We start from the raw sequence: 288,358 nt of genomic DNA, 5'->3' as shown, positions 1-288,358 counted from the left end.
CAAAGCTCTTTTACCTTACCAGCCCTGAACAGGGCCCTTTGCGGGGCATGCCCCAAGAAGTTCAGCTCTTTTGCCTGTAAAAAAAACATACAATACCCCCCCCAACATTACAACCCACCACCCACATACCCCTAATCTAACCCAAACCCCCCTTAAATAAACCTAACACTAAGCCCCTGAAGATCTCCCTACCTTGAGTCGTCTTCACCCAGCCGAGCCAAATTCTTCATCCAAGCGGAGCAAGAAGAGGTCCTCCATCCGGTAGAAGTCTTCATCCAAGCGGGGCAGAAGAGGTCTTCCATCCGATTGAAGTCTTCATCCAAGCGGAATCTTCTATCGTCATCCATCCGGAGCGGAGCGGCAGCATCCTGAAGACCTCCGACGCGGAACATCCATCCTGGCCGACGACTGAACGACGAATGACGGTTCCTTTAAGGGACGTCATCCAAGATGGCGTCCCTCGAATTCCGATTGGCTGATAGGATTCTATCAGCCAATCGGAATTAAGGTAGGAATATTCTGATTGGCTGATGGAGTCAGTCAATCAGAATCAAGTTCAATCCGATTGGCTGATCCAATCAGCCAATCAGATTGAGCTCACATTCTATTGGCTGATCGGAACAGCCAATAGAATGCAACGCTGCCCCCTGCAGACTCGCAGCCAATAGGCCGCCAGCAGGGGGTGTCAATCAACCCGATCGTACTTGATCGGGTTGATTTCCGGCGATAACTGTCCGCCTGCTCAGAGCAGGCGGACAGGTTATGGAGAAGCGGTCTTTGTGACCGCTGCTTCATAACTGCTGTTTCCAAAAAAATTGGGGTTTCATATCCCTTTAATATCCTCTTGGTACAAATCTTAGTGTGTTTCACTACTCTACTTTTTAAATTTCAGAGTATATTTATCGCAGATTTGATTAGTTAAATATTGTAGGTGACAGAACTTAAAGAGACATTATACACTAGATTTATCTTTGCATAAATGTTTTGTAGATGATCCATTTATAAAGCCTATACAGCTTTTTTTTAAATGTTTAGTTTTGCTTATTTTTAAAGGGACACTCAATCAAAATTAAGCTTTCATTATTCAGATAGAGCATGTCATTTTAAACAACTTTCCAATTTACTTCCATTAACTAAATGTTCAGAGTCTTTTTATATTTAAACTTTTTGAGTCTCCAGTTGCTACTGAGCATGTGCAAGAATAAGTGTGTATTCATTAGTGAATGGCTGATGGCTGTCACATGGTATGTGTATGCATTTGTGATTGGCTGATGGCTGTCACATGGTACAGGGGTAGTGGAAAAAGACTTAGGCCTAGATTTAGAGTTGGGCGGTAGCCGTCAAAACCAGCGTTAGAGGCTCCTAACGCTGGTTTTTACCGCCCGCTGGTATTTAGAGTCAGTCAGGAAAGGGTCTAACGCTCACTTTGCAGCCGCAACTTTTCCATACCGCAGATCCCCCTATGCCATTTGCGTATCCTATCTTTTCAATGGGATCTTTCTAACGCTGGTATTTAGAGTCTTGGCTGAAGTGAGCGTTAGAAATCTAACGACAAAACTACAGCCGCAGAAAAAAGTCAGTAGTTAAGAGCTTTCTGGACTAACGCTGGTTTATAAAGCTCTTAACTACTGTGCTCTAAAGTACACTAACACCCATAAACTACCCCTAATCTAACCCAAACCCTCCTTAAATAAACCTAACACTAAGCCCCTGAAGATCTCCCTACCTTGAGTCGTCTTCACCCAGCCGAGCCAAATTCTTCATCCAAGCAGAGCAAGAAGAGGTCCTCCATCCAGTAGAAGTCTTCATCCAAGCGGGGCAGAAGAGGTCTTCCATCCGATTGAAGTCTTCATCCAAGCGGAATCTTCTATCGTCATCCATCCGGAGCGGAGCGGTAGCATCCTGAAGACCTCCGACGCGGAACATCCATCCTGGCCGATGACTGAACGACGAATGACGGTTCCTTTAAATGACGTCATCCAAGATGGTGTCCCTCGAATTCCGATTGGCTGATAGGATTCTATCAGCCAATCGGAATTAAGGTAGGAATATTCTGATTGGCGAGTGAATTCAGTCAATCAGAATCAAGTTCAATCCGATTGGCTGATCCAATCAGCCAATCAGATTGAGCTCACATTCTATTGGCTGATCGGAACAGCCAATAGAATGCAACGCTGCCCCCTGCAGACTCGCGGCCAATAGGCCGCCAGCAGGGGGGTGTCAATCAACCCGATCGTACTACGCCATTTGCGTATCCTATCTTTTCAATGGGATCTTTCTAACGCCGGTATTTAGAGTCTTGGCTGAAGTGAGCATTAGAAATCTAACGACAAAACTACAGCCGCAGAAAAAAGTCAGTAGTTAAGAGCTTTCTGGACTAACGCTGGTTTATAAAGCTCTTAACTACTGTGCTCTAAAGTAAACTAACACCCATAAACTACCTATGTACCCCTAAACTGAAGCCCCCCCACATCGCCGCCACTCTATTAAAATTTTTTAACCCCTAATCTGCCGCTCCGTACACCGCCGCAACCTACTTTATACCTATGTACCCCTAATCTGCTGCCCCTAACACCGCCGACACCTACATAATATTTATTAACCCCTAATCTGCCGCCCCTGCTATAGCTGACCCATGCATATTTTTTTAACCCCTAATCTGCCGCTCCGTACACCGCCGCAACATACATTATAGTTATGTACCCCTAATCTGCTGCCCCTAACACCGCCGACCCCTATATTATATTTATTAACCCCTAATCTGCCCCCCACAACGTCGCCGCCAGCTACCTACAATAATTAACCCCTAATCTGCCGACCGGATCTCGCCACTACTCTAATAAATGGATTAACCCCTAAAGCTAAGTCTAACCCTAACACTAACACCCCCCTAAATTAAATATAATTTAAATATAACGAAATAAATTAACTCTTATTAAATAAATTATTCCTATTTAAAGCTAAATACTTACCTGTAAAATAAATCCTAATATAGCTACAATATAAATTATAATTATATTGTAGCTATTTTAGGATTAATATTTATTTTACTGGCAACTTTGTATTTATTTTAACCAGGTACAATAGCTATTATATAGTTAATAACTATTTAATAGCTAAAATAGTTAAAATAATTACAAAATTACCTGTAAAATAAATCCTAACCTAAGTTACAATTAAACCTAACACTGCACTATCAATAAATTAATTAAATAAAATACCTACAATTATCTACAATTAAACCTAACACTACACTATCAATAAATTAATTAAATACAATACCTACAAATAACTACAATTAAATAAACTAACTAAAGTACAAAAAATAAAAAAGAACTAAGTTACAAAAAATAAAAAAATATTTACAAACATTAGAAAAATATTACAACAATTTTAAACTAATTACACCTACTCTAAGCCCCCAAATAAAATAACAAAGACCCCCAAAATAAAAAAATGCCCTACCCTATTCTAAATGAAAAAAGTTCAAAGCTCTTTTACCTTACCAGCCCTGAAAAGGGCCATTTGCGGGGCATGCCCCAAATAATTCAGCTCTTTTACCTGTAAAAAAAACATACAATACCCCCCCCAACATTACAACCCACCACCCACATACCCCTAATCTAACCCAAACCCCCCTTAAATAAACCTAACACTAAGCCCCTGAAGATCTTCCTACCTTATCTTCACCATGCCAGGTTCACTGATTCGTCCACCGAAGTCTTGATCCAAGCCCAAGCGGGGGCTGAAGAGTGACTTCCATCCTCTGGCTGAAGTCTTGATCCAAGCGGGCAGAAGAGGACATCCGGACCGGCAAACATCTTCATCCAAGCCGCATCTTCTATGTTCTTCAATCCGATGACGACCGGCTGATCTTCAAGACCTCCAGCGCGGATCCATCCATCTTCACCGACGACTTCCCGATGAATGACGGTTCCTTTAAGGGACGTCATCCAAGATGGCGTCCCTCGAATTCCGATTGGCTGATAAGATTCTATCAGCCAATCGGAATTAAGGTAGGAAAATTCTGATTGGCTGATGGAATCAGCCAATCAGAATCAAGTTCAATCCGATTGGCTGATCCGATCAGCCAATCAGATTGAGCTCGCATTCTATTGGCTGATCGGAACAGCCAATAGAATGCGATCTCAAGCAACGCTGGTATTTAGAGTTGCAGTAAATATGATCTACGCTCCCTTTTTGGAGCCTAATGCAGCCCTTCTGTGAACTCTAAATACCAACGGTATTTAAAAGGTGCGGGAGAAAAAAAGCATGCGTAGCTAACGCACCCCTTTGGCCGCAGAACTCTAAATCTAGCCGTTAACTTTTAAAATTGTCAGAAAAAAAATCTACTACTCATTTGAAGTTCAGACTAAGTGCTATTGCATTGTCTCGTTATCTTGCATTTGTTGATTATTTAAATCTACTGTGTGCTGATTTTAGGGATGGGCAAATGTTTCTCAACATTTGAAAAATGAAACAAATTTTAAAACATTCGTTCGTTCAAATTGAATTTCGAATGTTTACATAACATTCTAACATTCGATTTTCAAATGTTCGGTTTTGAATTTTACGATTACATTAGAAAATATTTGTTTACTAGATTCCCTACCACATGAACTATTGCACTTCTGAATAGTATTTGTTAAATATAATGTTAAATTCGAAATTTCGAATGTGGACATTCGATCTAATTATAAACATTCTAATTCGAAAGTGACATTCGAAAACTTTAAAATAGCATTCGATTATAGAATTTTTAAGAATATTCATTCGTGTCAACATTCGGGATTTGTAATTCAAATTTCGGTAATAACATTCGTTCTAACATTCAAATTTGAAAATTTACACATTCGCCCATCCCTAGCTGATTTTCAGACTCCTAGCCAAGCTCCAAAGTTTTAGGAGAATACTGATGTATACCTACTCCGGCATTCTCCCGTTTGTGTTTCTTTTCATATGCAGAGGAAGGGGGAGGGGGGGGAGTGTCTGATTGCTATAGAACCACTTGCAGTCGGTGTTCCAGTAACCTTTTCAACAATGCTAAACTGGTAGCCTTTAAGTAAGTTTTTAAATGGTTTTATACTGGATTTTTAGATCAGTATCTGTGCATATTATTCTTTATAGTAGTGTATACTGTCCCTTTAACTGTATAAACTTATTAACAACACCCAAGTGGATTATTTCTGTCCAGCATAGATACCAATTAGTACTAAATATTCGTTTACTGAAACTAATTAATGTACTGTGTCACTCAGATAACAGGGTGTGTGTTTTTTTATTTTATTTAAATTGTAAAAATGCATATAGGATTCATCATGAAACAGTTATAGCAAGCATGCTAAATTTTGACTAATAATAGTAATTTCTAAGGAAGGCATATTATTCTAACTCAAGTGACACTAATTGAATTGTAATTAGTATTTTAAACTGTCAAGTAGAATGTTATCCGCAGTACATTTGTTAAAATAAAAGCTTCTGTAGCTTCTAACATTTGATGATAATGGGACATGAGAACATTACTGGACTATTCAATTGTCGCAGATATTAAAAAGTTTTATCATTTTGAATGCTAAGCAGTGATGAAGCAGAATGATTTAGATCTGTATTGCATGTTAAATCCTATAATGCACAAAATAGATTTTTCTGTCACCATTCGTAGACAATTTTCCTGTAAATTTGCTTAATACTCACATGACAAATACAACATGCCCTGCAACATAAATTACATGGAAGACACACAAATAGATCTCATCTAGAGTATCTGTTTTCAATATGGAATGTTCCTAATACCCACTTGCCCAAAATCAGCCCACAGATGATGAGGAAGAAAAACAATGGTTAAAAGGAACGTTTTAAAAGGACAGTAAAGTCAAAATCACAGATTAGATAGAGCACAACATTTTAAACAAATTTCCAATTTACTTCTATTATAATTTTTGCTTAGTTCTTTTGGCATCCTTTGTTAAATATTAACCCTAGGTGCATCTTGCAGTAGAGTTTGCAACTATGTATAACATTGCTATAAATGTGTTTCAAATACTTCTACCAGAGGGCTAAAGATACGTGCACGTTACTGAACTCACCTTGTATTACTTTTTAACAAAGGATACAAAGAATAACTAAGTAAAATTAATTATAGAAGTAAATTGGAAAGTTGGTTCAAATTGCATGCTGCATCTGAACAATGAGAATTTTCATTTTGACATTTCTGTCCCTTTAACTGGGCTCAACTTGGCAAAATTGCCTAGATTCAATTAAGTAATTTATAAAAATAAAAAACTGTCACTCATCACAGCTGCAAGTTGCAAGATTAGCTCCATTTTAATCAATAGAGGCACATCTATCTTCCAACCATTCAAATTTTCATTCATCAGAACAAATTCCTCTATCAAGGACACCAGCATCACAAAACAATTCTTCAAAACCTTACTAAGTTTCATAATAAAACAAACACAAATAAAAATAAAACAATACTCTCTAACATATGCACAAAATAAAACCTTTAAAAAGTTCAAGGAAAAAAAAACCTTGTCAGCTTTATGATCTTTAACAGACTTTATGAATTCCACATGCTTGTATGAGGTTTGGATGAAAAACACAGACCACACCTCAAGAACTAAACAGGTCCACTGCTACCACCTTGCTCACTTCTGCAAGGTTTCTGAGACAGTTTTAGTTCTATTCAGAGAGACCACTCTATGCCATGTATGCTATTGGGTATACAGGTGAGCATCTGTTGCACGCAGACCTCACTTAGGTGTCGCATGGTTACTCTCACATCTTTAGGTGACCTTGCGTCATTCTGAGATTGCAGTCACGTCTTGTTGCCCTTGCGAGAGTGAAAATATGTGTTGCTTTAGACTCTCTGATGTCGAATCAGTTGTGTCAATTATTGGAAGGATATAGAAGTGTACATGGGCACATCTTAATGGTATCGTAACTGAAGCTATAAAATTTACCAGTCCCACTTCTCAGTGCTTGATGATTCTGATACCTCTGTGTCAAGCTATCTTAGTCCCCAGTTGTACTCTGTGAATCTCCTTGTTTTCCTCCTTAACCCACTTCTATCTGTTGTTGTGTTTCATGTTGTCTTCTGGCTTCCAGACTCCTGGCTTTGGCTTTGATCCTTAGCAAACTTATCTTTGTGGACTGACTCTCTGGATTGAACTTGGCTTCCTCTTGACCTGAAATTGGTTTACCCTTTTTCGGACTTTCTTCGGGGGCTTGACCTTGGCTTATCTTGACATTATGATTTCTATCGCCCTTGTCTCTATTGCCTTCTTTAACGACCATGTTCTATTTCAGACTTTTCCTGGAGGAGGCATTTGTAAGGGTGATCTATTACCTTCCAACTGGTTTCCACCCTTTTTTCAAGTCTACCCTAGTAAAAGAAAAATGCAAATATTTTACAATCATAAAAATGTACAAATATTATTTCATAAGTGTTATGGTTGTAATTATAGCCTTTCCACATTCCTAGCAGTTTTAATTTGCTTTGAGAGATATCATGTATTGGCTCACTTAAAGTGATGGCAAACTTTCCCGCTTTGTATAAACAGATACTGAATGTTAGCAATATTTTAGATGTTGTTTAATTCATCAGTTGTAATGAAGATGCACTATAACTTTTATTTTATTTTTATTTTAAATACAGACAGGAAACAAAATAACATTACACATATCTTATTTGGAGACACAGCTCCATCACATCTTAAACATCAATACCATGAAATTTTTTACACTTCTAACATATAAATTTATGATTGCTATCCCATATCAGTTCCGTTTTTACCAATTCATTTATGCCTATGAGGGTATCTTTTTTAACTGTAACAAAAAATAATACCATACAAAACAACATAAATTAAATCCCCCCCCGCCTCTCTCACCCCCAAATAAAACCTCATCCTATCATTATTGACCCCCAGCACCCCACTGTTGTGGGAGAATTTATTTTAATATTAGTAGTGTGAATTCTGGGGCATTTCACAAAGGATAGATAAATTGAATCTGCGCTGTGAGGGGCCATTCCCTAATTATATTTATCCATTTAGAGAAAAAGATTTTTTTTTTAAACTTTATTTATAACCAGCAAAGGATACAGTAAAACCAAATACAGATCTTGCGCCACGCAGGGCATAGTGTCAAGTATTATACAAAAAAAACAAAAAAACAGGCACAATTAAAAAATTATAAATATTCAGAAAGATTTTGCCAATATACAGCATCTGTATTGAACTGCATACCTTACCGGGGTTTTTCATATCTTTTATTTCTAACCACCACAAAAAACCTAAACAATCTAATAGGAAATTAACTAACAGAATTACAAATACCGACAATGAAAATAATAATAATAAAAAGCAAATATCTTCTTTAAAGAGAGTAATTAGCATTCTGTATAAATCGGTTCTGAAGATAGCTAACTTCTTTAATTTTATAGCGAAGAAAAAAAAAAAAAAGGGGGAAAATATTCTCTCCATCCCTTCCACCCTCCTCTTATAGATTAACCCCTGTCTTTATTACTTAGAGTCCTTCCTTTACATTTTAAATCAGACTAAACCTACCTTACTGGTGTCAGACATCAATCTCCCTAGGACCTATCAACCATGTTAAAGAAATAAGTTGGATAACACAAGCTGAGCAAAGGAGACAGAATTTATGAAGGGGAATAAAATAAGTCTTTGAATTGGGAGTGTATAAGATTTAACCAGTGGGAGCCAGTCCAGAAGGAAGATTCTTATCCTGGGTTCTGCTAAGAAAATCGTATAATAAGATTCAAATAATATCTGATATTGTATTTCTTTAAGAAATAATGAAAAACTTGGTGCCACATGATCTTTCCAGCTTTTCAATATTAAATATCTTGTAATAAGAATAATAGTATTTAAGACTTTAATCATTCTTTTAGACCTAAGGTCAGAACATGTGAGAAAAAATATATCCTCTGCTGTGCAAGGATTATAATCTTGATAAAGTTTACTATACCAGTACCAAATCTTTTGCCACAATTGCTGTATTTTCGGTCAGGACCAAAATAGATGTAAAATATCTGCTTTGGGAAAAGAGCAACGAGAACAGGAAAAACTTTGTGGGGGATGAAATCTAGACATTCTATCCGGTGAAAAATAATAAATATTAATACGTTTCATATGTGATTCTCTCTATGATATTGATACCAATAACTTATCTGCCATCACAAAACTTTGGTTAATCCTATTCTCCTCCAAATTTGGGAAATACCTCATCTAGAAATGATATCATTTGTTTACATATAATTCCCCCTGCTTGGCCAACATGATATCATATATCAGGGATATTGAAGTAGACCCTAAAGAGAATCTGCGTATTATATTCAAGATATCAGACCAATCAGACAAAGCTTCAGCATCCCATTTCTGGGAAAAAACTAAATATCGTAACTGAAAATAGGCATATAAATTTGATCTCGGGAGACTAAACTTTTGAAATAGAGCTTCTGACGTCATTAATAAATTGGAGCAAAAAAATTGACAAACATAGCATAATCCAAGCTCCGCCCATCTTCTAAAGACTTCTTGAGATATGCCAGGGATAAATTCTGGGTTACCCACTATGGGAAGAAACTCAGAAAATGCTGGAGACACTTTAAGTAGATTACAGATTTTCTGCCATGCAATAATAATGTTTTTTATAGAAATCAGTTTGACAATGTTCAGAGGCAATTTCTTTACCAGACAATGTAAGATAGCCTTTAATGAAAATGGTATTACTAAAAATGCCTCTAGATCTAGAGATATAAATTGTTTTAATTCTGTAATCCATTCTAAGGCAATCTTGGCTAAAGCAGCCCAATTATATAATCTTAGATCTGGGAGAGCCAGCCCCGCTGCCTGTCGGCCCTGTAGATCCAAAATATATTTATTCGATAGTAATAAAGGAAGATTTTGAAACAAATATAATATTCGAGGAAAAACAATAGTTTTTATCAAATTGACCCTTGCTGACAAAGAGATTAATAATGACGACCAAGAATCTAAATCGGACTTAATTTTCTGCAATATTGAACCGTAATTCAGCTTATACCATTTTTCTGGGTTTCTATGTAAAACTATACCCAAGTATCGAAAAGAATTCACCATTTTAAATGGATGCTGAAATATCTTAAATCTCCGTTCCAAGAGTACTAATAATTCACTTTTATTGTAGATAATCTTATATCCTGAAAAAGAAGAAAAAAAATGAAAAGGCCGCAGAATTTGAGGGATAGCTTTATATACATTATCCAGAAAAATAAGCAGATCATCTGCATACAGTAGTATTTTTAACAAATAAGAACCCATTAGTATTCCCGATAGATTATCCCTCAACCAAATAGCAAATGGTTCCAATGCCAAGTTAAAAAGTAAAGGAGAGAGGGGGCATCCCTGCCGGGTCCCTCTCTTTAAATCGATCTTAGGGGATAGAGAACCATTAACACATAAATATGATATAGGGGATTTATAGAGATTTCGAATGAATTGAAGAAATTGATTTCTAAATCCAAATTTCTCTACTGCTGTAAATAGGTAATTCCAATTAATTGCATCAAATGCTTTTTCTGCATCAACAGTGAGTATAGCTCCTTCCCTATACTTTATATACTCATCTTTACTATGATCCAGGTTCCAGACATAATCCAACATAAATCCTGTCTGATCAGGGTGAATGATTTTATCCAGGAGTACCACTAATCTGGAAGATATAATAGATGCCAATATCTTATAATCTGCGTTGAGAACTGAAATGGGTCTGTATGCCCCCGGATCTAAAGGATCTTTACCTTTTTTTAAAATTAATGAAATACATGCTGCTGTAAAGTAACTTGACATTTCATTTCCTGAGTAAAAATAAAAATTAAACTGACTAATGGGATTTTTATTTCTTCAGACAATATTTTATAGAATTCTACTGGAATACCGTCTGGTCTTGGAGCCTTATTACTACTCGCTAATTGAATAGCTTCTAAAATATCTTCCACTGCAATTGGTTGATTTAAAGCTTGAAGTTCCTCATCTGAAATACTAGGTATTTTAATTTTAGTCCAAAAACTTGAGAAATTATCCAAATTTACCTCTGTTTCTGCATATAATTGTTGAAAAACCTTAAAAACACTTTATTAATATCATCAGAGTCAGTATACGTTACATTTTTATCTTTAATAGCTAGAATAAGATTTTTATTTTTCCTGATTTTTACTAGTTTGGCCAAAAATTTAGCCGAGTTGCCATAGATTCCTCTAAACTGGTGATTGATCTTCTTCATGAGATCTTTGCCTTAAAAAAATGTCCCTTTCTCTTCTAGCCTTACAGTACTTATCCCAATTACTAGGGGATCTATACATATAATAACTTCTAAAAACTAGCTGCAATTCAAAAGCCAAAGCTTTTTTCCTCCAAGTATAGAGGAATAGTTTAATTTCCCCCCTCATTACCGCTTTCATGGCTTCCCAGAAAGTCTCAATTTTATTGAATTAGGCAATATTAAATGTAGTATAATCCTTCCACTTCTGTTTTAAGCAATTAATGAATATCGGGTTATTTACTAGAAAACGAGGGAAGAAGAAGGGCGGAGCTTGACTCTTCGGGGAGGCTGTTGCCAACGAAGTAACTGAAATTGTCGCATGATCTGATATCACAATATCATTAATACTAGCCTCCGTTCTACAAGCAGCTAATGGTTTAGAAATAAATAAAATATCTATTCTGGAAAAAGTTTTGTGAACTTTTGATTCACAAGTAAAGCTTCGTAAATCGGGGTTTTTTAATCTCCAGATATCTACTAAACTTAGTTCATGGCAAAAAAAATTAAAATATTTTGCAGTTTTGTTATATACCCTGACATTTTTTAATGATAATCTATCCAGCTCAGGACAGATGGACATGTTAAAATCTCCCCCTAGTATTAAATTCCCTTCAGTAAAGGGGAATATTTTATGTTTAATATTATCCCAAAAGACTGGCGAGAAGGCATTCGGGCCGTAGACACATTAATAAGGATATAATTGCAACCATTCAGCTGTACATGCAGAATAATATATCTTCCTTCTGGATCAGCTTGGGTATTAATTATTTTATAGTCTAGATTTTTATGAAAGAGAATTGCTACTCCAGATTTCCTCTTAACTGCCAGTGGTGCTACTAGTTACCCTACCCATTTACATCTTAATTTAGGCAATTCTATCGCCTTAAGATGTGTTTCCTGAAGCATTACAACTAAGTATTTGATAATAAGTTTACGCTTTCTAGGGGAAGTATACCCCCCCACATTCCATGAAAGAATATTAATCTTGGCTGTAATCACCAACATCTAGTTCTAAAACCACTAACAGCTAGATGATAAAAAAAGATCAGGACTAAAAGGCAGGGGGCGGGGGGAGAGAGAGAGGGAGAAAAAAAAAACAAACACATTAATATTTCCTATAAATTGTACATTAAAAAACAACCTGAGCTGATTCATTATTATACAGAATATGATTAGCCTAAACCAGTTTTTAATCAAAAAGTAAAAAAAACAAAACACTGGCAGAGTAAAACCTTACTATACCAATTATTTTACTGGATAGTGTAACTATACCCATGTAAACTTTATAATGTATTTTAGAATAAAGAATACCCTTAATACTAGATAATGTCAATAAATTCCTGAGCGTCTTGGCTATTATTGATTATCCGCCTAGTATCTTTATCTTCCACAATTATCTTAACAGGGTAAGTTATCCATGCTTTGAGACCATTTTGTAGGATGTGCAGAACGGTGTCATTAATTTCCTCTTGGCAGAGGTTTCAAGAGAGAAGTCTTGAAATAATAGGAGTTTATTATTGTCAAATATAAATGACTCGTTTTTCCTATATAATTTCAAGAGTTCCACTTTGTCCTGATACCTCAATAGCTTGAAAATACACATTCTACTTCAATGATGACTACCTGGGGGAGGTTTTCTGGTACCTACCCTATGTGCCCTTTCTACTATCAATGGAAGCTGGTGTGGGGGAACACCTAATGCTTGGGGGAGTGAAAAAGAAGTGAATTTCAGAAGATCCTCAAACTGGGAAGTTTTTGGAAGACCAACAATTCTAATATTATTGCACCTGGAGCGATCTTCAAGATCCTCCAGGCGCAATTGTAAATTAAATATCTTAGAGTCCTGTTTTAGTACTATACTTTCTTGGGTATTAACTAAGTCCTCTAAATCAGAGATTCTACCCTCAGCCTCATTCATTTTTACCGAAAATTGCTTAACTTCGTTTGCCAAAGATACAATCTCAGATGATATATTATTAAGCTCTTTTTTAATAGTATCAAACTGGGGAGTAAACATGGCTGATAGTTGAGACACTAAGGATTGTGTATCCAAAGTGGATAAGGACGTATCTGTAGAAATTTCAGAGGAAACCTCTATGTTCTTATTCCTCCTGTTTTTAATTTTTGACGGCATTATAGGAGAATTTTGTTTCACCTGTGAAATGTACCTTTCCATGAGCTTAGAAAAGTTAAAATAAGTACTGACCGTGCAATTAAATTTTAAACTGTGAATTAAACTGTGAGTTCACATACAAGTGATTTAGCTAGAACTAAAACACTTTCTAGCTATGAGTTTTATAAACCGTGAAAAAAATCCTTTTTTTTTGTGTGTGTGTTTTTTGTTCCCTCTTTTTTAATTTTTTTACCTTCTTTTTTTTCCTCTTTTTTTGTGTGCTAAATAAATGTGTGTTCAGAGCCTTATTCCTGAACCTTAATATATTTTAAACTCTAGACAGGAGGAAATAGCAACCCCAACCATGTTAAAGGGACACTCAATCAAAATTAAACTTTCATTATTCAGATAGAGCATGCCATTTTAAACAACTTTCCAATTTACTTCCATTAACAAAATGTGCACAGTCGTTTTATATTTAAACTTTTTGAGTCACCAGCTCCTACTGAGCATGTGCAAGAATAAGTGTGTATGCATTTGTGAATGGCTGATGGCTGTCACATGGTATGTGTATGCATTTGTAATTGTCTGATGGCTGTCACATGGTACAGTGGGAATGGAAAAATACATAACTTTTAAAATTGTCAGAAAAAAAATCTACTACTCATTTGAAGTTCAGACTAAGTGCTAGTGCATTGTCTTGTTATCTTGCATTTGTTGATTATGCAAATCTACTGTGTTGACTGGTCCTTTAAGTTATTCAGAACTTATTATACTGCAATAAACAAGATAAGGAATAAATTATTTCCAGATTTTGGGCAGAAAATCAGGTAAAATAACCATAACCATAACCATTAGCTATATTATCACACATAGACCTAGATTTGGAGTTTGGCGTTAGCCGTGAAAACCAGCGTTAGAGGCTCCTAACGCTGGTTTTAGGCTACCGCCGGTATTTGGAGTCACTCAAAATAGGGTCTAACGCTCACTTTTCATCCGCGACTTTTCCATACCGCAGATCCCCTTACGTAAATTGCGTATCCTATCTTTTCAATGGGATCTTTCTAACTCCGGTATTTAGAGTCGTTTCTGAAGTGAGCATTAGACATCTAACGACAAAACTCCAGCCGCAGGAAAAAAGTCAGTAGTTAAGAGCTTTCTGGGCTAACGCCGGTTTATAAAGCTCTTAACTACTGTACTCTAAAGTACACTAACACCCATAAACTACCTATGTACCCCTAAACCGAGGTCCCCCCACATCGCTGACACTCGAATAATTTTTTTTAACCCCTAATCTGCCGGCCGCCACCTACGTTATCCTTATGTACCCCTAATCTCCTGCCCCTAACACCGCCGACCCCTGTATTATATTTATTAACCCCTAACCTGCCCCCCACAACGTCGCATCCACCTACCTACACTTATTAACCCCTAATCTGCCGACCGCAAAGCGCCGCCACCTACGTTATCCTTATGTACCCCTAATCTGCTGTCCCTAACACCGCCGACCCCTATATTATATTTATTAACCCCTAATCTGCCCCCCTCAACGTCGCCTCCACCTGCCTACACTTATTAACCCCTAATCTGCCGACCGGACCTGAGCGCTACTATAATAAAGTTATTAACCCCTAATCCGCCTCACTAACCCTATAATAAATAGTATTAACCCCTAATCTGCCCTCCCTAAAATCGCCGACACCTAACTTCAATTATTAACCCCTAATCTGCCGACCGGAGCTTACCGCTATTCTAATAAATGTATTAACCCCTAAAGCTAAGTCTAACCCTAACACTAACACCCCCCTAAGTTAAATATAATTTAAATCTAACGAAATTAATTAACTCTTATTAAATAAATTATTCCTATTTAAAGCTAAATACTTACCTGTAAAATAAATCCTAATATAGCTACAATATAAATTATAATTATAGTATAGCTATTTTAGGATTTATATTTATTTTACAGGTAACTTTGTATTTATTTTAACCAGGTACAATAGCTATTAAATAGTTAAGAACTATTTAATAGCTAAAATAGTTAAAATAATTACAAATTTACCTGTAAAAGAAATCCTAACCTAAGTTACAATTAAACCTAACACTACACTATCAATAAATTAATTAAATAAACTACCTACAATTATCTACAATTAACCTAACACTACACTATCAATAAATTAATTAAATACAATTGCTACAAATAAATACAATTAAATAAACTAGCTAAAGTACAAAAAATAAAAAAGAACTAAGTTACAAAAAATAAAAAAATATTTACAAACATAAGAAAAATATTACAACAATTTTAAACTAATTACACCTACTCTAAGCCCCCTAATAAAATAACAAAGCCCCCCAAAATAAAAAAAATGCCCTACCCTATTCTAAATTACTAAAGTTCAAAGCTCTTTTACCTTACCAGCCATGAACAGGGTCCTTTGCGGGGCATGCCCCAAGAAATACAGCTCTTTTGCCTGTAAAAAAAAACATACAATACCCAAGACCCCCAACATTACAACCCACCACCCACATACCCCTTATCTAACCCAAACCCCCCTTAAATAAACCTAACACTAAGCCCCTGAAGATCATCCTACCTTGTCTTCACCTCACCGGGTATCACACCGATCCGTCCAGAAGAGCTCCTCCGATGTCCTGATCCAAGCCCAAGCGGGGGGCTGAAGAGGTCCATGATCCGGCTGAAGTCTTCATCCAAGCGGGGCAGAAGAGGTCTTCCATCCGATTGAAGTCTTCATCCAAGCGGCATCCATCCGGAGCGAAGCGGCAGCATCCTGAAGACCTCCACCGCGGAACATCCATCCTGGCCGACGACTGAACGACGAATGACGGTTCCTTTAAATGACGTCATCCAAGATGGCGTCCCTCGAATTCCGATTGGCTGATAGGATTCTATCAGCAAATCGGAATTAAGGTAGGAATATTCTGATTGGCTGATGGAATCAGCCAATCAGAATCAAGTTCAATCCGATTGGCTGATCCGATCAGCCAATCAGATTGAGCTCGCATTCTATTGGCTGTTCCGATCAGCCAATAGAATGCAAGCTCAATTGTATTTAATTAATTTATTGATAGTGTAGTGTTAGGTTAATTGTAGGTAATTGTAGGTAGTTTATTTAATTCATTTATTGATAGTCTAGTGTTAGGTTTAATTGTAACTTAGGTTAGGATTTCTTTTACAGGTAAATTTGTAATTATTTTAACTATTTTAGCTATTAAATAGTTCTTAACTATTTAATAGCTATTGTACCTGGTTAAAATAAATACAAAGTTACCTGTAAAATAAATATAAATCCTAAAATAGCTATAATATAATTATAATTTATATTGTAGCTATATTAGGATTTATTTTACAGGTAAGTATTTAGCTTTAAATAGGAATAATTTATTTAATAAGAGTTAATTAATTTCGTTAGATTTAAATTATATTTAATTTAGGGGGGTGTTAGTGTTAGGGTTAGACTTAGCTTTAGGGGTTAATACATTTATTAGAATAGCGGTGAGCTCCAGTCGGCAGATTAGGGGTTAATGTTTGAAGTTAGGTGTCGGCGATGTTAGGGAGGGCAGATTAGGGGTTAATACTATTTATGATAGGGTTAGTGAGGCGGATTAGGGGTTAATAACTTTATTATAGTAGCGCTCAGGTCCGGTCGGCAGATTAGGGGTTAATAAGTGTAGGCAGGTGGAGGCGACGTTGTGGGGGGCAGATTAGGGGTTAATAAATATAATATAGGGGTCGGCGATGTTAGGGCAGCAGATTAGGGGTACATAAGGATAATGTAAGTAGCGGCGGTTTACGGAGTGGCAGATTAGGGGTTAATAATAATATGCAGGGGTCAGCGATAGCGGGGGGCGGCAGATTAGGGGTTAATAAGTGTAAGGTTAGGGGTGTTTAGACTCGGGGTACATGTTAGAGTGTTAAGTGCAGACGTAGGAAGGGTTACCGCATAGCAAACAATGGGGCTGCGTTAGGAGCTGAACGCGGCTTTTTTGCAGGTGTTTGTTTTTTTTTCAGCTCAAACAGCCCCATTGTTTCCTATGGGGGAATCGTGCACGAGCACGTTTTTGAGGCTGGCCGCGTCCGTAAGCAACTCTGGTATGGAGAGTTGAAGCTGCGTTAAAAATGCTCTACGCTCCTTTTTTGGAGCCTAACGCAGCCTTTATGTGGTCTCTCAATACCAGAGTTATTTTTATGGTGCGGCCAGAAAAAAGCCGGCGTTAGTTTTTCGGGTCGTTACCGACAAAACACCAAATCTAGCCGATATTGTTTGAAACATATACCTGGGAAGAGGAGAAAAAAGAAAAAAAAAGAAAAAAAAAACAACCTCTAAACCACTAAAGTAGGGAATCACAGGAAAAAGGCTAGGTTTAATACTGCATATGAGAATATTATATATATGTAGCAAATATCAATTGAGTAGCAGAAACACAATCCGTCCAAAAAATAAAGCAAAGTTCTGAAATCTTGTAAATCAAATTCTTAATGGGGACAGGAGGACCCTAAAAAAAAAAAAAAAAAAAAAAGACAGAGACTTCCCAGAATATTAGGGACAGCCTAATTGCAGCATCCAGGTAAGTTTAACAAAAAAAAGAAAGAAAAAAAAACCCAAAGTGTCCAATGATGATATTAAGTTCTTGGATATTAGACACAAGATTCTTAGAGGAAGCCAGAGAAAAAACAAACAAAAAGAAAAACAGCTGCACCAGGTATTATGAACAGCAATCCACAACCTAAAGACTTTTTTTTGTTTTTTTAAGAAAAAAGAAATGTACCTGTTCGTGATCTCTAGGTAGATAATGGTTAACTCACTTCTTTAAATTTGACTTAACATCGGGTAAACTTGCTCTTTATAATTAAGAGCTGTCTCATATTACTGTAATTTCCCAGCATGCGAATCAAACAACAGCTCCTTTGTGCACCACTGCTTCGGGGTAACTGAGGACAGACCGGAGCCTCACAAACTAGCGGGTAACTGTAACTGTCGTCTAGAGCTCTTCATCGCGAGGAGGGGGTGCCACCCACGAATCCCTCCACCGGGCAGCAGCCCCGACCTACCAGCGGCTGTAACAAGCAAGAGACCGGACAGCTCCCACCAATCCTCTCCAGCTCTTGAGCTCCAAGGCTAAACCGCTGGGCGGATCTGACCCAGGTTCTTCTCCTATAACCCTTTGGCGTGGGATGTGTTTCCTTACCACCGGGCAACAACCGTCAACAGGAGGACTTCCGTAGCTACGGCTTCAGACGCAAGCCTCTATCCCCGACAATCCCAGGACCAGGCTGGGTAAACGGGAGGTAGCCGTGGGGAACGGTTTCTTGGTTGGGTGACTCATAGCCACCGTGGAGCTGTGCAGCGTGCAGTGTGTCTGTCAGCCCCGCCCTCAACGGAACAGAGAAAAAGATTTTTAGTTGTTTCTCTGTGAAAGAATTAATGTCAAGTAATTCAATGGACATTTGAGTTTTCATAGAGTTTACCAGTTCATTTAGTCTGGCGGCTTCCACAGCCTTCCATTTTCTAAATATTATATTACGTGCTGCCATAATAGTCGTATTTATCAACTGTTTATCGCCTTTATTCCCGCATTTGTCAAAGAGGAGGAAAGCATTTATTGGTGACAGAGAGATTTTGACGCGTATTAATTTATTAAGCCAATATTTCACTTTACCCCAGAACTGTTTAATTTTCAGGCAGTCCCACAAACAGTGCATAATATCCGCCCTTTCTGCCTTGCATTTATAACATTTACGTTGTTGCGCTATATTTGTCCATCTATTTATTCTGTCAGGGGTTAAATAGAAATTGTTCAATAGTTTAAACTGTGATTCCTTCCAGCTACAAACACCTGTAGATACTTCCAAATTACTAAGACAGTTTTGTATATCCTGTCGCTGAATCTGGGGGAAAAACATATTCAAATATCCTTTAATCTTGTCTATATGGTTGGCCCCTAATTTGGCCATTAGTAGGTTATACTATACTGCAATTAATCTTATCCCACCTCTATATAGTTAAAGACCGGATTCTATTTCCTGCCAGTCCCAATCCCTACCATATAAATGGCAATGCTGGTAATCGTAACTCCTGCTCTGCAGATATGCATAAAAATTCCTCATTGGTAACTGAAATTTCACTGCAATCTCTCCAAATGATTGCATACCATTTACGCCCTCTTGTTTAAGCTGTATAAAATAAATTAGATCCTTCCTTTTCCATTCTTTAAAAGTCTGATCATAGATACCTGGTGTAAAGTCTGCCATGTCAACTATCGGGCAGTATTGTGAAACTTGGAATTGACTATTCATTGCCGTACAATATGTTTGCCATGCCGCAATAATATTAGCAAAGGTCACCATATCACTGATATTACTTGGCACTTTCTTTCGTTCAAGGTGTAGGACCACCTTAAGATCAAATGGGGCAATTATTTCTGATTCTAAATTGTAATATGTTACGTAATTTCCTTCCGTCAGCCAGTCTACTGCAAATCTTACCATTGTTATCCAATTATAATATTTAAGACACGGGAGCGCAAGGCCCCCTTCTTTTTTATGCTGTATCAACTTATTTACTGCTAGACGGGGTTTCTTATTATTCCACAAAAATTGTGCTATAATATTATTATATTTGCGTAAGTCCGCCCTTGTTATAAACAAAGCTAAGTTTTTTAATAAAAACAAGAATTTTGGGAAAACAATTGTTTTAATTAACATGATCTTTGCTGATAATGAGAGATTATAAATTTTCCATCTCGCTAGCTCCTCCGGCAATTTACCCAATACTTCCTTAAAATTAAGATGATACCATTCACTGGGATTTTTAATCAGGTTAAGACCAAGATATTTTATATACTGGACTTCTTGGAATCCATGATTTCTATAGCTATTATCATTTTTAGAAATCCAAAGTATTTCTCACTTTTTCATATTAATTTTATACCCCGAGAATTTACTATAGTTATTTATCATTTCTAAACATTTCGGAATACTTTTAGACATATTATATAGAAACAGAATTATATCATCCGCGTATAACAAAACTACTACTTTCTGCTTACCAAGTTTGATACCTTCCAATTCTTTCCTCAGGTAAATTGCCAGGGGTTCCAGCGAAATGTTAAACAACAATGGCGATAGTGGGCATTCTTGCCGTGTCCCCTAATGCAAGGTAATATGTTGCGAGAGTTCGGAATTTACCAACAGTTGTGATCTAGGCTTATTTTATATAAGTTTAATCATATTAAGTAAGTTACCTTGAATGCCAACTTAGTTAAAGCCATGAATAAGTGGTCCCAGTTAATAGCGTTGAACGCTTTCTCTGCGTCTATCGCTAACAGTGCCATATCTCCCCTTTTTTGTTTCTTAGTTCTCTGGTTTTTATTGTATTAATACTCCAGAGTTAATAGTACATGTCGAATATTTCTCACAACATTCCTGCCTGGCATAAATCCTGCCTGGTCTGTATGTATAATCTCCTTCAACGCTTTTTTTAACCTTTCTGCTATGATTGTCATCAGGAGTGATATAGGTTCGTAAGAGCCTAATTCTTCCCGATGTTTACCTTTCTTATGTATTAAAGTAACTGTAGAGTCAGCATAATATTCTTAACATAATATTCATTAAAAAATTTAACTAATATTCCCGACACCTCTTGTTTAACAATTTTATAAAATTCTGTGGGAAGACCATCTGGGCCAGCAGCTTTATTGATTTTTATCTTTTTAATTACCGTCAAGACTTCTGCCTCCGTAATTTGTTGATTTATAGTTTGTAATGCTACCACAGATATTTTTGGTACTTTAATCTTTTGTCAGAATCTCTCCTTCTCTCCTTCCTCTATCGGTTCTGATGAGTGTAACTTTTGGTAGAATCTAAAGAATGCTTGTCTGATTTCTGAGGCCTGAGTATAATTTTTATCTCCTTCCCTTATATTGGCGATTGTATTCTTATATTTTTTTTTAAATGAACCAATTTTGAGAGATACATAGCTGAAATCCCTTTGTGTCCCTCAAAAAATGCCCTATTCCTTAAGCCTTCCATAGCCCATTTTTGTTTCAGAAAGACTTCTCTTTCTACCTTTGCCTGAGTATACTTATTCCATGTATTTACCTGATGGTTATTTAAATAGTGATTATAAGCATTTTTTAGTTGGCTCGCTAATTGTAATTCCCTAGCCCGATTCTTCTTTTTTAACTTGCACATATATGCCACAATCTCCCCCCCTAAGTACAGCTTTGCCTGCCACCCATAAAATCTTGGGGTTCTCACTGTATGTGGAATTTGTTTTCAAGTAATCTTTCCACTTATTGGTCAGCCAATTACATAATTGAATAATATTACTCATAAACTTTGGAAACCAGAAATTATTTTAAGTCATTTTTTCTTTTTAACATAATATTCAGACCAATAATCACATGGTCTGAGAGAAGGATCTCATTAATTCGAGAGTCCATATCCCAGTTTAACAGTGCCTTTTCTACTAAAAACAAGTCTATTCTGGAGATATTTTTATAGGCTCTAGACTCACAAGAAAATTTCTGTTCGTCAGGATGCTGTAGCCTCCAACTATCTTTCACCTTTAATATTTTAGTAAAATTCCTAAAAAACTTTGATTCTTGTGCATTAACTTGTCTATTTGTTTGTCCAAATCTATCCATACCAGGGTCCATTGTTATATTAAAATCCCCCATAATTATCAAATTTTGTCCCCGCAGGGGTAGTAGTTTTTTTTTCCAACTTGCACCAAAATTCCTTATCAAGTTTATTAGGTCCGTATACATAACAAAATGACCATCTAGTCTTCAATATCTGAGCCTGTATAATAATATAACGTCCTACCTGGTCCGATTCATATTTTATTATCTCATAGTCCAGGCATTTATTAAATAAGATGGCTACCCCCTGACTTCATTTATCACATGGTGTTGCTATCATTTCTTTTATCCAGTTTACCTTTAGTTTATCAATTTCACCTGCTTTTAAGTGTAGTTCTTGCAGAAACATAATATCTGGTCTTTGTTTTTTTAAAGATGCACTATAACTTACTTTTTAATGTAGCACTGAAATTTAAATACACCATGCTTCAGCCTCCTACTTCAAAACTAATTTTTTGGGAGTTTGAACTTTCTTCAATTGGCGCTCTAGCCATAAGGCACTCACACAATTTTTTTTGTACCTAGCTCACACTATTAATAGAGTTCAATCTGGTAATACAAGTCCAAGGTTATAAAGAATTACCAGAGAATGTTTAGCATGGCCGACATCTCTTTGGCGCACTCTATATTTTAAATAAATAGGGCGGTCATTCCAAACATTGTCAAATTAATAGTTGTGAGTTATGTGTTGCACTCAAGCATAACAGCTGTAAAAAAGTTAGCATGACTGGAGAATTGAAGTTAAGTGTAAGGACTAGAATAAAAGTAAATGGGGGGCGTATCCGGGCTAAGACCGAAGATGGCCGCAAAACTGAGAGCTCTGGCAGATTGAATTACATACCGCTGTGTAATCAAAATAATTTAATGCCATCCAGCACAGAATTTTACTTCATCTGAAAGGGGAGAGTTTGCTGGCAAGGGCAATATCTATATTGTGCAATATAGTGTCTCCCAGGCCAGATTATGTAAGATTTTTTGGCAGCCTCCACAGAGGAAATTTCTCTGTGGGCAACCGGGTTTCTGGAGATATCTTCCAACTCTCCTTCTCTCTATATAATACACTGAAAATGGAGGTAGAATATATGATCATACAAAACATCATGATCGATTCTGAGCTGCAGATGTCTAGCAGATTTGACCGCCTTCTGTGCTTCATGGAACGCACACACTTGCAGGTGACAGTCCCTAAACCTGAAGGGATAATTGATGCTGAGCCCATTATCCAAAGATGTGGCATACAATCTGTCCTGATCCGGATTCCTGAGGAGTGAAAACCTGCCTATCCATTATCGGCTGTTTGTGAATGTCCCTGGCTACTTACCTTGACACCTGATCAGAGGGATGCACAATCCTGGTACAACATAGAGGAGGCAAATATCGCACATAACAATGGAAGAGTGAATAAGGGCAAACCCTTAACTTTTATTAAAAAGGAAACCTTGCTCAGTCTGCAAACCTCTTGCCTCAAGTCAGGAAGTCACGGACTCCTTGGAGATCTATTCACCAGGAATCAGTTCTATTTGCTGGATTGGTGGAGACGAGCTGAGCAGAGAAGCTAAAGCAGGAGTCATCTGAACTAGCCATGAGCATAACGTAAGAGATCTCGCTCTCACGCATATGATAACCTACACTGCTCCCATCATGTCCTGACTAATCACTTTGAGCCATGTTATTATTTAACCATTAATGCCTCTTATAGCTGAACTACTATACCTTGATGAGGGCCTACGGGCTTGAATATTAGGGACTATGGACTCCAATTATTCTATGTCTCTCCTTTGTAGTTTTTCACGTGCAGTTTCATTCAATGTTAACTCTTCTTGTTAGTAGATTTATCTTGTTTGTTTATGGTCTTATAACATCAAGTGGGAAACACAGATTTTATTTTTTAGCTGTCATCACACACATTTGTCTTATCAAATAGATAGTTGAAGCAGTAGATTGCTATTTTAGACCCAGTTATATACTGAAAGGCAAAGATCTTTTTACACCTCATACTATCTTCCGTCACCCACGACAGAGGCCCAGATAATAAATGGATAGTAGCTATTGCTGTAAAATGTAATGCCTTTGATTATTCTATATATGATTTCCTTCTTTATTGTCTGCTACTATATACATTTAGCCATCTGACGGAATAAACACAGATGAACACAGTTGCTCCCCTTACTATTTCTACACTTAAGATCAACATGTATAGAACTGTTCCCCCGCCAGAGGCCTGGACGATGGAACATATACACCACATATAAATGAAGGGAGAACAAGACAAAAGAACAATACAGAAAGGGGGTATAAATAAACACCTAATAAAAACATAGCCAATGGCCGGCGTTTTGTAATAGGGCGCATCAGAAGGAGGGCGCTCAGCTGAGCAGTCGGACTGCTGCTGCCCTATCTATGGCAAAAAAAAATTAAAGTATTTTTTTTCTTTTTTTTAATTTGATCCATTCACACCGCCACGAGTCGCGACATAAATAATGACATATAATGATTATGATAAACAAAAACAATATTGTTGTTTGAGATTGAGTAGTTAAACCGGGGGGTCAGAATGTCTGTGAGTTGCCTAAGTTGCGCAGCACCTGCCACTGAGTAGTGGCTGACTCATCTGACTGACTGGCTGCCGGTCCAACCTGGTGATGACATGTCACAATCACAACACGTCACTCTCTGACTGAGTGAGAGGGAACATTACGTGACACAGACAGCCCAGCCACGTGAGGAGGTGTGACTGAGCCCGCTGCCCGCCCGTGCTGCACAGGTCATCACCAGTCCAGAAGAACCCTTGACCGACCAGCCCAGGCAACTGAGTGAGAAGAAGAGTGAAGACGAGTCGAGACTAGAGACGAGCAGCAGCACAGGACAGCAGGTTAGGTTACAAATTCAATACGGACGTTTTACGGTCGGTTACGGTAGGATAAGAATTGGATTGGAATTAGCCTAGCTAGGAAAATGTCATGTGATGTCATGCTGGAATGAATCTGGATGGATTATGGATAGAAGGTTGTGCAGTGATATTGCTCTAGAGTCTATGATGGTGGGATTGGGAATGAATCTGTGTGTGATGTTGGGGGGACCGTGGGGGGGTCACTGCTGTATTATTTGTACCAGCCACATAAATAAATAATACATCATGTGCACAGAGTTTTTTTTTTTTATCAATAGATAGTGTTAAGCAGTGATGAAGTCTGAAGCCACAAAGACTAACCCTGATGCTAATCCTAACCCTTACACTATGCCCTAATGCTAAGCCTTAGGTTGCCTTACCCTAGCTAGTTTTAAATATCAATACCAGCATGATATAGTGTTTTTATATATGTATATATATATATATATATATATATATATATATATATATATATATATATATATATATATATATAGCAATACCACAATGGCGAAAAATAAGCAATCATAGACCGAGCTGAATCATCACTGTATATTTATTATCACATCAAGGAAAACAAAAGGTTCCACCACTCCACACACATCAGCTACATCCAACGCGTTTCCTGCTGCTAAACAGCACTTCGTCAGGGATACTCACAGCTGTCTGATTACACCTTTTATTTTAATGAGGATCCATCTTCCATTTATGATAGTGAGATAGTGGATACGGGTACTGTTGTGAGTAATATAATAAGCACAGATATAGATTCACTTACATTTAATGAGTTGTGTGATACCAATAGTTTAAGGATCTTAAGTAGTGAAAGCTTGAGATATAATCCTAATAATTTATGTATTCCAAGCTCTACACAAAAGATAGGACACACAAGTAGTTTATATCCTATACATGCAAGAGGGGATTTAATTGAGGTATTTCACGCAGTGGTGGAAGAAGAATTGACACAACTTTATAACACAAAAGTAAAAGAGATACACACGAAAAAGAATAAAAGGGATAATTTGTCTCACCAGGAAAGAAAAGCACTAAAAGAAATTAGGGACAATACTAATATAGTAGTTTCTAAATCTGACAAGGGTGGCACTATTGTGGTGCAAGATAGGGAAGCATATGTATTGGAAGCTGAAAGGCAATTATCAGATGTAAATACATATCATAAATTGACATATAACCCTACAGAGCGTTTTAATAATGAGTTAAAAATGTTGTTAGATGAAGGTGTTCACCATGGATATTTGACACAAGCACAGGCAGAATGTTTAATAAATGAGAGTCCTACAGTAACTGTATTTAAACATCTCCCTAAAGTTCATAAATGTGCATCAAGACCGCCAGGGAGGCCTATAATCTCCACTATAGGAACCATAGGAGAAAATCTAGGGAGATGGAAAGATGAATTTCTACAGCCCATAGTAAAAAGTTTACCAGGTTACCTAAGGGATACGAAACTTCTACTACGTAAGGTGGACGATCTAGGATGGGATAGTGAATCTATGTTCTTGACTATAGATGTAGAATCGTTATATTCTTGTATACCGCATAGAGAGGGACTTAATGCACTTAATGAAATGTTACATATGTATACTAGCTTTGAGACTTGCTTCATTGATTATATTGTAGACATTGTACAATTTCTTCTAACCCACAACTATTTTCTATTTGAGGGCTGCTTTTATGTACAATGTCAGGGTACGGCGATGGGGGCGAAATTCGCCCCCTCATACGCTAACTTATATCTTGGATATTTTGAACTGAAGAAAATATTTTCTATTAGTAATCCTTTTCAAAAAAGTATTCTATTCTATACTAGATTTATAGATGATTTGCTAATAGTTTGGAAAAGTGGTGATTCAACTATAGAACAGTTTATGGGATATTTAAATGACAACAATAACAGTTTGAGGTTTACCTTTTTTTGTTCAGAGAGCAGTGTTGACTATCTAGACTTGACAATAAAAGGAGACATAAGTAAAGGATGTATTACAACAGAAATATTCAGAAAGAAAACATCAGGCAATACCATACTTAGAGCAGATTCTGGCCATCCCTATAGTGTGAAAAAGGGAATTCCAAAAGGCCAGTTTATGTGTTTAAAACGTAATTGTAGTAGTGAAGAAAACTATTCTGTCCAAGCAAACAATTTAATGAATAGACTGATGGATAGGGGTTATAAGGAAAGAGATCTAGAAATAACTATGGAAGAAGTTAAGGCTATGGATAGGAAATCTTTATTACAAGATAAAAGTAAACAAGACAACATTTCAGTAAATATGGATAGATTAACTTTTTCTACCAAATATAGTAGGCAATATTAAGAAATTTGTAAAATTATTCAGAAATTTAGCCCACTATTAAAAAATGATCCTAAACTAAAGACAGTCATAGATAAAGGGATTAGATGTGTATCAAGGAAAGCAGAAACTATAGAGAATAGTCAAACGAAATTTTTCCATTAAAGAGAAAAAGGATGATAGGATATGGTTAAAAAAGAAAAATGGGAATTATAGATGTGGTGGCACACCATGTAAATCATGTAAATACCTTATTAGGAGTGATAGTTTTAACTCCACAGTAACAGGTAATGTATACATGGTGAACCATCACCTTAACTGTAATTCCAGATACATGGGGCTCCATGTACGAAGCAGCGAAAGCTGCTCCGGAGCCTTTGCGGGGCAGGTTCGCATATGCGAGCCTGCTTCCCGCAATGTAAGAAGCAGCGGTCATTAGACCGCTGCTTCCTACACCCTACGCCACCTCTTAGGTGGCGAAGCAAAATCACCGAGAGCTCGCTCGCTCTCGGTGATTGACAGCCCCTTCAGTCGCGTGATTGGTCGCGCGACTGAAGGGGCGGGCATTACACACTCCGCTGAGTGTGTAATGATACATACGGGCAAGCGGATCAATAGATCCGCTGCCCGTGTGTAGCGGAGGCGGGCGGACAGCTTCGCGAGTTAAGAAGCTGTCTGCCCGCCTCTTAGTACATGGAGCCCATAGTGTATCTTATCACTTGTAAACTTTGTTTTTTTCAGTACACTGGTAGAACGACACGTATGCTCAAGGATAGAGTGAGAGAGCATTTGTTGTCTCTTGAGAGTGAAGTGCCGAAGACACCAGTGGCGAAACACTTTGCTCAACACAGGAGAAATGATAATTTTGATAAAAGTGAATTAAAATATATCAATACTTTATTTTCATTTCAAGGTATTGATCATGTGCCCAAACTAAATACAGGTGGCAATAGATCTCAGACGCTGAATAGGAGAGAAGTGTACTGGATCTATACCTTAAAAACAGGGAGTCCTTTGGGCATAAATGAAAATTCAGATGTAAAACTATACATAGGTAACTGAGATGTAATCAGTAGGTAGTAGCATTCTAGTTTTTCCCTAGGAGGATGATATTACTATCTTAGAAAACGAAATTGATATGATATATAAATATAACCATCTGAAAATAAAAGTGGTAGGTTATTTTAAGTGCAACTACAACTAGAGGTTATTCACTGTGCCTTAATAAATTATTTTTTGGCTGAGTATTAAGTACATATTTATATCTATATTGGAAATATGCCCTTGTATTGTGACCGCTGAATTATCTTAGTATTATACAAAATGTTAATGCAGCAAAATTATTTTATTCGTATAGTACTAGCTGGATTTCCCACTACAATGTGTTATTTGTCTATCTATATATTTTTAGATACAATGTACTCGTAACATATAAATTTATGCTTGTTATTTTTTATATATTGGAATGTGATATTGATGCACCTTTTTGAATGGCTTATAGGTCAGTAATATGCCGCTAAATTTATAAGCGGCAGTATACCTTTAAATTTTGGGAAAGAGTGGTGAGCCAAATAAAAGGTGTAATCAGACAGCTGTGAGTATCCCTGACGAAGTGCTGTTTAGCAGCAGGAAACGCGTTGGATGTAGCTGATGTGTGTGGAGTGGTGGAACCTTTTGTTTTCCTTGATGTGATAATAAATATTCAGTGATGATTCAGCTCGGTCTATGATTGCTTATTTTTCGCCATTGTGGTATTGCTGGATTCCTTTTGGTGTGTGAGATACACCGCAGAGATTTCTAAGCTACAGGTTCTGTACTGGATAACGGCTATCTGGTGAGGAGGAGGAGTGCCTGAATACTTTCCAACATCCCGCATAGTGGGGCCGGATAACCGTGAGTAACCTGGGTTGATGTTTTTACAAACACACAAAGTTAGTTCGATACCACCAATATATCTTCATGTTATCTACTTGTGATACAATATACTATACTGGAATACTGGAGAATTTGGAGGTTATCTGAACATATATATACCTACAAAGGAGAAACATAATACTTTATAGTGCACATGTAAAACTCACCCAGCTGAATATATATACAGTTAACACTCTATATGTACCTGGAAACAAGAGTGTTATAAGTAAGAACTTTGTAACAATTTAATTCCTGCAAATAACCAGGTTGTGGCAACAATACATGTGAGATTATAAACCCATTTGTAAAACAACAGACTGTTTGAGTTGCACACAGCTAAAAGGTTAAGTGATTACATTCCTTATGGCTTATATACACAGTTTTGCAACAGTGTGTCTTTGCTATATATATATATATATATATATATATACTGTGTTGTATGTATGTGTGTATATATAAATATATATATCGTGTGTGTATATATATATATATATAGTGTATATATATATATATATATATATATATATATATAGTGTGTATGTGTATATATATATATATTGTGTATATATATATGTGTGTACGTGTATATATATATATATATACAGGGAGTGCAGAATTATTAGGCAAATGAGTATTTTGACCACATCATCCTCTTTATGCATGTTGTCTTACTCCAAGCTGTATAGGCTCGAAAGCCTACTACCAATTAAGCATATTAGGTGATGTGCATCTCTGTAATGAGAAGGGGTGTGGTCTAATGACATCAACACCCTATATCAGGTGTGCATAATTATTAGGCAACTTCCTTTCCTTTGGCAAAATGGGTCAAAAGAAGGACTTGACAGGCTCAGAAAAGTCAAAAATAGTGAGATATCTGGCAGAGGGATACAGCACTCTTAAAATTGCAAAGCTTCTGAAGCGTGATCATCGAACAATCAAGCGTTTCATTCAAAATAGTCAACAGGGTCGCAAGAAGCGTGTGGAAAAACCAAGGCGCAAAATAACTGCCCATGAACTGAGAAAAGTCAAGCGTGCAGCTGCCAAGATGCCACTTGCCACCAGTTTGGCCATATTTCAGAGCTGCAACATCACTGGAGTGCCCAAAAGCACAAGGTGTGCAATACTCAGAGACATGGCCAAGGTAAGAAAGGCTGAAAGACGACCACCACTGAACAAGACACACAAGCTGAAACGTCAAGACTGGGCCAAGAAATATCTCAAGACTGATTTTTCTAAGGTTTTATGGACTGATGAAATGAGAGTGATTCTTGATGGGCCAGATGGATGGGCCCGTGGCTGGATTGGTAAAGGGCAGAGAGCTCCAGTCCGACTCAGACGCCAGCAAGATGGAGGTGGAGTACTGGATTGGGCTGGTATCATCAAAGATGAGCTTGTGGGGCCTTTTCGGGTTGAGGATGGAGTCAAGCTCAACTCCCAGTCCTACTGCCAGTTTCTGGAAGACACCTTCTTCAAGCAGTGGTACAGGAAGAAGTCTGCATCCTTCAAGAAAAACATGATTTTCATGCAGGACAATGCTCCATCACACGCGTCCAAGTACTCCACAGTGTGGCTGGCAAGAAAGGGTATAAAAGAAGAAAATCTAATGACATGGCCTCCTTGTTCACCTGATCTGAACCCCATTGAGAACCTGTGGTCCATCATCAAATGTGAGATTTACAAGGAGGGAAAACAGTACACCTCTCTGAACAGTGTCTGGGAGGCTGTGGTTGCTGCTGCACGCAATGTTGATGGTGAACAGATCAAAACACTGACAGAATCCATGGATGGCAGGCTTTTGAGTGTCCTTGCAAAGAAAGGTGGCTATATTGGTCACTGATTTGTTTTTGCTTTGTTTTTGAATGTCAGAAATGTATATTTGTGAATGTTGAGATGTTATATTGGTTTCACTGGTAAAAATAAATAATTGAAATGGGTATATATTTGTTTTTTGTTAAGTTGCCTAATAATTGTGCACAGTAATTGTCACCTGCACACACAGATATCCCCCTAAAATAGCTAAAACTAAAAACAAACTAAAAACTACTTCCAAAAATATTCAGCTTTGATATTAATGAGTTTTTTGGGTTCATTGAGAACATGGTTGTTGTTCAATAATAAAATTAATCCTCAAAAATACAACTTGCCTAATAATTCTGCACTCCCTGTATATTAAACTATTAATTTGACATGGAGGGTACAGCTGTTACCCTCACAGAAAATAATTGCTTCTAGCTTGCAACATGCGTTTCACCCTCATTGGTATGTCGAAGAACAGGGCTTCATCTGGCTTTTTTTTTACCTAAACAACTCTTAAAACAAAGAGAAGATTGGATATTTGAATGGACATATACTAAGGTGTCGTTTTCATTTCACCTGTATGGGCGGAGTAACTATACGGCTTAAAAGTCAGGTAACTGACGAATGAGAAACAAGCCGAATGAAGCCCTGTTCTTTGACATATCAATGAGGGTGAAACGCGCATCGAAAGCTAGAAGCAATTATTTTCTGTGAGGGTAACAGCTGTACCCTCCATGTTGTTTGCTAACCAGAGAAAGTAAAGCACGAGAGTGGTCGAGTAGCAGGTGCACTCACGGATGAGCGGGATGGAACGGAGTTGACCGACTACAGCAGTATTGTAAGTAGGAACGAAAACAAAGTTTACGATCTACAATCAAGGTAAGCGCAGCAATAAAATCTGCGGTCTCTACTTGCTTGAAATAAATAAGCAGGGAGGAATACTACAAGCCTACCTGGAGAGGCGTAGTCTACATACAAGATAAATGAATTTTGCATATACCTACGATATAATTTAAAGCTGTGACTGTTGGAATAATAAATACCCGTAAGCTTAATATCCGTGTGTGTTTCAAATAAACCTTGCCATAATCTCCCACTGAAGATTGTAACAAAGTTAATGTGAAATAAATCAGCAGCTACACCATATGGGACTTTAATATCCGAATTTCTTACGGAACTTTAAAACCCTCTATTTTCTCCCAACTTGCTGGGATTTTTTTTTTTGGTATACTGATAGTTCAAGTGGGCCCACATTGAATACTTTGTATTACATAATTGTGCTTTCTCCTGTAGCAATAAAGTATTTGCTTAGTATATATATGCATTTATTTTATTTGAAATATTGAGTTAATATATACAATTGTTAAGTTGTTTAGGAGTTTAGGGAACTATATTTTGGGTTCTCTTCTATCACTGGGAAAACGATTAGGATAATTTTGATCTAATGCTCTGGTGCCGGATAAGGGAACCAAATGTGGGCCAATTACCTAACATTTTCTCTTTTGTATAACACAATTCATACATCATTTTCCCCCCGAGCACTATCTTTCCTGAAAAACTATATAATCAGGGAATTTAAATTGGGCTGGTCATAGATATGAATGGTGCAAGTAGTTGGTTATCTTAAAAAAAAAATATATATATATATATATATACACATGCACACAAATATATATATATACTTTTCTTTCTTTTTTTTTATATATCATTTTTTTAATACATCTTTGTAACATTTTGTAAAAAACAGCAATGGTATGTAATTTTATTTTTTGTGGGGGGCCCAAAATTTATCCTCGTCTGTGTGGCCAAAAATCCTAGCACCGGCCCTGACATAGCCCACACTATAAAAAACATAATCGTACATAGTATTCAGCATACTGTTCTTTAATATAAACCCAGCTGGATAGTACTCCACTTCCTCCATAAAATATGGGTCAAGGTGAGCCTTATTTACTACCCTAAGTGAGCATACTATGTGACAAGACAGCTAGTTCACATTACTTCCCTTCAGTTAGACATATGAGTCTCTAAGATGAGTCAATTGAAAACCTCAACTGAAATTTCACGAAGACCGTTTTAATTTACTTATTTATATAATTGTAGATTACAAGTCATTTGTCTAGTTTTAAGTGGCACAAAATCTAGCTACTTCAAGTCACCTGGTAACAATTTCTTATCATAAGCATTATTATCTCATTTTCAAATATTTATTTGCTATACCACATAAACCCTTTGCTTTTTAATTATTTCTATATATTTAGCATATGGGGTTTTCAAATTATTTGCTAGTCAACACTATGGCCTCTAGTTATCAAAGTCTGGCAGACCTGATCCGACAGTGCGGATCAGGTCCGCCAGACTTCGCTGAGTACGGCGAGCAATACGCTCGCTGTATTCAACATTGAACCAAGAGTTGCTGGTGCAACACCGCCCCCTGCAGACTCGTGGCCAATCGGCCGCCAGCAGGGGGTGTCAATCAACCCGATCGTACTAGATCGGGTTGATTTGCGGCGATGTCTGTCTGCCTGCTCAGAGCAGGCGGACAGGTTATGGAGCAGCGGTCTTTGTGACCGCTGCTTCATAACTGCTCGCCAGAAACACGGGGCATCAAGCTCCATTCGGAGCTTGATACATATGCCCCTATGTCATCTCATGGTCCAAAAGTGACCATTCACATCCTCACAAGTCCGCTAAAGTTCTTATATGTTTTAATGGGTCCAAGAGAGACCCCTTGAGATTCAATAGGAACCAGCAAAATTTTAAAAAAAAGAGGTTATAATTTATTAATTGCAGCACATGTACTGATATAAGTATTGCTTTTTAAGATGCAACATATTTTTCTGCAATCTGTTCATTTTTGTTGTAATGCCTAAAAACATCAATAAAAATATATATATATATATATATTAGACATGTGCAGCCGTGAAAAATTTGGTTCGGATCGATTCGGACCGATTCGAATTTCGGTTCGGATCGATTCGAATTCGGAAGAAATCGAATGAATTTGTTTCAAATTCATTTGGATTCTTTCGGATTCATGTGAAATGCGGTTCGGTTCGATTCGGTTCGAATCGATTCGGATTTTTCGGAATTTCGGCACTGTTAAGTGGGATGTGCTGTGTATTACACTAGTATACTGTATAATACTAGTGTAATACATGGCAATCCGAATCCAGCCGAATAAATTCGAATTGATTTGGATTTATTCGGTAGATTCGGCACTGCTGCTATTCGGAAATTCGATCCGAATTCCGAATTCGACAAAATTCGTCCGAATTTCGATTCGGACCGAACCGAATCGCACATGTCTAATAGATATATATATATATAAAAAAGTAAATACAAACATGTCAAGCATATTCAAATTTAACTTGATCTGTGTTAAGGCTTAACAGCACTAATTTTTTTGTGTTCCATGTTTAATTTGGGCTATGATTAGAGAGGGAATTAATGCAAAAAAAATATATGCTGTAATAAATTAAATCAAGTTTATGTAATTTTGCAGCAGAATATCTTGTTTAATCTAACAATATGCATTATACAGTAGATGCTAAACTAAATCAATTTCCCTGGTGCAGTGTTAGTAATACAATGTTATCACCAGAGTTAAATATTCTAAAAATAATATCATCTGAAGGATTTCTGGATTTGTAATTCCATTGGGGTTATTTACTTGCCCATTAGAAAGTCTCATTCAGGTCAGACTTTACAATCTGTTAAAATCAAACTTAATGAGCATACATTCTCTATTAAGAACTACTAAAGTGTTAGGCTAAATATCCCCCTGGGCATGCATTTTAATGAGTACAACCACAATCAATATAATCTTAGATGACAGGTGTAAGGTGATATATATGTGGGCACATGTATGACAACCATAAATGTAAACTATTAAAGGAAATTTATAGCGCTGTTTTAATAAACGCATTTCCAAAGAGTTTTAGAAAAGTTTTAAGGATTGTTAAATTTGCTGCTGTTATATGATAAAAGTGATTTTTCTTCCTTTCACATCGATTTAATTCCTGGAAGACATTTTTTTCAACAGGTAGTAATTATATCTCTGATTGTACACCTAAATCTAAAGTCCTCCTTACAAGATTAAATGTAAGCCCTGTAAAATAGCATGATTCTGATAGAAGTGTCCACAGATTTAAAGGGACCTTGTTGAGTGGTTATTCCATGAGCTATAAATGAACACAAGAACATATATTTGCTAAGTTCCCCATTAGGTAATCTTGGCAATTATTGGTTAGATAAATAACCAGTGAGAATTAAAATTACCTCCCACCACGTTAAAAACTAACTGTGACCTTTTCTACTGCAATAAACCCTAAATACACGGTACCATAAGTACCTACAATCTTCTACACTACCTGATACAATATTTTACCATAGCCGCCCCTTGCATCTCTTGTTCAAATAATATCCCTGTCTCTCTAGCATCAAACATGAACACAACCTTCCCCAACACCCAATAATCTAGCAACATGACTTTTCCTTAAAATAACCCCATACCATCTTAGATACATTTTGACCACTGGAACACCCAAAGCACAACGCCCATCAAAAATAAATAAATAAAATATCCCCAATTTTCCATTAACTTGTTTTCCTACCTTTATACTAATTCAAGCATTTGTAGTATCTTCCTTATACCAGGTTTGGGTGCCAATAGAAGCTAAAGACTGATTATGCCATATCAAGTATTACACAAAGAAAAAATTGGAGAACTTTAGTTATTGATTTTTTTAAATAGAGTTTTTTTAATTATTAGGATTGATGATCATTAGGTGCTGAGGAGACAATGGGCATCAGGTGGGGTTGTGTTGGAACCAAGGGTCAAGTAGAGTTGTGCTTGGGGTGCCTTGCACGGGTCAGGTTTTGTGGGACCTATATAAGTTACATGGTTATTAGAGGTACACTGCAAGGTGCTTTCTAGGGCTATAATAATGGGTGGTAGAGAGAGTTGCATTTGGAGGAGGCCTTGTATAAAACAGGTTAAAACGCTCCTCTTACATGTTTAGGCATTCAGCTTTAGTCATAGATGCTCATACACACATTTAGTTCATTACATATTTAAAACCAAAGCCTGTAAATCATTAGTTGAAGAAGTTAGATGATAACAACTGTGCAACACACATAATCAATTGCAGTGCAAATGCAATTTTGAAACTTAGTTACATTGGCCTCTAGTTATCGTGTCTACTTACCTGCCTTCGCCGGCCCAATACGCCCACCTAAGCTCGCCTACCATCGCCACCGCGGACCTGAATAAGCTCGCCAAAGTTATCAAAAAATCTGTCAAAAAGCCGCGCACCAAGTATGAGGCGATGAGCAGCGGACTGTGATAGTTATCACTCATCCAATCTCGCTGCTCTTCGGCTTTTTCCCAGCTTTATTGATAAGCTGTCACTAAGCACCCACACTATACTATACTGTTCTACCCCTTATACCGGCGCCCCCGGAGCCCCCTGCAACTAAATAAAGTTATTAACTCCTAAACTGCCGCTCCTAGACCCCGCCGCAACTATAATAAATGTATTAACCCCTAAACCGCCGCTCCCCGAGCCCACCGCCACGCTAATAAACTGATTAACCCTTAAACCGCCACTCCCGGACCCCGCCACCACCTACATAATACCTATTAACCCCTATCCTGCCCCCCTATACCACCGCCACCTATAATAAATTTATTAACCCCTATCCTGCCGATCCCGTACCCCGCCGCAACTAAATAAATTGTTAACCCCTAAACCGCCGCTCCCGGACCCCGCCGCAACCTATATTAAATTTATTAAGCCCTAATCTGCCCCCCCTACACCGTCGCCACCTATAATAAATTTATTAACCCCTATCCTGCCCCCCCTATACCGCCGCAACCTATAATAAACTAATTAACCCCTAAACCTAAGTCTAACCCTAACCCTAAACTCCCCTAACTTAAAAATTATTTTAATAAATCTAAATAAAATTACTATTATTAACTAAATTAATCATATTTAAAACTAAATACTTACCTATAAAATAAACCCTAATATAGCTACAATATAACTAATACTTATATTGTAGCTATTTTAGGATTTATTTTTATTTTACAGGCACATTTCAATTTATTTTAACTAGGCACAATAGCTATTAAATAGTTATTAACTATTTAATAGCTACCTAGTTAAAATAAAGACAAATTTACCTGTAAAATAAAATTAACCTAAGATACAATTACACCTAACACTACACTATAATTAAATAAATTATTCCTATTTAAAACTAAATACTTACCTGTAAAATAAACCCTAAGATAGCTACAATGTAATTAATAATTACATTGTAGCTATTTTAGGATTTATATTTATTTTACAGGTAACTTTGTATTTATTTTAAATATGTAGAATAGTTATTAAATAGTTATTAACTATTTAATAACTACCTTGCTAAAAGAAATACAAAATTACCTGTAAAATAAATCCTAACCTAAATTACAATTAAACCTAAAACTACACTATCATTAAATAAATTAAATTAATTATCTACAAATACCTACACTTAAATACAATTAAATAAACTAACTAAAGTACAAAAAATAAAAAAAACTAAGTTACAAAAAATAAAAAAATATTACAAGATTTTTAAGCTAATTACACCTAATCTAAGCCCCCTAATAATATAACAAAGGACCCCAAAATAAAAAAAATGCCCTACCCTATTCTAAATTACGAAAGTTAACAGCTCTATTAACAGTCCTTAAAAGGGCCTTTGCGGGGCATGCCCCAAAGAAATCAGCTCTTTTGCCTGTAAAAAAAAACACAATACCACCCCCCAACATTACAACCCACCACCCACATACCCCTACACTAACCCAAACCCCCCTTAAATAAACCTAACACTACCCCCTTGAAGATCATCCTGCCTTTAGCCGTCTTCAGCCAGCCGACCACCGATGGAACAGAAGAGGACATCCGCAACAGTCGAAGTCTTCATCCAAGGGGCGCTGAAGAGGTCTTCCATCCGATAGAAGTCTTCATCCAGGCGGCGTCTTCAATCTTCATCCATCCAGAGCGGAGCGGAGCCATCTTCAAAGTAGCCGTCGCGGAGCCATCTTCATCCACCGACGCCTACTCGCCGAATGAATATTCCTTTAAGTGATGTCATCCAAGATGGCGTCCCTCGAATTCCAATTGGCTGATAGGATTCTATCAGCCAATCGGAATTATGGTAGGAACAATCTGATTGGCTGATCCAATCAGCCAATCAGATTGAGCTTGCATTCTATTGGCTGATCAGAATAGCCAATAGAATGCAAGCTCAATCTAATAATTTTCATTGCTGAGATATTATTAGTCTTCCATTTTATGCAGATATGATGATTTGAGTCTTTTAGCAGCTTGTGATTCACACTCGTTTATATTGTCTTTTTTGTTTCCAGTTTGGAAAATTGGCGTTTGATACATTAGAAAGGAAGATGACATTGGAAATCCAAAAATCAAGCCACAAATTTTCATTTATTTATGAACTTTTAAAAATGTGAAACTTTATAATCTCCCCAGAATATAGCTTCATTCACAAAGGGAGTGTTATATGCATACATTTGTAAAGTAGGAAAACCATCTTAAATGCAATTTCACCCGTAAACCTATAACAACCCTCCTTCTTCCCGGCTTCATTGAGGACTTCTTGCAGCTTGGATGAAAACTTTGAGGATGGATGTCCGGTCTTCAAAACTGTAAGTGGATCTTTGGGGGTTAGTGTTAGACTTTTTTAAGGGTTTATTGGGTGGGTTTTATTTTTAGATTAGGGGTTTGGGCACTTGAAAAAGAGCTAAATGCTTTTTTAAAGGCAATGCCCATCCAAATGCCCTTTTCAGGGCAATGGGGAGCTTAGGTTTTTTTAGTTAGGTTTTTATTTGGGGGGTTGGTTGTGTGGGTGGTGGGTGGGTTTTACTGTTGGGGGGTTGTTTGTATTTTTTTTACAGGTAAAAGAGCTGATTTCTTTGGGGCAATGCCCCGCAAAAGGCCCTTTTAAGGGCTATTGGTAGTTTAGTTTAGGGCTATTAGATTAGGTGTAATTAGTTTAAATATCTGATAATTTCTTTTTTTATTTTGTGTAATTTACTGGGGGGTTTTTGTAATTTGGGTAATTGTATTTAATTTAGGTAATTTATTTAATTATAGTGTAAGATTAGTTTTTAGTGTAAGACAGGTTAGGTTTTATTTTACAGGTAAATTTGTATTTATTTTATATAGGTAGTTAGTAAATAGTTAATAACTATTTTGTAACTATTCTACCTAGTTAAAATAAATACAAACTTGCCTGTAAAATAAAAATAAACCCTAAGCTAGCTACAATGTAGCTATTAGTTATATTTTAGCTAGCTTAGGGTTTATTTTATCGGTAAGTATTTAGTTTTAAATAGGAATTATTTAGGTAATGATAGTAGGTTTTATTTATATTTATTTGAATAAGTTTTAAGTTAGGGGTTATTAGGGTTAGACTTAGGTTTAGGGGTTAATAAATTTAGTATAGTGGCGGCGACGTTGGGGGCGGAAGATTATGGGTTAATAAGTGATTGTAGGTGACGGCGATGTTAGAGGCGGCAGCTTAGGGGTTAATAATATTTAACTAGTGTTTGCAATGTGGGAGTACGGCGGTTTAGGGGTTAATATGTTTATTATAGTGGCGGCAACGTTGGGGGCGGCAGATTAGGGGTTGATAAGTGTAGGTAGGTTGCGGCGACATTGGGGGCTGGAGATTAGGGGTTAATAAATATAATGTAGGTGTCAGCGATGTTGGGGGCAGCAGATTAGGGGTTAATAAGTATAATGTAGGTGTCGCCGATGTCAGGGCAGCAGATTAGGGGTTAATAAATATAATGTAGGTGTCGGTGATGTTGGGGGCGGCAGATTAGGGGTTAATAAGTATAATGTAGGTGTCGGCGATGTCAGGGGTGGCAGATTAGGAGTTAATAAGTGTAAGATTAGGGGTGTTTAGACTCAGGGTTCATGTTAGGGTGTTAGGTGTAAACAAAAATTTAGTTTCCCCCATAGGAATCAATGGGGCTGCGTTACGGAGCTTTACGCAGCTTTATTGCAGGTGTTAGGCTTTTTTTCAGCCGGCTCTCCCCATTGATGTCTATGGGGAAATCGTGCACGAGCACGTAAAACCAGCTCACCGCAGTTTTCAGCAGCGCTGGTATTGGAGTGCGGTATGGAGCTCAATTTTGCTTTACGCTCACTTCTTGCCTGATAAGGCCGAGTTTTTTTAAACCTGTAATACCAGCGCTGTAGGTAAGTGAGTGGTGACAATAACTTTCAAGTTAGTACCGCACCCCTCATAACGCAAAACTCGTAATCTAGCCGAGAGTTTGTTATTTTCTGTAATCTTAGCTCTTTTTATTTTTTGTAATGTTAGGATTTTTTTTTTGTTAGGTTTTTTTTATTTAGTGTAAAGTTTTTGTTTAGGTAATTTAAGTTTTTTATTTTTTGTAATTGTAATTTAATTGGGGTTGACTTAGCGGGTGTTAGGTTGGAGGGCTTAGTTATTAAATTTATACTTTGCTTTGTGGGGGGGGGGTTGGCAGTTTAGTGGTCAATAGGTTAATTTGCATGTTTGCGTTGTGGGGGGTTCGCGGTTTAGGGGTTAATAGTTTTATTAGATACTTTGCATTGTGGGAGTTGACGGTTTATGGGTTAATAGGTTAATTAGGTACTTTGCATTGTGGTGGTTGGCGGATTAGAGGTTAATGGTGTAATTAGATACTTTGCGATGTGGTGGTTGGCAGATTAGGGGTTAATACATTTATTAGTTATTGCGATGTGGAGGGATGGCGGTTTAGAGGTAGATATTGCGCATGTGTTAGGTTTTTGTTAAGGCTTCCAGGGAGTTACAGTAGTTTCATACTCAGCGCAAGGCTTGCTGCGCCTGCCTATATGTGGCAAGGTGGAATTGGAGTAAAATTTCTCTATTCTGCGCGCGTAAGTCCTTGCACTGTATATGTGATACCGACTCGCGATGCCGGTTCTATTTTAGTTTATGGGAGTAAAAACTGCGGCCGACGGGTATAATACATGCACATAACTTGTATGTGGCACCGTATATGTGATCGCTAGATTCTGCAAAACATCGGCGACACAGAGTTTTGCACTCGGCGCTGCATATGTAATCTTGCCCCATAAGTCCAGTTAACAGAAAGGAACTAGGCTTGCAAGCCTACGTATTGAGTAAATGTATACCTCCTACAGAAACTAAAGATACAAATAAGAGTGACCTTAATATACAGACACATATACACACTATTTACAAAAACCTACTCGAAGTTCAGGAATAATTGGGATCACAAATGCATGCTGGGAGAACACAGGTACACAGATAACAAGCACATTAACATACCTGGTAAAATGTACACAAGGAATAAGCATAGGGAACATGTATACAATTATTTAGCATCACAAATCTGCATACGTACATCACACCCAGGGAGCACATTAACATAATCTGTGAATATAGGTACAGAGCAATCACATAGGAAGATATGAGAGAATATGTGCAACCAAAAAAATACAGGATCATGCTTTAGAATAAAAACCTAAATGAAACGAGAAAGGAAATAGAAAAATGAAAGACGTATAATAAAACTGCAAAGGAAACTATGAAGCCGAGAAATGTAGATTAAAGGAAAAACATAAAAATGATTGATGTTTCTGATAAAATGACAGTTGTCTTACAACGCCGGATATTTAATTTTAGTAAAATGTCACACTCATGGTTTGTTTTCTAGGGGCTTAAATGAATCAGGCCTGGCAGTTTTATTCTTTTCTAAGCAATGAGCTGACACAACAGTGACCAGAAAGTAATTAATGACTTTAATATCTGAAATCAAACATCTGGGCTGCTGTGCACAAGAAAAGAGCTGCTACTGGCTAAGTCTGAATGGAACTTGGTATATTTCTGTCAGGCTAGGCACGCATAAGGGCACAGTACCCTCAAGTGACACCCTTAGGCAGTATGATTTCAGCATTTATTTTAGCACTCTAGAGAGGTCAGCCAGGACTAAGGTTGCTGTCCCCAAACACTGCAGAGCAATATTTCTGAAAAACCTGCAGGCTGAACTTAAACATTAAAAAATAATGTATCTCAATAGTACAGTCCTGTGTAATGCAATCATAATGACAGATGGATTAGTGAGAGGTGAACTCCACTCTTGTGCTTAACCCAGCACCTTAGCAAAATATTCATTAGTTCTGGGATACAAAAATGACAACATATGTTGATAGTAATCAGACAGAGAAAGATCATCTGTAAAAATGAACATACACAATGTGCGAGCAAACACAGGAAGAGTGGAAATTAAGGTTTCCATTTATCAAAGTATGTATGCAGCTTTGGAGGCCCTTAACTGCAGGCTCGCATCAGACTGCTGCATTCTGAACCTTTACGCTCTTAACAGATGGATTAAAAGCACAACAGACATGTTCTCCTTGGGTATATACAAGTAGAAAACAACATGTAGAATGAGTATATATATAAATATATATATATATATATATATATATATATATATATATATATATATACTAGTTTGTCTCTATAACAAACTACTTTACTCAATTACTCCTTCCCTCTCGCCACCTGCACTGCTCATTAGCCCATCTCTCTTAAACTCACCTTAGTTTTGTACTCATGTACTTTACACATTCCTAAAGACTCTCTCTCCCCCTTGCACCTCATCCCAAAAACAGTCTCATTACTGCAAATCTTATTTTATGTCACTCTCCCTCTTGCTCATACTAGCTGCTAGTGACATCTCCCCTAATCCTGGTCCCCAATAACTTCCTTGCCGTGCACATCTATGTGTACCTTTTCATAGACTCAGAAAACAAAACTCTTGTAACTTTACTCACATTCCTCTTGTATCTAAAGCCACTACGCCTTCACTTGTGCACTCTGGAACTCTTGGTCTGTTTGCAACAAGCTCACTTCTATCCATGATCTTTTTATCTCCCACTCCTTCAACCTTCTGGCTCTCACAGAAACTTGGCTGTCTCCTTTAGACACAGCATCCACTTCTGCACTGTCAAATGGGGGTCTTCACTTCAGCCACACTCTCACTCCTAGGTTTGGTAATAGACAAGGAGGTGGTGTAGGTATTTTACTTTCCTCTCATTGCACCTTTCAATAAATACAACCCATCTCTTCCCTCACGTTTCCTCATTCCAAACCCACATGATTCACTTATTCTCTCCCCTCTCTATACATGTTGCAGTCATATACCGCCCCCTGGCTCCTCAACTCAATTTCTAGATCACTGTGCTGCATGACTACCTTATTTCCTTTCCTCAGACACCCTGCCCTCATTTTTGGCGACTTCAACATCCCTCTTGACAATCCCACTGCCTCCTCTGCAAAACAACTTTTGCAACTCACTTCCTCTTTTGGTCTGTCACAATGGACTGACTCTTCCACTCACAAAGATGGTCACTCCCTTGATCTGATCTTTAGCTATCGATGCACTATTTCAGACTTCACAAACTCCCCTTTTCCTTTTTCTGACCATCTCCTCACTTGCAACATCTCATCCCTCCCTACAAGTCTCTTTCCTTCTAAACCTCACACCAAACTTCAAAGAAGCATTATGCCATTAGATCAGCAACAGCTCACTAGTTCTCTCAAACCTCCCCTCTCATCCATTTCCTCCTTTTCCTGCCCTGGCCAATCTATCTGCCACTATAATTCCACCCATACATCAGTCCTTGACAACCTGGCCCCTGCTACCATAGCTCAGAAATCACACACTCACCCACAGCCCTGGCACATTCCTCTGACATGTTACCTATGCAGATGTTCCCGTACTGCTGAGGTGCACTGGAGAAAATCACAGAGTTCAGCTGACTTTCTTCACTACAAGTTAATCTTGAACTCCTACTACTCTGCGCTTAATCTTTATAAGCAACATTACTTCTCTACTTTTATTTCTACTCTTTCTTCAAACCCAAAACGTCTGTTCTCCACTTTCAATACTCTTCTCCGCCCACCCCCACCTCTTAATACAACTTCTCTCTCAGCTCAAGATTTTGCCAGCCATTTCAACAATAAAATCGATTCCATCTATAAGCTCTTATATACTTCCAGTCTCTCACCCCTTCAAAAGCTTGCAATCAACCAAAACCCATATACCCATATATTTAGCTCTTTCACCCCTGTTACTGAGCAAGAAGTTTCTGCACTTATACTGTGCTCTCACCTCACTACCTGTCCACTCTATCCCCTCACAGCTACTCCCCTCCTTCTATTCTACACTTACCCCTATACTCACACACATTTTCAACCTCTCCCTCAGCACCGGTATATTTCCCTTATCTCTAAAACATACACTGGTTACACCCAATCTCAAAATACCTTCTCTCGATCCAACATCCCCATCCAACAACCACCTTATTTCCTTAATTCCTCTTGCCTCAAACCTTCTTGAAAAGCTGGTATATGTACATCTATCCCCGTTCCTTACATTAAACTCCCTCCTTGACCCACTGCAATCTGGATTTTCCCCCCATCACTCCACAGAGACAGCAATTGTTAGGGTTACCAATGACCTACTTACAGCAAAATCAAAAGGCCACTTATCGCTGCTGATCCTCCTTGATCTGTCTGCAGACTTTGATACTGTCGACCACCATCTTTTGCTGCAAACCCTCCAATCATTTGGCATTTGTGACACAGCCCTCTTGTGGTTCTCTTCTTACCTGTCTAACCATACCTTTAGTGTAGCTTCTCTGGGACTTCCTCTGCCCAGTCACTACTTTCTGTTGGAGTACCGCAAGGCTCTGTCCTCGGTCCCCTTCTCTTCTCAATCTACATATCATCATTAGGTTCCTTAATAAAGTCCCACGGGTTTCAATATAATTTGTATGCCGACTACACCCAAATCTACCTCTCTGCACCAGACCTATTTCCTTCCATGCTAGCCTGTGTCACTAATTGCGTTTCTCACATCTCTTCCTGGATGTCTTCTCACTACCTTAAGCTAAATCTCTCCAAAACTGAGCTCTTTACTTTCCCTCCTTCTTCTAAAATCTCCACCCTCCCATCTCTCTATAACTGTCGACAACTGCATAATTACCCCTACCCTGCATGTCCGATGTCTTGGGGTCACATTTGACTCCGATCTTTCTTTCACTCCTCACATTCAGTCCTTGGCTAAATCCTGCAGCTTCCACCTTAAAAACATCTCTAAAATTAGACATTTCCTTACACAAGAAACAACTAAGGTTTTAATCATCTCTGGTCTCCCTAGCTGCCGCCTAGCTCCTGTACAATCCATAATGAATGCCTCTGCCAGGCTCATCTTCCTTACACGTCGCTCTTCATCTGCTGCACCTTTCTGCCAATACCTTCACTGGCTTCCTTTTGCATCCAGCATTAAACACAAAATTCTGACTCTGACATACAAAGCCCTCAACTGCACTGCTCCCCCCTATATCTCATACCTTGTCTCCAAATACTCTCCCTCTCATCCCCTTCTCTCTGCTCACAACCTCCTACTCTCCTTTTCTCTTGTTACCGCCTCACATTCCTGTTTACAGGACTTCTTCAGACTGGCTCCCATCTTGTGAAACTCTCCACAAGACTCTCCCCTAGTTTTGAAAGCTTCAAGCACTCCCTAAAGTCTCTACTGTTCAGGGATGGATACAACCTACACTAACCTTTCCTAATACCAGTTCCTCTCCTCCATTGCTATCTGCCATGCATCCCCTTAGCATGTAAGCCTAATAGCCCAACTGTTTGCAGATCACCATTATAAGAGCTGACTGCAACAGTGCGACTTTCGGCAGGGCCCTCTACCAATTTATCCCTATGTTACCTTGTATACTGCCTATGTTTATAGTGCTGCAGTATCTGTTGGCGCTCTACAGATAACTGATAATAATATTAATATATATTTATATAAGATAAATTCACACTGAAAATTATATTTGATGTAAAATTTGAGGGCTGCCTTTTTAGTTTGAGATAGAAGGTAAGTCTTCCCCTTTGGTATGGAATCAGTTGGTAGTACGTTGATAGGATAGTCAAAGTACAATTATGATGAAGAGTTTCAGATTTATTCTTTTATGAATAATTCACATAAAGAGTGAGTATATATATGTAGACAAGCACAGGTAGATTGAGTATATACATCTAGACAAGCACAGCTAGAGTTAGTTTATAGATGTAGACAAGCAAAGATAGAGTGGGTATATACATTTAGACAAGCAAAGGTAGCGTGAGTATATACATGTAGACAAGAAAGGTAGAGTGGGTATACACATGTAGACATGCACGGGTAGAGTGGGTATATACAAGTAGACAAGCACAGGTAGAGTAATTATATACATGTTGGCAAGTACAGGTAGAGTGGGTTTATACATGTGTGTACTGAACCAATCAGAGGCCAGAAACTGCTTCACTACTGGTAAATGTGTGTGCACTAAACCAATCAGAGGCCAGAAACAGCTACACCACTAGTAAATGCATGTGCACTAAACCAATCAGAGGCCAGAAACAGCTACACTACTAGTAAATGCATGTGTACTGAACCAATCAAGAGGCCATTAACAGCTGCACTACTGGTAAATGCATGTGTACTGAAACAATCAGAGGCCAGAAACAGACATGAGAGGTAAATAGCGAAGAAATGTGTCTGACGCGTTTGTGCCCCCTGCAGGCGTTTAATAATAGACACATGTATATACATGTAGACAAGCAGAAGTAGAGTGGGTATATACATGTAGACAAGCACAGGTAGAGTGAGTATATACATGTAGACAAACAAAGGTAGAGTGGGTATTTACATGTAGACAAGCACAGGTAGAGTGAATATATACATGTAGACAAGCACATGTTATCTACTATAGCACAGAAATTTGATTAATATACCTAAAACTAGAAACGGTCTAGAATTATAGGCAGAGATAATTTAGATTTTGCATCAAAGGTAAAGGATTCATATTGTAGAATATCAGTAATGTCAGAACTTAATTATTGACCGCTGATTGGTGAAACCTTCAGAGCAGTATGTTTCTTTTGAAGACGAATATTATGAAATGTAATAAACAAAAGTCCATAAACATTGCGACCCAAAGCAGATTGTACTTGGTATATAACATTTTGTGAGACTTTAAAAATGTTCATATGGCTTAACACAACATTTCCTACCTTTTTGCCAACATTAATAACAGATAGGACTGGTTTTATATTGGGTTAAGTAGTGACCATGGTACCCAGGTGGCATTTGACAAGGTCAGCACTTGTGGAGAGTAGGGTTGTCTTACATATAAGTGATCCCAAGTCCTGTGTCTTTGTATCTATTGTGTCTTTATTGTGATGTAATGCAGTGCTATGGTTGGGTTTAGATTATAGTGGAGAAAAAGTTGGGGGCATCATTTCTTTCTCAGTTTCAGACAGTACAATGTAAGCACATGTCCTAAATTTTGCCTACAGAGGCATTCAGAAGTGGTCAATCTTAAAGTCCATTATTCTATTGGTTCTCCCTCACTGTAAGCAATATTTTTTCATTGCAATTTCATGTATACAGAAGTTTGGAATTGAATCCCTTGGTACAGATCCAATCATGCAGCTTAACCTTAAGGTCATAGATAATAAATAAGGTCACCCTTCACCAATAAGGGAGAGACCCAAACCATAGCTTTACTCTTCGGTAGCAAAATTAGAAGTCACATGAACAGAAGGAAAAGCAAAAGTGTTTGGATTATTCCAGAAAAAGATGTTATACTGTTTAAAGAACCTCATACAGTCTTCAGGATTCTTGTCCAACTTTCTGGTATTTTAGATGCAGCAGACAAACCTGTAGTCACACTAGAAGTCATAGAAGCTTCTCTAGATAAAATGTATGTGCTCCAAGGAGCTGACCTTGATGCATAAAAGCATTGACCTCTGCAGCTGGGTCCATTGTAAACCCGTTTGCAATGTTACAGTGTCTATGTCTGTCCTGGTTATAACCCAGAGGAGTAAATCAGCAAACTACCTTCACTCACTGGTTAAAGCCCACAGTTATTCTGCAACAGTTATGAAGGACAAGGTAAGAGAATGGTTAAGAGTAAGCAAAGGTTGGAACACTCCCATTCAGGCATAGGACAAAATCAGCACACAAAAGAAGAATCAGCACACAGGCAAAGGTCAGCGGAACCTTACAGAATAGTACAAAAATGGCAGGTTAAGAGAGTAATGTCCATGGCAATAGTCCGCTATAAAGATCACAAGTGAAAACAGCAGAGAAATAAACACAGACCTCAGTTCACAAATTAGCAAAGAAAGAGACTGAATTAAATTAGGCAAGAGAAACATGGTGAAAATGGTGTTGTTGAGCTTTGTGCAGAAGAGTGACATCACAGACGTGCCAGAGCAATATGAAAAAAAAAGCAAAGGAATGTCTGACACCAAAATAATAATGCAAACAACATAAACAAACCATATAAGGGATAACAATTTATTTTTAATGTGCTTGGGGCAATTATTACACTAATAAGTGAACCCTGAAAAGTGATTTACAGTATAAACATTAGTGCAGATGAAGGAATCGTTCTTTACAATTTCTCATTTCCTATCATAGGGACCGATCTAACAATGTCCGCCGCACATCGTGCGTCTCATTTTGGATTTTTAAGTTATCAACTCAGGTGCCCAATGGTTTCAATTCTGAATTTGATTTAATCAATTATTGGGAATGAGATTATTATCTATCTGCATTTATGGATTTTATTCAAGTATTATATACATTTATTATTAATTCAGATTATTATTATTTTTCTAAATATGTGGTTTGGGCTGGTTTAGATAGTAACTTACATCAATTATTAACATATAATTATGATTTCTTGTAACACAGTTTAGGTAGCTTTTTAGTACCATATTATATAGTTTGAGTTTATGTACTTATTTTTATTTCATCAGTCGTTTTCTTTGTATTTGTTTAAGTCTAAAATTCACAGCGAGAGGAAAGTTTAAGATATGTATAGGTATAGCAGGTGTTTAATTACTATCTAACCAATGAGATTGTTTTGTAACCTTTTTAAACTGCTAACTGACAGATGTTCTTTAGGTCTATGATTACGGCAGTCTGCCGAAACACGTAAGACCGGTCACTACCTGTACCTGTGTCTAAATATTAATTATTTTGGAATAAAGACTGTTCTTTTATTGGTTCTACTTATCACAGAGTTCCTGAGTTCATTTGTTTACTTTCATTGAATACTGTGGTCTACGAGGAGTTCCACGCATTTACTCAGGATCAACCATTTTTGGATCTCAAGGCACCTAGGAGTTAATATTGGGGTTTATCATCCTTCTACTTTGTTTGCCCAATACGCTTTGGAGTACAGAGGCTATTCTTTATGCTCGAGGTCGCTGATTGGATATCACGAGCGAGTGGCTGACACACCTCTCACACACCCTTCTTTGCACCGCAGTCCTTCCGAGATTGAAGTGCCCCAGGAGGGGAGCGCGGTCATACATGCTGGCGTCCAGGGAATCGTCTCTGGAGGTATTTGCCACTGATGGTTCCTTGTGGCAATCAGGTTTGCCGGAATCAGAGAGTGAAAGGCTAACTTCCCGAAGTTCATTGCATCTTGAATTGGAGGTGAGCTTCTACTTATCAAGCTTTGTTCTTGGGCTAACATTCCTTGCTTGAGTTTGATTGAGCGAGGTTTTGGACATTATGACTGGTGTGGTATCCATCATACCCCTTATATATTAACTGGTGCCTTCCATTATACATATTTTTCATCACCCTTATATTTTCTCAGCAAGAACTTTGTGCTTTCTTGTAATACCCTAGCTGAAACCTCTAAAACGGGAGGAAAAAATTAGAACAATGGCTGACATGTTTTGGCTCTTGGTCGTACTCATAGCCCCTGTGTAAAACAATGCACTCACATACCTTTAAAAACATTTGCTTCCTTCTGATAGGGGTAGAAGTACACACCTTCAAACAAAGAACCCCTATAAGAACATTGTGTATGACAAAAGTACCCTCCCCTAACTCCTATTGGTCCTACATAGTTGGATAGCACTTGCATGCACACACCTCCTCCCCCTGTTCTAACTTCGCTGTCACGAGTTTAATAATAACTCCAATAATACCTTCTAGTTGACAAGAGGGATGCGTGCGTATGCAGTGCTGCAGGTCTTATTATAATTCCCCCCCATCCTATCAGGGGGTTTGCAATTAGTACCATGTTGGGCTAACACTATTTTATAAATATAACCAATGGGAATTAGACCTATTTAAATTTAGCTGATGCACTAATGTACTGGAATCTATGAGCATTGCTACCATGTACCCTATTAGTGTCATTGGACCCAGGGTTGGCTCCAGAATGAATGAAATGGGGGGGGGGGGGCATTTTTTTTCACGAGGGGGCACACATTTAAAAAGCATGTATGAGAGTCAAAATAAGAGCAGACCTACTGTGGCAGTCCAGGGGTTACATTTATCAGATCTCTGGCTGTGCAGGAGTTAGATTTGTTTATATTTCTGGAAGTGCAAGCGGTTACATGTGTCCATATCTCAAGGAGTGTAGGGGTTACATTTATAAGATGTCTGGCAGTGCCACAGCAGTTACATTTACCAGATTTATGGCAGTGCAGGGGTTACATTTGTCATATCTCAGGAATGTCTCCCACATATGACACAGCCAGTGGATACTGTTTGCATGTGTAGCTCTACCAATGATCCTACTAATGATCAAATAAGCTTTTATGTGACAATAAGTTTGAGTGCCAAGCAGTACATTACTTGTACAGATATTATTAATGATATTTACCAGCACACACACAGAATATACAGTATGTATATACACACAAATTATATATATATATATATATATATATATATATATATTATATATAGTATATAGACTGTACACACACATACATATACACACACACACATATATATATATATATATATATATACACACACACACATATATACACACATACACTGTGTGTGCATATATATATAACACACTGTGTATATAAATATATACATATATATATATAGATATATACATATATATATATATATATATACACACACACACTGTGTGTAATTATATATATATATATATATATATATATAATATATATATATATATATATAAATAAAATATATATATATATAATAGAACAAGTGTTAAAGGTGAAATATGCAAAAACAACAATACTTAGCTGGGAGCCTAGACGGCCGTCGTCCATGACAGCGTTAGAAGCGGACTGCACATCCGGGGATCCAACACACAATGGTGTAGAAAACCTGCTCCCGGCTGTCCGCTATGTATTAACAAGTAAAAGAGGAAAGACTCCACACAGTCAAGTAGTTAAAATGTTAGTATAGTAACGGTCCCATATCAGTATGTTGGAGGCTAAGTTATGACACTATCACACAGCAGTTTGGGTAAAATTCAATAGAACAATTTTATTCAAAACATATTTAAAAGTCCAAACCGAAACCGAGCACAAAGCTCTCTCCACTCACTAGACAGTAGAAAGACAGGGATAAGCGGTGACGTCATCTGACGCGTGTTTCACGCCGGTTGGCGCTTTCTCAAAGATAGTTCTGGGGATGGTTCTCAATGCGCATTTTAAATAGCCCACACTGAGTTTAACCACTCCTACAAACTAATTGACGTGTTGTTGTTCCTACCACACACTGTTGCTACATATGCTGCTGATAATATGTCATTCCATATAGTGTATTTCAGCTTCCGCAATATCGTGGCTTATCAGACTAGATAAATCTCTTCATACAAAAGAGGAAGATGAAACATTGTTGCAACATTTGTGGTAAAACTTGAAAAAAGAAAAAGAGACACATACAAAAAGATACATTCTATACAAAGCATGCTATGTGGCTGTTTTACAGGGACATGATTTTAAACCACTAGTACTGAGTATGTCGATGCACATTACCAGTACAGTATTAGTATAAGCGTAATAAAATTACAGACATAAATAACAATTTGTCAGTACCATTCCTTATTTATCATTAGCACCTACTATGGACCAACAGATTCATACTAATTTGTTGAAAGTATCTACAATGTCTACCTATTGTTGTCGCCACATATCCTTCAAACAAGAAGTAACTTAACTAGTACAAAAATTTGTCAATTGCATTGCTAAATAGACATTCAACAGCCACAATAAGTTATTCAAAAAGTTAATAATAATAATAACAATAAAAAAGAAAAGAAAAAACACAGGAAAATATATATATGTATCGAAGAAACAGATTGAGAGATGTGAGGAGTCACTTTTGTCACTACACACCATATATAGACAAATTGCATCTTGATGTGTGTCATCACTTGATGTTAGATATAGTCAGAGAGTATCCATACTAGTAAAACATTGTTTTAAATAATACAGTTTGTATTATTATGGTTTTGTTTGTCAATATAAACTACACAGATATAAGGTATTTCCATATATTGGACATTTATTCTAGACATGCCTGATTATTGCCAATACTGATTATAAGTATATATTAACAGTATAGAGTATAAAATGAAATGTCGTTACATTACATATTCTATAGACCTTGATAGAGATCTAGGTCCCATCTCAGATTAATGCCCTTGGGTTCCTTAGCATCTAATTTGAAGATCCACTGGACCTCAACGTCTAATAGCTATTTATATCTATTGCCTCCCCTTTTATTCAGTGGGATATAATCAATTGCTTGAAAAGTTAATGCTTTTGTATTTTCAATATGTGCACTAAAATGTTTGGCAACTGGTGGTTTTGGGGGGGTCTTTTCAATAGATGTTAGATGCTCTCGGTATTCTTGTCTTTAAATTCTACTTGTGGAACCTGTATATTGCTTTCCACAAATCTCACATGTAATGAAATAAATAACATATCTTGAGCAACGATCCAATCTGTATTTAATATTATGTGTGAATTGATGGCTGTTGATTACTATAGTATCTCGCTGTTTTACAAGGTGTACACAAACATTACAGTGTCGGCCACAACGAAAGAAACCCTTCTTAGCCAACCATGCTCTTTGGTCTTACCATTCTGATTGGTAGACATAGTTGATAAGTTACTACCAATAGTGGGCGCTTTTCTCTGAATAAACTTTATACCTTTCTCAACAATTGTTTTGCAATCCTGATCAAGGGTTAAAATTTCAAGGTTCCTGTTTATTATATTTTGATTTTGCCTAATTGGTTTCTGTACTGGGTAATGAATTTTATATCATTCTGTGGTTATTAGTTTTGCTTTATCTTCTTTTTTTACGATTTTTTAGAAGCTTATTTCTATCCATTTCCTCTAAACTTGTTGTCTAAGGAGGTACAGAGATTTTTTTTATATCCTCTGTGCTCTAGCCTATTGATGAGGGTCTAAGGAGTGTTTGTCATACTTTGCATATCAGTGCATATTCTCCTTATTCTAATCAGTTGGGCCCTTTGGATACCGATTTTTAAATGTGTTGAATGACAAGAATCTGCTCTTAGGATTGTATTTCCTGAGATTTTCTTTCTGTATAGTTCAGTAAATATTCTGCCTTCTTCTCCTCTTAGCTGTATATCAAGATAGTCTATCGATGATCTGCTGAGTTGGTGGGTAAACTTTAAATTTGACGTATTATTGTTTAGATGACTGACAAAGTTAGCTGCTTGTTCATCTGTTCTGACCATATTATCAACAGATCATCTATGTATCTTATATACATTTCAATGAACTGACTATAGATGTTTACATTCTCCATAGATGTATCTTGACTCAAACCATCCTAAAAACAGATTGACGTATGAGGAGGCGAATTTCGCCCCCCATTCGCCGTCCGCAAATCTGTAGATAGTAGTATGCGTCAAACAAGAAGAAGTTGTGTGTCAATAAAAATCTTAGAACTTCAAAAATAAATTCGATTAGATCCTCTGGGAACTCACTTTTTAGCTGTAGATGATATTTCACTGCTGCAATCCCCAGATCATGGGGGATGCACGAATAGGCTAAGTTATGACTCTATGCACACAGCACTTTGGTAAATTCAATAGAACAATTTTATTCAAAACATATTTAAAATCCAAACAGAAACCGAGCACAAAGCTCTCTCACTCACAGGCAGTAGAAAAGACAGGGATAGCGGTGACGTCATCTGACGCGTTTCACGCCGGTTGGCGCCTTCTCAAAGATAGTTCTGGGATGGTTCTCATGCGCATTTAATAGCCCACACTGAGTTTAACCACTCCTACAAACTAATTTACGTGCTGTTTCTACCACACAATGTTGCTACAATGCTGCTGATAATATGTCATTCCATATAGTGTATTTCAGCTCCGCAATATCGCGACTTATCAGACTAGATAAATCTCTTCATACAAGAGAGGAAGATGAAACATTGTTGCAACATTTGTGGTAAAAACATGAAAAAAGAAAAAGAGACACATACAAAAAGATACATATTTTTCCCGAAACAGAAAAATAAAATTGTTTTAACCACCACTCAGCTTGGTGCTCCTTACCATTATTGTTCATTACAGCTTGCGCAAACTCGATCGCATATTCTCATTTGTGCTAACCACATGACATGAAAATATGAATATTTCACATTACAATGTTCTTCAAATACTGAAATATGTTCTATTTATTCAAAAATACATATTTCTACATACTGTATATATGATGGTATTTTGATACAATATATATCTATACATAATATATATTCATGATTATATATAGGTATATATACAGATATATATATATAGGTATATATACAGATATATATATAGGAATATCTATTTATAAATACATAGCATATATTCTGCTATGTGCAGAACATTGGAATGTGAAATATTTACAGTAAATACATAGTTAAAAACGTTATTAAATCTGAATATTGCATACATATGATTCTACCTGTTTTCATCTACTTAACTGCAATGGACTCCAATGCACTTATATATATGTCTACATATTTATACATATGCATTTTTATGTTTATATGTGTATATATGTCTGTAAATACATAAACAGACATATAAATACATAGATACAAATGTACACACATATAAACATATATCTATACATACATATCTATCTTTTGCTTGCTTTTTTTCGAACACCTGATACCTCACTTCTTTGAGCCTTTATAACTTTTTATGCAATATTTTTTTTAAATAATTGTATTAAATAGTGTCAGTGTAATTATAGTTTGTAATGCATTTTTTGATGTGTTTTTGAGAATGCTATGTTAACAGTTAACCAGAGCTCTGAAGTCTCTGTAATCATTCTAGCGTAAATTGTGATTGCGCTCAATTGATCGCATTTACTTTCAACTTGTAATCCCAGCGGTAAGCATGAAGAGAGCAAACCCCCACTTTAAACTCCTTTATCACTTGGGCACAAATGTTGGAGCCCCACTCGTAATCTAGCAATCTCGTAAATGATCATTATTTTCTTTCATATGAAAATGTTACAAGTCTAGTGAGTTTTACTAAAAAATAGTTTATTGTTAAAGTCAGCATCAAGCAGCAGTGGGACCTAGCTGAACACATCTGGTGATCCATAGATAAGTGGTATATTTGTGAAGCCCCCAAATACCAGCTACTTCCAAGTAGTTCATCTCTTCTCATGAGACTACATAGGTATGCTTTTCAAAAAAAGGATACCATGAGAACTAAGTCAATTTGATAACAGAAAAAAACTGGAGTCGTTTTTCTTGCATTCTCTCAAGATTCTAATTCATGTAAATTCCATAACTTTTGCTTTTTTTAAAAAAAGATACATGTTAAATAAAAATGTTTTTAGACACTTGCATTGCAGCCAAGAAGTTAAAACGGACATGAAACTCAAATTTTTTCTTTCATGATTTTCTTCTGCTTCCAACCATTTGTTAGTTAACAGCTTGGTCTCATGTCTGCTCCCTTCTGTAATGCTGCAACTGTTAAAAGGTGCCTGACCCTTGCAAAGTTACTGGCTTTTCATCTTTGTGCTTCATGCAGTGTTGCTGCAAACTTGGTCGGCTTAAGATGCTCTGACAAAATTGTCTCCTGTTACCTCATTGGTACTGCAGATTCTTCAGACAGAAAACCCTTATTTGTGATCTGCACTTTCCAACCTTCCTTGCAATACAGGTTACTGATCTCTAGTCCAACTTTTGCATCAAAGACATTTGGTTTCCTCCTGGGTTCAAACTGCACGCCTCAGAGGGACTCAGTACAAAGTGTCTGTATAACCACCATACTCAATCAATAAATTCCACTAGGGATTTTCAGAAGTTTTATTAGAATAGTTAGATGCTTTCAAAGAAACAATTAAGTTAGAAATTCAATTTAACAGAAAGGTTGCATGAAAAAAATACAAGAGAAATTTGCCTCTCTAACTGCAATCAAGAGGTACTCTGTACCAGATTTTCTTCTATTGGTTCAATTATAGCCTACTTTAACTCATTCAGCCACTGAAGAAGCTGTGTAGATTTGTGTGCTTTAACACCAGTAGAACGCCTGGGACATCCTCATTTGAACCCCTACCTCTGCTGTGGTAACTTTGGTAATATGCTCAGAATCTGACCTCTACGAAGCAAGACATCCTAAGGTGAGGAAAGACTAACTTCTATTGAGTATGTCTAATAATTCCTTTACTCCACACATACTGTATGTATTTCTGATACTCAACAGTGGTCAGAAGATCCAGTGATTGTGCTAGGCATCATCTACTTATCCCTTGGCAGCCTATGGCCAATCCTATCAAGTTACGTGTAGTAGATTAAATCCATGCCTGTAATTTCAAATACTGTTGTAGTTAAATTGAAGATTGGAGAATTGCACTATGAGACTTTGTTCTTAGATGTTTTACCTTCTTTTTTACCATTTGTACCGTATTTATTTGGGCTCACACTAAATAATTTTGTGATTAATTGGGAACCAGGTAATGTAACTTTTTTTATCAACTTTTTCTAACTAGAACTGTCTCTCCTACACAGACCTCTTGCCATTTATTTGTATTTCAGAATCTAATTCCGAAAATGTGTGACAAATATGTGTGAATCTTTACTTACCCTATAGATATTTTATCGGACCCTGTATTACTTATGGCAAAATATATTCACTTCCAGCTCCTAAATTAAAATATTTGAAAAGATTAAATTGAGAAACATTTGGCCAAAGGATTTATTAAACCCTCTATGCCTCCACATATGCAGGATTTTTTTTTTTTAATCAAAGATGGGGATCTATGTCCTTCTGTCAATAGATCTGTGAATAGGGGTAACAATTATAAAAAAGCATTAAGTTCATTTGTGTTTTTACTAAAATGTATCTATGAGTGGCCTTTAGTCTTCTCTGTATTATGGAAAGTGATGTGTGGAGAATAACCTTCATAACTAGGTATGGGTATTTTGATGTCATTCAGACTTTGTAAAACCCCAGTTCTATTCCAGCACTTCTTTAATGATATATTCATATATATGGGCCTTACTCGTAAGCAAGATACTTTCTGTATAAAGTATTTATGAAGTTAAAACAATTGCTTACAGTACTTCTGCTCATGTTTTGGCTTATCAAGGCTGTTCTAGGTCTATTTATGTAGAGGTTGATGCCTTTGTATCAGTAACTGTAGTTGTGTTCCAACTCAGAAGACAAGGATCAGATTCTTTTTTTCTTGGCAATTCTTTAAAGACTCCCTTCTCCCTATGAACACAACTATGACAATGGTGACAGGAAAATGTTGGTGATCAAAGATGCCCTGGAAAAATGGAGCCATTAGCTTGGAGCACATATTTATCCAGTCACTATCTTCAATGATCTCATAACCTTGAATATTCAATATCTGCTAAATACCTTAGGCCTAGGACCATTTTTTATCACTTATCATACCCTAAGGTGAGGCTTACGGAAAGGTTTTGTTCCTGTCAGAAAAGTTATGGTATTGCCATACCTCATCAGCTGATCATACCTGATCAGCTAAGGATTACGGCTGAAAATCCGAAATGCGTCAGCTGTTTTCTTTCCTCCTACCATCAACTTGGGCAACCAGGCTGCTGCCAGTGTCTCTTGCAGTAATAATTGGAGGTTTTACTATCTATAAACTGTAACCTTTATGCATACAGCGTTATTTTTGGAATAAATGCTGTACCTCACATCAGCTGGTGCTCCTGTCTCCTTATTGTGCAGCAAGAATTGCCATACCTCACACAAGCCACATGGGTCTGTCGTGGCATTTTACAAATGTTCTGTACCAGCTCATTCAATGCTTGGATATTGCAAACTGTCAAATGCATTCAGATAGAGGCGACCTTCAAGGCATTATAAATTAGCATATGAGCCTTACCTAGGTTTAGCCTTTCACTAAGAATACCAGGAGAACAAAGCAAATTTGATGACAAAAGTAAATAAAGTTGTTTAAAATTACATGCCCTATCTGAATCTTGAAAGTTCAATTTGAACTTTGCTATCCCTTTAAAAGTACCTGACCAGGTAAAGTCATTGTAAGCTTGAGAGCCTCCCTAACTGCAACTCACTCTTTAGAAGTGAATATACAATTGATTGTGCTTAAGGGCAGGGTGCTCCTCTCCTTTTGTATATGTTTGTCAATGCAAAGTGTAGTAATGTACAGTGTATAGTCTTAACCCCCTTAATGACAACAGTACTTTTCCATTTTCTGTCCGTTTGTGACAAAGGCTTATTTTTACATTTTTGCGGTGTTTGTGTTTAGCTGTAATTTTCCCTCTTACCTATTTACTGTACCCACACATATTATATACCGTTTTTCTCGCCATTAAATGGACTTTCTAAAGATACCATTATTTTCATCATATCTTATAATTTACTATAAAAAAATATATAAAATATGAGGAAAAAATGGGAAAAAAAACACTTTTTTTTAAATTTAGCCCCAAAATCTGTTACACATCTGCAACCACCAAAAAACACCCATGCTAAATAGTTTCTAAATTTTGTCCTGAGTTTAGAAATACCCAATGTTTACATGTTCTTTACTTTTTTTGCAAGTTATAGGGCCATAAATACAAGTAACACTTTGCTATTTCCAAACTACTTTTTTCAAAATTACTGTGCTAGTTACATTGGGACACTGATATCTTTCCAGGAATCTCTGAATATCCTTGACATGTATATATTTTTTTTAGAAGACATCCCAAAGTATTGATCTAGGCCTCATTTTGGTATATTTCATGCCACCATTTTCACCGCCAAATGCGATCAAATACAAAAAATCGTTCACTTTTTCACAATATTTTTTCACAAACTTCGGTTTCTCACTTAAATTGTTTACAAACACTAGCTTGTGCAATTATGGCAAAAATGGTTGTAAATGCTTCTCTGGCATCCCCTTTGTTCAGAAATAGCAGGACATATATGGCTTTGGCGTTGCTTTTTGGTAATTAGAAGGCCGCTAAATGCAACTGCACACATACTTGTATTATGCCCAGCGATGAGAGGGGTTAATTAGGGAGCATGTAGGGAGCTTTTTGGGGTAATTTTAGCTTTAGTGTAGTGTAGTAAACAACCCAAAGTATTGATCAAGGCACATTTTGGTATATTTCATGCCACCATTTCACCGCCAAATACGTTCAAATAATTTTTTTTTTTTACATTTTTCTAAATTTTTGGTTCTTCTTACTGAAATTATTTACAAACAGCTTGTGCAATTATGGCACAAAAGGTTGTAAAATGCTTCTCTGCTCTGGGATCCCCTTTTGTTCAGAAATAGCAGACATATATGGCTGTTGGCGTTGGCTTTTGGTAATTAGAAGGCCACTAAATTCTGCTGCGCATCACACTATGTATTATGGCTAGCAGTAAAGGGGGTTTAGATTAGGGTAGCTTGTAGGGAGCCTTGGCAGGGTTAATTTTAGTGTAGAGGATCAGCCTCCCACCTGAAACATCAGACCCCCTGATCCCTCCCAAACAGCTATATTCCCTCCCCCCACCCCCACAATTGTTCCCGCCATCTTAAGTACTGGCAGGAAAGTCTGCCAGTACTAAGATAAAAAGGTATATTTGTTTTTTTTATATAGCATATTTACATATGCTGCTGTATAGAATCCCCCCTTAGCCCCCAAACTCACAGATCCCCCATCAAACAGTTCTCTAACCCTCCCCCCAATAACTTAATGGGCACCATCTTGGGTACTGGTAGCTGTCTGCCAGTACCCAGTTTCTTAAAAAAAAATATGCTTTTATTGTTTTTTGGACTTTTTTCCCCCTTTTTCTGTAGTGTAGCTTCCCCCCCCCCCCAGAACCCTTCAATCATTTATTGAATTAAAATCCCCCCTTTTCTCCCAATTTTGAAATACATGTTTTCTGTAGTGTAGCAGTTCCCACCCGCTCCCCGCCCCGTGCACGCGCCCCGCCGCCCACGTGCGTGCGTCCGTCGCGCGCCCCCCGGACACTGCCGCATCCGATCCGGCCTCCGATCCCGCCCCCCTCAAATCACAGGCCCTTGGCAGGCCGCTTCACCCATCCTCCCTGCCTTGCTCCCACCCACCAACGACGCTCCGGTGCAGAGGAGGGCCACAGAGTGGCCTCTCTCTGCATCGGAGGCGTGTAAAGGGGTATTGCAGGATGCCTCCATATGGAGGCATCACTGCAATACCCTCAGAGCTGCTGGAAGCGATTGTGATCGCTTCCAGCACTCTGTTTAGACAACTGACGTACCAGGTACATCTATTGACATTAACTGCTTGTTAATGCATGACGTACCTGGTACGTCAGTTGTCATTAAGGGGTTAAAGGAACACTGAACCCAGATTTTTTTCTTTCATGATTCAGATAGAGCAAGAAATTTTAAGCAACTTTCTAATTAATTTCCTACTATCAATTTTTCTTCGTGCTCTTGCTATCTTTATTTTAAAAGCGGGAATGTAAATCTTAGCAACCAGACCATTTTAGGTTCATCACCATGGATATCGCTTGCTTATTGAAGGCTTATATGTACCCACCAATAAGCAAGCATAACCCAGGTTCTCAACCAAAAATGGGCCTGCTCCTATGCATCACATTCCTGCTTTTTAAATAAAGATACAAGAGAACAAAGAAAAAATCATAATAGGAGTAAATTAGAAAGTTGCTTAAAATTGCATGGCTCTATCTGAATCATGAAAGAAAACATTTGGGTTAGTGTCTGTGACGAACCAAGGTTATCCAACCCTGCGCCAGTCACTATTTGGCACAGAAAGGGTTATCAGCCCCCCTCTCTGCCACCAATAGGTCACAATCTAGCCATTACCTGCAAGCTTGGTGATTCAGTTTAGTGGGTGCAAGAGTTAATTCGCACTCCCTTAATCTGTACTAGACGTAAGAGAAATGCCCTAAACTCCCTTTTTAATGCCACCCACACTAAACCAACAATCCTATAGCTCAAATACTGCCACAAACTTAAAATTTATTAAAGGGAAATCCTAAGAAAAAACCCAGACTTTACACATTAACTCTAGAAATACAATTTAGCAGAAAATAACCTAAATTATACAGTTCTAATATTCCAGTCTCTTTCAGTAATGTGGTTCAATTATTAGACAAAGGCCCAAACTTAATAAAGGAATTATTTATTATGCCAAAAATATTAATGCACAATGCATTATTAATAAAAAGTTGTTACAAATAAAATTACACATGCAAACAGTATTTTAAAATAAAAAGGAGAAAAACAGAATTGAATACTTTCCTAGTCTTCAAGATATGCGCCAGGGGCTGGCATGAAAATGATGGCTCCTTACTTCTGTACAGCAGCTCCCCTTGTAAGAATGACAATCTTATTGTTAAAAAATAAGATTCTTTAAACCCTACTTTTCAGAGATCAGGTTGCTTAACCACACCCTCCTGGGCGGGCTAAGAAACCCCCCTGTCTTTACAACCTTCAATAGACTAATTTCTTGCCTGAATTTATACAATCCATTATCCTTCCTGCTAGGTAAGAAATTTCTATATTTACATATGTAGAACCTTTTAGTTTTATTGGGAGAATCGGTTTGATATCAAATATGCCATAGGTTGTCATATTTACCTTCCTTTAGGTTATAACAGTTTTAACCCACATATGTACAATAATATACCAATGTCCTGTCAGTGACCTGGTCAGTTTTTGTAATGAAGGGCCTGTTTTGCATCAGGCATTCTATTGACAGCTTAAGCCATAAACTTTATCCTGTGTATCTCTGTGACTTTATGACTCAATGCATACACACTAACCTTTGGTGGCTATTTAGGGGGTTCTGGCACTTCAAAGAAAATACAAACATAATTCCTTCTTGAAAACAAATAACTGTTTTGAGTGCAAGCTACACAAAGTTAACTCCTTAGCAGCTGAATCCTGAATATTTGTGACACCTCCCCCAATAAGAGACGCAAAAGGGGGTGGCTACGAGCCACTCCCGATGCATATCAAAAGGAGCTTCCTCTTGCGGTGAGAACACCGTTGCCAGACAGATTGCACCTAGCAGTTTTTGGCAGCAGGATGCCCTCCTTTTTAAAAGTGACACACTAGTTGCTCTACCCAACTGATTGAATATATTGCAGGGCCCCTCCCATGCAGCCTCTAGTTTGTTCTGTCTCATGGGCGTGAGTACAAGAACATTATGGACCACCTCACCACACTCCCTCTCTGGCAGTAAAATGCCTGCAACTGTTTTTGTGCGTATATGGCATCTCTGGGTTTTGCAGGTACCTCCCCCAATAAGGTTTGCATCTTATCCATGAATAGCACATCACCCCCCTGTTACAGAGGTGCCTGTTAAACCTAGTGTTTTGCTACCTATGGTGTGCTCTTTAAAACATATTGTGTGCTGTCAGTTGCTGCTTAACTACCATAGGCTCTTGCCCTCCCACTGGAGTAGAACTCTCTGTACTCCTCCCCCCTGTGCCTGCAGTCTGTGTCAGTCTCTGTCCCCTAGCCTGTGCAGTCTGGTTATAGGTCACAGCTGAGGTTACTGTGGTCTCTGTCACCCACAAATCTTTCACACTCACTCTGGGGGTCCCTCAAAGAGTATCCTGTACCCTCCTCCCCCAAATCTGTGGCTTTGCTGCTTCTGTCATAGAGTGGCTAGTTTTGCCCCCCTGCTCTCTCTTACAGTCAGTCTGCCACTTTGCATAATCACACAGAATCTGGGACACTTTGACACTGGTGCAGACAAGCACACATCTTCCTTCTGCCATTTATCCCAACTATTGTGTCTTTTCACAGGGTACGGAATTGTCCCTGGCAGAGACTGGCACACATCATCCAGCGGACCTGTCACCCAGTCATTCTCTCCCCTGTCAATCTCACCTCCTTCTATAAAATCCACTGATTCAATCACAGACAGGGCACGCACCCCCTCATTTGCCTTCTCTCACAGACAAGTTCTTCCCGTACAGCTAAACTTGGTTGAGGCACAGACAGACCCACACAGTCTATCTGCCTTTCTCCCCCATCAGTCTCACCCTGTACAGCTAACGGTAATTCTGCCGATACTGCTGGTTTAAGTACAGGAAGACACACACCGTCTGTCTGTCGTTCTCCCCAGTCAGTCTCTCGTCTTACAGATTCACCTCTCAGCACAGACACCCCCAGTTCAGGCACAGCCATGCGCACACATGCACTCTGTCCTCCCTCCTGGTCATAATGTCTCTGAGCATTTTTACACACGGCCCTTTCCACATAAGGGTCTGCAACTAATGTCACTAGGTCACATGTAGCATTGTCAGGCACATAAAGAGATAACAATCTACCCAAATCAGTACCCAGTAAGACATCATTAGGAATATTTTCAGATACCCCCACATTTCTTAAACCTCTCCCCACTCCCCAATCAAGATATACACGTGCCATAGGCACTGCAAGTTCATTCCCCCAATCCCTTTAACTGCTAGAGTCTTTCCAGGGATAATGTTCTCAGAGTTCACTAGCTTTGGATGCACCATAGTCACTTCTGCACCTGTGTCCCTTAGCCCTAGGGTTACCTTATCTCCAACAGTCACAGGTTGCACATTCTCATGGTTGTTTTCCTCTGGACAGGTAACAAACAAAACAGATGCTGGTACTTCTGAGGGATTAATCCCTCCAGCTGATTGCCCCAAGTTAATCCTCTCTGGGCAAGTGGAGCTGATGTGGCCCACTTTGTTGCAAACAAAACATCTGCGGGTATCCCCCTGCCCAGATGCAGCACTCGCCCCTCCTTTCCCAGAGGGAGCAGACACACTGGATAAAGGCACAGCAGGTTTTGTGAAGGGGGGACGTGCAGCAGCTCCTTTACAGGTGGATCCCCCCTTAGAAAAAGGATTTCCTCCCATTCTCTGGAGACCTGTTAGCTGTGTAAAAATCAGGCCAGCTCGCCAGCTTCCAATGCTGTTATGGGCTTCCGATCTAAAACCCATTCTTGAACTCCGGCTGGGCACAGCTGCATAAATTGCTCCTTCACAAATCAAATCTTCCAGCTCCTCCATAGTGGCAACTTTTAATCCTCTGACCCACTGTTTAAAGGCTGTCCTCAAGTTCCCACACAACTGTAATATAGCTCTCTGACAACCTTTCTGCAGAGAGCGGAATTTTTTCCTGTACACCTCAGGAGTAAGATTGTATCTCCTCTGTAGTGCAGCTTTTAATGGAATCATAGTCTGATCAAACTCTGGGGGGGTAGTTCAGCAAACCACCTCCAGTACAGGACCTTTCAGGCCAGGGGTAAGGTACTTGGCCCTTTGCTCCCTTGGCAACTGGAACTGTCCTGCACACTTTCTCAAAGCTACGCAGGAATACATCCACATCTCCATCTTTCTCCAGGGTGGGAAAATTCTCTGCACGCACTCTGGGAGCAGGGGGGTCTCTAGGTTCACTAACAACAGGTGAGACCATCCCTCTCTCCCACCGTGCAAGCTGTAGCTGATACTCTCTCTCCGTCTGTCATTCAGCAGCCTGTCTTTCAGCACCAGAGCCTCTCTCTCAGCCACAGCAGCCTGTCTTTCATAAAACTTTGTAATCAGTTCCATGCGCAAACTTGCATCCACTGAGCCCATATGTTTAAGAACAGTTTGCAAATAACAGTCCAATGGATCCTCAGATCCTGATGCATCACCGCCCACGAGCTGCAGACATCTCTCCTGGGACTTCAACTGGGTGTGATTTGGCTGTTATCATATTCAAACAAGAGCTTGTATTAGTAAATCTTTGTTCTTTGAACGTATTGGAATATCCCGCTCCTGGCATAGGAGTATAAGTGCCTCTCTAGATCGCTGCTCGTATGCCTCCATAGCAAAAATAAAATAGAAAAGAAAAACAGAGAATAGGGAAGGAGACTGTTTGCAATGTGTGGACTATATAATGCACTGAGTTTTAGCCTTTGGAAATTGTAAGAAACAATTTATTTTAGTACCCGGGATTTTCACACTAGGCAAATCCACAAGCACTAAAATCTAATAATAAAAAAAAATTATCTACACCGCTGCCCACCAATTTGTGACGAACCAAGGTTATCCAACCCTGCGCCAGTCACTTATTTGGCACAGAAAGGGTTATCAGCCCCCCCTCTCTGCCACCAATAGGTCACAATCTAGCCACACCAGGCAAGCTTGTGATTCAGTTTAGTGGGTGCAAGAGTTAATTCGCACTCCCTTAATCTGTACTAGACGTAAGAGAAATGCCCTAAACTCCCTTTTTAATGCCACCCACACTAAACCAACAATCCTATAGCTCAAATACTGCCACCACTTAAAATTTATTAAAGGGGAAATCCTAAGAAAAAACCCAGACTTTACACATTAACTCTAGAAATACAATTTAGCAGAAAATAACCTAAATTATACAGTTCTAATATTCCAGTCTCTTTCAGTAACGTGGTTCAATTATTAGACAAAGGCCAAACTTAAAGGGACAGTTTACTCAAATTTTTTATCCCTTTAATTTGTTCCCAATGATCCACTTTACCTTGCTGGAGTGTATTAAATTGTTTACAATTAGCTCCTTTACCCTTATATTGGCATTTGAAATAGTTGATTTAGCATGTGGTATCCCCACCTATTCTGAAAGTTTGTGGCCGCAGGTCCAAGCTATAGATAAGCTGTGTAAACACAGCCAGCAGAAGAAATTACACTCCCCGTAGAATATAGCAGAGATAAGGTAATAAAATGTTGATTTTCCATTGTTCTCTCCATGTACTGGTGATTGTTTTATGGACAGATATAAGATAAAGAAACATGTATATGTACACATGGTGATAAAGTAATGATATCTGATTATACCTACAAGCTCAACCCATTTTATTAGATTGTGGCTTCAAAACACAAAATCAGAGCTTTAATATACACAAATAAACCTTAAAAAGCTAATATTCGTACATTCTTTATTCTGAAGTTGGAAAAAAAGCAATTGTAAACACATTAAGGGAAAAACTATTTTACAGTATACTGTCCCTTTAATAAAGGAATTATTTATCATGCCAAAAATATATGCACAATGCATTATTAATAAAAAGTTGATACAAATAAAATTACACATGCAAACAGTATTTTAAAATGAAAAGGAGAAAAACAGAATTGGAATTCTTTCCTAGTCTTCAAGATATGCGCCAGGGGCTGGCATGAAAATGATGGCTCCTTACTTCTGTACAGCAGCTCCCCTTGTAAGAATGACAATCTTTATTGTTAAAAAATAAGATTCTTAAACCCTACTTTTCAGAGATCAGGTTGCTTAACCACACCCTCCTGGGCGGGCTAAGAAACCCCCCCTGTCTTTACAACCTTCAATAGACTAATTTCTTGCCTGAATTTATACAATCCATTATCATTCCTGCTAGGTAAGAAATTTCTATATTTACATATTTAGAACCTTTTAGTTTTATTGGGAGAATCGGTTTTGATATCAAATATGCCATAGGTTGTCATATTTACCTTCCTTTAGGTTATAACAGTTTTAAACCCACATATGTACATAATATACCAATGTCCTGTCAGTGACCTGGTCAGTTTTTTGTAATGAAGGGCCTGTTTTGCATCAGGCATTCTATTGACAGCTTAAGCCATAAACTTTATCCTGTGTATCTCTGTGACTTTATGACTCAATGCATACACACTAACATTTTGGGTGGCTATTTAGGGGGTTCTGGCACTTCAAAGAAAATACAAACCAATTCTTCTTGAAAACAAATAACTGTTTTGAGTGCAAGCTACACAAAGTTAACTCCTTAGCAGCTGAATCCTGAGATATTTGTGACAGACCTCTTGCCATTTATTTGTATTTCAGAATCTAATTCCGAAAATGTTGTGACAAATATGTGTGAATCTTTACTTACCCTATAGATATTTTATCTGACCCTGTATTACTTATGGTAAAATATATTCACTTCCAGCTCCTTCAATTAAAATATTTGAAAGATTAAATTGAGAAACATTTGGCCAAAGGATTTATTAAACCCTCTATGCCTCCCACATATGCAGGATTTTTTTTTTAATCAAAGATGGGGATCTATGTCCTTCTGTCAATAGATCTGTGAATAGGGTAACAATTAAAAAAGCATTAAGTTTCATTTGTGTTTTTACTAAAATTTATCTATGAGTGGCCATTAGTCTTCTCTGTATTATGGAAAGTGATGTGTGGAGAATAACCTTCATAACTAGGTATGGGTATTTTGATGTCATTCAGACTTTGTAAAACCCCAGTTCTATTCCAGCACTTCTTTAATGATATATTCATATATATGGGCCTTACTCGTAAGCAAGATACTTTCTGTATAAAGTATTTATGAAGTTAAAAACAATTGCTTACAGTACTTCTGCTCATGTTTTGGCTTATCAAGGCTGTTCTAGGTCTATTTATGTAGAGGTTGATGCCTTTGTATCAGTAACTGTAGTTGTGTTCCAACTCAGAAGACAAGGATCAGATTCTTTTTTCTTGGCAATTCTTTAAAGACTCCCTTCTCCCTATGAACACAACTATGACAATGGTGACAGGAAAATGTTGTTGATCAAAGATGCCCTGGAAAAATGGAGCCATTAGTTTGGAGCACATATTTATCCAGTCACTATCTTCAATGATCTCATAACCTTGAATATTCAATATCTGCTAAATACCTTAGGCCTAGACCATTTTTATCACTTATCATACCCTAAGGTGAGGCTTACGGAAAGGTTTTGTTCCTGTCAGAAAAGTTATGGTATTGCCATACCTCATCAGCTGATCATACCTGATCAGCTAAGATTACGGCTGAAAATACGAAATGCGTCAGCTGTTTTCTTTCCTCCTACCATCAACTTGGGCAACCAGCTGCTGCCAGTGTCTCTTGCAGTAATAATTGGAGGTTTTACTATCTATGAACTGTAACCTTTATGCATACAGCGTTATTTTTGGAATAAATGCTGTACCTCACATCAGCTGGTGCTCCTGTCTCCTTATTGTGCAGCAAGAATTGCCATACCTCACACAAGCCACATGGGTGCTTTGTGGCATTTTACAAATGTTCTGTACCAGCTCATTCAATGCTTGGATATTGCAAACTGTCAAATGCATTCAGATAAGAGGCGACCTTCAAGACATTATAAATTAGCATATGAGCCTACCTAGGTTTAGCTTTCAACTAAGAATACCAGGAGAACAAAGCAAATTTGATGACAAAAGTAAATAAAGTTGTTTAAAATTACATGCCCTATCTGAATCTTGAAAGTTCAATTTGAACTTTGCTATCCCTTTAAAAGTACCTGACCAGGTAAAGTCATTGTAAGCTTGAGAGCCTCCCTAACTGCAACTCACTCTTTAGAAGTGAATATACAATTGATTGTGCTTAAGGGCAGGGTGCTCCTCTCCTTTTGTATATGTTTGTCAATGCAAAGTGTAGTAATGTACAGTGTATAGTCTTAACCCCTAATGACAACAGTACTTTTCCATTTTCTGTCCGTTTGTGACAAGGCTATTTTTACATTTTTGCGGTGTTTGTGTTTAGCTGTAATTTTCCTCTTACTCATTTACTGTACCCACACATATTATATACCGTTTTTCTCGCCATTAAATGGACTTTCTAAAGATACCATTATTTTCATCATATCTTATAATTTACTATAAAAAATATATAAAATATGAGGAAAAAATGGAAAAAAAACACTTTTTTTTAAATTTAGCCCCAAAATCTGTTACACATCTGCAACCACCAAAAAACACCCATGCTAAATAGTTTCTAAATTTTGTCCTGAGTTTAGAAATACCCAATGTTTACATGTTCTTTACTTTTTTTGCAAGTTATAGGGCCATAAATACAAGTAACACTTTGCTATTTCCAAACTACTTTTTTTCAAAATTACTGCTAGTTACATTGGGACACTGATATCTTTCAGGAATCTCTGAATATCCCTTGACATGTATATATTTTTTTTTAGAAGACATCCCAAAGTATTGATCTAGGCTCATTTTGGTATATTTCATGCCACCATTTCACCGCCAAATGCGATCAAATACAAAAAATCGTTCACTTTTTCACAAATTTTTTCACAAACTTTCGGTTTCTCACTGAAATTGTTTACAAACAGCTTATGCAATTATGGCAAAAATGGTTGTAAATTGCTTCTCCTGGCATCCCCTTTGTTCAGAAATAGCAGACATATATGGCTTTTGGCGTTGCTTTTTGGTAATTAGAAGGCCGCTAAATGCCACTGCACACATACTTGTATTATGCCCAGCAGTGAAGGGGTTAATTAGGGAGCATGTAGGGAGCTTTTTGGGGTAATTTTAGCTTTAGTGTAGTGTAGTAAACAACCCAAAGTATTGATCAAGGCACATTTTGGTATATTTCATGCCACCATTTCACCGCCAAATACGTTCAAATAATTTTTTTTTTTTTTACATTTTTCTAAATTTTTGGTTTCTTACTGAAATTATTTACAAACAGCTTGTGCAATTATGGCACAAAAGGTTGTAAATGCTTCTCTGGGATCCCCTTTGTTCAGAAATAGCAGACATATATGGCTTTGGCGTTGCTTTTTGGTAATTAGAAGGCCACTAAATTCTGCTGCGCATCACACTTGTATTATGGCTAGCAGTAAAGGGGTTAATTAGGTAGCTTGTAGGGAGCTTGCAGGGTTAATTTTAGTGTAGAGATCAGCCTCCCACCTGAAACATCAGACCCCCTGATCCCTCCCAAACAGCTATATTCCCTCCCCCCCCCCACAATTGTTCCCGCCATCTTAAGTACTGGCAGAAAGTCTGCCTAGTACTAAGATAAAAAGGTATATTTGTTTTTTTTTATATAGCATATTTACATATGCTGCTGTATAGAATCCCCCCTTAGCCCCCAAACTCACAGATCCCCCATCAAACAGTTCTCTAACCCTCCCCCTCTAACTTAATGGGCACCATCTTGGGTACTGGTAGCTGTCTGCCAGTACCCAGTTTCTTAAAAAAAATATGCTTTTATTGTTTTTTGGACTTTTTTCCCATTTTCTGTAGTGTAGCTTCCCCCCCCCCCCCAGAACCCTTCAATCATTTATTGAATTAAAATCCCCCCTTTTCTCCCAATTTTGAAATACATGTTTTCTGTAGTGTAGCAGTTCCCACCCGCTCCCGCCCCGTGCACGCGCCCGCCCGCCGCCCACGTGCGTGCGTCCGTGCGCGCCCCCGGACACTGCCGCATCCGATCCAGCCTCCGATCCCGCCCCCCTCCAAATCACAGGCCCTTGGCAGGCCGCCCACCCACCTCCCTGCCTTGCTCCCACCCACCAACGACGCTCCGGTGCAGAGAGGGCCACAGAGTGGCTCTCTCTGCATCGGAGGCTTGTAAAGGGGTATTGCAGGATGCCTCCATATGGAGGCATCACTGCAATACCCTCAGAGCTGCTGGAAGCGATTGTGATCGCTTCCAGCACTCTGTTAGACAACTGACGTACCAGGTACATCTATTGACATTAACTGCTTGTTAATGCATGACGTACCTGGTACGTCAGTTGTCATTAAGGGGTTAAAGGAACACTGAACCCAGATTTTTTTCTTTCATGATTCAGATAGAGCAAGAAATTTTAAGCAACTTTCTAATTAATTCCTACTATCAATTTTTCTTCGTGCTCTTGCTATCTTTATTTTAAAAGCGGGAATGTAAATCTTAGCAACCAGACCATTTTAGGTTCATCACCATGGATATCGCTTGCTTATTGAAGGCTTATATGTACCCACCAATAAGCAAGCATAACCCAGGTTCTCAACCAAAAATGGGCCTGCTCCTATGCATCACATTCCTGCTTTTTAAATAAAGATACAAGAGAACAAAGAAAAAATCATAATAGGAGTAAATTAGAAAGTTGCTTAAAATTGCATGCTCTATCTGAATCATGAAAGAAAACATTTGGGTTTAGTGTCTGTGACGAACCAAGGTTATCCAACCCTGCGCCAGTCACTTATTTGGCACAGAAAGGGTTATCAGCCCCCCTCTCTGCCACCAATAGGTCACAATCTAGCCATACCAGGCAAGCTTGTGATTCAGTTTAGTGGGTGCAAGAGTTAATTCGCACTCCCTTAATCTGTACTAGACGTAAGAGAAATGCCCTAAACTCCCTTTTTAATGCCACCCACACTAAACCAACAATCCTATAGCTCAAATACTGCCACAACTTAAAATTTATTAAAGGGGAAATCCTAAGAAAAAACCCAGACTTTACACATTAACTCTAGAAATACAATTTAGCAGAAAATAACCTAAATTATACAGTTCTAATATTCCAGTCTCTTTCAGTAATGTGGTTCAATTATTAGACAAAGGCCAAACTTAATAAAGGAATTATTTATTATGCCAAAAATATTATGCACAATGCATTATTAATAAAAAGTTGTTACAAATAAAATTACACATGCAAACAGTATTTTAAAATAAAAGGAGAAAAACAGAATTGAATACTTTCCTAGTCTTCAAGATATGCGCCAGGGGCTGGCATGAAAATGATGGCTCCTTACTTCTGTACAGCAGCTCCCCTTGTAAGAATGACAATCTTATTGTTAAAAAATAAGATTCTTAAACCCTACTTTTCAGAGATCAGGTTGCTTAACCACACCCTCCTGGGCGGGCTAAGAAACCCCCCTGTCTTTACAACCTTCAATAGACTAATTTCTTGCCTGAATTTATACAATCCATTATCCTTCCTGCTAGGTAAGAAATTTCTATATTTACATATGTAGAACCTTTTAGTTTTATTGGGAGAATCGGTTTGATATCAAATATGCCATAGGTTGTCATATTTACCTTCCTTTAGGTTATAACAGTTTTAACCCACATATGTACATAATATACCAATGTCCTGTCAGTGACCTGGTCAGTTTTTGTAATGAAGGGCCTGTTTTGCATCAGGCATTCTATTGACAGCTTAAGCCATAAACTTTATCCTGTGTATCTCTGTGACTTTATGACTCAATGCATACACACTAACCTTTGGTGGCTATTTAGGGGGTTCTGGCACTTCAAAGAAAATACAAACATAATTCTTCTTGAAAACAAATAACTGTTTTGAGTGCAAGCTACACAAAGTTAACTCCTTAGCAGCTGAATCCTGAGATATTTGTGACACCTCCCCCAATAAGAGACGCAAAAGGGGGTGGCTACGAGCCACTCCCGATGCATATCAAAAGGAGCTTCCTCTTGCGGTGAGAACACCGTTGCCAGACAGATTGCACCTAGCAGTTTTGGCAGCAGGATGCCCTCCTTTTAAAAGTGACACACTAGTTGCTCTACCCAACTGATTGAATATATTGCAGGGCCCCTCCCATGCAGCCTCTAGTTTGTTCTGTCTCATGGGCGTGAGTACAAGAACATTATGGACCACCTCACACACTCCCTCTCTGGCAGTAAATGCCTGCAACTGTTTTTGTGCGTATATGGCATCTCTGGGTTTTGCAGGTACCTCCCCCAATAAGGTTTGCATCTTATCCATGAATAGCACATCACCCCCTGTTACAGAGGTGCCTGTGAAACCTAGTGTTTTGCTACCTATGGTGTGCTCTTTAAACATATTGTGTGCTGTCAGTTGCTGCTTAACTACCATAGGCTCTTGCCCTCCCACTGGGGTAGAACTCTCTGTACTCCTCCCCCCTGTGCCTGCAGTCTGTGTCAGTCTCTGTCCCCTAGCCTGTGCAGTCTGGTTATAGGTCACAGCTGAGGTTACTGTGGTCTCTGTCACCCACAATCTTTCACACTCACTCTGGGGGTCCCTCAAAGAGTATCCTGTACCCTCCTCCCCCAAATCTGTGGCTTTGCTGCTTCTGTCATAGAGTGGGCTAGTTTGCCCCCCTGCTCTCTCTTACAGTCAGTCTGCCACTTTGCATAATCACACAGAATCTGGGACACTTTTGACACTGGTGCAGACAAGCACACATCTTCCTTCTGCCATTTATCCCAACTATTGTGTCTTTTCACAGGGTACGGAATTGTCCCTGGCAGAGACTGGCACACATCATCCAGCGGACCTGTCACCCAGTCATTCTCTCCCCCGTCAATCTCACCTCCTTCTATAAAATCCACTGATTCAATCACAGACAGGCACGCACCCCTCATTTGCCTTCTCTCACAGACAAGTTCTTCCCGTACAGCTAAACTTGGTTGAGGCACAGACAGACCCACACAGTCTATCTGCCTTTCTCCCCCATCAGTCTCACCCTGTACAGCTAACGGTAATTCTGCCGATACTGCTGGTTTAAGTACAGGAAGACACACCGTCTGTCTGTCGTTCTCCCCAGTCAGTCTCTCGTCTTACAGATTCACCTCTCAGCACAGACACCCCCAGTTCAGGCACAGCCATGCGCACACATGCACTCTGTCCTCCCTCCTGGTCATAATGTCTCTGAGCATTTTTACACACGGCCCTTTCCACATAAGGGTCTGCAACTAATATCACTAGGTCACATGTAGCATTGTCAGGCACATAAAGAGATAACAATCTACCCAAATCAGTACCCAGTAAGACATCATTAGGAATATTTTCAGATACCCCCACATTTCTTAAACCTCTCCCCACTCCCCAATCAAGATATACACGTGCCATAGGCACTGCAAGTTTCATTCCCCCAATCCCTTTAACTGCTAGAGTCTTTCCTGGGATAATGTTCTCAGAGTTCACTAGCTTTGGATGCACCATAGTCACTTCTGCACCTGTGTCCCTTAGCCCTAGGGTTACCTTATCTCCAACAGTCACAGGTTGCACATTCTCATGGTTGTTTTCCTCTGGACAGGTAACAAACAAAACAGATGCTGGTACTTCTGAGGGATTACTCCCTCCAGCTGATTGCCCCAAGTTAATCCTCTCTGGGCAAGTGGAGCTGATGTGGCCCACTTTGTTGCAAACAAAACATCTGCGGGTATCCCCCTGCCCAGATGCAGCACTCGCCCCTCCTTTCCCAGAGGGAGCAGACACACTGGATAAAGGCACAGCAGGTTTTGTGAAGGGGGGACGTGCAGCAGCTCCTTTACAGGTGGATCCCCCCTTAGAAAAGGATTTCCTCCCATTCTCTGGAGACCTGTTAGCTGTGTAAAAATCAGCCAGCTCGCCAGCTTCCAATGCTGTTATGGGCTTCCGATCTAAAACCCATTCTTGAACTCCGGCTGGGCACAGCTGCATAAATTGCTCCTTCACAATCAAATCTTCCAGCTCCTCCATAGTGGCAACTTTTAATCCTCTGACCCACTGTTTAAAGGCTGTCCTCAAGTTCCCAACAACTGTAATATAGCTCTCTGACAAACCTTTCTGCAGAGAGCGGAATTTTTTCCTGTACACCTCAGGAGTAAGATTGTATCTCCTCTGTAGTGCAGCTTTAATGGAATCATAGTCCTGATCAAACTCTGGGGGTAGTTCAGCAAACACCTCCAGTACAGGACCTTTCAGGCCAGGGGTAAGGTACTTGGCCCTTTGCTCCCTTGGCAACTGGAACTGTCTGCACACTTTCTCAAAGCTACGCAGGAATACATCCACATCTCCATCTTTCTCCAGGGTGGGAAAATTCTCTGCACGCACTCTGGGAGCAGGGGGGTCTCTAGGTTCACTAACAACAGGTGAGACCATCCCTCTCTCCCACCGTGCAAGCTGTAGCTGATACTCTCTCTCCGTCTGTCATTCAGCAGCCTGTCTTTCAGCACCAGAGCCTCTCTCTCAGCCACAGCAGCCTGTCTTTCATAAAACTTTGTAATCAGTTCCATGCGCAAACTTGCATCCACTGAGCCCATATGTTTAAGAACAGTTTGCAAATAACAGTCCAATGGATCCTCAGATCCTGATGCATCACCGCCCACAGCTGCAGACATCTCTCCTGGGACTTCAACTGGTGTGATTTGGCTGTTATCATATTCAACAAGAGCTTGTATTAGTAAATCTTTGTTCTTTGAACGTATTGGAATATCCCGCTCCTGGCATAGGAGTATAAGTGCCTCTCTAGATCGCTGCTCGTATGCCTCCATAGCAAAAATAAAATAGAAAAGAAAAACAGAGAATAGGGAAGGAGACTGTTTGCAATGTGTGACTATATAATGCACTGAGTTTTAGCCTTTGGAAATTGTAAGAAACAATTTATTTTAGTACCGGGATTTTCACACTAGCAAATCCACAAGCACTAAAATCTAATAATAAAAAAAATTATCTACACCGCTGCCCACCAATTTGTGACGAACCAAGGTTATCCAACCCTGCGCCAGTCACTTATTTGGCACAGAAAGGGTTATCAGCCCCCCTCTCTGCCACCAATAGGTCACAATCTAGCCACACCAGGCAAGCTTGTGATTCAGTTTAGTGGGTGCAAGAGTTAATTCGCACTCCCTTAATCTGTACTAGACGTAAGAGAAATGCCCTAAACTCCCTTTTTAATGCCACCCACACTAAACCAACAATCCTATAGCTCAAATACTGCCACCACTTAAAATTTATTAAAGGGGAAATCCTAAGAAAAAACCCAGACTTTACACATTAACTCTAGAAAATACAATTTAGCAGAAAATAACCTAAATTATACAGTTCTAATATTCCAGTCTCTTTCAGTAACGTGGTTCAATTATTAGACAAAGGCCAAACTTAAAGGGACAGTTTACTCAAATTTTTTATCCCCTTTAATTTGTTCCCAATGATCCACTTTACCTGCTGGAGTGTATTAAATTGTTTACAATTAGCTCCTTTACCCTTATATTGGCATTTGAAATAGTTGATTTAGCATGTGGTATCCCCACCTATTCTGAAAGTTTGTGGCCGCAGGTCCAAGCTATAGATAAGCTGTGTAAACACAGCCAGCAGAAGAAATTACACTCCCCGTAGAATATAGCAGAGATAAGGTAATAAAATGTTGATTTTCCATTGTTCTCTCCATGTACTGGTGATTGTTTTATGGACAGATATAAGATAAAGAAACATGTATATGTACACATGGTGATAAAGTAATGATATCTGATTATACCTACAAGCTCAACCCATTTTATTAGATTGTGGCTTCAAAACACAAAATCAGAGCTTTAATATACACAAATAAACCTTAAAAAGCTAATATTCGTACATTCTTTATTCTGAAGTTGGAAAAAAAGCAATTGTAAACACATTAAGGGAAAAACTATTTTACAGTATACTGTCCCTTTAATAAAGGAATTATTTATCATGCCAAAAATATTATGCACAATGCATTATTAATAAAAAGTTGATACAAATAAAATTACACATGCAAACAGTATTTTAAAATGAAAAGGAGAAAAACAGAATTGAATTCTTTCCTAGTCTTCAAGATATGCGCCAGGGGCTGGCATGAAAATGATGGCTCCTTACTTCTGTACAGCAGCTCCCCTTGTAAGAATGACAATCTTATTGTTAAAAAATAAGATTCTTAAACCCTACTTTTCAGAGATCAGGTTGCTTAACCACACCCTCCTGGGCGGGCTAAGAAACCCCCCTGTCTTTACAACCTTCAATAGACTAATTTCTTGCCTGAATTTATACAATCCATTATCATTCCTGCTAGGTAAGAAATTTCTATATTTACATATTTAGAACCTTTTAGTTTTATTGGGAGAATCGGTTTGATATCAAATATGCCATAGGTTGTCATATTTACCTTCCTTTAGGTTATAACAGTTTTAACCCACATATGTACATAATATACCAATGTCCTGTCAGTGACCTGGTCAGTTTTTTGTAATGAAGGGCCTGTTTTGCATCAGGCATTCTATTGACAGCTTAAGCCATAAACTTTATCCTGTGTATCTCTGTGACTTTATGACTCAATGCATACACACTAACATTTGGTGGCTATTTAGGGGGTTCTGGCACTTCAAAGAAAATACAAACACAATTCTTCTTGAAAACAAATAACTGTTTTGAGTGCAAGCTACACAAAGTTAACTCCTTAGCAGCTGAATCCTGAGATATTTGTGACAGACCTCTTGCCATTTATTTGTATTTCAGAATCTAATTCCGAAAATGTGTGACAAATATGCGTGAATCTTTACTTACCCTATAGATATTTTATCTGACCCTGTATTACTTATGGTAAAATATATTCACTTCCAGCTCCTTCAATTAAAATATTTGAAAGATTAAATTGAGAAACATTTGGCCAAAGGATTTATTAAACCCTCTATGCCTCCCACATATGCAGGATTTTTTTTTTAATCAAAGATGGGGATCTATGTCCTTCTGTCAATAGATCTGTGAATAGGGTAACAATTAAAAAAGCATTAAGTTCATTTGTGTTTTTACTAAAATTTATCTATGAGTGGCCATTAGTCTTCTCTGTATTATGGAAAGTGATGTGTGGAGAATAACCTTCATAACTAGGTATGGGTATTTTGATGTCATTCAGACTTTGTAAAACCCCAGTTCTATTCCAGCACTTCTTTAATGATATATTCATATATATGGGCCTTACTCGTAAGCAAGATACTTTCTGTATAAAGTATTTATGAAGTTAAAACAATTGCTTACAGTACTTCTGCTCATGTTTTGGCTTATCAAGGCTGTTCTAGGTCTATTTATGTAGAGGTTGATGCCTTTGTATCAGTAACTGTAGTTGTGTTCCAACTCAGAAGACAAGGATCAGATTCTTTTTTCTTGGCAATTCTTTAAAGACTCCCTTCTCCCTATGAACACAACTATGACAATGGTGACAGGAAAATGTTGTTGATCAAAGATGCCCTGGAAAAATGGAGCCATTAGTTTGGAGCACATATTTATCCAGTCACTATCTTCAATGATCTCATAACCTTGAATATTCAATATCTGCTAAATACCTTAGGCCTAGACCATTTTTATCACTTATCATACCCTAAGGTGAGGCTTACGGAAAGGTTTTGTTCCTGTCAGAAAAGTTATGGTATTGCCATACCTCATCAGCTGATCATACCTGATCAGCTAAGATTACGGCTGAAAATCCGAAATGCGTCAGCTGTTTTCTTTCCTCCTACCATCAACTTGGGCAACCAGCTGCTGCCAGTGTCTCTTGCAGTAATAATTGGAGGTTTTACTATCTATGAACTGTTATCTTTATGCATACAGCGTTATTTTTGGAATAAATGCTGTACCTCACATCAGCTGGTGCTCCTGTCTCCTTATTGTGCAGCAAGAATTGCCATACCTCACACAAGCCACATGGGTGCTTTGTGGCATTTTACAAATGTTCTGTACCAGCTCATTCAATGCTTGGATATTGCAAACTGTCAAATGCATTCAGATAAGAGGCGACCTTCAAGACATTATAAATTAGCATATGAGCCTACCTAGGTTTAGCTTTCAACTAAGAATACCAGGAGAACAAAGCAAATTTGATGACAAAAGTAAATAAAGTTGTTTAAAATTACATGCCCTATCTGAATCTTGAAAGTTCAATTTGAACTTTGCTATCCCTTTAAAAGTACCTGACCAGGTAAAGTCATTGTAAGCTTGAGAGCCTCCCTAACTGCAACTCACTCTTTAGAAGTGAATATACAATTGATTGTGCTTAAGGGCAGGGTGCTCCTCTCCTTTTGTATATGTTTGTCAATGCAAAGTGTAGTAATGTACAGTGTATAGTCTTAACCCCTTAATGACAACAGTACTTTTCCATTTTCTGTCCGTTTGTGACAAAGGCTATTTTTACATTTTTGCGGTGTTTGTGTTTAGCTGTAATTTTCCTCTTACTCATTTACTGTACCCACACATATTATATACCGTTTTTCTCGCCATTAAATGGACTTTCTAAAGATACCATTATTTTCATTATATCTTATAATTTACTATAAAAAATATATAAAATATGAGGAAAAAATGGAAAAAAACCACTTTTTTTTAACTTTTAGCCCCAAAATCTGTTACACATCTGCAACCACCAAAAAACACCCATGCTAAATAGTTTCTAAATTTTGTCCTGAGTTTAGAAATACCCAATGTTTACATGTTCTTTACTTTTTTTGCAAGTTATAGGGCCATAAATACAAGTAACACTTTGCTATTTCCAAACTACTTTTTTTCAAAATTACTGCTAGTTACATTGGGACACTGATATCTTTCAGGAATCACTGAATATCCCTTGAAATGTATATATTGTTTTTAGAAGACATCCCAAAGTATTGATCTAGGCCCATTTTGGTATATTTCATGCCACCATTTCACCGCCAAATGCGATCAAATACAAAAAATCGTTCACTTTTTCACAAATTTTTTCACAAACTTTCGGTTTCTCACTGAAATTGTTTACAAACAGCTTGTGCAATTATGGCAAAAATGGTTGTAAATGCTTCTCTGGCATCCCCTTTGTTCAGAAATAGCAGACATATATGGCTTTGGCGTTGCTTTTTGGTAATTAGAAGGCCGCTAAATGCCACTGCACACATACTTGTATTATGCCCAGCAGTGAAGGGGTTAATTAGGGAGCATGTAGGGAGCTTTTTGGGGTAATTTTAGCTTTAGTGTAGTGTAGTAAACAACCCAAAGTATTGATCAAGGCACATTTTGGTATATTTCATGCCACCATTTCACTGCCAAATACGTTCAAATAAATTTTTTTTTTTACATTTTTCTAAATTTTTGGTTTCTTACTGAAATTATTTACAAACAGCTTGTGCAATTATGGCACAAATGGTTGTAAATGCTTCTCTGGGATCCCCTTTGTTCAGAAATAGCAGACATATATGGCTTTGGCGTTGCTTTTTGGTAATTAGAAGGCCACTAAATTCTGCTGCGCATCACACTTGTATTATGGCTAGCAGTAAAGGGGTTAATTAGGTAGCTTGTAGGGAGCTTGCAGGGTTAATTTTAGCTTTAGTGTAGAGATCAGCCTCCCACCTGAAACATCAGACCCCCTGATCCCTCCCAAACAGCTATATTCCCTCCCCCACCCCACAATTGTTCCCGCCATCTTAAGTACTGGCAGAAAGTCTGCCAGTACTAAGATAAAAAGGTATATTTGTTTTTTTTTTATAGCATATTTACATATGCTGCTGTATAGAATCCCCCCTTAGCCCCCAAACTCACAGATCCCCCATCAAACAGTTCTCTAACCCTCCCCCTCTAACTTAATGGGCACCATCTTGGGTACTGGCAGCTGTCTGCCAGTACCCAGTTTCTTAAAAAAAATATGCTTTTATTGTTTTTTGGACTATTTTCCCATTTTCTGTAGTGTAGCTTCCCCCCCCCCAGAACCCTTCAATCATTTATTGAATTAAAATCCCCCCTTTTCTCCCAATTTTGAAATACATGTTTTCTGTAGTGTAGCAGTTCCCACCCGCTCCCGCCCCGTGCACGCGCCCGCCCGCCGCCCACGTGCGTGCGTCCGTGCGCACCCCCCGGACACTGCCGCATCCGATCCGGCCTCCGATCCTGCCCCCCTCCAAATCACAGGCCCTTGGCAGGCCACCCACCTCCCTGCCTTGCTCCCACCCACCAACGACGCTCCGGTGCAGAGAGGGCCACAGAGTGGCTCTCTCTGCATCGGAGGCTTGTAAAGGGGTATTGCAGGATGCCTCCATATGGAGGCATCACTGCAATACCCTCAGAGCTGCTGGAAGCGATTGTGATCGCTTCCAGCACTCTGTTAGACAACTGACGTACCAGGTACGTCTATTGTCATTAACTGCTTGTTAATGCATGACGTACCTGGTACGTCAGTTGTCATTAAGGGGTTAAAGGAACACTGAACCCATATTTTTTTCTTTCATGATTCAGATAGAGCAAGAAATTTTAAGCAACTTTCTAATTAATTCCTACTATCAATTTTTCTTCGTGCTCTTGCTATCTTTATTTTAAAAGCGGGAATGTAAATCTTAGCAACCAGACCATTTTAGGTTCATCACCATGGATATCGCTTGCTTATTGAAGGCTTATATGTACCCACCAATAAGCAAGCATAACCCAGGTTCTCAACCAAAAATGGGCCTGCTCCTATGCATCACATTCCTGCTTTTTAAATAAAGATACCAAGAGAACAAAGAAAAAATCATAATAGGAGTAAATTAGAAAGTTGCTTAAAATTGCATGCTCTATCTGAATAATGAAAGAAAACATTTGGGTTTAGTGTCTGTGACGAACCAAGGTTATCCAACCCTGCGCCAGTCACTTATTTGGCACAGAAAGGGTTATCAGCCCCCCTCTCTGCCACCAATAGGTCACAATCTAGCCATACCAGGCAAGCTTGTGATTCAGTTTAGTGGGTGCAAGAGTTAATTCGCACTCCCTTAATCTGTACTAGACGTAAGAGAAATGCCCTAAACTCCCTTTTTAATGCCACCCACACTAAACCAACAATCCTATAGCTCAAATACTGCCACAACTTAAAATTTATTAAAGGGGAAATCCTAAGAAAAAACCCAGACTTTACATATTAACTCTAGAAATACAATTTAGCAGAAAATAACCTAAATTATACAGTTCTAATATTCCAGTCTCTTTCAGTAACGTGGTTCAATTATTAGACAAAGGCCAAACTTAATAAAGGAATTATTTATTATGCCAAAAATATTATGCACAATGCATTATTAATAAAAAAGTTGTTACAAATAAAATTACACATGCAAACAGTATTTTAAAATAAAAAGGAGAAAAACAGAATTGAATACTTTCCTAGTCTTCAAGATATGCGCCAGGGGCTGGCATGAAATTGATGGCTCCTTACTTCTGTACAGCAGCTCCCCTTGTAAGAATGACAATCTTATTGTTAAAAAATAAGATTCTTAAACCCTACTTTTCAGAGATCAGGTTGCTTAACCGCACCCTCCTGGGCGGGCTAAGAAACCCCCCTGTCTTTACAACCTTCAATAGACTAATTTCTTGCCTGAATTTATACAATCCATTATCATTCCTGCTAGGTAAGAAATTTCTATATTTACATATTTAGAACCTTTTAGTTTTATTGGGAGAATCGGTTTGATATCAAATATGCCATAGGTTGTCATATTTACCTTCCTTTAGGTTATAACAGTTTTAACCCACATATGTACATAATATACCAATGTCCTGTCAGTGACCTGGTCAGTTTTTGTAATGAAGGGCCTGTTTTGCATCAGGCATTCTATTGACAGCTTAAGCCATAAACTTTATCCTGTGTATCTCTGTGACTTTATGACTCAATGCATACACACTAACATTTGGTGGCTATTTAGGGGGTTCTGGCACTTCAAAGAAAATACAAACATAATTCTTCTTGAAAACAAATAACTGTTTTGAGTGCAAGCTACACAAAGTTAACTCCTTAGCAGCTGAATCCTGAGATATTTGTGACACCTCCCCCAATAAGAGACGCAAAAGGGGGTGGCTACGAGCCACTCCCGATGCATATCAAAAGGAGCTTCCCCTTGCGGTGAGAACACCGTTGCCAGACAGATTGCACCTAGCAGTTTTGGCAGCAGGATGCCTTCCTTTTAAAAGTGACACACTAGTTGCTCTACCCAACTGATTGAATATATTGCAGGGCCCCTCCCATGCAGCCTCTAGTTTGTTCTGTCTCATGGGCGTGAGTACAAGAACATTATGGACCATCTCACACACTCCCTCTCTGGCAGTAAATGCCTGCAACTGTTTTTGTGCGAATATGGCATCTCTGGGTTTTGCAGGTACCTCCCCCAATAAGGTTTGCATCTTATCCATGAATAGCACATCATCCCCTGTTACAGAGGTGCCTGTGAAACCTAGTGTTTTGCTACCTATGGTGTGCTCTCTAAACATATTGTGTGCTGTCAGTTGCTGCTTAACTACCATAGGCTCTTGCCCTCCCACTGGAGTAGAACTCTCTGTACTCCTCCCCCCTGTGCCTGCAGTCTGTGTCAGTCTCTGTCCCCTAGCCTGTGCAGTCTGGTTATAGGTCACAGCTGAGGTTACTGTGGTCTCTGTCACCCACAATCTTTCACACTCACTCTGGGGGTCCCTCAAAGAGTATCCTGTACCCTCCTCCCCCAAATCTGTGGCTTTGCTGCTTCTGTCATAGAGTGGGCTAGTTTGCCCCCCTGCTCTCTCTTACAGTCAGTCTGCCACTTTGCATAATCACACAGAATCTGGGACACTTTTGACACTGGTGCAGACAAGCACACATCTTCCTTCTGCCATTTATCCCAACTATTGTGTCTTTTCACAGGGTACGGAATTGTCCCTGGCAGAGACTGGCACACATCATCCAGCGGCCCTGTCACCCAGTCATTCTCTCCCCCGTCAATCTCACCTCCTTCTATAAAATCCACTGATTCAATCACAGACAGACACGCACCCCTCATTTGCCTTCTCTCACAGACAAGTTCTTCCCGTACAGCTAAACTTAGTTGAGGCACAGACAGACCCACACAGTCTATCTGCTTTTCTCCCCCATCAGTCTCACCCTGTACAGCTAACGGTAATTCTGCCGATACTGCTGGTTTAAGTACAGGAAGACACACACCGTCTGTCTGTCGTTCTCCCCAGTCAGTCTCTCGTCTTACAGATTCACCTCTCAGCACAGACACCCCCAGTTCAGGCACAGCCATGCGCACACATGCACTCTGTCCTCCCTCCTGGTCATAATGTCTCTGAGCATTTTTACACACGGCCCTTTCCACATAAGGGTCTGCAACTAATGTCACTAGGTCACATGTAGCATTGTCAGGCACATAAAGAGATAACAATCTACCCAAATCAGTACCCAGTAAGACATCATTAGGAATATTTTCAGATACCCCCACATTTCTTAAACCTCTCCCCACTCCCCAATCAAGATATACACGTGCCATAGGCACTGCAAGTTTCATTCCCCCAATCCCTTTAACTGCTAGAGTCTTTCCTGGGATAATGTTCTCAGAGTTCACTAGCTTTGGATGCACCATAGTCACTTCTGCACCTGTGTCCCTTAGCCCTAGGGTTACCTTATCTCCAACAGTCACAGGTTGCACATTCTCATGGTTGTTTTCCTCTGGACAGGTAACAAACAAAACAGATGCTGGTACTTCTGAGGGATTACTCCCTCCAGCTGATTGCCCCAAGTTAATCCTCTCTGGGCAAGTGGAGCTGATGTGGCCCACTTTGTTGCAAACAAAACATCTGCGGGTATCCCCCTGCCCAGATACAGCACTCACCCCTCCTTTCCCAGAGGGAGCAGACACACTGGATAAAGGCACAGCAGGTTTTGTGAAGGGGGGACGTGCAGCAGCTCCTTTACAGGTGGATCCCCCCTTAGAAAAGGATTTCCTCCCATTCTCTGGAGACCTGTTAGCTGTGTAAAAATCAGCCAGCTCGCCAGCTTCCAATGCTGTTATGGGCTTCCGATCTAAAACCCATTCTTGAACTCCGGCTGGGCACAGCTGCATAAATTGCTCCTTCACAATCAAATCTTCCAGCTCCTCCATAGTGGCAACTTTTAATCCTCTGACCCACTGTTTAAAGGCTGTCCTCAAGTTCCCAAAAACTGTAATATAGCTCTCTGACAAACCTTTCTGCAGAGAGCGGAATTTTTTCCTGTACACCTCAGGAGAAAGATTGTATCTCCTCTGTAGTGCAGCTTTAATGGAATCATAGTCCTGATCAAACTCTGGGGGTAGTTCAGCAAACACCTCCAGTACAGGACCTTTCAGGCCAGGGGTAAGGTACTTGGCCCATTGCTCCCTTGGCAACTGGAACTGTCTGCACACTTTCTCAAAGCTACACAGGAATACATCCACATCTCCATCTTTCTCCAGGGTGAGAAAATTCTCTGCACGCACTCTGGGAGCAGGGGGGTCTCTAGGTTCTCTAACAACAGGTGAGACCATCCCTCTCTCCCACCGTGCAAGCTGTAGCTGATACTCTCTCTCCGCCTGTCATTCAGCAGCCTGTCTTTCAGCACCAGAGCCTCTCTCTCAGCCACAGCAGCCTGTCTTTCATAAAACTTTGTAATCAGTTCCATGCGCAAACTTGCATCCACTGAGCCCATATGTTTAAGAACAGTTTGCAAATAACAGTCCAATGGATCCTCAGATCCTGATGCATCACCGCCCACAGCTGCAGACATCTCTCCTGGGACTTCAACTGGTGTTATTTGGCTGTTATCATATTCAACAAGAGCTTGTATTAGTAAATCTTTGTTCTTTGAACGTATTGGAATATCCCGCTCCTGGCATAGGAGTATAAGTGCCTCTCTAGATCGCTGCTCGTATGCCTCCATAGCAAAAATAAAATAGAAAAGAAAAACAGAGAATAGGGAAGGAGACTGTTTGCAATGTGTGACTATATAATGCACTGAGTTTTAGCCTTTGGAAATTGTAAGAAACAATTTATTTTAGTACCGGGATTTTCACACTAGCAAATCCACAAGCACTAAAATCTAATAATAAAAAAAATTATCTACACCGCTGCCCACCAATTTGTGACGAACCAAGGTTATCCAACCCTGCGCCAGTCACTTATTTGGCACAGAAAGGGTTATCAGCCCCCCTCTCTGCCACCAATAGGTCACAATCTAGCCACACCAGGCAAGCTTGTGATTCAGTTTAGTGGGTGCAAGAGTTAATTTGCACTCCCTTAATCTTTACTAGACGTAAGAGAAATGCCCTAAACTCCCTTTTTAATGCCACCCACACTAAACCAACAATCCTATAGCTCAAATACTGCCACCACTTAAAATGTATTAAAGGGGAAATCCTAAGAAAAAACCCAGACTTTACACATTAACTCTAGAAATACAATTTAGCAGAAAATAACCTAAATTATACAGTTCTAATATTCCAGTCTCTTTCAGTAACGTGGTTCAATTATTAGACAAAGGCCAAACTTAAAGGGACAGTTTACTCAAATTTTTTATCCCCTTTAATTTGTTCCCAATGATCCACTTTACCTGCTGGAGTGTATTAAATTGTTTACAATTAGCTCCTTTACCCTTATATTGGCATTTGAAATAGTTGATTTAGCATGTGGTATCCCCACCTATTCTGAAAGTTTGTGGCCGCAGGTCCAAGCTATAGATAAGCTGTGTAAACACAGCCAGCAGAAGAAATTACACTCCCCGTAGAATATAGCAGAGATAAGGTAATAAAATGTTGATTTTCCATTGTTCTCTCCATGTACTGGTGATTGTTTTATGGACAGATATAAGATAAAGAAACATGTATATGTACACATGGTGATAAAGTAATGATATCTGATTATACCTACAAGCTCAACCCATTTTATTAGGTTGTGGCTTCAAAACACAAAATCAGAGCTTTAATATACACAAATAAACCTTAAAAAGCTAATATTCGTACATTCTTTATTCTGAAGTTGGAAAAAAAGCAATTGTAAACACATTAAGGGAAAAACTATTTTACAGTATACTGTCCCTTTAATAAAGGAATTATTTATCATGCCAAAAATATTATGCACAATGCATTATTAATAAAAAGTTGATACAAATAAAATTACACATGCAAACAGTATTTTAAAATAAAAAGGAGAAAAACAGAATTGAATACTTTCCTAGTCTTCAAGATATGCGCCAGGGGCTGGCATGAAAATGATGGCTCCTTACTTCTGTACAGCAGCTCCCCTTGTAAGAATGACAATCTTATTGTTAAAAAATAAGATTCTCAAACCCTACTTTTCAGAGATCAGGTTGCTTAACCACACCCTCCTGGGCGGGCTAAGAAACCCCCCTGTCTTTACAACCTTCAATAGACTAATTTCTTGCCTGAATTTATACAATCCATTATCATTCCTGCTAGGTAAGAAATTTCTATATTTACATATTTAGAACCTTTTAGTTTTATTGGGAGAATCGGTTTGATATCAAATATGCCATAGGTTGTCATATTTACCTTCCTTTAGGTTATAACAGTTTTAACCCACATATGTACATAATATACCAATGTCCTGTCAGTGACCTGGTCAGTTTTTGTAATGAAGGGCCTGTTTTGCATCAGGCATTCTATTGACAGCTTAAGCCATAAACTTTATCCTGTGTATCTCTGTGACTTTATGACTCAATGCATACACACTAACATTTGGTGGCTATTTAGGGGGTTCTGGCACTTCAAAGAAAATACAAACACAATTCTTCTTGAAAACAAATAACTGTTTTGAGTGCAAGCTACACAAAGTTAACTCCTTAGCAGCTGAATCCTGAGATATTTGTGACAGTGTCCCTTTAAACAATGTCTAATTGTCAGACTGTCAGTGCTCAGACCATACGCCGCACACTGCATCAAATAGGTCTGAATGACTGTCGTCCCAAACATTAATGGCTGTGTGTTGAGTTATTTTGAGGGGACAGCAAATTTACACTGTTATACAGGCTGTACACTCACTTTTTTACATTGTAGCAAAGTGACATTTCTAAGTGTTGTTACATGAAAATATGTAATAACATATTTACAAAAATGTGAGGGGTGTACTCTTGTACTTTTGTGGGATACTGTATATATACATCTTATTTATATATACAGATATACATACAGAGAGAGAAAGACAGATAGATAGATAGATAGATAGATAGATAGATGTTAGATAGATAGATAGATATTATACAATATTCAAAGTAGAATTTTTGAATAAATATATTTGTAATAGTATTTCTAATACTATCTTTTAATGTAATATTCAAATTATGTAATATTCGAAACAGAAACATTTGAGTCAAAATATTTGTATCTTTTATTATGTACAGTATTAATTTACTAAATTCCATACCACATGAACTATTGAACTCCTGAATATTATTTGTTAAATCCAATGTTACATTTGAAATTTTGAATGTAGATATTTAATCTAATTATGAACATTCATAAACCGAAAATATGATTACTACATTTTAATGGATTTTTGTTCTCATCAACATTCAATTGTCTTAAATGAATGTCTACAGGACTATTTATGCTACCAAGCGAATTGCACTTTTACCATATTTCTTTCTTCTCTGTTTTAGCACATTTTCGACAGTGCACCTTCTGATTAGTGTTTGAGCAAGCGAGCTCTACTGAAGTCTGTTAGGTGAGGGAGTTAGAGAGACTGCCCTATTCAACCTGTATATTTTAGTGCACCCTAGGCTTTCAATTGAGCACTAACATTTTACTTTGCACTTGTAATATGAAAGTAAAAATGGAAGCACTATGGATTGTGCTCTAGCTGTGTTAGAACGCCATTTTTAGACTTGTGTGCGGTGAAAAAAGTATTTCGGTTTGTTTCGGATCGATTCAGATGTTTTCGAATTTCGTTTTCAGGTCAATTCGAATTCGGATACATTCGAATGTATTCGTTTCGGATTCATTCGGATTCAAATAAATTCGGATGTATTTGGATGTATTCGGTTCGGATTCGATCCGTAAATTCGGAAGTTCGGTATGTGTTAGGTGGGATGTGCTGTGTATTAGACTAGTATTATGTACTGTAATATTAGGTGTAACCCATAGCAGAGTGATATAGCCTAACATACAGTACAATACTAGTGTAATTGTGATTAGTCCATGGCCATCCGAATGTTATGAATAAATCCGAACTAATTCAAATTTATTCGTTAGATTCAGTGCTACGGTAATTCGGAAATTCGAATCGATCCGAATCGCCGAATTTGACAAATTCGTCCAAATTTAAATTCGGAACGAAACGCACGTCTAGCCATTTTAACTCTCCACTTGTAATCTAGGCCAATGATTCCCAACATTTACTAATCTAGGTCATTAAGTGCTCAAAGTCAGTAAAAACCAAGGGCGCAATCACAGAGATCGCGTAAGTTTCAGCACAACTGCTAAAACTCACATAGTCCGTAAGTTCACCTTGCACATTGGGGGAATCGCATAACACACGCTGAAATATGATATACTGGCGTATGTAGGCCAAACTCGTTATGTTCAGAAATGTGCGCAAGTACACATTTCTGGTGTTGTCAGTAATTTACACCAGTATATAGCACGCATAATTTAAAAACGAGGAATCTCTAGTGATTTGATACGTGATTTAGCCAGGAATTATATTATGTATTATATCTGTATCATTAATTTCCCCTCTTCCAGTTTACTAATTTTGAAATCCAACACATGCATGTAATAAAGATCGAAATGGTAATCAGCATAGCCCCTAGCATGTATCAATGTAAATAGAAACCCCAAATGTACATATATCTGACTGTACTAATCCCTCTCATCCTTTAACTCCTCCACAGAACCACCTCCTGCACCATGTGTGCCAATGCTATCACCACCACCCTCTTTGCAACCGTCACTGTCTTCCGCCATGCCACCACCACCACCATTGTTCTGTCAGCCATATGTGCCACAGGGACAGTTGGCTCTCAGGCAGGAGCATGGATGGCTAGCAATGTAGGACCCTGGAGTGATGCTACCAACATTGTCCTATGACCCGTGGCAACATCCATGGCCCGATGATTATGGGGAGCCAACAAGGGCACAAAGGGTCCATGTATATACCCTTGCAACCACAATCACATGTGCCAGGCAGTGACATCAATGAACCAGTGACACTGTCAGAGGATGTGACTACTAAAGAGGCCGGGTGCTCAGCCACTTGTCTACAGTGGGACTTTGAAGCATCAGGCCAACCTCCACCATCTGAATCAGCAGACAGAACTCCTCCATCTTCAGCATCAGGCCTACCTCCACCATCTGCAGCATCAGGCTGACCTCCACCATCTGCAGCATCAGGCCGACCTCCACCATCTGCAGCATCAGGCAGACCTCCATCATCTGCATCAGCAGACAGACCTACACCATCTGCATCAGCAGAACTTCTACCTCCACCAGCAGCAGCTGCAGAACTTCCACCTCCACCATTTGCATTAGCAGAACTTCCACCTCCACCAGCAGCAGCTGCAGATGTTCCACCTACACCAGTACCTCCACCAGCATCACCTGGTACCCCTGGATGGGTGAGATATAAAACTTTTTTGCGCTGCCTTTTAGGGTAAGCCTTGGCTCCTAAGATATTTTCCCCAAAAAAATATCTTATTTAGGTGTACAGAGGAATGGAAGGTTTAAGAGTGTAAGGCGCAAATGAATGCTGAAACCACTATAGTGAATTAATGAATAGGAATATAAATGGTGAAAAAATAATAAATAAAATGATGTTTAAAAAAAACAGTTTTGTAAATACTACACTGGACTTTGTTAGACAAAAAATATTTTATGAGCCCAATGGAGTTAAAATATATACATTTGAATATATTTGAGTATAAATAATAATCCTCTAAAATATAACAGAGTCAATTGATATAAAGATGCTAATATATATAAAAAAACCTATATACACTAATAGTATTTATTTAATATAATAGTTTGTACATGTGTGTTTCTCTGGTCTTAAAACGAAGTAACTGATGATATGGTTGAAAGACTTTTTATGAGATTAGACTAGTCTAGCTATCTTACCTAGTACATTGAAACACCTAGTATAATATTCTAAAGTTGTCTAATCTAAATTGATATTGATGGTTAGCATATGTCAAATAACTGTGCTACCATGTATATTCAATGAATGCTAGTAAAATCTTAGCACAAAAATTGGAATACAAGTATAGGATGCAAGTGTCTGTAAACACGAAGTAGAAGAAATATCTAATAATATTCAACTGATAGTTACATTTACAAATTTAACATGTATAAATCTAGATATATTGTAATCTCCTGTAATCTATTTTTGTCGGCCGACAGAGTTTTAAAACATGTGATGTATAAAAAATGGTATCAAGTGTTGGTCATATGGGAGAGTGTGGTCCGTACTCCTATAGCGTTGCCAGGGCTCTACGGTCTAAAGAGATACATACAGTAAGGAGCGGTATGGTTTTTACTTACTGTGCTCTTAGCCGATTCTGGAGCCTGGTTGGAGTTTTGTTCCACTCAGCTGGTTATTCTTTCTTGTTGTGGATTCTCCAATAGGTCATATGTTTGTCCCCTTTTCTGGATATGATGATTATTTGCGGTCTGTTAGTAAACAAACAATTCAGGAGGCAAAACACTGGGAACTCAAGTACAGTTTGAAAAAGGCCAGTGTCTAACGGCCGAAACGCGTAGCTAACTACTGTGACAATCTACAAACTTCACTAAGGCTAAGGATCCTTCCTTTTCATAAGCCAAAGTTCATTTCTACTTATCTCACTACAGATGTCAGAAAAAGACTAAAAGATAAAGAAGATAAGGAGTACACTCAAGCTCCTAGTGTTTTGCCTCCTGAATTGTTTGTAAATGTAACTATCAGTTGAATATTATTAGATATTTCTTCTACTTCGTGTTTACAGGCACTTGCATCCTATACTTGTATTCCAATTTTTGTACTAAGATTTTACTAGCATTCATTGAATATTCATGGTAACACAGTTATTTGACATATGCTAACCATCAATATCAATTTAGATTAGACAACTTTAGAATATTATACTAGGTGTTTCAATGTACTAGGTAAAATAGCTAGACTAGTCTAATGGGCTAATAAAATATTTTTTGTCTAACAAAGTCCAGTGTAATATTTACAAAACTGTTTTTTTTAAACATCATTTTATTTATTATTTTTTCACCATTTATATTCCTATTCATTAATTCACTATAGTGGTTTCAGCATTCATTTGCGCCTTACACTCCTAAAACTTACATTCCTCTGTTCACCTGGTACCCCACCTCCTGGCCCTCCACCTCCTGCCAGCCTTGTTGCTCACCCATCTGTGTACATATTGGAGTCCCCCCTGAATTCCAAATACATGAGGATCCAGAAGAAGCTCACAGAAGCACTGAGGGGTTCCACAGACGGAGTCTACAGCTGTGAGACATGGCATCATCATTCTGTGCAGCTGTGGGCCATATGTCACAGATGGTGAGATGGCAGTTTGATATGCACCTGCAGGTGGACAATATATTCAGATAACTTAATCTGCTTTTGGGTGTGTTGGTGGAACATGTTAAACACCAGCAAGACACATCCTCCAATTGATCATCTGCCCCAGCACACCATGCACAACACATGCATCTGCAGGGGCCAGGAGGACCAGGTCATCCACCCCAGGTATCTTAGCTCTCTCATCAAAAAAGCCTCGTAAACAATAAAAAATATTTAATTTTACCATAACCATTGTCCTTTGTTATTTACCATGTGTATGTCATACACATCCATGTGATGGGTGTTAGAGTACTCTAATATTGTATACACATGATGATATGACCTGTGGTGAAATGGCACTACACCACATGTAATATTATCATTGGTATTCAATATTAGTGTACTCTAACTCACATCACATAGATGTGTATCAAGGGCATGGATTTTAATATTCACTTAGAAGATGTTAATCCATGTATCACACACAGAAATAGTTTACACAGGAGTACAAATAATACATGTTTGTTTACAACATTAGGGAATGTGGGATGTGGCATCTGTTTTGTAGCCAGTCATGACCACAGGATATTTTCTGTGTCACCTAAACATTAATAACACAATGAGATATATGCAGGAATTAGAGGGGTTTACGTAAAGGGGGTGGGATGGTGTAGATTCACTTACAAGGAATGAGGATCCTCAGTAGGGAATCCTGCAAAACATGAAACAGACACATACAATGGTAGGTGAGTTACAGTCATACATCATAATACAGGTGACCTATATGAGTGGGCTTAGGAACATGACACTTACATGTGAAGTATTCTTGGATAATGTAGTCGCATACTTGGTCACCCCTCAGTGTCTCCCTGTCCACACCCCCAGGTACCAGCACCACCTCATGCTGCTGTGGCTGCATCTCCCCCAATAGATGTGTGTCCACAGCAATGTTATGTAGAACACAACATGCTTTGACGATGAAACACACTTTTGTGGGGTTATATAGTAAAGCTCCGCCTGTTTTATCCAGACATTTGAATCTGGTTTTTAGTAGGCCAAAGCTCCTTTCAATTCCATTACATGTCCAAATGTGGGCCTTCTGGTACCTGAGCTGGGCATCTGTTACGGGTCGGGCCAATGGGGTTAGCAGTCAGGGTCTGCAGCCATACCTAGCATCACCTGTTAAGTAACATAGATATTAGGATTAATACAGGTTCCTCATGTGCTTAACAATAGTGTGCATGGTAAATGATGAATACAGTGAGTTCCACTAGGACTTGATAGCAGACATGTATAAATTATTGGGTTATTCACTAAAGTGAGAATTATCATAATTTAAAATTGATTTGGAGAATCTATGTAAGAAAAGCCAAATTAGAAAAGTTCTCCAAGCCAATGCTGTTTACAGTTCAGCTATTTTGGCCTTACATTTGAAATTAATGTTAATTTCCCTGCAATTCTCACTTAAGTGAATTACCCTGATAAACTTCATGTAGTGTATACTCACCTAGCAGCCAACCTCCCGAGAGTGTCCCATCCTCAAATTGCTGGAACAAGGAGGTCTGACTCAGGATGTAGGAGTCATGTCCACTCTCCAGAAAGTCTGCATACTAATTGGTGAACTTCAAATTAGCATCTTAGGCCATCTGGCAATTCAAGGAATGGTAATGCTTCCTGTTTATCTAGAGAAATGCCTCCTCATGTGGAGCCACAATATGCACAAGGATGCAGTTGATTGCCACCATAAAATTGGGTATGCCCCCAAGCCGATAGAAGTCTTGTTTGAGTGTGTTCCACTCCTTCAGGGTAGAGTGGAAATTAATGTAGCACTGTGTCTGGTTTCAAGAGCACTCATCACCTCTCCCAGGACCCTGGAGAAGTTGGACTGTGCTATACCAAACACATAGACCTCTGTTGAGTGGAATGTGCCAGATGTCAGGAAGTGTACAACACACAACAGCTTCTGCATACCAGTAAGAGTTTGGTTAATATAAACTTGTGGGTCAATATCATCCTTCAAGACCTCATACAGGGCAAGGAAGTTTGCAGATGTCAAGTTATACCTGTCCCTGACCACCTCCTTGGTCATTTCAAACAGGATGACCCTAACCCTGTGAATCCTGGATGCCCTTGCTCTCCCCCTCTGCTGCTGACGACATCTGAGTGGTCCTGCAGGCCTCTGGATGTGCAGGACCAGCATGCCATGACCAGCAGCAACTGGAGCAGCAGGCACAGCACCTGGTGCTGGTGGTCCATCTGGCACCCCTTGCGCCTCATGACAGTGACTCTCCAAACGATCCCTCTTACGTCTCAGAAACTGCAAGAGAAACATGGTGGGTAATCAGGGTGTGTGCATAGTATGTCAGGTGTTTTAAGGCTGAAAATAAGAGGTTGTGCTGTTTGTAATTGGTTTAACGCACTTTCAGTTAGGTGTTTGTTAAGCTTTCTATGGACTTATACTGTTTTTTTACTGTGCGCAGGGGTTGCTGGGCCTGCCTATGTGTGGCGAGCAGAAACTGGAGTAAAATATATACATTCTGTGTGCATAAGTTCATGCGTTGTCTTTCTGATACCAACTGCCAACGCCAGTTCTATGTTAGTCTATGGGAATTAAAACTATGTACGCCGTGTAAAATCTATACGCTTAACTTGTGTGCTGCGACAGGTTTGTGATTGCCTGATGTGCGAAAAAAATTGGAGATAATTGTTTTTACGCACGTCGCTAAGTATGTGATCAAGATGCCTCCTACTAATCTTGTGGCACACCTGTTTCTAATAGGCTTTGATTTGATCATTTGGTTATTGTTTGACTACATTATAATAGATATTACTGTTATATTATGGTCTAATTCAAACTTTTATAGAAGACAAATTGCAAGAGCGCGTGTTACAAAACAGATCAAGTGAAGTACACGACAATTCAGATGAACAGAGTTGGCTTTTCCAAATTAATTTAACCAATAAACATAAAAAACATCATGGTGTGACGGTTAATATGGTTTCTTGTACTCTGCAATATTTTTTCAAGTAAAATAAAAATGTCACCACTTGATAAATCTAGAGACCAAGTATTTCAGAGATTTTGTATAACTTCTGCGCATAAATAGAGGAACTGAAAGGTTCAGTTTGGCAGAAGCTGTGAGCAACTGTAACCTTCCTGTAGATCAATCAGTGACCAGGTCATGAGATGTTTCAGGTTTTCTTTGTCTTCTGTGACATTTATTAAATTACTTTTGCGATGAATTGTCCCACCCCCTCATGTATCACTTTTCATGCAGAATTTAAAGTTCTAAAACTGCCACTCAAAATGAGTTATGTCAAGAGAAAAATAGAAAGTCAGGAGAAATAGCTGTATGTGCAACTTGCAGAGCTCTTCAGGAATAATGCAAGTGTGAGAGTGAAGCTATATCACCTAAATGTTATAAAACAGAGGCCAATGAGAAACAGCAAGCAGCAAGAGAGGGCAAACAGGGGAAGTGAGAGTGTATGAACAGCAGCAAGAGAGGTCAGACAGGGGAAGTGAGAGTGTATGAACAGCAGCAAGAGAGGTCAGACAGGGGAAGTGAGAGTGTATGAACAGCAGCAAGAGAGGGCAAACAGGGGAAGTGAGAGTGTATGAACAGCAGCAAGAGAGGTCAGACAGGGGAAGTGAGAGTGTATGAACAGCAGCAAGAGAGGTCAGACAGGGGAAGTGAGAGTGTATGAACAGCAGCAAGAGAGGGCAAACAGGGGAAGTGAGAGTGTATGAACAGCAGCAAGAGAGGGCAAACAGGGGAAGTGAGAGTGTATGAACAGCAGCAAGAGAGGTCAGACAGGGGAAGTGAGAGTGTATGAACAGCAGCAAGAGAGGGCAAACAGGGGAAGTGAGAGTGTATGAACAGCAGCAAGAGAGGGCAAACAGGGGAAGTGAGAGTGTATGAACAGCAGCAAGAGAGGTCAGACAGGGGAAGTGAGAGTGTATGAACAGCAGCAAGAGAGGTCAGACAGGGGAAGTGAGAGTGTATGAACAGCAGCAAGAGAGGTCAGACAGGGGAAGTGAGAGTGTATGAACAGCAGCAAGAGAGGTCAGACAGGGGAAGTGAGAGTGTATGAACAGCAGCAAGAGAGGTCAGACAGGGGAAGTGAGAGTGTATGAACAGCAGCAAGAGAGATCAGACAGGGGAAGTGAGAGTGTATGAACAGCAGCAAGAGAGGTCAGACAGGGGAAGTGAGAGTGTATGAACAGCAGCAAGAGAGGTCAGACAGGGGAAGTGAGAGTGTATGAACAGCAGCAAGAGAGGTCAGACAGGGGAAGTGAGAGTGTATGAACAGCAGCAAGAGAGGTCAGACAGGGGAAGTGAGAGTGTATGAACAGCAGCAAGAGAGGGCAAACAGGGGAAGTGAGAGTGTATGAACAGCAGCAAGAGAGGGCAAACAGGGGAAGTGAGAGTGTATGAACAGCAGCAAGAGAGGGCAAACAGGGGAAGTGAGAGTGTATGAACAGCAGCAAGAGAGGTCAGACAGGGGAAGTGAGAGTGTATGAACAGCAGCAAGAGAGGGCAAACAGGGGAAGTGAGAGTGTATGAACAGCAGCAAGAGAGGTCAGACAGGGGAAGTGAGAGTGTAAGAACAGCAGCAAGAGAGGTCAGACAGGGGAAGTGAGAGTGTATGAACAGCAGCAAGAGAGGTCAGACAGGGGAAGTGAGAGTGTATGAACAGCAGCAAGAGAGGGCAAACAGGGGAAGTGAGAGTGTATGAACAGCAGCAAGAGAGGGCAAACAGGGGAAGTGAGAGTGTATGAACAGCAGCAAGAGAGGGCAAACAGGGGAAGTGAGAGTGTATGAACAGCAGCAAGAGAGGGCAAACAGGGGAAGTGAGAGTGTATGAACAGCAGCAAGAGAGGTCAGACAGGGGAAGTGAGAGTGTATGAACAGCAGCAAGAGAGGTCAGACAGGGGAAGTGAGAGTGTATGAACAGCAGCAAGAGAGGTCAGACAGGGGAAGTGAGAGTGTATGAACAGCAGCAAGAGAGGGCAAACAGGGGAAGTGAGAGTGTATGAACAGCAGCAAGAGAGGTCAGACAGGGGAAGTGAGAGTGTATGAACAGCAGCAAGAGAGGGCAAACAGGGGAAGTGAGAGTGTATGAACAGCAGCAAGAGAGGGCAAACAGGGGAAGTGAGAGTGTATGAACAGCAGCAAGAGAGGTCAGACAGGGGAAGTGAGAGTGTATGAACAGCAGCAAGAGAGGTCAAACAGGGGAAGTGAGAGTGTATGAACAGCAGCAAGAGAGGTCAGACAGGGGAAGTGAGAGTGTATGAACAGCAGCAAGAGAGGTCAGACAGGGGAAGTGAGAGTGTATGAACAGCAGCAAGAGAGGTCAGACAGGGGAAGTGAGAGTGTATGAACAGCAGCAAGAGAGGTCAGACAGGGGAAGTGAGAGTGTATGAACAGCAGCAAGAGAGGTCAGACAGGGGAAGTGAGAGTGTATGAACAGCAGCAAGAGAGGTCAGACAGGGGAAGTGAGAGTGTATGAACAGCAGCAAGAGAGGGCAAACAGGGGAAGTGAGAGTGTATGAACAGCAGCAAGAGAGGGCAAACAGGGGAAGTGAGAGTGTATGAACAGCAGCAAGAGAGGGCAAACAGGGGAAGTGAGAGTGTATGAACAGCAGCAAGAGAGGTCAGACAGGGGAAGTGAGAGTGTATGAACAGCAGCAAGAGAGGGCAAACAGGGGAAGTGAGAGTGTATGAACAGCAGCAAGAGAGGTCAGACAGGGGAAGTGAGAGTGTAAGAACAGCAGCAAGAGAGGTCAGACAGGGGAAGTGAGAGTGTATGAACAGCAGCAAGAGAGGTCAGACAGGGGAAGTGAGAGTGTATGAACAGCAGCAAGAGAGGGCAAACAGGGGAAGTGAGAGTGTATGAACAGCAGCAAGAGAGGGCAAACAGGGGAAGTGAGAGTGTATGAACAGCAGCAAGAGAGGGCAAACAGGGGAAGTGAGAGTGTATGAACAGCAGCAAGAGAGGACAAACAGGGGAAGTGAGAGTGTATGAACAGCAGCAAGAGAGGGCAAACAGGGGAAGTGAGAGTGTATGAACAGCAGCAAGAGAGGGCAAACAGGGGAAGTGAGAGTGTATGAACAGCAGCAAGAGAGGTCAGACAGGGGAAGTGAGAGTGTATGAACAGCAGAAAGAGAGGTCAGACAGGGGAAGTGAGAGTGTATGAACAGCAGCAAGAGAGGTCAGACAGGGGAAGTGAGAGTGTATGAACAGCAGCAAGAGAGGGCAAACAGGGGAAGTGAGAGTGTATGAACAGCAGCAAGAGAGGTCAGACAGGGGAAGTGAGAGTGTATGAACAGCAGAAAGAGAGGTCAGACAGGGGAAGTGAGAGTGTATGAACAGCAGCAAGAGAGGTCAGACAGGGGAAGTGAGAGTGTATGAACAGCAGCAAGAGAGGGCAAACAGGGGAAGTGAGAGTGTATGAACAGCAGCAAGAGAGGTCAGACAGGGGAAGTGAGAGTGTATGAACAGCAGCAAGAGAGGTCAGACAGGGGAAGTGAGAGTGTATGAACAGCAGCAAGAGAGGTCAGACAGGGGAAGTGAGAGTGTATGAACAGCAGCAAGAGAGGTCAGACAGGGGAAGTGAGAGTGTATGAACAGCAGCAAGAGAGGTCAAACAGGGGAAGTGAGAGTGTATGAACAGCAGCAAGAGAGGTCAAAGGGGGATCCATGAGACTGTTCAAACAGTAAATTATGGCAAAGGGAGAAGTGAGACAAGTGAAACAGCAGTAAGAGAGGACAAGGCGGGAGTGAGACTGCTCAAACAGCAGAGAGGGCAAAGGAGAGAGAGACTACTCAAACAGCACTAAGAGAGCACAAAGCATGCAAGTGAGGCTGTTAAAGGGTACATGAAACACCATTTTTCTCTCATAATTCAGAAAAGGTCACACATATTTTAAACAACTTTGTAATCGACGTTTATTATCAATTTTTCTTTGTTCCCTTTGCATCTTTTATTGAAAAGTAGGGCCGTAAGCTCAGGAGCGTGCACGTGTCTGAAACACTATCTGGTAGTAGTTTTGCAAGAATGTTATCCATTTGCAAGAGCGCTAGACGGCAGCACTATTTCCTGCCATATAGGGCTCCAGATGCCTACCTAGGTATCTCTTCAACAAAGAAAATCATGGGAACAAAGCACATTTGATAATAGAAGCAAATAACTTTTTTTAAATAAATGGTAAGCTTTGTCTGAATCACAAAAGAAAATGTTGGGGTTTTATGTTACCTTTAACTGGTTCAATGCACAATGGTGAGGATTTCTCTTCATGAGCATCGCGGCCTGCACAGAACAAGGCATTCTCGTCATTCTGGTGGATCACAGATTAAAAGCTGTTTTGGTAGTCTAGTGATCAGCACTCCCAAACCATTAATAGGAGAACCGGTGAACCGGTGATGTCACCACAAATAATGGTAAGGGAGCGGGATGTGGAGGTAATGCAAGCCCCATCTCATTGCCTACTCTTTCAAATGGTAGGGGGTCTTAAAATGTGCTGAGCCCCCCAGAAATAAAAAAAAAAGTAAATACACAAGATTTTACAGTACAACATCAGTAAGAAAGGGAAAGGGGGAATGCGACTGCTCAAACATCAGTAAGAGAGATAAAGGGGAGTGAGACTGCTCAAATATCAGTAAGAAAGGGGAAGTGAGACTGCTCAAACAGCAGTAAGAGAGGGCAAGGGGGAGTGAGACTGCTCAAACATCAGAAAGAGAGAGTAAGGGGGAGTGAGACTGCTAAAACATCAGAAAGAGAGAGTAAGGGGGAGTGAGACTGCTCAAACATCAGAAAGAGAGAGTAAGGGGGAGTGACACTGCTAAAACATCAGAAAGAGAGAGTAAGGGGGAGTGAGACTGCTCAAACATCAGAAAGAGAGAGTAAGGGGGAGTGAGACTGCTATAATATCAGAAAGAGAGAGTAAGGGGGATTGAGACTGCTCAAACAGCAGTAAGTGAGGGAAAGGGGGAGTGAGACTGCTCAAACAGTATTAAGAGAGAGTATGGGGGAGTGAGACTGCTCAAACAGTGGTAAGAGAGAGTATGGGGGAGTGAGACTGTTCAAACAGCGATAAGAGAGGGCAAGGGTGGGTGAGACTGCTCAAGCAGCAGTAAGAGAGAGTAAGGAGGAATTAGACTGCTCAAACAGTGGTAAGAGAGTGCAAGGGGGAGGTAGACTGCTTAAACAGCAGTAAGAGAAAGTAAGGGGGAGTGAGAATGCTCAAACAGCAGTAAGAGAGAGTAAGGGGGAGTGAGACTGCTTAAAGAGCAGTAAGAGAGAGCAAGGGGGAGCGAGACTGCTCAAACAGCAGTAAGAGAGAGTAAGGGGGAGTGAGACTGTTCAAACAGCAGTAAGAGAGAGTAATGAGGAGTAAGACTGCTCAAACAGCAATAAGAGAGAGTAAGGGGGAGTGAGTGCTCAAAAAGCAGTAAGAGAGAGTAAGGAGAAGTGAGACTGCTCAAACAACGGTAAGAGAGTGCAAGGGGGAGTGAGACTGCTCAAACAGCAGTAAGAGAGAGTAAGGGGGAGTGAACTGTTCAAACAGCAATAAGAGAGGGAAAGGGGGAATGAGACTGCTCAAACAGCAGTATGTTCCGTGGGAGTAACCTGTATTTTAATGGGAGACATCGAGGTGAGACTCCATCTTGGATGCACATTCTCAGCCATATCAGTCACCAGTTTTTCAGTGGCGAGATTTTCATTTGAAAGAAATTTACTGAATGTATAGTGAAACTAAACTTACGTACAGATTATTTGAACAGCTACTACACAGAAGACATTTTTGTAGCAAACGCACGGTCTACACCAAGATCACTGTCGATGTTGGCGGACATTTGATGAAACTTTGATCACAATTATTTCCGCATTTCGTCATTTATCAGAACAGATGGTCAGCCCACTTTTTTATTAAATATCGCCGGAGCTACAGAGATTATATGACTGGTGAGACCAAAAAGGTAATTTCGCTTTGACAATACCTTTATCACGAGGCCTTTAGAGCCAAATCAGTTATCGAAATGACTGTTTTTTTTAAAATTAATGCTTCAATGTAAATTTTAATGAATGAAAGGGCCCCTGTTTTTAATAGTATTTTTAAAAACTGGGCACATATTCATTCAAATTTACATTCACTTTAAGTAATGTTAAGTGCAAGCTGTTTTATTTTAAAGATAATTATAAAGGGGCAGCATTTATAAAATCACTTACTTGTTAACCTAACCACAATGATTACAGCCTGCATTTAACATTGCACAAGTATATTTTTGTACAGTGCCACTTCCTGTTCATGGGTGACCAATCACTCTCAATTACCTTGAACTTGCTTGTTCTGAGGTGGGGGAGAGGTTAAGAAGTTGCAATCAGAAGATCACTATTTCTTAACTTGTGGATAGCAGGCACGCATGAGTGAGCATGCCTAGCGAGGGCTCCAAAACAGCATTTGCTGCTTGATAAATGGAGCCCAATGTACTGTAATTCCTACTTATGTTGCCATCTCCAATAGCTTAAGAGTTAAAAAAAATGTGTGACCTACTCAGAGGTATAGTTGGTCCTAGATCAACTATGCCTGTGCCTAGGACAGCAGGATTTTAAGGGAACCATAGACAATCTGGTTTCATGCTGCTTTGATACTCTTACTATCACCAAAGTTGGTTCAAAATGGAACAATGACTTTTGTATTCTGTTTGCCAGAGAAGATTAAGTGGATAATTAGCTGATCCGTACAATTCGGAGAAACAGATACAAGTCAAATATGAGCTAAACGGGGAGGCAGCAGATTTCTCTGGGCCTAGGGCAGCACCAAACCACAAAACACACCTGGATCTACTGTGAGACATTGTGATCAAGCTACAGTTTTCTTTTTTTTCTCTTTTTTTTTTCTTACTGAGATTTGAGTTCAGGCATGCAAACAATACACAATAAGTAAACAAAAAGAGGAAAATAAATAATTATAAAACAGTTCAAAGGCTTTAAGTACTCCTCATTAATTGACATAAAAATAAAATTACACTAGTCTCCGAGCATTCAGTGTTGCATTTTAGAATTCAAATGGTAAGTGCAGTGCTCATCATCAGTGAAGGATGCCAGTCTGCTTATAAATAGTGATGTCGCGAACCTAAAAATTTTGGTTCGCGAACGGTGGACGCGAACTTCCGAAACTGTTCGCGAAAGGGCGAACCGGGCGAACCGCCATTGACTTCAATAGGCAGGCGAATTTTAAAACACACAGGGACTCTTTCTGGCCACAATAGTGATGGAAAAGTTGTTTCAAGGGTACTAACACCTGGACTGTGGCATGCCGGAGGGGGATCCATGGCAAAACTCCCATGGAAAATTACATAGTTGATGCAGAGTCTGGTTTTAATCCATAAAGGGCATTAATCACCTAACATTCCTAAATTGTTTGGAATAACATGCTTTAAAACATCAGGTATGATGTTGTATCGATCGGGTAGTGTAAGGGTTACGCCCGCTTCACAGTGACAGACCAAACTCCCCGTTTAACGCACCGCAAACAACCGCAAACAGTCCATTTGCACAACCGCAAACTCCCCATTGCCACGAGATAGATTTGATAGATAGATAGATAGATTAGATAGATAGATCAATAGATGCAATAGATACATTTGATAGATACGATAGATAGATAGATTTGATAGATCAATAGATAGATTTGATAGATAGATAATTTCCCAGACAGAGAATTACAAGACGTGTGGTCTGTGACCCATGGTAAGGTTCCCAGAGGCAGTTGTGGCGCCCGAGGCTCTGATTAGAACAGAGCACTCTGCAACGTATCTGCCCTCAGCCGAAATCGGAACATTCTTTTGCTTTCTGCCTGTCGGCCAAATGTCCGTCTGCCAAATGTCCGTCTGCCAAATGTCCTTCTGCATTTTGTCAGAGCACCGCGTGCAATCTAATGTGCCACCAGATATGAGTGGTGTGTTAAGTAGTACTATTCTTATCAGTTTAATCCCTGTTACGTCCCCTATCAGGGGACATGTATATGGCATGGATTTTAGGAACCGGGAGATGGAAAAAATGCTTGGTCGGTCCTCCTACTTGAAATTTGGGGCACTGCGCGTGCAATCTACTGTGCCACCAGATATGAGTGGTGTGTTAAGTAGTACTATTTTTATCAGTTTAAACCCTGTTACGTCCCCTATCAGGTGACATGTAAATGGCATGGATTTTCGGAACCGGGATATGGAAAAAGATGCTTGGTCCGTCCTGCCACAAGATAGATAGATTTGATAGATAGATAGATAGATACATAGATTAGATAGATAGATTAAAAGATGCAATGGATACATTTGATAGATACGATAGATAGAAAGATAGATAGGTAGATTTGATAGATCAATAGATAGATTTGATAGATAGATAATTTTCCAGACAGAGAATTACAAGACGTGCGGTCTGTGACCCATGGTAAGGTTCCCAGAGGCAGTTGCGGCGCCCAAGGCTCTGATTAGAACAGAGTACTCTGGAACGTATCTGCCCTCGGACGAAATCGGAACATTCTTTAGCTTTCTATCTGTCGGCCAAATGTCCATCTGCCAAATGTCCGTCTGCCAAATGTCCTTCTGCATTTTGTCAGAGCGCTACGTGCAATCTACTGTGCCAACAGATATGAGTGGTCTGTCAAGTAGTACTATTCTTATCAGTTTAATACCTGTTACGTCCCCTATCAGGGTACGTGTATATGGCATGGATTTTAGGAACCGGGAGATGGAAAAAGATGCTTGGTCGGTTCGGCCATGAGATAGATAGATTTGATAGATAGATACATAGATTAGATAGATAGATCAATAGATGCAATAGATACATTTGATAGATACGATAGATAGATAGATTTGATAGATCAATAGATACATTTGATAGATAGATAATTTCCCAGACAGAGAATAACAAAAAGTGCGGTCTGAGACCCATGGTAAGGTTCCCAGAGGCAGTTGCGGTGCCCGAGGCTCTGATTAGAACAGAGCACTCTGGAACGTATCTGCCCTCGGCTGAAATCTGAAAATTCTTTAGCTTTCTATCTGTCAGCCAAATGTCCGTCTGTCAAGTAGTACTATTCTTATCAGTTTAATACCTGTTACGTCCCCTATCAGGGGACGTGTATATGGCATGGATTTTAGGAACCGGGAGATGGAAAAAGATGCTTGGTCGGTTCAGCCACAAGATAGATAGATTTGATAAATAGATAGATAGATACATAGATTCGATAGATAGATCAATAGATGCAATAGATACATTTGATAGATACGATATATAGATAGATAGATTTGATAGATCAATAGATAGATTTGATAGATAGATAATTTCCCAGACAGAGAATTACAAGACGTGCGGTCTGTGACCCATGGTAAGGTTACTTCCTTTTGCACAATCGAGTACACTTTGGGGATTGCCTTTTTTGTTAAGAAATTTTGGCCGGGTACCTTCCACTGCGGTGTCCCCTATCAGGGGACGTGTATATGGCATGGATTTTAGGAACCAGGAGATGGAAAGAGACGCTTGGTCGGTCCTCCTACTTCAAATTTGGGGCACTGCGCGTGCAATCTACTGTGCCACCAGATATGAGTGGTGTGTTAAGTAGTACTATTCCTATCACTTTAATCCCTGTTACGTGCCTTTTTTTTGTTTTGTTTTTTGAAGCCACAGTGCAGCACCAGAGGCCAGAAAAATTTGGCATGTACACATGCCTGAAAAATTAGGTATTGTAGCAGCGGCCAGAAAAATTGATGTTTGTTTCCCTGGCAGAAAGTGCCCTAAAACATTGCGGCTTGAACACTAGTTGGTGGCGGATAAGTCACGCAAGTCATCCAGCATTCGAAGATAACATACAGCAGCTTGTGGACCATTTATAGCCCAAGGCAGATCATCTCATTAGGCCTTTTTTACTTGAATGTATCACCCAATGTCAGTCCCTTCGGGATCCATCCCTCATTCATCTTAATAAAGGTGAGTTAATCTAGACTTTTTTGACCTAGGCGACTTCTCTTCTCAGTGACAATACCTCCTGCTGCACTGAAGGTCCTTTCTGACAGGGCACTTGAAGCGGGGCAGGCCAGAAGTTCTATAGCAAATTGGGATAGCTCAGGCCACAGGTCAAGCCTGCACACCCAGTAGTCAAGGGGTTCATCGCTCCTCAGAGTGTCAAGATCTGCAGTTAAGGCGAGATAGTCTGCTACCTGTCGGTCGAGTCGTTCTCTGAAGGTGGACCGCGAAGGGCTTTGGCGATGCATAGGAGTTAAAAAGCTCCGCATTTCCTCCATCAACAACACTTCTGTTAAGTGTCCTGTCCTTGCTGGTGTGGTCATGGGAGTCAGAGGATTACTTTCACCTCTTCCCCTGTTAGATTCCTGTTGTGCTGTGACATCACCCTTATACGCTGTGTAAAGCATATATTTAATTTATTTTGGAACTACTGCATCCTTTCCGACTTGCGGGAATTTGGTAACATTTCAGGCACTTTATGCTTATATCGGGGGTTTAGTAGCGTGGACACCGAGTACAGGTCCTTCTCCTTCAGCTTTTTTATACGAGAGTCACTCAACAGGCACGACAGCATGAAAGACCCCATTTGCACAAGTTTGGATGCCAAGCTATTCATGTCCTGTTCCTCATCCTCAGTGATTTCACTGAAGGTATCTTCTTCCCCCCAGCCACATACAACACCACGGGTACCAGATAGGTGACAATGAGCACCCTGGGATGCCTGTTGTGGTTGGTCTTCCTCCTCCTCCTCAAGCCACATTCCTCCTCTGACTCCTCTTTCTCACAATCCTCTTCCAGCGTTGCCGCAGGTCCATCAAGCGATGCTGATAAGGCTGTTTCTGGTGGTGATGGTGACCACAACTCTTCCTCTTACTCTTCACGCTCATCTATGGCCTGATCCAGCACTCTTCGCAGGGCACGCACCAGGAAAAAAACAAATGGTATGATGTCGCTGATGGTGCCTTCGGTGCGACTGACTAGGTTTGTCACCTCCTCAAAAGGACGCATGAGCCTACAGGCATTGCGCATGAGCGTCCAGTAACATGGCAAAATAATCCCCAGCTCTGCAGAGGCTGTCCTAGCACCCCGGTCATACAAATACTCGTTAACGGCTTTTTCTTGTTGGAGCAGGTGGTCGAACATTAGGAGTGTTGAATTCCAATGTGTCGGGCTGTCGCAAATCAAGCGCCTCACTGGCATGTTGTTTCGCCACTGGATATCTGCAAAATTTGCCATGGCCGCGTAGGAATGCCTGAAATGGCCACACACCTTTCTGGCCTGCTTCAGGACATCCTGTAAGCCAGGGTACTTATGCACAAAGCGTTGAACGATCAGATTACACACATGTGCCATGCATGGCACATGTGTCAACTTGCCCAATTTCAATGCCGCCAACAAATTACTTCCATTGTCAGAAACCACTTTGCCGATCTCCAGTTGGTGTGGAGTCAGCCACTGATCCACCTGTGTGTTCAGGGCGGACAGGAGTGCTGTTCCGGTGTGACTCTCTGCTTTCAGGCAAGTCAACCCCAAGACGGCGTGACACTGCCGTATCCGGGATGTAGATTAGTACCTGGGGAGCTGGGGGAGTGTCGTTGATGTGGAGCAAAACGCAGCAGAAGAAGAGGACTCAGCCGAAGAAGAGGTTATGGAAGAGGATGGAGTAGGAGGAGTAGAGGAGGTGGCAGCAGGCCTGCCTGCAAGTCGTGGCGGTGTCACCAACTCCTCTGCAGAGCCACGCATTCCATGCTTGGCAGCTGTCAGCAGGTTTACCCAATGCGCAGTGTAGGTGATATACCTGCCCTGACCATGCTTTGCAGACCAGCTATCAGTGGTCAGATGGACCCTTGCCCCAGCACTGTGTGCCAGACATGCCATTACTTCCTTTTGCACAATCGAGTACAGGTTGGGGATTGCCTTTTGTGCAAAGAAATTTCGGCCAGGTACCTTCCACTGCAGTGTCCCAATAGCTACAAATTTTTTGAATGCCTCAGACTCCACCAGCTTGTATGGTAAAAGCTGGCGGGCTAAGAGTTCAGACAAGCCAGCTGTCAGATGCCGGGCAAGGGGGTGACTTTGGGACATTGGCTTCTTACGCTTAAACATGTCCTTGACAGACACCTGACTGTGGGCAGATGAGCAGGAACTGCTACGGAAGAGAGACGGAGTGGCGGATGGTTGAGAGGGGCAAGGAGGACAGCAGTGGTTGACGTGGCTGAAGATGCTGGACCAGGAGGAGGATGGCGGCTTTGAGTTTGTGTGCTGCTTCTAATCATGTGTTCATCCCATCGGTGTTTGTGATGTGAGATCATGTGCCTTTGCAAATCAGTTTAACTAGGTGGGTGTTGGACTTCCCACGACTCAGTTTCTTTTGGCACAGGTTGCAAATCGCATTGCTGTTGTCAGAGGCAGACGCACACAAAAAATGCCACACTGCTGAGCTCTGCGATGACGGCATTCTGGTGGTGGCAACAGCATGCGTTGATTGGCGTGCTGTCTGGCTGACCCAGGTGCCGATGCTGTCTGACTGTGCCACCAGCTCCTTGCGACAACCTCCCCCTGCTTCCAACTCGTCTCCTCCTCCTCCTCTCTGTCTCCCCATCTGAATTTTCCCCCTCTTCTTCTTCTCTTCTAGCGGGCACCCACGTGACATCCACGGATGCATCATCATCAACCGCTTCACTTGTATCTGAAAAATCAACAAAGGAAGCAGCAGCGGGTACAACATCATCATCATCATCACACCGTACGTCCATGTCTGTAATGCTGCCTGACTGAAACATATCACTGTTATCTACATCCTCTGTCAATGATGGTTGCGCATCACTCATTTCTTCAAACTGATGTGTCAATAACTCCTCTGACAGATCAAGTGAAGCTGTGGTGCTAGTGTTGGTGGTGGCGGCAGGTGGGCGAGTGGTAACTTGAGAGGTGCCCGAAGCTAAGCTGGAGGTGGATGGTGCGTCAAGGTTCCCAGCGGAAGCTGTAGAAGATTGGGTGTCCTGTGTTAGCCAGTCAACTAGGTCCTCCTCAGAACTTTTCGCGTTCATGGTACATGGCCTCTGAACACTGGGCATTATTGTAGGGTCAAAGGGAATCACAGCACCACGACCATGAAAGCACCTCCGGGGTGGCTTGCCTCTGCCTGTCATTTTTTTAAAATGTACACTTACACTACTATTAAACAAGATATGAGTGGTAGCACTGGGCAAGTGGGCACAGTATACGCTGTGAGCCTGACACTAAAAAGCAGACTGATGTTTCACAGTCAAAAAAGTTTTTTTTTTTTTTAAATGTACACTTACACTACTATTAAACAAGATATGAGTGGTGGCACTGGGCAAGTGGGCACAGTATATGCTGTGAGCCTGGCACACACGCTGGCAAGCAGGCAACTGCAATTAGATTACACAAGCAGACTGATGTTTCACAGTCAAAAAAGTTTTTTTTTTTAAATTTACACTACTGTTACAACAGATATGAGTGTTGGCACTAGTTGGCAAGTGGGCCTGGCACACACACTGGCAGGCAGGCAACTGCAATTAGATTACACTAGCAGACTGATGTTTCACAGTCAAAAAAGTTTTTTTTTACAAAATTTACACTACTGTTACAACAGATATTAGTGGTTGCACTAGTTGGCAAGTGGGCCTGGCACACACGCTGGCAGGCAGGCAACTACAATTAGATTACACTAGCAGACTGATGTTTCACAGTCAAAAAAGTTTTTTTTTGAAAATTTACACTACTGTTACAACAGATATGAGTGGTGGCACTAGTTGGCAAGTGGGCCTGGCACACACGCTGGCAGGCAGGCAGGCAACTGCAATTAGATTACACTAGCAGACTAATCTTTCACAGTCAAAAAAGTTTTTTTTTTTTAATTTACACTACTGTTACAACAGATATGAGTGGTGGCACTAGTTGGCAAGTGGGCCTGGCACACACGCTGGCAGGCAGGCAACTGCAATTAGATTACACTAGCAGACTGATGTTTCACAGTCAAAAAAGTTTTTTTTTACAAATTGTATACTACTGTTACAACAGATATTAGTGGTTCCACTAGTTGGCAAGTGGGCCTGGCACACACGCTGGCAGGCAGGCAACTGCGATTAGATTACACTAGCACACTGATGTCTCACAGTCAAAAAAGTTTTTTTTTAAATTTACACTACTGTTACAACAGATATGATTGGTGGCACTAGTTGGCAAGTGGGCCTGGCACACACGCTGGCAGGCAGGCAGGCAGGCAACTGCAATTATATTACACTAGCAGACTGATGTTTTACAGTCAAAAAAGTTTTTTTAAAAAAAATGTACACTACTGTTACAACAGATATGAGTGGTGGCACTAGTTGGCAAGTGGACCTGGCAAAAACGCTTGCAGGCAGGCAACTACAATTAGATTACACTAGCAGACTGATGTTTCACAGTCAAAAAAGTTTTTTTTTTAAATTTTACACTACTGTTACAACAGATATGAGTGGTGGCACTAGTTGGCAAGTGGGCCTGGCACACACACTGGCAGGCAGGCAACTGCAATTAGATTACACTAGCAGACTGATGTTTCACAGTCAAAAAAAGTTTTTTTTTACAAAATATACACTACTGTTACAACAGATATTAGTGGTTGCATTATTTGGCAAGTGGGCCTGGCACACACGCTGGCAGGCAAGCAACTGCAATTAGATAACACTAGCAGACTGATGTTTCACAGTCAAAAAAGTTTTTTTTTTTAAATTTACACTACTGTTACATCAGATATGAGTGGTGGCACTAGTTGGCACTTGGCAAGTGGGCCTGGCACACATGCTGGCAGGCAGGCAACTGCAATTAGATTACACTAGCAGACTGATCTTTCACAGTCAAATTTTTTTTTTTTTTTTAAATTTACACTACTGTTACAACAGATATGAGTGGTGGCACTAGTTGGCAAGTGGGCCTGGCACACACGCTGACAGGCAGGCAGGCAACTGCAATTAGATTACACTAGCAGACTGATGTTTCACAGTCAAAACATTTTTTTTTTTACAAAATTTACACTACTGTTACAACAGATATTAGTGGTTGCACTATTTGGCAAGTGGGCCTGGCACACACGCTGGCAGGCAGGCAACTGCAATTAGATTTCACTAGCAGACTGATGTTTCACAGTCAAAAAAGTTTTTTTTTCTTAAATTTACACTACTGTTACAACAGATATGAGTGGTGGCACTGTAGACAGGCAACTGCAATTAGATTACTCTAGCAGACTGATGTTTCACAGTCAAAATTACACAGGCAAAAAAAAAAAAAAGAATGATGTTCTAGCCCTAAAAAGGGCTTTTTGGGGTGCTGTCTTTACAGCAAAGATCAAATGAGTCCTTCAGGACTGTAGTGGACACTGAATACACTAGCCTAGCTATCAATTTCCCTATAAAATCATCAGCAGCTACACTATCCCTCCTCTCACTAAGAATGCATGATCAGAATAAATCTAAAATGGCTGCTGTTCTTTAGCTGGGAGGGTCTGGGAGGGAGTGTCTGCTGCTGATTGGCTGAAATGTGTCTGCAGACTGTGAGATACAGGGTCAAAGTTTACTCAATGATGACGAATAGGGGGCGGATCGAACATCGCATATGTTTGCCCGCTGCTGCGAACGGGAACTATTCACCGGCGAACAATTTGCGACATCACTACTTATAAACCCTCTTAAAAAGATTCAGAAGGCCACTCTTGGACCTCATATACCTAAGGGGTGGTAATAATGAAAGAAGCTATCTTGATGTAAAGAGACCACTTATGGGTCTCAACTTGGAAACCTTATTTTTTTTAAAGAACATTACTAGATTTTGAAGATACAAGCAACTGCCAGGTGGAAGAATTGAAGACTGCAGTAGAGAAATAACATGGGCACGTAATTTATAATAAAATCTAGAATTTAGTGAATATAATGCCAGAGACTGATAAGTTAGTCATGTTACTCAATGGGATTTAAACCTAATTCAAATGCTTAAATATGAGAAACTTACTTGGAGATCAACAAGGTTGAGATTAAAAAACATAAATCTAAGTACTAAATGTTAGTTAGAGCACCCCTAAGAATTGAATAGTATTTATGGAGATAAGCACCAGCCATAGGGTGTGCAGTTGAATGTATATCATAATGAGTTGCATACAATCTAAATCCTATAGCCAATGCACCAAATGACTCACTGATATCAAGTGACCCGCTATTGAAAGCATAGTACAATTGCATAGATTGCATAAGATATGGTTATGGAACAACAGATGGCCATATATACGTATCTATAGGTAGCTTAAAGGGACACTGAACCCAATTTTTTTCTTTCATGATTCAGATAGAGCATGACATTTTATGCAACTTTCTAATTTACTCCTATTATCAAATTGTCTTCATTCTCTTGGTATCTTTATTTGAAATGCAAGAATGTAAGTTTAGATGCCGGCCCATTTTTGGTGAACAACCTGGGTTGTCCTTGCTGATTGGTGGATAAATTCATCCACCAATAAAAAGGTGCTGTCCAGAGTTCTGAATAAATAAAAAACTTAGATGCCTTTTTTTCAAATAAAGATAACAAGAGAAGGAAGACAAATTGACAATAGGAGTAAATTAGAAAGTTGCTTAAAATCGCACGCTCTATCTGAATCATGAAAGAAAAAATTTGGGTTCAGTGTCCCTTAAAGTAGAGCTATAAAGTAAAGGTCTACTCGCAACCCCAATATCTTAAGTCTGCTATATAAATCTGGGGAAAGATGAACTAGATAAGTTCTATTGTCCCGGCCGCCTACATCTGAGCCACCATTTTATATAGGAATAGCAGAATTATTTACAAATGTAAGAGGTATGTAATAGGCATTTGTATTCATTTTAGGACAACTGCACATTTATCATGAAAATGTTGTTTTCCTTTTCATAAATGAAAACAAAAATCTGAATTAATGCACCAACTAAAATGAAAGAAAATTAAAAATACTGAGGAAATTTGTCAGTATTCATCCGTTTCCCTTAGTTATTTATTTTTTAACGATTTGGGGCACGATCCGATATGCAGCGTCGCCGGCTTTTGCGCTGGTTTGGTATCCTATATACGGCGTAACCTAGAAGTTACGCTCGTATATTTCTGCCTTCGCCCGTAGTTTTTTGGGCCATAGGCAGGTATACCAAACCAGCGCAGTTTGGTATCCAATATACAGCGTAAGGACTAACGTGGCGAAAATGGAGAAATCTTACTCCATTTTCACCTCGCCACAAAATGCAGCCGTTGTAAGCCTTATGCTATCTATTGGAGCCCCGTAACTCCCTAAACTACCTGCAAAATAAACCTAACACCTAACGCATGCGCAATGTCTATCTACCTGTCAACCGCAATCTGCTAAATAAAACCTAACACCTAACGCATGCGCAATGTCTATCTACCTGTACACCGCAATCCTCCGCCGCAATCCCTAATAAAGTATTTAACCCCTAAACCGCCACTTCCGGACCCCGCCGCCACCTACATTAAAAGTATAACCCCCTAATGTGATCCCCCTACACCGTCGCAAGCTACATTACATACCCCCTAATGTGAGCCCCTTACACCGCCGCCATCTACCTTACCTACCCACTAAAGTGAACCCCTACCCCGCCGCCATCTACCTTACCTACCCCCTAAAGTGAGCACCTACCCCGCCGCCATCTACCTTACCTACCCCCTAAAGTGAGCCCCTTACACCGCCGCCATCTATTTTAAAAATATTAACCCCTAATTTAATCCCCCTACACCGCCGCCAGCTATATTAACTATATTAACCCTAATTATATTAGGGTTAATATAGTTAATATAGTTATTATATTATATATATTAACTATATTAACCCTAATTATATTAGGGTTAATATAGTTAATATCGTTATTATATTATATATATATTAAGTATAATAACCCTATCTAACTCTAACATACCTAACTAAATTCTTATTAAAATAAATCTAATTAATATTAATATTATTAATTAAAATATTCCTATTTAAATCTAAATACTTACCTATAAAATAAACCCTGATAGCTACAAATCAGATTTTTCTACTTTAATTCCGATTGGCTGATAGAATCCTATCAGCCAATCGGAATTCGATGGACGCCATCTTGGATGACGTCATTTAAAGGTACCTCATTCCTAGTTCAGTCTTCGTGCAGTATGGATGCTCCGCAGCGGAGGAGCGAAGAAAGAAGATTGAAGATGCCGCTTTGCTTGAAGACATCGCCGGATGGAAGAAACTTCACTGCCGCTTGATTGAAGACATCACCCGGATGGAAGAAGACTTCACTGCCACTTGATTGGACATCGCCCGGATCGGATGAAGAGTTCTGCCCGGCTGGGTGAAGACAAGGTAGGGAGATCTACAGGGGGGTAGTGTTAGGTTTTTTTAAGGGGGGTTTGAGTGGGTTTAGAATAGGGGTATGTGGGTGGTGAGTTGTAATGTTGGGGGGTGGTATTGTGTTTTTTTTTTACAGGCAAAAGAGCTGTTTTCTTTGGGGCATGCCCCGCAAAAGGCCCTTTTAAGGGCTGGTAAGGTAAAAGAACTGTGAACTTTTTAAATTTAGAATAGGGTAGGGAAATTTTTTATTTTGGGGGGCTTTATTATTTTATTAGGGGGCTTAGAATAGGTGTAATTAGCTTAAAAATCTTGTAATCTTTTTTTTATTTTTTGTAATTTAGTGGGGGGGTTTTTGTAATTTAGTTTAGTTTGTTTTATTGAATTTTAGTTTAGATATTTGTAGTTTATTTAATTTATTGATAGTGTAGGTGTATTTGTAACTTAGGTTAGGATTTATTTTACAGGTAAATTGGTAATTATTTTAACTAGGTAGCTATTAAATAGTTATTAACTATTTAATAGCTATTGTTCCTAGTTAAAATAAATGCCAAGTTACCTGTAAAATAAATATAAACCCTAAAATAGCTACAATGTAATTATTAATTACATTGTAGCTATCTTAGGGTTTATTTTATAGGTAAGTATTTAGATTTAAATAGGAATATTTTAATTAATAATATTAATATTAATTAATTCTATTTTAATAAGAATTTAGTTAGGGATGTTAGAGTTAGATAGGGTTATTATACTTAATATATATATATAATATAATAACGATATTAACTATATTAACCCTAATATAATTAGGGTTAATATAGTTAATATATATAATATAATAACTATATTAACTATATTAACCCTAATATAATTAGGGTTAATATAGTTAATATTGCTGGCGGCGGTGTAGAGGGATTAAATTAGGGGTTAATATTTTTAAAATAGATGGCGGCGGTGTAAGGGGCTCACTTTAGGGGGTAGGTAAGATAAATGGTGGCGGGGTAGGGGCTCACTTTAGGGGGTAGGTAAGATAGATGGCGGCGGGGTAGGGGCTCACTTTAGGGGGTAGGTAAGGTAGATGGCGGCGTGGTTGGGGCTCACTTTAGGGGGCAGGTAAGGTAGATGGCGGCAGGGTAGGGGCTCACATTAGGGGGTTATAGATTTAATATAGCTGGCGGCGGGGTCCGGGAGTGGCGGTTTAGGGGTTAATACATTTTTTATTGTTAGGATAGTGAGGGGGGATAGCGGATAGAGGGTTAGACGTGTCGGGCTATGTTTGGGAGGCGTGTTAGACAGTACGGGTGATTTTATAACTTTAGTCAGGTTTTGTAGGCGCCGGCAGTTTCTAAAGTGCCGTAAGTCACTGGCGACTCCAGAAATTTGTGCTTACGCAGATTTCTGGACATTGCTGGTTTGTCAGACTTACGGCACTTTAGCCTCTGACGGCGCCGTATATAGGATAGCTCGAGTTGCGAGCTGAAACTGTGGGCGGCGGGGGTTCCCTCGCTTGCACCGCAAACTACGATCTTTATCGGATCACGCCCGAATACTTACCTAACCCGACCCTCTTCTTGCCAAAGCCCGGCTCCTAAGAATGCCCCTGCTTTTCAACAAAAGATACCAGGAGACAAAGAAACATTTATATTAGAAGTAAATTAGATAGTTGTTTAAAATCACATGCTTTATCTGAATCATGAAATTGTGGTTTTCCCAGCACATCTGAGAGTCTGGAATGTGTTCTGTGTAGGGATGGACAAATGTTTCGCATCATTCAAAAAATGAAACGAATTTTAACACATTCGTTCGTTCAAATCAAATTTCGAATGTTTACATAACATTCTAACATCCGATTTTCGAATTTTTGGTTTTGAATATTACGATTACATTCGAAAATATTTGTTTCAAAAAATTCGAATTTATATTTGTTATAGTATTTCTAATGCTTTCTTTAAATGTAATATTCGAATTATGCAATATTCTATATAGAAACATTTGAAATGATATATTTGTATCTATTATGTATCAATTTACTAGATTCCCTCCCTACCACATGAACTATTGAACTTCTGAATAGTATTTGTTAAATAGAATGTTAAATTCGAAATTTCGAATGTGGACGTTCGATATAATTATAAACATTCGAATTAGATTTAATATTTATGAAAAGGGATTGCGCCAAAAACAGGGCATGAACTGGTATGCGAGTAAGATCACATGTATAGCCTCACAATTGGTGCATAGATTGTATGGAAATGTTTAGTGCATTATGGGAACATACTATTCATATACTAAATCACTTGAAAGTGATGCAGCATAACTGTAAATAGCTGACTAGGAAATATCACCTGAACATCTCTATGTAAAAAAGGATGATATTTTACCTCAAAAATTTCTTCAGCTCACCAGAGTAAGTGCTGTGTAAACTGTTATACTTCAGCTGCTGTCCAGCTGCAAGTTGAAAAAAAAAATTAAAACAATATAGCCAATCAGTATTAGTAGTGCTGAGGTAATGCTTTGCCCTTGCTGTGCATGGAACTTACTTAAAATGAATAGGAAAATAACATGACTGTGCCTGCACATGACAGATGCACACTCCCTAGTTTGTCCTGGGACAAGCATCCTGACAGGCTACTTAATGGACTCTAGTTATCAAGCCGTCAACCTCAAATACGCTGGAATTCTGCAGCGTATTTGTGGCGAGGCTGATTCGCCTATGTTATCAAGCCCTACACACCGGCAAAAGTAGAATATAGTGACGTAAGCTTCGATCCGCCGGACTCAGTCCGACACAGATCGATTCTTACGTCACTACAGATGTAGCTTGCATTCTATTGGCTGATCGGAACAGCCAATAGAATGCAAGCTCAATCTGATTGGCTGATTGGATCAGCCAATCGGATTGAACTTCAATCTGATTGGCTGATTGAATCAGCCAATCAGATTTTTCCTACCTTAATTCCGATTGGCTGATAGAATCCTATCAGTCAATCGGAATTCGAGGGATGCCATCTTGGATGACGTCACTTAAAGGAATATTCATTCGGCGAGTAGGCGTCGGTGGAAGAAGATGGCTCCGCGTCGGCTGCTTTGAAGATGGCTCCGCTCCGCTCCGGATGGATGAAGATTGAAGACGCCGCCTGGATGAAGACTTCTATTGGATGGAAGACCTCTTCAGCGGCCCTTGGATGAAGACTTCTATCGGATGGAAAACATCTTCAGCGCCCCTTGGATGATGACTTCGACCCGGCTGGGTGAACACGACTCAAGGTAGGGAGATCTTCAGGGGGGTAGTGTTAGGTTTATTTAAGGGGGGTTTGGGTTAGAGTAGGGGTATGTGGGTGGTGGATTGTAATGTTGAGGGGTGGTATTTTTTTTTTTTTACAGGCAAGAGAGCTGATTACTTTGGGGCATGCCCCGCAAAAAGCCCTTTTAAGGGCTGGTAATAGAGCTGTTAACTTTTGTAATTTAGATTAGGTTAGGGAAATTTTTTTATTTTGGGGGGCTTTGTTATTTTATTAGGGGGCTTAGAATAGGTGTAATTAGCTTAAAAATCTTGTAATCTTTTTTATTTTCTGTAATTTAGTGTTGTTTTTTTTTGTACTTTACTTAGTTTATTTAATTGTATTTAATTGTAGGTACTTGTAGTTAATTAGGAATAATTTATTTAATGATAGTGTAGTGTTAGGTGTCATTGAAACTTAGGTTAGTTTTTATTTTACAGGTAATTTTGTATTTATTTTAGCTAGGTAGTTATTAAATAGTTAATAACTATTTAATAACTATTGTACCTAGTTAAAATAAATACAAAGTTGCCTGTAAAATAAATATAAATCCAAAGATAGCTACAATGTAATTATTGATTACATTGTAGCTAGCTTAGGGTTTATTTTACAGGTAAGTATTTAGTTTTAAATAGGAATAATTTATTTAATGATAGTGTAGTGTTAGGTGTCATTGAAACTTAGGTTAGTTTTTATTTTACAGGTAAATTTGACTTTATTTTATCTAGGTAGCTATTAAATAGTTAATAACAATTTAATAGCTATTGTGCCTAGTTAAAATAAATTTAAATTTGCCTGTAAAATAAAAATAAATCCTAAAATATCTAAAATAACTTTATTATAGGTGGCGGCGGTATAGGGGGGCAGGATAGGGGTTAATAGGTATTATGTAGGTGGCGGTGGGGTCCGGGGATGGCGGTTTAGGGGTTAACATATTTATTATAGTTGGGGCGGGGTCCGGGAGCAGCGGTTTAGGAGTTAACATATTTATTATAGTTGCGGCGGGGTCCGGGAGTGGCGGTTTAGGGGTTAATAAGTTTATTAGAGTTGCGGTGAGCTCCGGGAGTGTCGGTTTAGGGGTTAACATGTTTAATATAGGTGGCGGCGGTGTAGGGGGGCAGATTAGAGGTGTTTAGATTCGGGGTACATGTTATGGTGTTAGGTGCAGACGTTTCCCATAGGAATCAATGGGATGTCGGGAAGCAGTGAACATGAACTTTCGCTATGGTCAGACTCCCATTGATTCCTATGGGATCCGCCACCTCCAGGGCAGCGGATTGAAAACCAGGTACGCTGGGCCGGAAAAGTGCCGAGCGTACCTGCTAGTCATTTGATAACTAGCAAAAGTAGTCAGATTGTGCCAAACTTGTGTTCGGAACATCTGTATTGACGTAAGAATCGATCTGTGTCGGACTGAGTCTGGCGGATCGAAGCTTACTATACTATATTCTACTTTTGCCAATGTGTAGGGCTTGATAACTTAAGCGAATCAGCCTCGCCACAAATACGCTGCGGAATTCCAGCGTATTTGAGGTTGACGGCTGGATAACTAGAGACCAGTCAGGAAAATGTATTATAGGTGGCGGCAGTATAGGGGGGACAGGATAGGGGTTAATAGGTATTATGTAGGTGGCGGCGGGGTTCGGGAGCGCCGGTTTAGGGGTTAATACATTTATTATAGTGGCGGTGGTATCCGGGAGCGGCGGTTTAGGGGTTAACATATTTATTATAGTTGTGGCGGGGTCTAGGATCGGCGGTTTAGGGGTTAATAACTTTATTTAGTTGCGGGGGGCTCCGGGGGCGCCGGTATAGGGGGTAGAACAGTATAGTATAGTGTGAGTGCTTAGTGACAGCTTATCAATAAAGCTGTAGAAAAGCCAAAGAGCAGCAAGATAGGATGAGTGATAACTATCACAGTCCGCTGCTCATCGCCCCGTACTTGGTGCGTGGCTTTTTGACAGCTTTTTTGATAACTTTTGTGAACGAATTCAGGTCCGCGGTGGCGATGTGAGGCGAGCGTATTGGGGCCGGCGAAGGCAGGTAAGTAGACGACTTGATAACTGGAGGCCAAAGTCTCTTTACAGTGGGGTGTGAATACTTAGGAAACTTACGCCTAGATTTAGAGCTCTGCGGCCAAAGGGGTGCGTTAGCTACGCATGCTTTTTTCTGGCCGCACCTTTTAAATACCGCTGGTATTTAGAGTTCACAGAATGGCTGGGTTTTCAGTGCGTTAGCCTCCAAAAAGGGAGCGTAGAGCATAGTTTAACGCCACTGCAACTCTCGATACCAGCGGTGCTTACGGACGCGACCAGCTTAAAAAACGTGCTCGTGCATGATTCCCCAATAGAAAACAATGGGGCTGTTTGAGCTGAAAAAAAACCTAACACCTGCAAAAAAGCCGCGTTCAGCTCCTAACGCAGCCCCATTCTTTTCTATGGGGAAACACTTCCTACGTCTGCACCTAACACCCTAACATGTACCCCGAGTCTACACACCCCTAGCCTTACACTTATTAACCTCTAATCTGCCGCCCCCGCTATCGCTGACACCTGCATATTTTTTTTAACCCCTAATCTGCCGCTCCGTAAACCGCCGCTACTTACATTATCCCTATGTACCCCTAATCTGCTGCCCCTAACACCGCCGACCCCTATATTATTTTAATTAACCCATAATCTGCCCCCTACAACGTCGCCTCCACCTGCCTACACTTATTAACCCCTAATCTGCCGACCGGACCGCGCCGCTATTATAATAAAGTTATTAACCCCTAATCCGCCTCACTCCCGCCTCAATAACCCTATAATAAATAGTATTAACCCCTAATCTGCCCTCCCTAACATCACCGACACCTAACTTCAAACATTAACCCCTAATCTGCCGACTGGAGCTCACCGCTATTCTAATAAATGTATTAACCCCTAAAGCTAATTCTAACCCTAACCCTAACACCCCCCTAAGTTAAATATAATTTTTATCTAACAAAATAAATTACCTATTATTAAATAACTTATTCCTATTTAAAGCTAAATACTTACCTGTAAAATAAACCCTAATATAGCTACAATATAAATTATAATTATATTGTAGCTATGTTAGGATTAATATTTATTTTACAGGCAACTTTGTAATTATATTAACCAGGTACAATAGCTATTAAATAGTTAATAACTATTTAATAGTTACCTAGTTAAAATAATTACAAAATTACCTGTAAAATAAATCCTAACCTAAGTTACAATTAAACCTAACACTACACTATCAATAAATTATTTAAATACAATACCTACAAATAACTACAATTAAATAAACTAACTAAAGTACAAACAATAAAAAAGAACTGTTACAAAAAATAAAAAAATATTTACAAACATTAGAAAAATATTACAACAATTTTAAACTAATTACACCTACTCTAAGCCCCCTAATAAAATAACAAAGCCCCCCAAAATAAAAAAATGCCCTACCCTATTCTAAATTTAAAAAGTTCAAAGCTCTTTTACCTTACCAGCCCTGAACAGGGCCCTTTGCGGGGCATGCCCCAAAGAATTCAGCTCTTTTGCCTGTAAAAAAAACACATACAATACCCCCCCCCCAACATTACAACCCACCACCCACATACCCCTAATCTAACCCAAACCCCCCTTAAATAAACCTAACACTAAGCCCCTGAAGATCTTCCTACCTTATCTTCACCATACCAGGTTCACCGATCCGTCCTCGGAAGTCTTGATCCAAGCCTCGGAAGTGTTGATCCAAGCCCAAGCGGGGGGCTGAAGAGTGACGTCCATCCTCGGGCTGAAGTCTGGATCCAAGCGGCGGCTGAAGAACTCCATCATCGGGCTGAAGTTGGAAGTCCATCATCGGGATGAAGTCTTCTATCAAGCCGCATCTTCAATCTTCTTTTTTCTGGAGCAGAGCGGAGCGGAGCCATCTTCTTTCCAACCGACACGGATCCAACCTCTTCAACCGACGCCTACTCGCCGAATGACGGTTCTTTTAAATGACGTCATCCAAGATCCAATCAGCCAATCGGATTGAACTTGAATCTGATTGGCTGATTCCATCAGCCAATCAGAATTTTCCTACCTTAATTCCGATTGGCTGATAGAATCCTATCAGCCAATCGGTATTCGAGGGACGCCATCTTGGATGACGTCATTTAAAGGAACCGTCATTCGGCGAGTAGGCGTCGGTTGAAGAGGTTGGATCCGCGTCGGTTGGAAAGAAGATGGCTCCGCTCCGCTCCAGAAGAAAGAAGATTGAAGATGCTGCTTGATAGAAGACTTCATCCCGATGATGGACTTCCGACTTCAGCCCGATGATGGAGTTCTTCAGCCGCCGCTTGGATCCAGACTTCAGCCCGAGGATGGACGTCAATCTTCAGCCCCCCGCTTGGGCTTGGATCAACACTTCCGAAGCTTGGATCAAGACTTCCGAGGACGGATCGGTGAACCTGGTATGGTGAAGATAAGGTAGGAAGATCTTCAGGGGCTTAGTGTTAGGTTTATTTAAGGGGGGTTTGGGTTAGATTAGGGGTATGTGGGTGGTGGGTTGTAATGTTGGGGGGGGGTATTGTATGTGTTTTTTTTACAGGCAAAAGAGCTGAATTCTTTGGGGCATGCCCCGCAAAGGGCCCTGTTCAGGGCTGGTAAGGTAAAAGAGCTTTGAACTTTTTTAATTTAGAATAGGGTAGGGCATTTTTTTATTTTGGGGGGCTTTGTAATTTTATTAGGGGGCTTAGAGTAGGTGTAATTAGTTTAAAATATTTTTCTGTTTGTAAATATTTTTTAATTTTTTGTAACTTAGTTCTTTTTTATTTTTTGTACTTTAGTTAGTTTATTTAATTGTAGTTATTTGTAGGTATTGTATTTAAATAATTTATTGATAGTGTAGTGTTAGGTTTACTTGTAACTTAGGTTAGGATTTATTTTACAGGTAATTTTGTAATTATTTTAACTATTTTAGCTATTAAATAGTTCTTAACTATTTAATAGCTATTGTACCTGTTTAAAATAAATACAAAGTTACCTGTAAAATAAATATAAATCCTAAAATAGCTATAATATAATTATAATTTATATTGTAGCTATATTAGGGTTTATTTTACAGGTAAGTATTTAGCTTTAAATAGGAATAATTTATTTAATAAGAGTTAATTTATTTCGTTAGATTTAAATTATATTTAATTTAGGGGGGTGTTAGTGTTAGGGTTAGACTTAGCTTTAGGGGTTAATCCATTTATTACAGTAGCGGCGAGATTCAGTTGGCAGATTAGGGGTTAATAATTGAAGTTAGGTGTCGGCGATGTTAGGGAGGGCAGATTAGGGGTTAATACTATTTATTATAGGGTTATTGAGGCGGGAGTGAGGCGGATTAGGGGTTAATAACTTTATTATAGTAGCGGTGCGGTCTGCTCGGCAGATTAGGGGTTAATAAGTGTAGGCAGGTGGAGGCGACGTTGAGGGGGGCAGATTAGGGGTTAATAAATATAATATAGGGGTCAGTGGTGTTAGGGGCAGCAGATTAGGGGTACATAAGGATAACGTAGGTGGCGGCGCTTTGCGGTCGGCAGAATAGGGGTTAATTATTGTAGGTAGCTGGCGGCGACGTTGTGGGGGGCAGGTTAGGGGTTAATAAATATAATATAGGGGTCGGCGGTGTTAGGGGCAGCAGATTAGGGGTACAAAAGTATAACGTAGGTGGCGGTCGGCAGATTAGGGGTTAAAAAAATGTAATCGAGTGGCGGCGATGTGGGGGGACCTCGGTTTAGGGGTACATAGGTAGTTTATGGGTGTTAGTGTACTTTAGGGCACAGTAGTTAAGAGCTTTATAAACTGGCGTTAGCCGAGAAAGCTCTTAACTACTGACTTTTTTCTGCGGCTGGAGTTTTGTCGTTAGATTTCTAAAGCTCACTTCAGCCACGACTCTAAATACCGACGTTAGAAAGATCCCATTGAAAAGATAGGATACGCAAATGACGTAAAGGGAACTGCGGTATGGAAATGTCGCGGCTGGAAAGTGAGCGTTAGACCCTTTAATGACTGACTCTAAATACCGGCGGTAGCCCAAAACCAGCGTTAGGAGCCTCTAAGGCTGGTTTTGACGGCTACCGCCCAACTCTAAATCTAGGCCTTAGTACTTAAGGTACAATCTCTTCCTTTTTTACATAGAGATGTTCAGGTGATATTTTTTAGTCAGCTTTTACAGCTATGCTGCATCACATGAAAGTGCTTCAACATTTGGGTATCATGTCCCTTTAATTCACTTCAATAGAAATTCTGATGAGTGTGACCTGATATTCACACACTGCAAATATTTATATTTGTCATGAGGTGAAAAAACAATAGTAATTTGATTTGTCTCTCCTCTGACTGGATGGCGAGACTGATTTTTAATTTGAATGTGTATATATTTGCACTAAAAAGGGGCAATTATGATTTCTAAATAACTGTAAAACTTTTTTTTTGCACTGTGTATAGATCCGAATTAAATTGAGACTGCGCTAAAAAAAGGCAATAAAAAAAAATATCTTAAACCAGAGCAATATGTTTACAATATGTTAGGACAATATTGATAAATTAAAGGTACAGTAAAGTCAAACTTAAAGGCACACTGTACCCAATTTTTTGCTTTTGTAATTCAGATAGAGCATGCAATTTTAAGCAACTTTCTAATTTACTCCTATGATCAATTTTTCTTTGTTCTCTTGCTATCTTTATTTTGAAAAAGAAGGCATCTAAGCTTTTTTTGTTCAGATTTTGGACAGCACTTTTTTATTGGTGGATGAATTTGTTGTATTTCAACAAACGATAGCAAGAGAATGAAGCAAATTAGATAATATAAGTAAACTTTAAAGTTGTTAAAAATTGTATGATCTATATGGATCATGAAAGATAAAATGTCTCTATAAATGTTTATGATTTAGATAGAACATGCAATTTTAAGTTACATTCCAATTTATTTCTTTTATCAATTTTGCTTAGTTCCCTTTGTATCTTTTATTAAAGTGTAATCCTAGTTCAAGAGTGTGCACGTTTCCTTATACATCTGGTAGCAGTGTTTGTAACAATGTTTAGAACAATGTTTTACATAGTTGCAGCAATTTCTGCTGCCTAAGAGTGTCTGTAGCATTGTATGGCAGCAGTGTTTGTAAGTATGTGTAACATTGATATAAACATTGTTGCTTTATGGCTAAAGACGTGCACAATCCTGAAGTCACCTAGGGTTACTGTTCAACAATGAATTACAATGGAGGTAAGCAAAATTGATGATAGAAATCAATTGGAAAGTTATTTATATTGCACGCTCTATTTAATCCATTTATGTTTACGTTTGACTTTACTGTTCCTTAATTTAAAGTCAATTTGCCCTTTATCACATGTTTCTTGGTGCAGAAGATTTTATTGATTTATTTAATCAAAAAATTTTTGATAAACATATTCACACCATTGGTACATTTTCATTTAGCTCTATGTTTATCATAAATGTTGCGTATAATTAGGCTTACCAGAAGTCCCACTTTTACTGGGATTGTCCCGGTTTGGAGGCGCTGTCCCAGTGTCCCACCCAGTTGTTCATTCTGTCCCAGTAGGGTTGCCACCTCTGGGTTTCAAATCATGTGTCCGGTTTTCAGACCAACTGAAACCTAGACACATTATTCAAAATGACTGGACTGTGGCTCTTCAGCATAGTTGGATGTTGGTACTTTGTTACATACAGCCCTGCTTAGCTCAACGTTTGAGTCCTTCAAAGTTTACATTTAGTAATACAGGCTGAGTGAGCAGCATAGTTTTTTTATTTTTATTTTGTAGTACTACTTGGTTTATTTTTCTAAGAATTTAACACCCCCCCCCCCCCGACCCCTAGTGACATTGCCGGTGATACACCTTTAGGGGAATCATATGGGTATGACTAGGAAGTACAGACAGGCAGGATTTTTGGCCTGGATCTTGCTTTACTTCATGCAGGATAGCATTTTGGCTATAATCTTCCTGCATTATGGTATAGAGTAGCCTCTTAAAGAGCTTTAGCAGGTATGTGTTTCTTTTTTACTTTCATTCAATATTGTATTTATGCCTTATCAGTATTTGGCTCTGTTCCTTAATTAAACACATAAAACACATATTACACTGCAGATATTAAATTGTGAAATTGATAATTATGAAAGTGATAATTACGCTTGATGTTTGGCATTATTTAGAATCTGAGATTTAGATTAATGATTTATTTGCCATGAAAACGTAATGGTGCCTTTTTCACTAGGGGGTGGTGTTATGGTCTATTTAAACTGTGTGATTCACTTGTTTGACTGAGGAAGAGTAGTGTATCCACAAAACATTACACACATAAAAGCTACTACTTTAAAAGGACCGGTAATTGCCACGCCCCCTTGACCACGCTCTTGACCACACCCCCACTGGCACCGCACCAGGTGGTCCCAGTTTCACCTCTAAAAATTATGGTAAGCCTACGTATAATCATATTTTTTTCTACTAGATATTACTGCATTTCCTTTTAAAACTCCCTCTCTTATCCATAGTTATGTTTCCCCTGATCTAAGTAAAGAAACTAACACCCTATTACAGTAATAGGACCAAAGAAAGGGGATGCAGCACTCACCTCTATATATATGAGTTAGTAGATTAAATTAAAATATAACCTTTAATGTAATTAATAGATAAAAAGATTTAGAAAACTCTGATTTCAACCACCACACTAATAGATAAATATAAAAATCGCTAGGTCACACACCACACTAACAGCGCTGTATGCCTCCCTGTTTCTTGGCTGATAAACTGCTCACGTCTGCTTCAGGTGACAGAGGCAGAGACAGCACTGAGGTGAGTGGGGCCTATGCTAAGACAAGTACACAAACACGTTTCGGACTTTCAAAACGGCCTTTCTCAATGTGTGTGAAAAATGTAAATTCATATGAGCAAACCGAGCGCTATTACGGCGTCTCTTTAAACCTTACTGAAATCTAAACCCTCCAATACTGACGCTTTGCGTCTTAGCCACTCCCACCTCTCTCACTTCTAGTTTAGTAGTTCTATTGGTTGGAGTCTAGGGGTGTGTAAGAGGAGAGATCTTATTGGTTCTTGGTCAAATTCATGAGGAAATTGTCATGCTAATGTTTACCTGGAAACTCCTCCCTCAATAGTAGCGTATAGCGTCCCACCTTGTCCCCTCCTATTTAGAGATCTATCTTTCTTTTGGTAGTGATGGGGGAGTGTATAGAGGAAGAAACCTTATTGGTACTAGGACAGTATGACAACAGAATGTTATCAAGTATATTTAGGTTAATAGTAGTCCCGTCTTTGATGGGATACAGACCTATATACTCTCCAAACATTGTACATAGTGTCATAATGGGTTAATTTATAAGTACTTATGCTTAGAGGACATGAATATATTAGTCCCACATACTAAGGCTAGCAGTTACCCCGTCTTTTGATGGGATCTGGACCTATATAGACACTATAACAGTACTGTTCAGAGATATTCAGCCCTTTTCCATGCAAATACAAGGTTTTAAAATATCAGATTAAAAATAAGAATCCACAGGAGAGAATATTTGAATTATAGTAACTTTGTTAAGAAAGAACTGACACATATAGTTGCATAAGGAGTATAAGTGAGTGATATAAGTTTATTACATATATTCTTTATATGTGGACCACAGTATTTATGTAATATTCGGTTATCAATAAAGGATGCATTAGAAACTACACTGATATATAACATATACAGATAATAATAGCCCCTACTTGATATGCCTTGTGAATGATAGTATAGGATTTTAAATCATTAGCACAATATGATGACAAAGTAAGTGTAGAGCCAAATAGGCTTGCAGCGACATAAGGGTTAAGGCTGTCTGGGAGAGTGAAGTTAGAGGGAGTTACTGGTGTTTGCAACAATGTTGCAGGTGTAGGGAGTGGCTTACCTTTCTTATGCTGATGCACTGCATTTCCTGTTCCTCTTTGACCTTGGACAAGAAGCTGACAAGTTCCCGCCCTCCCACCCATTTCGCGGCATGAGAGTTTAGGTAGGGTGCTAAGGCTGAGGTAGGGATAGGTGTCCTAATCTATGTAAGCCCTTGGCTGTAGTTTTTCCTCCCTCTGCGGCTAACCGGCTTAAGCGGCAGGTTGCCTCAGAGCCTATTGGATGGTAGGTTAAAAGAGCACCCTAACTGCGGGAGGATTGCGGCCCAGTAGCGGCGAACGGGGGGAGTGATGGCCAGGCTGATGAGGGTGGGGCTTGATTACTTCAGTTAACTGGAGTGCCCCTCCCTCCGGGTAGGTAGGCCAGAAGAACTCGTAACACCCCTAGTAGCATTTCCATTTCTCGTGCAGAGTTTTTTCTGCTGTTGCCTTCCATTTGGCCGCTCTCCTCTGTAGTCCGGGGGGTTAGTCTTAGCCTCTCATTTGCCGCCATCTGTTGAATTAGTATCTGTCGGTTTAGTTAATAGTTAAGCCTAAAGTTATAGGTTAATAAAAGGGACCAGTGATGGTTCATAAATTTTACCCAAATTACTTGTGTCTGTCTTTATTTAAGGTTAGGCCCCGTGGGCCAGTTAAAGCACAGTTATTGCAATTATTAAAGTTAGGCCCTATGGGCCAGTTAAAGCATAGTTATGTTTATGTTTATTGAAGGTTATTTTTCCCCTCCCCTCTTCTGGGATCGACAAGGTAAGCCTTTAATCCCTTAAATGTTTAGATTGTATTAAAGTGAGTAGTAGTCCCCTCATTTGATGGGACCCAGACCTATATAATCTTTTAAACATCATTAACTAGGTCCTAATGTGTTAATTTACCTTGTACTCACACATAGGAGACTGAAATCTACCAGCTGGACTCTTAATAGTATAATCTAAAGGAGAGACATTACGAAACAGAATTATATCGATATTATTTGCAATAAGTACAGATACTTTAATATATCCTTAGATGCCAATATTAACTCTTAGGTAATGAACCTCTTAGTAGTAACGTCGAGTAGGATTAACTTATTGACTGAGTAATCGGAGACAGTTTTTTTAAATCATTAGCACAATATGATGACAAAATGTTTAGATTGTATTAAAGTGAGTAGTAGTCCCGTCATTTGATGGGACCCAGACCTATATAATCTTTTAAACATCAGTAACTAGGTCCTAATGTGTTAATTTACCTTGTACTCACATATAGGAGGCTGAAATGTACCAGCTGGACTCTTAATAGTATAATCAAAAGGAGAGACTTTACGAAACAGAATTATATCGATAGGCGATAGGATTTGCAATAAGTACAGATACTTTAATATATCCTTAGATGCCAATATTAACTCTTAGGTAATGAACCTCTTAGTAGTAGTGTCGAGTAGGATTAACTTATTGACTGAGTAATGGGAGACAGTTTAGTGACGTGAGATACAGAGGTAGAATGAATGGATAATTGCAAGAGCGACATTGATTCCATGATATAAGAGTTATTTATCCACTGAAGTACCATTAGTGTATGAGAATGTATACTGGTACGAGCTATGAATATAAGGCTATTATGTGGAACAAGAGAGGGATCGATATCCACTTTGATAAGTTACTATCGTGGTAACAATCTGTTCACATAGAAGCTTACTCTGTGACCAATACCAACACGTCAATCTTCCCCATTAAATGTATAAGGAACCAATAAGGTTTCTTCCTCTATACACTCCCCCATCACTACTAATAGAAAGATAGATCTCTAAAGGTGGGACGCTATACGCTACTATTGAGGGAGGAGTTTCCAGGTAAACATTAGCATGACAATTTCCTCATGAATTTGACCAAGAACCAATAAGACCTCTCCTCTTACACACTCCCTAGACTCCAACTAATATAACTACTAAACTAGAAGCGAGAGAGGTGGGAGTGGCTAAGATGCAAACCGTCAGTATTGGAGGGTTTAGGTGTCAGTAAGGTTTAAAGAGACACTGTAATAGCACTCGGTTTGCTCGTATGAATATACATTTTTCACACACATTGAGAAAGGCCGTTTTGAAAGGCCAAAACGTGTTTGTGTACTTGTCTTAGCATAGGCCCCACTCACCTCAGTGCTGTCTCTGCCTCTGTCACCTGAAGCCGACGTGAGCAGTTTATCAGCCAGGAAACAGGGAGGCATACAGCGCTGTTAGTGTGGTGTGTGACCTAGCAATTTTTATATTTATCTATTAGTGTGGTGGTTGAAATCAGAGTTTTCTAAATCTTTTTATCTATTAATTACATTAAAGGTTATATTTTAATTTAATCTACTAACTCATATATATAGAGGTGAGTGCTGCATCCCCTTTCTTTGGTCCTATTACTTTAATAGGGTGTTAGTTTCTTTACTTATTATTAAGGGTAGCACCGGTCCTTTACAGGGCCTTATTCCTCTAGACTCATTAACACAGTGCCAGTAATCCATATTTGTGACTCCCCTGATCTAAGCCCAGAACATTTAAGGGACAGTCTACTCCAGAATTTTTATTGTTTAAAAAGTTAGGTAATCCCTTTATTATTCATTACCTATTTTTGCATAACAAACACTGTTATATTAATATACTTTTTACCTCTGTAATTACCTTGTATCTAAGCCTCTGCAGACTGCCCCCTTATTTCAGTTCTTTTGACAAACTTGCATTTTAGCCAATCAATGCTCTCTCATAAGTAACTCCACGGGCCTGAGCACAATGTTATCTATATGTCACAGATGAACTAACACCCTTTAGCTGTGAAAAATGGTCAAATGGCATTCAGATTAGAGACAGCCTTCAAGATCTTAGAAATTAGCATTTAAGACAACCTAGGTTTAGCCTTCAACAAAGAATACCACAAGAACAAAAATTGATGATAAACGTAAATTAGAAAGTTGTTTAAAATTGCATGCGCTATCTGAATTTCTTTAATCTGAACTCATTAATGTAGTAATTCAGGTAGATACAAACTTTTCTAAATAAGCTATACACTACATAAGCTTTACAGCAGACAATAAAACATTTAATCTTCCAGTACATTCTTTTTATCATTCATTTCATTTTTTTTAAATGAGTTAATATCTAAAGAAAAAAAGGTTAGCAAAGCCATAACAAGTTTATTGTACGGTCTATAGAGAATAAAATTAACCAGCTACAGAGAAGAAAAAGATGCTTAAGCCTCACTGGGAGATATTCTTCTTCAAGGTGAGAGATTTTATATAGTGTGTGTATTTATTAAGTGTAAAGGAGCTCTCATGTCTATTTATGTATGTGAATAAAATATAAACTGTCCAATTATTGATCGTTAAAGGGACATGAAATTCAGTAGCATACTTTTTATAACGTGCTTTGAAATGCAAAGTGTCTTAAAAAAAAGCCTGCTTTACGCATTTATTTTTAGCTGTGGTTTTGGCACTTGTAAAACACTGTGCTGATGTGAGAATATATTTTAGCTGTTCATTGGCAAGTTTTGCACTAACATGGGGCTCATTTCCACTGAGCTGGAATTTGGTTTGCGCAAGGTCGCAAACCGTTAAATATGCCGTCGGAAGCAATTTAGTGTATTGACTGCTTCCAAAGGCGTCTTATACCACAATGAGATAGATTACGAGTGGATCGCTATTTAGCACTTTGCTAGAGGTAAACTGTTTGTGTGTGTCTTGTTGTGCTCGTATTACAAGTTGAAAGTAAAAAGTTATTGCTTGTGAGCTACGTGCAAAAACCCGAACTTAGAATATCACATGCGACATAAACTATTATCCCAATGGAGAGAAAAAAGTGGAAAACACCCCACTCGCGTGATAATCCGAACGCATTTTATCAAGTGCGCTAACCCGACATGAAGATATGAATATTTCACACTCCAATGTTCTTCACATAAAAGAATATGTTCTATTTATTCATCAATACATATTTCTACATATACCTGATGCTAATTTGGTACAATATATATCTATAGACATGATTATATATATATATATATATATATATATATATATATAGATAGATAGATAGATAGATAGATAGATAGATAGATAGATAGATATACATATATATATATATATATATATATATATAGGAATATCTATTCAGAAATACTTAGAACATATTCTGCTATGTACAGAACATTGGGATGTGAAATATTTGCAGTAAATACACAGTATAACATTTTATTTAATATGAATATTACATAAATATGCTTTTCATGTTTTCATCTACTTGACTGCAAAGGGTTTCAATGGACTATTATATATGTCTCTATGTGTGTACTTATGTATTTATGTATTTATATGTGATATATGTCTGTAAGTACATATATGCACATAAATACATATGTATGCATATATATATATATATATATATATATATATATATATATATATATATATATATATATATATATATATATATATATATACAGTTGTGCTCATAAGTTTACATATCCTGGCAGAATTTATGATTTCTTGGCCATTTTTCAGAGAATATGAATGATAACACAAAAACTTTTCTTTCACTCATGGTTAGTGTTTGGCTAAAGCCATTTATTATCAACTGTGTTTACTCTTTTTAAATCATAATGACAACAGAAACTACCCAAATGACCCTGATCAAAAGTTTACATACCCTGGTGATTTTGGCCTGATATCATGCACACAAGTTGACGCATAGGGGTTTGAATGGCTATTAAAGGTAATCATCCTCACCTGTGATCTGTTTGCTTGTAATTAATGTGTGTGTATAAAAGGTCAATGAGTTTCTGGACTCCTGACAGACCCTTGCATCTTTCATCCAGTGCTGCACTGACGATTCTGGATTCTGAGCCATGGGGAAAGAAAAAGAATTGTCAAAGGATCTGTGGGAAAAAGGTAGTTGAACTGTATAAAACAGGAAAGGGATATAAAAAGATATCTAAGGAACTGAGAATACAAATCAGCAGTGTTCAAACTCTAATCAAGAAGTGGAAAATGAGGTGTTCTATTTAATAACATACTGCATTCATCTTGCCATCAATTCTGACCAAATTTCCTGTGCCTTTGTAGCTCACACATCCCCAAAACATCAGTGATCCACCTCCGTGTTTCACAGTAGGAATGGTTTACCTTTCATCATAGGCCTTGTTGTCTCCTCTCCACGGAGTCGGAGTATTCGAAAAGGACCAACATAACTAGGAGCCAATTTATTGGAAGGCACACAAAGGTTAAAGTTGCAGGAGGACAGCCAAACTCTCTCACCAACCTGGTAGGAAGGTGCTGGCAGACGCCTACGATCCGCCTGGAACTTTTGGTGCTGCATAGAACGATGAAGGCAATCCTGAATCTGCACCCACATGGAACGGAGTTGCCGGAGATGCTCCTCTAAAGCCGGAATGTCCTGAGACATGAATGAATCGGGCAACAAGGATGGTTGAAACCCATAATTTGCCATGAACGGGGATAACTTGGAGGAAGCATTAATAGCACTATTACGAGCAAACTTTGCCCAAGGTAACAGTTCAGACCAATTATTGTGGTGATCTGAGACATAGCAACGGAGGAACTGTTCCAGAGCTTGATTTGACCATTCCGCAGCCTCATTGGATTGAGGGTGATATGCAGAGGAGAAGGAAAGCTGGATCCCCATTTGAGCACAAAAGGAACGCCAAACTCTGGAGAGAAACTGGCTACCCCGGCTACCCCGGTCTGACACTATCTCCTTGGGTAACCCATGTAAATGGAAAACCTCCCGGGCAAAAATTGAAGCAAGCTCTTGAGCAGTAGGCAGCTTAATCAAGGGAATGCAATGTGACATTTTAGAAAAACAGTCAACCACCATAAGGATAACGGTATTGCCATTGGAAACAGGGAGCTCGACAATGAAGTCCATGGAAAGATGTGTCTAAGGACGCTCACCATTAGCAATAGGTTGAAGAAGACCGACAGGAAGACGTCGAGGAGTCTTATTCTGTGCACAAACTGAGCAGGAGGCAACATACGCAGAAACATCAGTGTGACAGACCAAATCATTTGGTTCTTGCCTGGGTGACTTGCGGCTTTAGGATAGTGGTAAGTGTGCAACAGTTTATTTTGAAGATTCTCAGGAACAAAACACTTACCACTAGGTTTCTCAGGAGGTGCATTGGTTTGTGCAGCCAGAATCTCCTCCCCCAAGGGAGAAGTCAAATTAGTACATATGGTAGCAAAAATATGGTCAGGAGGTATAACAGGAGTAAGTACAGACTCCTCCTTGGACAGAGGCGAAAATTGTAGAGAGAGGGCATCAGCCCTAACATTCTTACTACCAGACAGGTAGGAGACCATATAATTAAACCGAGACAAAAATAGCGCCCATCTGGCCGGTCCGGAGTGACAAACTTTTTGCTTCAGATAGATAAGTTAAATTCTTGTGGTCAGTAAGAATGAGCACTGGCACGCTAGTACCCTCAAGAAGATGCCTCCATTCCTTGAGTGCCAAAATTATGTCCAGTAATTTCCTGTCGCCAATTTCATAATTGCACTCCACTGGAGACAATTTCTTAGAGAAGAAGCCACACGGATGCAAGGAACCATCAGGCGTAGGACGTTAGGACAAGAGGGCACCTACTCCAGTCTCAGATGCATCAACCTCAAGAACGAATGGCAGGACAGGGTTAGGATGAGCCAGAACTGGAGTGACAGCAAAGGCAGTCTTAAGACTATCAGAGGTCTTAATGGCAGTAGGTGACCAATGGAGTGGATCATTCTCTTTACGGGTCATGTCTGTGATAGGTTTGACCAAGGAAGAAAAGTTTTTAATAAACTTTCTATAGTAATTGGCGAACCCCAAAAAACGTTGAATAGACCGAAGACCAACTGGGTGAGGCCACTGCAGAACTGCAGATAACTTGTCAGGATCCATGGAGAACCCTGCAATGGAGATAACATAACCTAGGAAGGTTTACAAAACAGGCCGTTCTCACGTAGTCTCTGAAGAACCCATGTAACATCAGAACGATGATCCTCAAGTGTGGGTGAGTATATGAGGATGTCGTCTAAGTACACCACAACACACTGTTGTAGGACATCATTAATAAATTCCTGAAAAACAGCAGGAGCATTACATAGGCCAAAGGGCATTACAAGATACTCATAATGCCCGCTCCTGGTGTTAAATGCTGTTTTCCATTCGTGGCCCTCCTTAATCCTAATGAGATTGTACGCTCCTCTCAAATCAAGTTTATTAAAGACTGTAGCTCCCTTGAGGCGGTCAAAGAGTTCCGTAATGAGTGGAATAGGGTAAGCATTTTTAATGGTAAGACGATTAAGACCCCCTCTAATCAATACATGTTCTTAACTCGCCACCCTTTTTCTTCACAAAGAAAAAGCCAGCCCCTGCAGGAGAGCAGGATTTGCAGATGATTCCCCGTGACAGAGCATCGGCAAAATACTCCTCCATAGCACAATTCTCTGCAACAGACAGAGGGTACACCCGGCCCTGAGGAGCAATGGCTCCGGGTTGCAGGTCTATGACACAATCGTGAGGAGGCAACGTACCGGCACGCACCTTGTCAAACACGTCTAGGAACTCTCAGTACTCCTTTGGCAATTGAGATACAAAAGAAGTGCACAAGACTTTAACTGGTTTCCGAAGACAAGTGGAAATACATTGCGGGGACCATGACAAAATTTTGGACCTGCGTCAGTCGAGACTGGGATTGTGATTTTGGAGCCAGGGATAACCCAGAACAACCGGAAAATGCGGAGAGTTTATCACCTGGAACTGGAGGGTTTCAAAATGGAGAGTCCCAACAGTCATGGAGAAGGAGCAGTTTCGTGAGTAACGAGTGCGGGCTGAAGGGGCCTACCTAAATAGCAAGTGGAAAGGACCGAGGCAAAACAGGAATGGAGTGCTTTGATACAAAAGCACTGTCAATGAAATAGCCAGCAGCACCGGAGTCAACAAGAGCCTGAGTGACTATGGAGGAGTCCACCCAGGAAAGGACAACCATGACCAAAGGTTTCTCCTTAAGCGGTTCCGTGGACAAGGATAAACCACCCAAGGTCTGCCCCCAACAGGACCTTAGGTGTGAGCGTTTCCCGGCTGTGTAGGACAAGACTTCAAAGGTGGCCCTGTAACCCACTATAGAGGCAGAGCCCCTCCCTTCTCCAAAAAAACCCTCTCCGCTGCGGAGAGACACGTGAATCCCAACTGCATCGGCTCAGCAGTACCTGGTGACTCGGGACCAGGAGGCATGGGAGGAGAGGGAGGCATGGGTGGGAACGAACACGTAGGAGACAACGGAACAGGAGGCTTCCACAAGCATTCCTTGAAAGAGGGCCTCTCTCTGAGTCTGATGTCAATTAGGATAAAAAAAGACACCAAATGCCTCGAGATCCTCTGGTAAATCTCTGGCAGCAACTTCGTCTTTAATCACATCAGAGAGCCCATGAAAGAAGTCGTCAACAAGGGCTTCATTGTTCCAACCTACCTCTGCGGCAAGCGTACGGAACTCAATAGCATACTGAGCAACAGATCTTGTACCTTGCTGAATGGACATGAGTCATTTAGCAGCAGAGGAGGAGCCAAAGCGAATAGTTAGACAAGTAAGAATCAGAAACACGGAAAACAGCAGAGTCAGGAACAAGCCAGGGATCAGGAACCAGGAAGGACGTCAGGCAGCCAGGTAATACACAGGAACTCTCACAAACAGGTCTGAGACAACCCAAAGGTAAAGCATGCTGAACAGAGGCCCTTTAAATAATAAGTGATGACATCACAATTCTGAGACTGCATCCTGTCTCACATGGATGATGCACACCAGTCTGGCCATAAAAGTGTAGGAAATGAGCAGCATCCCCCACAATGCACCATAGTCAGGAAGAGAGGTGATTAAAATGGCTGCCAGCAGCACATGGCAAACAAATCAGGGAAAAACCCTGACACTATGACAGTGCCATATTTAAGTAGCACTGAGCCCTTTAGTACCACCCTTTGTACTGCCTATGTTTATCTATGGAGATTTTTTGGCTAAGTGCTGGATCTAATGCTCCTGTAAGCAAAGGTTGTGGTTAAAACACCTGAACTCAGTAATTAGTTGGTGTCCACATAGGGGTCGATTTATGAAACAATGGATGCTGCTTCCGACCTACTCTGCTTTAGGTCTGCCTGAAGCAGAAGTTAAGAAGCAGTGGTCGTAAGACCACTGCTCTTTAACTCATCTGCCACCTCTGAGACAGTGGACAGCAATCAGCCCGATAGGATACAATCAGGTTGGTTGAGACCCCCTGCTAGCAGAATCTGCACAAGCATTTCACAGAGTATGCTGTCGGCATTTATTGATGTGCTACTGCGGATCATGTCCGCCTGCACATTAGTAAATCGGCCCCATAATGTATGTGTGTATGTGTCTCTAAGGGTTTTAACACAGGCATTATCAGTATAATGGTTATGTGTGTTTAATGGGTTAACAATTTTACTTAGGTAACTCTACCTGCATGAGCACAATGTCATCTATAAAGCACACATGAACTGACATCCTCTAGTTATGAAAAACTGTCCAAATTAATTCAGATAAGAGGCTGCCTTCAAGGGCTAAGAAATTATCATATGAGTCTACCTAGGTTTAGTTTTCAACTAAGAATACCAAAAGAACAAAGCAAAATGGATGATAAAAGTAAATAGTAAAGTTGTTTACAATTACATGCTCTATCTGAATCATTAAAGTTTATTTTGACTAGACTGTCCCCTTTAATTGATATACCAGGAACAATTTGTATATGTTTGGTGACACTGTTATCCAGACCCAACCTTAACATTTGCGGGGCCCTGGGCAAGATAAATTTGAGGGGCACCACAGCCCAGTGCCCTTATTCTCTTCCCCTGTATACCCTGCCCCTTTTATAACCCACCCCTTTGTCAACATTCAGTGATACCTATATAAAGAATAACACAAAATATTAGACCTCTTGATACCATAAACACCATCTCATAGACTGACATTGTGGGGCCCCTCCGAAGAGCGGGGCCCTGACTGGGTACCCCTCTTGCCCCACCCAAAGGGCAGGCCTGCTGTTATACTCAAAACCAGTTTTACATTTCAAAACTTTTGGGGTACTTAGTAATAATTTGAAAAGTGTTGTCTGGGTTTTTATCAGATCCTTTTAGCTGCAATTCAATAAGTCAAAAAGGGCCCCAAAAATGTATTGTTTATTATCAAGAATTTGTATTTTGATTAGAAAACAGGACTGATGTGTGCTAACGTATAGCAACATTTTTCAACAAACTAATAATGTAAAAAGTACTAATAAACAATATAAATGGAGGATCAACATGAAAAGGGCTTATCTTCCACTGTTAAACAGACAGTCTAGTCAAAAATAAACGTTCATGATTCAGATAGGGCATGCAATTTTAAACAACATTCCAATTTACTTTTATCATCAAATGTGCTTTGCTCTCTTGGTATTCTTAGTTAAAAGAAAAACCTAGGTAGGCTCACATGATAATTTCTAAGTACTTGAAGGCCGCCTCTAATCACATGCTTTTTTATTCACAACAGGGGAGTGCTAGTTCACATGAGCCATATAGATAACATTGTGCTAACGCCCGTAGCTTGTGGCAGACACTGCACTAATTGGCTAAAGTGCAAGTTAATGGATAATAAATATAATGTCATGTGATCAGGGGGCTATCAGATGCTTAGATACAAGATAATCACAGAGGTAAAAAGTATATTAATATAACCGTGTTGGTTGTGCAAAGCTGGGGAATGGATAATAAAGGGATTACCAGTATCTATCTTTTTAAACAATAACAATTCTGGTGTAGACTGTCCCTTTAACAAGCTGATTTTTATTACATAACAAATTGTGATCAATCCCACAGTTAGCTACATTCAATTGTGCAAAAATGATATGCTATTAAAGGGACACTCAGGTTAAATGAAATTTTCATGATTCAGGTACAGCATGTAATTTTAAACAACTTTCCAATTTACTTCCATTTAAAAAAATGTGCACAGTCTTTTATATTTACAACTTTTGAGTCACCAGATCCTACTGAGCATGTGCAAGAATTCACAGACTATACGTATATGCATTTGTGATTGGCTGATTGCTATCCCATGGTACTAGGGGAGTGGAAATATACATAACTTTGAAATTTGTTATAAAAAAATCTACTACTCATTTGAAGTTTAGAATAAGTGCTATTGCATTGTCTTGTTATCTTGAATTTGTTGATTATGCAAATCGAATGTGTTCACTGGTCCTTTAAGGATTTAGCACTTGTTATTTTGACATCAAAATGTTATTTAAAAAAAAAATAGAAAAAAAAAAGAGGAATTCCACTAAATGCAAACTGCAAACAAATAAAGCAAACCAGTGCATCCCATAAATACATTCTTTACAATAGAATAGATTATTGAAATGGGTCATGTAAAGGCCACATTTCCATCACTATATACATGTAAATATACACCAATACAGTCCACCCCCTGAGTCAATTATGAATTCTCTGTATTCCAATAGCTTAGTCAGCAGCGTAGAGCATATATCACAGGCATTATGTGCTCTGATACAATCTAAATACAAGCTCCGGAGCAAGACAAAATTAATTAACTATAACAGGGCCAAGGTACCATAACAAGATAAAGAAAGTGCAAAGGAATCATGGAAGGAATAAATTGTTTCAAAGGCCAGACTGCTATGGAATGTTGTCAGTAAGAGAAACTATAAAGCAGAACATTTTGCTACACTGTAAGAACAGAAATACAAACAGTTTTGGATAATATAAGTGGTTTTATGAGGCTTACTACTGTGTCACATCCAGGAATGTGCAAAATTATAGTACAATGTTTAAAAATATTATAAATAACATTTTAACTAATTGCTTTTTTCTTTACTAAATATATAATTCAAATACAAGCCCTAGTATTTAAATATCTGAATATTAAAATTTAAATGTTTATTCTTGCACGTTAAAGTAGATTTACAGGATCAAATTTGAAATGTTTCATGTGAATGCTACATTCAATATTCCAATGTTAACATTTGTTACTTAGAAACCTTCTAAAAGTAGAAAGAATGTCAAGGAGAATATCCAAATAATTAAAAACTGGTATCACCCACAGGTGAATCCCTATTCACAAGTGAAATGGACAATGTAGAATTTGAAATAGACTGGTCCAAATTATACTGTGTTAAAAGGCATACTTAATGATTATAAATAGTCTATATATTACATGCCCCACTTTAAAGATATGCATCATGATAAATATTGAAACAGAAGACAAAAAAAATATAAAAAAATATATAGAGAGAGAGGATTAGAACTGAAAAAGACAGATCAGTGTGCTGATTGGAGGATGGTCAGGTGTCAGCATAGAGAATGGATCACAGTTGATAGACCATTAACTCCAGTAGAACAACGTAATCAAAAAATGTATATTAAAAAAAAATACAGTCCCGATTACTATTAAAGTCAAATTGTATCACATGACAGCCATTAGCCAATCTTAGGTTAATATACATATATGAGATATAAATTTTTGCTGTTCAACAAAGATATCAAGAATATGCTAAATTAATTTTGATAATGGAAATAAATTTGAAAGAAATTTAAAATTGAATGCACTATCAGAATCATGTTTTTAATTTTGACTTTACATGTACATTTATCCAATAAACAAACAGAAGAAAATCACATGACTATTCTGTGGCTGTTCAATTGGTTGATGCTAAAGCTTTGTGTTTTATCTAGCACAACATATTCTGTATAATCTGACTATCCAGTATTTGCTTGTCCTTAAACTCTGAATTAAGTCAAATTATTTACAATTATTAAAATATTAAAATTATTTTCTAAATTAAGCTGACCTTGTAGTAAATACTTGGAAATTATTGTGAACAAGGAACCAGACATCCAGAAAAGACCCTTGCTACTTTGTTACGAGCATGGTCATTGTTTTAAAGTAGGATATATAATTTTTAACTATTGTTTTTTTCCATAATAAAAGTATCATTCAGATACAAATGACATAATTTAACCCCTTAAGGACCAGCGACGTACCCTGTATGTCGCTGGCCTTTTTTTGGGACTTGATTGTTTTATAGCGTGGTCTTTCCACCAGCGTTGAGACTGCTCTATTCCACAAAGCCTGCTGGAGGGAGGGAATTAATAGCGTGTTCTTGCTAGACTTTTGCTATTATGTCCTGAAAAAAACCCTTAACGACCAGTCACATACAGGGTACATTGTGGTCATTAAGGGGTTAAATATCTAAATATTAACATCCCAATGTTGATTCATGAACATTATTTTCAAATTGTAACTGACTTTGCCATAAATACTGGGACATTCTTTTTCTGTACTTGGAACCAGACATGCAGAAAATTATATTTAATTTCGATATGAGCATAGCCAGCTGTATCATGGTTAATGTCTGTCAGCTAAGAGGCGTGAGTGTTTTACATGTAAGGGAATTAAATGGTAAGCATTTCTGAATATATCAGTTTTCAGAACATCCTTTCAGATCTAAAAGTTCAAAACTGTTTGAGCTTAGTAACGGCAGTGCTGGAGATTCCTAGAAAAGACAGGAAGTAAATTATTGGAAGGATTTATATGTGAAAGGGAATTAGTAGAATGAAGATTTAGAAGGAATGGGACAGTAGAGATGAGACTTTAGTAGTGAATGGAGTAAAATTTGGAGCACTAATATCGCTTTCGCAAAACGATATTTGCGCTCCATTGAGTAATACCAGTGTGCACTAATGTGTGTTGGTATTAAAAGTCGACAGCAATGTGAACACAAGTTCAAGTTCGCATTGCTGGGAAGCATTGCGCTTACTAGAGTGCACTTCCATAGGCTCCAATGGGAGCCTCGTTCTGATGCCGTCATACAAGGCACAGAACCTAAGCGCAGCAAAGCGGGTAAGTAGCGCAGCGATGGCAAAAAAGTGTAAATATATACTGTATGTATATGATTATATACATATATATTTATTTGTTAATATGTGTATATACACATATTAATACATAAATATATATGTATACTGTATAAGGAAATACATATATATTTACAGGGAACACACAGTTCCCATAGACCGCAATGTAAAGACTCTTTTCAGTGCTGTTTTTTTCTAACACCCCACAGCAGACAATTTTAGCCCCCAAAAATTGATAAGTGCAGTTTAGTTTTTTTCTTAACGCTTGATTTTGGGGGCATTTGGGGCACATTTATAAAATTAACCAGAGATCTGATCTCTGGTTAATTTAATAAGCGCTAATTTCTACCTCGAGCTCACGGTAGCCTTAACCAGCCACTTGTTATTTATCGCATGCCCGCAAACAGGCAAATTTGCTCCTTTGCGGGCATACGATAAATTAGCACTCCACTTGTAATCTGGCCCTTAGTTGTGTATTGTGTGGAAAGAGGTATGTGGTAAAAGATAAGATATTTAGAAACTCGTTTTATAAAAAAATAATTTTGGATTTTAAGAAGTATGAAGACGTTAAAAAAGAAATAATAATTAAGAAGTGTGTGACCTTACTTACTAAAAAAGGAGAGACACATGGGGTCGATTTATTATGCAGTAGATGCTACATTCTACGCCCATCATTTCAGGCTCGCCTAAAACGTTAGTTAAGAAACAGAGATCGGGATGATTGACACCCCCTGCTTATGGCCGATTGGCCACAGGTGAGCAGGGGGCGGCATGCACAATAATTTCACAAGAAATGCTTGTGCAATGTTAAATGCCAGCAGCGTATGCTGTCTGCATGAAGCGGGGTCAAGCGGACATGATTCGCTATAGCAGATTATATCTGCTCGACCTTTAATAAACTTACCTCAAGGGCTCCATGTACTAAGCAGCATAATGAGCCCTTACAATGTAAAAAAGCTTTTGAGCCCTTACAATGTAAGAAGTTGCGGTCATGAGACCGCAGCTTCTTACACTCTCCGCCACTTCTGTGTTGAATCAAAAACACGCTCACTCTGTGTGACTGACAGGCCACTCTCTGGTGGGATTGACCATGCGAGAGAAGGGGCAAGGTTACACACTCAAGTGAGTGTGTAACGGTACATAAGGGCAGTGGACGTACAGGGTTTGCTGCCCATTCGGTTTTTGAATTGCTATTAGCATTGAAGTGACCACTCTCAGAATTATACTTATCAAAATGCATATTATTTATAATGGGTATGCCCATGAGCATTCACAGTAAATACACAGCAGCAGAGCAATGATTAAAGGAAAACTCTCAGATTGTAATATAAACAGGTTTAGTGATGTGTAATGAAACAACTTTTCATTATATGGTCATTATTTATATTGCTCCTTTTTCATGTAATATTGCTTTGAAAGAAATATTAATTTTCTGATTGTCAGAACTGTAAATGCACACTGCTTCAGCAGATAACAACCGCAAGACAACTTTATACCAACATAATGACTGTTGCTATCCTTGTCTTCTCCAGATTTGCTCCTCCAGAGGAGGAAAGGGGTGGGGGGTGGAGTTTAAATATTAAAAACAGTTGAAGTAAAAAAAATGTTTACTTAAAAAATGTTTTACTGGTATGTTATTATATAGCAAGTCAACAAATAAATGTGATGCTTTAAAGGCATCAAAACATCAACAGAGTGCTGATATTTGAACATGAAGAGAAAAATACAATGGGGATGCATCCCCCCCTTGCCCTGCACAAGAATAACATCTAACCATTGTGTAGAATATGAGGAAAGTTAATGAAGTAAATATAGCTACACAAAACACCATATAATTACAAGAAAATTATGTTGGTTTGCTATAGAATATATTTGAATTTTGAAATCTATTTAACACATTGGCCTCTAGTTATCAAGCTGTCAACCTCAAATACGCTGGAATTCCACAGCGTATTTGTGGCGAGGCTGATTCACCTAAGTTATCAAGCCCTACAGACCAGCAAAAGTAGAATATAGTGACGTAAGCTTCGATCCGCCATACTCAGTCCGACACAGATTAATTCTTACGTCACTCCAGATGTTCCGAACGCAAGTTCAGCACAATCTGACTACTTTTGCTAGTTATCAAATAACTAGTAGGTACGCTCGGCACTTTTCCGGCCCAGCGTACCTGGTTTTCAATCTGCCACCCTGGAGGCGGCGGATCCCATAGGAGTCAATGGGAGTCTGACCATAGCGAAAGTTCATGTTCGCTGCTGCCCAACATCCCATTAATTCCTATGGGAGCTGTCTACACCTAACAGCCTAACATGTACCCTGAGTCTAAACAACCCTAATCTGCCCCCCTACACTGCCGCAACTAAATAAATGTATTACCCCCTAAACCACCGCTCCCGGAGCCCACCGCCACTCTAATAAACTTATTAACCCCTAAACCACCACTCCCGGACCCCGCCGCAACTATAATAAATATGTTAACCCCTAAACCGCCGCTCTCGGACCCTGCCGCCACCTTCATAATACTATTGACCCCTATCCTGCTCCCCTATACCGCTGCCACCTATAATGAATTTATTAACCCCTATCCTGCCGATCCTGTACACCGCCGCAACTAAAAAAATTGTTTAACCCCTAAACCCCGCCACCACCTATATTAAACTTATTAACCCCTAATCTGCCCCCCTACACCGTCGCCACCTATAATAAATTTATTAACCCCTATCCTGCCCCCCTATACCGCCGCCATCTATATTAAACTAATAAACCCCTGAACCTAAGTCTAACACTAACCCTAACACCACAATAACTTAAATATTATTTTAATAAATTTAAATAAAAATTACTCTTATTAACTAAATTAATCATATTTAAAACTAAATACTTACCTATAAAATAAACCCTAAGATAGCTACAATGTAATTAATAATAATAATTTTACAGGCAACTTTGTATTTATTTTAACTAGGTACAATAGCTATTAAATAGTTATTAACTATTTAATAACCACCAAGCTAAAATAAATCCAAAATTACCTGTAAAATAAATCCCAATCTAAGTTACAATTAAAGCTAACACTACACTATCATTAAATAAATGAAATTAATTAACTACAAGTAGCTACAATTAAATACAATTAAATAAACTAAAGTACAAAAAAAAGAAACACTAAATTACAGAAAATAAAAAAGATTACAAGAATTTTAAACTAATTACACCTAATCTAAGCCCCCTAATAAAACAAACAAACAAAAAAAATAATAAAAGTCCCTACCCTATTCTAAATTACAAAGTAACCAGCTCTTTTACCAGCCCTTAAAAGGGCTTTTTGCAGGGCATGCCCCAAAGTAATGAGCTCTTTTGCCTGTAAAAAAATTACAACACCCCCAACATTAAAACCCACCACCCACATACCCCTACTCTAACCCAAACCCCCCTTAAATAAACCTAACACTACCCCCCTGAAGTTCTCCCTACCTTGAGTCGTGTTCACCAAGCCGGGCCGAAGTCATCATCCAAGGGGCGCTGAAGATGTCTTCCATCCGATAGAAGTCTTCATCCAAGGGGCGCTGAAGAGGTCTTCCATCCGATAGAAGTCTTCATCCAGATGTCGTCTTCAATCTTCATCCATCCGGAGTGGAGCGGAGCCATCTTCAAAGCAGCCGACGCGGAGCCATCCTTCTTCACCAATGCCTACTCGCCGAATGAAAATTCCTTTAAGTGACGTCATCCAAGATGGCATCCCTCAAATTCCGATTGGCTGATAGGATTCTATCAGCCAATCGGAATTAAGGTAGGAAAAATCTGATTGGCTGATCCAATCAGCCAATCAGATTGAGCTTGCATTCTATTGGCTGTTCCGATCAGCCAATAGAATGCAAGCTCAATCTGATTGGCTGATTGGATCAGCCAATCGGATTGAACTTCAATCTGATTGGCTGATTGAATCAGCCAATCAGATTTTTCCTACGTTAATTCCGATTGGCTGATAGAATGCTATCAGCCAATCAGAATTCGAGGGACGCCATTTTGGATGACGTCACTTAAAGGAATATTCATTCGGCGAGTAGGCGTCGGGGAAGAAGGATGGCTCCGCGTCGGCTGCTTTGAAGATGGCTCCGCTCCGGATGGATGAAGATTGAAGACGCCGCTTGGATGAAGACTTCTATCGGATGGAAGACCTCATCAGCGCCCCTTGGATGAAGACTTCGGCCCAGCTAGGTGAACACGACTCAAGGTAGGGAGAACTTCAGGGGGGTAGTGTTAAGTTTATTTAAGGGGGGTTTGGGTTAGAGTAGGGGTATGTGGGTGGTGGGTTGTAATGTTGGGGGGGTTGTATTTTTTTTTATATGCAAAAGAGCTGATTACTTTAGGGCATGCCCCGCAAAAAGCCCTTTTAAGGGCTGGTAAAAGAGCTTGTTACTTTGTAATGTAGTATAGGGTAGGGACTTTTATTATTTTGTTTTTTTTATTATATTAGGGTGCTTAGATTATTTAGATATTTATTTTATTAGGGCGCTTAGATTAGGTGTAATTAGTTTAAAATTAGTTTAAAATTCTTGTAATCTTTTTTTATTTTCTGTAGTTTAGTGTTTCTTTTTTATGTACTTTAGTTAGTTTATTTAATTGTATTTAATTGTAGCTACTTGTAGGTAATTTATTTAATTTATTTAATGATAGTGTAGTGTTAGGTTTAATTGTAACTTAGGTTAGGATTTTACAGGTAATTTTGGATTTATTTTAGCTAGGTAGTTATTAAATAGTTAATAACTATTTAATAACTATTGTACCTAGTTAAAATAAATACAAAGTTGCCTGTAAAATAAAAATAAATCCTAAAATAGCTGCAATATAATTATTAGTTATATTGTAGCTATATTAGAGTTTATTTTATAGGTAAGTATTTAGTTTTAAATAGGATTAATTTAGTTAATAAGAGTAATTTTTATTTAGATTTATTAAAATAATATTTAAGTTAGGGGGGTGTTAGGGTTAGTGTTAGACTTAGGTTTCGGGGTTAATTAGTTTAATATAGATGGCGGCGGGGTCCGGGAGCGGCGATTTAGGAGTTAAACAATTTATTTAGTTGAGGCGGGGTACGGGATCCGCAGGATAGGGGTTAATAAATTTATTATAGGTGGCGGCGGTAAAGGGGGGCAGGATAGGGGTTAATAGGTATTATGTAGGTGGTGGCGGGGTCCGGGAGTGGCGGTTTAGGGGTTAACATATTTATTATAGTTGCAGAAGGGTCCGGGAGCGGCGGTTTAGGGGTTAATAAGTTTATTAGAGTGACGGTGGGCTCCGGGAGTGGCTTCTCAATGGGGTTCAGATCAGGTGAACAAGGAGGCCATGTCATTAGATTTTCTTCTTTTATACCCTTTCTTGCCAGCCACGCTGTGGAGTACTTGGACGCGTGTGATGGAGCATTGTCCTGCATGAAAATCATGTTTTTCTTGAAGGATGCAGACTTCTTCCTGCACCACTGCTTGAAGAAGGTGTCTTCCAGAAACTGGCAGTAGGACTGGGAGTTGAGTTTGACTCCATCCTCAACCCGAAAAGGCCCCACAAGCTCATCTTTGATGATACCAGCCCAAACCAGTACTCCACCTCCACCTTGCTGGCATCTGAGTCGGACTGGAGCTCTCTGCCCTTTACCAATCCAGCCACGGGCCCATCCATCTGGCCCATCAAGACTCACTCTCATTTCATCAGTCCATAAAACCTTAGAAAAATCAGTCTTGAGATATTTCTTGGCCTAGTCTTGACTTTTCAGCTTGTGTGTCTTGTTCAGTGGTGGTCATCTTTCAGCCTTTCTTACCTTGGCCATGTCTCTGAGTATTGCACACCTTGTTCTTTTGGGCACTCCAGTGATGTTGCAGCTCTGAAATATGGCCAAACTGGTGGCAAGTGGCATCTTGGCAGCTGCACGCTTGACTTTTATCAGTTCATGGGCAGTTATTTTGCGCCTTGGTTTTTCCACACGCTTCTTGCGACCCTGTTGACTATTTTGAATGAAACGCTTGATTGTTCGATGATCACGCTTCAGAAGCTTTGCAATTTTAAGAGTGCTGCATCCCTCTGCAAGATATCTCACTATTTTTTACTTTTCTGAGCCTGTCAAGTCCTTCTTTTGACCCAGTTTGCCAAAGGAAAGGAAGTTGCCTAATAATTATGCACACCTGATATAGGGTGTTGATGTCATTAGACCACACCCCTTCTCATTACAGAGATCCACATCACCTAATATGCTTAATTGGTAGTAGGCTTTCGAGTCTATACAGCTTGGAGTAAGACAACATGCATAAAGAGGATGATGTGGTCAAAATACTAATTTGCCTAATAATTCTGCACTCCCTGTACATATGTCAGGGTTTTTATACAAAACATTTCTTTAAACAGCCCTGAAAACAGCCCTGACATATGTATTTTTCATATCTGTCCCTTTTTAAAGTGGCAAAATGGTCACCCTACTATAACTACATTAACACTACTTGGCAGTGTACTTTCTATCATGGAAATTACTGTATACCTGACACAAGAACCAAGGATTGGACGACAGAGGCATAAGGTGGCGGCCAACAATTTGGCAACACACACCACTGAGTATACTGAGGTAATTCACTTCAAATTAATTCAGAAGTACCTTTGCACTGAGACCAAAAATCTTGCTCTTCCACCAAGTAGATCACCCAGTGATTAACAAATTAAGAAAAGAAAGAAATTGCGCACAAACTTCATAATACCACTGCCAAAAATGGCTGCCACAGGGAAAAAATTCTCTCAAAACCACATCAGCCAACGCCTTGGGAAACTAGTAAGTCTTATGCTTACCTGAATTAATTGAGCACCACTAGCATTTCTACAGAGCTACTATCACGCTGTACACATAATATCCATAACGCCTGAAGGAGCTCAAGATGAAAATCCTCAGAAAGGCGAAAATACAGCTCAAGGTGCAGCAGCAGAATACAATCAACATGGGAAACCCACACAACTTAATGACACCAACTCCCTTAACCTCAACGAGCAGTGTTCACCCTACACAACATCACTACTATTCCCGAGCTACCTAAGAGCTCTGACTATACCTCAGCAGACAGGTCAGACATCGATGCATGATACGCTTTCTCTGGAACTTGGGGGGCATTGAGATGAACTGTTCTTCATCCAAGAACGTTTTCCTAGATGGATCTTATGGCGAACACAATTCGCAATTTAAAGCTCATAATAAACTGAATGCCTAGGAGCTTACTAAAAGAACTGCCAGCTGACGTGACACAGAGGTCTTGGGGTTCATTACACCAATTTGCTCAACCGCCATGTGGAGATTTTCAAGCCCGCACCATAACTAAGTCTTATCAACAGTCTGATTCCTGGGGTTGATACCATATACACAAACTTGTAATGTCATCCTAAATTTGCCTCGAAGCAGATGGTAAATTGAAAGAAGGTTTGTTTCACTTTGTTTAATTAAGGTTTTGGGTTTTTCCTTATATCACACAAATGTTATTCTGCACTAGTAAGCTTCCTCTATTGAATGTATAACTATGATACAGATAGCCTTATTATGCCAAGGTTATAGACCTCATATTGTTGTTATACTATTGTTTTAATGCTTATATAGGCTCACATACTTAAATATATAGTTCTGGTACAGATAATATCCTCTCTACGCTATAAGGTACGAAAGATGCCTGATGCAACTAAAAACGATGAAGTTGGTATAGATGCTTAAATAATATTTCAGCCCCATTTATCAAGCTCTGGGTGGAGCTTGAGGGCTCGTGTTTCTGGCAAGCCTGCAGGCTCAACAGAAACACCAGTTATGAAGCAGAAGTCTAAAGACCACTGCTCCATAACCTGTCCGCCTGCTCTGAGCAACAGGACAGACATCGCCGCAATTCAACCCGATTGAGTACGATCAGGTTGATTGACAACCCCCTGCTGGCGACCGATTGGCTGCGAATCTGCAGGGGGCAGCGTGCAGCTCACAAGAGCTGCTGGTGCAATGCTGAATACGGAGAGCGTATTGCTTTCTGCATTCAGCGAGGTCTGTCGGACCTGATCCGCACTGTCGGATCAGGTCTGACAGACCATTGTTAAATAGGGGCCTATAACTAAATGTATCAGTTTTATTGTAAAACTGATTTGGAAATGATTAGCATTATTTAAGCATAAAAACCTACTTGAGTCAATCTTTTGGTACCAATGAGCCACCGTGTTTAGAAGATGTGCATCTCCTGTTTCCCTTGTTAAAAAGCATTTATGATCAGGTCACTTTATTTTTTATCACCTTTTTTATTAGAAATAAGCATTCAGACAAATTTGTCTGATTGTATGTTCACTCAGCGAATGATCCGCAGACTACATTATTGGATGAAATGGACGAAGAATGAATAATCGCCTAACCAAATCGATTAGTTCAATCATTTGTGCCATTTGGCTAAAAAAAAGGGTAGGAATGAAAGAAAGAAGCTATATTGTTCGGCTAATCAGCTCCTTTGTTTGTAATTAGGTACAGGGGGTCTGACCATTCATGTGCCTATTGCCCCTTGTCCACTACTGCCTTAATATTAATTAAGATTGATGCTAAAGACAGCTAGCTGGGCATTACATTTTGGATTTTAGTCATATAGGGGCCTATTTACAAAAGTGCGGACAGACATGATACAATGTAGCGTATCATATCTACCGCACATCGATAAATGCAGACAGCATACGCTATTGACATTTATCATTGCACAAGCATCTAATGAACTGCTTGTGCAATGCCGCCCCCTGCAGATTCGCAGCCAATCGGCCGCTAGCAGGGGGTGTCAATTAGCCCAATTGTATAGGATTGTGTGGATTGTAGACCGCAGCCTCAGAGGCAGTGGACAAGTTATGAAGCAGCGGTCTTTGATAATTCGGCGCCATTGTCTTTTCCATTCAAACCCTAACCTAGTTTAGGAAGGTAGGAGACTAGGGGAAGCTAAGACATTTTCAATTATTTTGACTAGTTGTATATATTTGCAGTTCCCCTTGGGAATAACGTTAACAAATCCAAATCCAATATTGCGCCGACAGGAATGACCACAAATTCGGCCAAAGTGAAGGTTGGAATAATATGAAACAAATCTTTTGGACAAAAGAAATGTTTAACCCGTGCAAATTAATTCATGTATTTATTTATTTTTAACCCATCTCCTGGAAAATTTTCTGCAGCTGACATGTTTCTTAGCTGCATAACTTCTTTCAAAAGTCCATTCCGTTACATCAAGTTTATTTCTTCCTTTCTGTGATGTCTGGATCTTTTCTCAGATTTATTGAATATTTTCCAGATCATTTACCAGCTGCAGCATTTCTATCTTGTAATTAGCAGATTTTTTTTTTCTAATCAATCAGTATTGTTGTTTGAACTTTCTTTGCTTTTAAGCAAAATGTTATAATTTCCTATAAAAAAAAAAAAAGGGAAATATAATTTGATAAAAGTCATTCTTTTCTCATGCCAAACTTACACTCTGTGACCCCTAAATACTCTGCAGATGTCAGGTTGAATATTATTCACAGGATTCTTTTTAAGTTAAATGACAGTGAAATTAAAGGATGTGGAATCTTTTAGAGCAGGAATGAGGTTGACAGCCATGAGTTATAAATGCACATTAAACTTAAATTTAAATCTCACAGAAAATGTTTGATTATATCTAATAAAAAAAACAATGCAGTGTGCATTAATTTGCTTGCAATTTATCTCTGCAAACTTAACTTTTTCCACTCCTCCAGAGTGGTTGGAGTACAGCCTGCATAAATAAGTATGGTACATTTAAACTGACCCTGCAACAGATGATATAAAGTGGACGCAACTTTCTTAAAGCTCTCTCCAGTTTTATTAGTGTCTTATTAGTAAAGAGAAATTTGTGTGCTTGTGTATATCAGCTGAATAGAATAAACAGACGTAAAAAGTAACAATATAGAACATACAATTTCTTTTAAACATACAGCTTGATTACGAGTTTTGAGTGCTATAGGGATTTTAACAACCACCACAAAAGCGGCGTTATTTCACCTCCCTATAGAGCTGGTATTACGAGTTTTAAAAAAGCAGGCTTGTGCGGGCGAAATGGTGGCGTTGAGCTCCATACTGCACCAAAAACAAGCGATGTGTTTGACGTGCTCATGCACGATTTCCCCATAGACATCAATGGGGAGAGACGGCAAAAAAAAGTATAACACCTGCGATCGCGGAATGAAAAGCTCCGTAATGCAGCTCCATTGATATCTATGGGAAAATAAAAAGTTATGTTTAAACCTAACACCCTAACATAAATCCCGAGTCTAAACACCCCTAATCTGCCGCCCCCGATATTGCCACCACCTACATACAGTTATTAACCCCTAATCTGCCACCCCAACATCGCCGCCTACAAAAAATGATTAACCCCTAATCTGCCGCTCCCGATGTCGCCGCCACTATACTAAAGTTATTAACCCCTAAACCTCTGGCCTCCAACATCACTGCCACTAAATAAATCCATTAACCCCTAAACCTAACCCTAACCCTAATGTAACTCTAACCCTAACGTAACCCTAAGCCTAACACCCCCTAACTTTAACATAATTAAACTAGAGCTAAACTAAAGTTACAATTATTAACTAAATAATAACAATTTTAAACTAAATGCAAACTTACCTGTAAAATAAAACCTAAACTAGCTACAATATAACTAATAGTTCTATTGTAGCTAGCTTAGGTTTTATTTTTATTTCACAGGTAAGTTTGTATTTATTTTAACTAGGTAGACTAGTTAGTAAATAGTTATTAACTATTTACTAACTACCTAGTTAAAATAAATACAGTCTTACCTGTGAAATAAAACCTAACCTGCCTTACACTAAAACCTAACATTACAAAAACATAAATAAACACCAAAATTACTAAAAAATAAAAATAACTAAATTACATAAAAAAAACAAACACTAAATTACAAAAAATATGAAACAAATTATCAAAATTAAAAAATAATTACACCTAATCTAATAGCCCTATCAAAATAACCCCCCCAAAAAATAAAAATAAAAAAAACCCTACCCTACAATAAACTACCAATGGCCCTTAAAAGCACCTTTTGTGGGGCATTGCCCCAAAAATAGTAGCTCTTTTACTGGTAAAAAAAATTAAAAAATCCCATCAACAGTAAAACCCAACACCCCCACAACCAACCCCCCAAATAAAATAATTATCTAAAAAAACCTAAGCTCCCCATTGCCCTGAAAAGGCCATTTGTATGGGCATTGCCCTTAAAAGGGCATTTAGCTCTTTTAGATGCCCAGACCCTAAATTAAAAATAAAACCCACCCAAAAAACCCTTAAAAAAACCTAACACTAACCCCCGATGATCCACTTACAGTTCTTGACAACCGCTTGAAGGATTCATCCAGCCGGCGAAGTCCTCATCCAGGCGGCAAAAAGTCTTCATCCGGGCAGCCTCTTTCATCTTCATCCAGCCAGCAAAGTCCTCATCCAGGCAGCAAGAAGCCTTCATCCAGGTGGCATTTTCTATCTTCATCCATTCGGCACAGAGAGGGTCCATACTGAAGACATCCGGCGCAGAGCATCCTCTTCATACGGTCTCCGCCATACACTGGAACTTCAATGCAAGTAACGTCATCCAAGATGGCGTCCCCTGCATTCCTATTGGCTGAAAGATTTCAATCAGCCAATAGGATTAGAGCTGCTAAAATCCTATTGGCTGTTCCAATCAGCCAATAGGATGAGAGCTCAATCCTATTGGCTGATTGGAACAGCCAATAGGATTTTAGCAGACTCTAATCCTATTGGCTGATTGGAACAGCCAATATGATTTTAGCAGCTCTAATCTTATTGGCTGATTGAAATCTTTCAGCCAATAGGAATGCAAGGGACGCCATCTTGGATGATGTCACTTGCATTAAAGTTCCAGTGTTCCATATGAAGATTATGCTCTGCACCAGAAGTCTTCAGGATGGACCTGCTCCACACCGGATGGATGAAGATAGAAGAGGCCGTCTGGATGAAGACTTCTTGCTGCATGGATGATTACTTTGCCGGCTGGATGAATTCTTCAAGCGGGACTTCAAGAACTGTAAGTGCATCGTCGGGGGTTAGTGTTAGGTTTTTTAAGGGTTTTTTGGGTGGGTTTATTTTTAGTTTAGGGTCTGGGCATGTAAAAGAGCTGAATGCCCTTTTAAGGGCAATGCCCATATAAATGCCCTTTTTAGGGCAATGGGGAGCTTAGTTTTTTTAGATAGTTATTTTGTTTTGGGGGTTGGTTGTGGGGGTTGTGGGTTTTACTGTTGGGGGGTAGTTTGTATTTTTTTTTTACAGGTAAAAAAGCTGTTATCTTTGGGGCAATACCCCACAAAAGGCCCTTTTAAGGGCCATTGCTAGTTTATTGTAGGCTAGGGTTTTTTTTATTTTGCGGGGGCTTTTTATTTTGATAGGGCTATTAGATTAGGCGTAATTCTTTTTTATTTTTGATAATTTGTTTATTTTTTTGTAATTAGATACTTTTTGTAATTTTTAGAGTAGTTTTAATTTTAGTTTAATAATTATCTTAGTTTAATTGTTAGTTTAAAATTAATTTATTTAATTTGACAGGTAAGTTTTAATTTAATTCAAGATAGGGAAATTGTAATTTTAATATAAAGTTAGGGGGCATTAGGTTTAGGGGTTAATAGTTTGTTTTAGTATATTTCGTAGTGGGGGGCTTTCGGTTTAGGGGTTAATAGTTTATTTTATTATATTTTGTTGTGGGGGCTTACGGTTTAGGGGTTAATAGGTTTATTATAGCGGCGGTTTGGGCGGACAGCAGATTAGGGGTTAATAATATCTAAATAGTGTTTGCAATGCGGGAGGGCGGTGGTTTAGGGGTTAATAGGTTTATTATAGTGGCGACGATGTCAGGGAGCGGCGGAATAGTGGTCAATACATTTTAATAGTGGCAGCGATGTCAGGAGCAGCAGATTAAGGGTTAATAAATTTATTATAGTGTTTGTCATGTGGGAGGGCCTAGGTTTAGGGGTTAATAAGTAGTTTATGGGTGTTAGTGTACTTTTAAACACTTTAGTTTTGAGTTTTATGGTACAGTTTTTTAAAACTCATAACTACTGACTTTCAGATCGCGGTACGGATCTTGTCGTTATATGGTGTACCGCTCACTTTTTGGCCTCCCACGCAAACTCGTAATACAGGCTCTATGTAAGTCCCATTGAAAAAGGACTTTTTTAAAAGTGCGGTACTGACGTTGCAGGACAGGCTAAAAGGTGTGCGGTACAGCTATACCAACAAGACTTGTAATAGCAGTGTTAGGGAAAAAGCAGCGTTATGTACAATAACACTGCTTTTTCAATCATCCAAGATGGCGTACCTTAGATTCCGATTAGCTTATAGAATTCTATCAGCCAATCGGAATTAAGGTTGAAAAAATCCTATTGGCTGATCCAATCAGCCAATAGGATTGAGATGGCATTTTATTTTCTGATTGGAACAGCCTAGAATGCCAGCTCAATCCTATTGGCTGATTGGATCAGCCAATAGGATTGAAGTTCAATCCTATTGGTTTATTGCATCAGCCAATAGGATTTTTTCAACCTTAATTCCATTTGGCTGATAGAATTCTATCAGCCAATCGGAATCTAAGGGATGCCATTTTGGATGACGTCACTTAAAGAGATATTCTTTCCGGAAGAAGACGTCGATTGAAGAGGACGACCCGCGCCGGATGTCTTGAAGATGGAGCTGCTCTGCGTCGGATGGATAAAGATAGAAGATGCTGTCTGGATGAAGACTTCTGCCCGTCTGGAGGACCACTTCTCCCGGCTTGGATGAAGACTTCTCCCAGCTTCGTTGAGGATGGATGTCGGATCTTCAAAACGCTAAGTGGATAATCATTGGTTAGAGTTAGTTTTTTTTTAAGGGTTTATTAGGTGGGGGGGGTTTAGGTTAGGGCTTTGGGCTGCAATAGAGCTAAATACCCTTTTAAGGGCAATGCCCTTTTCAGGGCAATGGGTAGCTTAGGATTTTTTAGTTTTTTTAGTTAGGGTTTTATTTGGGGGGTTGGTTGTGTGGGCGGTGGTTTTACTGTTGGGGGGTTGTTTGTATTTTTTTTTCAGGTAAAAGAGCTGATTTCTTTGGGGCAATGCCCCACAAAAGGCCCTTTTAAGGGCTAGTTTAATTTAGGCTAGGGTTTTTTTTATTTTGAGGGGCTTTTTTTATTTTCAGCCAATCGGAATTAAGGTAGAAAAAATCAATATCAGCCAATCGGAATTAAGGTAGAAAAAATCCTATTTGCTGATCAAATCAGCCAATAGGTGTGAGCTCACATTCTATTGGTTGATCTAATCAGCCAATAGAATGTGAGCTCAATCCTATTGGCTGATTGGATCAGCCAATAGGATTTTTTCTACCTTAATTCCGATTGGCTGATAGAATTCTATCAGCCAATCAGAATTGAAGGGACGCCATCTTGGATGACCTCACTTAAAGGTACCGTCATTTAGTGTTAGTCATCGGAAGAAGATGCTCTGCGTCGGATGTTTTGAAGATGGACCCACTCCGCTCCGGATGGATGAAGATAGAAGATGCCGCCTGGATGAAGACTTCTGCCCGTCTGGAGGACCTCTTCTGCCCAGATAGGATGAAGACTTCGGACCCTCTGGAGGACCACTTCTGCCCGGTTGGGTGAAGACGTCTCAAGGTAGGGTGATCTTCAGGGGGTTAGTGTTAGGTTTTATTAAGGGGGATTGGGTGGGTTTTTGAGTAGGGTTGGGTGTGTGGGTGGTGGGTTGTAATGTTGGGGGGGTATTGTCTTTTTTACAGGTAAAAGAGCTGATTACTTTGGGGAAATGCCCCGCAAAAAGCCCTTTTAAGGGCTATTTGTAATTCAGTATAGGGTAGGGCTTTTTATTATTTTGGTGGGCTTTTTTATTTTATTAGGGGGATTAGATTAGGTGTAATCAGTTTTAAAAAATTGTAATTATTTTATTTTTTCCGTAATTTAGTGGGGTTTTTTTCCCGTAATTTAGTTTATTTAATTTAATTGTAATTAATTGTAGTTAATTTAGGTAATTTATTTAATGATAGTGTAGTGTTAGGTGTATTGTAACTTAGGTTAGGATTTATTTTACAGGTATATTTGTATTTATTTTAACTAGGAAGTTATTAAATAGTTTATGACTATTTAATAACTATTCTACCTAGTTAAAATAAATACAAAGTTGCCTGTAAAATAAAAATAAACCCTAAGCTAGATACAATGTAACTATTAGTTATATTGTAGCTAGCTTATGGTTTATTTTATAGGTAAGTATTTAGTTTTAAATCGGAATAATTTATTTAATAATAGTATTTTTATAGTATTTTTATTTAGATTTATTTAAATTATATTTAAGTTAGGGTTAGACTTTTAGGTTTAGGGGTTAATAACTTTATTATAGTGGCGGCGACATTGGGGGCGGCAGATTAGGGGTTAATAATTGTTGGTAGGTTGCGACGACATTGGGGGCAGCAGAATAGTGGTTAATAACTATAATGTAGGTGTGGGCAATGTTGGGGGCTTCAGATTAGGGGTTCATAAGTATAATGTAGGTGGCTGCGGTGTCCGGAGCGACAGATTATGGGTTAATAATATAATGCAGGTGTCGGCGATGTCGGGGGCGGCAGATTAGGGGTTAATAGTGTAAGATTAGGGGTGCTTAGCCTCGGGGTTCATTTTAGGGTGTTAGGTGTAGACATAAAATTTATTTCCCCATAGGAATCAATGGGGCTGCGTTAGGAGCTGAACGCTGCTTTTTTGCAGGTGTTAGACTTTTTTTCAGCAGAATCAGCCCCATTGATTTCTATGGGGAAATCGTGCACGAGCACGTTTAGCCAGCTCACCGCTACCGTAAGCAGCGCTGGTATTGAGGTGAGATGTGGAGCTAAATTTTGCTCTCCGATCACTTTTTTGCGACTAACGCCGGGTTTACAAAAAAAAACCTGTAATACCAGCGTTGTTTGTAGGTGAGCGGTGAGCATAAACTGTGCGTTAGCCACGCAAGCCTTACCGTCCAAAACTCGTAATCTAGCCGCTAGTGTTTAATTTTTTTTGTAATTTAGTCATTTTTAATTGTAGATTTAAATAATTTGAGTAGGGTTAGGTTTTTAAATATGTAATATAGTTAATTTAATTGGAAGCTTAATGTAATTTTAGTATAATAGTTAGGGTAGGTTAATTAATAGTATAATATAGTTTAATTTAATTTTAGTATAATAGTTAGGGTAGGTTAATTAATAGTTTAATATAGTTTAATTTAATTCTACAGGTAAGTTTAAATTTATTATAAGATAGGAATGTTGTAATTTTAATATAAAGGTAGCGGGTTGTTAGGTTAAGGGGTTAATAGCTTAATTTAGTTTATGCGGATGTGTGGGGCTGGCGGTTTAGGGGTTAATAGGTTTAGTTAGTGGCAGTGATGTGGGAGGCCAGGGGTTAATATTTTTATTTAGTTGCGGTCTGGTCCGGGAGCGGCGGGATAGGGGTTAATACTTTTATTTAGTTGCGGTGGGGTCCGGGAGCAGCGGGATAGGGGTTAATAACATTATATAGGTGGCGGCGATATCGGGCGGCAGATTAGGCGTGTTAGGGTGTTAGGTGTAAACGTTAGATGTTTTCTACCAAAGAAATCAATGGGATATCTGGCAGCATCGAACATGAGCTTTCGCTGCTTTCAGACTCCCATTGATTCCTATGACATCCGCGGCCTCCAGGGTGGCGGATTAAAAACCAGGTACACTGGGCCGGAATAGCCACAAGCGTACCGGTTAACTATTTGATAACTTTTAAAAAGTGTCAAATAGTGCCGAATGTGTATTCAGAACATCTGTAATGACGTAAGCATTGATCTGTGTCGGATTGAGATTGGCGGATCGTATGTTACGTCACAGATTTAAACATTTGCCGGTCTGTAGGCTTTGACAACTAGGTCAAATCAAGTTTGCAACAATTACCCTGCGGAATTCCAGCGTATTTCAGGTTGACGGCTTGATAAATATCCCCCATAGCATGCAACTTTCTAATTTACTCCTTTTATTAAGTTTATTTGTTCTTTTGGTATCTTTATTTGAAAAAGCAAAAATGTAAACATAGGAGTCTGCCCATTTTTGGTTCAGCACCTAGGTAGTGCTTTCTGATTGGTGTCTAAATGTAGCCACCAATCAGCAAGCAGTACCTAGTCGCTGAGCCAAAAATGGACCGACTCCTAAGCTTAAGTTCAAATAAAGATACCAAGAAAACTAAGAAAAAATAATAATAGGAGTAAATTAGAAAGTTGTTTAAAATTGCATTCTCTATCTGAATCATGACAGTTTAATTTTGACTAGAGTATTCATTTACCTATTTTATTTTTGCATATCTTAGAGTGGACTGAATTACAAAAAATTTAGTTTTGTTGCTGTTGTTTTAATTTGTTTGGTTTGTGATTCATTTATTCTTGACAGAGGAACTTATTCTATGTATCATGAAATTAAAGGGTGCAAGAAAAATTGTGGTTCTGTTGATTGTAATGAAACAGAACTCACAGTGAAAATGTGCGTTACAACATTTTCATTAATTCTGCAATCTTAAAGCATCAAAGTTGCAGCAAGTTTTTTAAACGAAAATATAGCTTCTGCCTATAAGCAGATTGAAGTAAAAAAGGTGAGGCATTGTTAACCTCATTTGCATACATTTCCCAGAATCCTTTGCTGCATTGGAGACAATATATCTAAGAGGTTTTCTGTGGGAAACTAGATGTTTTAATAGGATACACAATTAGTTATTCTCTCTACATTTTGTGCATAGTTGTCAGGGTTTTTTCCCTGTTGTGTTTGCCATGTGCTGCTGGCAGCAATTTTACTCACCTCTCTTCCTGACTATGGTGCATTGTGGGGGATGCTGCTCATTTCCTGCACATCCTTTTATGGCCAGAATGGTGTGCATCATCCATGTGAGACAGGATGCAGTCTCAGAATTGTAATGTCATCACTTATTATTTAAAGGGCCTCTGTTCAGTATGATTTGCCTTTGCGTTGTCTCAGACCTGTTTGTGAGAGTTCCTGTGTATTACCTGGCTGCCTGACGTCCTTCCTCGTTCCTGATCCCTGGCTTGTTCCTGACTCTGCTGTTTTCCTTGTTACTGATTCCGGCTCATCTGACTATTCGCTTTGGCTCCTGACTCGGCTCGTCTGACTTCCAGCTCTGGTTTTGATTCCTGGCTTGTTATTTGACTTGTGGACTTTTTATTATTTTTTGCTATTAATAAAGGTGTGATTATTTTTGCACTTCTCGTCTCAGTCTGATTCCTTGCACCCTGACATTACACAAAGGCCATGAATCCTGATGGTGCTAATAATCCACCTTTACCTGCCATAATTTCCAAGATGGATGTACAGGATCACTGCTTGGATCAATTTGCACTAGCCTTGCAAACCCTGCTGACTCGCACTGCACATTTGGACCAAAGTGTCCCGCAAGTTATGGCTGCTCCTGTTTCCGCTGCTGCACCTATGCCTACCAAGAGCATGTCCGGTTCTGCACCTCTATCTCAGCGATATGGAGGCGATCCTATTCAGTGCAGAGGTGGGCATTTACTTTGAGATGTTACCTCAGGCGTTTCCCTCTAACAGAGCTAAGGTGGGATTTCTCATCTCCTTACTCTCTGACACAGCTCTTGCCTGGGCTAATCCTTTTTTTGAGACTAATAAACCTGTGATTTCAAATTACCCTGAATTTGTGGCCTCCTTTCAAAGGGTATTTGATGTTCCGGCTCACTCCTCCTCTGCTGCTAAACGACTCATGTCCATTCAGCAAGGTACAAGATCTGTTGCTCAGTATGCTATTGAGTTCTGTATGCTTGCCGCGGAGGTAGGTTGGAACAATGAAGCCCTTGTTGCCACCTTCTTTCATGGGCTCTCTGATGCGATTAAAGATGAAGTTGCTGCCAGAGATTTACCAGAGGATCTCAAGGCATTGGTGTCTTTTTTGATCCTAATTGACATCAGACTCAGAGAGAGGCCCTCTTTCTAGGAGCGCTTGCGGAAGCCTCCTGTTCCGTTGTCTCCTACGTGTTCATTCCCACCCATGCCTCCCTCTCCTCCCATGCCTCCTGGTCCTGAGTCACCAGGTACTGCTGAGCCGATGCAGCTGGTATTCACGCATCTCTCCATGGTGGAGAGGGCCTTTAGGAGGAGGGAGGGGCTCTGCCTCTATTGTGGGTTACAGGGCCATCTTTTGAAGTCTTGTCCTACACAGCCAGGAAACGCTCACACCTAAGGTCCTGTCGGGGACAGACCTTGGGTGGTTTATCCTCGTCCCCGGAACCGCTTATGGAGAACCCTTTGGTCATGGTTGTCCTTTCCTGGGTGGACTCCTCCATAGTCACCCAGGCTCTTTTTACTCCGGTGCTGCGGGCTATTTCATTGACAGAGCTTTTGTATCAAAGAACTCCATTCCTGTTTTGCCTTGGTCCGTTCCGCTTGTTATTGAGGCCATTGATGGCAGGCCCCTTCAGCCCGCACTCGTTACTCACGAAACTGCTCCGTTGTCCATGGCTTTTGGGGCTCTCCATTTTGAATCCTTCCAGTTCCAGGTGATAAACTCTCCACATTTTCCGTTTGTTCTGGGTTATCCCTGGCTCCAAAAGCACAATCCCAGTCTCGACTGGTGCAGGTCCGAAATTTTATCGTGGTCCCCGCAATGTATTTCCACTTGTCTTCAGAAACCAGTTAAAGTTTTGTGCACTTCTACGGTATCTCAATTGCCAGAGGAGTACCGAGAGTTCCTAGACGTGTTTGACAAGGTGCGTGCCAGTACGTTGCCTCCTCACCGGTCTTACGATTGTGCCATAGTCCTGCAACCCGGAGCCATTCCTCCTCGGGGCTGGGTGTACCCTCTATCTGTTGCAGAGAATTGTGCTATGGAGGAGTATGATGCCGATGCTCTGTCGCGGGGGATCATCCACAAATCCTGCTCTCCTGCAGGGGCTGGCTTCTTCTTTGTGAAGAAAAAGGGTGGCGAGTTAAGACCATGTATTGATTATAGTGGTCTTAATCCTCTTACCCTTCTGAATGCTTACCCTATTCCGCTTATTACGGAATTCTTTGACTGCCTCAAGAGAGCTACAGTCTTTACTAAACTTTGATTTGAGAGGAGCGTACAATCTCGTTAGGATTAAGGAGAGCCAGGAATGGAAAACAGCATTTAACACTAGGAGCGGGCATTATGAGTATCTTGTAATGCCCTTTGGCCTATGTAATGCTCCTGCTGTTTTTCAGGAATTTATTAATTATGTACTATGAGATATGTTGCAACAGTGTGTTGTGGTGTACTTAGATGACATTCTCATACAATCACCCACACTTGAGGCTCATCGCTCTGATGTTACACAAGTTCTTCAGAGACTACGTGAGAATGGCCTGTTTTGTAAACTCGAGAAATGTGAGCTCCATCAGACTCAAGTAACCTTCCTAGGTTATGTTATCTCCGTTGCAGGGTTCTCAATGGATCCTGACAAGTTATCTGCAGTTCTGCAGTGGCCTCGCCCAGTTGGTCTTCAGTCTATTCAACGTTTTTTGGGATTTGCCAATTACTATAGAAAGTTTATTAAAAACTTTTCTTCCTTGGTCAAACCTATCACAGACATGACCCGTAAAGAGAATGATCCACTCTATTGGTCACCTACTGCCATTAAGGCCTTTGATAGTCTTAAGACTGCCTTTGCTGCCGCTCCAGTTCTGGCTCATCCTAACCCTGTCCTGCCTTTCATTCTTGAGGTCGATGCATCTAAGACTGGAGTAGGTGCCCTATTTTCTCAACGTCCTATGCCTGATGGTTCCTTGCATCTGTGTGGTTTCTTCTCTAAGAAATTGTCTCCAGCGGAGTGCAATTATGAAATTGGCGACAGGGAATTACTGGCCATAATTTTGGCACTTAAGGAATGGAGGCACCTTCTCGAAGGTACTAGCGTGCCAGTGCTCATTCTTACTGACCACAAGAATTTAACTTATCTATCTGAAGCAAAACGTTTGTGGCCCCGACAGGCCAAATGGGCGCTATTTTTGTCTCTGTTTAATTATGTGGTCTCTTACCTGCCTGGTAGTAAGAATGTTAGGGCTGATGCCCTCTCTCGAGAATTTTCGCCTCTGTCCAAGGAGGAGTCTGTACCTACTCCTGTTATACCTCCTGACCATATTTTGGCTACCATACGTACTAATTTGACTTCTCCCTCGGGGGAGGAGATCCTGGCTGCACAAACCAATGCACCTCCTGAAAAACCTAGTGGTAAGTGTTTTGTTCCTGAGAATCTTCAAACTAAACTTTTGCACACTTACCACTATCCTAAAGCCACAGGTCACCCAGGCAAGAACCAAATGATTTGGTCTGTCACTTGACAATTCTGGTGGCCATGTCTTCGTTCTTATGTTGCTGCGTATGTTGCCTCCTGCTCAGTTTGTGCACAGAATAAGACTCCTCGACGTCTTCCTGTGGGTCTTCTTCAACCTATTGCTAATGGTGAGCGTCTTTGGACACATCTTTCCATGGACTTCATTGTCGAGCTCCATGTTTCCAATGGCAATACTGTTATCCTTATGGTGGTTGACCGTTTTTCTAAAATGTCACATTGCATTCCCTTGATGAAGCTGCCTACCGCTCAGGAGCTTGCTTCAATTTTTGCCCAGGAGGTCTTCTGTTCACATGGATTACCCAAGGAGTTAGTGTCGGACCGGGGTAGCCAGTTTGTCTCCAGATTTTGGCATTCTCTTTGTGCTCAAATGGGGATCCAGCTTTCCTTCTCCTCGGCATATCACCCTCAATCCAATGGGGCTGCGGAACGGTCTAATCAAGCTTTGGAACAGTTCCTCCATTGCTATGTCTCAGATCACCACAATAATTGGTCTGAACTGTTACCTTGGGCAGAGTTTAATCGTAATAGTGCTATTAATGCTTCCTCAAAGTTATCCCTGTGCATGGCGAATTATGGGTTTCAACCATCCTTGTTGCCCGATTTATTCATGTCTCAGGGAATTCCGGGTTTGGAGGAGCATCTCCGTCAACTCCGTTCCACGTGGGTGCAGATTCAGGATTGCCTTCATCGTTCTATGCAGCGCCAAAAGTTCCAGGCTGATCATAGGCGTCTGCCCGCACCTTCCTACCAGGTTGGTGAGAGAGTTTGGCTGTCCTCCCGCAACTTGAACCTTCATGTGCCTTCCAATAAATTGGCTCCCTGTTATGTTGGTCCTTTTCGAATACTCCGACGGGTTAATCCTGTGGCCTACGCTCTTGACCTTCCTCCTGCTATGCGCATCTCCAATGTTTTTCATGTCTCCCTCTTGAAACCATTGGTTTGTAATCAGTTTACCACTGTGTTGCCTCGTCCCCGTCCTATCTTTGTTGACAATAATAAGGAGCATGAGGTCAGCAGCATTATTGATTCTCGTATGTCCAGGGGTCGTGTACAGTATTTGGTTCACTGGAGAGGCTACGGTCCGGAGGAGCATTCTTGGGTTCCCTCCTCTGATGTTCATGCTCCCGCCCTCCTCCGTGCCTTCCATGTCCGTTTCCCCAATAAGCCTTTTGTCCTCCCACGGGGGAGGGGTCGTTGAGGGGAGGGTACTGTCAGGGTTTTTTCCCTGTTGTGTTTTCCATGTGCTGCTGGCAGCCATTTTACTCACCTCTCTTCCTGACTAGGGTGCATTGTGGGTGATGCTGCTCAATTCCTGCACATCCTTTTATGGCCAGACTTGTGTGCATCATCCATGTGAGACAGGATGCAGTCTCAGAATTATGATATCATCACTTATTATTTAAAGGTCCTCTGTTCAGTATGCTTTGCCTTTGCGTTGTCTCAGACCTGTTTGAGAGAGTTCCTGTGTATTACCTGGCTGCCTGATGTCCTTCCTGGTTCCTGATCCCTGGCTTGTTCCTGACTCTGCTGTTTTCCTTGTTCCTGATTCTGGCTTGTCTGACTATTTGATTTGGCTCCTGACTCGGCTCATCTGACTACTAGCTCTGGTTTTGATTCCTGGCTTGTTATTTGACTTGTGGACTTTTTATTATTTTTTGCTATTAATTAAAGGTGTGATTATTTTTGCATTTCTCGTCTCAGTCTGATTCCTGGCACCCTGACAATAGTGGATAATTTTAATCTCACTTTTCACCTCACCATAATTTTAAAAGTCATTGTTGCTTTGATGTGAAATACAATTACACAATTAACAACTGTTACAGTCTTAAATTGTTGAACACCATGGGGCCGATTTATCATGTCCGCCCGACATCGATAAATGCTGTAGGCATTTATCATTGCACAAGCATTTCTAGTGAAATACTTGTGCAATGCCTCCCCCTGCAGATTCACGGCCAATTGGCCGCTAGCAGGGGGTCTCAATCATCCTGATCATATGACTGCTGCTTCTTAACTTATGTTTCCAGCGAGCCTGAAGGCTTGCATGGAAACTACTGCATTTGCAGTATCATAAATTGCCCCCCCAAATGTGGAGCAGTGAGGTTCCTTTCTATTATACCCTTTAAGTAAGCCTATGACATTACCCAGAGCTCATTGTTATAACATTAGAAAAAGTGGGTACTTAATTAACTAACCTTTCTAGCTACCATCTCTATAATTTTGAAATTCCACATAATTTTGATACTTAGTAGACAAGACATTTCAAGCATCCTATGCAACCATGCCCTCTAAAGAAAGTGTCAGTTTGCTGGTATCTATCTAGCAATGAATCTTTGGGGCTAAGGCAGAGATAAAGTAAACTTCAATATCTGGCTCTGAGGATCTGAGCTTGGAAATTATGGGCCGGATTATAAATGGACCACAAAATATCACTTTCGCTAAACCAATATTTGGGCTCCACTTTATAATACCAGTGCACGCAAATGTGCGCTGGTATTACGAGCTAGGTGCAATGCGAGCTCAACCTCACATTTACATTGCACAGAAGCGTGCTCATAAAAGTGTGCTTCTATAGGTTCCAATGGAAGCCTAGTTTTGATGCCATCATACACGGCACAGAACCTAAGCACAGCGAAAGGGGTAAGTTGTGCAGCAATGGCAGAAAATTGTAAATATATACGTATATGACTATACACATATATATATTTATGTGTTAATATGTGTATATAAACACATAAATAAATATGTATATAAGCATATACATATATACAGTATTTACTGGGAACACACAGTTCCCATAGACCGCATAGTAAAGGCACTTTTCAGTGCTGTTTTTTTTCTAACACCCCACTCCCACCAACTTTAAACCCTGATAACTGCTTTTTGCAATTATTTTATTAATTATTTTATTAATTATTTTTATTATTTTATTAAAGTATATTACACTTAATTTTGGGGGCCTTTGGGCACATTTATAAAATTACAGATCACAACAATGGCAGTGAGAAAAAGCAACACATGAATAATATATAGCTTAGAGGTTCAAAGTATTCCAAGCCTAATGCTTATAGTAGGATATAGTCACCAATTAACGTAGACTTGTCGGTTACAAATGTCTGAAATCAGGTGCTGATGTAGAAAAGTTAAAGGGACACTGAACCCAAATTTTTTTATTGATTCAGATAGAGCATGCAATTTTAAGCAACTTTCTAATTTACTCCTATTATGAATCTTTCTTCGTTCTCTTGCTATCTTTATTTGAAAAAGAAGGCATCTAAGCTTTTTTTTTTGTTTGTTTTTTTGGTTCAGTACTCTGGACAGCACTTTTTATTGGTGGATTAATTTATCCACCAATCAGCAAGGACAACCAAGGTTGTTCACCAAAAATGGTCCGGCATCTAAACTTACATTCTTGCATTTCAAATAAAGATACTAAGAGAATGAAGAAAATTTGATAATAGGAGTAAATTAGAAAGTTGCTTAAAATGTAATGCTCTATCTGAATCGCAAAAGAAAAAAATAGGTATGAGATCAAATGTACCCAGGACAATCAAAATCCTGACATCAACCCGGATCCGAAACAGTGGATGCCGCTTGAGTAAGAGAGTGTGCAGTTTATGCTTTTCGTTTTATCTTTTTCAAAAGTGCTAGTATTCCTGAAAAATGGTAACTATACTTAATGCACCACCAGAATCAAAAACCTAACCTGCCTTATATCCCCAAGACTGAACTACAAGATGTATCTGTGGTTTAATGTTTTCCCTTGTTCAGAAGGGAATTGCCTGGTATTTCAGATCGGGACTGTCATTTGTTCATTCTCAGCTGAGTGTGTTTCTCTATTTTGTTTTTACTATTAATAAATTAACAAAGATCAATTTTCTGCCAGTGCCACATTAGAGATAAATGTACAAAATTAAGGGACTGTGAATAGCTGAAAATGTTAGCTCATGGATAAATAACTGGATAAAGGACAGGGAGCAAAGAGTAGTAGTAAATGGATCATACTCAGATTTTACAAAGGTAATCAGTTCTTTTTAATAGTTTTATTAAGTAATAAATAGCAGCATCTCTATTTTTGCAGATGATACAACATTATGAGTAAGGCTGTAAGCTGAAACGCGTATACCTGTTAGTTTGCAGCTTGTCCTGTTAGATTTTTCTAGCCAGTATTTACCCCGGGGTGTTTATCCCCTCTCACATTTTTGTTGTCAATGACATATGTGTTATTGTTCTTCACTCTTTGTGCCTTGACGCTTATATGTCAATAAATATTTTTAAGTGCATGTACCGCTGCCTGTGCTCCTTTTTTCTATTTCTGATCAGTACTGGGCCCTGTTCTTTTTAATAGTTTTATTAATTAATAAATAGTAGCATCTCTATTTTTGCAGATGATACAACATTTTGAAAGTAAAATAAGCAGGCAACCTATAATTTAAATGGGACTAGACTTGACAAAACAGAGGAGGAAAAGGTTTTGGTAGTACTTATAGATAACAAGATAAAGATGGGTACACAATGCAAGGTTGAAGCTTCTAAGGCTAATAAGATACTATCATGTATTAAGAGAGCCATTGATGCAAGGGAGGAAAACATAATTCTGTCACTATATAAATCCCTGGTAAGACCTCACCTTGATTATGTACTGCAGTTGTGGGGACCAATCTCAAAAAAATACATTGTAGACTTAGAAAAAGTTCCAGAGAAAGGCCACAAAACGATTAAGGGGAATGAAGAATCTAAGCTACGAGTAGAGGTTAGCCAAACCGGGTCTGTTTTCTCTAGAAAAAAGGGTCTTGACAGGTGACATGATTACTTTATATAAATATATTCAAGACCCATAAGCAGAGATGCCAGAAGCTCTGTTTATTCCAAGAAAATTGTTTGTGACAAGAGGTCACAATTTAAGGATGGAGGAAAGGAGATTTAATCTCCAGCAACGTAAACATTTTTTTCACTGCAAGAGCAATCAAATTGTGGAACTCATTACCAAAGGAGGTAGTGAATGCCAGTATCTGAAATACATTTAAAATGGTTTAGATACATTTCTGGCTCTAAAAAAAATTCAGGGATATGATTGCTTGTGTTAAATGGGTCACATTTTTTTTAATGAGATAAATTTAAGATCAACTGGAGCTCTTCTTGTAAGTATAATTAGGATTTGTATAGGTTGAACTCGATAGACTTCTGTCTTTTTTTAACCTCATCTACTATGTTACTATGATACCTTTTGGAATGTTTGGTTATGTTGTTAAATTATATGGTTAATCTTTTTAACCAATCAGGATTGTGGAAGGGAGGGTTTCCTTTCAAAATGGAGTCTGCCTCTTTTGACTAGTTAATTTCATGTTGATAGTGAACCAGACTTATGTGTTTACCCTTTCCCTTTGCTATAAAAGTGCTTACATAATTATTATAACCCAGCCAAACTTTTTTTACAGTGACTTTACTAGATAATTTAAATGTATCTTTTCCATTTAAATGAACACTTGTAAATGCAGTTCTGTTTTTTCATTATGATGTTTCATCAAATGTGTTCCTTCAAATAAATTTACATGTGTTTATTATTGCGAATGTGTTAAAATAATATATTGGTGAGAACAAATCCTCTGTAACAAATATATTCAGAAAATCAGATAATTTGTTTCTTGACAGTAATTAGCTACCAGACCCTTAAGAAAGTAAAACATATTTTACTGATTATAAACTTAAAGCGGCACTAAAAAAATTGAGATTTTAGTAGAAAATGTTTCATCATTTGTAGTTAAAAAAAACCTTGTTGGAATAAACTTTATTTATTTTCTCCCCTTTTCTTGTAAAGAGACAAATTCTTTCAGGGTTCAGAGTATACATTACCTTCATTCTCTTGGTATCCTTTGTAAAAGGAGCAACTACACTATTGTTTGCTATCTGAACACATCAGATTAGCCAATGACAAGAAGCATATATGTACTGTCACCAATCAGCATCTAGTTCCCAGCTTCTTTGCCTACAAAGGTATGATTTTTAACAAAAGGATACCAAGAGAACTAAGTAGTTTTGATGATAAAAATTTTTTGTAAAGTTGTTAGAAAATTGTGTGCTCCATCTCTATAGTGAAGGAATATTTTTGGGCTTCATGTCCTTTTAATTAAAAAAAATGTGGGATTTCCAATTCCTTTAAAAAGTGAAAGTCAAGACTACACTGCTACCGTTTATGTGACTCATTTATAGCTGTCCCTTTATTGGCCTCAGCAGAGAAGCAAACCTATGTTACAATATGGCGGCGTGCATTGCCTTATCAACATTAAACTTTACACTTAAATGTCAAAATCTAAACTATTATACATTTTGAAAAATCTTACATATTATTTCCTGGATAATCTTTGCTTTGAGTACATTATTCTATTTTGCATTTATTTAGGACCAGATTAAGGCCTCTAGTTATCAATGTCTATCGGACCTGATCCAACAGTGCGGATCAGGTCCGACAGACATCGCTGAATACGGCGAGCAATACGCTTGCCGTATTCATCTTTGCACCAGCAACGCTGCCCCCTGCAGACTCACGGCCAATAGGCCGCCAGCAGGGAGGTGTCAATCAACCCGATCGTACTCGATCGGGTTGATTTCCGGCGATGTCTGTCCGCCTGCTCAGAGCAGACGGACAGGTTATGGAGCAGCGGTCTTTGTGACAGCTGCTTCATAACTGCTGTTTCAGAAACACAGGGCATTAAGCTCCATTCAGAACTTGATAAATATGCCCCTAAGAGTGGAGTGGTATTTAAACACTCCCTGCCACGCGCTGACCCCACTAGAAGTAAGATTTTTGCACGCGTTGGGTAGAGCTCATATTACAAGGAAACAAAAAAGTAAACAGTTTTCCTTCATGAGCTAAACCGATGTGCACAGAAAGCCGATGTTTGAATATCGCGGACGCGTAAACGTATTTCCCCATAAAAGTCAAAGAAGTAAAAAAAGGGGAAAAAACACCCTACTCGAGCACAAAACTGATTGCATATTCTCAAGTGCGCTAGCTCGACATGAAAATATTTTTTCACATTTCAGTGTTATTCAGATAGCAGAATATGTTCTATTTATTCATTAATACATATTTCTACATATATATATTTGTATTTTGGAACAATATATATCTATGCTTGACTGCAATGCACTTATGTCTATATATGTATACATAAATATTTATATGCCTGTAAATACTTATGTACGCACACATGTATCTATATATATACAGTATATATATATATATATATATATATATATATATATATATATATATATATACACATACACATACACGTCTTGATAAAGGCCGAAACGTCGACTCTTTAAATATTTCTTCAATAAGGCTTGAATTACATTTTAAACCCTGTGATTGCCCATTCCTATGAGACTACTATATACATACACATACACAGATATATATATATATATATATATATATATATATAAAACATAATTTATGTAAGAACTTACCTGATAAATTCAATTCTTTCATATTGGCAAGAGTCCATGAGCTAGTGACGTATGGGATATACATTCCTACCATGAGGGGCAAAGTTTCCCAAACCTCAAAATGCCTATAAATACACCCCTCACCACACCCACAATTCAGTTCAATGAATAGCCAAGAAGTGAGGTGATAAGAAAGGAGCGAATAATTGTGCTTTATACAAAAAAATCATAACCACCACAAAAAGGGTGGACCTCATGGACTCTTGCCAATATGAAAGAAATGAATTTATCAGGTAAGTTCTTACATAAATTATGTTTTCTTTCATGTAATTGGCAAGAGTCCATGAGCTAGTGACGTATGGGATAGCAGATACCCAAGATGTGGAACTTCCACGCAAGAGTCACTAGAGAGGGAGGGAAAAAATAATCCACAACCCAAATCAAAAAGTTTTAATCTTATAATGAAAAAAACTGAAATTATTAAGCAGAAGAATCAAACTGAAACAGCTGTCTGAAGTACTTTTCTACCAAAAACTGCTTCGAAGAAGAAAAAACATCAAAATGGTAGAATTTAGTAAAAGTATGCAAAGAAGACCAAGTTGCTGCTTTGCAAATCTGATCAACAGAAGCTTCATTCTTAAAAGCCCAGGAGGTAGAAACTGACCTAGTAGAATGAGCCGTAATCCTTTGAGGCGGGGATTTACCCGACTCCACATAAGCATGATGAATCAAAGGCTTTAACCAAGATGCCAAAGAAATGTCAGAAGCCTTCTGACCTTTCCTAGAACCAGAAAAGATAACAAATAGACTAGAAGTCTTCCTGAAATCTTTAGTAGCTTCAACATAATATTTCAAAGCTCTAACTACATCCAAAGAATGTAAAGATCTCTCCAGAGAATTCTTAGGATTTGGACACAAAGAAGGGACAACCATTTCTCTACTAATGTTGTTAGAATTCACAACTTTAGGTAAAAAATTAAATGAAGTCTGCAAAACCGCCTTATCCTGATGAAAAATCAGAAAAGGAGATTCACAAGAAAGAGCAGATAACTCAGAAACTCTTCTAGCAGAAGAGATGGCCAAAAGGAATAAAACTTTCCAAGAAAGTAATTTAATATCCAGAGAATGCATAGGTTCAAACGGAGGAGCCTGTAAAGCCCTCAGAACCAAATTAAGACTCCAAGGAGGAGAGATTGACTTAATGACAGGCTTGATACAAACCAAAGCCTGTACAAAATAATGAATATCAGGATGATTAGCAATCTTTCTGTGAAAAAGTACAGAAAAAGCAGAGATTTGACCTTTCAAGGAACTTGCAGACAAACCTTTTTCCAAACCCTCCTGAAGAAACTGTAAAATTCTAGGAATTCTAAAAGAATGCCAAGAGAATTTATGAGAAGAACACCAAGAAATGTAAGTCTTCCAAGCTCGGTAATAGATCTTTCTAGACACAGATTTACGAGCCTTTAACATAGTATTAATCACTGAATCAGAGAAAACTCTATGACTAAGTATTAAGCATTCAATCTCCATACCTTCAAATTTAATGATTTGAGATCCTGATGGAAAAATGGGCCTTGAGATAGAAGGTCTGGCCTTAACGGAAGTGTCCAAGGTTGGCAACTGGCCATCCGAACGCGATCCGCATACCAAAACCTGTGTGGCCATGCTGGAGCCACCAGCACTACAAAGAACGCTCCATTAGGATTTTGGAAATCACTTTTCGAAGAAGAACTAGAAGCGGAAAGAAATAAGCAGGTTGATAATTCCAAGGAAGTGACAACGCGTCCACCGCTTTCGCCTGAGGATCCCTGGATCTGGACAGATACCTGGGAAGTTTCTTGTTTAGATGAGAGGCCATCAGATCTATTTCTGGAAATCCCCAGATTTGAACAATCCGAAGAAATACCTCTGGGTGAAGAGACCATTCGCCCGGATGTAACGTCTGCCGACTGAGATAATCCGCTTCCCAATTGTCTATACCTGGGATATGATCCGCAGAAATTAGACAGGAGCTGGATTCCGTCCATACAAGTATCCGAGATACTTCTTTCATAGCCTGAGGACTGTGAGTCCCCCCTTGATGATTGACATATGCCACGGTTGTGACATTGTCTGTCTGAAAACAAATAAATTAACGATTCTCTCTTCAGAAGAGGCCAGAACTGAAGAGCTCTGAAAATCGCACAGAGTTCCAAAATGTTGATTGGTAATCTCGCCTCCTGAGATTCCCAAACCCCCTGCACTGTCAGAGTTCCCCATACAGCTCCCCAACCTGAAAGACTTGCATCTGTTGAGATCACAGTCCAAGTTGGGCGAACAAAAGAAGCCCCTTGAATTAAACGATGGTGATCCAACCACCAAGTCAGAGAAGATCGAACATTGGGATTTAAGGATATTAATTGTGATATCTTTGTATAATCCCTGCACCATTGGTTCAGCATACAAAGATGGAGAGGTCTCATGTGAAATAAAAGATATAACTTTTATAACATTATGAAACTTCGTTTTGGAGAAAATATAGGTCAGTAGGTTTTAATTAATTTTTATTAACTTTAATATGTTAGTTGTTTGGCTTAAAAAATATAACAGAAAGTAATGCTTTAATGCAGTTTAAATTTATTTTACTAAAACACGCTCCAAAGTATATATATATGTGTGTGTGTGTGTGTATATATATATATATATATATATATATATATATATATATATGTATATATATATATATATATATATGTATATACATACATACATGTATACATGTGTATATATGTATAAACATATATTCACATTTAAACCTTGTTATATTTATATATATATATATATATATATATATATATATATATATATATATCTTTGAACCATAATAAAACATTTTTATTTATATATTAATATGACTATTTGTTGACATATATTGAATGAGTGTGACAGTTTATTTTAATGTCTTCATGTTGTTTTTGTTGCACATGATTTTTTTTTTTTTTTTAAAAATCTTACTCTTTATGCTAGTCTCCACTTGTGCAAACCTGACGCAAGCTAATTTAGTTTGCCCTCAAGCAAACGTGTTTTCTTTCAACTTGTAATGCCCATGCAAGTTAATATGGAGAGTAGTGCTATATCGCGTGCACTAACTTTAACACATCATAATCTAGCCCATACAGTTCAATTAAAATTAACAATTAATAATCAAAAGAGAGCATTTATCAATGTTGTCACTATGCATCATCTTGCAAACTATGCAGAAAATTAGTTGCTATAACATATCTTAACAAACCCCTCCTTTGAAAGATCAAGCAAGAGAGGGTTCACTTCCCAATTGTAATGCTTATTTTTAAGGTCTTAGTACCCAGAACACAGAAAACAGTACCAAATAGATGATTGACATTTCTATGGCAATAATCTGCTACCTAAAGGGAGATTAGACCACTCATGTGGAAGCGAGCAATCCGCTTTTAATGTGAGGGGTATTATGGGTATGTGTGTTGTATGCTATCTTTAGATGGGGCTCTTTGAGGCCACTACCCCCAATACAGTAAATGCATCAGGTACTAAAAACAGGGCAATAAGGCAATAAGATCCTACACTGAAAAGATGAGGTTCCCCTCTTCTAAACTGTGGTCTCATACTCTTCAGTTTTTTAATGAGGATTGAGAGCTCTATAAGTGTATCTCCCAATCATCAAACACTGCACCAAATTACCATCTCAGAGAATGTTTCCATATATTTCCAAACTGACCAACAGGCTTTCTGTGTCAAGCAGACCATGTGACTTGGGCATGCTTGTCAGGAAGGGGTTGGGGCGTGTAATGACCATGCCCATCAAAAATAGTGGAATTTCTTTCAATTTTAGGCTATTGAACAGATTTACAAACATCCAAAAATGTGCAACAGAGAAGGACAACTTGCAAAGTATTTTAGATTTTTTTTCTCTATAAAAGAACCATACTCATGTTATGAATAACAAATATGGTGTAACCTTTTTTTTTAATTATTTTTTTGTATTGAGTAATATACTTTATTTCAGCCATATCCAGTATCTAAATAGAAGTCCCAACTTAATTAATATATTTCCATTAAGATACACTTACAGTTAGTAGATAAGGTTTATGTTTAATTGAAGAGGTAATACATTTGGATTAATGCCCAGATGAAGATCCATATATAGATTTATTAGCACATATACTCTATATTGCCAAAGTATGTGGTCACCCCTATGAATTATTAAGTTTAGGTATTTCAGATATACTCATTGCTAACAAGTGCATAAAATCCAGCACATAGATATTAAATCTCCATAGATGAACATTAGCAGTACATTTGGTCATATCAAAGAGCGCAGTGGCTTAAAACAGGGCACTGTCGTAAGATGACACCTTTGCCACAAGTCAGTTCATGAAATTTGGAAGAAAACGCAGGCACTACTCGGGGTAGAAAAACATACGACGATTTATTGGTTTAAGCCATACAATGAAGGTAGACAGGCTTAAAATAATTGCCAGCAACATGCAGACAGGTGGATTACAGAGGGACTGACGGCCTGACGCGTTTCGCGCCCCCTAGTGGTGCTTAATCATAGGCTGAGTTAATGGAGACTAGACAACCCTTATATACACAAGGGGATTAACCCTTACCCCACCAACATTAATTATTAAAACATAAGAAATACTTATATATTCTATAAGACATTTGAACCTGTGACAGATGAATCCAAAATGAGAAAAGAGTTATACCACTACACATTACTTCCATAAATCTGAGGCTGATGCAAATACAAAAATAAAAATAAAAATAAAATAAAGAAAATTTAAATTAAAATTAAATGCATCAGAATAATAACTAATAAAAAAAACATTAATTAGCAACTGATTATTTAAAGAATAAATCAGTTGCTAATTAATGTTTTTTTTTTATTAGTTATTATTCTGATGCATTTAATTTTAATTTTAATTTTCTTTATTTTATTTTTATTTTTGTATTTGCATCAGCCTCAGATTTATGGAAGTAATGTGTAGTGGTATAACTCTTTTCTCATTTTGGATTCATCTGTCCCAGATTCAAATGTCTTATAGAATATATAAGTATTTCTTATGTTTTAATAATTAATGTTGGTGGGGTAAGGGTTAATCCCCTTGTGTATATAAGGGTTGTCTAGTCTCCATTAACTCAGCCTATGATTAAGCGCCACTAGGGGGCGCGAAACGCGTCAGCCCGTCAGTCCCTCTGTAATCCACCTGTCTGCATGTTGCTGGCAATTATTTTAAGCCTGTCTACCTTCATTGTATGGCTTAAACCAATAAATTGTTGTATGTTTTTCTACCCCGAGTAGTGCCTGCGTTTTCTTCCAAGTGTTACTTACTTTGGGCCTGATCTCCCTGGCTACGGCACTCCGGTGAAGCGGTTACACCATTGGATGACCCTGTGGTTCACCTGTAGTTCCGGTTCCGGATTAGTGCAGCCGCACGCCAAATCTTTTCCTCTATCAGTTCATGAAATGTCTGCCCTTCTAGATCTGACACAGTAATGCTATTATTGTTTGTCAAGTGGGATAATCTAGGACAAACAACAGCCCAACCACAAAGTGGTATACCATGAAAACTCACAGAGGGGGCTAACTCTATTAATACTTTCAATAAAGATTGAAAACAAAATTATTGAATATATGCATTTGAGCATGTTCTGGGTGAAGTTTTGCCAGTTTCTCAAATCAGAACATTTGCCCTGGATAGAAACGCTGCAGGTGGGACAATAGACAGACCCCCCCAACACATGACAACCCCACTGGATCTGGGACAGTGTAATATAAAATACTTGTTTTTAAAACAATAGTATAAAAGACTTGTTTTTGAGCATTCTACACAACAAAAGGGTGAGCGCTAATAAATAGCTAGTAATAACCTCAATGATATATGAGCATATAAATACAATTAGAATTGCCAGCAATTTGGCATATTAAGGAAAAGTTCAGTTTCAGATTAAGAAGTGTATCTTTCTTCCCAACAATGGCAGCCTCCTCCTCACCAACAATGGTCCAGAGATGCTATATAAAAGACAAAACAAAGGGGCGCCTCATGTGTAGTATCATCAAATAAGCACAAAGCCACAGGAAAAAGCCAAATGGGCACTCACAGGGCTTGGATCACACCTATGTGCTTGTAGGGACAGGCTGAAGATTTTATCAGGTGTGACAGCTCACCCACAGAGGATATCAGTCATTAACTGTACTGGAAAGATAAAACACAGGAAAAGCACCAAATTGTGCAGATCACAAAGGATATGGTGTTTGATTTAGCACAAAGGAAGATTGGGTACTCACATGTTAGATGAGCACACTTATGTGCTAGTAGGAGCAAGCTGGCATATTATGGTAAGGTGTGTCAGCTCACCACCAAGGGACTTTTCCTTAGGATGCAATATCCAAAAGTGGCAGACTTCTGTGTGTTAGGTTCCACTCCAAGCAGGTGCAGGCTGGTAAAATCACTCACAAGAGTATTTTTACAAATTAAAAAATACTATTTATTAAAAACAGATTTAAAATACATGTACAAAGGAGTGAACTAGGGGCATACAGTCAATCCCCCTGTAAATGCAAAGCATTTCTCGGCTCATACACCGTTTCCTCAGGCATATGCCTGAGGAAACGGCGTATGAGCTGAGAAACGTGTTGTGCTTATTTGATGATACTACACATAAGGCGCCCCTTTGTTTAGATTTTGAGCATGCAGCCTTCAAATTGTCCCCAATAGAATCACAAACACATTTAAAACATTTTAATCAACTACAATGTATAGTTAATATGTCTGTATTTATGTTTTTAACAATATTTTATATTATTAAACCTTATATAAATATGTATTGCTCTAATGTATAATAGATCAGAATTTGATATAGTTTATATTGATATTTATAGATGCATTGAGATATAAAATATTCTTAAAAATTAATATGTTTTTATAATAATATTAATATGTTTTGTAATAATAGTTGTAAAGGTCATTCTTTCTTTTTACTCCTAGTAGAGGTATGTGTAATGTTTTGCACATTAAGATGAGCAATCAACTAGCTACAAGTCATTAATAGCTTCAGTGTGAACTGAATAGAAAAAATATATAACCATAACGGAAGGCTAAATTGATCCTTATTTACCATAATAAGGTTAGTGAAAAATGAAAATCTGACACCATTGTGAACAGCTTAATTGCAAATGTGGCCTTAGAAAATTTCTTATTGAATACTAAGAGGCCCATTTATCAAGCTCCGTATGGAGCTTGTGGGCCCGTGTTTCTGGCGAGTCTTCAGACTCGCCAGAAACAGCAGTTATGAAGCAGCGCTCTAAAGACTGCTGCTCCATAACCCTGTCCGTCTGCTCTGAGCAGGAGGACAGGAATCTCCACAATTCAACCCGATCGAGTACGATCGGGTTGATTGACACCTCCCTGCTGGCGGAGAGTCTGCAGGGGGCGTCATTGCACCAGCAGATCTTGTGAGCTGCTGGTGCATTGCTGAATAAGGAGAGCGTATTGCTCTTCGCATTCAGCAAGGTCTTGCGGACCTGATCCGCACTATCGGATCAGGTTCGCAAGACCTTTGATAAATAGGCCTCTAAGAGAGCACACACACATACACACACACACAAACTTAAGTGGTTCAAAACATGTGCAGTTAACTAACAAAGAGCCACTATCAAAAAATCTAGTCGTGAGGGCGTGGCTAGGAAGCGACCATGACAGGTCACAAACTATGAAGCTTCCAGGAAAACTCTGATAATCCGGTGATTATCTGCAAAGATATCTATCATCCACCCTCATATCTATCATGTGCAGCTACTTTGTACTCTCCTGATCCGAATAATACCAAGATTGCCTTGCTAGTGTTCCTGGGTCCTGAGCTAGCCCACTGTGAACTTAGATGGCAGCCTCACTCGAGCTCACAACACCCCCCCCCCCATTATTCGGGAAGAGCTCTTGTTCTGCAGTAACCAGCTAATTATAAGCAAATTAAACTGTGCACCCGAAATTGTATTTTATACACCCAGAAGAAGGAATGTTTCAAAAAACATATACTACCTCCAATGCTCTTATAACTCAACCAGATGCATGTTCCTACTATATGAAATGGAACTGATGACTGCAATTGAAACTATGCTGGAAAAAGTTGGAGAGATACTGGATGAGCACTTTTGTGACCTACATCGGATACTCACTACAGAATGGAACCTCCGGTCACAGGATCTAACTTCGCTCCAAGCACATGACGCTACAGTGACTGACACACTCATAGAGGTGTGGAGACCCCACGATCAATGTGACTCACAACTTCTACTGAGCCCGTTACCTGGGACTGAGAGGCATCAGGACACTGATGATCATCACACACAGCTTCAAGATCCCACTGAATGAGGTATTGCTGAACAGTAGGTAGCTAGCAGTCATGCCACAGACTCAACAGATGCGACAGTGCCCTTTAGGCCTGCTATGCACCCTACAGACAAAAATAACCAGAAGTATTGGCTTCATATTGTCAGCCCAAGGGAGGGTAGGTCCTCTGAGACCTGTAGACAAGATCTGCAGATGACAGTCGCTTCAGAGACAGTTCCGGGGAAAATTGATCTTCCTACTGTTTTTCTCCTCACAGAACTGGAGAGCGTATCCCATAGGGTTTACACTTATCCCCCAAAATCAAGAGCTGGAATCGGTTGATTATCCTACTCTAGTGCAGCAGCTTGGACATATTAAGTAGTTCCTACATATCTCTCTCCTGGGCCCTCAGGTCAAATAAACACTATGACAGAACTGGCTAATAAGTTCATGATCAATAAAGAAAGAAAGTCCCCTTATTGGTGTAGCCAAGATGAGGTAGAGATAGACAATTGAAAGGCACATGAAACAGGACTACAGAGTATAAGTAAAATGCATACCTTTATTACAGTTAAACAATCACAGCAGTTGAAAACATGGCAGTGATTAAAGCAAAACCCAATATGAGTACAAGAATGTGTAAAGTAACCCAATATGTGTACAAGAATAAACAAACATCTAAAGAAACATGGTTGACAATTTTTTTTTTTTTTTAGGTGTGGAACATTGCTTAGTGAGAGATGCTTTCACCTCCATTATTACAGGTAAAACTTATAAACTATAGGCTAGACTGCTGTTCCCGATATATCATCTATTTGATTACATGTCAGATCTGTAAACAACAATATACAGGGTGTACTAGTTGTTTCCTAAAAGACAGAATTCGTGAATACATTACTTTCCGTGGACGAGATTCACCTAAAACTCCTGTAGCAAAGCACTTCTTCAAATATTGAGACACAGTCAACAACAGAAAAGTATTTAAATTTCAAGCAATTGATTTTGTACTCCAAAACACTAGAGGAGGTTATAGATTTAGGAATCTACTGGACAGAGAAGCCCAGTGGATTTTTAATTTAGGCACAAAAGAACCAAAAGGTATTAATTCAATATGGGATATAGACCCTCTTGCCCACTTTTGCCCAACTCTTCTCACATCCTAATGGCTTATGAGATATTTTCCCTACCGGGTACTACCTCATCCATAACTTCCTTGATCTTCTTATGTCAATCTCCTCCTAAGCTCACTCCATCCCAAATGAGCTCTACACGTCAATTTGGACAGCAATTTACATTTAACCTCCGTACCCTATCCATGCCTTTGAGAGCCCTCATAATAAAAGAATCCTGCCCAGAATTATGCTCCATGCTCAATAGTTTCATAGGTTTTATAAAATGTATCTGCTTCTATTCATTTCTATTATTTAGCACACTTTCATGTTATTTTCATCATTCCAACAGTGACATTATGATATAGAAAGGTCTATGTGAGACCTGATACAAAGCTTCCCAAAACGCAGTCACCTCAGTTACTAGTTTAATTTATTTCTTATGTTTCCATGCCTAAACCAGGTTTCTATTTCTCCTGGCTATTGAATTACAGTTTTCATTCTAAAATATCCTACAACAAACCTATCCTCCTCTAGCAAGTTTTACAAATAGCTACAAACCCAAGAGTGGCTTCTTATCCAGGGGGAGGATTTCAGTTAAGATAAATCTAAGATAAAATAGATGTTTCTCTTAAAGGGACACTGAACCCAAATTTTTTATTTCGTGATTCAGATAGAGCATGCAATTTTAAACAACTTTCTGATTTACTCCTATTATCAATTTTTCTTTGTTCTCTTGCTTTCTTTATTTGAAAAAGAAGGCATCTAAGCTATTTGTTTGGTTCAGAACCATGGAAAGCACTTGTTTATTAGTAGGTGAATTTACCTCAACAAAAATGGGCCAGAATCTAAATAATTTGATAATAGGAGTAAATTACAAAGTTTCTTAAAATTGCATGCTCTACCTGAATCATGATAGGAAAAAAATTGGGTTCAGTGTCCCTTTAAGCATTTCTTGCATTTTGTTATAACCAGCCTTTTCATAGAATGACACTGTTGCTATTGTGTTTAGAATTGTTTCTGTGTAACTTGTTGCAAGATAATTCAATAAAATATTTTTTTTTTTTTTAAATCTAGTCGTCCCAGATATTTCATAGAGATTCCTTTGTAGCGACTGCAAAATGTTTGCATCCCTAGTCTTTAACATTAAGAGATACTGTACCTGACAGCTGAAAGTTATGAGCACAACAGTGTCCCTATTATGTCAGGCCGGTCTCGTGGAAAGCAGTTGTATTACTAGGAAGATGACCTGATGATTCAGACTCTCAAATTTTCAGATGTGATGGCTTGAAAACCACTACTGTCAGCTACAGTTCCACATAGATGTTAAATAATTATTACTATCACTTGGGGGTTACATAGAATCTAACCAAATTTTTGTCACTTATTGAAAAATTGTTAGCCGCCATTTTAACCAGGTGAATCACTTAAGTAATTAATTTGATCCTATCCATCAAATAAAATCTAGCCACATTTAGCTCCTGCTGATCCAAGTCTGACAACTTTGGATATCCTAGTCCCATGCTGACTTTTACTGAATATACAGCCATGTTACAGCAGTTAGATTATGTCAAATTAAAGGAAGAAAACACTTCTGAAAAACTGAGCAAGATGTCTGAAAAATTGAAAAAGTTCCCCAAACCAAGCTTTGTTGCAGGTTCAGACATAATAATACTTGTACAATTGCACAAATTCAGAAATGACACAATTGAGTGATATCATCAAATTACACCACACCTAACCACTAGTAACACATGCATACTTGATATTTAGCTTTGCAATCAACTTTTTGCATCCAAAATTGTATGGCTCAGATAAACCAAAGCTGGCTGGACCTTATAAATCATATTATATTGCATACATCCCATTTAGCAGTGTGTTTTTTTTTGCCGTGTAAGCTATGTTCCCAACAAGACCATTTTTTTTATTCTATTCAGTATATGATGTTCAAGTACAGTGCAAAATGCAACACTGGTAGGAGTGGTTTTGATACTATCTAAGTACTATGGAAATATTTAACCCCTTGAATTACTGTATGACAGCAGTCTCTAGAAATGAAGCTATTAAATAGATTTTTATTTTATGTTATTTATGTTTTCAAATTATTGTTACCCACAGGGATACATCATTGAATGATTTCTGGCATAATAGGATGCCCTGGATTAAACTCCTAGTAAGAAGCAGATTGATACTTTGAGTTCTATTTAATGATGGTCATATGGGACCAAGGACAAATTTAAATGGTTTTTATGGGGATGTATTTGCTCCCCATGTTCATCCCAACAGGAACTGTATTTACTGAATTGCACAGAATACCAAGCCTGGAATATTGAGAGATGTATTTACTGAGATCTACAAGAAACACAAGATTGATATAAAAATGTGAGCATTATTTTCTCAGTTGCTTAAAGAACAGAAATATTGTGAGATTAAATTACAAAGGTGTGCAGGGAATCTAAGGTTGACATGCTGTAAATATTTTGTGAGTATGTGAAAGGAAAAAACAGAAATGATATGCTGAGTGTGCCATATTTACAGTAGTGAGCATTTTCTGATTTACTGAGAACTCTATAGAATACACCATCTTACTGTGAGTTGCATTAATAGAAATTTATAAGGAACTGTATACCAATAAATGTTATGTTTTTACAAAACACTGCTGATAACTGTTACTTTTAGAAAAATTATTTCATACCACCACCGGGGTTCTTTGTAATTTTATACTTGTTTTTGCTAATGCATTTGTAATTTCGGTACTGCTTTTGTTGCAAGATCTCATACAACTTTGTGATACTTTTATGAATTTTAACTTGGTTTTACCAATTTGCCACATCTACTTGTATCTCAAAGCTTGAGCATTGTTTGGTTTTCTCTGAAAAGTGGATGCACTTATTCCTGATTGTATTTTCAAATTTTTGACCTTGACCTATGTATTTTTGATTTTCTCTGTTTGTGTAAATCCCATCATTTTTTTCCCCTGGCTTGAACTGCGTCTGCTGTCCAAGGTCATATATAAAGTTTTAGCTTAGTTTATACTAACATCCAACCTAAGCCCTTTATACTCTGGCTGGGAGTGTCTATAGAGTGATAAAATCAACATATAATTAGAGATATTATAGAAAAATCATAGCTAGCTATTTAGACTCACACAAGTCCATCAAATGCACTATGCCTACCTTCATAACAGGATGTTCTTGGATATCAACTAGAAACTATTTTCTTCACTACAATTAAAAATAGCTCCAACCAGGACTTAGAGTCAAGACTGCTAGATTGCAACAAAAATCACAACATGAAGAGAGTGATCAGCAATGTGTTACAAATTTCACTTACGTATATGAGAAGTCACAGAGATGCTAATTCTTTCAAGATATTTCAGCATTGAGACAACTGCGTAATTCCTTAAAGGCAGAAGACAAGTGATTCCATCAAAACACACAGTTCTGAGATACAGGTCGTAGTATTCCATCAATATTTCAAAGGCTTCAGTGGAAGTTTCACAGTTGACATTTATTAAAGACCTGCCCCACTATTGATATCAGGATTGCCTACTAGGATTTTACTAAGGAAGTCTTTGGGATAACTGGAGATTCTGGGATCATCAAAGTGTTGTCAGGCCTTTGCCTCCCATGAAATGGCCATTCCCAAAAACCCATACTGACACTGATGTTTTCCTCCTTCTTTGAACTTAAGACCTTTACATATCTGAGATACATTACAGCTGTAGTCTAGATTTTAACAATATGTGCTTGTAGCATCAATTTGTCAAAGATAATTGAGATAACTCTACCTTCTTTCGTTTAGCTTCTTTCAAAGACAAATGATGCTCTTTTTGATGGCAAATAGATCTCACACTTTTTAGAATCATGTTGATAACTTCATGGGGACCTGTATGTATATTCCTGCTTCCCCATCAGTGATATCACAATCTACAGGTGATCATCTCCACAACTGGTGAAACTCTACACTTATATTTTCATTTCAGTTCTCACAATACAACATAACCAATGTCAGATAGGGATTGCTTATGTACAGTACTTCAGCCATTCATTTGGTATAGGTAATTCCTCTGAACCAAAATGTAAATTATAATATAAAAGGCCAGAATTCAAAACAATAAATAACTTGTATTCTTCTGCCAGGTGTTTTTCTATCCAGCAATAAGGAAATGTAAGACATATTTTCTACCATGGCTATTTAAATAACCTTTCTACTGACCACACCAATGTACTTTAGCTGACAAAATTATCACAGAAAAACAGCTAATTGTTGCTTTGGTGTACGGTCTTTCAGATGTGCTGGTTCACTTTCCCTTGAAAACATACTCCAAGCCCCACAGATAGACATATAACTTTAGTTAGGCAATGGTGAAAAGTTAGTAGTGTCTTCCATGTGATAAAAAGTTAACATGATTGTTTAGAACCTACATCCTTCTAGGAAAGAGCTATTAAATTCCCCCTAAAATCACCACTCATTATGAACTGTAGTCTGGTTATTTGTTCTTTTCAGAAGGTTTTAGCTTGTCAGCCTCCAAATTAGCCCTGCCCAGACAATGTCTCACATATACCCTGCTATAAACCTAGAGACATGGGACTTTGTGAGATGCTCAATAATTTGTTTGTTTAGACATAACCAAAAGGAGACAATCAGACACGTTCTTTCCAATTTGAATGGCCTCCACTCTCAGTAAATAAGAAAGAACATAAATTGATGTGTTTATGCTGGACAAGACTTTGATAGGATTATATATATGCATCTATACCCCAGAATAATGTGTGTTAAACTCTGTCTCTAATAACCAAATGCCTTTCCTGCCTGCAACTGCTTGTAAAATCTGATGGTCACGGTCCTGGTCATTTTATGATGAACATCTTGGTGCTAAGCACCCCATTCATAGGCTAAGTTACAATTGGCAAGCAAATTAGTGCTCAGGCTCGAGCGTAAACTTTTCTAGAAGGTATCGTTGGATAGCGCAGATATTACAAGTTGAAAGTAAAAAGTTTGCTGGCCAGTGAATATTTGAATATTCGTAACAAAAGATTTGGCCGAACCAAAAATTCAAATTCAAAACAGGATATTTGTGACTTTTGTTTTCTGTAAAAACCTATGCAAGAGGAAATTACTGTAACCTAGAATCAGGGAAATGTGAATATGAAATAAAAACACTTTAAAGGGACACTAAACACTAAATACATGCTACATAGAATGATACATTCAAAGAAAAGATTAGTCAATGACTAACATGTAGATGTATTTTTTTAAAATTTCATTAGTTGTTTAAAAAGTGACAAAATAAGTGTAAAGTTTTAGTGTCTATAAAACACTGGGAGCTGCCATGTTGTAATTTGTGTTACCTTCTTTGCTGTGGCCAATTAGAGACAGTTATAAATAGGTTACTAGAGTGTGCAGCCAATGGTTGTGCTGGATTTAACAGTGTTCTGCACTTCCATTTCTAACAGGAACTGAAAAGCTCACAATTTCAGAATGGAATTACAGGTAAAAAGGACAAAATAAATAATGAAAGTATATTGCAGAGCTGCTTTATATATATAATTTATCATTTTATATTACCATCTCAAAGTGTTTAATGTCCCTTTAAGAGATTGAAATCTTTGGTCAGGTATACTATAGCACTAAGAGGGCTACAAAAGAAGGACTGCTCTATTTTATTCTGAGCTGTGTTGTGAAGGGCTGAGGAACCCAGCCCTGCTAAGTGATTCTGGACCTGTCAGGGAAGTGAGGTGAGCCATTTTTATAATGATTTAATATATATGGGATCAGCAGAGAATAGAGAGGAGTTTCTGCACACATGCCATGAATGAGATATACGATCTTGGAGCTCTTAGCTGGCGTTTGTGTTATTTTTAGAACAAACACCTACTGGTCCCCATTCCTCCCCCTGTGCATGATATAATTCCCATAGTCTCTACCCTTGCTCATCTCTCCCCATATCCCCCTCCTTCTCTGTGCAGGTGAACATACCAGATAAACCTCACACACATTACAGCAGATACCATCTCTTGGGTATTTTTGTCAGCACAAACGCTCTAAATTCCCTCAACACATGTGTTAAGAAGCAAATAATGAGTAACCAGGAACCACAGCTGGAGATATATTCTGTATCTGTTTGACAGTATGTTGCATCATAAGTAAGGATATTATAAAATCTAAAAGAGACAGAGAATGTAAATATTCACAAATGTACCCATAAACACGTTCTATAATCTGCATTAGGTTTTTCTTTATATACTGAGCTGTATAAAATATTATAATTTAATTATTATTAGTATCAGAGACAAAAATTATTAAAAGGAGAGCAGCTTGTTTATGTAATTTATAAATAAAAACACCTCAATTTAAAGGAATATAAAAGGTTTATTTAAAAAGGCAAATAATATATTTCTTTTATTCGTATGAAAGATAAACATTTAGGGCTAGATTATGAGTGGAGCTCAAAGAGTTCCGCGTGAGCGATAAGGGGTTTATTGCGGGTGTTTGTGTACGTCAGGTTTTTTGCTCGTATTACAAGGTGAAAGTAAATGCGATTGCTTGAGCGCAATTTTAGTTAACGAGCGTTGGGTTAGCGCAACCACAGAGCTGTGGTTAACTGTTTTGCGAAAAACAAAAAAGTTGTGCCGCTTGCTCGGTGGTGCCCCTTATACAGTGGTGTTTAAGACTCTGGGGCCTTTCAGAAAAGGTGTATATATATATATATATATATATATACTGAGATCATGTGACACTTAGATTGCACACAGGTGGACTTTAACTAATTATGTGACTTCTGACGGTAATTGGTTGCACCAAATCTTATTTAGAGGCTTCATAGCAAAGGGTCTGAATACAAGCACCACTTTACAGTTTTTATTTTTTAGAATTATGTAAAAAAGTTATTTTCTTAATTTCACTTCACCAATTTGGACAATTTTGTGTATGACCATTACATGAAATCCAAATAAAAATCAATTTTAATTCCAGGTTGTAATGCAACAAAAATAGGGAAAATGCCAAAAGAGATGAATACTTTTGAAAGGCACTGTAGTGTAAAAATGAAAAGACCAAATTATGTAAAACAGTTTATTTTACTTTTTAATATGCATTTAATTACTCCATATGGCAGAATTCTCAATTCAGCTGGTGGCTGGTGCATGCATGGGTATGTGCATATTTAAATAGATTGCAAAAATGTTTCTCAACATTTTAACTAGTCTAGAATATCCCTTTAAGGATTGGAAGTGTATGCTGCCAACTTCACAAGTCTCTCTGCTACATATCTGTCACTAACTACCTTCAACAGATATGATCAGATAAGATTCTGCAAAATAATGGAAATTTTGCTAACAAAATAAGAGGGACTAGCTGTGTCCAGTAACAAATCTGTATTCATTATGGTTGGGAGTTTGGATACAATTGCAGTAACACAAAGTTTTTGCAAACTGCTTTATTCTCCTTTATCTCTTATGGCTCAATTTATAAATTGGCGGGTGGACAAGGTTCACTGTCATAAACCTTGTCTGCCCAGTATTGTGCAATTCTGTTCACTGCTCATGCACGAGAGGAAGCTGCCAATCATTCCGACCAGATCTGGTCAGGATGACTGAAATATGCAACACTTTAAATGACGGAGAGTTTATGTATCTGATACTTATAAGGACATAAAGCACCACATTTTTATTTTGTGATTCTCATAGAGCATATAGTTTTAAACAACTTTCTAATTTACTTCTATGATCAAATTTTCTTTGTTTGATTGATATCCTTTTTTGAAAAGCAGGGAGATAATCTCAGGAATGTGCATTTCTCTGGAGCACTATACGGCAGCAGTTTTGTATGGATGTTATACATTTGCAAGATCACTAGATGCCAGCACTTTTTCCTACCATGTAGTGCTCCAGAAGGCATGCTACCTATCTACATATCTCTTCAACAAAGAATACAATGAGAACAGTAAAAGTAAATTTGATCATAGAAGTAAATCGGAAACTTTTGTAAAATGTTATGCCCTGTCTGACTCACAAAAGAAAAAAATGGGGTTTCATGTCCTTTCAACTAGTGTTTCAGGCTTGCCCATGTGAGCTTGAGATGCTGGTTCTCCGAAGTTGCTCTCGGAGCTTGATAAATGGAGCCCTTAATATAGATAAGGTAGGACAGTCCCCAGCTATGAAAGCTAATGACCTATCCCTTAGGTTACTAGTCCAAACATGCCTTGCTCATCTGTATTACATGCCACAGTAATTTTACCCTTTGATGCCTGAAACAGACATAGACAATAAAGTTTAAATCACTGTTGCATTACCTACTAGCAGCAGCAATTTAACTCCTTGTTTGCCTCTTACCTTTGACTAACACACAGTATTCTTTCACTGCTGCATTCTGGTAGTTGATGGGAGAGAGAGTGCTGAGGATATCTGTCTGTCTATATTAATCACTGTTTGGCATTGTCTTTACAATAATAAAAATGATCCAAATGCAATGGGCTGTGAAGACAACTACTATGATGTGATAGAGGGATAAAATAAATGTCTGGGACTGTAGCTACACAGGACACCAATAAACAATAATAATGCTGGATATCCTGGGGATGTCTCCTTTGTTTCCAGCCCTGTGATGATCAAACCCCTCCTTCGCCTGCAGAAACAAGACAAATAAAATCTCCTAACACACTGTGCTTGCGGCTCATACTGCGTGCTTTACATGATAATCCCTCCATCCCCCATATCTGTTTATTTCCCTTATCTCAGTACAAAAAAAAAGAGATGTCCCAATATTTTAAAATATTTAAAGACTTTGGAGCATCAGAGTTCGAAAGACACAAAAAAATGTAACAAAAATATCTTATCCATTTACATGTAATGTGACATAAAAAAGGTTTCTCTACAATTTGGCAACAGTATATATAGAGGTGCCATTTACAACTTGGATTGATGATAGAAATATAATGTATTACTGAGGGTGAAACACACGTACAGTGGAGTGATTTATTGGCGTATCCGATAATACAAGATAAGAGGTATTATAATTAAAATCTTCCCATCATGCTAAGCTGCACAGCTATATCCGTCGGCAGTTGTCTATTAAATGCAAGTAATAAAACGTAGCAGAGCTTTGATAAATATTCAAATGTATCAAAGTGATATTCAAAGAATTTTGGTAGATGTTCACAGAAGGTCATGATAGAAGTGTTATCTCTAAGGATGTAGCTTTTTATTAAAGGAACATTAAAGGGACATGGAACCCAAAGATTTTATTTCATGATTCAGATAAGACATAACATTTTAAACAATTTTCCAATGTACTTCTATTGTTAAAAAGCAGGAAGGTATGTTCAGGAGTGTGCACGTGTCTGCAGCAATATATGGCAGAAGCTTTCTCAAAATGTTATACATCAGCAAGACAATTAGATGGAAGCACTATTTCCAGTCATGTCGTGCGCCAGACGTGCACGCTATGGGGCCGATTTATCAATGTTTGTCCAACATGATACGCTGTGGCGTATCATGCCCGAAAGACATCGCTGAATGCCGACAGCATATGCCGTCGGCATTTAACATTGCAGTTCACCAGAACTGCCGATCGTATAGGATCGGGCGAATTGCAGACCGCAGCCCATTCGGAGCTTAATTATTCTAACCCTATCTATTTAGATATCTATAAAACAAAGAATAACATTTGAATGAAGCAAATTAGATAATAGAAATAGAAACGTTTTTTAAAAAAATTGTTTTCTCTATCTGAATAATAAAAGAAAAATGTTGGGTTTCATGTCCCTTTAAAGGGACAGTCTAGTCCACAATAAACTTACATGATTCAAATAGACATGTATTTTAAACAACTTTCCAATTTACTTCTATCACCAATTTTGCTTTGTTCTCTTGGTATGCTTAGTTCAAAGCTGAACCTAGGAGGTTCATATGCTAATTTCTTAGACCTTGAAGGCCGCCTCTAAGCTGAATGCATTTTGACAGTTTTTCACAACTAGAGGGTGTTAGTTCATGTGAGTCAAATAGATAACACTGTTCTTATGCATGTGGAGTTACCTAGGAGTAAGCACTGATTGGCTAAAATGCAAGTCTGTCAAAAGAAATTAAATAAGGGGGCAGTCTGTAGAGGCTTAGATACAAGATAATCACAGAGGTAAAAAGTGTATTAATATAACAGTGTTGGTTATGCAAAACTAGGGAATCGGTAATAAAAGGAATGATCTATCTTTTAACACAATAACATTTTTTGGTGTAGACTGTCCCTTTAAATGTTTGAAGATTTGTACTTTATTCATTTATTTATAACTTTCCATAACATGCCTCAGCAGAGAAGATGAGGCTATAAGATTAAAGGTTTTAAAGACCATTTCATTATGTGTCCATTTCATTATGAAGACATGCATTTTGTTTTATTTGAAAAACTAAAATATTTTTTTTTAAATGCGGCTGCATATTATTCTGATGCTAATTTTTGAATATATTAATTATAAATTGATTGTAAAATGTAATGAATAAGTTCCCGGTATCTACTACTTTTAGAAATAGGGGCACTTTCATTGATTACACTTTACAAAGACGCTTATTTTTTTAAAATGCTTACCTTTGCGTTATGGTAAACATAATGCCAATCCTCCGCCTGCAACTTTTGCTTTCTTTAGCAGATTGATTATGAATCCGGCTTCCTCCAATCGTTGAGTGCCCCCTTTGGCTTTAAGCTCGTGAGGCAACACAACGATTGGTGGAAGCTGTATCGTATTTTTAGATATAGGGTACTTATTCATTAAACTTTACAATCACTTTAAGCGGTGAGTTAAAGAGTAATTAAACCCAGTATTTTTCTGTCATGATTCAGATAGAGAATACAATTTTTTTAAAGTTTTCAATTTACTTCTATTATCAAATTAATTTTGTTCTTATGTTATTCTTTGTTGAAGAGATACCTAGGTAGGTATTGTGGACATGCCTGAAGCACTACATGACAGGAAATAGTGATGCCATCTAGTGGTCTTGCTAATGTTTAACATTGTTGCAAAACTGCTGCCATATAGTGCTGCAGACACGTGCATGCTTCTGAGCTTACAGTCTTGCTTTTCAACAAAGGATAGGAAGGGAACGAAGAAAAGTTGATAATATAAGTAATTTGGAAAGTTTTTTTAATCTGAATTATGAAAGAAAAATGTTGGGTTTTATGTCCCTTTAAGTGTTATGCTCAAGTGCAATCGCAACATACTACTATAAAATGTAGCCCTTTTTAAGACCTGAAGAAAATCATTATTATTATTAATAGTATAGCACAGAAGTACATAAATAACTCCAATCCTTGTGCTTCATTGGCTAAGCGTACCCTTGACTTACTGGATCATTAGCTTAACGCTCAAGCAATATCCAACATGAATTTACTGCGCTCCCCCAGTATGTAAAAAGATTATTATTATTATTATCTATTATGTGAATACCACATCTGTGCTATCCTACATGTAGATGTTAGCACTCCAGATGTTAGACCAGTGCTGGCTATCCTTGGCACCCCAGTTATGGTTGCCACCTCAGCCATGTTTTCCTGGACACTTATGCGTTACACATGCTGCAGTGTGTGCATAGGGAAACATTTATTTTGCATGTATTTTGCTGCTGGATAGCACAACAATAGCGACCCTAGACAGCACTATTCATGTCCCACTCTGCACACCCTGCCGCATGTGTAACTCATAAGTGTCCAGGAAAACATGGCAGAGGTGGCAACCATAACCCCAGTTGTTTGGAGCTACATTTCTCATGATGCTTAGGTACTCAGCAGTCTAGTTGAGCATCTTGGGAAATGTAGTTCCAAATCAGCAGGGGTGCCAAGGTTAGCTATCACTGCCCTTGACTATCACTCAAGCATTAAAAAAATAACTTTGAATTTAAAACATGAGTACAAAAATAGAAGCACTCCACTTGTAATATAGACCAACATTCTTATTTATAGAAGTTAAAAAATAATTTACTTTTTTTATTTTTTATTTTTGTCCTATAATCATGTAACTCTAAAAATTGTGTTTTTTTTCCAAATTCTGCAAACTTGCCTAACACTGCTATATTTTACACATGTATTGCTTGATCAGTACAGGATCTCATTTATATCTGTCTCTAGTTGGCCAGAGCAGAAGAGATAAGATAAACATTGCTACGATTTACACATTTTCCTACAAGATCTCATTTATATCTGTCTCTGGTTGTTCAGTGCAGAAGAGATACGATAAACACTGCTTAATAAGCTTTTCAAGGGATATGTCCTTGAATTGCAAAACAGTAAAACGTTTGCTCACAAAATAAAAGTTTAAATGTATATTCTAATGCAAAAACAAAAATGCAAGAATGTTTTAATAATGAAACATCAACTATATACTGCTTGAGAGAAGCAATAATTACTTAGCAAGACATTCCAGTTTGTATGTGTTTAATTCTTATGAGCCTTAGGGTTAGTAATTAAAAAATTACAGAGAATGTAATTTCTAAATTATAATGTCCCTTAGAGTGAATTTAAATCATTTATTTTGCAATGCAGTCCTTAAAGCGACAGTAAACACCTGAGATTTGTAAATACAAAGTTTAGTTATGCATGATGAAATAACTTTGCAAAACACTTTTCATCATTTATTTTGCCAAATTTTTATGTGATTTAGCATTGTGTTTTTTTTGTAATTTTCAAAACTTGAAATGCATCCTGCTGAATAACCCTGCAACATATATTTCCCTAATTGTCTTTAACTGATAATACATTCAAAACAAAGTATTTTATTATAAACTAATAATATCAACAGGCAAGCCTTGTTGTCTGTAGACTCAAACCTGTACTCGCTTCTCCAAACAAAGTTGAGTTTAAAAAACAACTGCAGCAAGCAAGATAAATTGTTTATACCTAGCTGATGTTACTCTATAGCAACACAACAGAAATGTCTAATTACAAAATGTTTACTATCCCTTTAACTGGTGATATATAATATATATATATATATATATATATATATATATATATATATATATATTGTAATTAGAAAGACATTATTGTATCAGTGATTTATTTCTTTAAAAATAGAGATATGAAGAGTTGTTTCTGTAAGGGACTATTTATATTAAAGGGACGCTGAACCCAACTTTTTTCTATCGTGATTCAGATGGAGCATGCAATTTTAAGCAACTTTCTAATTTACTCCTATTATCAAATTATTTTCATTCTCTTGGTATCTTTATTTGAAATGCAAGAATGTAAGTTTGGATGCCGGCCCATTTTTGGTGAACACACTGTGTTGTTCTTGCTGATTGTTGGGTAAATTCACCTACCAATAAACAAGTGCTTTCCATGGTTCTGAACCAAAAAAATAGATTAGATGCCTTCTTTTTCAAATAAAGAAAGCAAGGGAACAAAGAAAAATTGATAATAGGAGTAAATTAGAAATTTGTTTAAAATTGCATGCTCTATCTGATTCACAAAAGAAAAAAATTAGGTTCAGTGTCCCTTTAAGAATTCTACCTAGACAAATAATTCAGAAATTAAGAGCAGATATGTACGTATAAGATTTGTTCTTATTATGGATTGATCTCTAGTAGCTTTGAAATGTTTCTTATGTCTAAAAGACTAGTGAATGAATTACAAACGATACAGATCCAAGATAGAAAGAGATGCTGAACAATGAATTGCCTTGAGGGAAAATAGGAAAATTTTATAGGCCATTAGTGACTTAATTGAAAGACAGTTGGGAGATTTCAGAAGGGAGGTAGAAGGAGATATCTTGTGAAACTGCACTGAAAATACATTATAGGGGAGAACGATGAAGCCAGAATATCAGACATTAAAAGATTGCAGCAGTTGAGATACAAGTGGATAAGGGTCACAGTTAATATCCTTACTGTAAATGGACCATGTCTTAAGATACGTTTCAAAAGTAAAGAGAGAAAGATTATAGAAAAAGATTGTGAGTATATATATATATATATGCTTTTAGGTTTTTAGTTTTTTTTTAATATCCTTATGTTAAAAATATTTCTATTATTGAAAAAAATGTTTCAAGAAAAACAATTGGGCCGTGAGGACTTATTTCTTACTGGCTGCTAATGACACACTTCAGGAATATAAAAACAAATATGTCTAAAAAAATTTCACCAAAATGAATGAATGAAATAATATAATTATCGAACATTGAAGTTGCATAGTGATGACTCAAATACTTTAGTTATCAGATATGATAAACATGAATTCTAAGATAATAATTCTTTAAAAACAATAACCTTATGAAAAATAAGGGAATCGATCATGTGCATATAGTTTTGTTGGGTGTCTGAGCACACATGCTTACCTCAAAGGGGACCATAGGTTGGAACATGGACTAATGTCACATATCTGACAAATTGTCATCAATCAACCTAATCTGTAGTTGGCATGAGGCATTAAAGATGAGCCTTGTAGTGTATCCAACAACCTTGTAGTGTATCTACTGGGTGAATGATGACATCCCAGACTTTAAGTAGGATACAAGGTAGGAACCAATCAGAACAGGAGACTGTGTTAACATGGTATAAATTGCAAGTGCAAGGTCTAGCAAGATAGAAAGAGTCATTTGCTATAGGGGAGGTATAAAAGTCTAAAGAATTTGATGTTTTTGCCAATGGAGAGAATAGAAAAAGAGAGCTATTCAGAGTAAGACAGTGGATTATTTAGCTTTTGTGTTGCATTAGGCACCGGGAAATCTACTGACCCTCCCCCCCTACACCAGCAACAATTTTAGCTCCTATTTGTCAGGAAAGCAAGGATGGGTCATTGAATCCCCTTCTTGACAAAAAAGAAATCATTATTTGTAATAAAACTAATAAATAAAACAATTGTAGAGTCTAATAGTGGGAAGGTACCATGTTATTAAGCTACCCAAAATCTGCTGCCCTTCCAAAATGCTACTGCCCTAGACAAACTGGCTTTAGTTGGCTTGCACAAAAATACGCTCCTGGTGTAACCCCATTACACAACAAGAGCAGGAAAGATCATTGGATAATTAGAACATAAAATTTCCATACCAGAGATTTTTTACAGATATTTAGATTATAAAAGTTGTGGAGAGGACCTAGTCAACATTATCTTAGGTTCAACAACACAAGTAAGAGGTAAATACCTTGGTGTTTACTATTATATAAATATTGTGGGTTTTTTGTTTGCTTAATCTGTCTAGTGTAGTTATCAAAGAAGGCTACAGCCTGTAAACCAGTGACTGGCATTTTGTATAATTAGAAATAGGATTTATTAAAAGCATGAGCATGTATTAAAAGAGGCACTGATTCAAGGGAGAAAAGCATAATTTTGTCACTATATAAAGCCCTGGTAAGACCTCCCCTTGAGTATGGAGTGTAGTTCTGGGGACCGATCACAAAAAAGATATTGCAGAACTAGAAAAAGTTCAGAGAAGGGCCACAAAGTTAAAAAGAGGATTGGAGAATTTAAGCTATGAGGAGAGGCTAGCCAAACTGGGTCTGTTTTCTTGGGAGGTGACATAATAACTTTATTTAAATATATTCAAGGCCCATATACAGACACGGCAGAAGCTCTGTTTATTCCAAGAAAATTGTTTGTGACAAGAGGTCACAATTTAAGGTTGGAGGAAGGAAGATTTAATCTCCTGCAACGGAAATGTTTTTTCACTGTAAGAGCAATACAATTGTGGAGCTCATTACCAAAAGAGGTGGCGAATGCCAATACCCTAGATACATTTAAAAATTGTTTGGATACATTTCTGTCTATAAATAAAATTCATACATACGATTGGTAGTATTAAATGGGTCACCTTTTAGTGGGATTATTTAAATTTAACTGGAGCTTTTTGTAAGTATTTTAGATTTGTATAGGTTGAACTCGATGGACTTTGGTCTTTTTTCAACCTCATCTACTATGTAAATATGTTATGCTACTTAGATTTGCTCCAGGGACCACAAAAAAAGTCATACACTATTTATATGTTGAATCCATTGTGTATGTAGAGGTTGTGGATTAAAGGGACAGTCTGTCAAAATTAAACTTTCATAATTTAGTTATGGCATGCAATTTTAAACAACTTTCCAATTTACTTGTATCATCAAATCTGTTTGTTCTCTTGGTATTCTTTGTTGAAAGCTAAACACAGGTAGGCTCGTATGCTATGCCTTTAAAGGCCACCTCAAATCTTAGTGCATTTTGACAGTTTTTCACAGTTAGGCAATGCTAGTTCATGTGTGTCATATAGATAACATTGTGTTCACTCCCTTGGAGTTACCAAGGAGTCAGCACTAATGGCTAAAATGCAAGTCTGTCAAAAGAACTTAAATTAGGGGGCAGTCTGCAGAGCCTTAGATACAGGGTAATTACAGAGGTAAAAAGTATATTAATATAACCATGTTGGTTATGCAAAACTGGGGAATGGGTAATAAAGGGATTATCTATCTTTTTAAACAAAAACAAATCTGGAGTAGACTGTCCCTTTAAGTAGGAATATTGATATAAGTGAAGGTAAATATTTTGTGAAGACAGACTGGATTTGTTATCTAAATATAAAAAAGGACATCACCTGTCAGAGTACAGAAAGTGAGCCATATCTAAAGGGTTTCAAAGTGTGCCAATTGGTTTGCCCGCTGCTCACAACTGCAACACAAGATCAGAAAAAAAATAGAAATGAGAAAGGTTAATAGATGTGCACATGGTGTGTTCTAGATATATGGAAACAATCTGTTCATATACATCTAAATCTTTGATCTGTTTTCCTCACACTGCAGTTAATTTGTGCTCATAATACCGCTTGATTGGACAGGGAATCAATCTTGTGCATGTGCCATTGTATCTTTGATTTGATGGATGCTTTTAGTTGGATATGAGGAGAAGAAAACATTTAGATTAGCATTTGATTTGATAAAATGTTTATATTATTTCATTTATTTTAACTCTACTCTATATAATTAAATGGATCAAAAGTGGAATTATTGTGCCCTTTCAGGAAAGATACTTTCCTATAATTAGTGTCTATATTTATCCGCAATATTACACATAATTACATAGCATAATAAATTGAAGCAAATGTCAGAATAACATTGCTGTAACATATGTATCAGGAATGGAAATAAGCAACAATTCTTGTGTCACATGTTTAGCAGAATTTCACAAGTCAATAATAGTATAAAATACAGTCTTTATTTAGCCCCTTAGGAGTCAATGTGTGTAATTTGTAAATCTAGTAGGATTCTGTTTGTATCAACTCTCTGTCTCCAATGTCAACGTACCAATGTGAGGTAGCTTGCTTGGTAACAGAGTATTATACACATTTACTGCATATTAAATAGTATTTTGTGTCTTTGCATCTAGTTTTAATATTATAAAGACATTATATTTTTCATTGCTACTTTTTAAACAACATATTTAAAGGGACACTGAACCCAAATTTTTTCTTCCGTGATTCAGATAGAGCATGCGATTTTAAAGGGCCATAATACCCAAATGTTTAAACACTTGAAAGTGATGCAGTATAGCTGTAAAAAGCTGACTAGAAAATATCACCTGAACATCTCTATGTAAAAAAGAAAGATATTTTACCTCAAAAGTTCCTCAGTAGCCACATCCCATTGTAAAGCACTTCTAAGCAGCATATTAATATGTCTGTCCTGGGACAGCTAAGGGGATGAGCCTCGTGCACTCTCATATTATTTCACCAATCAGGTAAAGGAAGCTTACTATGAAATCTCATGAGAGTTAAGTCAAATCTCATGAGATCACAGTAAAAGAGTTCTTGACCTAAGCACTGCTGATGCTGATTGGCTGCTGTTCATTTTTTTATTTTTTTTTACCTGAAGCTGGGAGCAGCTGAGTATAACTTTTTACAAAGAATTTACTCTGCTGAGCTGAGGAGATTGTGAGGTAAAATATCTTCCTTTTTTACATAGAGATGCTCAGGTGATATTTTCCTGTCAGCTTTTTACAGTTATACTGCATCAGTTTCAAGTGATTTAGCATATGAGTATTATGACCCTTTAAGCAACTTTCTAATTTACTCCTATTATAAATTTTTCTTCATTCTCTTGGTATCTTTATTTGAAATGCAAGAATGTAAGTTTAGATGCCGGGCCATTTTTGGTGAACAACCTGGGTTGTTCTTGCTGATTGGTGGATAAATTCATCCACCAATATAAAAAGTGCTGTCCAGAGTTGTAAACCAAAAAAAAAAAAGCTTACATGCATTCTTTTTCAAATAAAGATAGCAAGAGAATGAAAAAAAATGATAATAGGAACAGCAAAAACAAAACACAGTGTGTTCACCAAAAATGGTCCGGCATCCAAACTTACATTCTTGCATTTCAAATAAAGATACCAAGAGAATAAAAATAATTTGATAATAGGAGTCAATTAGAAAGTTGCTTAAAATTGCATGTTCTATCTGAATCACGAAAGAAAAAATTTGGGTTCTGTGTCCCTTTAAACTTTTTTTTTTTGTGTGTGTGTTAAAAATGTTTTTTTCCTGTGCTAAATAGAAACATTTTTTAAGCTTTTGGACATGTCACTGTCTACCAGTAGAGCTGTTGGGATTATCTTTTTTAGCCATTGAGCAATTTGTCACTAGGGAAGTTATGAAAATACACCTGTAGATCTGGTTTTAAAATCATTTAAGTATGTTAAAGAGACACTGAATAAAACAGAAGAAGGAGGGCGGTAATACTATATGTGGCAAAGGGTAATAGTAGTAACTACAGCCAATGGATACATATTCAAGCCGACAGTACATATATTCAAGACAAAATACAGAAGTTTCAAAACATCCCAATAACTGGAGAAAGGAGTGGACTTACTGTGGGGTCCCGTATACAGATCTCAGGGTAACGATAGTAGGTAGCAGCCGGAATTCTCAATGGATGTATTCGTTCGTTCCCACTGCACCTGGACCCAATAGAATCCGGCATCTTCTCTGCCATGCCACTGATTGGCTACGCTGTCAGGCGTGAATGGTTAGAGAAACCAATCGCCCCAGGCTCCGTTCTGTGACATAAGATCAAGCGGCCAATCCAAAAGTAGCACTCTCCTGCAGTGTTTAAGCATCGGCTGTTAACGGTTGAATCCAAACAGCTGCTGTCTGGGAGAATCAGTTTTCTGTCTAGCTGGCAAAGAGGATCCAAAAGTGAAAGAAGCAACAAAAACTGATTTCTTAAATAAAAAGTTCATACTTTATTATAATGTATATTAAAAAAACAGAGGCACTCTCCATATGCTGGAATGGTCAGGACATCTGACCCACAAGAAAGCTTATGCGTTTCGGCAGGAAGCTTTAGTCATTGCTGAGGATACATGTTAAACATGGCAATTAAATAGGGAGCCTAAGCATCTTCTATATTCATCCATTCAACCTTTAAGTGATGTCATCCAAGATGGCATCCCTTAGATTCCGATTGACGGATAGAATTCTATCAGCCAATCGGAATTAAGGTAGAAAAAATCCTATTGGCTGATGCAAACAGCCAATAGGATTGAAGTTCAATCCTATTGGCTGACCAATCAGCCAATAGGATTGAGCTTGCATTCTATTGGCTGAATGGAACAGTTTAGGCTAGGGGGTTATTTTATTTTGGGGGGGCTTTTTTATTTTAATAGTGCTATTAGATTAGGTGTAATTAGTTTAAATATCTGTAATTTGTTTATTATTTTCTGTAATTTAGTGTTTGTTTTTTTTTGTACTTTAGCTAATTTAATTTAGGTAATTGTATTTAATTTAGATAATTTATTTAATTATAGTGTAGTGTTAGATGTTAGTGTAACTTAGGTTAGGTTTTATTTTACAGGTAATTTTGTATTTATTTTAGCTAGGTAGTTATTAAATAGTTAATAACTGTTTAATAACTATTCTACCTAGTTAAAATAAATACAAACTTGCCTGTAAAATAAAAATAAACCCTAAGCTAGAAACAATGTAACTATTAGTTATATTGTAGCTAGCTTAGGGTTTATTTTACAGGTAAGTATTTAGTTTTAAATAGGAATTATTTAGTTAATGATAGTAATATGTATTTAGATTTATTGTAATTATATTTAAGTTAGGGGGTGTTAGGGTTAGACTTAGGTTTAGGGGTTAATAACTTTAATATAGTGGCGGCGATGTTGGGGGTGGCAAATTAGGGGTTAAAAAATGTAGGTAGGTTGGGGAGACATTGGGGGCAGCAGATTAGGGGTTAATAAATAGTATGTAGGTGTTGGCAATGTTGGGGGCAGTAGATTAGGGGTTAATACATATAATGTAGGTGGCGGCGGTTTCCGGAGCGGAAGATTAGGGGTTAATAATTATATTGTAGGTGTCAGCGATGTTGGGGGTGGCAGATTAGAGGTTAATAAGTGTAAGAATAGGGGTGTTTAGACTCGGGGTTCATGTTAGGGTGTTAGTTGTAAACATAAAATGTATTTCCCCATAGGAATCAATGGGGCTGCGTTAGTGAGTTTTACGCTGCTTTTTGGCAAGTGTTAGAATTTTTCTCAGCCGGCTCTCCCCGTTGATTCATATGGGGAAATCGTGCAGGAGCACGTACAACCAGCTCACCGCTGACTCAAGCAGCGTTGGAATTGGAGTGCGGTAATGAGCAAAATGTTGCTCAACTCTCACTTCTTATCTTTTAACGACGGGTTTCTGAAAACTCGTAATACCAGAGCTGCATGTAAATGAGCGGTGAGAGAAAACTGCTCGTTAGCACCACATAGCATCTAACGCAAAACTCGTAATCTGGGCCCATGTTTCTGCCAAACCTAAAATAGTGTTTAGAAGAGCCCCAATGATTAAAAACAAATTGGCACCAAGCAAAATAGTTAGAGATAAAATACATCTAAATCAAACCATGGGTACCACTATTACCACTAACAAAAAAAACTTTCTGGGCAATTTTGTACCAAGCTGTGGTGTTTTCAAGTGTCATAAATCCAGATGTAATATGTACCAGATTGTCAAAAGTGGCACCAAGACTTTCCAGTCTAGTACTACAGGAGAAAAACTTATCATTAAGAAGCGCCTCACATGTCCACTTATTTTATATATTTAATACAGTGCTTATGTGGGGTACAATATGTAGGACAAACGAGTCGTAAAATGAAAAAACGTTGGACTCAACACATCCTTAACATCAAAAAGAAAATTTTGAAACATAGTGTTTCAAGACACTGTACATATGTTCATAGGGGAAGCTCCAAAACATTATCTATTTTTACGATTGAACACATTTCTAGAAATACTCACAATCCCATGCTTCTTTTGAGACATAGGGAGACATGCTAGATCCACAAGCTACACACCTTAACCCCAGAAGGTTTAAATAAATGTGTGGATCTTGCAGCTTTTGATCTTTAACTTTTCATTTATCATTACTCTATTAGTCGCACTTTTTCATATTCACTAGGAGACACTTTATAAAATATTTATTCACCATCAGTGTTTAGGGGACATGATCCCATGATTCATATTTAGGTGGTCTATATCACCTTGATGTAACTCTTATCACCTCAGGTGACCATACCTCATATACTATTATCACATAGTCTAAATGATACAACACGGTCACATTTGTGATATCACCATCACTAGTGTCATACACATGTTGCGCCCTTTAGATACATATATACTGTAGCTAACTAATTATATAGTTTATTGGTGATTGTATCTCCCATCATATTAGATCTAATAGTAATCACCTTTGCACAAGTTTACAGGTTATTATCCATCTATTATATCACTGCACTCATTATATGATCTAATATATTATACACACATATCATCACAGGTAATACAGATTACTCAATTTTTACATAATAATTTCACATTAGTCTAGTAGACACATTCCTCTTTTCACATTTATTATATTAGTCACCATCAAGTCATTCACAGGATTTTGTTTAGCAATTGTTACAAACATGGGTGTCATTTATTATGGCGTGACCATTTATAGCTACTTTGACACTTATCTTGTTATAGTTATAGGCACACTCAATTGTAACTGTTCCAATCACTACCCGCTATAGTTGTCAGATATTTTGTGTTCACTCTTGTCCCTACTATGTGCAGTCTCGCCCATTCTTTCATCACATATTGATATAAGCTTGCTATTGAATCAGTGCATTTAGCATTATGGCTAAGGACTGAATCTTCTTTGTGATTAGATTTATCATCTATCACTTTAATAGCAGTGCTGTTGTTACTATATTCCCTTAGCTGCTCATTATGTAATCCAGAAATGGGTGCACGTCTTTTTCACCATTCCCCACCAATTAGTCCCCCTGCTCTCATACTCATACATAGAGATGGGCGTGTAGAATGTTAGTTTCTTGGTCCAATTATTAATATCATAGACTGCTGACGTCATTTAGACATAACCCTGTTCCTAGTATGTATTGTTTATATATGATATAGAGTCTTCATCATCATTGATGTGGTGAGACTCTCAGATCAGGGTTTTTTTACTGTTGTTTGAGCTATTGGATACTATGATTTTTTCAAGGGGACCCCTTATCTTAAATTAACACATGGGCGTGTGAACTCCACCAATGTGATTGGTGTTTAACTAATGTGACGCTTATTGTAGCATCCAATTGCGTTATGAATTCCATCCATGTTTGTCCCGCCTCCCTCTTGCTCTTGCTCCGTAGCATTGAGAAAATAGATGTGTATCTATTCATTTGTCCACTAACTGGTAGTGTTTTAGATCGGTGGAGGCTCCATTAGTGACTATTTTATTCTGGACTTCGCTGCCAAATATAGATCAACCTTTTCTGGGGTTTTTCAAGGAAAAATAATGTCACAGTTAGTAACCACACCTACAAACCTCTAGAAACGATGTATATACACATACACAAACTTTTGCAGTTGTTAATAATAAATTGACAGTTCTTGCACATTATATTGCCTCATTACGAATTCCAATAATGGGTCCATTATAATGCACTATTGTATTAAAATGATCATTTACAATATTTGGTAATATATACAATTATACAGGCATGGCGTTTTTTAATGATACTATTTTTCCACGATTAGATGGGTGGTGTACATTATTGTTTTAATTTGATTGCTAATTTGTGTTAAAAGTCCATTTTTATGTTAACATGTGATACGAATGTTGTTCATCAAGTTTGTACATTAATATATGCATTGTATATTTACTAACTTGCATATTTATTTCTTATGTATTACACCACTATTGATGTTACTTATGGATGTTTTGTTTTGTATCATGTGGTCACTATTACTCCCTTAATTGTTCAACACCCCCACCAGGTGTTGCCCATTGCTGTTTGATAGATTGTATGGTTTATATGGCAAGTGTTTTTTTATTGTTGTTATGAAGCCTGATGAAATAACCAGTGTTTGGTTGAGAAATGCGTTGTTTGATTTTATCTTTATTAAAGTAAGTTTGGATACTTACCACTTGCGACCATACTTTTCTTTTATTTTATCCAGTTTTATTTATATTTTTATATTTTTAGTTTAATACCATTTTATGTGAGTTCTCATTATTATATCTCATACCACTTTGACAATATAATATATATATACACCTCTTTGAATCTCCACTGGTGAGCTTTTCAAGTATCCTGTTCCACTGGAGATCAGTCTACTGGGTGACTTTTTGATCCCAGCCTGTCACATTTGCATCAAGAGGGGTGCTATATTACACATGACTGTAACTTTAACTACACATACTCTTGTTGTACTAAACAATACTAGGCCATATTGGTGCATATGTTTTTCTACACCACCTACAGATTGCTGTAACAACACCAGAGGTCAGTCTGCTGGGTGACTGTTTTGATCCCAGTCTGCTTCCCTGGCACCACAAGGAGTGCTCTACTCAATGTGAGTGTAATATTTTTTATTCATATCATCACTCAGTCAAACAATACTAGGCCATGTGGTGCTGCTGTCTTTTTATGTTATCTACAGATTGCTGATTTTGGATTGGGACCCTGATCCACTCACATATAGCTGCCTGGACCTAACATTTGAATTTCCTTTGGGACTATACATCCATACCTCCATTTATTTGGGACTTTTTGCTATCTCTGTTTTATTAGTGTCACTACATCGCAACCGACAATTGTCATTTTGGTAAGCTAGTCTGGGCTTGGTCACCCGCCGAGCCTAGATACTACATATTTTATATATATTATTTTATATATACTGTATTTTTCCATTATTGGTATATATATATATATATATATATATATATATATATATATATATATATATAGATAGAGAGAGAGAGAGAGAGAGAGATTTATATCAGAGTCTATCCTACTTTTGAGCCCATGATTACAGCGTGTGCCTTAAACATTTGATATTGTCATTTGTGGCCATTATACACCAAAGGCGCCCCCTATATATATCATTTAGTCTTAAGATCACTGCTCCTTAACTTGTACACCTCCTCTGAGGCTGCGGACATCAATCCGCCCGATCAAATACAATCGTTCTGATTGACACCCCCTGCTAGCGAATTTGCAGGGGGCGGCATTGCACAAATAGTTCACCAGAACTGCTTGTGCACTGTTAAATGCAGACAGTGTATGCTATAGGCATTCAGCGATGTCGGGCGGACATGATCGCTACAGCGTATCATGTCTGTCTGACTGTTAATTAATAGGCCCCAATGTCCTTTTCCCCAGATGATCATATCCCGGGGCCCCGCCAATAGGAAGCTTACTGCAGAAAATCCCAAGGCCTGCATTAAAGGACCTTCTCCTTTAACGCATGCTCTGGGATCTGCCACGCTAATCCTCCTATTAGAGCAGCCCAGGGCTCTTAAAATATCGGGTTAGTGCAGCTCTCCAGTGCACTACAAGTAAATATTAAGATACAGAAAGTTAAATTACTGCGCTATAATATTTAGAAACTTGCAAATAAAGCCACAGCTTAGGGGATTTTCCCTATATCCCCATACAAAAGAACTTGATTGCAATTATAATTAAGTGTGTGGTGACATACCCCTCTAATCAAATATGCAAATTGCAAAAAAACATAATATAAAGGTGTGCATTTGTGCCTTTTGTGAGCATCTAAATACAGAAGAAGATGCCCGCTCTTGGCATTCAGTTCTTTTCAGAGTCAGATTTTTTCTTGTGAAGAAAATCCAGATCTTAGTCTGTGTACTTTCTCAAGAAGAAACATGGGTCAGGAAAGAGTTGAACACTGTAAACGGACGACTTCTTCTGCGTTTGGATGCTCACGAAAGGTTTAAATGCACATGCTACTATTATATAAAGCTTCAATGATGCCTTAGTGCACACTTACTAAGTAGAAAGAAAAAGCTGATAATATAAATCAAAGACATTAAGGATAGTCTCTTACAGTAGAAGTAAAAACAAAATATATACAAATATGTTCAAACTATTAAAATTGTACAATTTCTTAAAATACATACTCTGTACTGTTTTACTATAGCCTCCTTTATCCAAGATGATCACAACTTAAGGATCTGTAGATGTAGACATCGAAAAGGTTCTTTCTTCCTGTTCATCTTAATTTCAGGGTGCAGCTGCAGTCTTTGAACTGCTCAGAAAATGACCCCTTCCTACTGCTGCTTCTTCCCACCTAGCCATACCCAGAGATTGGCAAGCCCCACCCTTAACCTTCGAGTCATGCCCAAAGCCCCACCCCACCCACCCTAACTCTGCCTATATGTTTTCCTGACTAAGGATAACCATTCACCTCCCTCCAATAAATCTGTTGTTGGAACAACCACTAGCCCAGATCTACTATAGTCCATGCAGCACCAACCATGGTCCACCTCCACTCCTTTCCTGACCAAAGCTCCACTCAGTTGAAAGAACCCTTTATATGTAATTGGATGTAAGAGTACAGGACCTTGGTATTCAAGTACAAAATGATCTTGACTGTCAGTGGGTGGAATTTAAGCAATATGGGTAGGTTCTGGACATTCAAAGGTTTTGTAAATTAAAACTACAAATAGAGAAAAGTAAAACAGTAGGATTGAGCTCCTAATCCTGCTATCCCTCAATTTGAGATTGTGACCCCTTGTACTGGGATTGCTCTTTTGTGAAAAATACTTACAGGCTCAGTTTTATTAACCCCCTTAATAAACTTAATCTTTTCTATCATATCACCTTTTTCTATTCTCTCGCCTAAGCTATACATATTAGGTCATTGACCCTTTCCTTTTAATTTTTAGACCATGTACCAGTTTAAACAAATTACTTTGAACAGTTTTTAGTTTATTTACATAACATTTTAGTCATGAAAAGAATAAAAAATTGCTGCTCTTGTATATACATGAAAGAAAATAAAATGAGTACAATGTCCTTTAATAGTTTTCTTATTTTGTATACCTTATGTTCCACAGTCATCCTTTACTGTAATGTATTCAGACTCTCAATTGTCAGAGATTCTCTCTATTTGAAATGATTAACAAGGGATGTGTTGGCCTGTTTACATTATACACATTATCTTACAGCTATATAAACTCATGCTCTGTGCTATTTCAGCCTAAAATTGTACAATATAAAGACGCAGCTCTGTATTATTGCTGCCTTTATAGACACAGAATATTCCAAGCTGAAATAGCAATTGGACAAATCAATATTATAGAAATGAAAGACATACATGTGACCTTGGATAGGTGAAAGAGGTGAATTATCTTGATGTGATGTGTTCACTAAATCATGCTGCTAATAAATGGTTGGAGCACTCTATTTCCTCCATGCTCATATACTGGAACATGAAAAATGGATCACAACAGCTGTTTGTGTCCTTCTAACCCCCTGGGGCTATCATAATTCTTTTGTATAACTCCTCCAAACTCATTTAGCATTGCTTTATCTTTGAAATAGTCTCCTCCCTATATAGTATCAGATTACTTAGTGTATTTCAAAGTACATTATTCTTTATTCAAAACTCTTACTGTCTGCTTTTCTTTATTCTACTCAGTGGGGTTCTGCCCTTCTTTTTTTTTTTTGCCAGATCATATGTAATGATAGCTTTGATTCCAGTGACACTGAGCTTTGTATGAAAGATGAAGAAACTGAAAACATATGAGTGCTGACTGACAGTTGACCTGTAGAGATGCAAAAATTGTTCAGTGGCCTTGAGTATATTCTTTTAAACATAATATTCTTCAAAATTATGGCATGTCTAAAAAAAATACCTAAAATCTGTTAAGGTAGCTTTTCCATATACCCAGTCTAAAAAAAAAAAAAAGCATCTGCAAGGCAACAAACAAAATACTAGTATATTGTCTCCCTTGTCTAGAATCAATTATTTCATCAGGGTTGCTATCAAATCTTACTCTACCATCTGAATTATTAAATGACCACACTGCCCTCTGAATGATCAAAGAGACTTTCTAGAAGGTGAACTTTCAAAAGTGCAGGGTACTAGATAGATTATAAAGCACACATTGGTTGTAACCAACAAGATTTACTCCACTACCATAAATATTTGATCCATTTCATCCACTACTGAACTGTAAAATCACAACATGACAATCTAACATTTAGCGTTGGATTACTAGTGGAGCACAACATATCACTTACGCGAACATGATATTTGCGCTCCACTCAGTAATATTAGTATTACAAGTTAGGTGCAATGCGAACGCGACCTTATATTCACATTGCTCCAATGGGAGCCTCGCTCTTATGCCGTGAGCAAGTGGAAAGTCGCGTAGCGAGGTGCAGCACATTTAAATATTTATGTATATGAATAAATAAATATATATATATATATATATATATATATATATATATATATAAGTATATATGCGTATACATATATATTTACAAGGATAACAGTCCTCATAAACTGCAATGTAAAGGCACTTTTCAGTGCCGTTTTTTCTAGTAACACCCCACACCCCCAAACTTTAACCCCTAAAAGCAGCTTGGTGCAGTATTTTTTTTAAATAAAAAAAACCTAAAATCTACTTTATTCTGGGGGATATTTTGAAAATTAAACAGAGCGCTAATTGCTCCACTTGTAATCTAGCCCTTAATATTTAAAAAAATCCAAATGACCAGAGAACATATTCAAGATTCACTCTACAAGCTATAACAAAACTTATCTGCAGGGTTTAGCTTATTAAATGGTAATGTCTACTTCAGGGAAGACAAACCCTTAGTAAGATTAGTTAACACACTAAAATGTGTTCTTGCATGCAAAATGCAGTGCTCTCCTTGAGCTTAAAACATATTGCCCACAACATCATATTGTCTGCAAGGCTGTTTTTTTAGAAGATTACTGCTAATTTGAGCACATTTTCAATAAGGTTTCCCACCCAATTCAGCTACCAAATAACCACTCTAATAGCACAACTATTAAAGATTTCTTTAACCTGCTAAACTATCAGACTCAAAAAAGGTCTATACTATAGAACACATATGCCATTCTATTAGCTGTATTATAAAAGGTTTAGCAACCAATTGAACTATTAAAGGTGTTCTTCGCTGTATACACATTTCAAAGTTCTACTGTACATTTCCATCTTGAATACAGAACTTTTACCCTAGTAGGATAAAATCCAAACTCCACATTGCCAGCTGAGCGATCACACTTGAGCTTATTTATAAATAGTGATGTCGCGAATTGTTCGCTGGCGAATAGTTCCCTGCGAACATAGCATGTTTGCGTTCGCCTCGGCGGGCGAACATATGCGATGTTCGATCCGCCCCCTATTCGGCATCATTGAGTAAACTTTGACCCTGTACCTCACAGTCAGAATACACATTACAGCCAATCAGCAGCAGATCCTCCCTCCCAGACCCTTCCACCTCCTGGACAGCATCCATTTTAGATTCATTTGGAAGCTGCATTCTTAGTGAGAGGAGGGACAGTGTAGCTGCTGCTGATTTAATAGGGAAATCGATAGCTAGGCTAGTGTATTCAGTGTCCACTACAGTCCTGAAGGACTCATCTGATCTCTGCTGTAAGGACAGCACCCCAAAACTTTTACCCTAGTAGGAGAAAATCCAAACTCCACATTGCCAGCTGAGCGATCACACTTGAGCTTATTTATAAATAGTGATGTCGCGAATTGTTCGCTGGCGAATAGTTCCCGGCGAACATAGCATGTTCGCGTTCGCCTTGGCGGGCAAACATATGCAATGTTCGATCCGCCCCCTATTCGTCATCATTGAGTAAACTTTGACCCTGTACCTCATAGTCAGAATACACATTACAGCCAATCAGCAGCAGACCCTCCCTCCCAGACCCTCCCACTTCCTGGACAGCATCCATTTTAGATTCATTTGGAAGCTGCATTCTTATTGAGAGGAGGGACAGTGTAGCTGCTGCTGATTTAATAGCTAGGCTAGTGTATTCAGTGTCCACTACAGTCCTGAAGGACTCATCTGATCTCTGCTGTAAGGACAGCACCCCAAAAAGCCCTTTTTAGGGCTAGAACATCAGTCTGCTTTTTTTTTTTCCTGTGTAATCTAATTGCAGTTGCCTGCCTGCCAGAGTGTGTGTCAGGCTCACAGCATATACTGTGCCCACTTGCCCAGTGCCATCACTCATATCTGGTGTAACAGTAGTGTACATTTAAAAAAAAAAAAAAATTTTGACTGTGAAATAATAGCAGACAGCTGCCAGTACCCAAGATGGCCGCCAATAAGGCAGATGGGGAGGGTTAGAGAGCTGTTTTGGGGGGGGGGATCAGGGAGGTTGGGGGCTAAGGGGGGATGCTACACCACAGCATATGCAAATATGCTAAAAAAAAACAACAAAAAAAACCCTTTTATTTTAGTACTGGCAGACTTTCTGCCAGTACTTAAGATGGCGGGGACAATTGTGGGGTGGGGGAGGGAAGGGAGCTGTTTAAGAGGAATCAGGGGGTCTGATGTGTCAGGTGGGAGGCTGATCTCTACACTAAAGCTAAAATTAACCCTGCAAGCTCCCTACAAACTACCTAATTAACCCCTTCACTGCTAGCCATAATACACGTGTGATGCGCAGCAGCATTTAGCGGCCTTCTAATTACCAGAAAGCAACGCCAAAGTCATATATGTCTGCTATTTCTGAACAAAGGGGATCCCAGAGAAGCATTTACAACCATTTGTGCCATAATTGCACAAGCTGTTTGTAAATAATTTCAGTGAGAAACCTAAAATTGCGAAAAAATTTAAGTTTTTTTTTAATTTTATCGCATTTGGCAGTGAAATGGTGGCATGAAATATACCAAAATGGGCCTAGATCAATACTTTGGGTTGTATACTACACTTAAGCTAAAATTAACTCTACAAGCTGCCTACATGCTCCCTAATTAACCCCTTCACTGCTGGGCATAAAACACGTGTGGTGTGCAGTGGCATTTAGCAGCCTTCTAATTACCAAAAAGCAACGCCAAAGCCATATAAGTCTACTATTTCTGAACAAAGGGGATCCCAGAGAAGCATTTACAACCATTTATACCATAATTGCATAAGTTGTTTGTAAATAATTTCTGTGAGAAACCTAAAGTTTGTGAAAAAGTGAACAATTTTTTTTTATTTGATCGCATTTGGCGGTGAAATGGTGGCATGAAATATACCAAAATGGGCCTAGATCAATACTTTGGGTTGTCTACTACACTACACTTAAGCTAAAATTAACTCTACAAGCTCCCTACATGCTCCCTAATTAACCCCTTCACTGCTGGGCATAAAACACGTGTGGTGTGCAGTGGCATTTAGCAGCCTTCTAATTACCAAAAAGCAACGCCAAAGCCATATAAGTCTGCTATAATGGCATGTCTGGCACACAGTGTTGGGGCAAGGGTCCATCTGACCACTAATACCTGGTCTGCAAAGCATGGTCAGGGCAGGTATATCACCTACACTGCGCACTGTGAAGCGGGCGTAACCCTTACACGTAACCCTTACACTACCTGATCGATACAACATCATACCTGATGTTTTAAAGCATGTTATTCCGAACAATTTAGAAATGTTAGGTGATTTATGCCCTTTATGGATTAAAACCAGACTCTGCATCAACTATGTAATTTTCCATGGGAGTTTTGCCATGGATCCCTCTCCGGCATGCCACAGTCCAGGTGTTAGTGCCCTTGAAACAACTTTTCCATCACTATTGTGGCCATAAAGAGCCCCTGTGGGTTTTAAAATTCGCTTGACTATTGAAGTCTATGGTGGTTCGCCCGGTTCGCCGGTTTGCAAACTTTTGTGGAAGTTCGAGTTCTCCGTTCGCGAACCCAAATTTTTAGGTTCGCGACATCACTATTTATAAACTCATCTAGCTGAGCTATGAAAACATCCACTCTACCAGCTACACTACAAAATGGTGACTTTCACCAATTTGAGCTTTAAAACAACACTCTGCACATTGACTTTTGCATGATTTATTTTCCCAGTAAATTTATTAGATCCATTCTGTTAATTGAGCTACCAAACTTCCTTTTCGTAGAGTTATTGAAAATGAATTTGTATCAATAAGCTGTTGAATATCTTGTCTATACTGCAATATGGTATAAAAGAACCACTGTGGTGACGATCTCTTATGGTTTATATTACTTAGCTGCTTAATCAGATGATTTAAAGCTTGCACAACATTTCTTCAATCTAAATATTAAACTACTAAATTTAAAATGTGCATATCCTGCCCACACATTCCTTCTATCTTTTACATGAGAAAACTTATTAGGGATGGAGAAAAGAGACTCTTGGAGAAATCTAGTGAGCATGAAACATTGTATTACACACAATGGAAGGGGAGGAATCCTGTCACTGTAAAAATTGCTTATTGCCCATTCGAGCGGAAATTTCAAACTTCAGATAGCACGCTGTTACAGCTAACCAGATTAGATTGTTTTTTATACATAGGACAAAGGGTGGGGAACAGGGTTTGATAAAGTAACTGTGCCTACATATTTTGCACACAATAATTAAGAAATATTTATTGAAAGATTGAGATGTTTATGCTTACTTTGTTTAGGACAGCATAAGAACATTATTTAAATCCAAAATATAAACATTAAAAAATATGGAGTTGATCACAATGCTCACTTGTTTTCAACAGATAACTATTTCTGAACTTCAACCAATATTGTCAGAATGTTGTTCCAGGGGTCACAATCTTAGATCTTAGCTGGTGGATAAAAATCACACCAGACAAGTTCACCCTGGGTGATTGACAACCCTAGCTTGTGTGCCATTGGTCTAGCATGAGCAGGGGGCGGCATTGCACAAGCAGCTGCTTGTGCAATGTTAAATGCAGGCAACATCCTGCTGCCAACTGGCTGTGTTTCTGGGCAGTATTAGCACAATTTGTCCATCTGTGCATTGTTAAAAGGGTTCTATAAGTTGATTGATTCCCTTTAATAGTGTCTGTAGTGATGCTTGTATGTGACATGAACAATTAAACAGTTGTGCTCTTAAAGCATAGAGATATGTGTATGTGTCGCTAAGGAATATGACCTGGGGCATTATAGATATATAGTGGGCATGTGTGTTTGTTGGGTTATTGATTTTGTTAATTTTAAACTTGTTAATAAGTCATAACATCTTGTTAAGGATTTATCGTCTTTTTAGCTGTTGACGAGTACACTGCTTCCTCTTAAAAAGTGATACAATGATATATATATATACCGCGCACCATGTACGGGGCGATGAGCAGCGGACTGTTGTTAACTAAACAGTCATCGATCTCGCTGCTATTTGGCTTTTTCAAAGCTTTATTTATATCCTGTCACTAAACACCGCCACTATACTAAACTGTTTAACCCCTATCCTGCCACTCCCGGACCCCACCGCAACTCTAACAAAGTTATTAAACCCTATCCTGCCACTCCCGGAGCCCACCGCAACTCTAATAAATGTATTAACCCCTATCCCGCCGCTCCTGGAGCCCACCTCAACTCAAATAAATGTATTAACCCCTATCCCGCTGCTCCCGGAGCCCACCGCAACTAAATAAAGTTATTAACCCCTATCCCACTGCTCCCCGACCCCGCTGCAACTCTAATAAAATTATTAACCCCTATCCCGCCGCTCCTGGAGCCCACCTCAACTCAAATAAATGTATTAACCCCTATCCCGCTGCTCCCGGAGCCCACCGCAACTAAATAAAGTTATTAACCCCTATCCCACTGCTCCCCGACCCCGCTGCAACTCTAATAAAATTATTAACCCCTATTCCATCACTTCCGGACCCGTTACAACTAACTAAATGTATTAACCCCTAACCCTCTGGCCTCCTACATCACTACCACTTACAAAACCTATTAACCCCTAAACCGCAAGCCCCCCTCATCGCCATAAACTAAATTAACCTATTAACCCCTAAACCTAAGAACCCGCTAACTTTATATTAAATATTAACTCATCCCTATCTTATAATAAATTAAAAATTACCTTTAAATTTTATTTAAACTATGTTAAACTAATAATCAACCTACCCTAACTATTAGACTAAAATTACATTAAACTATATTAAATTAATAATGAATCTACCCTAACTGTTATACTAAAATTACATTAAACTACAAATTAAATTAACTAAATTGCATATTTAAACATCTAACCCTACTCAAATAATTTAAATCTACAATTAAAAATTACAAAGTTACAAAAAACTAACAACTAAGTTACACAAAATAACAAACACTAAGTTGTAAAAAAAATAAACACTGAGTTACACAAAATAAAAATTAGATTATCAAACATTTAAACTAATTACACCTAATCTAAGAGCCCTATAAAAATAAAAAAGCCCTCCCAAAATAAAAAAACCCTAGCCTACAATAAACTACCAATGGCCCTTAAAAGGGCCTTTTGCGGGGCATTGCCCCAAAGAAATCAGCTCTCTTACCTGTAAATAAAAAATACAAATACTCCCCAACAGTAAAACCCACCACCCGCACGACCAAACCCCCCAAATAAAAACCTAATCTAAAAAAACCTAAGCTCCCCATTGCCCTGAAAAGGGCATTTGTATGGGCATTGCCCTTAAAAGGGCATTTAGATCTTTTTCAAAAGCCCAAACCATAATCTAAAATTAAAACCCACCCAATAAACCCTTAAAAAAGCCTAACGCTAACCCCCGAAGATCCACTTACAGTTTCTGAAGAGCCGACATCCATCCTCAATGAAGCGGCAGAAGTCCTCATCGAAGGTGGCAGAAGTCTTCATCCAAGCGGGCCGACGTCTTCATCCAACCAGGCAGAAGTCTTCATCCAGACGGCATCTTCTATCTTCATCCATCTGGTGCGGAGCGTCTCCATCTTCAAGACATCCAGCTCGGAACATCCTCTTCTTTTTTTTTTTTTTTCTTATTTTAAATTTTTATTAAGGACAATATATAATTCAAGTTACATCATAAACACATTATACAATCATGTGAATGATAAAATCATATTTGACCAACTTGCGTTTAGAGAGATTTAGTCCTCATTTTTACCCCCTGTGTAAAGATGGACACTATTGGTCCAATAATTGTCAATATGGGTGAGTGCTAGGGGCTTATATCAAACATAATATGCACAACAAGAACACACAGAACATAAAATGTTGCATCAAATAAAGAGTAAACAAAATAGTTGTTACACTAGCATGGCAAGTAAAACCATGATGAGAAACAAGATGCAAGATACAAGAACTAACTGTTTAAACATAAAGTGTAAAATATAATAATACACAATAAGATATAATAAAATATAATATAATGTAATATAGCCACACCAATGATATGCAAGTAAGTTGTTAATAAGAATCACCTATAACAAACCGCCAGCAATCCAGTGACACACCTTTGGGGTTTTATGTGACATGTCCCAATAATTATGCCAAGCCATTAACTAAGTCATATGTATAGGGACCCATCCCTACGCAGTCCCGGCCGCAGAAAGCGCAGGGAAGGCCGGCAACTCAATTTCAAAGTGTGCCATGTTTATTTAAGCTATAGATAGGATATTTGGGAGATTGTCACCTTATTGAATTTGATTATATTATTTTATGGGTGGAAGCTACCGGAAGTTTTATAGCCTGCTGGTTAGTGGTGTAGCCTTAATTTAATATCAAGTCTCTATCCTGTTATTACGGCGGGTAACTGTGTGATTCAAATTACTGTTTGTTATTTTGCAAGCAAAGGCATTTTAGAACATGGGCTTACCTGAGATTACAACAGTTCCATATAGCAAACAGAGCCCTTAGCATATACCAATAAAGCATTTCAAATTATCTATTAAAACTGACAAAGAACATGCAAAAAAGTCACAACTAACTTCTGCCCAAGCAAACTATTTTATGAGATTGCAAAAGATTGTATACACACAATAACAATATACCTCAAAACCTGCTAAAAAAGATAATAATATATAATTGAATTATGAAAGCTGTAAAACCTTACTATTTTGTAAGATAAAACACTCCGGAGACTTCTACATAACTGTTTGAAACTAACTGGCAGTTGCAGTATGCGCTTGAGTACTTAGCCCCCTGAGAGACTTTCGCAATATGGCGTACAATCTGGGGTAGCATCATTAGAGACCAGAAGCTGAGTTGGAGCCAAGTTCACTGTACCCTGGATGCCCCCCACAAGATCCCGGGCCAGTCTCAGTGTCCCCCATCGTCCTTTTAAATATTTAACTGAGCATGCTGTTTCAACATCTCTGGGTTGCAGCATATCGTACAACGGGCCCCAGTTGCTCTCCATATGAATCGCATCAGCATATTGGACCCATAGATAGTCTCTGGACCAGGTCAGTGCAGGTCTCGATGTGTAGCAGGCAACGTGTTCAGTGTCTGGCATTTTCCACAGTGATGAGGTGCGTAGCTTCAGTTTGGATGCTCTCTCGCAACTCTGCTCATCAGTAGATAGAGATCTTGCTCCGTAGGCGCTTTGTCTAGTAAAGGTTTGAAGATCATTTCCAGCCTAAGGAGCACTGGATCTTGTGAATTAGATAGATCCTCTTCCCACGTGTCCGCCATGAAGTCATCCATCTCTGTATTGCGCGGTATCATAGTTTGGCGGCTTAACTCCGATAGGGAAACAGTTTATCTTATAAGCTGCTAAGAATGGTGCTGCAATTCTTGGTGCGGCTTTGTTGTAGAGTCAGTATTTGCCAAATACCCCGGGGGTCCGGGGGGGGGGGACGCTGCCTGTATAGTCGCCGCCGCTACAGACCTCAAATGTCCTTTTCCTTCCCCTGGGTCATATATACAGCAAAATAAATTAATATGGTATGTTGTGTCGCTCAGAGGCACATGAGCTACTGTGGTAGTGATAATTTCTGTAGTTATTTGACAATATTCAGCGGAATATTTTCTAATCTCCTGGAGCTTCAGAAAGATGCCGTCTGGATGAAGACTTCTGCCTGGGTGGATGAAGATGTCGACCCGCTTGGATGAAGACTTCTGCCAGCTTCGATGAAGACTTCTGCCGGCTTCGATGAGGACTTCTGCCGCTTCATTGAGGATGGATGTTGGCTCTTCAAAAACTGTAAGTGGATCTTCGGGGGTTAGTGTTAGGCTTTTTAAAGGGTTTATTGGGTGGGTTTTAATTTTAGATTAGGGTTTGGGATTTTGAAAAATAGCTAAATGCCCTTTTAAGGGCAATGCCCATGCAAATGCCCTTTTCAGGGCAATGGGGAGCTTAGGTTTTTAAGATTAGGTTTTTATTTGGGGGGTTTGGTTGTGTGGGTGGTGGGTTTTACTGTTGGAAGGGTATTTATATTTGTTATTAACAAGTAAAAGAGCTGATTTCTTTGGGGCAATTCCCCACAAAAGGCCCTTTTAAGGGCCATTGATAGTTTATTGTAGGCTAGGGTTTTTTTTATTTTGGGGAGCTTTTTTATTTTCATAGGGCTCTTAGATTAGGTGTAATTAGTTTAAATATTTGATCATTTATTTTTTATTTTGTGTAACTTAGTGTTTATTTTTTTTGTAACTTAGTGTTTGTTATTTTGTGTAACCTAGTTGTTAGTTTTTTGTAACTTTGTAATTTTTAATTGTAGATTTAAATTATTTTAGTAGGGTTAGGGTTTTAACTATATAGTTAATTTAATTTTTAGTTTAATGTAATTTTAGTATAACAGTTAGGGTAAATTAATTAATAGTTTAATATAGTTTAATGTAATTTTAGTATAACAGTTAGGGTAAATTAATTAATAGTTTAATATAGTTTAATGTAATTTTAGTATAATAGTTAGGGTAGATTAATTATTAGTTTAAGATAGTTTAATTTAAATCTAAAGGTAAGTTTAAATTTATTATAAGATAGGGATAAGTTAATATTTAATGTAAAGTTAAGGGGTTGTTAGGTTTAGGGGTTAATAGGTTAATTTAGTTTATGGCGATGTGGGGGGCTGGCAGTTTAGGGTTAATAGGTTTAGTAAGTGCTAGTGATGTGGGAGGCCAGAGGTTTAGGGGTTAATACATTTATTTAGTTGCGGTGGGCTCTGGGAGCGGCGGAATAGGGGTTAATAACATTATGTAGGTGGCGGCGGGGTCCGGGAGCGGCAGAATAGGGGTTAATAACTTTATGTAGGTGGTGGCGGTGTCGGGGCAGCAGATTAGGGGTTAATAAGTATAATGTAGGGGGCGTTTTTTTCGGAGCGGCAGATTAGGGGTTAATAAGTATAATGTAGGGGGCGGCGGTGTCAGAGTGGCAGATTAGGGGTTAATAAGTATAATGTAGGTGTCGGCAGTGTCGGGCGGCAGATTAGGGGTTAATAACATTATGTAGGTGGCGACGATGTCAGGGCAGCAGATTAGGGGTGTTAGGTGTAAACATAACTTTTATTCTCCCATAGGAATCAATGGGATATCGGGCAGCAGCGAACATAAGCTTTCACTGCTTTCAGACTCCCATTGATTCCTAAGGCATCCGCAGCCTCCAGGGCGGCGGATTGAAAAACAGGTACACTGGGCAGGAATAGTGGCGAGCGTACCTGTTAGATATTTGTTAACTTGCAAAAGTAGTCAGTGCCGAATTTGTATTCGGAGCATCTGTAATGACGTAAGCATCGATCTGTGTCGGACTGAGACCGGCGGATTGTATGTTACGTCACAGATTTCAACTTTTGCCAGTCTGTAGGCTTTGATAAATAAGGGGAATCAGGCTCTCTACAATTACGCTGCGGAATTCCAGCGTATTTGCGGTTGGCGGCTTGATAAATAGGCCTCTGTGTGTGTACTGCAGAGGGCTGTACCAGACTTGGTCACAGATGGCAGAAGTGTTTGCAGACATTTTATTAGCTCCTAAGAAACTGAGGCCTAGATTTGGAGTTTTGTCGGTAACGACCCGAAAAACTAACGCCGGCTTTTTTCTGGCCGCACCATAAAAATAACTCTGGTATCGAGAGTCCACATAAAGGCTGCGTTAGGCTCCAAAAAAGGAGCGTAGAGCATTTTTAACGCAGCTTCAACTCTCGATACCAGAGTTGCTTACGGACGCGGCCAGCCTCAAAAACGTGCTTGTGCACGATTCTCCCATAGGAAACAATGGGGCTGTTTGAGCTGAAAAAAACCCAAACACCTGCAAAAAAGCCGCGTTCAGCTCCTAACGCAGCCCCATTGTTTGCTATGCGGTAACCCTTCCTACGTCTGCACCTAACACTCTAACATGTACCCCGAGTCTAAACATCCCTAACCTTACACTTATTAACCCCTAATCTGCCGCCCCCGCTATCGCTGACCCCTGCATATTATTATTAACCCCTAATCTGCCGCTCCGTAAACCGCCGCTACTTACATTATCCCTATGTACCCCTAATCTGCTGCCCCTAACACCGCCGACCCCATTATTATATTTATTAACCCCTAATCTGCCCCCCACAACGTCGCCTCCACCTGCCTACACTTATTAACCCCTAATCTGCCGACCGGACCTGAGCGCTACTATAATAAAGTTATTAACCCCTAATCCGCCTCACTAACCCTATCATAAATAGTATTAACCCCTAATCTGCCCTCCCTAACATCGCCGACACCTAACTTCAATTATTAACCCCTAATCTGCCGACCGAATCTCGCCGCTATTCTAATAAATGTATTAACCCCTAAAGCTAAGTCTAACCCTAATACTAACACCCCCCTAAGTTAAATATAATTTAAATCTAACGAAATTAATTATCTCTTATTAAATAAATTATTCCTATTTAAAGCTAAATACTAGACATGTGCACCGCTAAAAAATTCGGTTCGTTTTCGGTTCGGATCGATTCGGACTTTTAGAATTTCGTTTCGGATCGAATCTGATTCGGCAAAATTTGAATAAATTCGTTTCGGATTTATTCGGATCCGAATAAATTCGTTTCGGATTTATTCGGATTCGGCTGAATTCGGTTCTATTCCGTTCCGAAATTCGGTATGTTTTTACTACACTAACACCCATTTAGTACACTAAGTCACTAACACCCATAAACTACCTATGAACCACTAAACCGAGGCCCCCCCACATCGCAAACCCTATAATAACATTATTTAACCCCTAATCTGCCGATCGGATATCGCCGCCGCCTACATTATAGCTATTAACCCCTAATCTGCTGTCCCTAACACCGCCGACCCCTACATTATAGTTATTAACCCCTAATCTGCCTCCCCCAACGTCGCCGCAATCTAACTATAAGTATTAACCCCTAATCTGCCGACCCGATATCGCCGCCGCCTACATTATAGCTATTAACCCCTAATCTGCTGTCCCTAACACCGCCGACCCCTACATTATAGTTATTAACCCCTAATCTGCCTCCCCCAACGTCGCCGCAATCTAACTACAAGTATTAACCCCTAATCTGCCGACCCGATATCGCCGCCGCCTACATTATAGCTATTAACCCCTAATCTGCTGTCCCTAACACCGCCGACCCCTACATTATAGTTATTAACCCCTAATCTGCCTCCCCCCAACGTCGCCGCAATCTAACTACAAGTATTAACCCCTAATCTGCCGACCGCAAATCGCCGCCACTATAATAAATGTATTAACCCCTAAACCGCCGCACTCCCGCCTCGCAAACACTATAATACATTTTATTAACCCCTAATCTGCCCTCCCTAACATCGCCGCCACCTACCTACAATTATTAACCCCTAATCTCCTGCCCCCAACGTCGCTGCTACTATAATAAGGTTATTAACCCCTAAACCGCCGCACTCCCACCTCGCAAACACTATAATACATTTTATTAACCCCTAATCTGCCCTCCCTAACATCGCCGCCACCTACCTACAATTATTAACCCCTAATCTCCCGCCCCCAACGTCGCTGCTACTATAATAAGGTTATTAACCCCTAAACCGCCGCACTCCCACCTCGCAAACACTATAATACATTTTATTAACCCCTAATCTGCCCTCCCTAACATCGCCGCCACCTACCTACAATTATTAACCCCTAATCTCCCGCCCCCATCGTCGCCGCTACTATAATAAGGTTATTAACCCCTAAACCTAAGTCTAACCCTAACCCTAACACCCCCTAACTTAAATATAATTTAAATAAAACGAAATAAGTTTACTATAGTTAAATAAATGAATCCTATTTAAAACTAAATACTTACCTGTAAAATAAACCCTAAGATAGCTGCAATATAACTAATAGTTACATTGTAGCTATCTTAGCATTTATATTTATTTTACAGGCAACTTTGTATTTATTTTAACTAGGTACAATAGTTATTAAATAGTTAATAACTATTTAATAACTACCTAGCTAAAATAAATACAAATTTACCTGTAAAATAAATCCTAACCTAAGTTACACTAACACCTAACACTACACTATCATTAAATTAACTAAATAAATGAATCATATTTAAAACAAAATACTTACCTGTAAAATAAACCCTAATATAGCTGCAATATAACTAATAGTTACATTGTAGCTATTTTAGCATTTATATTTATTTTACAGGCAACTTTGTATTTATTTTAACTAGGTACAAAAGCTATTAAATAGTTATTGACTAATTAATAGCTACCTAGTTAAAATAATTACAAAATTACCTGTAAAATAAATCCTAACCTAAGTTACAATTAAACCTAATTAACTACAAGTACCTACAATTATCTACAATTAAATAAACTAAAGTACAAAACCCCCCCACTAAATTACAAAAAAAAACAAACACTAAATTACAAAAAATAAAAAAATATTACAAGAATTTTAAACTAATTACACCTAATCTAAGCTCCCTAATAAAATAACAAAGCCCCCCAAAATAAAAAAAATGCCCTACCCTATACTAAATTACAAAAGTTAACAGCTATATTACCTTACCAGCCCTGAACAGGGCCCTTTGCGGGGCATGCCCCAAAGAAAACAGCTCTTTTGCCTGTAAAAAAAAAAACACAATCCCCCCCCCACATTACAACCCACCACCCACATACCCCTACTCTAACCCAAACCCCCCTTAAATAAACCTAACACTACCCCCCTGAAGATCTCCCTACCTTGAGTCGTGTTCACCCAGCCGGGCCGAAGTCTTCATCCGATGGGGCAGAAGAGGACATCCAGACCGGCAGAAGTCTTCATCCAAGCGGGGCAAGAAGAGGTCTTCCATCCATCATACAAGTACCAAAATACAAACAAACACTAAATTACAAAAAATAATAAAATATTACAATAATTTTAAACTAATTACACCTAATCTAAGCCCCCTACTAGCTATTAATATAGCTTCAATATAACTAATAGTTACATTGTAGCTATTTTAGGATTTATATTTATTTTACAGGCAACTTTGTATTTATTTTAACTAGGTACAATAGCTATTAAATAGTTAATAACTATTTAATAACTACCTAGCTAAAATAAATACAAATTTACCTGTAAAATAAATCATAACCTAAGTTACAATTACACCTAACACTACACTATCATTAAATTAACTAAATAAATGAATCCTATATAAAACTAAAGACTTACCTGTAAAATAAACCCTAATATAGCTGCAATATAACTAATAGTTACATTGTAGCTATTTTAGCATTTATATTTATTGTACAGGCAACTTTGTATTTATTTTAACTAGGTACAATAGCTATTAAATAGATATTTACTGTTTAATAGCTACCTAGTTAAAATAATTACAAAATTACCTGTAAAATAAATCCTAACCTAAGTTACAATTAAACCTAACACTACACTATCATTAAATAAATTAACTACAAGTACCTACAATTAAATACAATTAAAAAACTAAACTAAAGTACAACCCCCCCCCCCACTAAATTACAAAAAATAAAAAAATATTACAAGAATTTTAAACTAATTACACCTAATCTAAGCCCCCTAATAAAATAACAAAGCCCCCCAAAATAAAAAAAATGCCCTACCTTATACTAAATTACAAAAGTTAACAGCTCTATTACCTTACCAGCCCTGAACAGGGCCTTTTGCGGGGCATGCCCCAAAGAAAACAGCTCTTTTGCCTGTAAAAAAAAACACAACCCCCCCCACATTACAACCCACCACCCACATACCCCGACGCTAACCCAAACCCCCCTTAAATAAACCTAACACTACCCCCCTGAAGATCTCCCTACCTTGAGTCGTGTTCACCCAGCCGGGCCGAAGTCTTCATCCGATGGGGCAGAAGAGGACATCCAGACTGGCAGAAGTCTTCATCCAAGCGGGGCAAGAAGAGATCTTCCATCCATCAGAAAAGTACAAAAAAACAAACAAACACTAAATTAGCAAAAATAATAAAATATTGCAATAATTTTAAACTAATTACACCTAATCTAAGCCCCCTACTAGCTATTAATATAGCTACAATATAACTAATAGTTACATTGTAGCTATTTTAGGATTTATATTTATTTTACAGGCAACTTTGTATTTATTTTAACTAGGTACAATAGCTATTAAATAGTTAATAACTACCTAGCTAAAATAAATACAAATTTACCTGTAAAATAAACCCTAACCTAAGTTACAATTACACCTAACACTACACTGTCATTAAATTAACTAAATAAATTAATCCTATATAAAACTAAATACTTACCTGTAAAATAAACTCTAATATAGCTACAATATAACTAATAGTTACATTGTAGCTATTTTAGCATTTATATTTATTTTACAGGCAACTTTGTATTTATTTTAACTAGGTACAAAAGCTATTAAATAGTTATTGACTAATTAATAGCTACCTAGTTAAAATAATTACAAAATTACCTGTAAAATAAATCCTAACCTAAGTTACTATTAAACCTAACTCTACACTATCATTAAATAAATTAACTACAAGTACCTACAATTAAATACAATGAAATAAACTAAACTAAAGTACAAAAAAAACAAACACTAAATTACAAAAAATAAAAAAAATTACAAGAATTTTAAACTAATTACACCTAATCTAAGCCCCCTAATAAAATAACAAAGCCCCCCAAAATAAAAAAATGCCCTACCCTATACTAAATTACAAAAGTAATCAGCTCTATTACCTTACCAGCCCTGAACAGGGCCTTTTGCGGGGGCATGCCCCATAGAAAACAGCTCTTTTGCCTGTAAAAAAAAACACAATACCCCCCCCCACATTACAACCCACCACCCACATACCCCTACTCTAACCCAAACCCCCCTTAAATAAACCTAACACTACCCCCCTGAAGATCTCTCTACCGTGTCTTCACCCAGCGGGCCGAAGTCTTCATCCGATCGGGCAGAAGAGGACATCCAGACCGGCAGAAGTCTTCATCCAAGCGGGGCAAGAAGAGGTCTTCCATCCATCAGAAGTCTTGATCCAGGCGGCATCTTCTCTGTTCATCCATCCGGAGCGGAGCGGCAGCATCCTGAAGACATCCCACGCAGAGCATCCTCTTCTTTCTTGATCCGACGACTAGGTGACTGTACCTTTAAGTGACGTCATCCAAGATGGCGTCCCTTGAATTCCGATTGGCTGATAGGATTCTATCAGCCAATCGGAATTAAGGTATGAAAAATCTGATTGGCTGATTCAATCAGCCAATCAGATTCAAGTTCAATCCGATTGGCTGATCCAATCAGCCAATCAGATTGAGCTCGCATTCTATTGGCTGATCGGAACAGCCAATAGAATGCGAGGTCAATCTGATTGGCTGATTCCATCAGCCAATCGGATTGAACTTGAATCTGATTGGCTGATTAAATCAGCCAATCAGATTTTTCCTACCTTAATTCCGATTGGCTGATAGAATCCTATCAGCCAATCGGAATTCAAGGGACGCCATCTTGGATGACGTCACTTAAAGGTACAGTCACCTAGTCGCCGGATCAAGAAAGAAGAGGATGCTCTGCGTGGGATGTCTTCAGGATGCTGCCGCTCCGCTCCGGATGGATGAACAGAGAAGATGCCGCCTGGATCAAGACTTCTGATGGATGGAAGACCTCTTCTTGCCCCGCTTGGATGAAGACTTCTGCCGGTCTGGATGTCCTCTTCTGCCCGAACGGATGAAGACTTCGGCCCGCTGGGTGAAGACACGGTAGAGAGATCTTCAGGGGGGTAGTGTTAGGTTTATTTAAGGGGGGTTTGGGTTAGAGTAGGGGTATGTGGGTGGTGGGTTGTAATGTGGGGGGGGGGGTATTGTGTTTTTTTTTACAGGCAAAAGAGCTGTTTTCTATGGGGCATGCCCCGCAAAAGGCCCTGTTCAGGGCTGGTAAGGTAATAGAGCTGATTACTTTTGTAATTTAGTATAGGGTAGGGCATTTTTTTATTTTGGGGGGCTTTGTTATTTTATTAGGGGGCTTAGATTAGGTGTAATTAGTTTAAAATTCTTGTAATTTTTTTTATTTTTTGTAATTTAGTGTTTGTTTTTTTTGTACTTTAGTTTAGTTTATTTCATTGTATTTAATTGTAGGTACTTGTAGTTAATTTATTTAATGATAGTGTAGAGTTAGGTTTAATAGTAACTTAGGTTAGGATTTATTTTACAGGTAATTTTGTAATTATTTTAACTAGGTAGCTATTAATTAGTCAATAACTATTTAATAGCTATTGTACCTAGTTAAAATAAATACAAAGTTGCCTGTAAAATAAATATAAATGCTAAAATAGCTACAATATAACCATTAGTTATATTGTAGCTATATTAGGGTTTATTTTACAGGTAAGTATTTAGTTTTATATAGGATTAATTTATTTAGTTAATTTAATGATAGTGTAGTGTTAGGTGTAATTGTAACTTAGGTTAGGGTTTATTTTACAGGTAAATTTGTATTTATTTTAGCTAGGTAGTTATTAACTATTTAATAGCTAATGTACCTAGTTAAAATAAATACAAAGTTGCCTGTAAAATAAATATAAATCCTAAAATAGCTACAATGTAACTATTAGTTATATTGTAGCTATATTAATAGCTAGTAGGGGGCTTAGATTAGGTGTAATTAGTTTAAAATTATTGTAATATTTTATTATTTTTGCTAATTTAGTGTTTGTTTGTTTTTTTGTACTTTTCTGATGGATGGAAGACCTCTTCTTGCCCCGCTTGGATGAAGACTTCTGCCAGTCTGGATGTCCTCTTCTGCCCCATCGGATGAAGACTTCGGCCCGGCTGGGTGAACACGACTCAAGGTAGGGAGATCTTCAGGGGGGTAGTGTTAGGTTTATTTAAGGGGGGTTTGGGTTAGAGTAGGGGTATGTGGGTGGTGGGTTGTAATGTGGGGGGAGGGATTGTGTTTTTTTTTTACAGGCAAAAGAGCTGTTTTCTTTGGGGCATGCCCCGCAAAGGGCCCTGTTCAGGGCTGGTAAGGTAATAGAGCTGTTAACTTTTGTAATTTAGTATAGGTTAGGGCATTTTTTTTATTTTGGGGGGCTTTGTTATTTTATTAGGGGGCTTAGATTAGGTGTAATTAGTTTAAAATTCTTGTAATATTTTTTTATTTTTTGTAATTTAGTGGGGGGGGGGGGTTTGTACTTTAGTTTAGTTTTTTTAATTGCATTTAATTGTAGGTACTTGTAGTTAATTTATTTAATGATAGTGTAGTGTTAGGTTTAATTGTAACTTAGGTTAGGATTTATTTTACAGGTAATTTTGTAATTATTTTAACTAGGTAGCTATTAAATAGTCAATATCTATTTAATAGCTATTGAACCTAGTTAAAATGAATACAAAGTTGCCTGTACAATAAATATAAATGCTAAAATAGCTACAATGTAACTATTAGTTATATTGCAGCTATATTAGGGTTTATTTTACAGGTAAGTCTTTAGTTTTATATAGGATTCATTTATTTAGTTAATTTAATGACAGTGTAGTGTTAGGTGTAATTGTAACTTAGGTTATGATTTATTTTACAGGTAAATTTGTATTTATTTTAGCTAGGTAGTTATTAAATAGTTATTAACTATTTAATAACTATTGTACCTAGTTAAAATAAATACAAAGTTGCCTGTAAAATACATATAAATCCTAAAATAGCTACAATGTAACTATTAGTTATATTGAAGCTATATTAATAGCTAGTAGGGGGCTTAGATTAGGTGTAATTAGTTTAAAATTATTGTAATATTTTATTATTTTTTGTAATTTAGTGTTTGTTTGTATTTTGGTACTTGTATGATGGATGGAAGACCTCTTCTTGCCCCACTTGGATGAAGACTTCTGCCGGTCTGGATGTCCTCTTCTGCCCCATCGGATGAAGACTTCGGCCTGGCTGGGTGAACACGACTCAAGGTAGGGAGATCTTCAGGGGGGTAGTGTTAGGTTTATTTAAGGGGGGTTTGGGTTAGAGTAGGGGTATGTGGGTGGTGGGTTGTAATGTGGGGGGGGGATTGTGTTTTTTTTTTACAGGCAAAAGAGCTGTTTTCTTTGGGGCATGCCCCGCAAAGGGCCCTGTTCAGGGCTGGTAAGGTAATAGAGCTGTTAACTTTTGTAATTTAGTATAGGGTAGGGCATTTTTTTTTATTTTGGGGGGCTTTGTTATTTTATTAGGGGGCTTAGATTAGGTGTAATTAGTTTAAAATTCTTGTAATATTTTTTTATTTTTTGTAATTTAGTGTTTGTTTTTTTTTGTAATTTAGTGGGGGGGTTTTGTACTTTAGTTTATTTAATTGTAGATAATTGTAGGTACTTGTAGTTAATTAGGTTTAATTGTAACTTAGGTTAGGATTTATTTTACAGGTAATTTTGTAATTATTTTAACTAGGTAGCTATTAATTAGTCAATAACTATGTAATAGCTATTGTACCTAGTTAAAATAAATACAAAGTTGTCTGTAAAATAAATATAAATGCTAAAATAGCTACAATGTAACTATTAGTTATATTGCAGCTATATTAGGGTTTATTTTACAGGTAAGTATTTTGTTTTAAATAGGATTCATTTATTTAGTTAATTTAATGATAGTGTAGTGTTAGGTGTTAGTGTAACTTAGGTTAGGATTTATTTTACAGGTAAATTTGTATTTATTTTAGCTAGGTAGTTATTAAATAGTTATTAACTATTTAATAACTATTGTACCTAGTTAAAATAAATACAAAGTTGCCTGTAAAATAAATATAAATGCTAAGATAGCTACAATGTAACTATTAGTTATATTGCAGCTATATTAGGGTTTATTTTACAGGTAAGTATTTTGTTTTAAATAGGATTCATTTATTTAGTTAATTTAATGATAGTGTAGTGTTAGGTGTTAGTGTAACTTAGGTTAGGATTTATTTTACAGGTAAATTTGTATTTATTTTAGCTAGGTAGTTATTAAATAGTTATTAACTATTTAATAACTATTGTACCTAGTTAAAATAAATACAAAGTTGCCTGTAAAATAAATATAAATGCTAAGATAGCTACAATGTAACTATTAGTTATATTGCAGCTATCTTAGGGTTTATTTTACAGGTAAGTCTTTAGTTTTAAATAGGATTCATTTATTTAACTATAGTAAACTTATTTCGTTTTATTTAAATTATATTTAAGTTAGGGGGTGTTAGGGTTAGGGTTAGACTTAGGTTTAGGGGTTAATAACCTTATTATAGTAGCGGCGACGATGGGGGCGGGAGATTAGGGGTTAATAATTGTAGGTAGGTGGCGGCGATGTTAGGGAGGGCAGATTAGGGGTTAATAAAATGTATTATAGTGTTTGCGAGGCGGGAGTGCGGCGGTTTAGGGGTTAATACATTTATTATAGTGGCGGCGATTTGCGGTCGGCAGATTAGGGGTTAATACTTGTAGTTAGATTGCGGCGACGTTGGGGGAGGCAGATTAGGGGTTAATAACTATAATGTAGGGGTCGGCGGTGTTAGGGACAGCAGATTAGGGGTTAATAGCTATAATGTAGGCGGCGATATCGGGTCGGCAGATTAGGGGTTAATACTTGTAGTTAGATTGCGGCGACGTTGGGGGAGGCAGATTAGGGGTTAATAACTATAATGTAGGGGTCGGCGGTGTTAGGGACAGCAGATTAGGGGTTAATAGCTATAATGTAGGTGGCGGCGATATTCGGTTGGCAGATTAGGGGTTAATAAAATAATGCAGGTGTCAGCGATAGCGGAGGCAGCAGATTAGGGGTTAATAAGTGTTAGATTAGGGGTGTTTAGAGACTCGGGGTACATGTTAGGGTGTTAGGTGCAGACTTAGTGTTTCCCCATAGGAAACAATGGGGCTGCGGTGTTAGTTTTTTTTCAGCCGAAACTCCCATTGTTTCCTATGGGGAAATGCCGAATTTTAACGAGCTAATTCGGATTTATTCGGAGATACGGCAGCTATTTCGGATTCATTCGGTAGATTCGGAAGTATTTTAATTCGGAAATCCGAATCGATCCGAATCTCCGAATTTACCGAATTTACCGAATTTCCGAATTAATCCGAAACGAACCGCACATGTCTACTAAATACTTACCTGTAAAATAAATCCTAATATAGCTACAATATAAATTATAATTATATTATAGCTATTTTAGGATTTATATTTATTTTACAGGTAACTTTGTATTTATTTTAACCAGGTACAATAGCTATTAAATAGTTAAGAACTATTTAATAGCTAAAATAGTTAAAATAATTACAAATTTACCTGTAAAATAAATCCTAACCTAAGTTACAAATAAACCTAACACTACACTATCAATAAATTAATTAAATAAACTACCTACAATTACCTACAATTAACCTAGCACTACACTATCAATAAATTAATTAAATACAATTGCTACAAAGAAATACAATTAAATAAACTAGCTAAAGTACAAAAAATAAAAAAGAACTAAGTTACAAAAAATAAAAAATATTTACAAACATAAGAAAAATATTACAACAATTTTAAACTAATTACACCTACTCTAAGCCCCCTAATAAAATAACAAAGCCCCCCAAAATAAAAAAATGCCCTACCCTATTCTAAATTACTAAAGTTCAAAGCTCTTTTACCTTACCAGCCCTGAACAGGGCCCTTTGCGGGGCATGCCCCAAGAAGTTCAGCTCTTTTGCCTGTAAAGGAAAAAATACAATACCCCCCCCCCAACATTACAACCCACCACCCACATACCCCTAATCTAACCCAAACCCCCCTTAAATAAACCTAACACTAAGCCCCTGAAGATCATCCTACCTTGTCTTCACCATACCAGGTTCACCGATCGGTCCAAAAGAGCTCCTCCGATGTCCTGATCCAAGCCCAAGAGGGGGGCTGAAGAGGTCCATGATCCGGCTGAAGTCTTCATCCAAGCGGGCCAGAAGAGGTCTTCCATCCGATTGAAGTCTTCATCCAAGCGGCATCCATCCGGAGCAAAGCGGCAGCATCCTGAAGACCTCCACCGCGGAACATCCATCCTGGCCGACGACTGAACGACGAATGACGGTTCCTTTAAATGACGTCATCCAAGATGGCGTCCCTCAAATTCCGATTGGCTGATAGGATTCTATCAGCCAATCGGAATTAAGGTAGGAATATTCTGATTGGCTGATGGAATCAGCCAATCAGAATCAAGTTCAATCCGATTGGCTGATCGGATCAGCCAATCAGATTGAGCTCGCATTCTATTGGCTGATCGGAACAGTGTTAAATGTGTTAATATTTCTTTTAAGGGATATGGTATGACAATATATAAATATTGGCTTTTCTAGGCTATTTGAATGCAGGTTACATTTCCGCTGCTATTACAAGTTGAAATGAAATTCAAACGCGTGAGTGCAAATAAAATTTACTCTAGAAAGATTACTGTGCCTTCAGAGTCATATATATATATATATATATATATATATACTGTTTCAATTAGCCTGTGGCCCAGCACTCCAACCTGGGTGGTGTATGATAGATATGGGTGCAATCCTCAAAAGAAAGAAGTATGTAGATCCATGTATAGAAGGGCACTCTCAGGATTTGTACATAAACCCAATTTTTCTTTATTGATGATATCAACAAAACATGGTCGATGTTTCGGCCCCCATTCAGGCCTACATCAGGGCATATTTAATCTGAAATCAGCTGTGCAGCGGAGCTCCCAGTCAGAAAAAAAGCATACTCTCCTTTTTTTCTGACTGGGAGCTCCGCTGCACAGCTGATTTCAGATTAAATATGTCCTGATGAAGGCCTGAATGAGGGCCGAAACGTCGACCATGTTTTGTTGATATTATCAATAAAGAAAAAATTGGGTTTATGTACAAATCCTGAGAGTACCCTTCTATACATGGATCTATATATATATATATATATATATATATATATATATATATATATATATATATATATATATATGTGTGTGTGTGTGTGTGTGTGTACATATGTATGTGTGTATTCATATGTGTATATATGTATTTACAGACATATATAAACACATAAATACATATGTACACATATATAGACATATATATATGCACTGGAGCCTTTGCAGCCAAGTAGATAAAAAACATGAAAAATCATATGTATGCAAATAAACGGCTAGATTACGAGTCTTGCGTTAGGCTTAAAAAGCAGCGTTGGCCGGTCCCAACGCTGCTTTTTAACGCCCACTGGTATTACGAGTCTTGAAGGTACAGGTGTACCGCTCACATTTTTGGCCAGACTCGGAAATACCGCAAATCCACTTACGTCAATTGCGTATCCTATATTTTCAATGGGACTTGCATATTATGAGTCTGACAAAAAGTGAGCGGTAGACCCTCTCCTGTCAAGACTGGTACATTTAAAAGTCAGTAGTTAAGAGTTTTACACTACAACGCCGTAGCATAAAACTCTTAACTAAAGCGCTAAAAAGTACACTAACACCCATAAACTACCTATTAACCCCTAAACCGAGGCGCTCCCACATCGCAAACACTAAAATAAATTTTTTAACCCCTAATTTGCTGAACCGGACATCGCCGATACTATAATAAATATATTAACCCCTAAACCACCGCACTCCCGTATCGCAAACACTATTTAAATATTATTAACCCCTAATCTGCCGGCCCTAACATTGCTGACACCTACCTACATTTATTAACCCATAATCTGCCGCACCCAACGTTGCTGCCACTATAATAAAGTTATTAACCCCTAACCCTAACCCTACCTAACTTAAATATAATTTAAATAAATCTAAATAAAATTTCTACAATTAACTAAATAAATCCTATTTAAAACTAAATAGTTACCTATAAAATAAACCCTAAGCTAGCTACAATATAACTAATAGTTACATTGTAGCTAGTTTAGGGTTTATTTTTATTTTGCAACTTTGTATTTATTTTAACTAGGTACAATAGTTATTAAATAGTTATGAACTATTTAATAACTACCTAGTTAAAATAAAGACAAATTTACCTGTAAAATAAAACCTAACCTAAGTTACAATTACACCTAACACTACTTTACAATTAAATTAATTACCTAAATTAAATACAATTAATTACAATTAAATAAAATTATCTAAAGTACAAAAAAAACCACTAAATTACAGAAAATAATAAACAAATTACAAGATTTTTTAACTAATTACACCTAATCTAATCCCCCTAACAAAATAAAAAAGCCCCCCCAAAATAAAAAAGCCCTACCCTACACTAAATTACAAATAGCCCTTAAAAGGGCCTTTTTGCGGGGGCATTGCCCCAAAGTAATCAGCTCTTTTACCTGAAAAAAAATATATATAATTCCCCCCCCCCGACATTAAAACCCACCACCCACACAACCAACCCTACTCTAAAACCCACTCAATCCCACCTTAAAAAACCTAACACTAACCCCCTGAAGATCACCTTACCAGGAGATGTCTTCACCCAACCAGGCCGAAGTCCTCAAAAAAGCCGGGAGAAGTCTTCATACAAGCCGGGCGAAGTAGTCCTCCAGACAGGCAAAAGTCTTCATCCAGACGGCATCTTCTATCTTCATCCATCCGATTGCATCAGCCAATAGGATTTTTTCTACCTTAATTCCGATTGGCTGATAGAATTCTATCAGCCAATCGGAATTGAAGGGACTCCATCTTGGATGATGTCATTTAAAGGAACCTTCATTCTGTGTTTAGCCGTCGGAAGAAGAGGATGCTCCGCGTCGGATGTCTTGAAGATAGAAGATGCCATCTGGATGAAGACTTCTGCCAGTCTGGAGGACCACTTCGCCCGGCTTGGATGAAGACTTCTCCCGGCTTCGTTGAGGACTTTGGCCCGGTTGGGTGAAGATGTCTCCCGGTAAGTTGATCCTCAGGGGGTTAGTGTTAGGTTTTTTTTAAGGGGGATTGGGAGTGTTTTAGAGTAGGGTTAGTTGTGTGGGTGGTGGGTTTTAATGTTGGGGGGAATTGTAATTTTTTTTCAGGTAATAGAGCTGATTACTTTGGGGCAATGCCCCACAAAAGGCCCTTTTAAGGAATATTTGTAATTTATTGTAGGGTAGGGCTATTTTTTTTTTGGGGGGGGGCTTTTTTTATTTTGTTAGGAAATTAGATTAGGTGTAATTAGTTTAAAAATCTTGTAATTTCTTTATTATTTTCTGTAATTTAGTATTTGTTTGTTTTTGTACTTTAGATAATTTTATTTAATTGTAATTAATTGTATTTAATTTAGGTAATTAATTTAATTGTAGTGTAGTGTTAGGTGTAATTGTAACTTAGGTTAGGTTTTATTTTACAGGTAAATTTGTCTTTATTTTAACTAGGTAGTTATTAAATAGTTAATAACTATGTAATAACTATTGTACCTAGTTAAAATAAATACAAAGTTGCCTGTAAAATAAAAATAAACCCTAAGCTAGCTACAATGTAACTATTAGTTATATTGTAGCTAGTTTAGGGTTTATTTTAAGGTAAGCATTTAGTTTTAAATAGGAATTATTTAGTTAGTTGTAGTAATTTTATTTAGATTTATTTAAATTATATTTAAGTTAGGGGGGGTTAGGGTTAGATTTAGGTTTAGGGGTTAATAACTTTATTATAGTGGTGGCGACGTTAGGGGCGGCAGATTAGGGGTTAATAAATGTAGTTAGGTTGCAGCGACATTGGAGGTGGCAGATTAGGGGTTAATAAATATTATATAGGTGTCGGCGATGTTGGGGGCAGCAGATTAGGGGTTCATAAGTATAATGTAGGTGGCGGCGGTGACCGGATCGGCAGATTAGTGGTTAATAATATAATGTAGGTGTCGGCGATGTCGGGGGTGGCAGATTAGGGGTTAATAAGTGTAAGATTAGGGGTGTTTAGACTCTGGGTTCATGTTTGGGTGTTAGGTGTAGACATAACTTTTATTTCTCCATAGGAATCAAGGGGCTGCATTAGGAGCTAAACACTGCTTTTTTGCAGGTGTTAGGTTTTTTTTCAGCCGGCTCTCCCTCATTGATTCCTATGGGGAAATCGTGCACAAGCACGTTTTACCAGGTCACCGCTAACGTAAGCAGCGCTGGTATTGAGGTGAGATGTGGAGCTAAATTTTGCTCTACGCTCACTTTTTTGCTGTTAACGCCAGGTTTGTAAAAACCCGTAATACCAGCGCTGTCTGTAAGTGAGCGGTGAGCATAAACTGCTCGTTAGCACCGCACAGCTTCTAACGCAAAACTCGTAATCTAGCCGAAAGTGTTATACTATGTATGTACTGTAAATATTATACATTCCATTGTTCTGCACATATGGGAATATGTACTAATACACAGTGTATATATATATATATATATATATATATGTACTAATACACAGTGTATATATATATATATATATATATATATGTATCTGTAGCTATACCTATTCATAATCAAGTGTAAATATATATTGGTGTAAATATATATTGGTGTAAATATATATTTGTTCAAAAATCCATCAGATTAATATTTAAATATGTCTTTAAGAATAAATAGAACATGTTGTGCTATTTGAAAAACATTGAATTATGAAATATGCAATATTATCTTCTTTTGTTGTGCATTTAAATAACCACAATCGGGTTTGCATGACTTTTGAGTGGCTTTTTTTTAAACTTTTTTGGAGGAATGCAATTTTCGTTCATGACTTCTCAAAGTCTATTTGTCACCGTATCTGCGCGAATGTGAGAGCGCAAACTTTTTACTTTCAACTCATAATACGAGCTTGAATCTCTGAGTGCAAAAAAAAAATACTTCTAGCAGCTTTAACGCTCAAATGCGAGCGCAAACTACCGCTCAGTTTCTAAATCAAGCCCTTTATAACTCTATTGAGTTTCCGGCTCTGGTGGAATTATTAAATTTGTAAAAACTAGATTTGTAACACTTTTTAAGACATGCAGAATTTATAATATATAATTTTTATATGTTTCTCTATTTTAATATGTTTTGTCAGCTGTTAATTGGTTATTAAAGTGAGAATATTGTTTCTTTTTGTTCAACAAATTTATCAACTGAATTAACATGTTTCTTTCATTTCCCTTTTTTTTTCAGAGTATTATTTTTCCTCAGCAGGAATTAGCTCTGCGGCATGTGTACTAAATTAAATGACTGTGATAATCACAAAACGAGAATGTGTAAACAGAATAAGAGGCGGACATTAGCTGAGTAATGCGACTCAATATATAATGTGGATCTTTTTTTTTTTTTTTTTTCCGGTAACCCCTTTTCTTTCGGCGTGGGGAGGTAGTGCTTTACATTTCTCCTGCCTTAGATAGCAATTTAATTTCATAGCCTCTGTGTGTAGCACGCTAAGAAAGTAATTATTGTAACAGACCCCTTCCGCGATGTCTAATTATCTGCACTTTCTGTGAATCCTCAAGGCAATGGATTCAGTGTGTCCGAGCATTCTGCACATCCCTTGTATAAGCTATCTCTGTCCCCAGACTGCATGAGGCTGATATAAAACCAGGTCACTGGTGGCAAACTACCATTATAGAAACCAGCATAACATTAGTGTTTGTGTTTAACAATATGACCCAGATGGCTTCCAACATAATAACATAGCATTGCTATTAAATAAAACCAATAGGTCCATTCAGTCGTCCCACTAATCATTATTACGTTTGTTCTCTGCAAATATATCTGTCTGAAATACTCTCATTTTATAAGATCTTTCTAAAATCACAGTAAGAAATGGTTAAAACGTTTCTATAAAATAGTGTAATGAATTAGTAGCAAACCTACTATACAGAGGGCCTTGTTCCTACAATGTTTTCCCCCCCTACCCCAATAACTAAAGTAGTAAATAATAGTAATATTATACGGTACATGCTGTTCTGTACAAGATTTTTAACCCCTTAACAACTGGTCTTTAAATGGGCTTTACTTTTCTAAAAGCACGGCTATCGCTGCCAGGAGTGAGACTGCGCTATTATAGGATGCCTGCTGGAGAAAAGTTGCAACAACACGGTCTTGCAGGTGGCGGAGAGGCCCACGCTATTAAGGGCTGAAAAACCACTAATAAAAGGCTCCCCTATATTAGGATTGAAAACATTCTGCAGGTGCTTATGTAAATACTGGCTGCAATGGGTCCCCCAGAATTTGGGCCCTGGTGCCACGGTACCTGCTGTACCAACGGTATTTCTGCCCCTGCAATGAATATTTGCGTTTATATATGGCCTACCTTTAAAGCGTATCGATAAAATGTAACATTTAAAAAATGTATAATTTTTTAATATGCTGAATGTAAAAAAAAAAAAGAAAGAAAATCACATTTGAACTATTAATTTTGATATTTCAGATTTTTTTTCCCACTTTAACTGAATGCAATATTCAATTTTAAAATGTTACCAGATTGTAGAATTAATTTGCAACTAATGTTGAATATTTGGCAACAGTTCAACACAGAATGAGAACAAACAAATTTGGCTAACATTTGTTATACTCAGTAAATGTGCTGAAATATTTGTCTATCCCAACAGTATTTCTTTCCCTCATTTTCCTTCTCTTCAAAATATTTCTGCTTTTCCTAAGGAACAAACAATTTAACATTTTTAAAATGTTTGTCTTTTGTTTGCATGAAAAAATAAAAATTCTGCTTAAAGGGACATGAAACACAAAATTTGATGTCCATGATTCAGATAGAGAATACAATTTTACAATTTACTTCTATTATTTAATTTGCTTCCTTCTTTTGCTATCCTTTGCTTAAAGGGACACTCAATCAAAATTAAACTTTCATTATTCAGATAGAGCATGCCATTTTAAACAACTTTCCAATTTACTCCCATTAACAAAAGGTGCACAGTCTTTTTATATTTAAACTTTTTGAGTCACCAGCTCCTACTGAGCATGTGCAAGAATAAGTGTGTATGCATTTGTGAATGGCTGATGACTGTCACATGGTACGTGTATGCATTTGTGATTGGCTGATGGCTGTCACATGGTACAGGGGGAGTGGAAAAAAACATAACTTTTAAAATTGTCAGAAAAAAAATATACTACTCATTTGAAGTTCAGACTAAGTGCTATTGCATTGTCTTGTTATCTTGCATTTGTTGATTATGCAAATCTACTATGTTGACTGGTCCTTTAAGGGTTTATCTAGGAAAGCTCAGGAGCAGCACCTAGGTTCTAGCTGTTGATTGGCTGCATATATATATATATACATATATATATATATATATATATATATATATATATATATATATATACCGATTTTCATTGGCTCACCATGTGTTCAGTCAGCAACTAGTAGTGCAATGCTGCTCATTCAACAAAGCATACCAAGAGAACAAAGAAAAATTGATAATAGGAGTAAATTAGAACGTTGCTTAAAATTACCTGATCTATCTGAATCATGAAAGAAAAAAATTGGGTTTCATATACCTTTAAACTAATATTAAAAATAATATGAAATGCAAATGTATGTGCTAATTGGCTGAGAAGGACATCTCCCACATAAATATTTGTTAAAAGGGGCATGGCTTTATAAACCTTAAAAATGCTTGTTCAGCAAAAAAATAAAATAAAAAAAAAATACATTGAAAATTTCCCTTTTATGCAACAAAGGAAGAAATGAATTGCATATTACTTTGACTTTAGCATACAGTATGCAAGGTTATTTTTTAATAACCTTAATATTTCTAGATACTATAATTATACGCTATAATGTTTCTCCCTTTTTTTCAATATAGCATGTAACTACCTCAAGCAACCAAAGGTTTAGCTCATAAAAAAGATGTAATAAATGATACAACATGCATGTTATTGTTACATCAGTGTGAATATCATCTCATAATGGGGCCGATTTCTCAACCCTCTGTCCGTCATGATCCGATCAGCGGATAATGTCCGACAGACATCGCTGAATTCAGCATTGCACCAGCAGATCTTGTGAACTGCTGGTGCAACGCCGCCCCTGCAGATTCATGGCCAATTGGCCGCTAGCAGGGGGTGTCAATTAACCCAATCATATTGGATTGGGTTGATTTCACATGATGTCTGTCCACCTCCTCGTAGCAGGCGGACAGGTTATGGAGCATTGGTCTTTAGATGGCTGCTTCATAACTGGTGTTTCTCGCGAGCCTGATAAACAGTCCCCTTTGTGTTACAGTTGAACCTCTAGCCCTTTATATAACAATATGCTGTTTGGTATGACAAAACATTATACCAAACCCCTTTGTTTGAAACAAAGTCAGCTAGGCAAGAAGATACTTTCCACTGAAAGCTTTCTCTGTGCATCAGCGTAGCTAATTAATGAAGCTTTGGATTTTTTTTTTTAACATACACTTGTATTACTGCCTGAGAATGTGAAAGATACCATATCTCTGTAGAACATCCCCGCAGTAATGACAAGTCAGGCACGTGCACATGTGTATCCTGCAAAAATCACAAAGCTGGCACTCCGCTCTACCACAATGTGAAAGTATCTCAAGCTGAAAATGTCAGCATTTATGAACTGGTCTCTAAGTGAAACCGCCAGGGAAGTGCAGGGAATGTAAAATCTGCTCTCTGCAAAAGAACTGCTGAGGAAGTAGAAACTAAGGATTGTTAATATTCATTGCCTGGTAGAGACTGTTAGACAGACAAAAGGTGAAAGACAGACAGACGGCCAGAGACGTTAGGAAAAGCAACACCGTTAAATTTAGACTGCCAAAGTGGGTCATGCAGACTATAATAAATATAGAGGGCTAGATTACAAATGGAGCGCTAAATTATGGTGCACCCGCAAACTGGCTAATTTGCCTGTTTACGGGTGTGCAATAATTAACCAGTCATTGCAAGTAGTTGGTTATTGCTACCGCAAGCTCACGGTAGCAATTAGAACTCTGAACATTAACCAGAGATTAGATATCTGGTTAATTTTCTAAAACTGTCCCAAAATCCCTCAAAGTAGAGTTTTTTTATTAAAAATAAATTGCACTAGGTTTAATAGATGTGCTATGCTGCGCACAAGGCTCGCTCCGTGTCTTGGCTTGGAAACTCCCTCAGTATTTTTGGCCATGACGTGGGCCTGCAATGCCGGCAGCCCACCGGCAAACTTATCGGCATCCCGGTGGGCGAATCTGGCGCTGGTGAGCATTGCTTCACCTATATTTTAATTAGTTTGTGGGCATTTCTTCCATTGACATCTATAGTTGTGTAAGATGCCCAATACATAATATCTTGCACGTCAAACACGAACCGCTAGCAAAGCAGAAAGACAATAATCTTCAAATTCAAATCAGCCAATAGAATGAAAGTAAAAAGATTTCATGATTAGAGAGAAGTGTGAAAAATGTATTTAGTGTTTAGTCCCTTTAAATGTACCATTTGAATATTCAAATATAACTTTAAATATTACACTCAAATGTTATTAGTTTATTATTCAAATGTACGCTTTATGTAGAGAAAAATAACATTCATTTACAAAAAACAAATATCAAATTCCCAGGAAACATTCCAATTGGGGTTACAATGAAAAAGAAAATGACTCAATATTGGTAATGTGTGATCCAAAATATTCACCAATCCTTCAAAATGGACTGTAATTAGTAAAACTGCTTAGTAAAGGAAATGTTATTGCTTTTTAATATGCTAAAGTTAAAGGGATACTAAACCCAGTTTTTTTTCTTTAATGATTCAGATAGAGCAAGCAATTTTAAGCAACGTTCTGATTTATTCCTGTTATCAATTTTTCTTTGTTCTTTAGCTATATATTTAATTTTTTTAAAGCAGGAATGTAAAGCTTAGGAGCCAGACCATTTCAGGTCCAGCACCCTGAATAGCGATTGCTTATTGGTGGCTACATTTAGCCACCAATAAGCAAGTGTAACCCAGGTTCTGAACCAAAAATCGGATGGTTTCTAAGCTTTGCATTCATGCTTCTTAAATATAGGAGTATATTAGAAAGTTGCTTAAAATGGCACGCTCTATCTGAATCATGAAATAAATACATTGGGTTTAGTATCCCTTTAACATTGGGAGTGACAGCAATTATCGCATTTGTTAATTTATCAGGTGAAATGGACGTGAGCGGTGAGCAGGTAGTTACAGATATAGTAAAGGCTTACTCAGTGAGCCATTTGGTCTTTTATCTGCAGCCTGTGAAACTAACAAATCCCTATTGTTTTAAGTTCCAGACACAGATGTAACTGAAGCAAATGATTTTATAGAAGCTGCCACTAAGGGACAGAATATTTCAAGAAAGTCTTTCACAAGATGAATATTTTCATTTAATGTGATGAGGAGGAAAATACAGAGCGGCCTCACAGCTTGAGTCATTGTTTGAATTATGGGATCTGCGGTGAATCCTCATATTGCTCCCGTGTGCTTCCATCTTTATCTCGAGTTCCTGTGATTATGTTTTGCACAAAATAAGAACAGCAAACATAAAAATAAATACAGCAATTATTTTTACACGTGACAGTCACGTAAATTCACTTCACTATCCATGCAAAAAACACAAATTAACACAAATGTGTTAATGATTGTGTGAGTCATCTATTGTCCTTTTGTAAGTCAGATGTGATTAGAGTCTTGTTTAATTAACCATTCTTTGATGTTTGCCCAATTGTAAAATATTTGTTTTTACAGTATTGTTCATGTGGTGACTGTTTTTTGGGACTTAGAGGCATCCGTTGTGGAGCGAACCCGAAATACCTCTGATACTGTTTAGGGGTTTGTTTGTGGAGAGCCTGCCAGATTATTGACAACACCAGGACCCGCAAGGATATCACACTGACCAACACTACAAGACGCCAGTAATTATCTAAGGCGGTCAAAAGTTTGAGTGACAAAACACCAATAGCGAGGATCTACAAACAGTAAATCAGACGAATCTGCTTACTTTATTATGAGTACGGATATGCTATTATTTCCTATTCTATGATAGTGCCTAAAGAGTTTTTCTTCTTCTCTGATTCACAGGGAAATGGCTCACAGTAGAGTTTCAATTACTCCAAGATCGTTGTTTGAGCTGGAGCAAACTGCAAATCTGTGTACTTGCGAGGAACTTGAATTTTCTGTATCAAATTTTTGTTTCAATTTTATATAATTTTCATTTCTGGTAACAAGTGTATTTTATTAGATTTTAATATGATGATTTTTATCTTAACCTTTGTTGTATTTAGATCACGTGGTGATTACCCCCCTTTTTGGAAATGTATAAATGCTGTGTTTCTGTTTAATTAAGATAGTTTTTTGACCCTCAAGCAGAGGCCTTTATTCTAATTGCGGCCGGTATCCAGCAAAGGTTCATCGTTGATGTTTAGCGGGAGGAAGACGACTTTAGCGGGTATATCCAGTCTGTGGTACCGAGACCTGCTACAATGATTATGTATACAACATCAAACAAATAATAAAACAATAGCAATGTGTATATATAAAACAACAAAACAGGAGGGCGTATCCTGGCAGCTGCCATGATAGGCAGCAATATTAGTAGCTGAAGGACAACTCTGCAAAATGTGTCATTTATCAGGTACACAAGAGAAAATCCAACCTCAAAATAAGACAGGGATTTTGTTCTGAGAAGATTAGTATAATGATTCTTGTGATACCTGTCAGCTCTCCCAATCTGGACCATTAATGCCTTCAGCACCTCAAGGAATAGGTCTACAGCACCCCCTGGTTCTCAGGGTAAGAAGCACATCATTAGTCTGTAACTCGTTGAACTTAAGTGGTCTGTGATATTAGGAATGCCTTTCGGCGGGAGTGACACTCTAACACTACCGGGCCACTTAAAAACAATGTTGACCATTACGGAGTTACTACCCATGTACATGCAAGCTGAATAGAGGACTGAGAGAACCCTCATGCAAAGATCCATCAAGGCTGCCTCAATAGAAAATCCCTTGTTTAATATCTCTAGACATAGTGGCTCATGTGTGGTCGAAGGCAAGCAACCGCTTAACGAAAGTATGAGACATGGGTCCCCAAACCTGTTATGCTGCATGTGGGCTCATCTACTTGGTTGCAGGTTGGGGACAACTGTAAGAGCTGAAGCAGGAGGCTACCAAGGAGATCAGCCAATGTAGTCACACAAAATATTCAAGCAATCCCATAATGTGCAGCTGGAAGTATTTCAGATGCACAAGAAATCTAGATCTTATCCATTGTCTGATTCTAATAAAATACCTTTTGCTTTGGACCCCTCAAGGTCCCTTCAATCACAAGAGTTTCAGAAGATTGTTGAGATACCACTCTGGTAGGTTTTTGGGTTGTTTAGAGGATAATAGAGCTGGAATGTGGTCTATCTGTGCTTCCTTTAATTTCACAATGGATGTCTTTACTTATGGAAGTTTGGGGCTTGTGATGAACCTGAGCAGCAACTCAGGGGTAGTGATGTCGCGAACCTAAAATTTTGCGTTCGCGAACAGTGAACGCAAACTTCCACAAAAATTTGCGAACGGGCGAACTGGGCGAACCGCCATTGACTTCAATAGGCAGGTGAATTTTAAAACCCACAGGGACTCTTTCTCTCCACAAAAGTGATGGAAAAGTTGTTTCAAGGGGACTAACACCTGGACTGTGGCATGCCAGAGGGGGATCCATGGCAAAACTCCCATGGAAAATTACATTGTTGATGCAGAGTCTGTTTTTAATCCATAAAGGGCATAAATCACCTAAAATTCCTAAATTGTTTGGAGTAACGTGCTTTAAAACATCAGGTATGATGTTGTAGCGTTCAGGTAGTGTAAGGGTTACGTCCGCTTCACAGTGACAGACCAAACAACCGCAAACAGTCCATTTGCACAACCGCAAACTCCCCATTTGCAGAAGGTTGGATACCAAGCTAGCCAAGTCCCGTTCCTTGTCCTCACTGATGTCACTGTGCGTTCAATCACTTCCTGGGGTAACAGAAAATGCTCCACCCACAAGATGCTCCTATTATATTACTGCACTGAGGATGCTGCCTGTATCTGTGTGTCCTGTTCCCTAGCCGGAGAGCACAGGGGACACCAGGTCGAGCTGCTGAATGAGGCTTCTGAGAAGAAGAAAAAGAAACTAAGAAATGTTGTGCAGAAACTGACCACAAAGAGAGAGGAGACTGAGAAAAGAGCCCAGAGTCTGCAGAAGCACAGGAGAGGGGTGCAAGAGAAAGCAGCTGGTGTAACAGAGAGACTCACTGCTCTGATTAGGGACATCAGGAAACAGCTGGAAGTCCTAGAGAAGCGAGTCCTGAGTGAGATCACCCGGCAGCAGGAGCAGGTTTTACTCACAATCTCTGATCTGATCCAGCAGCTGGGAAAAAGAGAACGACGAGCTAACCAGGAAGATTTGTCACATTGAGGAGCTGTGCAAAATGACTGACCCATTAACTGTCCTACAAGAACAGGAATCACACAGAGATGAGATGCTTGGTCAGTCCTCCTACTTCCACGTTCCAATTTGGGGCAATGCACGTGCAATCTAATGTGCCACCAGATAGGAGTGGTGTGTTAACTAGTACTATTCTTATCAGTTTAATCCCTGTTATGTGCCCTATCAGGGGATGTGTATATGGCATCGATTTTAGGAACCCGGAGATGATTTTAAGAAACGGGAGATGGAAAAAGATGCTTGGTCGGTCCGGCCACGAGATAAATAGATAGATACATAGATTAGATAGATCAATAGATGCAATAGATACATTTGATGATAGATACGATAGATAGATTTGATAGATAAATATATAGATTTGATAGATAATTTCCCAGACAGAGAATTACAAGACGGGCGGTCTGGGACCCATGTTAAGGTTCCCAGAGACAGTTGTGGCGCCCGAGGCTCTGATTAGAACAGAGCACTCTGTGTATCTGCCCTCGGCCGAAATCGGAACATTCTTTAGCTTTCTGTCTGTCGGCCAAATGTCCGTCTGCCAAATGTCAGTCTGCCAATTAACCTTCTGCCAAATGTCCTTCTGCATTTTGTCAGAGCACCGCGTGCAATCTACTGTGTCACCAGATAGGAGTGGTGTGTTAACTAGTACTATTCTTATCAGTTTAATTCCTGTTACGTCCCCTATCAGGGGACGTGTATATGGCATGGATTTTAGGAACCGGGAGATGGAAAAAGATGCTTGGTCGCTCCGGCCACGAGATAGATAGATTTGATAGATAGATAGATACATAGATTAGATAGATAGATCAATAGATGCAATAGATACATTTGATAGATAGATAGATAGATTTGATAGATAAATAGATAGATTTGATAGATAGATAATTTCCCAGACAGACAATTACAAGACGTGCGGTCTGGGACCCATGGTAAGGTTACTTCCTTTTGCACAATCGAGTACAGGTTGGGGATTGCCTTTTGTGCAAAGAAATTTCGGCCGTGTACCTTCCACTGCAGTGTCCCCTATCAAGGGACATGTATATGGCATGGAATTTAGGAACCGGGAGATGGAAAAAGATGCTTGGTCGATCCTCCTACTTCAAATTTGGGGCACTGCGCGTGCAATCTACTGTGCCACCAGATATGAGTGGTGTGTTAAGTAGTACTATTCTTAGCAGTTTAATCCCTGTTATGTGCCTTTTTTTTGGTTTGGGGTTTGAAGCCACAGTGCAGCACCAGAGGCCAGAAAAATTAGGCATGTACACATGCCTGAAAAATTAGGTATTGTTGCAGCCGCTGCTGTAGCAGCGGCCAGAAAAATTGATGTTTGTTTGACAGTTAGAAAGTGCCCTAAGACATTGCGGCTTGAACCCTAGTGGTTGGCGGATAAGTCACGCAAGTCATCCGGCATTCGAAGATAAAATACAGCAGCGTGTGGACCATAGTTAGCCCAAGGCAGCTCATCTCATCAGGCCTTTTTTACTTGAATGTATTGCCCAATGTCAGTCCCTTCGGGTCCATCCCTCATTCATTTTAATAAAGGTGAGGTAATCAAGACTTTTATGACCTAGGCGACTTCTCTTCTCAGTGACAATACCTCCTGCTGCACTGAAGGTCCTTTCTGACAGGACACTTGAAGCGGGGCAGGCCAGAAGTTCGATTGCAAATTGGGATAGCGCAGGCCACAGGTCAAGCCTGCACACCCAGTAGTCAAGGGGTTCATTGCTCCTCAGAGTGTCGAGATCTGCAGTTAAGGCGAGGTAGTCTGCTACCTGTCGGTTGAGTCGTTCTCTGAGGCTGGATCCCGAAGGGCTGTGGCGATGCATAGGAGTTAAAAAGGTCCGCATGTCCTCCATCAACAACACGTCTGGAAAGTGTCCTGTCCTTGCCGGCGTGGTCGTGGGAGGAGTATTACTTTCACCTCTTCCCATGTTAGATTCACCCTTATACGCTGTGTAAAGCATACTTTTTAATTTATTTTTGAACTTCTCCATCCTTTCCGACTTGCGGGAATTCTGTAACATTTCAGTCACTTTATGCTTATACCGGGGTTCTAGTAGCGTGGACATCCAGTACAGTTCGTTCTCCTTCAGCTTTTTTATACGAGTGTCCCTCAACAGGCACGACAGCATGAAAGACCCCATTTGCACAAGGCTGGATGCTGAGCTACTCATGTCCCGTTCCTCGTCCTCAGTGATCTCACTGAAGGTATCTTCTTCCCCCCAGCCACGTACAACACCACGGGTACCAGATAGGTGACAACGAGCACCCTGGGATGCCTGTTGTGCTTGGTCTTCCTCCTCCTCCTCAAAGCCACAATCCTCTTCCTGCTTTGCCGCTGGTCCAGCAAGCGATGCTGATAAGGCTGTTTCTGGTGGTGATGGTGACCACAACTCTTCCTCTTCACGCTCATCTACGGCCTGATCCAGCACTCTTCACAGGGCACACTCCACGAAGAAAACAAATGGTATGATGTCGCTGATGGTGCCTTCGGTGCGACTGACTAGGTTTGTCACATCCTCTAAAGGACGCAGGAGCCTACAGGCATTGTGCATGAGCATCAAGTAACATGGCAAAAAAATTCCCAGCTCCCCAGAGGCTGTCCTAGCACCCCGGTCATACAAATACTCGTTAATGGCTTTTTCTTGTCGAACATTAGGAGTGTTGAATTCCAACGTGTCGGGCTGTCGCAAATCAAGCGCCTCCCTGACAGGTTGTTTCACCGCTGGATATTTAACAAGTGCGCTATGGCCCTGTAGGAACGCCTGAAATGGCCACACACCTTCCTGGCCTGCTTCAGGACGTCCTGTAAGCCTGGGTACTTATGCACAAAGCGTTGTACAATCAGATTACACACATGTGCCATGCACGGCACATGTGTCAACTTGCCCAATTTCAATGCCGCCACCAAATTACTTCCGTTGTCAGAAACCACTTTGCCGATCTCCAGTTGGTGCGGAGTCAGCCACTGATCCACCTGAGTTCAGGGCAGACAGGAGTGCTGCTGCGGTGTGACTCTCTGCTTTCAGGCAAGTCAACCCCAAGACAGCATGACACTGCCGTATCCGGGATGTGGAATAGTACCTGGGGAGCTGGGGGGTGCCGTTGATGTGGAGCAAGACGCAGCAGCAGAAGAGGACTCAGCCGAGGAGGTTATGGAAGAGGATGGAGTAGGAGGAGTAGAGGAGGTGGCAGCAGGCCTGCCTGCAAGTCGTAGCGGTGTCACCAACTCCTCTGCAGAGCCAGGCATTCCATGCTTGGCAGCCGTCAGCAGGTTTACCCAATGCGCAGTGTAGGTGATATACCTGCCCTGACCATGCTTTGCAGACCAGCTATCAGTGGTCAGATGGACCCTTGCCCCAACACTGTGTGCCAGACATGCCATTACTTCCTTTCGCACAATCGAGTACAGGTTGGGGATTGCCTTTTGTGCAAAGAAATTTCGGCCGGGTACCTTCCACTGCGGTGTCCCAATAGCTACAAATTTTTTGAACGCCTCAGACTCCACCAGCTTGTATCGTAAAAGCTGGCGGGCTAAGAGTTCAGACAAACCAGCTGTCAGACGCCGGGCAAGGGGGTGACTTGGTGACATTGGCTTCTTACGCTCAAACATGTCCTTGACAGACACCTGACTGTGGGCAGATGAGCAGGAACTGCTCTGGAAGAGAGACAGATTGGCGGATGGTTGAGAGGGGGCAAGGAGCACAGCAGTGGTTGACGTGGCTGAAGATGCTGGACTAGGAGGAGGATGGCGGCTTCGAGTTTGTGTGCTGCTTGTCCTCATGTGTTCATCCCATAGGCGTTTGTGATGTGAGATCATGTGCCTTTGCAAAGCAGTTGTACCTAGGTGGGTGTTGGACTTCCCACGACTCAGTTTCTTTTGGCACAGGTTGCAAATGGCATTGCTGTTGTCAGAGGCAGACACATAAAAAAATGCCACACTGCTGAGCTCTGCAATGACGGCATTCTGGTGGTGGCAACAGCATGCGTTGATTGGCGTGCTGTCTGGCTGACCCCGGGTGCCGATGCATATTGTCTGACTGTGCCACTAGCTCCTTCCAACAACCTCCCCCTGCTTCCAACTCGTCTCCTCCTCCTGCTCCTCTCTGTCTCCCCATCTGAACTTTCCCCTGTTCTTCTTCTCTTCTACCGGGCACCCACGTGACATCCACGGACGCATCGTCATCATCAACCCCTTCACTTGTATCTGACAACTCAACAACGGAAGCAACGGCGGGTACAACATCATCATCCTCGTCACACCGTGCATCTTCCATGTCTGTAATGCTGCCTGACTGAGACATATCACAGTTATCTACATCCTCTATCAATGATGGTTGCGCATCACTCATTTCTTCTCACTGAGGTGTACATAACTCCTCTGACAGATCAAGTGAGACGGCTGTGGTGCTAGTGTCGGTGGTGGTGGCAGGCGGGCGAGTGGTAAGTTGAGAGGTGCCCGAATCTAAGCTGGAGGAGGATGGTGCGTCAAGGTTATGAGCGGAAGCTGTAGAAGATTGGGTGTCCTGTGTTATAAAGTCAACTATTTCATCAGAACTTTTCGTGTTCATGGTACATGGCCTAACATTGGGCATTATTCTATGGCCAAGGGGAATCACAGCACCACGACCACGATGACCCCTGCGGGTTGGCCTGCCTCTGCCTGTCATTTTTTTTTCGATTAGTGCTACTATGCGTGCAAGCTACTGTGAGTGGGCACAGTATACGCTGTGAGCCTGACACAAAAAAGCAGACTGATGTTTCACAGTCAAAATTGTTTTATTTTTAAAATGTACACTTACACTACTATTAAACAAGATAATATGAGTGGTGGTACTAGACAAGTGGGCACAGTATACGTTGTGAGCCTGACACAAAAAAGCAGACTTATGTTTCACAGTCAAAATAGTTTTTTTATTTTTAAAATGTACACTTACACTACTATTAAACAAGATAATGTGAGTGGTGGCACTGGACAAGTGGGCACAGTATACGCTGTGAGCCTGACACAAAAAAGCAGACTGATGTTTCACAGTCAAAATAGTTTTTTTATTTTTAAAATGTACACTTACACTTCTATTAAACAAGATAATGTGAGTGGTGGCACTTGACAAGTGGGCACAGTATACGCTGTGAGCCTGACACAAAAAATCAGACTGGTGTTTCACAGTCAAAATATTTTTTTTTTTTAAATGTACACTTACACTACTATTAAACAAGATAATATGAGTGGTGGCACTGGACAAGTGGGCACAGTATACGCTGGGAGCCTGACACAAAAAGCAGACTGATGTTTCAGAGTCAAAATAGTTTTTTTTTTTAATATGTACACTTACACTAGTATTAAACAAGATAATGTGAGTGGTGGCACTGGACAAGTGGGCACAGTATACGCTGTGAGCCTGACACAAAAAAGCAGACTGATGTTTCACAGTCAAAATAGTTTTTTTATTTTTAAAATGTACACTTACACTACTATTAAACAAGATAATATGAGTGGTGGCACTGGGCAAGTGGGCACAGTATACGCTGTGAGCCTGACACAAAAAAGCAGACTGATGAATCAGAGTCAAAATAGTTTTTTTATTTTTAAAATGTACACTTACACTACTATAAAACAAGATAATATGAGTGGTGGCACTGGACAAGTGGGCAAAGTATACGCTGTGAGCCTGACACAAAAAAGCAGACTGGTGTTTCACAGTCAAAATAGTTTTTTTTATTTTTAAATGTACACTTACACTACTATTAAACAAGATAATATGAGTGGTGGCACTGGGCAAGTGGGCACAGTATACGCTGTGACCCTGACACACACGCTGGCAGTGGCAGGCTGGCCTGGCAACTGCAATAAGATTACACTAGCAGACTGATGTAAAAGTTTTTTTTTTTTTTTTATTTACACTAATGTTACACCCGATATGAGTGGTGGCACTGAGCAAGTAGGCACAGTATATGCTGTGAGCCTGACATACAGGCTGGCAGTGGCAGGCAGGCAACTGCTATTAGATTACACTAGCAAACTGATGTAAAAGTTGTTTTTTTTTACATTTACACTACTGTTACACCAGATATGACTGGTGGTGGCACTGAGCAAGTAGGCACAGTATATGCTGTGAGCCTGACACACAGGCTGGCAGTGGCAGGCTGGCCTGGCAACTGAAATTAGATTACACTAGCAGACCGATGTAAAAGGTTTTTTTTAAAAATTTACACTAATGTTACACCAGATATGAGTGGTGGCACTGAGCAAGTAGGCACAGTATATGCTGTGTGCCTGACACACAGGCTAGCAGTGGCAGGCAGGCAACTGCTATTAGATTACACTAGCAAACTGATGTAAAAGTTTTTTTTTTAAATTTACACTACTGTTACACCAGATATGACTGGTGGTGGCACTGAGCAAGTAGGCACAGTATATGCTGTAAGTCTGACACACAGGCTGGCAGTGGCAGGCTTGCCTGGCAACTGAAATTAGATTACACTAGCAGACTGATGTAAAAGTTTTTTTTTTTTTTAAATTTACACTAATGTTACACCAGATATGAGTGGTGGTACTGAGCAAGTAGGCACAGTATATGCTGTGAGCCTGACACACAGGCTGGCAGTGGCAGGCAGGCAACTGCTATTAGATAAAAAACGACTGATGTAGCCCTAAAAAGGGCTTTTTGGGGTGCTGTCCTTACAGCAGAGATCAGATGAGTCCTTCAGGACTGTAGTGGACACTGAATACACTAGCCTAGCTATCGATTTCCCTATTAAATTAGCAGCAGCTACACTGTCCCTCCTTTCACTAGCAATGCAGCTTCCGAATGAATCTAAAATGGCTGCTGTCCATGAGGTGTAAAGGTCTGGGAGGGAGGGTCTGCTGCTGATTGGCTGGAATGTGCCTGCTGACTGTGAGATACAGGGTCAAAGTTTAGGCAATGATGACGAATAGGGGGCGGATCGAACATCACATATGTTCGCCCGCCGCTGCGAACGCGAACAATGGGATTCATGCATAGAGTAATATTTTCTCCAGAAGACTCCAGTACAGGGTCAGACTGAGACCAGGGCAAAAATTAGGTAAGGGCCCAACAGTCTCACACTGACCCAAATGTATTCAGATTTATGAAAATGAACATAGTAACCTCCCTGCCCTGCCCCCACCAGTCGCTTCAACGTCCAGGGCCAGGACCACCAACATCAAGGGCCAGAGACAGGGCCTCCAACCTCCAGACTGCCAGTTTAACTTTTTCACCAACCAAAATATTAGATACATTTGAAGCAGTTAAAGACCTGCAGCTATTTGCCCGTAAACTAGTATGTCATAAATTATTTGCAAAGGAAGATGATAATCCTTAAGACATACCAATTGAAGCAGTATTAGATACCTTACTATCTTTAGAATCTGAACAATCTGACACAAACACACAGGATACTATTATTTGTAGTGGATTAAAATCCAAATCTACCTTCATGCCTAACCTCAGTAAAGCTGCCTTAATTAAAACATTTGTTAAACTTGTTGAGGCAGATATTAAGGGTCTCAGCAAGGTCCCCTCTAATTCGGACAACTTGACAACTATTGAAAGACGTGCGCTTTTTGAATTACACTCAAACAATAGTGTAGTGATCAAGCCGTCCGATAAGGGGGGTAATGTTGTTATTCAAAATACCTCCAAATATATGGACGAGTGCAATAGGCAACTTAGTGATATTCTTTGTCATGGCACGGCTGGTCACTTTCCCGTTCCTGGCTTCCGGTGGCATCCTAGAGGTGGTGCGGTGACAGTCTCTGCCTCCCAGGCCTCCTATCGCCGGCCTATGACTGTCTTCCCCTCTCCTTCTCACCGCCAAGTTTTGCAGTGAGTGTGCTGCTGCAGTAGAATGGCGGCCACCACGCAAATTCTGTGTTTGAGCATAGGAAGGGAGAAGGGGTCTGGGTCTGATGGAGGAGAGCAGACCATGGACTCTGAGAAAAAACTATTTGGCGCCCAGTCCCTGGCCTCCTCTTATTGACTCTGCCAGCTCCACCTACTGGGGGCAGGTGACTGGTCACGTGACTTAGTTTCCCTATAATTTCTCAGCACGCCCCCCCCAGTCAGTGCTTGGTTATTTTCCTTGCTTCCTGATTCTGGAGTTCTCCCATTGTATTTGATCTGTGTTAACTTTGATTTCGTTATACAGATTTTCTGGCACCTGAGTTTGGATTGTCCTTGTTTCCTCGCTTGCCTGCTGCCTGCCTCAACTTCGGATTGTGTTGACTTCATCTCTGTCTTTGCCCTTTTATTATTAAAGGACTCTTTGCCACCACTGACCTTTTAGGGATCCTGTTCCCAAATCCAGGGTTTCCTGAGGGTCATGATTATAAGGAGGTGCTCTTCCGCTGCAACTGGGTTCCAATATAAAAATCAAGACCCTTTGGGGGTTGTCACACTCTTCAATATAGAAGAGTGACAGCAAACCCTCTACAAAACACAATGCAGGATCTAGAAGCCCTCCTAGCTTGAGCGTTAAATAAACAAATTATAACAAAAACTGAATTTGAATTTTTACTACCTGATCAACCTAAAATACCTACCTTCTATACTATTCAAAAGGTCCACAAAGAAGGTCAACAGTATCCTCCTGGCAGGCCCATAATTGTGGGTATTGGTGTACCTTTGGAGAGTATAGGAGAATATATAGATAATTTCCTCAAATCATTTGTAGGTTATCTTCTATCCTTTGTTCAAGATACACCAGATTTTCTCAGGAAGATTAATGGATTAGCCTTAGATGATTAAACTATATTAGTATCAATAGATGTGGAATCGCTGTATTCCTGCATTCCCCATGAAAATGGGATACAGGCAACCAGGTTCTATCTCCAACAAAGAGGTCCTTCCCTTTATTATCATACAAATTTTATTTGTCATCTACTTAGGTTTGCACTGACACATAACTTTTTTATGTTCAATGATAGATATTATATCCAAGTTAGAGGCACTGCAATGGGGGCAAAATTTGATATTCCTCTATCAGACCGAACTCGGCCAGTAGTCTTGTTATCCCGACGTTGTAGGGAATATCCCAGGGCAGAGAAAGTTAGTAAGATGAGGAAGGCGGCACTCACCACAGGCAGTGCAGTCTACCAGCGACAACGGCAGAGCGGTCCAAGCGCAAACCAGTCGAATGGTCAGCCAGGCAGGATTTAGCAACAGAAAAGCAGTCCGAGGGCACACTACTAGAATGGTCAGGCAGGCAGGGTTTGGCAACAAAGAGGCAATCCAGAATAACAGGGGTTAATAAGCAGAGCAGTCAGGCAGGCAGGGTTCAGCCACAGCATTTCAATCCAGGAGTTAGGGGTTAAGAGGCAGAGTAGTCAGGCAGGCAGAGTTCAGCAGCAATAATCAATCCAGCAATTATAGGGGTTAAGAGGCAGAGTAGTCAGGCAGGCAGAGTTTCAGCAGCAATAATCAATCCAGCAATTATAGGGGTTAAGAGGCAGAGTAGTTAGACAGGCAAAGTTTCAGCAACAATAATCAATCCAGCAAATATAGTACGATCTATCACACCCAGGCGCACACAAAGTAACACCTATACTTGGGCAGTGATAGATTGCACTAGAGACATTTAAATAGGTGCAGGATTGGCGCCACAGCGTGAGACTAGCATCAGAGAGGGAGAGGAGCGTGCGGTGATGATGTCAGCACAGCACGCATCCAGACCCAACACAGCCCTAGGCAATGAGCAAGGAAGGAGACGCCGTGCCCCTAGCAACGGCTAGAGCAGCGCGGCGTGACACATAGTTAAAAATAACACTAATCTTACTCTCCATTTAACCTCTACAGGTTAGCCTATATTGAATCTATATATAGCAAACGTTATTTATAAGTATTGCTTTAAATGTAGATAAATAAAATGTAAACATTTTTTGGTCTATTCATATTAACAAGATGCTGCAGTAGTTTTCTGTGCACAAATATTGTAAATATTCTGTACTCTATCCCCCGAATGCATTTATATGATTAAAAGCGAAGTAAGGGACTAACGAAGTTCCCTTTTATTAAATGGTAACAAATATTCACTGGCATTGTTTCCGGAGGACACCAACCTGATAGCCCTTTTAAAAGGAAGCGTACAGTAAAAAGGATCACACACAAAGCGTGGAAGAAGCCTGTACTCAGGTGAAACGTACGTAGGCAATTTTTTCCCTACACCGTGAACTTAACTTGTTAAAGACAGCTGACTATTGGTACTAATCTACATATAGCCCGGTAAGGGAGAAAGCAAAAGGTTGTATTGATTATCAGTTGTTGTGTCTAGTAGGACTATTTTAACCCTTTTGGCAGTCAACATTGAGTACAAATCACATACTCCCTTTAACATCCGGAGCAAGCATATGATTCCTTTTCATCCAGCTGTCTGTGAAGTTGATCTAGATGAGTCCGTTGAGGGAGCAGGCATTGGTATTAAGAACTGATATCTCTGCAGCTAGGATTGGCTGTTTTCTGACAGTTACCGGCTGCATAAGAGGTTTTAGCTCACTCCCCTAGGACTTACCTTGGAGTAATATCGATTGGCAGTACTGCTATTTCCAACCTATCGGAGAAAGTCTACTACCAAGTAACATTTATCTACAAGCAACACAACAGCGAATTATATACGGACTGCTGCTCATTCATATCTACAATTAGCAGCAACACAGAGAGTATTCTCTGCACTCTGGAGCTAAGTATATTAATCTTATATATACTCTTATCACGGAGTAGGATCGTTGTTCTTCATTGACTATCTTGTTATTAGCAATTTCTTGTACAAACGTTCACTGGTGTATTGTTATGTACAGAATATATAATTATTTTTATGTTTTATTGATTATGTAAATTGTCCTGATAGTTGACTGTGCCTTTTCTGTTCACCTTTTTTGAGGTATTATTGAGCCTCTGGTGATTAAATTGGTAATATTGGACAAGAGTGCAATTTATGAGATCTCTTTTTTGTCTTTATTTGTTTTTCTAATTATTAACTTAGATCTCAGCACCAGTAATAATTTTTACATTTTGTCCTCACCTCCCTATTATCCTGAGCTGAAGTAACTTTACATAAAACCTCCAACCTCCAGACCCCACATTCCATGACCCTCAAAGTGACAGACCCCATCCAGACACAAGGCCCTCAATCTGGGACCAGGGCTACCCACTAAACCCACACTTAACTGCCTAGTTACTGAGGCAGCTGTCAACCCCAGCGTAAGCAGCACACCAGGAGACATGGTTATGTCATTTGTGGGGCCCCCTACATGCTGGGCCATTAGTCCAGGTCATTTTAGCCCAGCTGATCATTCTGCCCCTGCTCCAGTACCAGTCCTTCTATGGGATACTTCTGCTGTCTAGTAAACCCATGAAGGCATTTTCACATTTAGGTGTGGGCTAAAAAGTATTTTATGAGACAGACTTGTTGGCAGATATAGCTCTACCTTCTGAATACCTGGACATTAGTGGGACTGGATGTGACCTACATTAATTAGTAGTTAATATTCACACATACATTTCGTGTTATATATAATGTTTGGAGTTATGTGCCCTTGCATTAGATTTATACTCATAAAATTAAAATTACTAGACTGATGGTTGCAATTAGACCTTTATATAAATGGGTGGATGTCATATTTCTATCAAATAGGGTATATGATGCTTATGATTTGTCTAAGGTCTTAGTTTATGTTTTATATTGAATGTCCATTAGTATTTGAGATAATTTTTTGTTTTTTGTAAATACTTTGGACAGATATGTCTCATGTTTGGGTATACTAGTCATATAAGTTTCTTATTTTGAATATTCCTTTTTGACTGTTAGAAAATATTCCTGTAGCATTGGTAACATATTGGGCCGGATTACAAGTGGCACGCTATTTAGCTCATTTGCTCGCACACAAACACCACAAGACGTTAACTTTAACGCGTGCTAACCATAGCGTGTTAAAAGTTTACTTCTGGCGGTATTAGTGTGAGTATTACGAGTTTAAAGTAAAATGGGTTACATGTGAGCGAAAGTCGATGTGCGCTAATTTGAGGACTTCAGATATTGTGACCGCGTTAACTTCGTCTCCCTATAGACTTCAAACTGGAAAAAAAAAAACACATCTCTCACTCTCTAAACTGGCACAGCGTTAGACCTATTGCACTAACCTAAAGATAGTTATGAATATTTACATTCCAATGGTCTTCACAGAAGAAAGCGTTCTATTTATTTTTAATAATATATATATATATATGATTGTATTTTTTGTAATATATGAATATATATATATAGATATAGGTATATACAGATATATATATATATATATATATATATATATATATATATGAATATCTATTTAAAAAAACATAGAACATTTTCCGCTATGTGAAGAACACTGAAATGTAAAATACTACAGTACATACACATAATAATAATTGTTCTTGTTTTCAGTTATTTGTGTGGAAAAGTCTCCAAAGTGTATATACATATATATATATGTGTATACCTGTGTATATATGTGTTTGTATGTGTATATATGTATGTATACACATTTATACACATATAAACATAAATACACCTGTATAAACATATACATATCTCTGATGTGCTCATGCGCGAAACGCGTAAGATAGGAGCTTACCTGAAGTCTAGGATGGAAGTCTGCTCCTAAATAAACCTTTTGCATCTACTCAAAGACTCAGCGCTTCTTTTTCCTCATTTTCATATACTCATACATACACATATTTAAACATGTACTGTATATGTATGTATAAATCCATTATAGCTCTTTTCATTCAAATAACTTATAATTATTTATTTTAAATATATATATGAATAATTATGAACAGATAGTGTATATATGAGTGTATTTATTTTAATGTATTTGTTGTTTTTCGTGCAACTTTTAATTCAGCCATAACCCTTTATATGAGGACTTAATTTGTGCTAACCCAACGAGTGCAAATTTAGTTTGCGCTCTTGCAGTCAGGTTTACTTGTGTTAAAAATGTTTGTGAGTGAGCAAAAAATAAATAAAAAATGTGTTCAAAACGCATAATTTGGCCCTTAGTGAAGTACAACAAAGCAAGAGAAACGAGAAAAGAGTAAGAGAGTGATGACCAAATTTGGTATTTGAACTCTTTAAAAGCTTTGTAATGAAAAAGAAAATAACTAATATAAAAATGTAATCTAAGAGAACATGCAGTTTATAAAAATATACCTTAAAGGGACATGAAACCACACATTTTTCTTTCATGATTCAGATAGAACATAGATTTTTAAACAACTTTCAAATTTATTTCTATTACCAATTTTGTTTCATTCTCTTAGTATATTTTGTTGAAGGAGTAGCAATGCACTACTAGGAGCTAGTGGATCATATCAATAAGCCAGTAATGAGAGGCATTTCTGTGCAGCGACCAATCAGCAGCTAGCTCCCAGACCCTAAGACTATCTATGTATTCTTTTCAACAAATGTTATTAAGAGAACTAAACAAATTAGATAATGGAAGTACATTGGAAAGTTGTTTAAAATTGCATGTTCTTTCTGAATCATAAAGGAACAATTTTGGGTTTCATATCCCTTTAATTTCCCTTTCATATCCCTTTAATTAATTTAGTTTGTTCGATTAATTCAGATAAAATAAAAAGGTTTTACAAAAAACTGAGAATATATAAATAAGTACCTGACTTCAAAATGAAGGAGTGCATTAAAGTAGTTTAGTAAGTACCTGGGGCCCGATCCGATATGCTGCGTTGCCCGCAAAAGCCGGTGGCACCAGATTTTGCGCTAGTTTGGTATCCTATATACGGCGTAACATAAAAGTTACGCTCATATATATTTCACCCTTCGGCCGTAGTTTTTTTGCCCATAGACTGACATAGAAAAACTCGCAATTTGGTATACAATATACAACGCAAGGCCTTACGTTGCGAAACTGGAGAAATCTTACTCCATTTTCACCTCGCCACAAAATTAGTATTGGAGCACCGTAACTCCCTAAAATACCTGTAAAAAAAAACCTAACACCTAATGCATGCACAATGTCTATCTACCTGTCAACCGCAATCCCCCACCGATATACCTAATAAAGTGTTTAAACCCTAAACCGCGGCTCCCGGACCCCGCCGCCACCAACATTAAATGTATTACCCCCTAATCTGACCCCCCTACACCGCCGCAACCTACATTAAATGTATTACCCCCTAATCTAACCTCCTACACCGCCGCCACCTACATTAAATGTATTACCCTCTAATCTGATCCCCCTACACCGCGGCCAGCTACATTAAATATATTACCCCCAAACCTAAGTCTAACCCTCAAACCCCATAACTTAATTATTATTTAAATAAATCTAAATAATATTAATATTATTAACTAAAGTGTTCCTATTTAAAACTAAATACTTACCTGTAAAATAAACCCTAAGATAGCTACAATATAATTAATAATTAAACCTAACACTACCCCATTGAAGATCACCCTACCTTGAGCCGTCTTCACCCAGCTGGGCCGAACTCTTCATCCGATGTAGGCACAACTGGTCCTCCAGCCAGGCAGAAGTCTTCATCTGATCGGTGCAGAAGAGGTCCTCCATCCAGCAGAAGTCTTCATCCAAGCGGCATCTTCTACTTCTATCTTCATCCTTGCGGCGATGAGCGGCTCCATCAAGAAGACCTCCTCGGGAACATCCTCCTCGGCCGACGACTACCCGAAGAATGGCTGGTCCTTTAAATTACTTCATCCAAGATGGCGTCCCTCAAATTCCGATTGGCTGATAGGATTATATCAGCCAATCGGAATTAAGGTAGGAAAAATCCGATTGGTTGATTGAATCAGCCAATTGGATTGAAGTTCAATCGGATTGGCTGATTGGATCAGCCAATAGAATCGTAGTCGCATTCTATTGGCTGATCCAATCAGCCAATCGGATTGAACTTCAATCCGATTGGCTGATTCAAACAACCAATCAGATTTTTCCTACCTTAATTCCGATCGGAATTCGAGGGACGCCATCTTGGATGACGTAATTTAAAGGACCAGCCATTCGTCCGGTAGTCGTCGGCCGAGGAGGATGTTCCGCGCCGCAGGTCTTCATGATGGAGCCGCTCATCGCCGCAAGGATGAAGATAGAAGATGCCGCAAGGATGAAGACTTCTGCTGGATGGAGGACCTCTTCTGCCCCGATCGGATGAAGACTTCTGCCTGGCTGGAGGACCACTTGTGCCTGCATCGGATGAAGAGTTCGGCCCGGCTGGGTGAAGACAGCTCAAGGTAGGGTGATCTTCAATGGGGTAGTGTTAGGTTTATTTAAGGGGGGATTGAGTGGGTTTTAGAGTAGGGGTGTGTGGGTGGTGGGTTGTAATGTTTGGGGGGTATTGTATTGCTTTTTTTTACAGGTAAAAGAGCTGATTACTTTGGGGCAATGTCCCGCAAAAAGCCATGTTAAGGGCTGGTAAAAGAGCTGGTTACTATGTAATTTATTTTAGGGTAGTGAAATTTTATTATTTTGGGGGGCTTTTTTATTTTATTAGGGGGCTTAGATTAGGTGTAATTAGATTAAAATTCTTGTAATATTTTTTTATTTTTTGTAATTTAGTGTTTGTTTTTTTTTGTAATATGGTTTAGTTTATTTAATTGTATTTTATATTAGATAATTGTAGTTCATTTATTTAATTAATTTATTGATCGTGTAGTGTTAGGTGTATTTGTAACTTAGGTTAGGATTTATTTTACAGGTAATGTTGCAATTTTTTTAACTAGGTAGCTATTAAATAGTTATTAACTATTTAATAGCTATTGTACCTAGTTAAAATAAATACAAAGTTACCTGTAAAATAAATATAAATCCTAAAATAGCTACAATGTAATTATTAATTATATTGTAGCTATCTTAGGCCTAGATTTAGAGTTTGGCGTTAGCCATGAAAACCAGCGTTAGAGGCTCCTAACGCTGGTTTTGGGCTACCTCCGGTATTTTGAGTCACTCAAAAAAGGGTCTAACGCTCACTTTTCAGCCGCGACTTTTCGATACCGCAGATCCCCTTACGTAAATTGCGTATCCTATCTTTTCAATGGGATTTTTCTAACTCCGGTATTTAGAGTCGTGTCTGAAGTGAGCGTTAGAAATCTAACGACAAAACTCCAGCCGCAGGAAAAAAGTCAGTAGTTAAGAGCTTTCTGGGCTAACGCCGGTTTATAAAGCTCTTAACTACTGTACTCTAAAGTACACTAACACCCACAAACTACCTATGTACCCCTAAACCGAGGTCCCCCCACATCGCCGCAACTCGATTCAATTTTTTTAAACCCTAATCTGCCTACCGCCAACTACGTTATCCTTATGTACCCCTAATCTGCTGCCCTTAACACCGCCGACCCCTATATTATATTTATTAACCCCTAATCTGCCCCCCACAACGTCACCGCCAGCTACCTACACTTATTAACCCCTAATCTGCCGACCGCAAAGCGCCGCCACCTACATTATCCTTATGTACCCCTAATCTGCTGTCCCTAACACCGCCGACCCCTATATTATATTTATTAACCCCTAATCTGCCCCCTTAAACGTCGCCTCCACCTGACTACACTTATTAACCCCTAATCTGCCGAGCGGACCGCAACGCTACTATAATAAAGTTATTAACCCCTAATCCGCCTCACTAACCCTATCATAAATAGTATTAACCCCTAATCTGCCCTCCCTAACATCGCCGACACCTAACTTCAATTATTAACCCCTAATCTGCCGACTGGAGCTCACCGCTATTCTAATAAATGTATTAACCCCTAAAGCTAAATCTAACCCTAACACTAACACCCCCCTAAGTTAAATATAATTTACATCTAACGAAATTAATTATCTCTTATTAAATAAATTATTCCTATTTAAAGCTAAATACTTACCTGTAAAATAAATCCTAATATAGCTACAATATAAATTATAATTATATTATAGCTATTTTAGGATTAATATTTATTTTACAGGCAACTTTGTAATTATTTTAACCAGGTACAATAGCTATTAAATAGTTAAGAACTATTTAATAGTTACCTAGTTAAAATAATTACAAAATTACCTGTAAAATAAATCCTAACCTAAGTTACAATTAAACCTAACACTATACTATCATTAAATTAATTAAATAAAATACCTACAGTTACCTACAATTAAACCTAACACTACACTATCAATAAATAAATTAAATACAATTCCTACAAATAACTACAATGAAATAAACTAACTAAAGTACAAAAAATAAAAAAGAACTAAGTTACAAAAAATAAAAAAATATTTACAAACATAAGAAAAATATTACAACAATTTTAAACTAATTACACCTACTCTAAGCCCCCTAATAAAATAACAAAGACCCCCAAAATAAAAAATGCCCTACCCTATTCTAAATTACTAAAGTTCAAAGCTCTTTTACCTTACCAGCCCTGAACAGGGCCCTTTGCGGGGCATGCCCCAAGAAGTTCAGCTCTTTTGCCTGTAAAAAAAAACATACAATACCCCCCCAACATTACAACCCACCACCCACATACCCCTAATCTAACCCAAACCCCCCTTAAATAAACCTAACACTAAGCCCCTGAAGATCATCCTACCTTGTCTTCACCTCACCAGGTATCACCGATCCGTCCTGGCTCCAAAATCTTCATCCAACCCAAGCGGGGGCTGGCGATCCATCATCCGGTGGCTGAAGAGGTCCAGAAGAGGCTCCAAAGTGTTCATCCTATCCGGGAAGAAGAGGCGATCCGGACCGGCAACCATCTTGATCCAAGCGGCATCTTCTATCTTCATCCGATGACGACCGGCTCCATCCTGAAGACCTCCACCGCGGACCCATCTTCTTCCAGCGACGTCCAACTGAAGAATGACGGTTCCTTTAAGGGACGTCATCCAAGATGGCGTCCCTCGAATTCCGATTGGCTGATAGGATTCTATCAGCCAATCGGAATTAAGGTAGGAATATTCTGATTGGCTGATGGAATCAGCCAATCAGAATCAAGTTCAATCCGATTGGCTGATCCAATCAGCCAATCAGATTGAGCTCGCATTCTATTGGCTGATCGGAACAGCCAATAGAATGCGAGCTCAATCTGATTGGCTGATTGGATCAGCAAATCGGATTGAACTTGATTCTGATTGGCTGATTCCATCAGCCAATCAGAATATTCCTACCTTAATTCCGATTGGCTGATAGAATCCTATCAGCCAATCGGAATTCGAGGGACGCCATCTTGGATGACGTCCCTTAAAGGAACCATCATTCTTCAGTTGGACGTCGCCGGAAGAAGATGGGTCCGGGGTGGAGGTCTTCAGGATGGAGCCGGTCGTCATCGGATGAAGATAGAAGATGCCGCTTGGATCAAGATGGTTGCCGGTCCAGATCGCCTCTTCTTCCCGGATAGGATGAACATTTTGGAGCCTCTTCTGGACCTCTTCAGCCACCGGATGATGGATCGCCAGCCCCTGCTTGGGTTGGATGAAGATTTTGGAGCCAGGACGGATCGGTGATACCTGGTGAGGTGAAGACAAGGTAGGATGATCTTCAGGGGCTTAGTGTTAGGTTTATTTAAGGGGGGTTTGGGTTAGATTAGAGGTATGTGGGTGGTGGGTTGTAATGTTGGGGGGGTATTGTATGTTTTTTTTTACAGGCAAAAGAGCTGAACTTCTTGGGGCATGCCCCGCAAAGGGCCCTGTTCAGGGCTGGTAAGGTAAAAGAGCTTTGAACTTTAGTAATTTAGAATAGGGTAGGGCATTTTTTATTTTGGGGGTCTTTGTTATTTTATTAGGGGGCTTAGAGTAGGTGTAATTAGTTTAAAATTGTTGTAATATTTTTCTTATGTTTGTAAATATTTTTTTATTTTTTGTAACTTAGTTCTTTTTTATTTTTTGTACTTTAGTTAGTTTATTTCATTGTAGTTATTTGTAGGAATTGTATTTAATTTATTTATTGATAGTGTAGTGTTAGGTTTAATTGTAGGTAATTGTAGGTATTTTATTTAATTAATTTAATGATAGTATAGTGTTAGGTTTAATTGTAACTTAGGTTAGGATTTATTTTACAGGTAATTTTGTAATTATTTTAACTAGGTAACTATTAAATAGTTCTTAACTATTTAATAGCTATTGTACCTGGTTAAAATAATTACAAAGTTGCCTGTAAAATAAATATTAATCCTAAAATAGCTATAATATAATTATAATTTATATTGTAGCTATATTAGGATTTATTTTACAGGTAAGTATTTAGCTTTAAATAGGAATAATTTATTTAATAAGAGATAATTAATTTCGTTAGATGTAAATTATATTTAACTTAGGGGGGTGTTAGTGTTAGGGTTAGACTTAGCTTTAGGGGTTAATACATTTATTAGAATAGCGGTGAGCTCCAGTTGGCAGATTAGGGGTTAATAATTGAAGTTAGGTGTCGGCGATGTTAGGGAGGGCAGATTAGGGGTTAATACTATTTATTATAGGGTTAGTGAGGCGGATTAGGGGTTAATAACTTTATTATAGTAGCGCTCAGGTCCGGTCGGCAGATTAGGGGTTAATAAGTGTAGGCAGGTGGAGGCGACGTTGAGGGGGGCAGATTAGGGGTTAATAAATATAATATAGGGGTCGGCGATGTTAGGGCAGCAGATTAGGGGTACATAGGGATAATGTAAGTAGCGGCGGTTTACGGAGCGGCAGATTAGGGGTTAATAATAATATGCAGGGGTCAGCGATAGCGGGGGCGGCAGATTAGGGGTTAATAAGTGTAAGGTTAGGGGTGTTTAGACTCGGGGTACATGTTAGAGTGTTAGGTGCAGACGTAGGAAGTGTTTCCGCATAGCAAACAATGGGGCTGCGTTAGGAGCTGAACGCGGCTTTTTTGCAGGTGTTATAGGAATTATTTAGTTAATAATATTAATATTATTTAGATTTATTTAAATAATAATTAATTTATTGGGTGTTAGAGTTAGACTTAGGTTTAGGGGGTAATATATTTAATGTAGGTGGCGGCGGTGTAGGGGGTCAGATTAGGTGTTAATACATTTAATGTAGGTGGCGGCGGTGTAGGGAGGTCAGATTAGGGGGTGATAAATATAATATAGGTGGTGGCGGGGTCCGGGAGCGGCGGTTTAGGGGTTAAACACTTTATTTAGTGGCGGCATGGTCCGGGAGTGGCGGTTTAGGGGTTAAACACTTTATTTAGTGGCAGCAGAGTCCGGGAGCGGCGGTTTAGGGGTTATTACATATAATGAAAGTGGCCGTGGGCTCCGGGAGCGGCGGTTTAGGGGTTAATACTAGGATAGGTTTATTGCGGTGTGGGCTATGGCAGTTTAGGGGTTAATAATTAGGCTTATTGCATTGTGGGGGGCTGTCGGTCTATGGGTTAATACATTTATAATTAGGAGTGAGAGGGGGGATTGCGGATAGAGGGGTATACGTATCGGGCTATTTTTGGGAGGCGTGTTAGACAGTTATGGGAGATTTTATATTTAGTTAGTTTTTTTAGGCGCAGGCAGTTTCTAAAGTGCCGTAAGTCACCGGCGACTCCAGAAATTTGTACTTATGCTTATTTCTGGACATCGCTAGTTTGTCCGACTTACGGCACTTTAGCAACTGCTGGCGGGGTATATGTAATACCTCGATGTGCGAGGTGAAACTACGGGCGGCGCGGGTTCCCTCGCTTGTGCCGAAAACTACGCTGTATATCGGATTGCGCCCCTGATGAGTAGATCTCATAAAATAGAAGGCATCTGTACTAGGAGAAGGCTGCACGAATTCTGGAACTGTAATATTGTAAAACAACAACAACGTGAATATAATAACAGCAAAGAACCACCAATATCACAAATAGCACATTAGAGCTAGAGGGTATATAATGTAACAGTCCAGGTCCAACCAGCACAGACAGATAATGTAGTCACAAAAACAATTCAAAGTCAGTAGCACAAATCAGGGGTATAACAGGGGAATAACAATAAAGACTCCCTAAAGATTCTATTATTCAGAAATGCATACAACCTACTCCAACCTTTTCCTAACTCCATTGCTTTCCCTTTGAACCCCTTAGAATGTAAGCCTAAGAGTCCAGCTGTTTGTAGATCACCTTCATAAGAGCCGACTACAACAGTGTGACTCTCGGCAGGGCCCTCTACCCATCAAATCCATATAAATGTTTGATTGTATACCGCCTATGTTTATAGCGATGCGGAATCTTTTGGCATTCTACAAATACCTAAAAATAATAATAATAATAATAATAATAATAATAATAATAATAATAATAAATAATCAAAGGCAAGGAAGCAAAGGTCAGAACTGGGAGTCTAAAAGCTTTGAAAAGCAAGTAGAGGTAACTCAATACCCAAGCAACCAAACACTGCAAAGAGAGGACGCATAAAGGTTACTACAATTAAGGCTTAATTAGAGCCTCCTTGGTCATCTAACAAAACTGTAATATCTCACTGTACTGACCACCAGAATTGCAGGAATGCAGTCCGTACGGTGAGGTATTAAAGTTTTGCAAGAAAGGAGTGACTCATTAGTCTGGCTAGTTTGAAAGACAGGTAAGAAAAATGTATAGCTGATGGCACCTTTTGTGAGAATATTGGATGCTACAACACTTATTGTGAGGCCTAGAATCCTCAGCACGCCCGAAAAATTGACATGGGCCGTAGTGCCGTAGTAATTTTTTTTCAAAAATTTCAACATAAACCCTGTTTACTGTATACAATGACAGCAATTTGTATAGCAGCGCAAAGCTTTTTTTATTCTCATCTATCTCAACCCTTCCCCTGAAGCCTCTCCCCGCTCCTTCACTCTATGATTAATGTAAACCCACAAATAAAAACTCAAACTTTGAGAGCTAGATTGCAAGTGGTAAATTTATTGTGTATGTCACAAATTATTCTCTGGCAATCACAATATAAAACATCATTTAGAAGATATAGAAAATATTAATGTTCTGGGATCTTTATTATTAGACTCTGGATGGTTAAATTATATTACAACAGTTGTCAGTAGTGGTTTATGTCTTAATTCAGCAGAGTGGTTGACTCATTCAGTGGTTGACTCATTCAGTGGTTGACTCATTTGTCAAATTGGTAGAAAAAGATATGAGCATTTTAAATATGACAACAACAGAAGATAACCTGACACAATCTGGGATGCAAGCACTCTGTAACAATCCTAATATCACTATAAAACCCTCAGATAAAGGTAGAGAATTTAGTGATACAGGATACAGACAAATATGCAATTGAGTGTCAGGGGCAACTAAAGGAAATCTCAAAAAATCTTGACAACAAATCCCCTCAATCAAGTTCTACAAGCACTTTATTAGATTTTGAAGAGGGCATATTTAAATAATTAAATATTAATCACAATCACCTAGATTACGAGTTTTGCGTGGCGTTATTGCTAAACCGCAAGCTCTCTAGCCTTTAACGCAACGTCCATTCCACACTCAAAATATTGACGTTTGAGTGCGGGATTTTCATAGCGCCGGTATTACAGGTTGTGCGTTCCGGCTAAAATGCTTGTGTTATGCTCTATACCGACATGATCCATACCGCCATCTGAGACCAGTAGTTATGGATTTTGTGTAACAAAATTGTTTCACAAAACTCATAACTAAACTGTTACAAAGTACACTAGCACCCATAAACTACCTATTAACCCCTAAACCGACATCTCCCCACATCACAAAAACTATTTAAAACTTATTAACCCTTAATCTGCCGCACACCCACATCGCAACTATTAAATACATTTATTAACCCCTAATCTGCCGTCCACATCGCCAACACTATTTAAATATATTAACCCCTAAACCTCCGCTCCCCAACATAGCCGCCACTATAGTAAAGTTATTAACCCCTAAACCGCTGCTTCCCAACATTGCTGCCACTAAATAAACCTATTAACCCCTGAACCTCCGTCCTCCCACATCGCCACCACTAAATAAACCTATTAACCCCTAAACCTCTGGCCTCTCACATCGCCGCCACTAAATAAACTTATTAACCCCTAAACCTCCCGCCTCCCACGTCCCCGCCACTAAATAAACTTATTAACCCCTAAACCTCCGGTCTCCCACATCGCCACCACTAAATAAACCTATTAACCCATAAACCTCCGGCCCCCACTTTGCAAAACACTAAATTAAAATATTAACCCCTAAACCCCCCTAACTTTAAATTAATATTACAATATAACTATATTTAAATAAAATAAAAACTTACCTGTGAAATAAAAATAAACCTAACATTAAACTATAAATTAACCTAACCTTACTATTCTAATAAAATAAAAAAACTACCAATTAAAAATACTAGGTGAATAAAAGTTCACATTTTTGAGACCTGAGAAACTAAAGATACCAACTTTCTACACAATCCTCAAAATACATAAAAGGGGGAAAATACCCACCTGGAAGGCCTGTATTTGAAGTCATAGTGGTCCCCTGGAAACTTTTGGGGACTATATTAAAGGAACACTAAACCCAAATTTTTTTCTTTCATGATTCAGATAGAGCATGCAATTTTAAGCAACTTTGTAATGTACTCCTATTATCAATTTTTCTTTGTTCTCTTGCTATCTTTATATAAAAAGCAGGAATGTAAAGCATAGGAGCCGGCCCATTTTTGGTTGAGAACCTGGGTTATGCTTGCTTATTGGTGGGTAAAATGTTATCCTCCAATAAGCAAGTGCTATCCATGGTGCTGAACATAAGATTGGCTGGCTGCTAAGATTTACATTCCTGCTTTGAAAATAAAGATATCAAGAGAACAAAGAAAAATTGGTTGAGAACCTGGATTATGCTTGCTTATTGGTGGGTAAATGTTATCCTCCAATAAGCAAGTGCTATCCATGGTGCTGAACCTAAGATTGGCTGGCTGCTAAGATTTACATTCCTGCTTTGAAAATAAAGATATCAAGAGAACAAAGAAAAATTGATAATAGGAGTAAATTAGAAAGTTGCTTAAAATTGCATGCTCTATCTGAATCATGAACAAAAAAATTTGGATTCAGTGTCCCTTTAACCACTTTTGACAGCCCTTTGTAACAGATCTACAAGTCTTTTGTACAGGATACAATGGACTTGTTAAGAAAGCTACATGGAATAACAGTTGGTGAAGAATTGTGGCTTTCTTCTGTGGAAGTTCAATCCCTATATTCCAGTATACCTCATGAGAATGGAAAAGAGGCGATCCGATACTATCTTAATCATAGAAACTGTAAATATAAAGAAGACTCAGAGTCCATTCTACAGCTGCTCTACTTTGTCTTAAGCAATATCTTTTTATTCTCCAATGTTCGTTTTTATCTCCAACTATGTGGTATGTGGTAGAATTCTATCAGCCAATCGGAATCTAAGGGACGCCATCTTGGATGACGTAATTTAAAGGAACCTTCATTCAGAAGAAGACGTCGGAAGATGAGGATGCTCCGCGTTGGATGTCTTGAAGATGGAGCCGCTCAGGGCCGGATGGATGAAGATAGAAGATGCCGTCTGGGTGAAGATTTCTGCGGGCTTGGATGAAGACTTCAGCCGCTGGATGAAGACTTTGGCCGCTTGGATGAAGAATTCTGCCGGCTTTGATGAGGACTTCTCCTGGCTTCTTTGAGGATGGATGTCGGATCTTGTAAGTGGATCTTCAGGGGTTAGTGTTAGGTTTTTTTAAGGGTTTATTGGGTGGGTTTAAGTTTTAGATTAGGGTTTGGGCAGCAATAGAGCTAAATGCCCTTTTAAGGGCAATGCCCATCCAAATGCCCTTTTCAGGGCAATGGGGAGCTTAGTTTTTTTTAGTTAAGGTTTTATTTGGGGGGGTTGGTTGTGTGGTGGTGGGTTTTACTGTTGGGGGGGTATTTGTATTTTTTATTTACAGGTAAAAGAGCTGATTTCTTTGGGGCAATGCCCCGCAAAAGGCCCTTTTAAGGGCTATTTGTAGTTTATTGTAGGTTAGGGTTTTTTTATTTGGGGGGGGGGGGGCTTTTTTATTTTCATAGGGCTCTTAGATTAGGTGTAATTAGTTTAAATCTTTGATAATTTATTTTTTATTTTGTGTAACTTAGTGTTTATTTTTTTTTTGTAACAGTGTTTGTTATTTTTTGTAACTTAGTTGTTAGCTTTTTGTAACTTTGTAATTTTTTATTGTAGATTTAAATTATTTGAGTAGGGGTAGGTTTTTAAATATATAATATAGTTAGTTTAATTTGTAGTTTAATGTAATTTTAGTATAACAGGGTAGATTAATTATTAGTTTAATATAGTTTAATGTAATTTAGTATAATAGTTAGGGTAGGTTAATTATTAGTTTAATATAGTTTAATGTAATTTTAGTATAACAGGGTAGATTAATTATTAGTTTAATATAGTTTAATGTAATTTAGTATAATAGTTAGGGTAGGTTAATTAATAGTTTAATATAGTTTAATTTAAATCTAAAGGTAAGTTTAAATTTATTATAAGATAGGGATGATTTAATATTTAATATAAAGTTAGCGGGTTGTTAAGTTTAGGGGTTAATAGTTTAATTTAGTTTATGGCGATGTGGGGGGCTGGCGGTTTAGGGTTAATAGGTTTAGTAAGGGCTAGTGATGTGGGAGGCCAGGGGTTTAGAGGTTAATTCATTTATTTAGTTGTGGTGGGATAGGGGTTAATAACTTTATGTAGGTGGCGGCGGGGTCCGGGAGTGGCGGGATAGGGGTTAATAACTTTATGTAGGTGGCGGCGGTGTCAGGCGGTAGATTAGGGGTTAATAAGTATAATGTAGGTGGCAGCGGTGGCGGAACGGCAGATTATGGGTTAATAAGTATAATGTAGGTGACGGTGGTGTCGGGGCAGCAGATTCGGGGTTAATAAGTATAATGTAGGTGGCGGCGGTGGCGGGCGGAAGATTAGGGTGTTTAGACTCGGGTTATGTTAGGGTGTTAGGTATAAACATAACTTTTATTCTCCCATAGGAATCAATGGGATATCGGGCAGCAGCGAACATAAGCTTTCACTGCTTTCAGACTCCCATTGATTCCTATGGCATCTGCTGCCTCTAGGGTGGCGGATTGAAAAGCAGGTACGCTGGGCCGGAATAGTGGTGAGCGTACCTGGTAGAAAGTTGTTAACTAGCAAAAGAAGTCAGATAGTGCCAAATTTGTATTCGGAACATCTGTAGTGATGTAAGCATCGATCTGTGTCAGACTGAGACCGGCGGATCGTATTGTTACGTTACAGATTTCTACTTTTGCCGATCTGTAGGCTTTGATAACTAAGGGGAATCAAGCTCTCCACAATTACGCTGCGGAATTCCAGCGTATTTGTGGTTGACGGCTTGATAAGTAGGCCTCATGGAATGTCCTAACTCATCTCCATTTGGTATTGAAAAGATACATTTAGGCATTAGATGGGGAGATCTTAGTAATATCTTTTTATACTGAATATACTGAATACTAGGTCCCCTAATTGACTCAATGAAGAGCTGTCCTTCTCCCATTTTTTTTAAGATTGTTTTTCTCAAGCTTTCGTTAAGTTGAAGTGTTATATTGAGTAAAGTAAAAACGAATTATATCTCATTCTATTAATAACATCATAATACGTGTGGATATGATGATTTAACAAATTTAAACTGTTATTATTGTAATTTTGCCTATGATACACATAAGCCATTTGCACAAATGTTTCTTTCATGATTCAGGTGGAACATACAATTTTAAACAACTTTACAATTTACTTCTATTATCTAATTTGCTTCATTATTTTGATATCCTGGGAGCTGGCTACTGATTGGTGACTGCACATATATGCCTCTTTTTATTGGCTTACCAATGTGTTCCCGTAGTGCTTTGCTTCTTCTTCAATTAAAGATATTGCAAGAATGAATAAAATTGATAATAAAATGAATTTGAATTTTTTTTTAAAACTGTATGTTTCATCTAAATTATTAAAGAAAATGTTTTTATGTCCCTATAATAATATGTAATAGATATTATTTATATTATTAATAATGTTGCATGTGAGTTTCAGGTAAATTGTGCTAAACATTATACATTTTGATAAGGAATCTATATTTCACAGGGCAGTCTCCAGGGAATTCGCATAAGTTATGAAATCACCAGGAATGATATATAAAAGTGAACGAGGATGATGACATCACAGCCTGGAAGAAGTTTACTACAGGTCGGAAGTTTTAGTGCAGTTTTGACTTGCACTTGAGCACAAACTATAACTTTCAACTTAATCATTAATATTATGAACCCAAATTAGCGCAGATATTCATTGAAAGTGAAAACCTCACTAGACAAAGTCAACCTCTCTAACCTGCCTCTGGTAGTGAAGAATTGTGGCTTTTGTCTGTGGATGTTGAATCCCTATTTTACAGTATTCCTCATGAGAATGGAATGGAGGAGATTCGATAATATCTTAATCAAAGAAACTTTAAATATAAGGAAGACTCAGAGTCCATTCTACGGCTGCTCTACTTTGCCCTAAGCAATATCTTTTTATTCTTCAATGATTGTTTTTATCTCCAACTATGTGGTAAGGCCATGGGGCCAAAATTTGTGCCTACATATGCCTGTGTCATAACAGGCACTTGGCAAAAAGAGTGATTTCTGTTCCTGCTGCATTTAGATTATTCTCTCGTTCGGCACCAACCCTCTGGAACGCACTTCCTCGACCTGTCAGACTCTCCCCTAAGATCTCCTCCTTTAAACGTTCCCTAAAGATCTTTTTCTTCAGGGAAGTCTATCACCCGACTCTTTAACAAATGAACTTCACTTACCTAACAGCTGCCCTCATCTATCTCCTCACTATTAACATTCTCACCTTTGCAGTCCCCACCTCCTGTTTCCCATCCTCCTACCCATCTAGATTGTAGGTTCCCACGGGAATAGGGCCCTCAATTCCCCCTGTATTTGTCTGTAAAATGTTTTCTTTTATTGTATTGTTTCTCCGTTCTACTTTTATCCTTGTACCCATGGGCAGCGCTGCGGAATCTGTTGGCACTTTAAAAATAAAGAATAATAATAATATACTGTACCTTTAAGGAGGCCTAGAAACTCAATTATACCTTATTGCAGTAGTCTATATTGACCTTGTGTTTGTAGCATGTGTTTACTTCTGTATTGAGTTTTCCTCTGCTCTGGCAATTACTACTTGGATACTCTGGTTGGATTACTGTTTTCCCTTAATACACTACTGTATTAACCCTTTGATTGGACTGACTTGGTATATAATTTTAGCTTGCTTGTTTTGTTTAACAATTTGTACTGCTGTCCCCTGTCAGGCCTTGACCTGAAGTGTCTGACTTAGATTACCTTTACCCTGGATACCTCTATCAGAAGATCTATATAGCAGCTACAGTAGCACTAAAAAAAGCTGACAGACTCAGTGCTGCCAACCTTGTCTGCCTGAAAAACAAAAGATAAAAGAAAATGGGAAAGGGGGAGGGATGGACATTCATACCAGGAAGAAAGAATAACTTAAATTCAACACCAGTACAGAAACCAGTTCCATCGTCATGACAAAGTTGCCAGGCAATACTACGTATGTATATCCATATATCCTACTGGAGGATTAATTCTTAAAGGGACATTGAGCACTCCTTGCTTTTGTGTAAAAATTGTGCTTTTTCCCATGTTCCCTAGAGACACCAAAAAGTAAAGAACATAGCCTAGGTTTTTCAAAATGCTACAAATTTCCTATACCAGCCCTTTGATTTGCAGCATTTCTTGGTTACAATAGTTGCTTTTTGTCTTCTCCAGTAAGTGTAGGAAACACATATTTTTTTTTTCATAAAAACAAGAAGTGCTTAATTATATCCTTTTATGGGAATGCCAACCACATTATGGTGCTCTGCACTAGGAGTGTTAACTTAATTGCTAACATACACAACAACTTCCCTATATCATTGTTCTACTGCTGTTGCAATGAAAATAAACTTAGAATTGTTTTCCATGTTATGAGTATTTTTGGCATCTAAATATTTCTTCAACTCCATCAGTGATATAGAGTATAACACAGGCAACCGTATATAAAAAAGAGTGTCGTTATTCACTGAGTAGACATCGTGTTATGACACCTCAAGCAAAATGATCTGTGATGTCTCCGAATTCATAAACTGAATATTTATAGCCTTAATTATTTCTGTTTCCCCAAGTGCTACACTGTATAATACCAAGTTAGAAAATAAAAAACTTGCATTTCAGTTTGCCTTCAGAAGCTCTGCAGTTTGCTGACCTCTTATATTGTAAAAGAGTCATTTTAAAGAAAACTAAATAAACTACGGAGATGCATGTTTCACTGGCTAGGCAGCGTAATATGTTACAGTGTATTTGCTATCAATTAACAGCACATCTTAATTTGTTTAAGTAAAAAAATGTTCTCAGAGGTTTTAGATTCTAAAATATTAGTACTTAGGTGTTTATGAAGTTAAAACCCCAAATGCTAAAATTAAATAAAAAATAAAATAACAGTAGATTTTTATTAGTGACTCTATAATTTAGTCATTACTGGATTCTGGAGGCTAGTTGAAAACTCCAGCCATGTATAAGCTTTTAAATGCTGCCATAATTCTAATATTTTTATTGGATAATCTCTAATCACATGTGTATGCATCAAGGGATTCTCCAATACACTAGATGACCCACTGCTCTGTTAATCCAAACTAATGCCAACTCTATATCATGCCACCCTAGCACTTAGGGGACTCCCCATATAACCCCTTAACTATATACCCTTTCTAGCTACAATTTTATTCCCCTGTCACCTTAGTCATTCCACTCACAACAAATCTGCCCCCTCCTAAAATCTTAAGAAGTTCCTACCTTACTCCTTAATCCATAGATAACCATCTCCAGCATCTTCCTGCATGAGTAAATATAGTCCTCCTTTCTATGAGTCTTGGCCTGGTCTGACTTAATTCCTAATTGTATATATTTATTAAGGTGTGTCAATTATATAAAAGCATTAGTTAAGTTATTAACTCATTAGGGCATACATCGGAGGGCTCATTGCTTGTATCGTCTTCTCAATCTTCTGATGGGTATTCCATTTCTAGGTAGGTCCCTTTATAACCTTCTCTGGACATATATTGATTAAGGTTTGCCAGTTATATAAAACCCATTCTTGTAGACTGAATACACCTACCTCTCACAATTCTGAATTTAAACATTCAGTCTTTGAAGGCTCCAATTTAGCAGGAACTTCTGATAATAAAAATAAGCCATTCCAAAATTCCAAAATACATACATACCTTCAAAACAGACATTAACTTAGTGTAGAAATGTACTTAATATAAAAATTATAAGGTGTAAAAGGTATATGGAATATAACAAGGTGCTTGAATAGAAAGGGCTATATTTTATACACATATATCTGTAGTTACCTATACTTGATTCATAGATAGATAGATAGATAGATAGATAGATAGATAGATAGATAGATAGATGATAGATAGAAGATAGATAGATAGATAGATAGATAGATAGATGATAGATAGATATATTATAGATAGATAGAATGATAGAACGATAGATAGATAGATAGATAGATAGATAGATAGATATGTATAGTTATATATTTTACAAAACAATATTAAGGTGTATATATAGAGAGATATCTATTTAAAAATAAATAGAACATTTTCTTCTTCATGAAGAACATTGGAATGTAAAATATTCAAAACTACCTTCGGGTTAGCGCAGTTGGTCTAATGCATGTCGGGTTAGCAGGCGAGCGATAAGTGTTTGCTCGCTTCATTTAAGTCTATGGAAAGAAGACGTTAGAACGTGTCAGCTTTGCTTGCACACAAACAATTTACTTTCAACTTGTACTACTTGTGCTAACTTGCGTGAGTTTAAAAGTTTACTTCTGGCGGTATTTGCACGCAAGCTGCTACTTGTAATCTGGCCCTGAAAGTTTTACCTTCTTGCTTTAAGCATTTTGCATTTATATTAAATACCAATTCCATGCAGAAACATTACCGACCTTAATTATACTCCTTACAAGAAGCACATTTTAAATGTGTATAACTGAGGTTCCCAATCAACCACAGGATACCTAAACTGCATACCAAGATTATGGGAGGAAAGTCCAAACTTTAATAAGACTAAAAATGATCACTTGGTAATTTGATTTTAAGTTAAAAGACGTTCTACACAGTTAGAATGTGAGGTTGGCCAACCTTGCCTAGCAATTTTTGTATTTTATGCGCAATGATTTTTTGTGCAGAGATTTTACATTGTACAATTGATTTATAGATTAAACACTATTTTAATATATCTATAGTCTCCATTTCCATATAGGTTTCAGCTTAGAATAGAATTGTGCTTATTTAGTGCTTTATCTCCTCACCCATTTGCCATTTGGTAATTCGACCTTGTCCTTGTAGAGCTAATCATCAATTTTGGGATTTGGAGTTGAGAACATAAATAGGATCAAATAAATGATTGAGGTCCAAAAAATTTATAAGTTGTAAATTGCCTTGTATTTTATGTATTGTATGTCGTTTTAAGGTTTAGGTTGAGAAAGGCAAACTTCAGAAGACAAAGTCCTCAGCAAGTCAAGGAGTTATCATAATTTTGTGATTTTAATCTGGAGCGGCTAAATAACAGAACACACCCACCAAATTGATTACATCCTTTCCAGCATAGTAGGGTGACATCTTATGGAGCTTGAGTGGAACTAAGTGCCATCTGGTCAACAATTTGTAGAACAATTCATACCAAGGTATACAATGGATATTAGTTTTGGTATAAGAGATTGCATGTTTTCAACGTTTAGGAGGCAGGAACGAGCAGTAGCATTAATTGCTTGTTCTATGGCCCGGTTACCACCTGGGAGTAGCTTCTTTCTGCCCAATTGTGCCAATTGTGCTTTTCACAGAGGAAAACTTTCCTGTAGAATATATGTATGGTATTGGGTACTTGTAAAGCATGGCTAATCACCGTAAGGGTCTCATTTTATCTACCTCGGAAGGATGAAAGGCTGACTGGACCTCGTTGGGGATTGAACCTGCAACCCTTGGGTTGCTACAGAGCTCAGCCACAGTGCCTTAGCATGCTGAGCTATCTGTCCGGTAGTATATCAATCTGATCCCGCAGACAATGCCAAATTGTGCTTTTCACAGAGGAAAACTTTCCTGTAGTATATTTTTTATTCTTCCAGTCTGCCTCCCAAGCCCTGATCACTTTCATTTTAATAAGAAGTGAAGAATTCAGCAGGTTGTGTAATTGGTAATGTGCAGGAATCCAAAGCAGGTCCTAAAGGATAACATAAGCAGGGATTGAAGCTTGTTTTACTTCAGACCAATGGGTTGGAGGAAGGGAGGAGCCCCAAGCAGTACAACAGGAAGTCATCGCTTCTGCATGGTATAATCTTACATTAGGAAGGCTGAGGCCTCCAAAATAAGTTGGACACTGTAGGATATTTGCAGCAAGGGACACCAGGAATATTATTGGGAGGTATCTGAAGAGATTGGTAAGTTTTGGGAGATGCATCATCTTAATGCCAGCAATCCTACCATACAAAGAGACTTCCTCATATCTCTATGAGCTAAGATCTCCGTGCATCTGTCTTAGGGCTAGATTACAAGTGGCACACTAACAGTGAACACATGAACAATATCTGGTTCATCGCAGCTGTTTGGAATGCACTCTAAGGAGATTTGGGATATCAATCAACCAAAAATGTATTAACATTTCTGGAAAACTTACATCCCCTTCATCAGAACAACAAAAGTGAGAATAAACAACACATTTATAGTGTGTACAATCAAGTGATCTACAAAGTGATTGACAACACTGGATTGAAGTAGTAGCGATAACACTGAATGAAGTTACGCTATGTATCACTCTGTGAACATGTTTTTTCATATGTTTGACATAGTTATGAAGGATAACGTAATGTTACACAATTGTTGATATTATAATGATCGTTGCCAACTTTAGACCTAATAGACATCAGACCGGAAGTGGCATTTTGTCATATCCGGTTTCACGATATTCTGGAACGCAGGCTTGCGTTCCAAACACTGTTTGTTTGGCGCCACAGGAATTGGATGTGATTTGTAGATCACTTGATTGTATACACTATAAATGTGTTGTTTCTCAATTTTGTTGTTCTGATGAAGGGGATGTAAGTTCCCTGAAATGTAAATACACTTTTGGTTGATTGATATCCAAAATCTCCTGAGTGCATTCTATTGAGGATATATATATATATATATATATATATACCTATATATAGTCATATATATATATTTGCTCTATTGACTTCCATGGGTGAATACATTAATATGTGGGCGCGATATTTCAGATTTTTGCATGCAATGTTAAGAGCCGGTGAGCAAAAGCCTACCCTTTGGACCCTTGCTGTGGGGGAAGTATACAGTGCACTTTTAAAATACGTTTGGTAGGCCCAAAGCCACAAGTTCAGCAAAGATATTCTCCCATCTCACCCTGTCAAAAGCCTTCTTTGCATCCATTGACAATGTGAGAAGAGGGAAATATTTAGTAGGTGACAAGTACTACCAAAAATCCCACTTGATCCAGGAATATGATAAAGGGATGTTTAGGGCTCAGGCTCAATGCCAGAATCTTCGCAAAGAGCTTAATATCAAGGTTTAAATAGGTCTATAATGTTGTCCTTTTCTTCATAGTGATAGTGAGGATAGTGGCTTCTAAAATCTCAAGGGCATAAGGTACTTTCATCAAAGGCTAAATTGAAAAATCTTAAAACAATCGGGCCAGCTTTTTAGAAAATATTCTGTAAACAAAAGGCTGTAAACCCATCTGGATATATCAGGGTATGTGTGCAGTTTTGAAGAGGAGATGTCTAAGTCTACTTCCTCTTTAGTAGGGTGGCTAGATAAATCTGCACTTGCCTCTTTATCTAGGGTTGGTAAGCCTAAAGAGCATAGAAACTGTTTGACTACACTTGGAGTCTCACTAATATCCCTCAAGGTATGGTCCAGATTGTAGAGTGATTCATAGTATTTTGCAAACTCTCTATCTATGTTTTTCGGTGGGAAGACCTGATCATTGAGAGTTTTAATGGTGACTATCCTCCTTTTCTGTGTACAGAGATGCAATTTAGGAGCCAGTAGGCGGTCAGCCCAATTCTGTTTATAGTAGTGGAGTTGGCAAAGGGATTGTAGGTTATCTTGAACTTGCTTAACCTCCCTAGAAGCAATTTCTAGTATAATGAGACTTATTTGTTCAGTTATAAGTAGGGTGACCATATTGCCGCTTTAAAAAGGGACACATATGAAAAATACATATGTCAGGGCTGTATTAGGGCTGTTTAAAGAAATGTATTGTACAAGAACCCTGACATATGTATTTTTCATATGTGTCCCTTTTTAAAGCGGCAATATGGTCAGCCTAGTTATAAGGTAAGTTGGTGTTAGTTTATTTGTTGCCTCTAGGCTTTGAAGATCCAAGTACTGTTGAGCTAAAGTTTGTCCAGCCTTTTTCCACATTTGGAAGGCATTCTTAAGAAAATGATCTCTAAGAAATGCTTTCTTTGCTGCCCATAAGGTTGAATCATTAGAATCTTCTGTATCGTTCAACCAAATTAATTCTACTATAGTTATAGTTAGAGAGGTTTACCCAATCAATGGGCCAGATATGAAAGATGCATAGAAGAAAAGACCACAGCACTTCTGTATAATCAGCACACAAGTTGCTCTTTATTAGGGGGACAAACTGTTTGACTACACTTGGAGTCTCACTAATATCCTTCAAGGTATGGTCCAGATTGTAGAGTGATTCATAGTATTTTGCAAACTCTCTATCTATGTGTTTCGGTGGGAAGACCTGATCATTGAGAGTTTTAATGGTAACTACCCTCCTTTTTTGTGTACAGAGGTAAGTTGGTGTTAGTTTATTTGTTGCCTCTAGGCTTTGAAGATCCAAGTACTGTTGAGCTAAAGTTTGTCCAGCCTTTCTCCGCATTTGGAAGGCCTTCTTAAGAAAATTATCTCTAAGAAATGCTTTCAGTGCTGCCCATAAGGTTGAATCATTAGAATCTCCTGTATCGTTCAACCAAATTAATTCTAGTATAGTTATAGTTAGAGAGGTTTACCCAATCAATGGGCCAGATATCAAAGATGCATAGAAGAAAAGACCACAGCACTTCTATATAATCAGCACACAAGTTGCTCTTTATTAGGGGGACATCCCCACAAGAAAACAGCAACGTTTATGATCACACAAGACCCTTAATCATGCTCAGCCCAAAACATCACTGTTTGCTTGTGGTGATGTCACACTAATAAAGAGTATCTTAAAAAGCAACCCTTTTTTGATACATGGGCACTCTGGTGAAATTAAACAGAACTTTTTCTTAAAAGGTGCTGTACTCACTACTTTTGTTCCAGATATCAAAGAGGCAGGAATTCTCCAACTAGAGTTTCCGCTAGAAAAAGAGGAGGAATAGTATTCTAAGGTAACCATGTTATTGTCCGATTAGGGGCATACTGTTATTTTAGGGCAAGATAATTTGTCCAATAAACAGGAATTACAGAACAAGTAGTCCAATCTAAAATAAGTGGTGTTTTGAAAAGAAGGTATAGTCTCTCTCGGTGGGAGATAAACATCTCCATTAAACATACAGTTTGTATTGAAATATAAGATTACAAAATGACTGGGCTTGCATTATCTATCTGAATCATGAAAGAAAAAAATTAGGTTTATTATCCCTTTAAATGGGTTACCTTTTTAATTGTTTTAATGTTAGGAGTCTGCAGCACATAAGAATGGCCGCATACTCATGCCGCTCTGGTTGTGGCTTCTTTAAAACTGACTCCAGATGCCATTTATGCCTGAACTAAGCCTTAATAATTCCTTAGAAGACTTCCCTGACTCGTACTCTGCATCTGACGATCGCTAAACATAACCGCTGGTGCGGCAGCTTCAATTCATGACCGGAGGCCTGTGACTATATTGCATAAGTGACTGCCATTTTTCCACCATCGTGGCTGTGAGGTTCTATAGATTCCTCTGGATTCCAACTCACACAGGAGGCTGTGGCCTCTCACTTGACCCCCAGCAGAAAGCCAAAGTGGCCCTGTCGTTAAGTAGCAGTGCTATCTTGCTTGTCACTGCAAAAAAGCCTGTATCTACTTTGTGAACTTTGTCACATGAACTACATATTTAGCTGCCTGGGAGCAGACTCATAGTTTGCAATGTAATCAGTCTGAGGTGGATAGCTATAGAGGAGAACCAAATCTCTGGCAGTGATGGAGGAGTTCCCTACATTTCTCACAGCCCTGGCTGACCTGCTGGCTATGTATAGGAAAAGATTCTTGAATACAATGAAACAAGCATGCTGCTCACCTACACTTGATCTGATAGACAAAGTTCCAGTCTCGCACATGAAGATCACTAAGCTTGCCCCTATGAGGATTACATGACCCCAGAAGATAGAGTTCAGGGCACCAGTGAAGATGCATGTAGTTGCGAGGGATAGCGCTCCAGTTTCTTCACATATAATGATCCATGACCTACCTTCCCACCCTGTTCCTGCAGTTGCTTACTCTAATTTGGGACAGATGAAGCTGGCTATAATTGGTGCTTTAATTGATATGGACATAAATGTGGATCGGTTCTAACAGGATTCTTCTGATAACAGAAAATTTGCAGTGGATGAACTGCTCCTTTTGCTGCCTGGACTAAGTAACATATTTTTTCCCCTTTCAAACTCACTGATGAAGATTGGAATTGGGTAGACCACAAACTGTCCCCTGACAGGTGTCAATTATGCAGTTTACTGTAAGATGGTGGATATTTTTTTGTTGCCTGCAGGGAGATGCTAAATACTGTTTGAACTCCAGTCAGTATGTTTGATAGTTTTCTTGAGTTCTTTCATATTTGTTTGTGTACATGAAACTAGTAGCTATGTGAAGTTGTTTTATTTATAGGTTTGTGAGTGCTATCAGTCCTTTGATTTTCATACCTGTTCTATATTAAGGTTTTGGGTAGAATTACTAGGTGACCTACTATACAGAGGGGTTAATAAGTACACCTATCAACAGCGTGTCAAATAGCATACTGTATATACTTGGTTAACACTCTACATATTGCATTGAAGGATTGTTGCCTGTGGCTGGGGCAATGGACCATCTTCCCTTTGCTGACGTTACCCCAATTCCCCAATTTACTGCAATTTCATTTTGCTTTCCCCTTATTTACCTACTCAATCTTTTTTTCAGTACCCCATGTGCTGTTGTAAGGTCTCATATTCTGTTCACCCCTATCTAAGATAGCTGCAGTGTATTGTTTTTTTTTTTATTTCTATGTATACCTTATACTTATGTTTCAAGTGGCTCTGACCCTGTTCCCGGGTGGCATTCTGCCTATAAGAACCCTGAATTTTCTAGTTCATGTGTGGTTCTTCTAACTTACTATTATAATGTATTCTCTTTACCACTTTCTTGTTAAGGAACAATATATATATAAGAACAGTTTATACATACCATGACTTAGCTCAATTGTTCCTTTAGTCTTCTCAAGATATTGAAATACCCATGCTATTTTTATTTCTTTATTTCTCTACTGACAGATTGTTAACATATAGCTTTTATATTTGTTGTTTTATTTTTATATTGCATTTCCCTATAAAATATTTATATAAAAAGTCAGGTCCAAGAGAGGTCTCAAATGTTTGTTGAGGGGTATTCATCTCATAAAAGAAAAAAATAGAATTTCCATCTTTAGTGTACATCTGGCAAAAATAATATTTTGACTTAGAGAAATGTCTTCTTCTATATATGTAAAGCCATACTTGTTTTATTTTTTATTTTTTTATATACTTTAGCCAAATCCGCGTTGCTTGGATTCAAAAATATTATGTATACCAGAATACCAGATGTAATCTGTTTTCAATTGTACTCACTTGCTTTGTACAAACTTTTGAACCTCAATAAAAACTATTATAAAATTTTGTTTAAAAATTTGTATTAATGTTAGTTCAATTGTCAGTTTATTTGTTATAAATCATGTAGGATCTGTATAGGTTGAACTTCTGCCTGCTTTCTATCTCATCTACTATGTTAATATGTTTTTTTTACATGCTCCAAGGCTAGGTACTATTGAAAAATAAGAAATAGAATTTTAGAGAACTTGTATCCATGCTTTACTTATTAAATACTCCTACAGAAACCTTAACCTTTTCAAGTTCAAATATAAATAAATACCTTAAATTCATTGTAATAGTAATAATAAATGTATATTTCATATGAATGGTAGAGGTTTTGAGGAATACAGTATATACAAATTATCTAAGGAGTGACACTAAATAGGAACAAGGACATAATTTGAATAGTGATAATTGATTTGAGTCTTGGAGGCCGTTTTATCAAGGGCCGAATGGCCCCTGATGCCCCTGTTTTCTGGCTCACTGGAAAGCAGCAGTTATGAAGCATAACATAATTGCATAACTGCCTCTGAGGCTGCGGTCTGCAATCCGCCCGATCCTATACGATCGGGTTGATTAACACTCCCTGCTAGCGGCCGATTGGCCGCGAATCTGCAGGGGGCAGTATTGCACAAGCAGTTCACTAGAATTGCTTGTGCAGTGTTAAATGAAAAGAGTGTATGTTGTCGGACATGATACGATACAGCGATGTCTATCGGACATGATACGCTACAGCGATGTCTGTCGGACATGATACGATACAGCGATGTCTGACGGATATGATACACTACAGCAATGTCTGTTGGACATGATACGCTACAGCGATGTCTGTCGGACATGATACGCTACAGCGATGTCTGTCAGACATGATATGATACAGCGATGTCTGTCGGACATGATACGCTACAGCGATGTCTGTCGGACATGATACGCTACAGCGCATCATGTCGAACAGACATTGATAAATCGGCCCCTTGGGCTCTAGACCTAGGTTTTGGGGGTTTTTTTGAACCACCTGACTGTTTTCCTAGCTCATTTCACATCATCCAGATGTTCCAGTTGTAAGCCATAAATAGTATCTAAAGAGTATCACCTATGTGCTGTAAATAATGTCCAGATATAGTGTCACTCAGACAAACTGACTTTGCTTTCAGAATCATCATTGTAATTATGTTATCCTTAAGGAAAAATAATTTAGTAATCACTTAAAGGGACACTGAACCCAAATTGTTTCTTTTGTGAATCAGATAGAGCGTGCAATTTTAAGCAACTTTCTAATTTACTCCTATTATCATTTTTCTTCATTCTCTTGCTATCTTTATTTGAAAAAGAAGGCATCTAAGCTATTTTTTAATTCAGGACCCTAGACACCATTTGTTTATTGGTGGGTGAATTTATCCACCAATCAACAAGAACAACCCAGGTTGTTCACCAAAAATTGTCCGGCATCTAAACTTACATTCTTGCATTTCAAGTAAAGATACCAAGAGAATGAAGAAAATTTGATAATAGGAGTAAATTAGAAAGTTGCTTAAAATTGCATGCTCTATCTGAATCATGAAAGAAAAATTTTTGGTTCAGTGTCCCTTTAAAGAGATATAAAACCCAAAAATGTTCTTTTGTGATTCAGACAAAGCGTACCATATTAAAAAAAGTATCCAATTTACTTCTATTAGCAGATTTGCTTCATTCCTATGATATTCTTTGTTGAAGAGATTCTTTGGTAGAAACCTGGAGCACTACATGGCAGGAAATAGTGCTGCCATCTAGTGCTCTTGCAAATGGATAACATTCCTGCAAAACGGCTGCTATATAGTGCTGCAAAAATAGGCTCCTACGCTTGCTTCCCAGCTTTTCAACAAAAGATACCAAGAGAACGAAGACAAATTGCTAATAGAAGTAAATTGGATAGTTGTTTAAAATAACATGCTCTATCTGAATCATTAAAGAAAAATGTGAGTTTCATATCCTTTTACTAAAGGCATCCCCCAAGATCTCAATACCTCTTCTAGTGTAACTACAGAGCTCCTAACTGTCTGGCAATTTACAGGTTGCACTAAACTATGCCCTGATCTGCCTCCTTCATATTATTAATCTTTATTTATGTCTGAGGCTGTCTAGACCCTCCACAAGAATGTACAAATCATACCAAGAACACACCAAATCTGCCCTTGGAATGACCACCCAGATTCTTCCCCCAGCCTCCTGTTCCTATAATTTAAAATGCTAATGTTGTGTAGTATATAACTGACTGAAAGTAACAGCCCAATCCTAACTATGTCATAGAACCATTGCAAAATAATTCAAATTACATTTTATTTTGCATCATTAATCGTGGCAAATTAACCCATTTGATATTATTTGCCAACCTTTAAAAAGCATTGAAGACGTGAAAGAAAAATGTGATGTTGTCATCATGTCCCTGTAAAGGATACCAGTCTGTCTTATACACACCATGGAGCCGATTCATCAAGCTCCGTGTGGAGCTGTACGCAGCTGTTTAGGCGTGAGCCTTCAGGCTCGCCGGAAACAGGAGTTAAGAAGCAGCGGTCTTAAGACCGCTGCTCCTTAACTCGTCCGCTACCTCTGAGGCAGCGGACAGCAATCCGCCTGATCGTATACGATCGGGTTGATTGACACCCCCTGCTAGCGGCTGATTGGCAGGCGGCATTGCACAAGCATTTCTAGTGAAATGCTTGTGCAATGATGTACGGCGGACATGATCCGCTACAGCGGATCATATTCGCTCGCACTATAATAAATAGGATGTAATATAACAATATATGTAATATAAAAATTTTTAACAAACATTACAAAGAAATATCCTTAAAACAGACATATCCGGGAATGTTATTTAAGGACCCTACTGTGCATATGGCACTATATGCCGATGCTCCTTTTCATCACTGACCCCGCTTTACATGTTCCTAGGATTATAGATGTCCTAAATACTTTCGGAGCAGGATACAAGGTTAACATGAGCAAATCTGAAATCTTATGGCTAACTGACCACAAATAGGACAAATCCCTATACACTTTTGCGGTGCAGCCTGACACTCTGACCTATCTGGTAGTCGAGCTTCACCATAATTTATGACCTTAACATTGCAAAGCAATGTTGTCAGCTACAGTCACAGCTAACAGCCTGGACCAAACTCCCCCTCGGCTTATCTGGTCGAATTAACCTTGTGAAAATATCAATGTTGCCTAAATTGTTGTATCCTATGCTGATGCTGCCCTTTCTTATCAGCAAAGGAGACTTGGCGAGGACCAACAAAGCAATGCAATTATTTATTTGGAAGGGGAAGAAAACGCGTATTGCTGCCTCAAAATTAAACCAACCCTACCTCAACGGAGGCCTGGCCCTTCCTAACCTGAGGTGGTACAACTGGGCGGTATTGATACGGTTAACTCTAGACTGGCAACTCCACTCGGCACACTTTACTGACCCCTCTCTGGAGGGGACCATGGTGGCGCTGCACTCCCTAGCATATCTCCCTTACATCCCACTTTGAGACCTTCCAGCAGAAATTAAACATAACATAATGTATAAAGATACAATGAAAGCCTGGTGGTCGGCTCTTAGGTATCTGGGCAGGAGGCTTCCCTCCCCCAGATTCATCCCGCTGATGGGAAATAAAGACTTTCTAGCCGGGAGCGAGTCAATACCATTCCAGATGTGGAGGGCAGTGGGCATTGACTCTGTTGGTGCTCTCCTGGACCCTCTGTCAGACACTGTCAGAACCTTTCAAGACATAAGGTGTGAGTTTGGCCTGCCTAACAAACATTTTTTATGCATACCTACAGTGCAGGCACTACGTAAACACTCTCATAGCCCAAGACCCTGTTTTTTGGGACCTTTCCCCTTTCACTATTATTCTCACAGCCTTTAAAGTAGGTAGGTTTTCCGTGTCTCCGATCTATTAAGGACTGCTCAGACGGGCAGCGGACACCACTGTAGCTGACATTGCGGCTCGAATGAGAGGTCAGGGCATAGTTGACGTTACTGCTGATGACATTAAGAATAGCTTGATTATGACTAAAAAGGCTAGTCTAGCGATTCCCCAAAGAGAAATGCAGACTAGTTTGCTTAATGGAGACTATATTACCCCTGCACGCCTGGCCCATTGGAATCTTACGTACCCAAACAAATGTATTAAGTGTTCTCTGCCCAAACCCATAATTAGTCATTACTTCTTTGACTGTCCCTGTGTCAGACGATTCTGGTGCCAGATACAGTACTGGAATAAGATAACCCTGAAAATTAATGTAACCCTAAATGTGAAGACAGTTTACTTACTTAGGTGGGAGGGACAGATTGGCACCATGAAAGTTTTGCTTACCCTGTGCATCCTTCTGGCTTGGCAGTGTATTCTAGCCCTCTGGATCACTAACAAGCCCCCCTCCCTATCTCAGTTTAAATACCGGTTACTCAGACAACTTTTTGTAGAGCAGCTGGACACCAAGCTAGATACGAGATGCAGATTGAAGTCATTCTTGAATAAATGGGGGTGATTCATACAGACCCTCCCCCTTACACTACAACACCACATATTACAACCATTTTCACGTCATGAATTGTTTATGGAGGAATTCCTTAGGGGAGAGTGGAATTCTCTCGACTTTGAACAGGGTAGTGTAGCACAGTCCATTAGATGGGAAGAGACACTGATTGAGGGCTAATATCTCCCGCAGTCAGGTATAACCGTGTACTATGACCACATTGTGCTTTTGATGGCGGAATTGGAGGAGTGGAGAGAGTGCCCCCCCCCCCCCTTTTTTTTTTTTCTTACATGTACGGGTCCTATCCTGATACCGTGATATTCATACCCAGGCTCTATATTTGGAGGGTATTGCAATTTGTTTGTTATTTGTTAGAGTTGTTGTTTAGTTGGAAAATGTGAAAAATAAAGTTGGTATTTGGTAGTTTGCATGGACTCCTGCATCTTAACCCATCAACAAAAACTGCTACCAACCTGGAGATGCACGCACTTTTCAAGACTTTTGAACACTGTATCTCTATAGCTATGTAATAGTACAACATGTGTGTGTAACATTCAGTCGGGAAGGATTGGCATACCTGTTGTTTATTCATGTGAACCCAAATAAAATAAATATATGAATACTTAAAGGGACAGTAAAAAGAGGAGAATGTTCCAAATCCCTTAGCAAAACTTCGTGAGGCTGACACTTCGTGAGGCTGACCCCACATTCTTTTTTACTACTTATATGTGAACTTTGGTTTCTCTCCCCTTTGTTTATATTTGAATGTCATTGGTACAATCTGCTCCTCACACACACATACTATTACTTGGGAATAATACTAGCCCCTTCGACAGCCCCTCTGCTGATTATCTTTAGTCCACTACTCTATTTACACCTTTTGTGCAGACTTCTGTATATTTTGTTCTAACTTAAAGGGACAGTCTAGTCAAAAATAAACTTTCATGATTTAGATAGGGCATGTCATTTTAAACAACTTTCCAATTTACTTTTATCATCCATTTTGCTTTGTTCTCTTGGTATTCTTAGTTGAAAGCTAAATCTTGGTAAGCTCATACGCTGATTTCTTAGCCCTTGAAGGCCGCCTCTTAAATGCATTTTGACATTTTTTTTACAACTAGAAGGCGTTAGTTTACGTGTGCCATATAGATAACATTGTGCACATGCTTGTAGAGTTACCTAGGAGTCAGCACTGATTGGCCATAATGCAAGTCTGTCAAAAGAACTGAAATAAGGGGGCAGTCTGCAGAGGCTTAGATACAAGGTAATCACAGCAGTAAAAGTGTATTAATATAACTGTGTTGGTTATGCAAAACTGGAAAATGGGTAATAAAGGGATTGTCTATATTTCTAAACAATAAAAATTCTGGTGTAAATTGTCCCTTTAATTCTTAAAAAATGAATAAGTCTCCTACCAATCCCTTGTTTAGAAGATCACAACTGGCTCATATAGTATCAGGGAAAATATATGTTTAGAAATGTCTAGATAAACGACCTAAGGAGTTGGAAAAAAACGTCAATTTGTGTAACTGATGGAGCATGCATTTAATAAGCACAAATGCACAAAGCTCTTGAATATAAATGTGAACAGTTCCTGAATTAAATGAATACAAATTATTAAGCTTTATGGACCATTTTGAGGATAAATGTAAAATAATCAAATCATTTTCTACCGAACTGACCTTGAAGCTCTAATAAAAATGAATTTAAATTCTTAAAAATATTTAACCAATAAATGTACATAGAGTCAATGTAATCAACCAGCAAGTAACTTAATTATATGCACACACAGAGTAAAAATGTATTAACCCTTTGCATCTCCATATACATAGACTGCTACATTATAAACATGCACTCATGGTCTAACATTTGTGCAATGGGTTATATATGACACATAATACATTCATTGTCTTTACTCATTGGGGATCTATAAATGCCACCGACAATTAAACACAAAAGTCAGCAACATTTTGAATCCACTTTTTTTGGCACCCTGGGTAATTTTATATGCAAAGATAGAAAAAAAGGAGAACGATTCAGAGTGTTAATGAAGAGAAAAGAGAGAGCTTTTGAGAAAGAAAATGCAACGGTTGAAGATATATCAGGACAAAATCTGAATGTTCTTTTAGAATGCAGGAAGTGTAAATCAAATTAATAGAATCCCAGACTATTTTAGGTATTATATAATGATTTAATTAAAAGGTAATTAAATAATTAATATAAATTTAAGTGAAAATTACCTTTGGTGATGAATCAGGATCATAAGCTGCAAGGAGGACGATATTGCCTAATATTAAAGGGACACTAAACACAATTTTTTTCTTTCACGATTCAGATAGAGCATGCAATTTTAAGGAACTTTCTAATTTACTCCTATTATCAAATTGTCTTTGTTCTCTTGGCACCTTTATTTGAAAAAGCAGGAATGTAAAGCTTTGCAGCTGGCCCATTTTTAGTTCAGCACCTGGGTAGCGCTTGATTGGTGTCTAAATGTAGCGGTTTGTAGGGCATTGCCCTAAAGTTAACAGCTCTTTCGCAAAAAAATATAAAGAAATAACCCCATAACATTGCAACCACCCAACCCCCCAAAATAAAAATAAAAAACTAACAAAAAAACGAATCTACCCATTGCAATGAAAAGGGCATTTGGATGGGCATTCAGCTCTTTTTCTGCCCATTAGAAAGAAAAAAAGCGCTAATCTAAAAAAAAACACCCCAAAAACCCTAACACTTACCCCAGAATTAGTAATCACCATTGATGAATGGCGGCGATCCATCTTCATCCTAGCGGTGAAAGATCTTCATCCCGGTGGCAAAACATCTTAATCACGGGGGTGAAACATCTTTATTCATTGCGGGACCATCTTCTATCTTAATCCTGGTAGTAGAAGTTGCGGTGGCGAGTTCATCTACGACATCGGTCCTCATCTTCACCCAGGTGACACAGAGATCCTCTTCATACAATCCCCAGCCTCACACTGAATATTGAATGCAAGGTACCCGTTTCATATAGGGGTACCCTTGCATTCCTATTTGCTGATTAGATTCTTCAAATTTAAATCAGCCAATAGGATGAAAGCAGCTTTTTTATTTTGGGGTGGGATTTTTATTTTGTGAGGCTATAAGAATAGGAATATTTTTTTTTTATTTTGGATTATTTTGTTTGTTATTTCTTGTAATGTTAGCTTTTTTATTTTTTGTAATTTAGTGTTTTTTTATTTTATTTGCAATTTTAGGATTTATCTTTCTTAGTATTTTTTTTTTTTTTTTATTTTCTGTAATGTTAATTTTTTTTTGCTATTTAGGTTTTTTATTTATTTTTTATTTTTTAGGTAGTATATTTTTGATTTTATTTAAGTGTATTTTAATTGGGGTCAAGTTAGGGGGTGTTAGGTTAGAAGGCTTATTTATAAGTTTGATATTTTGCGTTGTGGGGGGATGGCGGTTTAGGGGTTAATAGTTTATTTAGGTGTTTGTGATGTGGGGGGTTGGTGGATTAGGGGTTAATAGTTTAATTAGGTACTTTGCGATGTGGGGGGATGGCGGATTAGGGGTTAATAGTTTAATTCGGTGATTGCGATGTGGGGGAATGGCGTTGGCTGTAGCTTCAAAACATTTACATTCACTTAACTAAACAAATGTAAATGTTTAAAAAAATTATTGTTTTCATTTAGTTTTAAACAAAATGAAAATTGAATAGTGCAGGCAACGAATATTCGGCAAAACACATTTCCTTGAATATCTGAAACAGAATTTTCTGGCCTGCACATGTCTAGTATTAAAGGGACACTGAACCCAATTTTTTTTCTTTCGTTATTCAGATAGAGCATGCAATTTTAAGCAACTTTCTAATTTACTCCTATTATCAAATTTTC

This window comes from Bombina bombina, chromosome 7 (assembly GCF_027579735.1).
Source record: "Bombina bombina isolate aBomBom1 chromosome 7, aBomBom1.pri, whole genome shotgun sequence".
Lineage (NCBI taxonomy): Eukaryota > Metazoa > Chordata > Amphibia > Anura > Bombinatoridae > Bombina > Bombina bombina.
The sequence above is the reverse complement of the archived record's forward strand: the minus strand, read 5'-3'. Positions refer to the sequence as shown.